Source organism: Ursus americanus, chromosome 4 (assembly GCF_024610735.1).
Source record: "Ursus americanus isolate L20-20 chromosome 4, mUrsAme1.1.p, whole genome shotgun sequence".
Classification (NCBI taxonomy): Eukaryota; Metazoa; Chordata; class Mammalia; order Carnivora; family Ursidae; genus Ursus; species Ursus americanus.
The window spans coordinates 65,321,224-65,609,581 of NC_142130.1; positions in this window are offsets into that span (position 1 = coordinate 65,321,224).

Genomic DNA, 288,358 nt, shown 5'->3' on the forward strand with positions numbered 1-288,358 from the left:
TGGAAATGCAATCAAGAATAAATTGGAACTTATCCAATTTTCCATTGTCACAGAGAACTTAACAAAAGGAGCTGATGGCCCTGTAAAACAAACAAGACACACATTCAATGTTGAAAACAATACATGTATTCTTTCACAGTTCTGGAGATAAGAAGTCCAAAATCATTGTGTTAATAGGACCACTCTCTCACCAGAGGCTTTGGAGGAGAATCTATTTCATGCTTTTTTCTTGGCTTCTGGTAGCTGGGGGCCATCCTTGGTATTTCTTAGCTGGTAGTTGCATGACTCCAATGCCACTTGCTTCAGATCACCTTCTCCTTTCCATTTGTCTAATTTCCTTCTGCTTCCCTCTTATGAAGACACATGTCATTGGATTCAGGGTCCACCCAACCAGATAATTTGAGATTAGCTCATCATCTCAAAAGCCTTAATCAATTACATGTACAAACCCCCCTCTTTTTTTTTTTTTTTTTTTTCGTTTAACATTCACAGGCCACAGGTATTAGGATGTAGGCATACTTTGGGGGGCTCACCATTCACATGAACCTGTGAAAAACCCATGAAGACATTACTGGTTTGATTTTTTTTTTTTAAGGAAGTTTATTTCGTCATTTGATTAGAGGAAATTTAAAAGTAACGTTTCAATACATAGAAATTTAAAGTAGAATAAATCCTACTAAAAAATACTATGCAAAGATTTCATGGGAAAAATTAGCTAGCAATTTCTCTATGGCATTCCTTTTCTAAAAGTAGCCAATTTGTATTGAGATTTATTTAAGTAATTTTTTAAATTATATTTTGTCTCTTCATATTCCAAATATACTTGAGAATTATTACTTTTAATTCACATATAATTTTACAGTATTTTATATTTCACTGTATTCCTCAACATAAATGTTAAGATCAACTGCATTTCCTTTGCTGAAAATCCATGTCTATATCCTCGTGTTAAACTTCTACAGATAAACTATCTCTGGAGTTTAACTGATTTCCTGATAAAGTGAGCTTTATATCAGAATGGCCTTTTACTGTTGCCTTTTTTGCCTGTTTCCATATATGTCATTCCCATTAGTATTTATTTCTTCCACTCAGGTGCTACATTTGGTTTAAGTGTTGTAATTTATGTTCTGTACATTGAGCTACTGGCTTTGGGCAATGTGTACATTTTAAATAAACTAAATGAATAAATTAGTTTTGCTGTTCTAACTGCCTCTTACCTCCAATATTTCTCTGAAAACACATTGATTGCCTAAAGGAATATCTGAAACCCTATTTAGTTAGCAATTCTTAGTAAACAATGGAAGGCAATTGCAAAATATTTATGAAATATAAATATTTAGATTGAAAATATTTGTCATAATTTATTTTACATTTACTGACTTCTCAAATATATAAAGTTGAGGAACTATTTAAGGAGAAAAAACCCCCACAATTCTGAAAGCCATTATACTTAGGGCACAAGTTAAGACAAAATGGAGTATAAAAATGGATAAAAATCTCCTTTTACATTTCATGTCACCGTAACTATTTGAAGTACAACTATGGAAAGACAGAGTTATGTTGAAATATTTTTAATGATTGTAGCTAAATGTAATGATTGGAGCTAAACATCTTATTGCATGATATTTTACTTGTTTTCAATTATAATGAAGAGCTATTTTTTATAAAAGTTAAGACATTAATATCATTTCAACAATATATCACTCCCAAAACATTTTCTGATGTCTTAAAGTTATTTTCCTTATTATTTGATTCTAGATAGGAGTTTTTAAGATGTTTATCAATTAAACCAAATGTTTATTGAAGACCTCTAAAATGAAAGACACTAGATGCAAAGTTGGAAAAGATAGAGAGCCTGCTTTCTTTTTCAGCTACCTACTTTATACAAAAGGATAGAGAAAAGCCCATAAAGCATTTTTCTGGGGAGTGGAGTATTTTGTTTTTTAAACAGAGAAGTAAAAATTTTGAATTGAATATTATAGGAGTTTTCAAAGGAAAGGTATCTTCTGACCTATGTCATCAAGAATTTGTTTTCTGGGTCTGTTAGCAAAAACACTGAACTTTGGAGTCATAATACAGCAAATGGACATAAATACAGTGGTAGTGGAAACAAAGATTATTTTCACATTTGCAGATATTATCCATTTATCTGGCAAATCAGACAAAGCAGTTAAAATGGATTTTACAATATATTCATCATAATTATGAAAAGTAGAAGATTGAATAATATCAAGTACTGCAGAAACACGGGAAACAAACTCTCAGGACATTGCTGGTGGTGAAGTTACACACACAGACACATACCTATATTTAAAAACAATATAAAAATGAACATTTTTAAAAAATGAACATATTTAAATAAAAATATATTTTGAGAAAGATTTCAAGATGTTCCAGATGTGACCACATTTCTGAATGATTTGAGTAGGAGTGACTCCCCCCATATATGTTATAAACTTCTGCAATGACAGTATTATATTGAAAACTTTCTTATAAAGTTGGTTATCAATGCAAAATGCTATTTGAAAGGCCCCAGGTGGAAGACATTAGAACATATTAATTACAATAACAATATGCAAGGGATCATTTTCAGTGAAGGGCTGAGAGAGTAAAACCAAATTATTAATAAGAATGAGAGTCTTGTGGGGCACCTGGGTGGCTCAGTCGGTTAAGTGTCTGCCTTTGGCTCAAGTCATGATCCTGGGATCCTGGGATTGAGCCCCATATCCGGTTCCCTGCTCAGTGGGGAGTCTGCTTCTCCCTCTGCCTCTGCTCCTGCTCATGTTCTCTCTCTCTCTCAAATAAATAATAAAATCTAAAATCTTTAAAAAATGAAAGTCTTAGAAATTTAAATAATTGAATGAAAATTTCTATATAAGTAAAGGTATACTGGATTATGCTGCTATAACCTACAACCTCAAATTACGAGTGGCTTTACAAAACATAAATTTATTTCATGCAATGTTTGCTCTGCTCTGTCTCCAAATGTTTCTCCAGGGCATTAATAAACAATGCAATGCCACATTTCAGGCTAGTTTGATTTTATGACATTCCTATTAACCTTCAGTTCCAATATTATAATAGCAGGAACAGTTATGGAAAATCACAAAGTAACTCTTAAATGCTTTTTTTTTTTTTTTTAAGATTTTATTTATTTATTTGACAGAGAGAGACAGCCAGTGAGAGAGGGAACACAAGCAGGGGGAGTGGGAGAGGAAGAAGCAGGCTCCCAGTGGGGGGTGTGGGGGCCTGATGTGGGGTTCCATCCAGGACTCTGGGATCACGCCCTGAGCCGAAGGCAGACGCTTATTGACTGACCCACCCAGGCACCCCTCTTAAATGCTTCTACGCAGAAGTGACACACTCCTCTTCACCTCACATTTTACTGCCCTAAGTTAGTCCTACTCCCTATTTTCAAGGGAGTAGGAAAGAGTAATCTTCCTATTTGCCTGAAAGTTTGCACCCAATTTCAAATATCGGTTAGAAGCTTTACAATCTACATCAAATTCCTTTTGAAGAACTTGAGATGTAGAAAAAAATGAAAGGATGAAACTCATAACTGAAATTGTGATGTAGCCTGCATTCCTTAGGATTATTCAATATCTTGGATTTTTTGTTTGGGGGTGTTGCAGAGATCAAAGTTCACTTGTAATGTTCACTTCTTTGGGTTTTTGATAAATACATAAAACCATGTTTCCACCTGCATGATTCTATCAGAATAGTTCCCTCACCCGAAAATTTCCCATGTATGCCCTTTATGGTAACTACTCTCTGTCCTCCAACCCTTGGCAACCACAGCTGTCTTTTTGTCTCTATCATTTTCTTTTCCAGAAGGTCAAATGTATGGAATCCTGCAATATTCAGCCTTTGGGGTCTAGATTCTTTCATTTAGCAAAATGCATTTAACTTTCATCCATGTTGTTGCATGAATCAATAGCATGTTCCTTTTTTATAACTGAATAGCTTTCCATTTTATAGATGTGCCACAGTTTTATGCGTCTATTCCCTTGTTGAAGTTTTTAATAGTTATAAAGCAAGCTTCTATAATCATTCACCTATGGGTTTTAGTGTGAACATGCAGTTTGAATTCTGGGCTATATATTCAGTCTTCCAAAGTGTTAGTACCATGTAACAATCCCACTAGTAATAAAAGAGAACTGTTGCTTTGCATGCTCATTAGTATTTGGTGTTGTCAAGCTTTGCATTTTAGGCAACCTAAAAAGTATGTAGTGGTAGTATCTCACTGTGAGTTTAAATTACAATTCCTTAATGATAAATAATGTTGCATATATTTTCAAATGTTTATTTGCCATCTTTATGCCTTCTGCCTGTCCAGTTCTTTTGCCTGCTTTTTTACTTGGTTATTTTTTTTTATATTATTGTTAAGAATTAAGTGTTCTCTCTTTATTCTGGATATAATTTCTTTGTCAGATACATGAGCTTCAAATATTTGCTCCTAGTTCTTGACTTGTCTTATTCTCTTAACAGTGCCTTTTGCAGAGCACAAGTGTTTAGTTTTGACAAAGTCCAATTTTTTTTTTTTAAGGATAGTATTTTTGATATTGTATCCAAGCCTCATGGTCAAACCCAATTCCCATACACATTTTCTCCTTTTAATTTTAGAGTTTACATTTCACATTTAAACATATGATACATTTTGAATTAATTATCGCATACTTTATTAGATATTATTGATGTTTTTTTGTTTTTGTATATGAACATCCAATTTTTTAGCATCATCTGTTGACAATTGAATTGACAAGATAAATTGCCTTTATTCTTTTGTTGGAAACCCAATGATTAAATTAGTCTATTTCTGGCGTCACTATTTTCCATGAGCTTTCCATGTAAACTTTGAATCAGCTTATCAATATATACAAGAAAAATTACTGATATGTTGATTAGTATTGCATTTACTGTGTAGATCATATTGATGAAAATTTAATCTATGTCTTCTTTGATATGTTTTATTGGTTTTTTGTGATTTTCCATGTACATATCCTGTATATATTTTGTTACATTTGTAAGTAAATATTTTAAATTTAGTGCTATTATAAATGGTATTTTCTTTCAACTTTCAAATCAACTTTTGTGTATTCTCCTTGTACCCTGCAACCTTGGTAAACTAACTTTTTACTTGAAGGAGTTTTGTGTTGGTTATTTAAAATTTTCTAAATTAGAGTTTCTCATCCTTGGCACTATTGACATTTAGGGCTGGATTCTTGTCGGTGGGGGGGTTGGGGTGGTAGGTGCTGTGCTCTATATTGTAGGATATTTACCATCATTGGAATCTCACATTGGCATCTACCCACTAGCTATCAGTGGCACAGTCCCACTTGCAATGGCCAAAATTGTCTCCAGACGTTTCTGAATGTCACCTAGAGGGCAAAATCACCCACAGTTGAAAACTTCTCTTCTACATAGGCAATCAAGGCATCTTCAAATAGAGGTGTTTCAAACCTGTATGCCTTTTATTTGTTTTGCTTCATTGCACTATGATGCTGAATAGAAATGTTGAAGAATATTCTTGCCTTATTGAAGATCTTAGTGGGAAATCTTTCAATGTCTTACCATTAAGTATTATAATATCTGTAGGAATTTTCTAGATAACATTTATTAGTTTAAGAGCATTCACTTCTAGTTTGCTGATAGGTTTATTTATCACAAAATAATTTTGCATTTCTTGGAATGCATTTTTGACATACATTGATGTGATTATGGCTTTTATTATTTTGTTTGTTAAAATAATGATTACACAAATTTATTTTCAAGTGTTTAACCAGTCTTGCATTCCTGAGGTGATACTCAATTGGTTGTGATTCATTATCCTTTTTATGTATTGTTGAATTTGAAGTTCTAATATTTTATTTGAAATTTTTTGACCTATGTTCATAAGAAATAATGGACTGCTGTTTATGTGTATATAAATATATTGTTTGTATATATATATACACACTACATATTTTAAGCACATATATATAGTTTTACCCTTGAACAATGTGGGGATTAAGGGTACTAATCCCCTCTTGCAGTTGAAAATTTTTGTATAACTTCTGACTCCCCAAAAATCTAACTCCTAGTAATCTACTGTTGACCAGAAGCCTTACTGACAACTGTCAATTAACACATATGGTGTATGTTGTATGTATTACATACTGTATTCTTACAATAAAGTAAGCTAGAGAAAAGAAAATGTTATTAAGAAAATCTTCAGGAGGAGCACCTGTGTGGCTCAGTTGGCTAAGTGTCTGCCTTGGCTCAGGTCATGATGGTGGTTGGGGTCCTGGGGTCAAGCCCCATATCAGGCTCCCTACTCGGTGGGGAGTTGCTTTACCTTCTGTCCCTCCCCCTGGTCATGCTCAATCTCTGTCTCTCGAACACGTTCTCTTTCTCTCAAATAAATAAATAAAATCTTTAAAAAAATCTTCAAAAAAATCTTCAGGAGAAAATACATTTACAGTACTATATTATATTTATTGAAAAAAACCCACCTTTAAGTGGACCCACACAGTTCAAACCCTGTTATTCAAGGGTCAACTGTGTGTGTGTGTGTGTGTGTGTGTGTGTGTGTGTGGCTCATGAAGTAGTCAAGAGTGTATTGTTTAATTCCCAAATAATTATGGCGTTTTCTGATATCTTTCTGTTTCTGAATGCTATATTACATTATATCCCAGAATATACCTTGTACGATTTACAGAAAAATCTTAGTCATTTTTAGTTTAAAAATCTAATAAGTGAGTGTTTCATGTGCACTTAAGAAACAGACATATTCTGTTGCTGTTTGATGGAGTGTTATATAAATGTCATTTAGGTCAAATTTAATAGTGCTGTTTAGGTCATGTATTTGTGTACTGAGTTTCTGCCATTTGTTTCTAATCACTTACTGAGGAAGCAGTGTTTAAGTCTCTATAATTTGGAATTCGTCTGTTTATCCCCCTTGATCAATTAGTTTTTACCGCATACATTTTTGAAGCTCTATTGTTATCTGCATGTTGCTTGGGCTTACTATGTCTGTTGACGAATTGGCTTCTTTATCAGTTATGCATAGTTTCTTTTTATCCTTGATAATCTTCCTTGTAATGAGGTTAACACATTCTGAAATTAATATTGCTGTTTCAACACAATTTTTTCTTAGTTTCTTTCATGGTGTATTGTTCTCTATCCCTTTTCATAACCTCTCTCATTCTTTATATTTATGTGAGTTTATCATAGAAAGCATATTTTTTTTCTTTTATATATAATCTGAAAATCTGACATTTAGCTCATATATTTTAGACAGTTTACATTTAAGGTGATTGTTGATATAATGAAATTAAAATCAACCTTCTTGTTAAACTGTTTATTTGTTGAATTTGTTGTTTCCTTGGCTTCTATTTTGCCTTCTATGGTTTTGTTTGAGTATCTTTTATGATTCCATTTTATTTCCTCTGTTGACTCTTGTGTGTGCATTCTTATCTACTTTAAGTGGTTTCCTTAGGATTTACAATATAAATTTTTAAATATCCTATTTCCACCTTCAAATATTTCATTGCTTCACAGGTAATGAAACATATACTCCAATTTCTCTTTCCATCTTTCGCACTATTGTTATATATGTTGCACTTACATATGCTGTAATCACCCAACACATTGTTCCTATTACTGCTTTAAAGAATCAGTACTACTTTTATAGCCATTAAAATAAAAAAAGTGTATTTTATAGTAATTTACCTTTTGTTCCTCTTCATTTCTTTGTGTAGATCTGATATTTTGTTCCATAGCATATCCTTCTGTCTGAAGAACTTCTAGCATTTCATGTATAATAGGTCTGACAATAAATTCAATCAGCTCTCATTTTCCTGAGAAAGGCCTTATTTCTCTCTCTTTTTGTATAATATTTTAGTAGATATAGAATTATGAGTTGACAGTTATTTCTTTTTTCTTTCCAGAATTCAAAAATATCTTTTTTTGTCTTGTTTCTGTGATTTCTGATGAGAAGTCTTCTGTAATTTTTATCCTTTGCTCCTCTAAGAAAAATATTTTTTAAACCATCTGATTGCTCTTATGATTTTCTCTCTGTCTCTGGTTTTAAGAAATTTGGATACTAAATGTTACACTTAGGTGTGTGTGAGTGTGTGTTTGTATTTTGATATTTAACTTGCTCTGCTCTTGAGCTTCTTGATCTGTGGTTTGGGATTCGTCACTATTTTGGAAAGTTCTAAGTGTTCTTCCTTCAGATATTTTTGTTTCTGCTTACTCTCTTTTTTTCCACTTTCTGTCATTCATTTTTTTAAACATTTGATATTGGCCCTCAGCTCTTGGAGGAATTGTTCTACATGCATTGGTTTTGTTTGTTATTTCTTCTCTTCTTCTTCTCCTCCTCCTCCTCCTCCTTTTTCCTCTTACTCTGTGTTTGTTTAATTTCATTTACTCTGCCTTCAAATTTATGGACTATTTCCTTGGTTATGACAAGTCTACTTATGAGCATATCAAAAGCATTCTTCATTTCTATTACTGTGGTCTTGATTTTTAGTATTTCCTTCTTAGAGTTTCTGATGGAATCACCTAGCTGGTTTTGCATGTTGCCCACTTTTCCATTATAGCTCTTAATATATTAATCTTAATATATTAATTTTCTTGTTGAAAATCAGACATATTTTATAGGATAACAGATACTGAGGTAAATATTATGCATGGGGAAGAATACTTATTTTTGTTTCTGCTGGACCTATGATGTAGGGATTTTTATTATTCTTTTTCTTTTAAGATTTGATTTATTTATTTGACAGAGAGAGTGACAGCCAGTGAGAGGGAACACAAGCAGGGGGAGTGGGAGAGGAAGAAGCAGGCTCCCAGCAGAGCAGGGGGCCCGATGCGGGGCTGGATCCCAGGACCCTGGAATCAGGCACTGGGCCTAAGGCAGATGCTTAATGACTGAGCCACCCAGGTGCCCTGGGGTTTTTGTTATTCTAAGCAACAGTTGGTTTCTGTTTGAGGTTCTTTGTTCCTTTCTTAGTAAATTTAGAGTTTACTGTTTCTATAGGCACAAGTAACTTCAAATTCCTCTAAGAGTATATATATATATATATATATATTTTTTTTTTTTTTTTCTCCTTGTTTGACTTTGGAGACATCCTCCTCCTCGGGCTGCTCCTCAAAGAGAGCCTTTTTCTGACAGTTATTCCAATTCTTCCCAAATCCTATTTTACTCAGGGCTTGTTTATACGGTGATAGGGATAGAGGCTTTCCTGATGTAAGGATTAAGCTTGTATTTGGGAAACACATTGATTTGCATATCAGTTTTGGTCCTTGCAAGTAGTCCTGCCTCTCATCAAAGCATAGACCTCTCCTCCACTCAATACCTTTCCCACATGTGCAGTTGATAAATCTCAGAATCCTTATGTTATACAGTTGAAGACCTTCCCCCTGAGGATTAATTATTTTGTTACCTAGGTGAGATATATTAGATGAATCAGTAGAGACCTTCCTTCCTCTCTCTCAACTGAGATGATATTCCAGCATTGCACCGAGCCACAGGCCTTGGTATCCTTTATCCTACAAATAACTTGTTCTGTGAAGGAGAAGGTGGAAAGGAACTGGCTAGAGTTCACAATGGCTGCCATTCCCCACCTTTAACCTGAATTAAGTAGGGCATACTTTTTAATATTGTCCCTAGTCCTCCTTGCGAGAGCCTAGTGAGATTCCTGGCAGGAAAGGCTATAAATGAGTGGGAATTCTTCTATGACTCCAAACTCAGGAGCTTCATACTTTCATACCAGCCCAACAATTTGTCAGTGTTACTGGTCAAATAGTCTATCAGATTATACTGTATCCACTGACGTTTGCTTCATTTAAATAAATGCTCAAGTTCTATACCTCTAGGTTTTATATGACTCTGTCCTGAGACATGAGTTTTCTGACAAGTTCATGAATAGTCATTAATTTCCATTTTCCTAATTGTTTTTTTCTGTAGAGTTGGAGAGACTACTTCTTCCAGCTCTCTCCATCTTTAAGGTGTTTTTTTGTTTGTGTGTGTGTGTGTGTGTGTGTGTGTGTGTGTGTTTAATTTTTATGATGCAGAGTCATTATTTTGTATATTTACCAATTTCTGGAACCTAGTAAAAAGGTTCATGAAATTGTATGTGCATCAAAACTGGTGATGATTATTATGTATTTTGTGGGACAGAATAAAATAATGCCTGACTCTAATAAATTTATAAATTTTGTGTTGTGATGTGTAGAAAGACACAAGGTGAATGGATCATGATTAGAGTGATAAGGAGGTATACATTTTAAAATAAATAATTTGCTAGTACAATCCAATGATGAAATATTTAATCGTTGTTAGAGCAGGTGTGTACTATGCAGGGTGGTGGAAGGCAGGAGCTATAACATTATTTCCAATTTCTTTTTATGTAAATCCAGGGAAATTGATACCATTCTAAAGGTCTTCAGTTTTTCTTCAGAGTTTGAGAACTATAAATAGCAAGAGATTATAGAACTAGTTCTTGGTTTTTAGATCTTAATCTCTGAGATCTATTTCTTGGAAGTTGTGAATGGATTTTAGATACCAGGATGAAGAAGTAGTAAAATTATTGGCACAATTTGGATTAAAGTGTAATGATTTTAAAATCCCTTTCATCTTTTTTCCTAGTGATTTTCATTGTGTTACCTATTATTTTTCAAGATTGTACACTTTATATTTTATTTTTTTTCAAGGGTGTACATTTTAATTTAAGTAGAAGTACTAACTATTGGTTTAATTTTTAACTAATAAAACACTTAAATCATTATATTAACCAGCCATTTCCTACTATCTTAAAACACAGAGTTAGTTTTGAAAATAGTAATCAATAAATTTGTCATTTTTAGAATGATCAATAAATTATGTCTTGAATGCTCTGGTTTATATAAATGTCTCCCAATTTTTCTCACTGGATCTACAATTGTAACAATCTTTTGCTCTTAAAAGGAGTTAAAACTAGAACACTTCAGATAACTTCATGTATCTACTAAGTCATACAAAGATTTCCATATTGATCCTTTATTAAAATATTATCAGGGATGCTAAGCTAGATGTATTTGTGTATCCATTTGTTAAAGTGGCAACTGTTAACTATCAGCAGGTTCTAACACATCAAAATTTTTTCTCTCTATATTGCTTATAATGCAAAACACATTGCAAGGATCTGTTCAAAAATAAAAACGTACTAAAAGATCAAGAGAAAGTGTTGAATATTTGACTTTATTCTTGCTGCTGTTAATACTAGATGATGTTTTAAACAAAGACATCATGTTTGGTTTTGTATATTTTGTTAGGACTTTTTTATGATTTCAAACAGAATTATTCTTTATTCCTTTAAACACTTTATTATGTTTATCTTTTGATTATAGAAAAACAGTATGAAAAACAAGAACTCCAAAATTCCAATCTTAGAACATAAAAAAAAAAAAAATCTTCAAAGCCGACATTTTGCGAAGCAGATTTGAAAACAAACTATCATCCCTATGGACCCATTAAACATACCTCCTTTTTTCATGCTTAAAGAGCAAAGAAAATATCTTCCATGATAAGCACTATTGAGAGTCATGACCGTCTGGGAGCTTATTTCATTAAAAATATCTGTAATTTACTTTTCTTTATTTTTACAGACGTCCAAGAAGCTGCAATGAACTATACACTTACATGTGTTGATATGAGTAACTAAGGTTTGCCTTTATGTAAAAAATATAAAAAGGCCTATTCTTATTTTAATTTCTTTTTCTCTTCCTTTTATGCCATTTCATTTCATGGTTAAACTTTTGCTAAAGTGTCATCCCTATGAAATCTATATGTATGCAGCTTTAAGTTGTTATTTTTTATAGTCACTGGATTTGCTGCTTTTGCCTTATTTAACAATCAGAGACATCAAAGAATTATTCTTTCATTTCACATTTCCATTACATAATTTTAAACCCTCTATATCAACTTTCTTCCAAATTTAAAAATAGTGATCACTTCTCACATTTTATTTTTTTTAAAGATTATATTTATTTATTTATTTGAGAGAGGGAGAGAGAATGAGTGGAGGGGAGGGGCAGAGGGAAAACAGATTCCCCACTGAGCAGGGAGCCCAATGCAGGGGCTCAGCACCCTGAGATCATGACTTGAGCGGATCGCAGATGCTTAACTGACTGAGCCACTCAAGTGCCCCGCTTCTCACATTTTATATGTGTATATATAGATACACACACACACACACGTATATATATACAAACATATAAATACGTATGCAGTCAATACATATTTCTTCTCTTTTCTGTCATTATTTTCTGTAGGCAGTTGTGTGTTTTTGTTAGGACTGAAAAAAAAGATGAATTATCAAGAGAGATAAAGGGTTTTCAGGGCACCTGGGTGGCTCATTGGTTAAGTGTCCAACTCTTGATTTTGGCTCAGGTCATGTTCTCAGGGTTGTGAGATTGAACCTTATATCTGGTTCTGCTCTGGGTGCGGAGCCTGCGTAAGAGTCTCTCTCTCCCTCTTCCCCCCCTCCCTCCTATCCCCACTTGCACTCTCTCTCCTTCTCAAAAAAAAAAAAAAAAAAAAAAAAAAAAGAAAGAAAAGAAAAGATAAAGTTTTCAAAGTCAGGTAATTGTTTCAATTCAATTTTATGAAAATAAAAACATGAATATATAAGCAGAACACAAAAATCAATTAAAATTCATTTTTACAGTTAATTATTTTTATAGAATTTTTCCAGTTTTCCTTATTTACTTTTTGCAAGAACAGTTTAGAATATCCAAATTTCATGGGGCACCTGGGTGGCTCAGTCGTTAAACGTCTGCCTTCAGCTCAGGGCATGATCCTGGGGTCCTGGAATAGAGCCCCACGTCGGGCTCCCTGCTCCTCTGGGAGCCTGCTGCTTCCTCTCCCACTCCCCTGCTTGTGTTCCCTCTCTCGCTGGCTGTCTCTCTCTGTCAAATAAATAAAAAAATCTTAAGAAAAAAAAAAGAATATCCAAATTTCAGAAGAGGCATGAATACTTAAAAGTTATATTAAAACATTCAGTTAATTTAGCTAGTAAGTGTATTTTGGAAAATACAAGACAGAAAAGAGATATCTTAGATTATTATATTCTTCATTTACTTCACTTGTGATATTTGCTACTTTTTCTTTGCCCTGTAATCTTATCAGAAACCAGGACCTTAAACTGCTTTATTCTTCAAGCTTCGCGGGTTCTCCTTGAAGCACGGACCTCATTGTCCTTCAAGATGCATTTCTACCGTAACTGCATTGGAATTAGTTGCTTTCTCCTTGTCTAGCATTGGCTCTCACATAGCTCACAACTGGATTCAAGGAAATAAGCATCATAGCAGGTGTCCAGTACTTATCTATATGACAAAGTGAGGAAAGTTGTGTTTATTTAAAACTATTCAGGAAGATGAATATGTGTTGAAACTTTTTGGAATGGAGTGGCAGAACAATGCCTTCTCTCCCCTGCATTAAGATCTAGGTTTTAGTAAAAACAGATGGTCTCTAAATTGCCTTCTGAAGAGAAAGAATTTGAGTCATGGTGATTATCTGAGTGTGATAGTCAATTTGGGATTCGACCTGACACCAGTAATTTTCTTTTCTTTTGGCATTGCCCAGCAATGATTTCTTCTTTTAAAAATAAGTAAATATACAAAGAATATATTTGTGAAGTAAAGAAAAATTAACAAAAATATTTTGTGCACTAGCATGCTTTGGCCTGACACATTCCCAAGAGCCCCAAAAGAAAGAGCATTGACACTCATAATCTCCTTGACACTCAGAATGTCTTCCAAGGAAGTATTTACTCTGTTTTCCTTCCTCATACTATTTACTAAAGATGAAATGATTTCTAAGTCATATGTGACTAAAGTATAATGAACTCAACTGTCTTCTATTGGCTGATACAATGTACCATACATTGCCTGTACATACCCCAAATGGCTCCATGATTACCCAAATGGAAGAGAAAACAGAGAAAAAAAAAATGAAGTTTATAGTTCTATATATTAAGTGCTTGTTTTCTAAAATAAGGGATGTATTACTACCTAGGCAGCAAAATTTACCTTGATTATATTTATGTTTCTCTTTTTGTTAATGCAACAGCTACTTTAGTTCTGCTTTTCTCTTCAAACTAAGGATATTGTTAAATTTACTTTACATTTTGTACATAGTATTTAATGTTAAATTTTTATTTTTTTTTTAAGATTTTATTTATTTAACAGAGAGAGACAGCCAGCGAGAGAGGGAACACAAGCGGGGGGAGTGGGAGAGGAAGAAGCAGGCTCCCAGAGGAGGAGCCTGATGCGGGGCTCGATCCCAGAACACCGGGATCACGCCCTGAGCCGAAGGCAGATGCTTAACAACTGCGCCACCCAGGCGCCCCAAATGTTAAATTTTTCATAACTAAAAATAAGTAAATTTCTATGGCATTTATTATTTTTGTTGTAGAATTAATAAGTTCTTGGTGCTAAATTTGAATATAAAGAAAAAATCTTCAAATTCGATGACTACAATAAATTTTTATTCCTTCATAAAATACTAAATACTGAATATCCTTTTTTCCAATTGCTTAATTTTGTTTTATATGTTATTTTTAAATGAAATACTACATTTACTTAGCCAAGTAATATATTTTTTCAAATAATATTGGCTATTATTTAAATACCATTATTAACCATGATTACATATTTTTCCTAATATTTACAGCCTATCTCAAACATACCTTTATATTAACATTTTATAAAATACATTTTAAACATTAGTTATTCATCATATTCAAAGATATCATTTTACTGGGTAAAAAAACTTCCACTATGTTTTACCTTTATTTAAATTGAGGAATTGATTTTATTTTATGACAAAAATAGCTATACTTATACATACATACATGTAAAGGATAGTTTGGTGGCATTATCTTTGGAATTCCCTCTTACTTGTTTCATAAATATTTCTAAGCCATTATTTTCTCCCAAGAATTTGGATAATTCTTGATTCATATAAATTTCCATGCTTGTTTTGGTAAAACTCAACTGAGTTTTCTATGCTTCAGTTATGTAAGTACTAGCACTACATTATTTCCTTCAACCATGAGGATAAATAAGTTTTTGCTATTTAAACCTGAAAAAAACTGTATGATGATTATTATGGGGTGTGAATATAGGAGATATCCAAACAAATAGATGTTGTTTTTGCTTTTCTTTTTGCATTCCTTGTATAAGTAGGGCAAATCTGAAATATGCTGATCGTACATAATATTGAGGGGTATGGTATTTGAACAGTACACTAAAGCCGCAGTAGCATTCATGGAGTGACATGTTTTGTTGCAATGTATTTTAAAGAGGTCATCCTACACTTTTTAGATTATAATTTATTTGATAGGGATCTCAGAAACTCAAACTACCAACTAAAAAAAATCGGATGCTTGCAAGATCTTCAAGAATCTTAGATATAAAATAGTTACAAATGATATATCAGATCATCACATTCAGCATTTTTTATTTACTTCTTAATTTTCCTTTTAATTCTCCATTTTAATGAGTAGATTTTAGTCTATTATTTCTTTACCGTGTTAAATAATATTTTGTACAGTATGTCTAAGAATGGTGAGTTCCATAATACTTCAGTAACATGTAAATGTTTTTAACTTTTCACTTTAGATAAAATACTATGAAAGTATAGGACTAAATTCTTCCTAAAACTATTGATGATTTTTGTGTAATGACTGATATATTTGTATATTTAAGGAATATCAATAAATCACGTATAATTTTGCCATCACAGTAGGCATTCTTTTGCAAAATGACCTTCTGTAGTTTTCCTTATACCAAGGGGGACATATATAATTAAATAAATACTAGTAGAACAACATAATTGCTGATGTAAGCAATCCATGGTATGCACTAGAAAAAAATATGAGAGGAGTATCAAGACTGAAATGGGATGAGCTGTGAGGGAGAAATTCTTCAAAGAGAAAATAACATCTCACATTAAAATGAGGTAGGATCAGTAGCAGTTATCAGATATGAATAATTACTATTCATTGCAATAGGGAATTTGTCCTCTCCTCCTAGCATAGTGGGAGATGATACTTTCCTGCCTTTTTGGCCAATGGATTTGGAGTGTAAGTGTTACATGTTTCTTCCTAGAACAGGTGTGACAATGCTAGAACGCCACTCTCTACACCTTTCTTCCTCTGCCCCAGCACTCATGGAAGCACATGGTATAAAGACTGGAGGTTGGTTTCTCTGGCGAGTTTCCTCAACCAGCATCATAACTTGCATGAGACAATTTTACACCTTTGGTGTTTTAAGTCACTCTAATTTGGGGGTTGTCTGTTTCCACATTATAACCTAGAATACCCTAAGTAATAAACTAACTGAACATAATGTGAAGGATTATATGCAGAAGAGATTGGGATAAGAGAAAACTTTATGTTCAAATGTCAGGGATGAAAGAGGAAACAAGGCGTTTTGTTGGAAAAGAGAGAAGTTCAATATAACTTGATTTTATAGAAAGTATGAAGGTGGAGTTGAAAAATTAGGCTGAAGTGTCTTATATACTACATTTAGAAATGATATGTTTAGATTTTATCATCAGGACAAATGGCAGCTAGTAAAGAATTAGAAGCAGGAATGTTATATGAGTATATTTACATATTAAAAAGCATCTTGGCTGTAATATGAAAAATGCATTGGATTAATCAATTAAGTATATGGGAAATGATTAATAAATGTATTCCAGGAATGGAAATGTTTCATTTTGTTTTTCTTTTCCAGTATTTTTAAAATCTTGAGCCATTATTTCTACCCTTATTGTCTCTGATGAATGAGTAATTAGCCACTCTTTATGTATTTGGTTTCTTCTCTATATTACATCTTGTCACTGTGACAACTTTTAATATTTTCCCTCTATCTTTGGTTTTTGAGTTTGCCTATGATTTGACTACGTCTGGTTTTCTTTGTATTTATCTTGCTAAGAGATAGCTAAACTCTAAATCTGTATATTACTGATTCCCCTCCTCTAATTTTAGAAAAATTCAGTTATTATATGTTTAAATCTTTTTTTTTTTCCTGCCCTACTCTCATTCTTTTCTCCCCTAGGATTCCTATACAGGTATGTTTGACATTTGATATTTTATCACAAGGTCCTCTATTAATTTTCTTTAGTCTTTCCTCCCTGGTTCTTGGATTTAATCTTTCAAACTGGTTACTGCTCAAGTTCACTAAATCTGTATTAGTCATCCAGTGCAATGGTCCTTTTAGTGACTACACCCTTCAGTTATAGAATTTCTATTTGGTACTTTATTTATAGCATCTGTTTCTATATTGAGTTTGTTAGGTAGAAGCTAGACATGAGCAGTGGAAAGAATGCCCCCAATCAGAGTCCCAAGTCCCTGAAGGGAAATGATAGTGACATGAGCTGGAGGCAAGGACAGTGATAAATAAGCTACACACTAAAAGCCCTGGGGAACACAACATCCTGACCTTGTGGCTTCCAAGACCTCAGGGCAGAGAGATCAAGAGCCACAGGTGAGGAGCATGCACTACCTTCTACTACCTCTGCCTGAGAGTAACCCTTAGACTCATTATAGTGCATTTGCATTGTGGGTACCACCCCCCTTTCCTCCACCCCTGAAAAAGGCTGCCATGATGGTTCTGGTCTAAACCTTGCAGGGTCAAAAACCTGTGGGAGGAGTTCCCCAAATGGTTGGACACAACCTCCCTTAGAGGCCACCCCACTGTACATTACAGTTCCTTGTAGCCCAGAGAAACACAACAACTATCCAATCCCGAAACAACCTTGGGCTGGTTCCACCTCCTGGAACCTGCCTGCTCTCCCACCTTGAGAGGGTACTTTCGCATTAATAAAGTGCTTTGGTACTTGTTACTTTCCTTCTGGCTGTCTGTATTCAATTGAGGACCCCCATATAAATCTTCCCATGGCGAATCCAAAGACTGAGACCTCCAGTCACACAATGCAGACTTTCTTACATGTAACAAGATCGCTTATCTATTTACTCATTAAGATTATATTTTTTAAATATCATGAACATATTTATAAATAGCTGCTTTTAAATCATTGTCTACTAGTTTCATTATTTGTGTCTAAGCCTTTCTGTTGACAGTTTGAATCTTGATGGATCACATTTTCTGGTTTCTTTGCATGTCTAATAATTTTTAATTGTGTGCTTTATATTATGGATTAACTATTATAGAGACTGCGGTGAACTATCTTCCTGTGGTGTGTGTTGTGTTGATTTTGGTTCTGGCAGATAGTTGAATTACTGGCTAATCATTTTTATGTTTTGTACTCTTTAAGTTTCAGATTTGTAAATTAACTATACAGATGTATAATTAAAGATCTAAGGTGTTTTCAAAGCCCTTCTAACTTGGCATGACCTACAATCCAATCTCTGTATTCAGTGAAGATCTTGTCAAGCCTTGGTTTTCAACTTTGTTAGAGCAGGTCTAGAAGATGAATTCTTCTCACATGTGGCAGTTGTGATTCTTACATGTAATCCCAGCGTCTCAGCCAGATGCCTTTTGTGATAAACGTATTGCTCTACTTTGGATGAGCCGATATCTAAAATCTCCCAGCGCTGCTTGGCTTCTCATGTATCTACTTGTCTCAAATCTGTAGTAGGTCTGACGAATGAATACCTCTCTGATAAGCCTTGAGTTTTACCCTGTGCATACACAGCCTAGCTATCATCTAAGGATTTGTGGGGAGCTTCCACAGTGACTTCTGATGCTGCCCTTCCACCTATACATCTACTTTCTAAGGACCTACCTTGAAAATTCTAGATGTTTCTTCTGATCTGATCATTTTGTGCAGGGAATCACCATGGTTTTTTGGACTCTAGCTCAATGCAGCTTGGAGCAAAGCTAGTCATGTGGTTCACCTTATGAATTTTTCTTCTATCATGAATTATAAACTTGAACTTCCTGTTATCCAATACCTGAAAAGAACTGCCTCTTATATTTTTCTATTTTAAACATGATTTACAATGGTAGGGCTGATCAAGGAGCACTTAATCTGTTATAAATGGAAGTGGAGTTCTACATAACTTATTTTTGAAAAACAAATTGAGAGAACAATAGTCTAATAAAAGTAGCCTACTGATTTTTCCCCTAATTAACCTATCACTATTATGTTTTTGGCAATCCCTCTCTGTATGTCCAGACAGTTCACAGATGGGATTGAAATAGCTAAAGTCCATTTATAAGTAGAGGAAGTCATAATGAATTTTGCCAACTGCCTCAAAGCTTTCCCTAGAGTTCTTACTCTTCTTTTGAGCACAGCACTGTTCTCTGTTTGCTTAGCTGGGCTTCTGACCTAGCCGAGCTTTGTTCACTCTCGTTTCAGCATCATTTTGTTCTGCTCCAGTGCTTACCCTGCCCAGTTTACTTTAGTGCTCTCCAAGCATAACTCTGTTCCCTGACCTTTCCAAATTTGTGCATTTATACTAAAGACATGATTGGATATTGCTTCTTCAGTAGATTTTATTTAAGGTACTTAAGCTGAACTGGAAAATGGTTTAGCCCACCAGATTTTAAAAAGACAAATGTATTCATTAGAATAATGACTTGTGGCAAATGTACAAAATTAATTTTTACAATTTCTTAATCTGTATGACTGATAATTTAGATTTGGAATTACGCTGAGTGGAAAAGGAGACTAAGTGATTCTAATAGTATGGAGAATAATTATGATGTAGGTGAACACTATGTGAAAATAAGTTCTAAGCAATTTCTAGAGCTATTTTGAATATGAATGCACAAAATAAATTTGTACACATTTTACTTTTTGAAAACCACAGTGAAATAATTTCATTTGGTCAGTTTTACTGATGCAGAATGGGTTATAAATATGAAGTATTTGGGGTTGATTAGAATCATCTACTCATTTATGATATCCTGGCAACAGATAATAATCCTCACAACAGGAATTGGAACCTAGCAAAGAAGCATATGGAGAACAGCAGGACCAAAGAAAACATCTAGGCTTCCTATTCACTATTCAGGCTCAAAAAAAGGCTCTCAGATGTGAATTCTCACTTGAGGTTAAGATTCAGACCGGTAATTCTGATTCAAGCAAGAAATTAAGGAGCATCAAGAGTATATACAATAACTTCTACACGTTTTTGGTAACCTAGTGTGAAGACATTTTATTTATTTATTTATTTATTTATTTATTTATTTATTTATTGCACATAATGAAATCAAGTTTACCATATTAACATTAATCTATATTTTTAAAAATAAGTTTGAGTGAAATGAAGGGATTTATAGACTTTTTGAAACATGCTCTATACTGTACCAAACAATTCTTTCACTTCAAATAGCCAAGTCTTACACATTATGAATTTCTCAATTATACAATTACCAAAAGTTCCCCCCTCCCCCATTCCAGGTGGTAAATCAACTTTTAGGGTAAATAAAGCTCAGTTAATTGCTCTGTTCACTTTAGAAACATTTTCTTTATTTTTCAATCAACATCTATCTTGACTTTTCAGTGTTAGCCAGGCCCACAGCAAAAGCCATAGTGGGTATAAAGAGTAAAACTACTCTTACCAGATAGCACATCGAAGATGATGAACACTGGAGACAAACAAACAAAAAATGAATTCTGGCCTTCGTCTGTCACTAGATAATATTAGGTAATGTTCTTATTTGCCAAAAAAAAAAATGGAGTATATGACTGTATATTAAAATCGTTTCTAGAAGTTATATAGTACCTACCACAAAATTTTGACACTATATGACACCAAAAATATATCTGTGATAATTATGCAGCAATTGAAGAATTTGAAATTCCAGATGAAAAGTGGTGAATTCTCTACCACAGGAATCAATCAGACAAATACAACAGTATGTATTTTTTTTTGGAGTATATAAAGGTTTTATTTCTTTTAGACAGAGGGAGAACAAGCAGGGAGGGGCAGAGAGAGGGAGAACCTGAAGAAAGCTCTGCACTGAGCATGGAGCCCAATGCAGGGCTTGATCCTAGAACCATGAGATCATGACCTGAGCTGAAACCAAGAGTCAGATGCTTAACGGACTGAGCCACCCAGGTGCCCCATCATGAGTATTAAAAGGAGTTTCCTATATAGTATGGAATCCCTGCCAATCACAAACTCTTAATAAAACAGAATTGAACCACTGTCTCTATTCCTGTGAATAAATTCATTACAAACATTCTCTATTGACAAATGCTAAAATATAATAAATTCCTCTTAGTTTATCTCTAAATATAATAATTGGTCTGCTTTCCAAAGTGCCACCATGGGCCCAGTATTAACATCATTTCTTATTCCTAAAGCTAGTAAGATGAAACCAATCAGGAGAAGGCAGAGAGGATAACTAAAATTAAAGTGCTTTCCATCTTAGACATAAATATTTTGAGTTTTAAGAAAAAAAGAAAAAAACCCAGCATTTTTGTATTCTCCAAAGTGGGCTGTTGATAATGGACAACATATTTAGTTAGGAATAATTAGCAATAAAAATGTTGAATGTGAATTGAAATCACATCTAATATGGAGCATCTGCTTTTCCATAAGAAAAAAAATCAATGAGACAATAATTCTCAATACAAAGAATTTCAAATCCTGCATTCAAAGCAGTCATTTTTATGTAAATTGAAGTTTATAACCTGAACATTCAACCCACAATCATTATAAACACTGATTTCACAACCATTTTTACTTAGTTTGTTAGCCTTTTATCACTATAAATGAATTATTTAAATAGCATGTATGTTCTTCTAAGAATTAGATAAATTATTGTTCTGAATATTTTCTTAATACTTATATACTTAATAATTATAATTTTATAATTAATGTATAGTTAACTAACAAAACTACTATATGTATGTGCTTTATTTTCAAGGCTATGATATAATATAATCCAAGGCTGTGATTACTCCTTTAGCACAAGGAGAATTTGTATATTAAATTTTTATACATACATTTACTCATAGTTGTATTTTTTCAGTATTCATGTCAAACATAAATGTGATAGATTTATGGTTTGTGTATGTGTTGTTAGGAGACAATTGGCCATAGATCTCTCATGTTCCTCCATGATTAGGTATTAACAGCAAATTCCATCAGACTACCTTTTCTTCTGTTTGTGCTTATATAAATCCATAGCCTTGGGAAAATACAGTGGCTTCCACTGAAGCAGATTTACTTACATTTCCAGATAGCAAAGATAGAGAAGTTTCAATTGTATTCCATAATATTAAGAAAATGTCTTTCTCTAAAGTGGGAGAAATAGGCAAGTTTGTGAACAGTCGCCATAATAAAATCAGGGATTCTTAATCTCAGGGTTTATCTCCTGTAATGCACTCCAATGTATGTATAGATGATTCAGTCTTTATGTGTCACACCCACTGCTATGATCAGTAGACGGTCTTTTGTCTCTGATCCAAAGGGCTTGTATTTGTCTGCCAGGATCTATGAAACTGTGATGGACTAACTTTTGAACTTATTATTAGGGTAAAATTTCAGACCCTTTAAATCTTCTGACTTGACATTTTAACATGTGAAAATAATACATGTCAAAATAGCCTATTATTAAAAAGAATGATATTGATGGACATTATATCAGAATTGTAACATAATGTATATGGTTTATAATATATAACATGTAAAACAATATATAAATATAAATCCTAGATAATTTATACATATATAGTCTATAAATATATATAGACATTGTGTATATATAATCTATATAGTCTCTATATATACATTATATATATACATTATATATATATAGACTATATTCTCTATTTTTTACTAATCGAGGGAATCTTATACAGATAAATAGTAGTTTTAATCTTAAAATAGTTATAAGAATTAACTAATTTATTGAAAGGATTTTTTTTTGAGATAAATTGTCCAGGATTTATATTTATTTATGTATTATATATATAAACATGCATTTATGCACGCATATACACATATTTAATATAATGATGGATGTAAAATGCAAATTATCCACAAATATCTAAGGCTTGAGTTCAAATGTAGAAGAAAAATTGAATACCTTATATATTAAAACATATTACAGATATTTAGCAAATATTGTAAATTTTCCTTTTATTCTTTCACCTACTTTTACTAACCTTTATTGTTAGTATCATTTGATTGAGGTATGAATGGCAACAGATTCAGAATAACTGATACTGTACAGTTCCTATAACAAATCTAACAGAACATTAGGCTAAAAAGTGAAGCTATATAAAAATGAATATTATAACTCTTAATAGCCATAGTAAAATCTAAAAATAATTCCCAGTAAAATATTCCCTGATAGACTAGTGAAATGTTGATCAAATATTCCTTAGAAGGGTGACACCACCACTCTGGACTGCAGGAAGCAGCACGTAACAGGGAGAATTAGGTACAACTTACAACTATCTAGCTGTCCATAGTAATCCTGCAGCAGTTGAATGAAGATGTAAACCTGCTTTCCGAAGCTGTGTGAGTAGAAGCACCTAGCATTCTTGCCTTAGAGACCCATTTTCACCTTCACTGTTTAAACGCATATTTTTTTTCAAGTACAAAAATATAAATGTAGAATCCCATAAAATTCTTCCTTTAGCTTCATAAACTCAATCTAACCAAGATGCCATTTCCTTCTCTAGAAAGTATTAATTTATGCTTGAGTATGGCAGAAATAGAACTTTTCAGGACTCCATACCTCATTTAAAATTTCATTTTGGGTTGCCGTCCCAAATGGATGGCTGAACTGGTGGAAAACCTTAACGTGAACCTCACTCATCATTTTACACCACCCCCAGGGTGATGTTAAGGTTACAAGAAACTCATGTGGTATGCATTCTTTGGGGAAGAAGTGTAGTTGCTCTGCTCCTTGAGTAATCTTTAAAACTTTAAAACATCTTAAGTTATCGTAAAACTTTAGGTTCAGTGACTTAACTGCCAATACTCCCATCTACCTATGGGGATAATGAATCCATCCCCAACTAGTTTCTCCTGGTATATTGCTGCCACCAGCTGTTCTGTCTGCAGAGTAGGGTGGTTATTCTGTCTGTACAGGGCACCACAAAACTCTCTATTCTCATCAGCTCTTCCTAACGGAGGGAATCTAATACAGATAAATAGTAGTTTTAATCTTAAAATAGTGAATTTATAAGAATTAACTAATTTATTGAAATCAGATATTTTTAGATAAATGACTTCAAATAATTGACACATTTCTATCTAAATATGCAGCCAACAGCTGGGTACAATTTAGAAAAATCTCTTAACCACCCTTCTGTCATATTGCACTCTTCATTCTCTTGCTGGAGCTGTAAGTCTAGGAACTATGTTTCCCAGACTCCTGTGCTTACAGAGACACCCCAGTTTTGTTCCACCAATGAGATGAAATTATGTGAAATCTGGAAGTTAGAAGAAAGATCAAAGAAATATTATTCTTCATCCAACATCACCAAACAGATAGATATACTTGGGAAAAAGAATTTCTGCAATGATTTTGAAGTATTCCCTTCTGAATCACCTGCTTGAATATGACAGGAAGCTGTGCCTATCAGTAGTGAAATCCTTCAGTTTCTTACCTTAATGAGAGGAACACCTTTCTAATTCTCTGAAAGCTGTAGGTAAAGCGGGTAGTTAGAGGCATTCATGTTTGTCTTTATTCTTCCAGCCTATTCAGTAATTTTGAAGCACGAGATTCTTGTGCTGAAGCTCACACTAAGTAAACAGGAATTCTAGAATGGTCTTTGTGTGTGTCATGAAACCCTAACTAAAATGAATTTGTGAGTGGTACTACGTTTCACTCCCTGCACAAAAATAATTTATAATCCACTTGAAGAGACTAATTGTTTATACACACAAATTGTAGAAAAAAATATGAAATAATCCTGAAAAGTGATATAAGTATGCCAAATTATGCTGATACCATTAGAGAACATGACAGTATTATAGGTCACATCCAGAGCGTCACTTAATAGAAATGCTCTTTATAGGCAGCCATCATTAGGGAAACATTCCTGAGGAAGCCAAACTTGGAGAAATGCCAAGTTAGGCTAAGTCAGAGAAGAAGACACTGTACAGACTGGAAGTAGCTTCTACATGTGAACAATGAAAATTTCGGTGTATGTGCTGCCTAGGCAAGCACTACGTGTGAACCATGAAAAATAAAAATGAGCGTAGTTGTAATAGAGGTTTCGCTTTGGAGTTTAGTAGGAGGTATAATCAGGCACATAAAATGGTATACTAGAATTTGAAAAATGATGGAAACCTCAAATGTAATTTAGAGTGTATCATGGTAAATTTCTGAAGTGCCATTCCCGCACTGTGGAGTAGAAAGACCCTAATAATTACACTAAATCACTGGAATTTGGAAATTATATTTTATCAAGTTACATAGCTTACTGTTTTCCTCTGATATTTTAAATTTTCACCATTTGGTTGACCACCAGTACCCCCAGTTTTTCCTCTTCATGTTATCTATACGAAGGATAATTAAAGCAACTTTTTTGAGAAGTACTTTTCAACTACCCAGAAATAATTATGGCAAAATAAAACAGGATCATGAATTCTACCTTTATTAATATCTGCCATAATTAACTGCAATCAAAGTATTAAAACCAACCAACCAAATAGTCACACATGCAGCAACAACACGCATGAGACACAGCTCTCAGCAAAAATTCCTCCTTTACAAACAGTATTGATTTGTGTGTTGGGAGGCAGCTTGGTTTTCATCCAAGTGTTATTTTTACAGTGTTTATTTATTTCTTAAAGTACAGCAGACTAAAGGATGTAGCAGTGGGGCCTCCAACCTAGATTATCAACTCTAACTTCCCATTGACTCCAATTTCTCTCTTAGCTATCTGTACTTCATGGGGAATGACCACTCAGGTCCTTTGTTTATATCTCTTGTCACAGTTGGAAACCTTTCTCTTTTTTAGTTGACTCTCCCCACTGATATTCCACCACTGATTTTTCCACCAGTCATTCACTGCTCTAACACTTGTGTACCAGATGGTATAAAATGGCTAAGCATGTATTTGCTGAGTGAACATAAGGAAAGCTGTCACTTGGCTTACTTCTCTTTCATTACTAACATTTTGCATTAATGATCAGACAAGGTGATACTTGATGGAAATTGCAAGACCTGAACTTTTGTGCTTTCAAATATAAAGTAATTTTTTTACTCCCATTGTTGTAGAAGATATTTTCATGAAATCAATAATTTGGTAAGAGTGACATATTTGCATTCTGTTTTTAAATTTTTTAGGCTAATATTTGTTTTTCTTTTGTGCAGATTGTTCTCAAGATTCTGAATAGATTGTTTTCCTTCCTTCCTTCCTTTCTTCCCTCCTTCCTCCCTTCCTTCCTTCCTTCCTTCCTTCCTTCCTTCCTTCCTTCCTCCCTCCCTCCCTCCCTCCCTCCCTCCCTCCCTCCCTCCCTCCCTCCCTCTCTTTTGATTTTGTGCATAACAGCCAAACATTTTCAATGATCATTATTTTAACAATATACCTGTGTAATTTCCTAGGGTGCTGGGCATAATTGGGGAAGGGAAGTTTCTCTTTGTTTTGTCAATAAATAATGACCCAGGATGGTGTGTCAGAATTGAAAAGATGAGGAGCAAATGTGATTTTTTAAAAAAATATTGTATTTATTTATTTGAGAGACAGCACAAGAGAGTGCAGGAGGGATTTAGGGTCAGAAGGAGAGGGAGAAGCAGACTCCCCACGGAGGAGCCCCTTTTGGAGCTGATCATGACCTGAGCTGAAGACAAACACTTCACCACTTAACCGACTGAGCCACCCAGGAGCCCCACAAATGTGATTTTTAAAAATCTCCTCTGGGTAAATGGATTGTTGCTTCCTACAACCAAACCTCGTACATTTAAGTATTAACCATAATGTCACAGAGATTTTATTTTACTTCCATTAGAACTCAAAGATAATATACGTTCTTCTTCACCAGAAAATTGTAAAGTCATATGTTCTCTGATTGTACTTTGTTTCTCAGAGCTGCTGTTAATGGAGAAAGTTTATATTTGATGTGTGTTTTCCTATTTATCTTATTCTTTTTTCAGATCATTTAGTATAGAGAATTAATTTGGTTTTTTTTAAAAGTTTTAACTCCTTATTGTGATCGGTCAGAAAAAAACATTCTGTAAGAAAATCGACAAAGAGAAAACTAAATGTTATGTTATAGAAACAATTATTGATAGTATACTGATACAGCTGAAGTATATAAAATTTTATAATGGAAAAAGTGTTTAAATGAAATATGAGTACAATATGAGCAATCATTTTTCCTTATAAAAACATTTTTTTTGTGGGCTATTATGTCCTGAATGAAAATAGTCATTTTCCATGAACAGTTGGAGGAAAAAAGAAATACAGATTTAGTGTTCCCTTAAAACTGAGCTGAATTATCTTAATATTTAAAAAATAACATCTATTTAAATTATTTGAACAGAAAACATGTTTAAAATTCTTTTTTCCTTTTTTTTTTCCTTTAGAGCACTGACACTTAAGGAAGACTAGTGTCCAAAGATAGTAGTGTGCTTTTTCAATGCTTTCTCCTTACTCTGCCGTATAACACTGGAACTAATAAAATCTTCCCGAAAGTTCTCTCTCAGCCTTTTAGTTTGCGAACTGCCTTCTCTTGGCTAGTTCAGCCTTTGCCTTACTTTGTGCATCTCCATCTCTAAGGAAGATACTCTTTCCAATTTCTCTGTCCATTTTTTCCCCTGGGCAAGACCTCTCTACTTATAACCCACCAAGATGTCTCTGCTAGCCTTTTCACCATAACTCACTTTTGTCAGTTATGAGTAACTTTGGCTAAATCTTTTCTATTTTGCATTTTTATTATTAAATTTTGTTGTTATTGAAGGTGATATTTTAAACTTATTATAATCTTAAATATAAAGCAAAAATGTTTAACCCTGCTAAACTCATTTTTACTTCTTATGTTACCCCCCCATTTTATCAAATGTATGTAAACAATTTGGTAAATATACATGCATTTCAATAGCTTTTTAATGATAATGGATATATTTAAGGTGTATGCTCCTGCATAAAATTGTAAAGGAGAACATTAAAGAAAATACAAATTGTTTATGGCATAGTTTTCTAAACAGGCAAATAGGTCCAATAGTAAGGAATATACTTGAAGAAGAAAAAATTAATTTCTTCTAAGATAAATATACAATATGAAAGAAGGTATACTGATAATATATATCTTGTGTAAATTTAAGCTACTAAAGAGTTGATCACAATAGTTGTTGAAAAATATTGAAGATCAGTAATTTGATATCGAAGATACTATCATTCTTCATGTAGCAACTTTTAAATATTTTTTATTATCTATTACTTTAAGAATATTGGCTATAGTAGGTAATATTTTTGGAGTAATTAGAGTTTGGTATTACTTTAAGTGCTTTATATATTCTAATGTCTTCTTATAAAAAATTCATGAGACAGAAATTATATGTTTATTTTACAGATGAGTAAATTGATGTTTACAGAATTCACCTAGGAAGGGACCTGTACTCTTAACTACTAAAATATAGTGGACTTTTACTTTAATCAAATAGAAAAGAACAGATAAAGCTAAAAGCTAGACAAAATGCAAATAATATTGTCTTATAATTAAAGCCCATATTTAACAGTCACTGTACTCTTATTTACTAACTGTTGATAATGTTTGCATAGTTTTCTATAATGATTATTCTGAAGAATAAATCATAAACATTTGACAGTCAAAACAAGCATTTGTACAATAAAATATTGTCAGCAGTATAGTATTTCTAAGAGACAAAATAATTTATGTTGGCTTATATCTGATTTTCCAAAGTGAATCAGTGGGATTCTTTCAATTAGTATAAGAGTTTATCTTATTTCAAATGCCAAGACCTCATGAAGAAAGTAAACATGAAATCTTGTGAGTGTGAACTTTTTTGAAAGCTATAGATTCTTCAGGGAGGTTTGGAGACACTGAATTCTTTTGGGGGCTTACAGCAAATGAGAACCACTACAGGAATGGTAGGACATTGGCAGAGAAGCTGTAGTCTCTGAAATTACTTTACCTAATATACTGTTTGGGTTAGGTCTGGAGCTATTCAAGATCGCATGATGAAAACAAGATTAGTATTATACATTTATCTTATCTCTGTTTTTAGAGTGTAACCACCACATTAAAAAATTCCCAACTTCTGATTATATGTTAGCAAAGATTTTTTTTCCTGAATATTGCCCTCAATATGGCAAAACAGACTGGTTCAAAGCAAAGTTTTGATGAAATGTTTTCTCAGGAAAATCTGTTTCTGCTGCTAAGAGACTGCCACCTACAACCATCTGTGGTTTTGTGTTCCTTGCCAAACTTTTTATGTTGTCTTTATGTAGATATTGCCATTGTCGTTTTTGTGGTATCTGAATATGGCAAGCACTTCTATCAGTTGCACTCTTTTGTTAAAAGTGTTTTACTGTCCTACTGAATATTATAGTGCACATTCACACACATATACACCCACATCACATACTAATATATTAGGCACTGTATCGCTCTAGTCAACTTATCCAAATAGAAACATAAAACTGTCTTAAAGATCCTTATCCCCAACATTGGCAGCAGTGATTTATATGTGTTATGAATCATAAAAGAAATTAAGTATGAAGAAGAGATACTATATAATCGGTCTAAATGTGGTTCCAATGGAATAAAACACATAACATGGAAGATAAATACTAGAAATGATAATTACTGTTGCTAGAATTGAAAAAAGACCTGTGTTTTTCAAAAAAAAAAAAAAAACCCTGATTTCCAAGCAAGATAAATAAAAATAAATTCTCAGCTTGATACAGTGTAGTGAAATCACAGTATATCTAGAAAAAGTGACAAAAGCCCATTAGCCACAAGGAAGGAAACAAACATTACCTAAAAAGGAAGACAGATTACTACTCTCAGCTAATATCAAACTAATCCTTCTACTTAGAAAAGTTAAAATGCTAGTTATTATTACTATTATTATTATCATTACTATTTACAATAAAAACAACCCCCCCCCCAAAAAAAAACACCTATTAAGGTAGTGGAAGGCAACCAAGTCAGCGAGAACTTGAGGAACCAGAATATAAATACAGAAGCAAAGAGAATGAGTAAAAGGTGCAAAGAGTAGAAGGGATGTGTGGGACATAGTCTAACATATTTAATTAGAACCCAGAAGGCAGAAAGTTAGGATGACAGAAGAATAATTTGAAGATGTAGTGACTGCAAATTTTGAAAAAATAATGATGAACGATATGAAGCTACAAATACAGGAATATTGACCATCTCTAAGCATAATAAATACAAAAAAAATTAATCATAGCCACATCACAGTAACATATTGCAATTTAAAAACAAAGAGAAACCTTATAGTCACACAATTTATTCCACTTCTGCTTAAGGTATATATAGCTTGAAAGGGTGATGCTCTCAGCATAATAGGAAAAAATATGGATAAATCAATCATAAATTTTTTTAACCCATGAGAGTTCCAGGTCAATAAAGTAGTCTGAATCTTAAGAAATGATAAACCCCTCTAGAAGAGACAAGGCACAAGCAATTATGCATCTGTGGTGAAGCATGGTGGGGAGGAGAGTTGCTGGGTGCCATAAAAGTGGGTCAAAATAATCCAGTTAAAATTTTTATAAATTGCTAAAGGGCAAGTATAGACTAGCATAAAAGTATAAAAACACTTGAAACCAGAGATACAGTCATTCATCTTCTCTGTGAACTTCCATGTGGTGCTCAGAAAAAGGACTGGACAATAAGGTGTAGACTGGGGAGAATTCACCAGGTGATGCAGTGTTAAAGGAGTGAATCAACTTTTACTACAGGAAATACACAGAACCCCACACAGACCCTCATTTATTATGATGAGTCAAAGGCTTACACCATGAGAGAAGTGGGGGGGAATCCTGTTGCTGTCTGGACCAGGGTGAAGACCAGTTGTAGGAGGGAAAATGTCAGAGAAAAATAAGCATTTACTCATTGAAGTGAGATGGGAAAGAATACCAGAGATTCTATGATAATACAGTTAGAAGTCTATTGCTGAGGGGAAGGTAGAGGGAGCTGGAAATACTTTCTTCTACAGTGATTACCAAGACACAAATTAGTTGTTGGTTGTCAGTGGGAAAAATAGGCAGGGCTGAGAATTCACCTTTTTTTTTTTTTTATAATGATTTTTTATTATATTATGTTAGTTACCTTTTTTGAGACCTGAGCACAAGTTTTGACCCAGAATACAGAGAATTGCCTCCAACTTTTGCTGTCAGGCTACAAAGTGCCAAGTAACAGCAAAACTGGTCCAGTACTGGGGGAGAAAACAAAAGGGTGGAGAGGGACCACCTCTGTGGCATGAGCACAATAACCTAATATTAAGATTCAAAGTGATCAAAAGACTCAGACTCTGAACCAAGGCTCACAGATGTCTCTCATGTTGACATTACCATCAAGGAATTTTTTTCTTACTGGATTACTGTAATAAGTGCTCTAGGTGAAAATGTAGACAGCATGCATTCACAGGTGGTGAATTTAAGCCAATAGATAAAAACTATAAGACTCAAATAGAAATTCTAGAAAACAAACAACATGACAATAAAAATAAAGCATGTCTTAGACAAGCTCAGCAGTAGACTCAATAGAAAACCCTATCCAGCAACAGTAGAATGCACATTCTTTTTAATGTGCATGAGTCACTCAGGTAGATCATATTCTATGTGATAAACACATCTCAATAAATTAAAAAGACTTTAAATCATACAGAGAATGTTCTTTGACTACATGGAATTAAGCAAGAAAACAATAGTAAGATGATAACCATGATATTCATAAATATTTGGAAATTAATCACACTTCTAAATAACTGATGGGTCATATACAAAATTACGAATGAAATGGGAAAGTATTTCCAATGGAATGGAAATGAAAAAAAATCCAAATTTGAGAGAAATATGTAAAGCACCAATAGATGCAGGAAAAGCACTTGCATGATTGAATATTCATTAATCCTAAAAAGATGCTCAGCAAATTCAGAATTAAATGAAACTTGTTTAACATAATTAAGAGACATTGACAAACAATCTCTATGGATAACATCATATTTGATGATGAAACATTTATTTTTTTTGCCCTTACGATTAGGAACAAAGCCAGTATGTTTATTGTCAGCCCTCTCAGTTCATAGTTTTAGATCATCGTGAATGCAATAAGGTAAAAAAAAAACCCAAAAAAACAAACAAAGGCGTAGAGATTGAAAGAGAACAAGAAAGCTGTAACAGAAGAAACAGCTATTTACTCATAAATTTCCCAACAAATATGCAAAATTTTTTAATAAGTGAATTTGGCAAGGTCAGAGAATATAAGGTCATTAAAAAATAATTGTATTACTTAATACAGATAACAATTGAAAATTAAAATTGAAAGAAATATCATTTACTAAAGCACATGAAATTCTTTAAAAGCTATGTGTAATTCTAACAAATGTATGCAAGGCCTGTATATTAAAAGAGGAAAAAAACTGATGAGAGAAAATGAATGGAATTTAGAAGTTTTAAGTTCTCTCCAAACAGTTCTCTCCAAACAGATTTACAAATTCAATATAATCTTAAAACCCCACCAAGATATTTTGTAGAAAACCAAAGGTTATTTTTAAAATATGCATAAGGAGCAAAGGAAATAGATTAGTCCAACGGAAATGAGAATATATGTTCGCACTAAAACCTGTATGCAAGTATTTGGAGGGGCTGTTTCATAATTAACAGAATCTGAAAACAATAAAAATATCTTTTAAATATATATGTAAATACATATATATTTAAATATATAAATATATATAAATACATATATACATATATAAATATACATATATAAAAATATATATAAATATAAATAAATATAAATATATAAATATATTATATATAAATATAAATAAATATATATAAAAATACATATATATAAATAATATATATATATAATATAAATTTATATATAAATATAAGTATAAATATATAATATAAAAATATATAGTATATATAAATAATATATATAAATATATATAAATATATATAAATATATAAATAATATATAAATATAAATATATAATATAATAAATATATAAATAAATAAATATATAAATATATATAAATATAAATATGTATATATAAAATATAAAAATATCTTTTAACTGGTGAATGAATAAATATACTATAGTACTTCCATATAATGCAACTCTACTTGGTAGTAAAAAGAAACCAACCATACACAATGCCATCTATGATTCTTACATGCATTATAGTGAGTAAGTGAAGTCAAACTCAATTACATTTTATATTCTTCCTTTTATTTGAATTACTGGAAAAAAATGGGCATTTGAGTAATGAGAAATTTCTATATCTGTATTATGATGGTTACATAACTGTATAAGTATCGAAATTTGTTTAATGGTAGACTAAAAAGGATGAATTTTACTCAGGGTAATTTACAACTTAATAAAACTAATAAAAAATCAGCTTATATAAAAGGACTATAATAAGGTGTTGGCCAAGTTATCATAAGAAGGATTGGAGGCCAGAATACAATGCAATAACATGAGTTGAATCAGAGGAAAAGAATACTTAAACCATGGGGCACCTGGGTGACTCCGTCATTAAGCGTCTGCCTTTGGCCCAGGGTGTGACCCCGCCCATTCTGGGATTGAGTCCTGCATCAGGCTCCTCTGCTGGGAGCCTGCTTCTTCCCCTCCCACTCCCCCTGCTTGTGTTCTCTCTCTTGCTGGCTATCTCTCTCTCTGTCAAATGAATAAATAAAATCTTAAAAAAAAAAAAAAGAATACTTAACCCAGAAGTTTATACCCAATAAAATATATAAAGGCAGAATAAATATTTTTTACAAATAGAATTTTATGTATAAAACATGTGAAAATGTACGTATACAAATAATATATAAAATATAAAATAAAATGTAAAATATAAATATCAGTAAAGTTCCTCAGCATTTGGTAGAACAAATATAAAGAAATACATTAATGCTTAAATGAATATTTCTGAAATATTCTGCATTTTTGAGGCCTATATATTTCACCATTTTTCAAATTTCCAATTAAGGTGTTCAATAGTAAGTTAATTCACACAAATGCACTCACAATATATTAGAAGTGAGTATGACTAAGGCATTTATCTCTCAGTTTCTTATCCTGAAAATACCCACCTATTTTCATATAACTACACTCTACATGCAGATTTTAATATTTTTGTATATTTTTAATCCATGTTTAGGAGAATGTGATATCATCATGCACTTCCAAAAATTTATAGTTATGTTTTAAGATTCTAACATGTTTTTCTTGGATAGAAGTTTTAGTTCTCAGTAGGACTTAATGGTTAGATAATATCTTTGAACCCTATGCTTTAGGAATGCCTGTCAAATGCAGTTGCTGTAAGAACTTTTTTCTTGATAACTCAGAAAGAAAATATGTTCAATAAAGATGTGTGTAATATTGAAATACAGTGAGTGAAATACAGTGAGATACACACATACATGTGTACATACTGTAAGCTGGGGAAAACCTGACTAAAAGACCTAACATTAGATAATTCTTCCAGCTTTTTAGTACATATGAACTCTTTATTAGGTGTTTCATAAAGCCCAAAGATGAAAGAAACATTATATTTCCTCCATTGGGTTTATTGAAGATATGTATCTTCTTTACTTACAGGAAGTTTATGAAGTAGAAGAGTAATGAATCAGTGGCCAATATGCTTTGGCTATATACTGCAACACAGTACCATCTAACAGCCACGATTTAATAGGATCATGGGCAATTCTGAAAGAGGGATTAGGAAAAAATCTATGAAACCAAAACCACTCTTGTTTATTATTTAACATGAAAATAGCATGTCATCAATCTATGTTAACTTTTAAGAAAAAGTATATTTTAAAGGCAACAGTTATAATTTGTGTATCTGTATTAGGGAAAAGCAATCGATTTGTTCAGAACTGTGTTTCTCAGTCTGGGTCTTATGGGAAGCCTCTCTCTACACATCAGAATTGTTTGCATACATGATGATATTGAGAGTTCAAAATGCTTGTCAGGGGACATTAAAGATAGATATGAATGACATCTACAAAAGACTCATAAAGTGTAGTATTTACAGCGGAAAGTATACAGACTATTAGGCTTAATAAATCCATTTCAAAATATATATTTAAGGAGTTCTTTTTTATTTTTTTAAAGATTTCTTTATTTTAGAGGGGTAGAGAGAGAGGGCCCAAGAAGGGGGAAGGGCAGAGGAAGAGAGAGAGAGAGACTCCTCAAGCAGACTCCCGTCTGAGTGGGGACTCAGTGTAAAGTCTCTGTACTCTTCTAGAATCCTCAGAATTTTATGTTTGATAACATCTATTTATATGTATGTATAAATTATCTGATATGAGTATTGTCATCATTTGCAAGTTAGGGGAGGTCTATAATAGCAGGAATTATTAAATAATTTTTATGTACACTATAATGTATAATATGTAGAAATTAAATTTATTTAATTTAGTAAGATTTTATCCATAATTAATTTTATTTCAACATTTTCAAATGCAACAACATTAAGTAAGTACTACAGCTAATCATTTGAAATGGATGGGAATTTATCTTTCTTATATGTGGTTAAAGACAACTCAGTGATCTAATACGTAATTTTTTTTAAAGAAAATGCTAAAATAGAAAGTTTATAGAATGTGGTTCAGTTCTCTTCACCAAAATAATTTTAATATTTTATTTAATATGCCTTGACAGGTAATAGAATGATAATCAATGAGAAGAGATAGTAAACAGAAAGCTGCATTGTGTTTTCCTTAACTGTAACAATGGGGCAATCAAATCATAAAGATTTCTCTATGATAAATGATAAAAATCTAAATTCCCCATTTAAAAATTGGGCATGTATAATATTCTAATGAGCTTAGGATAATGCCAAACATAACTAGTTGTATGTAGATCTTCATAATTACTTAGGAGGAGATTGTCTCCATCAAGAACATAAACATCTAGAATTCACAAATTATAATACTGATGCCATTTAAATATACGTGTCTCTGTAACATGCCTATGGGTTAATTTTTGTTGATGAGTTTATTACTCTGATTTCATTGCATTGCAATGAATTCCTATAGGCAAGCACCTGGAAGTAATTACCTGCAAAACTTAACTATATGCACAGGTATGGCTTAGGAGAGCAAAAATATGCTTTAGCTCATGCAAAATTTAACAGCTTGCCTACTGTGTTACTTTTCTGAGTTAGGGAAAATCATCACACATCTAAGATCTAACTAAAACAAATCTATATAATTCAAGATGGTTTCCTTCCATAAATATAAATATTTTAAAATTTTTTCTTCCTGGTTAGTTGTCTATCTCTTCCTCTTCCTCTTCTTCCTCCTCTTCTTCTTCCTCTCTTTTCTCTTTTCTTTTTTCTTTTCTTTTCTCTTTTCTTTTCTTTTCCCCTTTCTTCCTCTCTTTCTTCTTTCTTTCTTCTAAATTTTAGTTCACACACAGCACAATATTGATTTCAGGAGTAGAATTCAGTCATTCATCACTTACGTACAACACCCCATGCTCATCCCAACAAGTGCCCTCTTTAATACTCATCACCCATGTATCCCAGCCTCCATCCACCTCTCTCCGTCAACCCTTCAGTTTGTTCTCTATCCTTAAGAGTCTTATAGCTTGTTTCTCTCTCTCCTTTTTTTTTTTTTTAAGATTTTATTTATTTATTTGACAGAGAGAGGGACAGCCAGTTAGAGAGGGAACACAAGCAGGGGAAGTGGGAGAGGAAGAAGCAGGCTCCTAGCAGAGCAGGGAGCCTGATGCCGGGCTTCATCTCCGCACCCTGGGATCACGCCCTGAGCCGAAGGCAAATGCTTAACAACCGAGCCACCAGGCGCCCCGTCTCTCTCTCCTTTTTTTATCCCCCTTTTCATATGTTCATGTGCTTGTTTCCTCAATTCCACATATGAATGAGATCATATGGTATTTGTCTTTCTCTGACATATTTCACTTACTATAATACATTCTAACTCCATCCATATCATTGCAAATGGCAATATTTCATTCTTTTTGAGGGCTGAGGAATATTACTATATATACATATACCAGCTCTTCCTTATCCATTGATCAGTCACTGGACTTTTGGGCTCTCTTTGTAATGTGCCTATTGTTAATAATGCTGCTATAACATTGGAGGGCATGTACCCCTTTGAATCTTTATATCCTTTGGGTTAAATACCTAGTAGTGCAATTGCTGGATCATAGGGTAATTCTATTTTTAACTTTTTGAGGAGCCTTCATATTGTTCTCCAGAGTGGCTCCATTAGTTTGCTTTCCCACTGACAGTGCAAGAGGGTTCCCCTTTCTCCACACCCTTGCCAATACCTGTTGTTTCCTGTGTTGTTAATTTTAGCCATTTTGACAGGTGTGAGGTTGTATCTCATTGTGGTTTTGATTTGTTTTTCCTGATGATAAGTGATGTTGAGCATCTTTTCATATGTCTGTTAGCCATCTGGGTGTCTTCTTTGGAAAAGTGTCTATTTATGTCTTCTGCCCATTTCTTAACTGGATTATTTGTTTTTTGGGTGTTGAGTTGATAAATTCTTTATAGATTTTGAATACTAATCCCTTATCAGATATGGCATTTGCAGATCTCTTCCCATTCTATAGGTTGCCTTTTAGTTTTGCTGATTGTTTCCTTGGCTGTGCAGAAGTTTTTATCTTGATGAAGCCCAAATAGTTCATTTTTGCTTTTGTTTCCCTTGCTTCTGGTGATATGTCTAGTAAGAAGTTGCTGTGGCATAGGTCAAAGAGGTCACTGCCTGTGTTCTCCTCTAGGAATTTGATGGATTCCTGTCTCACATTTAGGCCTTTCATTCATTTTGAATATACTTTTGTGTATGGTGTATGAAAGTGGTTCTGTTTCATTCTTCTGCATGTTTTTGTCCAGTTTTCTCAACATCATTTGTTGAAGAGACTGTCTTTTTTCCAACATCGAATATTCTTTCCTGCTTTGTTGAAGATTAATTGACCATATATGTGTGGGTCTATTTCTGGGTTTTCTGTTCTGTTCTATTGATCTATGTGTCTGTTTTTGTGCCAGTACCATATTGTTCTGATGACTATAGCTTTGTTATAGAGCTTGATATCTGGAATTATGATGCCTCCAGTTTTGTTTTTCTTTTTCAGGATTGCTTTGGCTATTTGGGGTCATTTAGGATTGTTTGTTCTACTTCTGTGAAAAATGCTGTTGGTGTTTTGATAGGGATTGCATTAAATGTGTAGATTTCTTTGTGTAGTACTGACATTTTAACAATGTTTATTCTTCCAATCTATGAGCATGGACTGCTTTTCCATTTCTTTGAGTCCTCTTCAATTTCTTTCATAGTTTTCTGTAGTTTTCAGAGTACAGATCTTTTGTGTCTTTGGCTAGGTTTATTCGTAGGAATTGTATTGTTTTTGGTGCAATTGCAAATGGGATAGATTCCTTGATTTCTTTTTCTGCTGCTTTGTTGTTAGTGTATAGAAATGCAACAGATTTCTGCACATTGATTTTATATTCTGTCAACTTGCTGAATTCATGTATTAGTTCTGGCGATTTTCTCACGGAGTCTTTCAGGTTTTTTACATAGACTATCATGTTGTGTGCAAATAGTGAAAGTTCGACTTCTTCCATGCTGATTTGAATGCCTTTTATTTCTTTTTGTTGCCTGATTGTTGAGACTAAGACTTCCAGTACAATGCTAAATAGTAATGGTGAGAATGGACATCCTTGTCTTGTTCCCAACCATAGGGGAAAGGCTCTCAGTTTTCCCCAGTGAGGATATTAGCTGTGGGTCTTTCCTCTATTGGACTATATGATGTTGACGTCTGTTCCCTCTATCCCCACTTTCTTGAGGATTTTCATCAAGAATGGGTGCTGTATTTTGTCAAATGCTTTTTATGCATCTATTGATAGGATCATATATGATTTTTATTCTTTCTTTTATTAATGTGGTGTAACATGCTGATTTGTGAATATTGAGCCACTCCTGCAGCCCAGAACTAAATCTGACTTGATCATGATGAATAATTCTTGTAATGTACTGTTGAATTAGATTTGCCATTATTGAAAAAGTTTGCATCCATGTTCATCAGGGACATTGGCCTGTAATTATACTTTTTAGTGGGGTCTTTGTCTGGTTTGGGAATCAAGGTAGTGCTGTCTTTGTAGAATAAGTTTGGAAGTTTTCCCTCCATTTCTGTTTTTTGAAACAGTTTGAGAAGAATAGGTATTAACTCTTCTTTAAATGCCTGATAGAATTCCCCTGGGAAGCCATCTGCTCAGGACTTTTATTTGTTGGGAGATTTTTGATTTCTGATTCAATTTCTTCGCTGATTGTGGGTCCGTTCAAATTCTCTATTTCTTCCTGTTTCAGTTTTGGTAGTTTGTAAGTTTCTAGGAATTTATCTATTTCTTCCAGATTTCCCAGTTTTTTGGCATATAATTTTTCAGAGTATTCTCTTATTGTTTGTATTTTTGTGATGTTGTTTGTGATCTCTCCTCTCATTTATGATTTTAATTATTTGGGTCCTTTCTCTTTTCTTTTGATAAGTCTGGGTAGGGGTTTCTCAATTTTATTAATTGTTTTGAAGAACTTGCTCTTAGTTTCATTGATCTGTTCAACTGTTTTTTGTTTGTTTCTATATTGTTTATTTCTGCTCTAATCTTTATAATTTCCCTTCTTCTGCTGGCTTTAGGCTTTATTTGTTGTTCTTTTTCTAGCTTCTATAGGTATAAGGTTAGGTTGTGTATTTGAGACTTTTCTTGCTTCCTGAGGTAAGCCTATATTATGATATAGGCACTCTTAAGACTGTCTTTGCTACATCCCAAAGGTTTTGGACTGTTGTGTTCTCATTTTAATTTGCTTCCATATATTTTTTTAATTCTTCTTTAATTTTCTGGTTGGCCCATTCATTCTTTAGTATGATGTTCTCTAACCTCCATGTATTTGTGGTCCTTCCAAGTCTTTTCTTGAGGTTGACTTCAAGTCTTATAGTATTGTTGTCTGAAAATATGCATGGTATTATCTCAGTCTTTTTGTACCAGTTGAGGCCTGATTTGTGACCCAGTATGTGATCTATTCTGGAGCATGTTCCATGTGCACTTGAAAAGGATATGTATCCTGCTGCCTCAGGATGCAATGTTCTGACTCTATCTGTCAAGTCCATCTGGTCCAGTGTGTCATTCAAAGCCATTGTTTCCTTATTGATCTTCTGCTTTAATGATCTGTCCATTGCTATGAGTGGGGTATTAAAGTTTTCTACTACTATTTTATTATTATCCATGAGTTTCTTTATGTTTATTATTAATTTGTGTGCTCCCATGTTGGGGGCATAAATATTTATAATTGTTAGATCTTCTTTTTAAATAAACACCTTAATTATGATATAATACCCGTCTTCATCTCTTGTTATTGTCTTTGTTTTAAAATCGAATTTGTCTGAATTAAATATGGCTTCTCTGGTTTTCTTTTGATGTCTGTTAGCATGATAGATGGTTCTCTATCCCCCACTTTCAATCTGCAGGTATCTTTAGGTCTAAAATGGGTCTCTTGTAGTCAGCATATAGATGGATCTTGTTTTTTATCCATTTTGATACCCTGTGTCTTCTATCTATCTATCTATCTATCTATCTATCATCTATCTATCTATCTATTATTTATTTATTTATTTATTTATTTATTTATTCATTCATCATTTATTTATTTGTCTGAGAGAGAGCAAGAGAGACCACACAAGCAGGGAGAGCAGCAGGCAGAGGGAGAAGCAGACTTCCCCACTAAGCAGGGAGCCTGATGTGGGACTTGATTCAGGACCCAGGGATCATGACCTCAGCCAAAGGCATACACTTAACTGACTGAGACACCCAGCCATCCACCCTATGTCTTTTAATTGGAGCATTTAGTCCATTTACATTCTGAGTGATTATTGAAATATATGAATTTAGAGTCATTTTGTTACCTATAGAGTTGGTATTTCCAGTGATGTTCTCTGGTCCTTTCTAGTCTTTGTTGCTTTTGGTCTTTTTTCCCCACTGAAAGAGTCCCACTTTAAATTCCTTGCAGGGCTGGTTTAGTGGTCGTGAACACTTTAGTTTTTTTTTGTTTTGGAAAATATTTATCTCTCCTATTCTGAATGACAACCTTGCTAGAAACAGTTTTCTTGGCTGCATATTTTTCCCACTCAGCATGTTGAATATATCCTGCCACTCTCTTCTGGCCTGACATGTTTCTGTGGACAGCTCTGTTGCAAACCTGATCTTGTAGGTTAAGGATATTTTTTCACTTGCTGCTTTCAGAATTCTTTCCTTGTGTATGTATTCTGTGAATTTGGTTATATGTCTTGGCAATGGCCAGCTTTTATTGCATTTAATGGGAGTTCTATGTGCTTCTTGGTTTTTGATATCTGTAGCATTCCCCAGATTAGGGAAGTTTTCAAGTATAACTTGCTCAAATAAACCTTCTGCCACTTTTTCTCTCTTTTCATCTTCTGGGACTCCTGTGATATGAATGTTATTCCGTTTAATAGGTTGCTGAATTCCCTAAGTGTACCTTAGTTATATTCATTGTTTTTCATAATTTTACCTTCAATATCACTGATTCATTCTTTTGCTTCATCCACCCTCATTTTTATGGCATCCATTCAGGTTTGCATTTTGGTTTTAGCATTTTTAATTTTGGCCTGACTAAATTTTAGTTCTTTATCTCTGCAATAAGGGATTCTCTAGTATCATCTATGCTTTTTTCAAGTCTGGCTAGTATCCCTCTAACTGTTGTTTTAAATTCTAGTTCAAATATCATACTTATATCTGTATTGATTAAATATCTGGACCTCTTTTCTTCCTGTTCTTTCTTTTGGCATGAATTCCTCCATCTTGTCATTTTGGAGGGGGAAAAAAAAGATCAAAATTAAATTAAATTAAAATTTTTAAAAATAATTTAAAAAATAAATAAAGGAAACTAGATCCTAGGTTTGTTTTGGTCTGCTTGTTATGAGAAACTTGATAGAATAAAGTTAGAAAGAAAATAAAAACAAAAATGTTACAAATTAATATATATATACATATATATTAAATAAATAAATAAATAAATAAATAAATAAAAAGACAAAACAAAAAGAAGGAAACAAACAAAATAACCAAAGGAAGCTAGATCCTGTTTCTCCTAGAGCTGAAACTTTGCAGCACTCTGGGATCAATAGACTTGGCGTGGGCAATGGGTTTTTGTGAGTAATTTCTTCGGATGGATCTGCTGCTATGACTCTCAGATGGAATTGCCCTAGTGGAGATGTGCCTGCAGAGTTCAGTGATGTGGGGCTGGTGTTCTTTCTTCTCCACTTGGTGGCACTGTTTAGCTCACTGAAGTGGATCAAGTTGATGGGGATGGAGAGAAAATGGCTTTGCCCCATTCTCTATTCTCCAGAGTGGGAAATGTGCACCACCCCTGTTGAAAATCATTAGCCATCAGGGAAATTCAAATCAAAACCACCTTGAGATACCACCTTACGCCAGTTAGAATGGCAAAAATTGACAAGGTGGAGAAAGGGGATCCCTCTTGCACTGTTGGTGGGAATGCAAGTTGGTACAACCACTTTGGAAAACAGTGTAGAGGTCCCTCAAAATGTTAAAAATTGAGCTACCCTATGATCCAGCAATTGCACTACTGGGTATTTAGCCCAAAGATACAGATGTAGTGAAGAGAAGGGCCATATGCACCCCAATGTTCATAGCAGCTTTGTCCACAATAGCTAAATAGCTAAATAAAGAAGCAGAGATGCCCTTCAACAGATGACTGGATTGAGAAGATGTGGTCCAGGGGCGCCTGGGTGGCTCAGTCATTAAGCATCTGCCTTTGGCTCAAGGCATGATCCCAGCGTTATGGGATCGAGCCCCGCATCGTGCTCCTCCGCTGGACACCTGCTTCTTCATCTCCTACTCCCCCTTGCTGTGTTCCCTCTCTCTCTGGCTGTCTCTCTGTGTGTCAAATAAATAAAATAATAACAAAAAAAGAAGATGTGGTCCATATATACAATGGAATATTACTCAGCCATCAGAAAGAACGATTACACAGCATTTGCAGCAACATGGATGGGACTGGAGGAGATTATGATAAGTGAAATAAGTCAAGCAGAGAAAGACAATTATCATATGGTTTCACTAATTTGTGGAACATACAAAATAGGAAGATCAGTAGGAGAAGGAAGGGAAGAATGAAGGGGGGTAAGCAGAAGGGGGAGTGAACCATGAGAGACTGGACTCTGGGAAACAAACTGAGGGCTTCAGACCGGAGGGGAGTGGGGGATTGGGATAGACCAGTGATGGGTATTAAGGAGGGCACGTATTGCATGGTGCACTGGGTGTTATACAAAAATAATGAATCATGGAACATTACATCAAAAACTAAGGATATACTGTATAGTGACTAACATAACATAATAAAAAATTATAAAAAAATCAGTTGCTTTCCTATACATTAATAATGTAACTGAAGGAAGAGAAATTAGGGAATCAATTCCATTTACAATAGCACCAAAAACATAAGATAGCTTGGTATTAAGAAGAGGTAATGGATCTATACTCTAGAAACTACAGAACACTTATGAAATACATTGAAGAAGACACAAAAAATGGAAAAACATTCCATGTTCATGGATCAGAAGAATAAACACTGTTAAAATGCTTATGCTACGCAGAGCAATCTGTACTTTCAATTCCATCCTGATCAAAATACCAATGCCATTTTTCAAAGTGCTGGAGCAAATAATCCTAAAATTTGTATTTATGCCACAAAGCTTTCTTATCATATCATATCTTTTCTTGATTCTGCAGTCCTTTGGTTGCTATAAACCTTTGATTGTTTTTTACAGAGACCTGATGAAGTTGTTCCAACCATTTACACTAGTTTTTCAATGTTTCTATTGAGGAACATAAACTTATTGCTGCCTACTTTGTTACCTTGCTCATGTCATTCCCAGATATAGTCATATTTTGAGGTCTTTGCCGGTTTGACAGTTAAAACTGGTATCTTTAAATTTTTTTAATTCTCTATTTAAGTTTTTTGGATTTTCTTCTTGGAGATTATATCTCCTAAATATTTTATTTCATCATTTTATTATTTCTCAATGTGTTAAACAATCCATAGTTTCTTGAACTTTATTGGTGCAAATAATGTCAAAAATACTTCAAAAACTGAGAGTAAATTTTCTTAGATATGCTTTTTCTTTAAATTCTGAGTAGAAATTTAATATTATATTTGAGCATAAAACTTTAAGTAGGTTTAGACCATTGTGGATTTAAGGGGGTTCCACTTATATGTATTATGATTTTTTTTATGTCTTAGATTTTAAGTTATTTACCATTAAATCAATTCTTACAACAATAGTATAATATGTGGTATTTTTTTAATTTTAGACATTAGAAAACTATACAAAACTTTTAAGTATTTGAACCAAGGTCACACAGTAACAATGTAACCATGCTAGAACTCAACACAAACCTGTATTTCAAAATCAAATCCAATTAAACAAGAGGATACACTGACTCTTAAATTTTTGGTTGCTTTTTCATTACTCATCTTTGAATGAATATTGGTTTATTCAATCGTGACATTTGCTCAAAAATCCTATGCATATATATTTCTTGTCTTCCAATATCGTTTATAAATCCTCTTTCTGGAACATAAGTTGGTTGGCTGGTGGATGTAACTTTATGTTTATAGTTTAGCGATCTGCAAGCCTAAGGGGTTTGCAGAAAAATAAAGGGTCACAGACAAACCCAGTTCTGTGTGGAGTTTCTTTGTTTTTAGGGAAGTTAAGGTACACAAAGGCAAATTTCCATATTTAACATTGTGTTTGATCTTCATTTTAATATCTCTTAGAACTGTGTCAGGCCTCCTTCCTATAGCTACCATTCATTGCTTCATGATTGAACACTCTCCTGACAGTGGTCCTGCAGATTTCTATTCTATGTGAATGTGCTGATTCCACAAAGGGCTGGTTCTTCTTAACCCTTTGAATGGCCTTGTGAATGAGCTGTGAAGTGAAATGTTCAGCTCCAGAGGCACCCTTGATTCTAGAACTCATCCCTTGGTGCTGGTACTTACTTCATTGCAAGACTGAGTTAGTTGCCTTCTCTGGAAAAATTGCTGTGTACTTTTGTATTCTATCTAGCAACAGGACTCAAAATATCTTTATAGTGGTAGATACCTTTCCCTGCTTTTCATCAGAGATTCCGGCCTCTCCACATTTTTATATTAGTCTGGTGTTTTCAGCAAAATTCTGTTGGAAGGTGGTTATTAAATTTACCCTATAACCCATAGTTCTACATTTTAATTAAGTTAAATCACTTAATAGAACGAACTATTTGCATAAATGTGACTGCTGGTTCCCCATATGTTTTAGAGTTAAACAGAGTCCCAGTTATTTTATGTGTATACTTCCTAAGAAATTTTATCTACATATAGACTTTAAAAAGCTATTAATATTCAGTGAATTTCCATAATATTCCTTGCAGTGATATTTGTTCACCATCATAAGTTAAGCTGATATTTTGTGGATTTTTCCTTTCTTTTAGGCATATCCTTTTGATGTTAGTGGAGCATCTCTGTTCACTCTGATTCACAGACTAGTAGAAAAGATAAATATGCAAATATGTGTGAATATAAATATATATGGATATAAAACATATAATACAAAGTAATATATATTATAATAAAATTATCACAATATTATCAACAATAATCAAAATTTTTAAATTTACTTTTATAACTAGTATGCCTTACTATTTGAGGAAATTTATAACAGATCCAGTATATAAAATTTAATTTTTTAAGATGGCGTATCAACAACCATTGGGAAAATCAGTGGCCTTTGTGGTAGACAATGCATTTTAATCAAACTAACCCTCTGAACTTTACTCGATTCACTCATCCAATGCAGTTTTCCTAATATGATTATATTTGAGCCTGAGTTGAGCCAACTCTGAGGCTTATGAACCATTCAGTCTCAATCGAAATCAGACTGCTTTATGGTACATTGCACTTCTGTGGCTTAGAAACATATGTCACTTCAATAATAAATGCTTTTTAAGTAAAAATTCTTAAGGTTAAACATACAATAATAATAAATATTATTATATAATAATTTTCATTAATTTGTTATGGTAAATGAAATAAGTTTAATAAGAACTTTTAAAAATATTTAGTCTGAAGATCATTTATTGTACTTAGAAAAATAAGGCCAAGTATTAGTTTTATTGTAAAACTCTTTTTGTTGTGTATTGATACTCAAATATTTAATCCTTTAAGTTATTACTAATACATGTGCTTTAAAAAAAAAGAACTAATACATGTGTTTTAGCCATTAAAAATACATGCCTACTAAAAATAAAGAACTTTACAAGATTATCAGTATATTTTAAAATAAAGTCCTTTTAAAGTCCTTTACTCTATATGAAAACCAATTTTATTTTTCTCCAGAGGCTACCGTCATTAAGAGTATTTACAAAATTTTCATGTTATTCATATACATTTATGTACATATGCCAAACTTTTTAAAATAATACAAATGTAATAACTCTCTATACATTTTATACATAATTTTTCTGATTAATAGTTCCACTGTTAGCCTTGTAGATATAGACAATTATTTTTACTTGATATATAATATTTTATAGTATGTCATATATCATAACTATGACATGTGAACAATTTCCCATTTACAACATTACAAATAGTGTAATTAATATATTTTGATATATTACTTTATGTACTTTCACAGATAAGCACATAGAAATGTAATTATCCACTAAGAAGATATTTGTATTATATCTGTCAGGGTGCTTTGGGCTTGAGAAACCTGAACTCAATCTGGCTTTTGCAACAAAGATTTATTGGCTCGTATAACATATATTCTAGAGAAAATGTGCAATTTGTGTTTGTTTGAACATCAAGTACCAAGATTCTTTCTGTCTTGCCTGTGTGCCACATAGGGCTTATGTATTCAGACCATTCTTTCTTGGTTTTAAGGAGGTTGAAAGCAGCAACTAGGGCTGTGTGATTTCTGATTCATACCAAGATCACAGCAGTTAATTGTGTTTGTCCATTTTTTCTCATTTTTAGCAGAACTGTTTGCATTTTATTAGGCATTATTTATCCAGTAACTTTATAGTTATATCCTGAAAACAAATATTGCAAAGTATAAATTCCAAACCAAACTGGTAATGTTTGTAAACTATATTTTCAGTGAGAAGATAGTATTACTTGAACACTGGGCAGTTGGTATTATCTATAGTGGAACTGAACAATCACCTGAGTATAGGATTATATTTAGTAAAACCACAGACTTCACTTCATCAGCATGTCTTAGGATATCATATACTTCAAACATATAAATTGTGTCTATTTAATTTACTTTTAGATCATTTAAATTATCAAAATTTGCTTATATTTGTTATTTTCCATTAAATATCAATGTAGCAATAAGTATTTAGGAAACTTAAATCATAGGTATTATTCAGGTTTATTTTCAAATTATGGAATTTTAGATGGCACACATTTCTTAAATGGCAGATAGTAATGATGTCTATAGTTCTATATTAGACAGGAGACTTATGAATATTTAATTCAAACTTGAAGCAATAACAAAGACTATTTGCATAATTAGCAGAAAAAACATCATTTGGGTATTTTTCTAATGAATGATATTTTATGTTTTCAAATATCCAGATATTTCAATGATTTTTTCTTTGATATCTGAGGAATAAAATGTAAGTTATAAAATGTGATGGTTTAAAAAATGTGATGAGTAAAAGCAAAATGATATTCAAAGTAGGTGTTTTATTTTTATGAATTATATAACATATTTCATTGAGTTCCTCATTTCAAAGAAGATCAACATTTTTTGATTTTATGAAGTTATAAACATGATGTATTTTTCATGCTACTTTGTTAACTATGACAAATATTGGGGTGCATGTGCCTCTTTGAATCACTATTTTTGTATCCTTTGGATAAATGCCTAGTGGTACAATTGCTGAGTTGTAGGGTAATTCTATTTTTAACCTTTTGGTAACATCCATACTATTCTGCAGAGTGGCTGTACCCCAGTTTGCATTTCCACCAACAGTGTAAGAGGGTTCCCCTTTCCCCACATCCTTGCCAACACCTGTTGTTTCCTAAATTGTTAATTTTAGCCAATCTGACTGGTGTGAGGTGGTATCACATTGGGGTTTTAATTTGGTTTTCTCTGATGTTGAGTGTATTGAGCACTTTTTCATGTGTCTGTTAGCCATTTGTATGTCTTTGGAGAAATGTCTGTTTATGTCTTCTGCCTATTTCTTGACTGGATTTTTTCTTTTTTTTGGTTTTCAGTTTGATAAGTACTTTATAGATTTTCGATACTAGCCCTTTATCAGATATGTCATTTGCACATATCTTCCTCCATTCCATCGGTTGCCTTTAGTTTTGTTGATTGTTTCCTTGGCTGTGCAAAAGCATATCTTAATGAAGTCCCAATAGTTCATTTTTGCTTTTGTTTCCCTTGCCTCTGGAGATATGTCTAGTAAGAATTTGCTGTGGCCAAAGTCAACGAGGTCGCTGCCTCTGTTCTCCTCCAGGAATTTGATGGATTCCTGTCTCACATTTCGCTCTTTCATCCATTTTGAATTTACTTTTGTGTGTGGTGTAAGAAAGTCATCCAGTTTCATTCCTCTGCATGTGGCTGTCCAATTTTCCCAGCACCATTTGTTGAAGAGACTGTCTTTTTTCCATTGGATATTCTTTCCTGCTTTGTTGAAGATTAAGTGACCATAGAGTTGTGGGTCCATTTCTGGGTTTTTATTCTGTTCCATTGATCTATGTATCTGTTTTTGTGCCAGTACCTACCATATTGTCTTGATGATTACAATTTTGTAATATAACTTGAAGTCCAGAATCATGATACCTCTAGCTTTTTCTTTTTCAAGGTTGCTTGGCTATTTGGGATCTTTTGTGTTTCCATATAACTTTTAGGATTATTTGTCCTAGCTCTGTGAAAAATGCTGTTGGTGTTTTGATAGGGATTGCGTTAAATGTGTAGATTGCTTTGGGTAGTACAGACATTTTAACAATGTTTGTTCTTCCAATCCATGAGATGGGATGCTTTTCCATTTCTATGTGTCCTCTTCAATGTAAGTTGCCTATAGTTTTCAGGTGTTTATTGTCCTTTACATAGATATGATTCATTAATTTCTTCGAATTGTGGTATTTAATTCAATGAAGTATCATTTCCAAATTGTCCCCTTTTTGTCACTATATTAATTAAATAGACTATTTCTGAAGTGTTGAATAAAGCAACTTAGATATTTCTATCCATTGTTCACATTTAAATTAGTCCCAAATCAGTTGTTTTCCATTTTTTTAAGCTATAAAATTTCTGAAATGTAAACTATATTGAGAAAGTACAATATTACTTTGCATTGTCAATTTCCTTTTAGTATGTCAACAGGGTGTAGAACTTGGAAATGCTACAATATACCAATATTGTGCTTCTTAATAATTAATATAGAAGTATATTTGGTTGATGTAAGTGTCATAGACTCCTTCAATAATAAAGTTTAACTATTGTAACTATAGATTTGTTCTTGTGATTAGATATTTTCAGTGATTTAAGTTAATCAATTTAGAGTCTATTTTGATTACATTCATTGTCAAACTGGCATTTTATTTTCATCATTTCTCTGTGATACTATGTGTGTTTTCCATTGCAGTAGACTTACATCAGAGAAGTAAGATAATAAAGGAAGAAAGAGAACAAGAAACTAGAAAGAATAAGCAATAAATGGACAGCCTTCTAAAAGTTCCATTTTCTCTTATTCTGGGTTTATTAATAGTTTATTAAATTCCAGCAAAGCTTAAACATGTACTGAGCATTGAAACTGAAGTTTTACTTTTACTGGAAACAATAGAGACTTCAATTACATAATACTTTTCTACAAGTCTCTGACATCTTGTCTGAAAGTGCTTCGAAAAATAAAAATAATGAATCATAGATAATAATTATCAGATGAGTCAGTTAAATGCAATGATGAATTCTACCTTTTATGGTGCAATTAAAGTTTCTGTTTTATGGATTAAAAAAGAATTTCTTTTCATTTTGTAAATGAGCACAAAATGCTCCAAAATCCTAAGTTACCACAGACACTACTTAATTCAGCATACTAAGGAAAAGAAAGTATTAGAAAAGATAGCAGTGGTAAAATATCCATTTAAAACTCTAGAATTCATAAATATTGCCCTAAAGGCAGTTTGATCTTTGAGAATAAACACTGCAATAATTCAAATTACAACAATGAATATTTAATTGATTTAAGGTACTATCATTTGATTTTAATAGGGCCTTTGAAATGAAACAATATATGAATGAATGTGTGTGTGTGTGTATACCCAAATATCATATTTTTCATTAAAAGATAAAATAGGATTGTATAATTGTATCTGTTTTAAGAAAGCATATCAAAGGAAATATTAAATTCCAGTTAGGAGTATAATGGGATTCAAACATTTTCTTCTCTCTTCTCAGAATTCTTGTAAAGATGTACACATTTATTTAAACTCCATTTTTGAAAATTTTGATCACTGTGTTGAGAGAGAACAATATAGCTTTAAATTTCCCTGAAGTACTTTCTCACAATGATTATAAATTTCCAACTACTTTCTTAGTTGTTTGAATTTCATAATTTTCAAACAAAAAATTATTCTTGAAAGTTAGTAGTGTTTTAGGAGTACCTCAGATTTTCCCAATGACTCTCTACTGACCTCACTTCAATTTCTCTTAATTATTTTTTTCTCCCATTCTGTTTCTGTTTACATCTTCATTTTGAAAGATTATGTGGGAGAAGGTATGAGATATTCAATTGTCTCAGTGTCTGATTTCTTCATAGGCATAAAATTATCGGTCTCTTAAATAGAGTGCTTTCTTGTAGCATTTGTTCTAGAAACCTAAAAACTAGTTCAAAAATATTTTAAATGTCCCTTATCTGAAGGGGTAGAATTGTTGATAAAGTTTCTGGTTAAGACAAAAAAGACTGAGAAAAGCCTTGGGATTGGTGGTGAACTGGACTATACTGCCCAATTTCAGTAACAGAGACCTCTTATATTTTAAGAAGGAACATTTTTATAAATATGACAACATAATATTAAAAATTTTTCATATAGGATGAGATTTTAAAGAAAATTACAAGATAAGACACCAACTGATAGAAGTGATTTATAATATAACAGAGAAAGCATTAACAGAATGTGTAGAGTAACACTCCAAAAAATCTAACCAAAAAACTTTTTAAAGGTATGGATAGACAATTTATAGAGAAAAAACAAGGATGCATTGCAAATATATGACTATTTCACGTCCATTTGACTTGTCAACAGGTTAAATGTTAGGATTGGTGAGATTGTGATTCAATAGAATCTCATATTGGTTCTGGTAATATAAACTGATACAATATATTAAAGGTTTAACTTGGTAATTATCTACTAAAGCATAAAATATGTATCCCAAAAGACAGTGGCCACAGCTAATAACTGGCTATATAAAGACTTTCAGTGTTCAGCCTCATTTGGCTCTTTTTTTTTTTTTTTTTTTTTTTTGGTACAACACATGGTAGATTATACTTCCCTACCCTCCTTGTATTTAGGCTGGGCCATATGACTTTTTCAGGCCAATGGATTGTGAGTAGAAATGACATATTATTTCAGTCCAAAGTATTTAATTATTCATATGGAAATCCAGTGTTTTCTTCCTCCCTCCACTGTAGACTAAAAAAGCTGCATGTTCCAGCTCTAAGATTCAGCTATGGAGACATTTTGAATCACGAGTAGCTACGTTGTTTCTGTGCCTTGTGAATTTTTTGAAATTGCCTGGGCTTAGTATGAAAATATATTCCTTTAAATTAATGATATTTGAGGTTTGCTACTGTAACACAACATAAACAATCCTGATTAATACTAATACAAATTCTGTTGTACGTATGTAAAAACAAAACATACATTATATACTTTATAATTATCTGTATACGTACATACTTTATAATTTGAACTAGGTAAATGTATTTTAATCATATAATGGAAAACCATGCAGCAATTAACCTATTTTTCCACACATGAAAATGGTCATTTATCGAATAATTTAGATTCCCAGTCATACAAACTAGGAAACTGTTTTTTTTCCGTTCAGAGTTTATACATGTTCTACTCAGCATTTATAACGCCTTCCAGTTGATGACAATATAGGCAGATCCCATGCCTTGTCAATTATTCTCACCTAAAACGGTGGTTTCTTTTTAAAAGTTCAGTCCAAACTAATGAAAACTTAGAACAAATATACAATTTGAAGCTCATGCCCTGCCCCCAGTTTAGACCTTGCCAGTGAATTGAAAACAAATATTTCTCAGCTTCTCTTCCCTGGGGAACATTCACAAATCTATTTGCCAATAGAATGCTCTGGGAAACAGCTCTCCTAGGTGTAACCTCAGATCTGATATTTACCTGGTAAATATTGGCACAGTTAGTTCCATTCTGATTGGTCATTGCCTTGTCAATATTTGTTAAATATTTTAAAATTTACCCCATAAAGTTTCCTTTAAGGAGTGCAAGCCCAGATTCCTTTTCCGAAAATGGTCCTTAAGAAAAATTAGTTAACATTGTCACACCCAGTGTTGGATATGCAGCCTGATTACATGTTCCATGCTTGTCTTTGCAGGTTGCTCCAACCTATACCAAATTCCAGGTGTCTCAGATTAGAACTCAGGGATATTTAATTGACATAGGTAGCTTTCACTGAGCAAGAAGTTGGTCTATTGCACTATGTTTGCATACCAAATACTTTATATAACCATACAGAAAGATAATTTCATAGTTAACTTAATAAAAGCCCCTAATATATAAGGAGATGTTTCTTGCAGTAAAACATTCTTAATATTCATCAGATATTTTTAATGACTTTAAAATTCTGTTATTAAAAGTGTTATGTCAAACACTTATAAAATATAAAAATGATGAGGAGTATCACTAATATGAAGATGTGATTCTAATAATGAAGAGGTCTAAAAATTCAGTCAGTTATAATAGCTGATAACAGGCTAAATCTCTCACATTCTTTGAAAAATACCCAAATGTTTTCCCTTAAATCTGAGTAGTTGTGATACTTTCACAGTAGACTTTTGTTCCCTTTTTCATTCACTGCAACTATTTAAGAATATCTCTATTACTTATCAAGTTCCTTTGAAAGGGATTTACCTTAGTGCTTTGTAAAATATAGGTAACTCATCATCTTCAAAGCACAATTTAGAATTTAAGAGTAAAATTTTAAATCTTCACATATTGACATAGAAGACAACATCTCTGGGTAGGTTTACACCATAAAATTTCCTTATGAGCTCTTGTGAGTAGCTGTGATGATTAGGATATAATAACAGGTTTATATTAGCATGAAAGAGCTTTATGAATGTTTCTCCCTTTTGTTGGGTTTGATCTGAGACATGATTATAGCATGATGAATTATATTAAAAGAGGACACAGAAATCACTTAAGCCAATCATTCTCCATCTTTTATAAGTAAAACATGAAATCAAAAGATGATGAAAGATTGAAAAATTATATACATATATTTTAATAAAGTGTTAATTGTTTTCCTTGAAGCATTTTTGTGAGAATAGCATCTTTCTTTATTTAATGTAAGTATGCTCACTTATCTGTGTTCTGTCAACATCATGTTCTGTCAACATATTACAATGTTAAAGGCTTTCTATTGATAACAAAATTTGGAAAACACTACTCCATAGTACTCCAGACTCATGAAATATTTAGAAAGAATATTATTCTGTCACCTTTACCAGCAACTCTTTTTCTCTTTTCCTTTAAGCAACTTATTTCTCCAAATATTTTTGAAAATTCCATTCTTCTGCATCAATGTAGTTGTTTCTTGTTTGTCATTAAAGTTTTATGGCTCTGAGCATCTTTTCTATGTTGTTAACTTACCCTAGATTTAATCATCTCCACCAATAATTTTCTAAACTACTGATTTAGTTTACCCTTCTATGCCTTTGCTTTGCTTGCTTCCCTTTCTTCCCTTCCCTCCCCTCTACTATTCACTTTCTTTCTTTCTTTCTTTCTTTCTTTCTTTCTTTCTTTCTTTCTTTCTTTCTTCTCTCTTTTTCTCTCTTTTTCTTTCTCTTTCTTTCACTCACCTACCTACCTACCTACCCACTTATCTTTAGTTCACTATTGCTTTCCCCAAAAAACAATGAACATTTTGTTTTGGACTCAGGAAGTGTGTCTTCATTTAAAGTGAAGAACATCAAATGTTTATTCTTATAAAAATTTACAAAATAAAATTATGGCAAGTTTGAGAGCGAGACTGAGAGAGAGAGATTACACATTAAGAACAATATAAAAATTTTAAAGAACGTGAATTCATAGAAAGTGAAATATCTCTAAGCATATAAAAGGGTGTTAGACAATATGCTACACTAAATATTTGCTGAATTAAAAATAGGAAAAATTTTGAACGTACTTGAAAACTTAGAAGACAAGTTGTGAAATTTCTAGAAAAATACCAGTTATCAAAATTGACTTAAATAAAATACAGAAAACTGATTAGTTTCAAGAATATGAAAGACATTAAATCATAGTAAAGAAAAAAATTCCCCTAAAAGCCATTACCTAAACACAGGCGAGTTTTCCAAAATTCAAGGTGTAAATAACTCCTAGTTCTTACAAACCACTTCAGAAAATTTTTTAAAAAGAGCAAAATTTATTCAAGTCAATTCATAAGTCTACTAGCATATTAAGAGTAAAATTACATAGGACTTTATAAGAAAAGAAAGATAATAAGCTAATTTCCCTTAAAAAATTAGAAAGAAAATTCCTGAAATAAGTGTTAATAAATATGATCTACATATCAAAAATTTTAAACCATCATAAACAAGAACTTATTCTAGGTAAGCAAAGATAGCTTTTGAAAACTCTATTAATATATCTACCTACCTTAAGCTATTTAAGGAGAAGAAACATTTTTAATAGATACAGAAAAATTTTTAAAAAATTCAAAATCAATCTATAGTAATATGACTTTAAAAATTAATAAAGGACAGAAAATTCCTTCATCTACACCAAACAACATAGTTAATGTTCTCTCTTCCTCTCTATTTTTTAATCATTACATACTTAAACCAGATTTGGACTTTATTCTGTGACATAAATCTGCATAACCTATTCTAGGACCTAGCTCTGGTAGGTTATTGATAACTAAAGTGGAGAAGAGAAATAGATCCTTTTCTTGCAAGTTAACAATAAAATAAATTGCTAATGAATTGGGGGCCAGTAGTGATATTGGAAACCAAAAAATAATTTTGAAATACATATTGGTATTCTTTTATACAATGAAAAGATTCAGAACTCATAAAAATGTTAAATAATAAAACATACAAATAATGATTTACATTGAAAGATAAAGTAAAGAGTGGATGGAGAGATTTTCATCATCATAATAGGGCAATAAAATTCAGTATATATAAAAAGAAATCTCTATAAATTAGGAAAAAAGTGAACAATAACCAAAGGTAATGCGTATGAAATTCAAAAAAGAGAAAATTGAAAATGTTACAAGGTGTCAATTTTTCAATTAGCAAAAAAATTCAATTAAAATAAAACTTAAATATCATGGCAGACACATCTGTTTGGTAAAAATATAAAAATATGTATATATTTTATATGTATACACATTTATATATAATATATAAAAATATGTTTAAGTACTGGCAATGTGGTAGGAAAACAAATGTGTATATAATTACTAGTAAAAATATTCATTAGTGTGATCTCTTAGTAAAGATACTTGGCATTTTCTAATAAAGTTGATGGTATATAGCACATATCTAGCAATTTCTATCATAGAGATGCATGAGAATCAGTATCACGTATTCACCGAAGATCAAGTACCGATTGAGTTCACAGTGAGACTGTATTTGGATCTTGATGCCGTCAATTACTAGTTCTTTGACCTTCAGGAAGCGTTTTAGACATTCTGTAACTAATTGTATAAGCTTCCTCATCTTTAAAGTGTATGTGTCTGTGTAGGTGCATGAATGTACATGCATGGTAGACACATGCGTGTGTGTATATGTCTGTTTTATAAGCTGTATCGGTGTATGTGTGTGTATGAAAATTATAAGAACATGACTGATTCATGGTGGTAGTTGGTTTTGGAGAGGCAGGTGAGCAGTGGGGTCTGGAAAGGAAAATAGAAGCTGTTTGATATGTCAATTTTATTTGTAGTTTGTTACTTAAGAGATACGAAGCAACTATACAAAATATTTCCATGACACTTTTGTGGAATGTAAGGAAAGTTGTTTCCATTATACTATTATTTATAGTTCATGTGAACTTTTGTTAATCATAAAATATACAGGCCCAGAAAAAAAGGAAAAATAGGAGGTGAGGAAGTGAAGATAGTAATATACACAATGGATTTGGGTAGCATAGCTCTGCTTTGCTAGAGATAAAGGTGTTTGAACATTGATGAAAAAGATTCTCTTGAAGAAGGAACTGATGATTCAAAAGTAAGAGAATATAGTTTCAGGAGTAAGCTCTTGAGTGGAGTCTGTGATTGAATAGCTAGAGGTGGTGGCTTTTCATTTGTGCGTGGCTCATAGGCATAAAGAATGCAACCTTAGACACGACCTAGAGTACTAAAGTGCATTAAAAAAAAAAAAAAAGCCTTAAAGGAGAAAGCAACTCTCTTAAATCTTTCCTTTAGCCAAGTATAGCTTTTCTTTGTTTCGTTACGTATTCTTGGCATAAATAATTGTTAAGTTGGTAGTAGTTTGTGCATGAGCGGCATCTCCTTTGTGTACATGCACATTAAAAGACTTATTCATTCTAACCATGAGGGAATAAAAAGAAAAATAAGTCATCATGTTTTATGAGAACTTATCCAAAGGACTGCTTTGTGACTATATGCAATTTGGAGTTTCAGATGAAACTTATTTGCTAAACTCTATAAAAAATAACTTAGTACTTGTAGTGGAAAACTATTTTGTCCTTTGTAATAAAACTCAATTATTTGATCTATTTTACCTTTAATGTATTGATTTGTCAATTTGATGCCCCAGGTTCAGTGAATTAAATTGTACTGCCTTATTTTTCTTATTCTCTGTTTCAATTCACAATTCATTCTCCTACATCTTGAAATTTTTTGTGCATAAATCCCACCCTATTAAGAAGTTGTGGTCCATATATACAATGGAATATTACTCAGCTATCAGAAAGAACGAGTTCTCAACATTTGCTACAACATGGACAGCACTGGAGGAGATAATGCTAAGTGAAATAAGTCAAGCAGAGAAAGACAACTATCATATGATTTCTCTCATCTATGGAACATAAGAACTAGGATGATCAGTAGGGGAAGAAAGGGATAAAGAAAGGGGGGGTAATCAGAAGGGGGAATGAAACATGAGAGACTATGGACTATGAGAAACAAACTGAGGACTTCAGAGGGGAGGGGGGTGGGGGAATGGGATAGACCGGTGATGGGTAGTAAGGAGGGCACGTATTGCATGGTGCACTGGGTGTTATACACAACTAATGAATCATCGAGCCTTACATCGGAAACTGGGGATGTACTGTATGGTGACTAACATAATATAATAAAAAATCATTAAAAAAAAATAAATCCCACCCTAATGTTTTAGTTTTTATATTTAAAAGTCATGAATACAAAATGTTAAGAAAAATAAACAGACTGGTTGATGAATTGGTCTCTGATATGTTACAAGAAACAGAATGTTTCTCTGTATGTATATACACACATATATACAAAAGTTCCAAAAATGTATTAGTTCTCTTGTTCTTTCTACCATAAAAGTCAATCAATACTAAATTATTTTTTTATATTATAAAATTAAATCAGTCAAGCTAGAGCATGTTAAGCAGCAAGTCAGCCTGAAAGTCTTTAAAAGGAAACCCTTGAGTACATGATAAACTAAGCATGGCTTCACTGGACAATACTACACTTATCTTTCAACAACAAACACAACATACTTTTTCAATTGCATGCAACAATCAGAATCAAGATTACTCTAAGGGAACTGATTAAATCTTCTGATGCTAAATCATATTTAAATATTTTTTCTTTCATCTTTGCTTTAGGAGAAATTTTTTTCAGTGATATAAATAATGGTAACAAAAAATCCCATATTAGAGTTTATAAAAATAGTAAATATAGAAGTTTAAAACAAAGTTAGCAGTTGGTTACTTTTAATGTGATCAATTTGTATCATTTTCATTTTTTCTAGATTTCTTACAGCCTATCTAAGCGGTAGGTATATTTAATGAATTCTCACCTATATCCTATTTTTTAACCTTAATTTAATTCATATTTAAGATAAAATATTATATTTAGGTTTACTGTTTCAACTAACTAAAAGGGACTCAATATCAATCCTTCATTATCCTCTGCAAATTCAGAACTCACTTCAAGGAATTGCATGTATTGTGTGCAGGGATCATGGAAGTAATAAATAAGATTGTTTTCATCTATTAATTAGAATATTGTGTATATATTAATGTATTTATGATTTACACATAATTTAGAGTAAACTAAAGTTTTTGAAAGTAAGTTTAAAATTTTCAAGTACTTTATAGAGTATATGATCTCAGAGATATACAAGATTAAACTCTGTATGTGCGTATTTGTCAGAATTTCTAACTTAATAGTAAAGTTAGTGACACAGAGCAATTTTTAAATACCTCTTCCTTAAGGCATCATTACACTAAAAATTTATATCATTTTAGATTCAAAATATTCCTTTAAAGGGTACTCTGAATATATGATATTTCTGCGGTCATCTCACTGTATTGTTTAGGCTAACCAAAGGGCATTCTGTCTTAAGTAATCTTTATGGTATTGTACACAATAAAAATGAACAAGATAATCTTATAAGAGCTTGAAACTTGTAAATATAATTTAATGTGTTATGTTATTGTCTTTCATTCAAATGCAAAACCAAAATTTTAGAAGTACAAATGCATTTTTCATGTTTAGACTGGACTTCTGATGTTTCTAAATTATAATTCAAAGTAATTAAATTGGAAAATATAGTTCCATAATTAAATATAATAGCCAGGAAAATATGCAAAATACCCCAAGGCTTGGAGAAAAACTGGATTAGTGGTTTTAATAAGCATGTGCTTCCACTAAAACATCATTATGGGTTATTTTCATGGATTGTTTGTAACCATGCTTCTAGAAAATGTTTTAAATAAGATGGTAGAGAAATTGTTTCTGTAGCACCACATTATTTTGCATTAGTTGTGGTTTCCTTTACCATTTAGAAAATAATTTCAGCTTCATTATTTTGTCTTGCTACAGATGATCAACATGTGTAAACAATGTCCAGGAATAATTTGAAAGATAGTCAAGTATTCAAGGGAGTAGTTGACACTATATTATGCCAAAGAAGCCTCTCTCTCTCTCTCTCTTTCTCTTTCTCTCAATCTCTCTTTCTCTGTAGCTCTAGGTAAGGCACCATCCTCTCATCTTGTCTAATCAATTAATATGTCATAATGTAATCCTGCTTTGAAATATAGCATACAAATGTTTTGAAAAATATATTTTCCTTATTTTAAACTTAGCTTGACTTTTGGCTAAAGGCCAATTTCTTGAGTGGGACAAATTTAATATTCTTTTCTTTAAAATTTCTGAGCATGAAATAGTATTCTTAAACCACTATTGACATTTCATGACAACTACAAACAAGTTTTCTAGCATGACAAAATAGTTTCCTACATTGAAGATCACCTTTGATCTTTCTTATAGAACTTCACTGTAATATTGCATAGAATTATGAAAAAGAGCTTAAAATGCCACCTCCTTTTCATCAAATAATTGTATTGTGGAAAAATGCATAGTCCAAAAGAACTGTTAGAAATTATACAGATTCATCTTCCTAAGTGCTAGATGGTCACCCACATTTTTACAAGGTTGTATCTCTTTCAGATTTTTCAAACAATTGCCAATATATGGAAACAAGTATACGATGTGTCAACAATTATGCTTTTTACAGAGTGAAATGGAAATGAGCTTATAAATAAATTTAATGCATCTAATTATGGCTCTAGAGCTATGATAAAAAGCAAATACTCTGAGTCTGAATGATGTGTCCTTGGACACTCATTGGCCACATCTAGAAACATGTAATTATCTCCAAAATATCGATGGAATCTAAAACTTGTGCCTGAAACTCTGAAATAGTACAAACCATCAATCTAAAATCAAAGAACTTAAAATATTATGCCTAGTAATTTATAAATAAATATCCAATAGATGACACAAAGTCAGGATGTACCTGATCTAAATTAATACCAATTCTTCATGTACTACTAAAGTAAGTATTTTTATGGGATTTTGGAATGGACTACCAGAATGCTCAATAAAAGATACACTGACCTTTAAAAGCCATCACTTTCCTGCTACTACACAACATTTTTGCTATCTTCATGTATTTATTTTTTTCATTTTTTTTGTTTGAATAAGCAAAATGTTGATCTTTTAAAACTAATTTTCTCACTTACCAACCAGAAATCCTCCACCCTTCTCAATGGCATCTTCTATCTCCTTCTTCCTTCTTCTCTGATCAGTGCATCTCTCCTTTCTTCTCTCCATAAGAATTTAGCCACGATCAAACCCCTTTACACTTAAAAGAAAGAACAAAGACACAACAAAATCCACAGCCAAAGGTCTCCCTCCAATTACCATTCTGATTTTCCTTCTGCCATCAAAGCTTAATATTATGCGATGATAATAAAATTCATTCTCCTCTCTTTGATGTCTTTTTACTCTGGAGGCCACTGTTATACTATTTCCTAAAAAACAATTTGTCTTCCATACCCTGTGTAAAATCCGTAAGACAACTTCTTTTCACTTGATCATTTTGCAATATGTGACTTTGTAATTAATTACTTACTTCTTGAAATACTCTTTCATATGTGTTCATATTGGCATACTGTCTGGTTTTCTAATATCTCTTCCTCATATGCCTTCTCATTAAGCACTTTTTTTCCTTCTCCATGCACCCCTCCATAAAGTCATTTCTTAGGGATCACTCCTTACCTATCTTCTCTAGCTACATGTTATCCCTAAACAAACACATCATGTTCTATATGTATAGTCAGTAAAATACCCTAATTTTTGTATATTGAAAGATGATCTAGACTTTGCTGGAGCCTAGCTGTCTATAATACATTTTAAATGGATTAAAATTTTCAATTTTCCCCATATCTAACCAATCACAATATCCTTTCAGAACAATTTCCTAATAGTTTCTAATTTGCCTATTTGTTACGCCATTCACTGTTACCTCTTTCATAAAGGCCACATCTATTTCTATTTGAATTACAATGACTATTTCCTAATTTATACCCTAGATTAAGGCCTGGTCTTCTATAATTTCTTTCATAACATTAGCGTGCTCTTTCTATAGCTTAAATCTGATTCTGACCATTTCTCTGATCAAAATATTTCATTGAATTTCCAGTACTTTTAGAATCAAGTCTATACACATTAACATGACTCCTCTAAGTTTTCTGTTGGCCTGATTTTTGTGTATTCTCTAGTCAGGTTTCACGCTACTTTGCAAATGATTAACCCTTCTTAATGAATGGTCTCTGATACTGAGAGACACTGTAGTACATTTTAGTCATGTTTGTTATCAAATTTTTGTTTAAATTCTTGTTAGTTAACATAGAGGGCAATATTGGTTTCAGGAGTAGAATTTACTGATTCATCACTTACATTTAACACCCAGTGCTCAACATGACAAGTGCTCTTCTTAATAACCATTACCCATTTAACCCATCACCCACCGACCTCCCTCCACCAACCTTCAGTTTGTTCTCTATCATAAAGAGCCTCTTATGGCTTGTTTCTCTCTCTCTCTTTTTTTTTTCCTTCTCATATTTTCATCAGTTTTGTTTGTTAAATTCCACATATGAATGAAATCACACAGTATTTATTTGTCTTTCTCTACCTGAATTACTTTGTTTAGCATAATGTATGTTAGCTTCATCCACGTCATTGCAGATGGCAAGGTTTCATTCCTTTTGATGGCTGAGTAATATTCCATCACATATACTGCCTCTTCTTTATCCATTCATCAGTCAATAGACATTTGGGCTCTTTTCATAATTTGGCTAATGTTGATAATGCTGTGATAAGCATCAGAGTTCATTTATCCCATCGAATCGGTATTTTTGTATCCTCTGGGTAAATACCTAGTAGTGCAATTGCTGGATCATAGGGTAGTTCTTATTTTTAGCTTTTTGAGGCATCTCCATGCTGTTCTCCAGAGTGGTTGCACCAGTTTTCATTCCCACTAAGAATGCAAGAGGGTTCCCCTTTCTCCACACCCGTGTGAACACCTGTTGTTGCCCATGTTGTTAATTTGAGCTGTTCTGACTGGTGTGAGGTGGTATCTCATCATGTTTTCTCATCATGTTTTGATGTGTATTTCTCTGTTGATGAGTAATGTTGAGCATCTTTTCATGTGTCTGTTAGCCATCTAGATGTCTTCTTTGAAAAAAGTCTATTCATGTCTTCTGCCCACTTCTTAACTGGATTATTTGTTTTTTGGAGCATTGAATTTGATACATCCTTTATAGATTTTTGATGCTAGCCCTTTATCAGATATGTCATTTGCAAATATCTTCTCCCATTCTGCATGCTGCCTGTTCGTTTTGTTGGTCATTTCCTTCACTGTGCAGAAGCTTTTGATCTTGATGGTAGCGAATATTTTTAAAACATATTTTTGCTTCTGTCAGGAGCACCTTGTGCTTCACATTACTGAACTCACACTTGTATGCATATCAAAACCTTTATCTGGAAAGCTTTGCTCAAGTCTCCAAGTCTAGGTTAGGTGTCTCTTCTGCATATTTCTCGAGTACTCTTTTAGCACTTAATAATATGTCATATAATGTTCTGCTTGCTCTTATCTCTTATATACTAGGTTTACATTTCATGAAGCAAGGACTATATCTGACTTACTGTATCTTCAATGCTTAAAATTAGTAGTTTCTCCATAAACGTGTTCAATTAGTTAATACATTATCAAAACTATACATTCATTTTCTCAAAATAATAGCATTGTTTCATGTATCTGTTTTCATTTTGATGTATCCCACCTTCTACTATGGATCTAGTTCACATTATTTTCTTTTGCAAATGTTCAGTTGTATCTCCCAGTTTACAAAGTTGCCAGATTCAGTTCTATATGGTTGAAAGAATAATGGTGATGTTTACAGAAATCTGAAAGCTGAAGGAAATAAGGATTGAGAAAAATGTTAGAGATGGTTGAAATTGTCTCACAACTTTTGAGTTTGTGGAGCAATGAAAGTATTTGGAAAGCAATTTTGGTAGGTAATAGAATTTGAAAGCCTAAAGCTTAAGGGAGAAGTCAAAGCTGAAGATCTGAAATTAATCTGCATAGAGTTAATATAGAAACCTGGGGTTTTGATGATATGATTAAATAAAATGACTAAGAGAAATGAGGACTGTGAATCACTACCTGAGTTTCTCCTTCCCCCATATTTGAGGTATGGAAATAAGAATAGAAGAAGTAGAAGCTGAGAAGGAAAAGTCATAAAATTCAAGGTAGAACTGGAAATATAGAAAACAAGAAAGGAACATTGTAAAGAAGAGTGATGTTTCCTTCCAGTATGATGCTGAAGAAGTATCAGAATGGTAGAGTGTGAAAAATAACTTTTGAATTTGTTTGTCAGGAGGACAACGGTGACTTTTTGGCAAGAAAATTCTGTTTGTAAAGCAATAATTTATTCAAAAAATAAATATATATATGTATATTTATTGAACAATGGCTATGTGAAAAAGCCTATTGAAGTGCAATAAGGAAGGTTAAAAGGAAAACTCTTAAGACTTACTCCTTAACACTCAGGGCTTCAAATCTACTGGGAAAGATAGGCATAACAGTGCTAAAGTTTATTAAGCCATACTATGTACTAGGTATTGTACTGAGTACTTCCTGCTTTATGTATCCTCATAACAAGCCAGTGAGATAGGTGCTATATTATCCATGCTTTACAGAGGTATGAACTTCATAAATATAAAATGTCTTTCCCAAAGTTACAAAGTAATGAATAATCTGGGCTTTATTTGAAAAGTAGTATGACTCTGTTCTTGCCATCACACTTAATTACAGAACTATAATACATGACTGATGACAATAAGAGTTCTCTTCTATATGAAGAAATTGGTCTAAGAAAGTTTCTATAACTGTATAAAAATGTGTGAGTATTCTGATCATTTAAGAGGTTAAATGTCATAAACATCTATTGGTTGTCTGACTAGTAAGATATAATATCCTACTCAACACATCTATGTGTGAACTACCAGAGTTAACTTTTGGTACAGTTTGAACAATATCAGTCTTTCTTCCAGCTCTTCATTTACAAAGACAATATTACCTAATCTAAGTTAATGATACCATTCCTTATGAATTTAGACTTGGGGCTAACAGATTTCTTTCTTATATTGTTTTTTTAATAGTTGCTATATAAATTTTGGTGCTCTGGATAGCAATTTTATTCCACATGAACAGTGAAGCAAAGAATGCTGATTTGTAGTAAGAAAAATATAGCAGATGTCCAGAGATGAGAAAATATATGGAGAAAAAAAGAGTTCTGAGACCATACTTCTTCAGTGTTCCAATCCATTCCTTAATTATGGATATGTTCCAGCTATTCTATTACATGCAACAATTCGTTACTTTGAGGAAATTTCCCCTACTTACTTATAGTAATGCCGGTGTGTTTGTCACATGTAATTAAAGTGTCCTAACAACTATAATGTTATTTATTTATTTATTTATTTATTTATTTATTTATGAGCGAGCGTGTGTGAGTGGGGGGCAGGAGCAGAGGGAGAGGAAGAGAGAGAATCTTAGGCAGGCTCCACACCCAGCACGGAGCCCAACTTGGGCTTGATCTCACAACCCTGAAGCATCACCTGAGCCAAAATCTAGAGTCAGGCACTTAACCAACTGAGCCACCTAGGTGCCCCTATTATAATTTTAGATATGAAATATATTGCAAAGAAAGAATTAGCAAAAAGAGTCAGAAAGTAAAGGCTATTCAAAAACTGCTAATTTTTAATTTTAATAATTTTAATAGTTTAATACTATATTTTTATTTTTCTATTCTGAATTACAATCTTTTCTATCTTCTTACATTAAATACAAGTACCTCCTTCCCATTGCCACAACTAACTCCATTGTTTTTTTCCCTTCCCATATTAAATAAAGCGTTAGTTAACCACTGTCTTTACCTGTATTTGTCTTAACTCTGCCTTGAGAAATACAAAGAAGGTCATGTTCTTCCTGGAAACAAAGAACAATAGCAAGCAGGAAGATGAGAATATGGACATAGATTACTGCAATTTGAGCCATGAATATAATTTTGTTTATTGTTTTTAAAATTTTTTTAAATTTATGTATTTATTTATTTATTTGAGAGAGAGAGAGAGAAAATGAGCAGGGGGAGAGGGAGGCGGATGGGCAGAGGGAAAGGGAGAAGCAGACTCCCCACTGAGCAGGGAGTTCAATGTGGTGCTCGATCCCAGGACCATGGGATCATGACTTGAGCCAAAGGCAGACATTTAACCGACTGAGTCACCCAGGCATCCCTAACTATTTTTTGAATAGGTGATATATTCCAAGAGCTTAGAATTTTAAAAACATTAAAAAAATACAGTGAAAAAATCCTTGCACATCCTTGACTCTTGACATCCTCCAATGCAAGGGAAACTACTCGTATTTTCTGATGTATCAGTTGGAGTTTTCCAGGCATATTTAAACAAATATAAACTTATAAATTTCTAATTTCCCATAATTAAAAAAGATTCCTATGCACTTTGTTTTAACCTATATTTCATTAATCTAAAAATACATTTTATAAAGCATTCCATATGATATATAGAACTATCGTAGAGCTACGTAGTATTTGTGTATGGATATATTATCATTTAAACCCTAATTAATATTTAAACTATCTTCAATCATTAGCTTTAAAACTGATGATGGAACAAAGGATAATGTAAACATATCTCTACGTAAATGTGCAGATACATCAGTTACTAAAACACTCACAAGTGCATTGTTGGGTCAAAGGTTATGTGAAATATTGTTACAATGCTTTCTGTAGGGTGTATTAGTTTATACTCCTATTGGCAAAGTTGTTCTGTCCCCACAGCCTTGCCAAGTGGAATCAAAGATATGTGGATTTACAAACCAGTTAGATGAAAATCGTATTTATTTTTATGAGGGAGAGATGTTAAGCTTCTCTTCATATGTTTAAATGATCTTTTTAAATATTTCATTTTAAAATAATTGCTCTTCATGTTCTTTCCAGTTTTTTGTTCTGTTTCTAGGATTCTTCCTATAATAGGAAGTATGACCCTTAATCTGAGGTATGAAATGCAATTTTGTTTTTCCTGGTTTGTATTTTCTATTGTGACTTCGCTTATGATGTGTGTGTGTGTGTGTGTGCACGTGCGTGTGTGTATTTTAATATAGAACATCTTTTTTAGAAAACTGTTTTATCAATCTTTTATCATATAATATTAAATTTTGTATTTGGAATTAGAGTTAGAAAGACTTTATTTTATTCATGTTTTTAATAACATATTCCAATCTTTAAAATATTTTTTACTGTTTTCTTTTTTAAACTTAAAACTTTAAACCAATTCGCAACTAATCATGGCATGTGAGATGATGTATAGATCCAAATTTATTTTTGGTTTATGGTTAGAAAACGTAAGCTGTGTCTATTCAATGTCCAAACTCTTCTTTGGGGTCAGAAGTAGTATTTTAAGTTTTTTTCTTTGTTTATTATCATATGTGTCTTTAACATTTCTCTTTAAATTTATTTGTAAGAATATTATATTTTTATTTATGATTATGGTTATTTCCTACATGATTACTCTTTGTATATATGCACATAACAGGCATATATAAAATTGACATTATAATTCCCTTCTTGTTTTTATTTTATTTTTTTTAAAGATTTTCTTATTTATTTGAGAGAGAGTGAGCAGGAAAGAGAAAACAAGCAGGGGGAGAAGCAGAGGCAGAGGGAGACATAGTGTCTCTACTGAGCAGGGATCCCTATCAGGGCTCCATCTGAGGACCCCGGGATCATGACCTGAGCTGAAGGCAAATGCTTGACAGACTGAGCCACCCATGTGCCCCTCTGGCTTCTTGTTTTTAATAATTTGATCATCTTATCATGTGGAATCAAATATGAAACTAACTCCCTAGAAAGAAGGAAAGGGGGTTATTTTCATCCCCTATATTTCTAAGACTGATCTGAGGATATTATCCTTTCATAGGCAAGGGGTTTTGCACATCCCAGGATGGCTGAGTGAGCACCCTTACAAATGCCTTTCAATGGCTGGATGGGAAACCTTTATGCAGGAGGAAAGATATGCACCCTGTCCCTAATCCATGGTGCTGAAAGGCTATACATATATTGTTTACATACAACAAAAGTCAAAGCCAAAAGGAGGGCTGAGAGGTTTTGAGATGAAGCATAAAAGATGCCACATTTTAGGTGTGGTTGAGTGACTTTCTCTAGATAACAAAATGAGTGGAGGTGAAATACACCATTTGCATATGGAAATACTAAGAGCCACTGGGCATTTTTATATCATTCCTTCTCTCCGTAACGAACAATAATCCAAATGATGACTACTTTTTTTATATTAATTTTTTATTGTGTTATGTTAGGCACCATACAGTATATCCTTAGTTTTGATGTAATGTTCCATAATTCATTATTTGTGTATAACACCCAGTGCATCATGCAATATGTGCCCTCCTTAATACCCATCACCGGCCTATAGCAATCCCCCACTCCCCTTCCCTCTGAAGCCCTCAGTTTGTTTCCCAGAGTCCACAGTCTCTCATGGTTCATTCCCCCTTCTGTTTACCCCTCCTTCATTCCTCCCTTCCTTCTCCTACTGATCTTCCTAGTTCTTATGTTCCATAGATGAGAGAAACCATATGATAATTGTCTTTCTCTGCTTGACTTATTTCACTTAGCATCCTCCAGTCCCGTCCATGTTGCTGCAAATGCTGGGTATTGTTCTTTCCGATGGCTGAGTAATATTCCATTGTATATATGGACCACATCTTAATCCAGTCATCTGTTGAAGGGCATCTCGGCTCCTTCCACAATTTAGCTATTGTGGACAATGCTGCTAGGAACATTGGGGTGCATGTGCCCCTTCTCTTCACTATGTCTGTATATTTGGGGTAAATACCCAGTTGTGCAAATGCTGGATTATAGGGTAGCTCAATTTTTAACTTTTAAGGGACCTCCACACTGTTTTCCAAAGTGGCTGTACCAACTTGCATTCCCACCAACAGTGTAAGAGGGATCCCCTTTCTCCACATCCTCTCCAACATTTGTTGTTTACTGCCTTGTCAATTTTTGCCATTCTAACTGGTGTAAGGTGGTATCTCAATGTGGTTTTGATTTGAATTTCCCTGATGGCTAATGATTTTGAACATTTTTCCATATGTCTGTTAGCCATTTGTATGTCTTCATTGGAAAAGTGTCTGTTCATATCTTCTGCCCATTTTTTGATTTGATTATTTGTTTCTCATGTATTGAGTTTGAGAAGTGCTTTGTAGATCTTGGATACCAGTCTTTATCTGTAGTGTCATTTGCAAAAATCTTCTCCCATTCTCTGGGCTGCCTCTTAGTTTTTTTGACGGTTTCCTTGGCTGTGCAGAAGCTTTTTATCTTGATGAAGTCCCACAAGTGCATTTTTTCTTTTGTTTCTCTTGCCTTTGGAGATGTGTCATGAAAAAGGTTGCTTTGGCCAATGTCAAAGAGGTTGCAGCCTATGTTCTCCTCTAGGATTTTGATGGATTCCTGTCTCACATTGAGGTCTTTCATCCATTTGGAGTTTATCTTTGTGTATGGTGTGAGAGAGTGGTCAAGTTTCATTCTTTTGCATATAGCTATCCAATTTTCCCAGCACCATTTATTGAAGAGACTGTCTTTTTTCCACTGGATGTTTTTTCCTGCTTTGTCAAAGATTAGTTGCCCAGAGAGCCGAGGGTCCATTTCTGGGTTCTCTTTTCATTCCATTGGTCTATGTGTCTGTTTTTGTGCCAGTACCATGCTGTCTTTGTGATCACAGCTTTGTAGTATAGCTTGAAATCCAGCAACGTGATGCCCCCAGCTTTGTTTTCCTTTTCAACAATTCCTTAGTGATTCGGGCCTTTTCTGGTTCTACACAAATTTAAGGGCTGTTTGTTCCAGTCCTTTGAAAAATGTCATTGGGATTTTGATCGGGATGGCATTGGAAGTGTAGATTGCTCTGGGTAGCATAGACATTTTAATTATATTTATTCTTCCGATCCATGAGCATGGACTATTTTTCCATCTTTTTCTGTCTTCTTCAATGTCTTTTAAGAGTGATTGTAGTTTCTAGAATATAGATCCTTTACATCTCTGGTTAAGTTAATTCCGAGATAACGTATGATTTTTGGTGCTATTGTAAATGGAATGGATTCCCTAATTTGTCTTTCTTCAGTCTCATTGTTCATGTATAGAAATGCAACTGATTTCTGAGCATTGATTTTGTATCCCACCACATTACTGAATTGCTCTATAAAGTTCTAGTAGTTTGGGGGTGGCGTCTTTTGGGTTTTCCATATAGAGTATCATGTCATCTGTGAAGAGAGACAGTTTGACTTCTTTGCCGATTTGGGTACCTGTTATTCCTTTTTGTTGTCTGATTGCTGCTGCAAGAACTCCTAGTACTATGTTGAATAATAATGGTGAGAGTGGGCATCCTTGTCGTGTTCCTGATCTTAAGGGAAAGGCTTTCAGCTTTTCCCTGTTGAGAATGATGTTCACTATAGACTTTTTGTAGATGGTTTTTATGAAATTGAGGAATGTACCCTCTATTTCTACACTCTGAAGGGTTTTAATCAGGAAAGGATGCTGTATTTTGTCAAATGCTTTTTCTGCATCTATTGAGAGGATCATATGGTTCTTGACTCTTTTCTTGTTGGTATGACCTATCACACTGATTGATTTGTGAATGTTGAACCACCCTTGCATCCCAGGGATGAATCCCACTTGGTCTTGATGGATAATCCTTTTAATGTACTGTTGGATCCTATTAGCTAGGATCTTGTTGAGAATTTTGGCATCCATATTCATCAGGGAAATCGGTCTGCAAGTCTCCTTTTTGATGGGGTCTTTGCCTGGTTTGGGGATCAAGGTAATACTGGCCTCATAGAATGAGTTTGGTAGTTTTCCTTCTGTTTCTATTTTTAGAAACAGCTTCAGGAGAATAGGTATTATTTCTTCTTTGAATGTTTGGTAGAATTCCCTTGGGAATCTGTCAGGCCCTGGACTCTTCTTGTTTTGGGGGAGGTTTTTGATCACTGCTTCAATCTCTTCATAATTAATCAGTCTGTTTAAATAATCAATTTCTTCCTGTTTCAGTCTTGGTAGTTTATAGGTTTCCAGGAAGGCATCCATTTCTTCCAGGTTCTTTAATTTATTGGCATAAAGCTGTTGATAAAAGTATCTAATGATCCTTCCTATTTCACTGGTGTAGGTTGTGATCTCTCCTCTTTCATTCATAATTTTATTAATTTGGGTTCTTTCTCTATTCTTTTGAATAAGTCTGGCCAGTGGCTTATCAATCTTATTTATTCTTTCAAAGAACCAGCTTCTAGTTCTGTTGATCTGTTCTACTGTGCTCCTGGTTTCTAATTCATTGATCTCTGCTCTAATCTTGATCACCTGCCTTCTCGTGCATGGGTTAGGCCTGTTCTTCTGTTCCAGCTCCAGCTTCTTGAGGTGAGAATATAAAAACTGCATTTTAGATTTTTCTATTCTTTTGAGTGAGGCTTGGATGGCTATGTATTTTCCCCTTAGGACCACCTTTGCATGGTCCCATAGGTTTTGGACTGATGTGTTTTCATTCTCGTTGGTCTCCATAAATTGTTTAAACTGACTTTTAATTTCCTGGCTTACCCAATCATTCTTGAGCAGGATGGTTCTTAGTTTCCAAGTGTTTGAGTTTCTTCCAAATTTTTCCTGGTGATTGAGTTCCAATTTCAAAGCATTGTGGTCTGAGAATATGCAGGGAATAATCTCAGTCTTTTGGTATCGGTTGAGACCTGTTTTGTCACCCAGTATATGGTGTATCTTGGAGAAAGTTCCATGTTTATTCGAAAAGAGTGAGTATTCTGTTGTTCTGGGATGTAGTGTTCTGTATATATCTATGAGGTCCATCTGGTCCAGTATGTCATTCAAAGCTCTTGTTTTTTGTTGATTTTCTGCTTAGGTGATCTGTCTTTTGATGAGAGTGGAGTGTTGAGGTCCCCTACTATTAACGTATTATTATCATCTATATGTCTCTTTATTCTGGTTAAGAGTTGGCTTGTGTATCTAGCTACTCCCCTGTTGGGGGCATAGATATTTATAATTGTCATATCCACTTGTTGGATACATCCTTTAAAAATAATACAGTGTCCTTCTGTGTCTCTAAGTACAGTCTTTAGTTTAAAATCTAATCTGTCTGATATGAGAATTGCTACCCCAGCTTTCTTTTGAGTTCCATTGGCATGAAAAATGTTTTTCCATTTCTTCACTTCCAGTCTGGATGTATCTTTAGGTTCAAAATGAGTCTCTTGTAGATAGCAAATGGATGGGTCATGTCTTTTTATCCAATCTGCAACCCTGTGGTGTTTTATAGGAGCGTTTAGGCCATTCACATTGAGAGTGGTTATTGAGAGATATTATTTTAATGATGTGATATTGCCTGTGAAGTCTTTGTTTCTATAGATTGTAAATTTCTGTTCTGTATCACTCTTGGGCACTTTTTACTTTTATAGAACCCCCCCTTAATATCTCATGTAGGGCTGGCTTGGTGGTTATGAATTCCTTCAGTTTCTGCTGATCCTGGAAGGTCCTTATCTCTCCATCAATTCTGAATGACAGCCTTGCTGGATAAAGGATACTTGGCTGCATGTTCTTCTAAAATAGAGCTTTGAAAATACTCTACCAACCCTTTCTAGCCTGCCAGGTGTCTGTAGACAGGTCTGACGTTATTCTGATATTTTTCCCTCTGTACGTAAGAATTTTCTTCCCCCTGGATGCTTTCAATACTGTATCCTTGGATCTAATATTTGTGAATTGCACTATGATGTGATGTGGTGTAGGTCTGTTTTCATTGAACTTGGGAGGGTCCTCTCTCCCTCTTGGACACAAATGCTTATTTCCTTTTCCAGATTAGGGAAGTTCTCAGCTACAATTTGTTCAAATATCTCTTCTAGACCTCTCTCTTTCTCCACCCCCTCAGGGATGCCAATGATTCTGACATTGGAATGTTTCATTGAGTCAGTAATCTCCCCTAATCTACATTCTTGAGATTGGATTTTTTTTTGAGCCAAGTTTCTGTTTTAACTTTCTCTTCTACCATCCCATCCTCCAATTCACTAATTTGTTCTTCTACCTCATTTACCCTGGCCGTCAGAGCGTCTAGTTTAGACTGCATTTGATTCATAGCATTTTTAATTTCTGCCAGATTCACTCTCATTTCCACCCTTAGAGATTCTATATTCTCGTTAATATTTTCATTAATATTTTTTTCAAGCCTACACATCATCTTGACCATTGTTACTCTGAGCTCCATTTCTGACAATTTGGTTATATCCATATCCATCAGTTCTTTGGCAGAGGTTACAGACTCATTATCTTTCCTTTGCTGGGGGGGGTGGATTTCTCCTCCTTGTCATTCTGATGAGGAGAGGTTGAGGGGTTGCCCAGAGCCAAGTTATTGACCAGGACCCAGGCAGTGTGCACTTGTTTTATAAGGATCTTAGGGATGTGGGCTTCTTGATTTTTCAGCCTGCCTTCTGGGGGAGGGGCCTGCTGCGCTGGTATCCAGGCAACTCTGTTTGCGTAGAGTCGCCCCATCCCCTGTGAGGGGGAATGGGGATGGGCACAATGTGAGCTGGTATTTCCGGGCTTTTGTTTTCTGGTGGCTTTCCCTCGCGGTTTTCTGTGACTCTTCTGAGAGTCAGAGCAGCAGTGGCCATATCCTAGCCTCTGTCTCAGAACAGAGAGGTCACAGTCTGCTCTCCACTGAGCTCTCTTGGTCACTTTAACTCTGTTTCTGTCGGTGGTGCTAAAAACCCTGCAGTGTCCCGGGTTGTGTGCCCCACAGCCACTCTCCCAGCCCTCGCTTCCAGGGCTGGCACGTCTCTGTCCTTTGTGTTTCTAACACCGCCAGCCGCCCCTGGTTCCTGCACACACTCCCGAGCTCCCTGTTTCAGTGTGGTTCGCATGCGCTTCAGAGCGCCAGTTTTCAGTCTAGTCTTGCGAGCACTCCCGAGGTCCCAGTTTCAGTCTAGTTCGAGTGTGCGCTCTGAAGCTCTGGTTTTCAGTCTGGTCACCCGGGCATTCCCAGGCTCACAGTCTCAGTCGGCTGTCTCGTGGGTGCTGGTCCGTGAGTCCGGCCACCTCCCCATTGCTGGTGGCTACTACTTCCCAGCGCCCGAGTGCATCGGTTCCCTCCCCCTTCCTTTTATCTTCTGATATCTGTGCGCGGATTCACGGCTCCCTGCTTTGTACTCAGAGCTGGAGATGTTCGTTTGTAGAGATCCAGATGTATCTTCCTGCATCTCAGGCTGATTTCGTGGGTGTTCAGGATGGTCTGGTAGATATCCAGCTTGAATCAGGGGACCAGCTGAAAAAGGGGTCCCCTACTCCTCCGCCATCTTTTATTTCTCCCAAATGAGTACTTCTTTAACTTGGATCCATGGGTGAGCCAGATTTGAAAAACCAGCTGTCCCTTAATGGTAATGCAGATTGAGTGAGTAATAAACCTTTGTTCTTTTAAATTATTGAATTTGAAGTTTTGCTTTTTTTTTTTTAACTTTGAGATAGTTTATTGTGGAAGCATGTTCCTACTACATTGTTCAATGTAATCATTTCCTAACTCTTCACACTTATTCTGGTGAGGGACAAGCTTTCTGTTGTTTTAAAGGAAAAATGAATATATATATATATATATAATATGCATATAGATATATATTATATGTATATAAATTTGATGGGAAGAAGAGGGAGAGGGGAGAAATAATAGAACTGCCATATGCTTAAAGACTGACTTCTGGCTGTGTCAAAAACTGATAGTGTGATCCTGGGCAACTCACTGTTTTTTGTTTTTTGCTTTTTTTTTCAGATTTGTTTCAGAGAGAGAGAGAGAGAAAGCAAGAGCAGGAAGGGCAGAAACAGGGGGAGAGAGAATCTCAAGCGGAATCCTTGCTGAGCACAGCTGGACATGGGGCTTGATCTCATGACCCTGCAGAGATCATGACCCTGCAGAGATCATGACCTAAGCTGAAACCAAGAGTCAGAAGCTTAAGCAACAGTGCCACCCAGGTGCCTCCTGGGCAGATTATTTCTAACCTCACTAGGCAGGCTTCTTTCTGCATCTCAAAAAGAGGAGCTTAGTCTAGATCGTGAAGTGTGGCCCTGGACCAGCAGTATCATCATCCCTTGGAACTCCTTAGAAATGCAAATTCTTAGACCTTATTCAGACCTACAAATCAGAAACTGGTGGTGTGGCCCACCCATCCGTGGCTTAAGAAACCCTCCAGGTGATTCTGATGCTCCTGCTAGTTTGAGAACAGCTGTGAATAATCCCATTATAAAAGCCTGAATCTCAGCCACCAGAGCTGCTGCAGCAGAACCCAAACAGCTCAAGCTCCGTTGCTGGAGGTCACTTCTAGACAGTAAGTCTGTGATTCCAACATCCTACCTGATTTTGTACATTATTGCTTGCATTTCTGTGTCAATTTAACACTTACTGCCATAGAAATCAAGTATCCGTTTACCTTTTGGAATGCAAGGGTGCCAAGTGAAAAAAACTCTCCAGAAGTAGTACTATCCTGGAGGTCTTTAGATTCAGAAAAACAAGTGTTTGTGGGCTGGAGCATTCAGTGAGTGAGTATCATCACTGAAAAATGAATGTTCGTGTTGGCTATTGTTGAAAAATTGTTAAAGACAATTTAGGTGATGTAAACAAACTTTTATTTGTTGATACAAACTTCATGAAGTGGACAGTTTACTTTGGGAGAACTGAAAAATGGGGCAAAAGGCAGGAAGCTTTAATAGTATAAAGAATAAAGGACATGAGAAAAATGGAAAATATCTGATGAGTTGGGGTCATGTAGACAACTTTTCTGGGAGTGCAAAAGAAGAAGGAAATTAAATATAAACGGGCTTTGCATTTGGGAATTGGCTGGCTGTACATAGTGCGCTCCTGGTCAAGCAGAGCATTTACAGCAACACGAAAGTAAATTCTAAGTTCCATTTGCTGACAAAGCACCCAGAACAGGAGCCACTGCGTCTTGGGCCTAGAAATGTATTTCAAAACTATCAACTCCTTTTTGTAGTCTTGGATTTTTCTCCCCACAATGGGGACAGTTTTGGAGGGTATAAATAAAATGAAATGGAGCACACCTAACCTTTTCCAGTACACTAATATTTTACTTAATATTTTTTGAACTTTTCATGAATAAATTGTGTGTGTGTGTGAAAGAGAGAGCTATAGTTAGAACAATCTTTTTATGATTACTTAGTTATATTTAAACATTTGGTAGTATTCCTCTGCACACCATCTAACTATATTAAGTTCAATTTAAAAATTTATTTATTGACAAATTCTATATTCCATCTATGGAAAGTTATCTTTGTAGATGGTTCCTCATTTCTGAATTATCCTTAGGTAAACTGTATTTTCCTACAAATTTTCCCAATATTTTATTTAAAAAAATTCTTTTCTAATTATAAAAGTTGACTCAATTCTTCTGTTTTGTGCTTATCATTCTTTTTTTTGCATTTTTGCATACTTTTCCCATTTTTTAAAAGTTTTCTTTTTAATTCCAGTTATTATACAATGTTATACTAGTTTTGGGTGTACAGTATAGTGATTCAACAATTGCATGCATTACCCAGTGCTCATCATGACAAGTGCACTCTTTAATCCCCATGACCTATTTAACTCATCCCCCACCCAACTCCCTCTGGTAACCATCAGTTCTCTATAGTTAAGAGTCTGTTTCTTGGTTTCTCTCTCTCTCTCTTTTCCCCTTTGCTGGTTTGTTTTGTTTCTTAAATTCCACAAGCCAGTGAAATAGACCTTATTCAGACCTATTTGCCTTTCTCTGACTGCCTTATTTTACTTAGCATAATACTTTCTAGTTCCATCCATGCCATTGGAAATGTCAAGATCTCACTCTCACTGTGACTGAATAATATTCCATTTTATATATATATCACATCATCTTTATCCATTCATCAATTGATGGACATTTGGGGCTGCTTCTGTGTCTTGGCTATTGTAAATAATGCTGCTATAGACATAGGGGTGCACATATTCCTTTGAATTAGTATTTTTTGTGTTCTTTGGGTCAATATCCAGTAGTGCAATTGCTGGATCATAAGGTAGTTCTATTTTTAACATTTTGGGGAACCCCTATACGGTTTTCCACAGTGGCTGCAACAGTTTGATTTCCCACCACCTGCGCATGATGGTTCCTTTTTCTCACTTCCTTGCAAACACTTGGTCATTTCTTCTGTGTTTTTGATTTCAGCCCTTCTGACAGGTGTGATGTGGTATCTCATTGTAGTTTTGTTTTGTTTTTTTAATTTTTATTTTGAAGAGAGAGTGTGCTCGTGCACACATGTGAGCACATGCAGGGGGTAGGGGCAGAGGGAGAGGGAGAAGCAGACTCCCTGCTAGCAGGGAGCCCAATGTGAGGCTCCATCCCAAGACCCTGAGATCATGACCTGAGCTGAAGTCAGCCACTTAACCGACTGAGCCACCCACGTGCCCCTCATTGCAGTTTCGATTTGCATTTCCCTGATGAGGAGTGGTGTTGATTATCTTCTCATGTGTGTTGGCCATCTGTAGGTCTTCTTTGGAGAAATGTCTGCTCATGTCTTCTGCTTATTTTTCAATTGGATTATTTGTTTTTTGGGTGTTGGGCTTAATCAGTTATCTACAGATTTTGGATACAATAGTACCTTTTATTGAACATGTCATTTGCAGATATCCCCTCCCATTCTGTAGGTTGTCTTTCAGGTTTGTTGATATTTTTTTCCCTTCACTTTGCAGAAGCTTTTTATTTTGGTTAAGTCCCAATAGTATATTTTTGCTTTTGTTCCCCTTGCCTCAGAAGACATATCTAGAAAAAATTTGCTACAGCTATGTCAAAGAGGTTACTGCTTATGTTCTCCAGGATTTTTATAGTTTCAGGGCTCACATTTAGGTCTTTAATCCATGTTGAGTTTATTTTGTGTATAGTGTAGGAAAGTGGTCCAATTTCATTCTTCCTCATGTTGCTATTTTCCCAACACCATTTGTTGAAGAGACAATTGTTTTCCCATTGCATATTTTTCCTGTTTTGTCAAAGATTAATCAGCCATATAATTGTGGGTTTATTTCTAAGTTTTCTATTCTGTTCCAATGATCTATGTATCTATTTTTGTGCCAGTACCATACTGTTTTGATTACTACAGCTTTGTAATGTAACTTGAAGTTCAGAACTGTCATGCCTCTGGCTTTTCTATTCTTTTCCAAGGTTCTTTGGCTGTTTGGGGTCTTTTGTGGTTCTATACACATTTTAGAATTGTTCTTCTAGTTCTATAAGAGGCTGTTGGTATTTTGATAGGGATTGCATTAAATATGTAGAATACTTTGGGTAGTAGAGACATTTTAATAATATTCTTCCAAACAATGAACATGGAATTTCTTTCTATTTGTTTGTGTTGTCTTCAATTTCTTTCATCAGTATTTTATAGTTTTCAGAGTATAGGTATATTAGGTATCTTATTTTGGTACCATTGTAAATGGGATTGTTTTCTTAATTTCTCTTTCTACTGTTCATTATTGGTGTATAGAAATGCAGAAGATTTCTGTACATCGATTTTTTTTTTTTTAATCCTGTACCTTTACTCAATTTGTGTATCAGTTCTAGCCGTTTTTTGGTGGAGTCTTTCAGGTTTTCTATATCATGTCCTCTGCAGATAGTGAAACGTTGACTTCTTCCTTGCTTATTTGGATCCCTTTTCTTTCTTTTTGTTTTCTGACTGCTGTGGTCATGACTTCCAGTACTATGTTGAATAGAAGTGGTGAATTGGATATCCTTGTTTTGTTCTTGACCTTAAAGGAAAAGCTCTAAGTTTTCCCCCATTGAGTATGATGTTAGCTGTGGGTTTTTCATCTATGGCCTTTAATATGTTGAGGTATGTTCCTTCTAAGCCTACTTTGTTGAGTGTTTTTTATTTTTAATAGATGTTGTACTTTGTCAAATGTTTTTTCTGTGCCTATTAAAATGATCATATGATTTTTATCCTTTTTCTCATTGATGTGATGTATCATACTACTTGATTTACATATATTGAATGACTTTTGCAACCCAGGGATACATTTCACTTGATTGTGGTGAATGATTTTTTTTTTTTAATGTATTGTTGGGTTTGTTTTGCTGATATGTTATTGAGGATTTTTGCATCTAAGTTCATCAGAGATATTGGCCTGTCATTCTTTTTAAAGTAGGCTCCATGGGGCTAGAACTCACGATCCTGAGATCAAGAGTCAGTGGCTTAACTGACTGAGCCACCCAGGTGCCCCGGCCTGTCATTCTTTTTTGTAGTGCCTTTATCTGTTTTCAGTATCAGGGTAATGCCAGCTTCATAGCATGAATTTGGAAATTTTTCCTTTTCTATTTTTTGGTATAAGTTGAGAAGAATAGGTATTAATTCTATTTAAATGTTTGTTTGGTAGAATTCCCCTGGGAAACCATCTGGTCCTGGACTTTTTTTGGGGGGGGGGGAGTGAGAGATTTTTAATTACTGATTCAATTTCTTTGGTTATCAGTCTGTTCAAATTTTCTGTTTTCTTCCTCTTTCAGTTTTGGTAGTTTCTACATTTCTAGGAATTTATCCATTTATCCAGTTCGTTGGCATATAGTTTTGCAGAAATTCTCCTATGTTTGTATTTCTGTGGTATTGGTTGTTGTTTCTCCTATCTCATTTGTGGTTTTACTTATTTGGGTCATTTCTCTTTTCTTCTTGGTAAGTCTGGCTAAAGGTATATCAATCTTATTTTTTTTCCCCAAAGGACCAGCTCCTGGTTTTATTCACCTGTTCTATTTTTTTAGTTTCTATATCATGTATTTCTGCTCTAATCTTTATTATTTCTTTCCTTCTGCTTGTATCATGTTTTATTTGTTGTTCACCTTCTAGCTCCTTTAGGTGTAAGGTTCAGTTTTTTATTTGAGATTTTTCTTTTTTCTTTAAGTACATCTGTTATTGCTATAAACTTCCCTCTTATAATCACTTGTACTGCATCCCAAGGTTTTGGGTTGTTGTTTTCATTTTCATGTGTTTCTGTGTAATTTTTTAGTCTTTCATTTACTGGTTGACACATTCATTGTTTAGTAGCAAGTTGGTTAATCTCCATGTATTTGTGGTCTCCAGAATTTTTCCTGTTGCTTTCTAGTTTCATAGCTTTGAGGTCAGAAAAATGCATGGTGGGACTTAGATATTCTTGAATTTGTTGAGGCTTGTTTTATGGGCTAATATATGATCCATTCTGGAGTATACTCCATGTGTACTTGAAAATAATGTATATTCTGCTGTTTGGGGCTGGAATGTTCTGAATATATCTGTTAAAACTATCTGGTCCAATGTGTCATTCAAAGCCACTGTTTCCTTGTTGATTTTCTGTTTGGATGATATGTCCTAGATGTATGTGTGTTGTTATAGTCCCCTGCTATTGTATTATTGATTAGTACCTTTATGTTTGTTATTATCTGCTTTATGTATTTGGGTGCTCCTATGTTGGATGTATAAATATTTACAGATATTATATCTTCTTGTTGAAATTACCCCTTTATTATCTCACAGAGTCCTTCTTTGCCTCTTGTTACAGTCTTTGTTTTAAAGTCTATTTTGTTCCATATAAATATTGCTATTCTGGCTTTCTTTTGACATCCATTTACATAATAGATATTTTTCCATCCTCTCACTTTCAATCTATAGGTGTCTTTAGGTCTAAATTTGAGTCTTTTGTAGTAGCATATAGATAGGTCTTTTTTTTTTTTTTTTGATAGGTCTTGTTTTTAACCCACTCTGTCACCCTATGTCTTTTGATTGGAGCACTTAGTCCCTTTACATTCAAAGTTATTAATGATATGTATTTATTGCCATTTTGTTTTGTGGTTGTTTCTGAAAGATTTTTTCTGATTTTTCTTTTTCATGTTTTGCTGATTTACTTTAATGATAGGTTTGGAGTTCTTTATATTTATTATTTGCATGTTTATTAGTGGTTTTTGATATATGGTTACCATGAGGTTTGTATATAACCTTTTATGCATATAGCAGTCTATATTAAGATGATGGTTGTTTTAGTTTGAACACATTCTTTTCTCCTCTCCTCCCCACCTTTTAGGTATATGTTATATTCTTTTTTATGTGTGAGTTCCTTGACTTTTTTTTTTTATATAAATATTCCTTTATTCTGCTTTTGTGTCTTCTACCTTTATAGTGTCACTTTGGTCTCTCCTTTCCACTCAAAATCCCCTTTAATATTTCTCACAGGGCTGATTTAGTGGTCATGAACTCCATTACATTCGGTTTGTCTTGGAAACTTATCTCTTCTTCTATTCTGTATGATAGTGCTGCTGGATAGAATATTCCTGACTGCAGATTTTTCCTATTCAGTACTTTGAATATATCATGCTACTCTCTCTGGCCTGCCAAATTTCTGTGGAGAGATCTGCTGCTAATCATATATGTCTTCCCTTCTAAGTTAGGGACTACTTTTGTCTTGCTGCTTTTAAGATTTTTTTTATCACTATATTTTGTAAATTTAATCATACTATGTCTTGGTGTGCATCTACTTTTTTATTTTGATGGAAGTTCTTTGCCTCCTGGTTCTACATACCTGTTTCCTTCCCCAGATTAGGGAAGTTTTCATCTAGTATTTCTTCAAATATATTTTCTGCCCCCTTTTTTTGCTCTCTTCTTCTAGAACTCTTATAATAGAAATGTTGGAGTCACTGAGTCCTCTAAGTCTATTCTCATTTTTTCTCTCTTTTGTTCAGCTTGATTACTTTCCATTACTCTCATCTATGTGACTAATTTGTTCCTTTGCTTCTTCCATCATGCTCTTCATTCCATCATGTGTGTATCTCATTTCATTTAGTGAGCCCTTTATCTCTGTGTTAAGGGTCCTACTCATGTCTTCCACTCTTTTCTCAAGTCCAGTGAGTATCTTTATTTTAATTGCCTTAAATTCTCTATCAGGCATGTTGCTTATATCTGTTTTGTTTAGATTTCTGACAGTGGACTTGCCCTGTTCTTTCATTTAGGATAAATTTCTGTCTCCTCATGTCGTCTGACTCTGTGTTTGTGTTGAGAGTCAGCTATGTCTTCTGCTTTTGAAAGCAGTGACTTTACGAAGAAGAGGTACTGGAGTGCCCTGCAGTGCAGTGTCCCTGTTCACCAGAACCCCGCACTTCAGTTATCTTATGTGTGTTGCATATGCCCTGCTGTTGTGTCTGAGTCACTTATCCTTTCAGGGCAGTCAGGAATATCTTATGTGTGGTGTTTATGCCCTACTGTTGTCTGAGTCACTTTTCCTTTCAGAGCAGTCAACTGCACTGACTATTGTTGGCTGTGCTTGCTCTTTGTGGTGTTAATGACACCCAGGCCTGTCAGCTCTGAGGGGGTGTGCCCACTGGGGATGTTGGGAGTGGGGCAGCAGTATAAGCAAAATCTGCCCTGGCCCACACTAGTCCTATGTCAGATCCCCTAAATGGTGTAGTGGCTGGAGGACTGTGCACTGTGGTAGCTGGGGGTTGTGCATGGCTTTAATAAAGTTCACCTGGAGTGCTGGCCCTGGGCTTGCTTGGAGTGTGTGAGTCCTCAGGAGAACTTCTGGGCAGGGCACACTGCTAGCAGGTTAGGTGGCAAGTCTGTGCAGTGCTGCTTCTGCAGGCGGCTCTGTGTTTATGCTTAGGGGCAAGGGAGAAAAATGGTCCTGCCAGTTCCCTAGTTTTGGTTAAGTCCCCCAACATGCTCCATAATCAATATGAACAGATCTGTCTCCTGTTTGCCCTTGCCATTGTGTAAACTACTGTTTTTATGTTGCCTCTCTGTGCAAGCTGCTGTCTTTTTAAGGGTGGCAACCCAGCTATCACTTGCCCTCCCCACTAGCCCAGTGTTGAGAAGGCTGACTTTTAAGGCTCCAGGCTCTAAGTCCCACTGGTATTAAAAACTGATGGAATTCAGCACCTCTGGATTTTAAATCCAAACTTCATGGGGATTAGTCTAGCCCTTGTGAGCTCCCTGGTGAGAGGAGTTCATTTCTCTGCTGTCTTTGTGTGTGCAGCTCCCTCCCTCCTGCAGGCAGCCTTCCTCTGCTTTTCTGACCTTCCTAAGCTTTCAGATGCAGTGTCTTCTCTGTGTTGAGTTGTGGAGTTTGTTCTGGCAGTTTTTGGATGGGTCTCTTGTTTATTGACTTGGGTGTAGATGGTATTTAGTTATAAATGTTGAATGGGGAGCCCTCAAGATCTTCCCAAGCTCTCTCCACTTTTCCCATTACTTTTTAAATTGAAATAGTTTATCATTTAAAATTTCTTAAATGCTAAAATTACTGGAATTTTTTTGTTCTTTTGGAATTCTTTATTTAAATTTCTAGTTCTTTTTTGTTTTTGATAACAATGTCGAATTTTAACTTTATTAATTCTATGTTTTGCTTTCCTACTGTTTGGTATTAGTTTCCCTGTCTTTTAGTGAGACGCTTAACTTAGTTGATGCCATTCATAAATATTAGCATCAGTTCTATAACTTTGATTCCATTTTCCTCTGAGCAGCACTTTATCTTATCACATAGTTTTGGTATATATTGTTTGTGGTTTTACTTGTATTTTCAACTTTTATTGTCTTTAATTCAAGGAATATATGGGAATATATTTTTAATAGAAGAAAAAGACATTTCATTTTTGAAGTTCAAGTGTCCTTGCAGTAGAAACATATATCTCTATATTTCATTAATACTTACTAAATTACTGACAGTAATTTTGTGACCTTACAGTCCATTGTGAAAACTCTATTGGCATTTTAAGAGTGCCTTCATTGTTGTAAAGATGCAGCTGTTCAACTATATCTGAATTAATAATTTTAAGTCTTCTGTGCATTTAAAATTTTTCATAAACTTATTTATGTATAGAGAAAAGTAAATTAAGATCTTGTATTTTGCCCTAAAATGGAAACAGCCCAAATGTCCATCAACTGATGAATGGGTAAGTAAAATATGATACATCTATATGATGCAATATTATTCAATTTTTTAAAAAAATTATACTGGTATGTGCTACAATAGGAGTAAGTCTTGAAATCAATATGCTAAGTGAAAGAAGTCAGTCACAAAGGACCATATACCATATGATTTCATTTATGTAAAATGTCAAAAATAAACAAATCCAAAAGCAGAGTAGATTAGCAGTTTCCCTAGTTATTTCCCCAGAGAGAGAAAGGGGGAGTGACTGCTAATGGGTTCAGAGTTTCTTATGAGGTAATAAAAATGTATAAATCTGATTGTGATGATGAATGCACAACTTTGTAAATAAAAGCCCATTAAACTAGATAGGTCATTTGTATGGTATGTCAATTATATCTCAGTAAAGGTGTTATGGAAAATATCTTGTATATTACCATTGTACTTTTAAAATTGACATATAACATTGTGTAAATTTAAGGTGTACAATGTGTCGATTTGATACATTTTTATATCATAATATGATTGCCATTGTCACAACAATTAGCACATCTATTATATCACATAATTATGGTTTTTTTCCTAGTGATTGGAATAATTAAGATCTAGTCTCCTAAGAAGTTCGATGCTTATAATATAATATTGTCATTTATATTCACTATACTGTGCATTAGATCTCTAGGACTTATTTACTACTTGTTGTAAGTCTGTACCCTTAAATGATATCCATCCTATCTTTCCATCCCCATCCCCTGATAACCTCCATTTTACTCTTTTTTTTCTGAGTTCGACTCCTTTAAATCACATATATAAGTAATATCATAGAGGGTTTGTCTTTCTCTGACTTACCTTACTTGGCATAATTTCCCAAGGGTGAGCCGTATTACAAATGGCAAGATGTCCTTTGTCCTGACTGAATAATATTCCACTGTGTGTGTATATGTGTGTTTACACATACATACATATCACAGTTTATCTGTATATGGGCATTTAGGTTGTTTCCCTTATCTTGACTATTGTGAATAATGCCACAATAAACATGGGAGTGCACATATCTGTTTGATATCCTGTTTTCATTTCCTTTGGTTATAAACCCAGAAGTGGAATTGCTGGGTCATATGGTAGTTCAATTTTTAATTTTTGAGGAAACTGATATTGTTTTCCATAGTGTCAGAACCAATTTACATTCCCACCAACCATATAAAATGGTTACCTTTTCTCCACATCCACCTCATCACTTGTTATATTTTGTCTTCCTGATAATAGCCATTCTAATAGATGTGAGGTGATAATCTCCCTGTGGCTGTGATTTGCACTTCCCTATTGATTAGTGATGTTGAGAATCTTTTCATATACCTGTTGGCCATTTGGATGGATCTTTGGAAAAATGTCTATTTAGCTCTGCCCACTTTTAAGTTGGACTGTGTTTTTTTTCCCCTTAATATGTTGTGTGAATTCTTTATATATTTTGAATATTAACCCATGGTCTTATAGGTAGTTGGCAAATATTTTGTCACATTCTGTAGGTTACCTTTTCATAGTTTTTTTCTGCTGTGCAGTTTTGACATTTGATATAGTCCCACTTGTTTTTTGCTTTTGTTGTTTGTGCTTTTGGTGTCATACACAAAAAATCATTGTCAGGAACAATGTCAAGGAACTTCTTAATGAGTTTTAAATTTTGGGTCTGTCTTTGGTCCATTTCAAGTTAACTTTTGTGAGTAGTGTAAGATAGGGGTCCAGTTCCTGCCTGTGTTTCTCCTGTTTGGCCAGCACCATTTGTTGAAGAGACCATTCTTTCCCCATTGGATGTTTTGACTCCTTGGTCAAATATTAGTTGACCATATATGCAAGGGATTAATTCTTGGCTCTCTATTCTGCTCCATTGCTCCATGTCTGTTTTTATGCCATTACCATACTTTTTAAAATACTGTAGCTTCGTAGGATTGAAATCAGAAGTGTGATGCCTTTGGCTTTTTCTCTCTCAGGATTGCTTTGTCTATTTGGGGTCTTTTGTGGTTCTACACAAATTTTGAATTTTTTTTCTTTTCCTGTGTAAAATACCATTGGAATCTTGGTAGGCATTGTGTTGAATCTATACATGGTGAGTTAGTGTAGACATTTTAACAATATTAATTATTCTGATCCATGAGCATAGAATGTCTTTCCATTTGTATCTTCTTGGCTTTCTTTCAACAAATTCTTCTAGTTTTCATTGTATGGCTCTCTTACTAACTTGGTTAACTTTTTCCAAGGTATTTTGTTTCTGATGCTGGTGTGAATGAAATAGTTTTTCTTTTTCAGATGTTTCCTTATTAGTCTATAGAAATGTGATCAATTTTTGGATATTGATTTTTATCAATATAAAAATGCAACTTTTTGCATTGTAACTTTACTAAATTTGATTAGTTCTAACAGTTTTTACTTGCAACTTTACTAAATTTGATTAGTTCTAAGTTTTTACTTGCAATTTACTTGCAACTTTACTAAATTTGATTAGTTCTAACAGTTTTTTGATGAGGTCTTTGGTATTTTATGCATATAAAATCATATCATCTGAAAATAATGACAATTTTACTTTCTTTTCAATTTGAATGGCTTTTCTTTTTCTTGCCTAATTGCTCTGGCTAGGACTTCCAGTATTGTATTAAGAGTGGTGAGAGTGGACATCCTTGTCTTGTTCTTGATCTTGCCAGGAAAGCTTTCAATTTTTCACCTTGAGTATACTGTTAATTGTGGGTTTGTCATAAATGGCCTTTATTATCCTGAGGTATGCTCCTTTTATACCAAATCTGTTAAAGGGAATTTTATCATGAGACCATGTATTTTTTTTTTCAAATATTTTTTCTGCTTCTATTGAGATGATGTGTAATTGTTTTTTTATTATGTCATTGATGTATTACATTTATTTGCAGATGTATAACCACATCCTTGCATTTTTGAAATAAATCCCACTTGGTCAAGGTGTATAATCCTTTTTACGTGGTCTTGAATTGAGTGTTATTATACTGTCAAATTTTTGCTTCTATAAAAGGCAGCTCTTGGGGTGCCTGGGTGGCTTAGTTAAGCAACTGTCTTTGGCTTATGTCATAATCCTAGCGTCCTAGGATTGAGCCCTGCGTTGGGCTCTCTGCTTGATGGGGAGTCTGCTTCTCCCTCTCACTTTCCCTCTATATTCTCTATCTCTCTCTCTCTCAAATAAATAAAGTCTTAAAAAAAATTCATTTAGAAGGCAGCTCGTTCTGCCCACAGGTCCTGTCCCTGTGCTATAACAGATTTATCAGGGATATCATTCTATAGTGGTGTGTGTGTGTGTGTGTGTGTGTGTGTGGTGTGTGTGGTGTGTGGTGTGTGTGTGTTGTTTTTTTGTTTTGTTTTTTTAGTGTTGCTTTGATATCAGGGTAATCCTGGCTTCTTAAAGTAAGTTTGGATGTGTTCCCTTCTCTTCAATTTTTTGGAGGAGTTTGAAATGCATTGGTGTTAATTCTTCTTTAACTCTTTGGTATAAATTGCCAGTGAAGCCATCTGGTCCTGGGGCTTTCTGTGTTGGGAAGTTTTTGATTATGAATTCAATTTCTTTGTTACTGGTATGTTCTGATTTTTCAATTTTTTTTCCCTGAATCAATCTTGGTAGGTCATGTATTTCTACAGACTTTCTCATTTCATTTCTAATTTTATTTCAATCCTCTTTTCATTAAGCTAGCTAAAGGTGTGCCAATTGTATCTTTCTGAAAAAACAGCTCTAGTTTTATTGATCCTTTCTATTTTTTCCCCTATTTCATTTATTTCTACTCTGATTTTAATCATTTCTAACCTTCCGCTAACTTTGGGCTGAGTTTTGTTTTTTAATTTTTTCGTGCTAGTTCATTGCAGTATTATGTTGTCTGAGAGTTTTCTAATTTCTTAATATATGCATTTATTGCTATAAACTGTCCTTTCAGTATGGCTTTTTCAACATTACATAGGATTTGGTGCACTGTGTTTCTGTTCTCATTTGTTTGAAATTTTTTTATATTTCCCACTTGATTTCTTTTTTGACCTGTTGGTTATTCAGAAATGTGCTTGTGCAAATTTAGGATTTTCCAGCTATTCTTTTTTTCTAGTTTTACACCATTATATTCAGAAAAAAATAGTTGATATAATTTTAATCTTCATAAATTTGCTAAAAATTGTTATGCTTATATCCTGGACAATGCGTGTGTGTACTTGGGAAGAATATGTGTCCTGTTCTTGGATGGAACATTATATATATGTGTGTGTGTGTATATGTGTGTATATGTGTATATATATGTGTATATATATATTGTGTGTGTGTGTGTGTTAAATCCGTTTGGTCTAAAATATCGTTCAAAGTTTCCTTACAAATTTTTTTTGTCTGGATGATCTGTACTTTGCAGCACTATTCACCCATTGAAGTCCCCTGCTATTGTTTATTTCTCCCTTTAGAGCTGTTAGTATTTGCCTAATACATTTAGGTGTTCCAGTGTCTGGTGTGGATACCTTTACGATTGTTATATCTTAATATATTGACCAATTTATCATTTTATAGTGAAATTTTTCATTTCTCGTACTGCTTTTGATAAATTCTATTTTGTCTGATGTAAGTATGGCTATCTTCACTTTCTTTTTGTTTCCATTTGCATAGAATATCTTCTTCCATCCCTTCACTTTGAGCCTATGTGACTTTAAAGTTTCAATGAGTCTCTTTTAAGCAGCACATAGATTTTTGTTTTGTTTTGTTTTAAGCTATCCAGCTGTTCTGTGTCTTTCGTTCACTAAATTCAGTCCATCTACATTTAGAGTGATTATTGATATATAAGGACTTAATCCTGCCATCTTATTGATTGCTTTCTGGTTGTTTTGTAATTCCATTGTTTCTTTTCCCTTCTGTTTCTGCCCGTTATTTTAAATTAGTGGTTTTTTATGGTGGTATGCTCTGTTTCCCTTTTTTCTCTTTCTTTTTTTAAAATGTTTTGTGAATCTACACTAGAATGTTGCTTTGTGGTTACCATCTTTGCTTTGTGGCTTAACTACACCATAGATATAGCAGTCTATTTTATGCTGATAGCAACTTATCTTTGTTCACCTATAAAAGTGCCATCCTTTACTCCTCCCCTTTTATATTTTTTGATGTCACAATTTACCTTCTTTTGTGATGTGTATTCATTAACAAATTATAGTAGCTGTAGTTATCTTTAGTGTTTTTTGCCTTTAACCTTTACGTTAGTTAAATGGTTAAACACCAGCCTAATAGCTTTCTAATTGTCTATTTTTCACCTCTAACAGTGTGTTGTGTATGTTCATACATTTTCATATAACGAGTGTTCTTTCATTTCAGTCTGAAAAACTCTTTTTTAACATTTCTTGCAAGTCTGGTCTAATGGTAGTGAACATCCTTAACTTTTGTTTGGGAAAACTTTTATTTCTCCTACAACATATCTAAAGTATAACTTTGCTGGGGAAAACATTCTTAATTGGCAATTTTTATCTTTCAACACTGAATATATTTTTCCATTCTCTCCTGGCATGTAAAGTTACTGCTGAGAAATGTGCTCATAATCTAATAGAGGTTCCTTTCTAGGTTACTTTCTTTTTTTCCACTGCTGCTTGGGATTCTTTACCATTGATTTTTGATAGATTCATTGTACTGTGTGTTGGAGATCATCTTTGGCATTGAAATAATAGATTGTACTATTAGCTTTGTGGGATTGTATTTTCTTTTCTTTTTCTTTTTCTTTTTTTAAGATATTTATTTATTTAATTTATTTGAGAGAGTGCCTGGAGTGAGAGTGAGAGAGCACAAGCGGGGCCAGTGGCAGAGGGAAAAGCGGACTCCCCATTGAACGGGGAGCCCAATGTGGGGCTCGTTCCCAGGACCCTGAAATCATGACCTGGGCTGAAGGCAGACATTCAACCACTGAGAAACCCAGGCGCTCCTATGGAGTTGTGTTTTCAAGTCCTTCCCCAGGTTTGGGAACTTCTCCTCTTTTATGTATTTATTTTTGAGTAAACTGTTTGTCCCCATCTCCCTTTCTTGTCACTCTGGAGTACCAGTTATTTAAATATTTGCCTTTATGATAAAATCTGATAGCTCTCAGAGGCTTTCTTCAATTTTTTAAAATCATAGTTCCCAATCCTCTTCTAAATGTATTACTTCTATATTCCTATTCCCCAAGTCACTTATTCTTTTTTCCATTTGGTCTGTCCCGTTACCAATTCTTTTTATTACATTCTTCCTCTCTTTATTGAATATTTCAATTCCAGAATTTCTATTTGGTTCTTTCTTATAATTTCTTAGGTGAAGAACTCTTGTTTATTAATTTTATCTCAGTTTTCATTGAGCTGTCTTTCCATGTTTTCTTGACCTCACTGCATTTCTTTGTAACAACTATTTTAAAATCTTTGTCAGTTAGATCTTAACATTCGGGCTTTTGAATTTAGTTGCTGGAGAATTTTCTTTTTGTGGTATTTTCTTGACCATTTTCATATTGTTTGTAGGTATACACTTCTGTTTTCACATTGGGAGTAGCAGATACCTCCTCAATGGAAAAACTTTTATGTGTTCTTTGGTTCTTACAATTCAACAGACTGGCTTTTAGAAGCCTTACTTTTATGTTTCAGAGGTGGTACTATAGCTCAAGTTTGTGTTTTCCCCCCTTACCCAACCACTTTGTCCTATTCTTTGGGCATGTCCACTGTAGAGCAGAAATTGCTTTTGTGAATAAATTAGGGAGTGTGCAGAAGAAGCCAGCAGCAAAATGGGGGAGCTGTAGGTTTAAGGGTGCCCATGAACCTGGTGGAGATATCCTTGAGTGGGATATTCCTAGATACTTGTGGGAAGACTTCCTACCAAAGTCCTGAAGCAGTTGGCAGGAAATCTATTCCTTTAATACCTGAGAGGTTGGCACTTTCTATTTTCTCCATAGGAGATTGTCCCTTCTGCCACAAGACAGCTTAGTATTGGTGCAGTATTGCCTTGGGGGAGGGGTGTTTCTGGAGAGTTCTTCCCTCTTCTCTCTATCCAAACTCCTCTGTCTCTCTTTCCAATGCAGTGCTGGATTCATCCCTCAAGCAGGCTGGACTTCTACAAATTTTCTTTTACCTGTCAGTATCTGCCCAGTTATATTCTCCAAGGCTTCTCTTTCTGCAAATGTTCTTGTAAATAAAGGATAGTTTTGCTCTTCATGGAGGGGTTGTTCTTCTTGGCCCAATTTTTATTAAAAAGGCAGTTTTGCACAATTTGCTTTTGCAAATACTGCCTAAAATGTGAAATCTAGATAACATGTCAGCTAGACATGTAATTTGTATTTTTCTCCATTTATTTTTAATTTGTATGATTTCCAGAAGAAATGGAAAGATGATAACTTATGCAGTTAGGCTTGCATATTTGGATGAAGACTTGGATCAAGATGTTTAATTTTCCTTACTCTGTAATCCAAATAAGAGAGATTATTAGACACTGCTATTGAATGTGATATTTGTCATAATTATTTATGATATTAAATAAAAGAGGAACCAGAGAAAGCTACAGGGCTTAGGCATGCTTAGGTTATGAGAAATTGACAGAAGTACAACAGATGATATTTAGTATATAAAACAGTGAAAAAGTGGATTATAAAACTTCCTGAATTATCATGTAAATGTTTACTAGTGACAAAATTTTAGAACAGCTGATATAATAAATGATGTGGTAGCACTTTGAAAGGAAAATGACAGCTAAAAGGCAAACAGCACATGTAAATTCACATAATGCTGACATGATTTTATTTATATCTTTGTTAGATTGTGTGATCCAGGAAGCAATTAGTATTATTTCATTATAGGGACATAAGTGATTGTTCATTTTATGTGTAGTAGTTGCTGATTAAATAATTATTTCTACAGCATTGACGAATGGATTGTTTTAAACCTGGGGAGAGGAGCCTGAGGTTATGATACTGGATTTCATTACTGATTTTATACTATTTTACACATTTATTAATGACTTGACAGAATATAAAGAAAGTGCTTATTTAATTTTCAGAGAACAAAAGATCTGTAGGGTAGCTGATACATTATTTGCTAAAAGTAGAATTCCAATTTGTTTTTAAATTATAAAAAGCCAGTTCATGCAAGTGAAGTCTAAAAGTGATATACATAGGGGTTCCTGGTTGGCTCAGCTGGTTAGCCATGTGCCTTTGGCTCAGGTCATGATCTGGGGTCCTAGGATCAAGCCTTGGATTGCATCGGGCTGTCTGCTCAGCTGGTAGTCTGCTTCTCCCTCTCCTTCCTTGTGTTCTCTCTCTTTTAAGTAAATAAAATCTTTTAAAAAATAAAAATAAAAGTGATACAGAAATTAAAACATTTAAGTTCAAAATTCATTTAAATTGTTATCAAACTGAACAAATTTGAAAGGTTTGTTGTTTCATAAATACCTGAATACCTATTTTAACCTAAGCACCCTACTGAAGGACATGATTTAAGAATTATTAGTATAAAATTAAATTAAATTTTATGTGTATCCAAATTTTGTTGCACTGTGATGACAGGAAGTAGGAATCTCTAGGTGGGTATCAGCTGAATGGGAATAATCCACCTGTACATATAATTTATCAGACCATATCTACAGCTGTTTTCAAACATTTAAGGAAATAGGTTTATTCATCGAGGGGGGAATGCAGGCTTTGTATCCAGATTCCCAGGGGCTGGTGCTGCTTCTTCATAACTGTAACTCAAGACCATTTTCTGGGCTTTGTCTCTCAAATCCTCATAGGCAAAATTAAAGAACGATGCTTATTTCAAAGAGTCTTGAGAATTAAATACAAAGGAAATTAGACCAATCTCATACTTAGTAAATGCTTAATAATTTTTTCTTATTAATAATAATATCTCAGTGTACCTTGTTTGAGGTTTGAAATCAAGAAGAATAAATATAAAACTAATTGGTTTGGTGAGCAATCTATAAATGCCCTCATTTAGTAATCAATTGTTATAAATTGAGGAAGACTGATTTTGGTGCTCAGTTTAGCTAGTGACTTTAATGTTCACAAAAATAATAAGTTCACACATTTTAAAAAGTGTGAATTTAAAATTTAAAGTAGAATGGCGGTTATATGTTGATTTTTCTCAAAAAAGCTAATCACTTTATATTAGCATGGAATTACATATAGATCATTCTACATTGAAAATAAGTACAGATTCTTTGTAATAACACTTATAAATCAGCATATTTGCTTTATATATACTACATAAAAAGTGGTCAAAATTTTTAAGTTTCTTAAATCATATCTCCATAGATATCTGACTTCTCCCATTTCCACTTACCCCATTTATTCACTGTGGATTTTGCTTTCTGGTTTCTTTCTTTGTTTTGTTGTTGTTGTTGTTGTTTTCTTTCTAGTTTCTTTCTGTATGTTCTTTAACAATATATATATGGTTGTAGTTAGGGAAAGGAGTTTTTGCAGAAGTTATTTTTATGTTCACTTAATTTATTTAATTTTCATTGGAAGATTCTATCTTATGTCCCTAAGGAGTTCAGATATCTCATGACTTTTAGCACAGTGTTTAATGCATATATCCCATGTGTGGATAATCATAACTATGTTTTGTTTCTATAGTCATCATTTTTAATTTTTGCTTCTATGAACATAATTTGCAATCTCCCACCAAATAGAATTAAGTTGTTTAGACATTTCCAGAATATAGTGTAGAGCAACATCATATTTGATATGCTGTCCTTCTAAAAGGATTTGTTTTAGATAGAAATTGTTGTAATATTTTTGACCCAGTTCACCAAGAGAAAATATTTGTTCACAAAGCAAGATTTTGCCAAGGTTTAGACAAATATCCTTGCTTTTAATAAACAGATGGTGCTATTAATTGTTGTTTTGTTAAGTCATGCTAATATAGTATCATTTATTATTCAAGTGCCAGATATGTCTCTGACAGATGGAACATCAGTGTAGCTAATGTAGGATGATATGAGCATTGCAAGCATGATGCTAACGTGTTAGTTGTGGCATTGGCATTTGGAAGCATAGTAGTCATCTTGGCAGCACCAGAGGTGCTGTAATAACTGGCTGGGTGTCTGTGGCCAAGCAAGCACATGGCTGTCAGTCATATCATTATTTGGAAGGAAGGTATATTCACAACTTTAAAACTGGCCACTGTATATTTCTATTTAAACCCAACTCTGAATTTTGTCAAGTCCATATGCTTTATTTTGTTTGCCTTGTTTTTCATGTAACATTTAAGATAAGAGGACATCTGCTAACTTTGGCTCAGAAAGCTACATGGACTTATTCTCAGTTATTCTGCTCTTGAAACAATTTTCTAACAACAAAAAGTTTTTCAGGATACTGCTGCAGGCCTAGTCAGTCATTTCATATAATCAATGTGTCTAAAAGATATATTTTTTAAATGATTTTTAGCAGGCTTTTAAGAGTTACAATTGCAGGTTGTTTCCTCCCTGAAATCTCTTAACAAAATGGCCTTAAGCTTGCTCCAAGAACAAGCTGCTCTTTGGGATAAGCCATTTGACATTCATTCTACTTCCTGAAACTTGATTCATCTGGACTGTGACATCTCACTAAATTTAGCCAGAAGCTAGAGAATTTGCCTTCTAGCATTTTTTTTTTTTTTAATGTACCTTCTGGACCTGGATATAGGTTTCTTTACATTCTGACCTTCAGCTTCTGCTGAGGTCTTGTAGACTTTCTCTTCCAGAGGCATATAAGAGTCCTCTAACACCGTGCTGTCGAATGTCCTTTGGGCATGCATAGTATTGATTCCAACTAACATACATAGAAAAATACTAAGTTATGCACACTTTTTCCTGTTTAGTATGTTCATTCTATCTTTGTAAGATTAAAAGTATAAATTATGAATGAGGATCTGGCATTTAAAGCTGGAAAACAAAACAAAAGAGGTCCTGATGGCATTGAATGGCACTGAATTCTATGTCCTATAGCGAATAGGTAAATATGTTGTATTTTCAGTGTCTTATGGGGGAAGTTTCATTTCAAATGAGTGCTAGTCCTTTAACAGTTTCTTGTTTTGACTTGAATCAATGTGCCAAAAAACCCAAACAAGAAAATATAAAATATACTCAGTGTTTAAGAGGTCAAATCTGGTATTCTTGTGAAATTTTCTTTTTATTAGGAGAATGAAAATCAGGCAAAATACAATGTTTGTTAAATTTTCATTAATTGTTTTAAAAACTTTAAAGATTTTCTATATTATAAAAGATTAAAATGATTCCAAATTGGATTTAAATCATATTTTATAAATCTATTACCCTTATAATAATTATTTTTAAAATTGTTATTTAAATATGTTTTTATATTTTAAGGCATCTTTAGACCTTTGCTTAATTTCTCCACATTACTAGAAATATCAGAATTAAAATTTTATTATAAAATATAGTTTATATCAACCCTAACTTTAGGGGCATGATAATCTGTTCAATCTAAATTTTCTGGAAAAGCATGCCTGACAATTGTTATTTTTGGTAAACATTTGCTTGAAACAGCACAGTATCTGATTTGAGATAGGTGAAGCAGCTGTTTTAGCTTCACAGAAAATGTTGCCAGAAAGAAATTGTGTCCCTAAGGCGTGGGCTGAGTTACAGCTTTAAAAAATTAAATTAGCCCAGCACACGCTTGGCTCCCCTGTTACTTGGCTTCCTTGCACCATGGCCCTCCACCATGGCTTCCTATTTGTTTGGCCCAAACTCTTCTGTAGTTTATTGACAGTAGCATGATAAATCACAGTTTCCACTGGGCACCATACCTGCTCACATGGTCTTAGTCTCTGTAAGGGGGCCAATAGTCATGCCTTCTCAGGCAGGATTGTGAAATTGCTCTTTCAAAAGCTTAGAAATCGATGTTCCATGAAACAAACTATTCTTAATCCAGGCAGAAATTCTTAGGGAGTTGTGACTCTTCCCTGAAAAATGACTACAATCTTGAATCTGAGGTGGTATCCACTCATCTTTGTGTGAGACTCAGGTAACCATAAATATTTCATGCATGGCAGATATGACAAATAAAACTATGGAATGGGGGGATAAGCTTTCTGATTTTTAAGGATATTTTAGGCAAATGTTAGCTTGTTAGAACTACATATCCATTTTTTAAATGACAATAAGAAAATGTGCTTTGAATCTGAAGCAATTTAATTAAATTTCATTTGATTTTCATTGTGCCATAAATATAATTCATTTATTGGGGGAGAGTATTTTGTTACTTGAATTACATATACCAATCCTTTTACTCACCTTAGGTTAATATTGAAGTAAATTTTAATTATACCATGTGTCTTGAATTCACGGATAACTGAAGAACCTATATTATATGAAACCATAACACCATCATAGAGTAAAATTAAAGACATGGCTATTTGGAGAAGAATGTTTTTTATTAATGTACTTTTATTAAATTACAATGGAATAGTAACCTAAAGGTGATACAAAAAGAGAAGATGAATAATGGGATGTCTACTAAATTGGCTTTAGTGAAAATCCTGTGTTGCCACTGTTGGTAACTAGCAGAACATGTTACCCTTAACCATAAGAAAATCATGATTTGTTCTATATTACCTAAATAGAAAATATTATATGTATTTAATATTTTACCTATTAAAGGAATAAGAGAATTCACCTTCGACTTCTCAAAACATTGCTTAAAGATGCTTAGGTGTGCCTGGTGGCTCGGTCAGTTGAGCATCTGCCTTTGGCTGAGGTGGTGATCCCAGGGTCCTGGGATGGAGCCCCATGTTGGGCTCCCTGCTGAGAAGGCAGCCTGTTTCTTCCTCTCTCTCTTTCACTCCCCCTGCTTATACGTGTACACACACACTCTCTCTCTCTTTCTCAAATATTTAAAAAAATTGCTCAAATTACATGAACCACATTGTTTCAAAAGAATAAGTTTTCTAATAGTTTGTGTCACACTTATTGATTCAATCATGTTTTTAATAAATATAAAGAGAATTGCATTCCATAGTGACAGTATATCTGATAAATAGAAGTAAAGTAAAATTTTCATAGTTTTAAATGTTAAGAGGTCAAATGAATTGAGCAAGATTCATGGCCACTTTCAATATATCTTTTGTGCCTTGTGGTTTTACCCAGGGCTAATAATGTTATCCAAAGGACCTTTGTAGAGTGCACTTTTTGCTTTTTCTTGGGTAGTTTGATTTGTTTTTTCAGTGCTGTCACTAACATAGTAAATCAATGTTACATGACACTTTTCCCGCGGTATATAACATAACTCTTCTTATTTTGTCTGGATGCAGAAGGAAGCTTATAGTAGATGAATCCCTTGCAGTCTGATTCATTTCTAGTATTGATTTCCAAAAGTCTACAGTAGGATGGCAGCATTTCAAGTTATTGAACACATAAAGAATAATCTGGTTGAATTATTTTTTTTATTTACCCTAAAACTTGATACTAAGCAGATCTTACTGATTTTTTAGGTTATAAAAGATTTATGAAAGCAGAAGTGAAAGATTTGTTTTCTCTCTAATCTTTTGGTACTTTCATCAGTTTGCTTGAGAACTAATGATAATTTTCTGCCCCTGTGCTTGGATGTGGACCATGAAAATATAATTGGGTATCTGCTGTCAAAAAGTATATCCCTAAACAAAACAAAACAACCCCTACATTAATTTTATTTTCAAATTGCAATAAGAGAGGGAGGGAACTCTAAGCCATATTGCTTCATGCAGTATAGTTTCCTTTTCTTTTTAAAAACTTTAAATGGCATCCTTCACTTAAGAGGTATTTAATATAAAAGTGTAGTAGATGTTCTTAGAATTGTAGTTTTGGTAAGAGTTTTCTATATATAATCTAGGAAACAAATTACAGAATTTAAGACTAACTAGATTAGAAATATTTTTCAGGTTTCTTTCTGTACCATGTTTACCATACTGATCATATCACTTAGATTGACATGGTTTATTTTGAAAATATATATCAAATGATAGTATAACAGGTAGTTTTGTTTATTTCTTGCAGTTCTTAAAATAACCAATTAATTTTTTTGATCCCTTAGGGTAACCAATAAATTCAAAGGCTTACCCCACCCCCAGGAAAGTTCTTGTTTAGAGATAGATTAGAATATAATGTCACTGACATTTATTGAATACTCACAATGGGCTAGACTTTGGCTTATGTATTTCAAATACCTAATTTCATTTAATCCCCAATAATGCTGTAAGGGAAGTAGAATTACCCTAATTGTACAGATGAGGAAATAGAAGCCTGGAAAGTTTAGTCACTTGCCTGAGCAGTATTATATAGCTAGTTAGTGGAAGAACTGGGATTTGGGCCTTAATTCTTAGGACATTAAATTCCAAGCTCTTTCCATTGTATCAGATGATAAAAAGAGATTTTCAAGTTAGTGCTGTTGTTGCTATTTTTACTTTCCTATTTTGTTGCTTATGCTCAAAAATTAAATGACTGGCCTTTATCTCCACGTATATTGTCTGAAACAAAATTACCAGGAATGCTATAGCCAGAGGATAACAGTGATAAATTGAATTGCTTTACCCCCCCCCCCCCCCATAATCTATGCTTGGAAAAGAAAATATTTTGCTAATGTATTAATCATGTTATTTTTAACTAAAACCAAAACTCTTGAAAGAAGAACAAATCTTCTGTAATCACTTTAAAATGTGCCATTTGGGCCATTGGTTGACCTATCATACAAATTGGTTAGTGGTTAGTAATATGGGATTTGGAGTCAAATTGCTCACATTCAAGTCTGGCTGTGTCACTTAATCCTTGATATTGGGCATCTGGCTTAAATTTTCTATGCCTCTGTTCTCTCATTTGTAAAGTGGGGATCAAAATGGACACTCTCATAGGTTTTTGTTTTTTGAATACTAAAACCTTTAGAGAATTTATGTATGAAAAATTCCTTTTCATAGTACCTGACTCAATAATGGATAGCTATTAATTTTTGATGCTATTATCAGGTCAACTGCTTCAACTGATATGATTATGTAATGCATCAGTGGGTCCATATTGGTTCTATATGGAATGTAATATACTTAAGAAATTAAATTATATGAATATATGTTCAATTTTATTTTATGAAATGAAAATATTTAAAATAACAATACTGTTTTATCCTCAGCTGGAGAAATTTAGTTTTCATACACATGACTATGTATCCTCAGGAATATGGAACATATTTATTCAGATATAGCTAGACAAACCAGGGAAGAAACAAGAACAAGATTAAAACACTTTATCCTCTACATCTGAGTAGACAATATGCATAGTTAGAAGTATTCTCATATAAAAAATAATTGCACCCGAAAATACTTTTATCTTTTGTGAACATACAATTTAAATATAATAAATTTAGAAAGTGCATTGTCTCAGCTTTTTAAAGTATCTGGAACACTTAAAAGTAATATTTTTCAATGCAAACTAATTGATGACTTTATATAATTATCTTTTGAGGTTTGTATGAATCCCATTCACTCAAGGACATTAAGGAGATCAGGTCAGATGAGATAATAATGCTCTGGAATGGTGTGATTTTAGGTTTTTGATGGTTGTGCTCTGAATTTCTGCTTTGTTTTCCATTTCAAATATCAGCACCTTCTCTCTTGCTCAATTTTTACTTTTTTCCTATAAACATATAGCTTTCAGTCTTTTGCAAACAGATTATATCCTCTTTTCTTCTACTTTTTGTAATCATTATATATATCATGGTTACTCAACCTTTTCATTAAAATATTCCTAATATATGGTAATTTCAATGTTTATGTTGATGAACCTCCGTATTAAAGTTTCTCAGTCCTTGAATTTTGGGGGGTTTTTCCTCTATACTGCCTCATTCTCAAGTTATATCCATATCCTAGTCTCAGTTTCAGGCATCCCACTTCGCGAGTAATTATCTTCCCATTTCTCTCCCACAAATACCATGGTGCCATTTTTTTTCTCAAACCTACTACATCTAAAAATCTATTGATCCTAACTAACTTTGTACTGCTTTTTTTTTTTTTCTTCTTTTGTAAACCTGACGCACATGCTCAATTCCCTTTCTCTCTCCTTCTAAAGTACATGTCTGGAAAAATATCACCCTTATTAAATCTTTCTACCTCTTCAGTGGCTGAATCTGTGCCATTAAATGTGACCAGAAAAAGGAGCCAACATTACCTTAACTGATCTTTACATTTATTGCTACCAATAACTTCTGGGTCCTTAATGCTGCCTGATAATCCTATATTTTCTCATTTTCTTTAAGACCTTGATAAACTTACATATTCTTTTATTTTTATTTAGAAAAATTTAAGACAGTGACTTTTTTAAATTTCTTATCCAGACAATGATTTTACACCCTAACAAAGGCAGTTTTATTTTTATTTAGTTTTTTATTCTTTCTTTTGGTTAATTTATTGTATTGGGTAGGATCCCTAGTCCATTATTGCAAAGAAGTGGTGAGAGAGGACATTCTTGCTTTGTTTCCACTCTTAGAATTTCATCCTTTATTTAACTTACCACAACAATCTATCCCCCACAACACTCCACTGAAACTTTTCATCAAGATAATCCATGAAGGGGCACTTGGGTGGTTCAGTCAGTTAAGTGACTGCCTTCGGCTTGGGTCATGATCCCAGGGTCCTGGGATCGAGTCCTGCACCCAGGTCTCTGCTCAGGAGGAAGCCTGCTTCTTCTTCTCCCTCTGTCCCTCCTCCAGCTTGTGGTCTCTCTCTCGCTCATTCTCTGTCTCTCAAATAAATAAATCTTAAAAAAAAAAAAAAAAAAGATAACCCATGATACCCATTCCCCTAATTCTAATGGTTAAAACTCAGATCTTTTACTTCACCTGTTTGTAGTGATCAAACTTTTAGACACTCTTTTCCTCCTTCGGCTTCTATAATATCATACATTCTTGATTTTATTTCTTCCTTACAAGCTGCTACTTTTTAATTCCCTATTTCTTTGTCCCTTCAAATTTTATTTTAATTTTTAAAAAATATTTATGTATTTGACAGACTGCTTGTGCATGAGAGAGCACAAACAGAAGGAGCAGCAGAGAGAGAGGGAGAAGCAGGCTCTCCACTGAGCAGGGAGCCCAATGTGGGGCTCAATCCCAGGACCGTGGGATCATGACCTGAGCCAGAGGCAGTTGCTTAACCTACTGAGCTACCCAGGTGCCCCAATCCCTTCAAATTTTAAGTATGATTTGCCTCAGGGTTCTGCTATTCTCTGTCTGAACCAACTCTGTAGATTTTCTCTTCTAGTTTCATGGCTTTACATAGCATGTAAATGCCATCAAATGAAATTTTCCTAATTTATATATCTGGAACAGATCTATCTTCCAAAGTATAGACTAATACATCTAAAAAGACATGCAACACATTTTTTTAAAATTTCTAGTGGGTATATTAAACTTAACAAGATGAATTTAATCTCATAATCTTCCCTCCAAAACTGGTTATTTTGCTTTCTTCATTCTTCTCTTCCTCAAAAAATAGCAGCTCCACCTTTCCAGTTGCTCAGGCCAATGACTTTGGAGTCCTTTTCTTTTGACCATCATAGCAAATTCATCATCAAATGCCGTGTACTTTGTCTTCAAAACATATCAGAATCCAATACTTCTCAACGCATCTGTTTCAAAATACTGGTCCAGCCTACCATTAACTCTTGCTCAAATTGTGCTATTGTCTGTAAACTGCTATTCCTTTGATTTTTCTCCCAGTCCATGCCAAACATATCAGTTAGGGAATCCTTTACAGAAAGTCATTGTTCTAACCTTATGTCTCAAATGGCTTACTAATTTTCTTCAGTTTGAAATTAGAGTTTTCACAAAGTTTTTCAAGTGCTCTGACCCCCCCTTTCCAGTGTGACTTTATTTCCTGCTGCTTCTCCTTTTGCTCACTCCGATCCAGACACATGAGCCTCATTTCTATTCCTGTAGCATGACAAATATACATTATAGCTTCAGTACTTGGTATGTGATATTCCTGAGCCTGGAATATTCTTTCCCTTGACACCCCATCTTAAATTTCTCATCTCCTTTAGGTGTCTTATCAAACGTGAGTTTATCTTTGAGGACTTCCCTATCTTTAAAATAACCCATTATTGTAGTACTTTATTCTGTTTAATTTTCTCCATAATATATATCATCATCTAAAATATTAATTATTAAATTGTCAAATAACAAAATACAACTGAATAAATTTTAAAGATCTTAGTGGTCTTGTTCAGTGATTCATGAAACACAGCATCCAATCTAACAGAAAGAAGCTCCAAAGAGCTATACAGGGCAAAATATTTTATAGGCATAAGGGAACAGGAACCAGGATGTTACGCTAGACCAAAAGAGTTTGGTTATTGCCAAGTCTCTTCCCTTATAGAGAGCTGGAACTATAAATTAAGCTTTGATTTTGAGACATGAGACTTAGCATAATTGACTCCATTTGGGGCCTGTTGCCTTTAACAATGTTCTTCATTCATGAAAACTGTAGCTAAGTAGGATAGCTTTTTGTCTGTCACTACTCTGCCCCAAGCATGTGGAAGTTTTCATGGCATGAAACAAATATTTGTGAATGACTGAAAGGGAAACATTTTCCATTTTCTTTTAAAAGCATTTTCTGTTACCTGAGCTTCTTGTTTGTAATAGCTCAATGATAATTTTTTTTTCGAAAAAGAGGACCAGGGGCGCCTGGGTGGCACAGCGGTTAAGCGTCTGCCTTCGGCTCAGGGCGTGATCCCGGTGTTATGGGATCAAGCCCCACGTCAGTCTCCTCCGCTATGAGCCTGCTTCTTCCTCTCCCACTCCCCCTGCTTGTGTTCCCTCTCTCACTGGCTGTCTCTATCTCTGTCGAATAAATAAATAAAAATCTTAAAAAAAAAAACAAAAGGAAAAGGAGGACCATTACAAAATGCAACAATTCAATTGTATCAAAATAACAAAATCTGAAGAAGTTTGAGAAGTTTATTATGAGATGCATATACCACATTTTTCCTTCTATTTAGTGGGAAATAAATTTTCAAAATGTTAAAGATGACCCCCAAAATAATATAAAATTATGAGTTATTCAAGTAATATATAAATCTGTGATAAGAAACAATCATCTGATATGCTTCAAGTTTCCTAAAATATATTTGGAATTGTCTTATTACCAAAAAAAAAAAGACAATTGTAGATCATCGTGCTTCTGTATTGATATTAGTTTAGTCAAACTTTTATGTTGATGAGAGCATATTTGCCAAAACAATTTTATTTTGATTTTAATAATAGCCATTTCTCAAATTTTACTATAGGTCTTCAGTACCAGAAACCACCACCTGAGAGTACATAAGCCAAAACCACTCACAATTTTAGCTAAACCTATGCTTCCTTCCAATAAGTCAGTTCTGTCATTTTACTTATCTCACCCTTAATGTCCTTGGGTGGCTAGTTATAAAATATTAATGGTTTCAATAAAAATGGAAACCAGAAGACAGTGCAAAGCCTAAATTACTTATCAAATTTAAAAAGCCAGTGAAAATAGCAATGCTTCTATACCCAAGGTATACAGCACTATAACATAATCTGAAGACCTTGAACACTTTATATAACAAACTACTTGAAATGTAGAAAATATTTTTTACTTTTTTTCTCCAAATGGGAAGCACTGGAATATATATTTTCTGCTTTGTATGATAATCAAAAGTGTTTGCCTCATAAAAATTTCTACATGTTAACTTCTAGAATCTAAATTATTTATCGACACCAAAACCAACTTATAAATAGTACATAGAACTTTTAGTATTTCTTTTTTTTTTTTTTTTTTTTTTTTTTTTAGTTTCCTATCTTTTAAGTAGTATCGCATTTCTGGAATAGTGTGAAAGAAATATATCTGCTGAACTACTTTTCAGAATAGGCTAGTGCCATGTTGCTAATCCCATTTAAGAATGTATAGAAAGGATAACAATGTGATTTTAGAATTAAAAAAAAAATGTATTACCAACATTAGGAGACATTTGTAAGCATGATCCATAAAGGGCCTCTGATAGCAATTTGTAAAAGTTTTATTTATTTTAAGAATTTATTTGTAGCATAATATAAAATCTCTTATAAGTTACTTGATTTAATTGTATTTGGATTCTTGGGTTGAGTACCGTTATATGACTTATTAAAATGCTTTTTTTATCCATCATTAGTGATAGACTCACAGCATCTATTCACTACTCAGTGTAGAAAAAGCACCCCAGGATATGGCACCTGTTATCTTGAATGGCATTTCTTACTTTCTCAATAATTACATGTGCACATCATATTTGCATAAGTGTTTTGATGACTTCTTCAGTAATCATCGGGTTTAGACTGTTGGTCTATTCAAATTGTTTTTCATCTTTTACCAAGAAAATTGCAAACTTTACTTCATAAGATGAACTTTTAAAGAAAGACAATGGGATACTTCTTTTTGTGCCGATCAACCAACTATTAAGTGCAATTTCCTCAAATATTTTTAGAAACCATTTGAAGAAAATTATTAAATCTTATAAATAAGTGAAGGCACAGTATGTGTACTGCTATTTCTTTTTCCTTTTTGTTATTTAGAATATTGCCGAGTGACATTTTGCTTTTATGAAATAGAATTCATGGTACTGGTATTGTTAGACTGAATATATTCACTCAAATGTAATGTGTCCCCTTTGTTTTGAGAGAAAATAGAGAAGTTCTCATATGGAACACAAGTTCAACATAGCATCTTTCATGCTATCTTTCAGTATGTTTTTTCTTTCCTACTAGGGAAAAGAAAAACCCATTAAGAGACCCATCAAGTACAGTGATAGATCAATAGGTATTGATAACTAGAGCAGTATCTGAGTGAGTCTTTAGGGTATGTCTATTTCCATGTAGAAATGGGAGACTTCAAATGGTGTCTCAATGACAGTAGAAAGTCTAATCTTCAGTTCTAATAATAGAATGATCATTTGGGGGCACCTGGTGGCTCAGTTGGTTGAGCATCTGACTCTTGGTTTCAGCTCAGGTCATGTTCTCAGGGTCTTGGGTTCCAGGGCTCCGTGTTCAGCAGGGAGTCTGCTTGAGATTCTCTCCCTCTCCCTTTGCCCCCTGCCCACTCACATGTGCACACTCTCTCTAAAATAAATCTTCAAAAAGGTCATTTTTTTTTTTTTAAAGATTTATTTATTTATTTATTTGACAGAGATAGAGACAGCCAGTGAGAGAGGGAACACAAGCAGGGGGAGTGGGAGAGGAAGAAGCAGGCTCATAGAGGAGGAGCCTGACGTGGGGCTCGAACCCGGAACGCCGGGATCACGCCCTGAGCCGAAGGCAGACGCTTTAACCGCTGTGCCACCCAGGCGCCCCCAAAAAGGTCATTTTTAATCAAGTTACTAATAAAAATATATTTACAACTGTTTTGTATTAGGTAATTTGCAAATGATATTTTAACTTTGAGGCACAACTTTTGCAGTCCTATTCATAAATATATGAAGGTTCAGAGAGTCTTAGTAACTTTTTCAAGGTCATAGAGATCAATTCACTAATTTGAACCCTGATTAATACCACTATAATTCTTATATTTCCAATATTACACTGAATCACTAAGTTCTTTCTAAATTAGAAGAATGGCAAAATAACATTTATTAATTATCTTTCATATGTGTAATACATTGTTCAGTCACAATAAACCTGAAAGGAATTACTATTTTTTAAATTACACAAAATTACATTCAAAAATGTTATCCAAATTGCACAGGATCACACTTTGATACACAGTTGACACAGAAATAGATTTTAATTATTTCTGATTCCACAACAATTTTTTTTTCTGTTCCCTACAGTCTATGAAAATGTGGATCATAAATATAAAGTTGTTTTCTGGCAGTCAGTTGGTGCTCAAAATGGTTTATACAATAAAAAGTTCTCAAGGAATAGAAAATGTTGATACTCTTCTATCTTTGGTGATTAGCTAGTGAGAATTTAGCAATTTACTGTATCTAATGTAATTTTACAGAGCTTTGTGTTCTCTTCAGAAAGTATTTTTGGAGCCCAAAATAGCATAAAAAAGGCGCCAAAGAATCTTATGAGCTCTCTACCATGTCATTGTTAAATTACTAAGGTATATTTTAATTCTAAATGTTGGCTATTAACAAAGATAATTCAAAGTGAGTAAATTAAGAGAAGCAAGATGAGTTTTATCAGTATAAATTATCAATATTTATGTGAATACATACTACTGAGAAATAGATATTAGTGCTGGTATCTGTGTAGGTGTTATCCTATTAAACCCAATATGACATATGGGTAAAGGAATTGAAACTTTTTCTAAGTTCCTTCTATATCTTAGTAGTAAATAATACACTAAAAAGGTTTTTAAGGTCAACTCAAGGAGAAATGGCTATTTCATATGCCTATATTAGCAAGATCTGGTTTTAAAAGCAAGAGGTTATAAACAGAAATGTTACACTTTTTTCATAATTACTTTAATTGTATATAATTAAATATATAATTTCCTTATTAACTATATCTCAGAATGTTTCTTATTATAAAATTTAAAATTATGTTGAATTTCCATCCACTTTCAACTCCTATGTTATAGCATTAAAATTAAGCACTCTTTTAGTTAATTATAGTTAATTGAGGGTGACAGATCAAAAACAAAGCATCTGTTTCCTAAATAATGTGTTTTCATTAGTATTATTTTTTATGTCATTATCAAGGAAAGGTTATATGGAAAATGACTTAATTATAGTTGTAAACATTATATAAGCAAATTCATAGTGGTGAACTAAAGAAGAAAATATTCTCATTTATGTTCACACTGTATTTCCAAGTTGATTTTATAATACCCCACTACAAATCTGTTTTCAATAGGTATTCATTTTCATGGTAGCATTAACTAGTGGCTAGACAGCTTGGTCTCTTATGGAGTCAATCTCTGACCCTTCGGGGTTTGGATGGCCTGGAACATCAAAAAACACATTGAGTACAAAAACAGATCTTCACATGTCAGAATATGGTAATTTTTACTATAGAATTTTTAATGTCATTTATTTTTGTATACTGGCAAAATGCAATCTTTGGGACCATTTTCTTGCCCCAGTTAAAATGGTGGTTTTGTTGTTTCTTTAGTGGCCTGCTGGCAGGTGAACAGATTTTTGCCTACTTGTAAAACCTTCAGATAGTGAGATAAAGGGAAGTAAAGAAAGCTGATATAGAAAAGTGATGAGAACTTTTGTATATATAACAAATTAGAACTTTGGCAATTGAAAACTTGATAACTGTTACTTGATAGCCAATTTGATGGCATATTTTAATGCATTTGATTTTTAATGGTCTCATTGATTTATGGAGGTAAAGTACGAGTGCATTGCTTATCTAATCTTTCTCTGAACCCATTCTAAACTACTATTCTTTGGGAAATGATATTTTTAACTTTAGAATGAACAGGTCTCAATTATCTACTATCATTAAGGGAGCATTGAGTGGAATATAATGATTTTTGTTTGATTTAAATCTTTATAACTTCTATGATGTAACATTTTTATTAACTGTATTATTTCACTAGCACATTCTTCAGAACACTGTGAAATGATATTATAGTCAAGGACTGGAGTGTGCTTAACAAGATCCTTCAAATGTTCTTCTTCTATATGCTTAAAGACAAGTATAAAAAAAATAATTTCAATTAATATGTAAGAGGTGAAGGTGACCTCAATAAGTTGTAAAAATTCCACTTCAAACTTTTAGATGGAGTTATTTCTGAATAATTAAAATGAGACCTTCCCACCTGCACCCCATTTTTTAGACAATTGAGCCCATCAAATCTTGGTATTCAGATGGAGTTTTCTCTAGGGACAGAGGTATTATTGGTTTCCTGAGAGACACATGTCCTTCACATATTTCATGTTAATGAGTAGGGTGAGTTGAGTGGAATCATTTTAGAAAGGGGACCAATTTTGATAAAAATTGAAGCATTATCATAAAAGCTATGTTTCCCTGACTGCAGTGTGAAATATCCTTATTTGAAATACATATTTGATTTAGCCAGTAGTTGCTCCTTGCCTTCCAATATGAGTGGCTCAAGCTCAGAGGTTAAAGCTAATTTTAAACACATTAAAATATCACACATTACATCACGAAGAGAATGTTAGTCAAATTCCATCAGTAATTTTATAACAAAGTTAATAGTTTACATTAGAAAAAATTAAGTGTTTTATTGAATTCTTCCCTGTATTATGTAATGCTATGTTCATATGAATTTTCCTTTATGATCAAACATATTATAATTTATAAGTGAAGTAAGCAACATGAAATAACAGTAATTTTAAAAGAAAATTTTGTGTGCATTTAGAAGTGAACTCATAAGTTCAGCATTTTAATATTATAGGGTAAAAACAAGAGTTAAATAATACACATTGGTATAGTGATACAAAATAGGCATTGTAAGAAATGCAAAGCTAGTATTAAGTATGTAGAATGTTTAGCAGTATGATTTAAGAGAAAAAAATTATTTATAAAAACTTTAGAAGCTTGATTCTAAATGATTGATATAAATGATTATATGTGAATACCAATATTATTTTCTGTAAAATGTTTTATTTTCTCTTGACTGGATCTAAGTAAATGGGTGAAAGGTTAGTTAATAGATACAATCATCAAATTATAATACATTGACTCCTTAGTATTTTCATGGATAAAATAATTAGAATATGATGATCATTTTCTTTCCGAGCTGCAGTGTATATAATTGGAACTAGGCAATTATATCTATTGTATATATTTGCCACACACATTCCCACACACATATATGTGTCTTTACAGAGATCATTTTGATGATATATTAATAGAAATGTGAGATTTACTTCTTCAATAAATAGAGGAAGATTGATTGGATTATATAGCTAATAGAATGATGGTTTCATAAGGTAAAGTGACTTAATAGTAGAATCAGTCCTAAAAATAATAAACATTTAAAAAATAAATTGACATAATTGGCCAGTTTATAATCCTTCTCTTAAGAAAATTAAGCAGTAATTCATACCTGATCAAAATTTTGCATTCTATCTCTAAGTCCAAGATGAACAATTTAATTCTAATCACATTTATTATGAAGATTGGCTTTTTCTGTTTTAATATACTAATACTTCAAAAAAAATCCTTAACTGGAGACAACTACTGTTTAAAAATATTTCAGTATATTTCTTTAGCCTGTATCAATATTACTAATGATATCTTGGCCAAGATCTCAAGTAGGAAACAACAGAACTAGAATTTCAATCTTCACTGTCTTCATTTTCAACCACTACTGTTGAAGACTATGTAATTGCAATTTATATATTTATTTTTACAGGCGTTAAGTTATAACCAGACATGTGATAGTTAATATGAAAATAAATGCACCCAGACTTTGATGTGCTTACTTATTTTAAAATCTAAGTATTAGGCACTAATGATGCCCTTTGTCTTTCTATATAGCCATACATGACTTCTTTCTACATAACCACATACGCAAAATGTCAAAACTAAAGACTATTTTTGTTTGTGTTTTGCATGTGCTATAGGAGAACATACAAGTATCTTGTTTCCATTCTTTTCCAAATCCCATCCCCCTGTCAGGTCAAAGTGAGAAAGGTGTTTATAAACTTCAAGATCTACTTTGTGTGTACCATAAAAAAAATGGATATTTAGAAGGCCTGTCATCTTAAGTATGAAGAGAGTGCCTGTCACTGTTGTCCAGAGAAAATACCCCAAAGATTTTTCTACAAAGTTGGGGCACAACTTAGGGTTATAATATATTTAAATACTATGTATGATATAGATACCAAATATATGTGTAGATAAGGACTCAATATATTATAATAAAGAATATTTTTGAAATTAGAATGTTAAATTAACTTGTTTTGCAACTAACAAAGTCATATTTTACGTTTTTTATATTAAAATATATCATCAGTAACTATTGGTCAAATTATCAGGAGATCATATTTCTGTGGAGAAGAGATTTTTTTTTTTAAGATTTTATTTATTTATTTGACAGAGAGAGACATAGCCAGTGAGAGAGGGAACACAAGCAGGGGGAGTGGGAGAGGAAAAAGCAGGCTCCCAGTGGAGCAGGGAGCCTGATGTGGGGCTCGATCCCAGGACCCTGGGGTCATGCCCTGGGCCGAAGGCAAATGCTTAACAACTGAGCCACCCAGGCGCCCCAGAAGTGATTTTCATTAACTCATTTTGTCATATAAATAATTATCTAGTGCCTGATAAGTTTCAGTTGTTTACTAGCTGTTGCAGACATATCTAGTGCTCAAGTAATAGCCATGTTTTCTCATGTATCCAGGCTTTTTGTAGTTGGGGAGGCCATGTATCACTTCTCAGTGACATTACTTAGAGTCCACAACCTGAAAACTTGTTCTTTATATTCCTTCTGAGAGATCTAAAAGCAACCATTGATATTACAGGGTCACAAAATGAAAACAAACTAGATTCTTGAGCAACTGATTGGAAGAACATTGTTCTAAAGAGCTTCCTAATCCTCAGAAGACTTTTATGAGTATAAAATACATTTGTTACATTTCACCATTGGGATCTTAAAGTCAATTTGATACTGTAGCATATTGACTAACACATTAAGTGAAAAATGATGTGGTAAGAAACTATATGGGTCTTATTTGGTAAGGGATAAGGCCGATAAAGTTTCTTACCACATGGATCTCTTTATCCTTTACAGAAAAAAGACCGTAATCACAAACCACCCTAAAAAAGTATTCAACTTAGTCTTAGCCTATGAGTATGTCAGTCAAAATTTGGCCAAAAAATTGAGCCATATATTTAACTATATATATGAATATATAATTATATATGGATATTATATATAAACATATATATAATGCATATTTTAATAATTACAAAGATGGCTTACCCGATTTTATGGGCTGGCTAAGCAAGTCTGAAAAATGTAGGTAATGAGAAAGGGACTAACAGTCAGGCTCAAACTCCAGTCATGGGTTGAAGTTGCTCTGCACATGAGGAATTTGTCTCTGAGGGAAGCCTCAGCTGTACTTTGAAGGCCTTTCAACTGATTAAGTTAGGCTCAACCACGTCATTCTGGACAATCTTAAATTCAACTAATTAGGGTTTTTAAATCTGAAGTTAAGTGATTAAAATATTTAGAGCATTTCCTTAGAGTATTCAAGAAAGGCCTTTCTCATAGGATATCTTTTATCATAGATCCCCAAAACATGTTTATATCATAAGGCCCTGGAAATCATTTGCCAATGTTCACTGAAAAGTTCATTATATTCATATTTTCATGTTCTCACTTTGGAATGACAAACATGCTTCATGAAATGACAATCCCAGTCTAGCCAGAGCATAGTGAGTGATGTGAGAATTGGAGAGGATGTCTTTGGGGAGGTTGAATAGGAGAGGCAAATCATTTAGGCTTTTTTTTTTTAAGGTAATTGAAATAAATTTATTCTTTATAGAGACCAGAAAGCTGATCGATTCTATAGGATTTAGTGAGCTGATTTATTTTAAAATGATGATTATATAACATGTGGAGAATAGTCTTTTGGAATGAAGGTGTAAGTAGAGAGATCATCTAGGAGTCTATCCAAGTTTCCAGGTAACACCGTATCATGGCTTGGTCTAGGATGGTAATGTGCAATAGTAAGAATTAGTTGGATTCTAAGATTCTAAATATATTTTGAAGGTAGAGTATATGGAATTCACTCATGATTGTACCTGAAAGAAAAAGGACAACTATCAAGATTTTCAATTTTAATGACTATAAGCAAATTATTCTCAAAAATGATATTGGAGAACAGGTTCCAGGGTGACTATTTTTTGCTGCCAGTCATGGGCAAATGAATGGTCTCTACCCTTAAACTCTGGAGTTTATGGTGGAGAAAAGTATTCTCAAATCTAGTTGTTCAGCAAACTTGGTTCAGGCCTTCTACCATGCAGTTGTTGCTCCTTTCCCTGGACAGACATTGATATCACATTTCAGCAGTCCATAAACCATGAATGTCTTGGTTCTCATTGATTGATGTTATTGTGTATGTGTATTTTAAGGGACAACTCTTTATATCCGCTCTATGGTTATTCTTTCCCTCTCTTGTTTTCAAATGAGGGAGTGACTTAAAAATTTCTATTTTTTACTTTATATATTTCTAGAAATAGAAAAGCTCAATCCACTCTGAGGTCTTAGGATGACAAAGTTTTTGTTTCCCTCAACATTTTTTAAAAAGATTTATTTGAGAGAGAGAGAGAGAGAGAGAGGGAGAAGGCACTTATGCATGAGTGGGGGAAGGGGCAGAGAGAGAGAGACTCCTCCAGCAGACTCACCCTGAGTGTAGAGCCCAACATGGGGCTCCACATGGGGCTCAGTCCCAGGACCCTGAGATCATGACCTGAGATGAAATCAAGAGTTGGAGGCTTAACCCCTTGAGCCACCCAGATGGCCCTTCCCTCAACATTTTTTTAATAACTCTGAAGAACAACAATTATTTTCATGTTTCAGTTAGAGAACTGAGGCTTAGGAAACAACCAGAATCAGAACATGAGTTCATTACTTAAAATATGTCTTGATATTTTATATACAAATTGACCTATAATTATCATTATCATTTTATAATATAACCTTGTAATAGTCATATTTTTACAAGTATACTTAACATACTTATAGATGATTTCATGTTGTTATTATGTAACCAGTATCCACATGTTGAATATTTAGATCTCAACAAATATTTTATATTCTAACAATCTTGTGATGCAAGTACTACAATGTACTATATTCCAAGAGGGAAATGGTGGGAGAATATAGAATTAAATAAATTATTTTCAGGGAAAAGTAAGCATAATCAATGTGGTTTCCCATTTATAGAAATAGTCCAAGTAGATGCAGAGAATACTGAGAGAGAATGGGATGAAGAAATAGAGAAGAATTCATTTAAAGGGCTATAGTTAAAAAGATTTCTTCCATAAAACTGAAGAGGGTCTGAAGACTTTACAACCGTGTCCTGTAGCCTGTGGCTGAATTCAAGACCCTGATGTGAGATCAGTTAGGGAAAGTCTCTCTCAAGGAGCAGCACCCCATCACCATGAGCACGAGGCCAATAGAACTCTTGTGACCTATTTTCTTCTTTCCGAAATGGCAATATAACAACAGGAGCTGAGCAAAGAGGAGATAATAAGGCTATTACATATTCAGTTCATTAGGGGAAAAGTCATTTGAGTACCAACTTTTTGCTTTTCCTAAAAAAATATTTTTACCTAGAGAGCAATAAATGTGTGGTACTTAATCACAGCGTTTCTGAAGATACGCATAATTATTCAACCATTTTACGTAAAATTAATTCAAGTCTCAACTGAAATTAGAACTCGTTATAAGTACCAATTTTTTTTTTTTTTTGGCTAACTTTATAGAATTTGTGACAAGGTATCTTTTTGTTAACAAGTCCATTTCTCAGTAGATAATTTTGAAATACAACAGTAAGTTTGATAGCAACAGAATATAAAGTTTCAACTAGCTTTCTCTAGGAAAATGCATTAACAAATAGGTCATTTCAAAGTGGGGTATTGTTACCATTAAACAAATGTAACATCGGATTTGACCAGGTTGATGTTAACAGAACCAAATTACAATGGTATTTCTTAAGTGTTGAAATTCAAGCCGCCAGTGCTACATTGGAAAAAATAGCCAAAATAATTTGCATTTCCCTCCATTAAAACGTGGAGTTATTTTTGAATAACTCCCATTGAATCTGGGCTGTTTTTGTGACTCAGTTGGCAGTGACCTATCACAGAGGTTTAAGTTTAGAATCCAGGACTTGCATGCTTTTACTCTGGATGCTCTTGAAACCCTGTCATTGACCTATGGAGAAGTCTGGGGTAATCTTCAGCAATATGAGAAACCACACAGGGAGAGGTCTCAGTTGCTACAGTTTTCCCATCTTTCTTGGCCATCTCAGTCCTCTCAGGTGAAGCCATTGACATGTAGTTAGACAATCTGAGAATAGATAAGCCTGGTTTAGAACAGAAAAATTACACTTTCACGGCCCATGGAATCATTATCTAAAGAAAATAAGTTTGAGGGTGACTTGCTATGCAGCAGTAAATCACTGGCACGTAGCACAATCCAAATTTAAAGAGTTTCTGGTCTAATTCCTTCCAAGAGCCCTCCTTTAATACTCAGTAATTACCACAGTATGATAACTTGGTGTTAATGTCCAATTGTGCTTACTTTTCAACTAGTGGATGGTGTTTAAATTCAGATTCATTGCCTTGAAGACAGATTGTACAATCAAGGATCTGAATGTTGTTTGCTTTAAACAAGTTGCCATGTTACTACTGAAGCCACATTAGTGTCAATAGAAAAGATGGAAAATTTAAAAATACGTTACTTTGGCTATTTTTTTCTGACTACTGCTACTCCTGCTAGTGTGTTTGCTGTAATGGTTTCTCAAGGAGTAAAGAGTATAACTTCTAAAGTATGGTGATGGATGTTAGCTAGAGTTATTGGTGATCATTTTGCAGCATACAAAACTATCTAATCGTGTTGTACACCTGAAACTAATGCAATGTTATGTTAGGCCTCAATAAAAAAAAAAAAAAAGGAAGAGCATTCTTGGACAGGAAGAAAGTAACTTCTCTCACGGGAACTTTAGATCTAAATTATGCCATAGGAAAATTGGCACACCATCTTCCTATTATAGCAAATTGCCTTCACTCACAGTGCACATCTTTCTTAAAGAGGAAAGTTTTCTGCAACCTTTACTTAGGGGATAATTATAACTTCACTGGTCCTTATTCTTCTGACACCCCTGGGAAAAGTCCATCTCAGAGGACTGGCTGATTTTTTTTTTTTTTTTTTTTTTGTCACATGGCATTAGATAGGGCCTTGCCAGTACTTGAAATGTACTTCATTGTCTTTAAACTTCAGAGACCGGGTCATGGTATTCGTCTTCTTTCTCTCATGAGGTCTCTCATTCTATATGGATTTACCCATCTCCTTCACAGAAAGCTTTACACAACAACGTGTATATCAGTACACTGGTATCAGAGTTCTCCAGAGAAATACAATCAGTAGGGTATGTGGGATGTGTATATTTGACCATACATGTATTTCTTCTAAATCACAATATCACAAATAGGGAATTTTAAAAATCTATTGCTCTTACTTCCCTTTTTTAATTTTAAAGGTTTGCCCTACTCCCAGGTTTTACATGTAGTTTAGTTTTCTTCTAATGTAAATTTTACTTATCAATTACAGTATTTAATTACATTTTTAAAAAGTGGTGTAATAATATAAAATAAAAATTAGGTCATACATTAAATGCACTTTGCACTTTCTGGATTATCCATTCTGTTCAATTGATATATCTTCTAGGAATAGTATGAGAAAAGAGAAGATATTGATGAGTACTAATATCAGAGTACATGATAAAGTTACCATGATCAAATAAAAAAGATATTAATTTGCATATTCTTCAATCTCCACTCTTATGCTTTTTTTTAGCAGTTAGTGAGAAATTTTATTATCTAAAGAAAATTTGTCCTTGTATAAAGATGGAAAAAATACAATTTGTTATAAATGTAGGTTTTAAATGTCCTTTAATTTATGTTAATTTATTCTATAAGAGTTTACTTTCTTGTGTCATTCAATGAATATGGCTTGACGTTGCATTTCTTTAGATGACATTTCATGTGATTGGAGTTACATCCTGTTTGAATGTTATACAAAATATTTCAGTTTACCATTGTTACTTTTCTTTTGTTTTTTTAATCTTTTTTTTTTTTTAAAGATTTTATTTATTTGACAGAGAGAGACAGCCAGAGAGAGAGGGAGCACAAGCAGAGCAGGGGGAGTAGGAGAGGAAGAAGCAGGCTCCCAGTAGAGGAGCCTGATGTGGGGCTCGATCCCATAACGCCGGGATCACGCCCTGAGCCGAAGGCAGACGCTTAAAGACTGAGCCACCCAGGCGCCCCACCATTGTTACTTTTCAAACTACAAACAGAATTCTCATTTAAAATGGCATTAGATTAATGAGGAACACTTACCTTTTTCCAAAGTTGACACTCTTATTTTTGCCAGGATCAATGCATAAAAGAAGATATTGAAAAAGCACAAGGTGATTCTTTACTCTCTGATAAATGCTCTTCAAATAGAAGGCAGATTGATGGGGGAAATCTTACCTTCTGATAAGATATTCCATATGTTAACAGAATTGGTTCATAACTATTGTTACGAACATAGAGCTAAATGTAAATTAATTTGTATGGGACTATACTTTTCATTATTTTTTGAACACTTAGAGCCTAGAGGATAAAGCATTTCCTAATTAAGTGATGTAACAGCACCAAGTTTAAGTTGAGATCTTTTGCAGTTCAAATTATCTTTAAACAAAAACAGGATTGCAATATCAATATCAAACTAATAATAGGACATATGATTATTTGTTAATAGACTCAACAAGGTGAATAATAGGATAAATCAGGGATTTGATTGTTCTTTCTTCATTGCTTTAGTAATAGTCTTTCTGGTACTTCATCTATTGACTTTTTCTTTTTCTTCCACTGTTTCTGACTGTGTCTGCTGATATTGTCACTATTTCTAGAGAATCACAGGATTTGCTCTTTTGGCCTTAACAACTAATTGGTAATAGAAGTACAGTAATCATAAGTAGAATCTTTTGTGTTCTTCTGATCTTGTCCTAATGGAAAGAATTATGTGGTCATATCAGGCTAATATATAATTTTCTGGTAGCATAGATAACTGGGGGTAAGAATATAATTAATATATACTTGTTCTGTTTGTTTACTTATACAGAGAGAGAGAGAGAAAGAGGAAATGTTATATTCACAAAATTTCTCCTCAGTTTGGATCATTATGTCATACACACAAAATAGATAATTTCAATAAAATACTATATTTCAATAAGTTCTTGCTTCTCCAACGTAGTAGAAACAGTTTAACTCCACACACCTCGAGTAAATTTGGCTTCTTTGAATGGAAACACAAAGCAACTTCTTTGTTTCACTAGATGACATAGTAGGAACCCAAGCAGAAATTTTCTACTAACACAGAGAACTGTCCTGGTGGGGTGGGAGTTGGTGATCCTGAAACATAGGCATACTCTATTCAGAAGCACAAGAGACAGAGACTGGGAAGTTCAACACAGAGGCAAGCATTTACTTTTGAATTAATAGATTATAGAAAGAGAGGGGAATGGGGAAGGTAGCACTAACACTTGGGTGTAGAGAGTTTGGGAAAGCAAAAATTTTCAAGTACAAGTATATTTCAATATTTTAACAAACAATATACCTGGGGAAGTGTTTTCTGTCTGAAAAAGAGCTTTGATTATAATTCCAATATTTCATCTCAAATATTGTATAACCTTATTTGGGCCTGTCCCTGTCATTACTTCAAGTAAGATATCTAATATAATTGAAGAATTAGAAGAAAAACAACATACTTTATTACATGCAAATAAACCCCAATAGTTTAATCACTTTGTTGGTAATATGGCATGCTTCTGTTAAGGTTTATAGAACTCATACCCTTTAAGTTCAGCAACAATTGATGGAGGGGGGGCGGGAAGCAAAAAAGACAGGAAACATGGGTATATGAAACACATAAGCTATTTGTTGTTGATGATGATTATTATAGAAAACATAGTTTATATCTGCAGCTAAAGAGGTCATTACTATTATGACTTCTGAGGTAAATTTGATACCATTTCTTCCCCCTAAACCTCTCTCAAAATCCTTCCGTTACTACAAGTATTATTTGCAGACAGAAAGAGTTAAAAGAGGACTCAGAATAAGTTGATCCAAGCAAATTAGTTCTTCTCCCAAATGCATGAACTAAACAAATCACTTTTCATGCCATGGGAAAGACTAACCAACTCCCTGTCCTTAGGGAGTTTATATTGTAATGGAGTTAAACTTTGACATTGACTGCTAATACTCATTTCTCATTCTGTGACTGGAAGACATGTGGGTATGTTGCAAAACAATTATAGGAAGAGATGAGATAAAAGGATTTTAAGTAAATTACACTGTTTTTCATCTAAGAATATTAGTCTCTAAGTTTTTATAAATATATTTGCTGAGTAATATTTAAAATATGACACAGGATTTTGTATTCTTTAATCAACATGTTTTGCATAATATGATTTTCAATAATCAAGCCCCTTTTATAGATCACATGATTTATGCACATGATTCATAATCCTCTCAATGCTCCTAAACAAAATCCTTGTTACCCACATTTTACTAATGAGGTAACTGAGACTCTAGTGGTTGAAGTCCTTGGTTAAGAATCACCAGCTAGTCAGATGGGCTGAATTGTATCAGGGCCTGAGTGACCAGAAGATCCTTATGCTCTTTAGTGCTGGTGGCTTAACATTTTTTCTTCCCAAAGGAACTGCAAAAAGTTCAATTTATTTTTTCTTATGAAATTCACCAATTTACTTAGGATTTTCTAATACTGTTTGTCTTGTACCCTCACTCCGATTTTGGAAGCTTGAGCTGAGGGGATAGCATGTTTTGTAATGGGCATTCCTCTATTTGGTAACCTATGCATATGTGTAGAAGGAGATTTAATTAAATGAAAAAAAATAGTAAACATTTTGTTTGTGAATATGACTACCATTATGTGTCTGTCAATGCTTTGTAAACTTTATTATATGTACTAATAACTAGGGTGGAGCTGGAGATTCTGTATTTCTAGCTAATTCCCAGGTGATGCTAAAAATCTGGTCTGTAGACACCACCTTGAGTGGCAAGACCCCCAATTTAAAGTTTAGTAAAGACGGAGCTATATCTGGTTTTGTTTTATGTTGAAATGCATGTTAGTGTTTGGCTTCTCTCTTCTCTCTCTCTCTCTCTCTCTTTTTTTTTTTTTATTACAGGTTTTAATATTGTTTATTAGCTACCTGGAGGTAACTGATAAAATGTTTGTAATAAAACAAGCACCCAATAATTATAGGCTGAGTGAATTAATAAGTAAAAGTACTTCAGACTGAGTTAATAGTGATTAGAGGTTGAAATGTATACATGTAGTCTTTTAGAGAACAAAATATCTACAATAAGATGTGTAAAATAGAGTTATGATATCTCTCTTTTCCAAAAAACAGGTGATTGGGCTTTTAGAAAACTCCAGGTTCTTACTTTTTGAGAAAAGATCAATGGTCAGTGAAATTTTAAGAAATTGATTTGGTTTTATTTATTTAATATCAGTGATTTCCAATATGACTGGCCAGGCTAGAAGAAAGAAATTTTGAATAATGGTTAAGAAAATACCAAGAACGAATGAAGAGTAGTAACAACAAAAACAAACCAAGACTTACATAAAATTCTGGTTTTCTGATACTTTTTGTACTGATCAGTAAGGCTATCATCCTTTAGCATACTTGAGTTTGCTTGACTACGTTTAAGAAACAAAAAATGACCTGCAACAGGAAGCATCCCCAATAAATAATAATCTTAAGAACTAGGCTCCCATAGATTTCACTCTGTTAGCTTAGATTTTCATATTAAGACTTCCAATACTATCTCATTGGGTGGCTCTGAGCATCAAATAAGATAATGATTGTGCTGGTGCCATGTAAAGTATGGATCGTGTACAACTCTGGGCTATCATTATAAGGGGTCAAAGGAAAATGAAGGCACTACAAAAATTATAGCCTGGAATCTTATATTCTGGTGTATCTTTGTATGATGTCAAATAATCCTGTAATGTAGGTGATCTAATAATTCAGAATTTTTTCAAGTGAGTTTTTTTGACAAAGCAGTCATATTGTTTGTAAGCAACTTTAAATCCAAAGGATAAATCAGGTGTACATTATATCTGGCAGATTTAGGCAAATATCTGGACTTAAATACCTGCTACAAATGATGTACATTAGCATCCAGAGAAATCTTTCTTTATATCTTATATCTAAGCAATGAAATAAGAGCAGAATCACTAGGAAAAGAGTTCTTCTCTTGCAGGACAATTACTTAATTGGTGGAGGAGGCGGAATAAGTTTTAATATGGATGAGACTACATTACCTATCTTGACTTTAAGTCAAGAAATGTATTAACTAAATTATTTATTATTCTTAATTTAGAAATACAATAGATAGTTACCAAAAGAGTACCTTCCCAATTCTCCCCTTTTCCTCCCTCTCCACAAGCTGTTAACTGGCTATGTGTGTATTTTCAAAATGATCAATTAAAAGATTCTCCTAGTTACAAATATCCACAAATTTTACCCTAATTAAATGAAGAACACAAAAATATACATAGATTTTTTTCTGAATTCCAAACTTCAAGTAACATTAAAGAGTTCTGAATTATTTGTTACAAATAAAAATGCATTTTCCCATTTATAGAAATAACTAAACTCTTGTCATTGTGCTTTAATCAATGAGATCTCTTTACTCTGAATCCCATTTTTAAGGTCCTATGAATATAAGATTAATTATGTGTTACAAAAAATCATCCACTAAAAATATAATAAAGAATGCAACTACTTTACCATATAGAAATATTTAAAAGGAGATAAATGAAGGAAAGTGATTGCCTTAAAGTAAAAGTAAGACCCATAAATTCCACTTAGTCCAGCCTGGAAGAGAAACATTTAGAACAAAAAAGAATTCTTTTAAATTTCTGAAATTCCTTACTTGTTTCGAAGACCTGCCCTTGTGAATGAGTTTAGTATATATGTGGTTAGCATAAAGTATTCAGGTTTTATTATTAAAGTTTGGAATGTGTTATATCTACACTTTATTGAATTTAGGCATCTATAAATACAGTAAAATTTTTTAATAAGGCAAATAAATGATTAATTATATATGCAAATTAGAAAAGTAAAGTTTACTTCAATAGTTTAAATTATTTTGTCATCTAAATATAGTGAGCAATTACAACAAATACAAGCAACTGATGAAAAAAAATTGTATTTGCAAAGTGCTCATTTGCCTAATGTGATTTTTAAATGTATGCTGTTTACATGTACACACAGATTATTCAGTGAAGACTAATTGGCAAAAGAAAATAATAACTAAAACAGTACTTTAAAATTAGCACATACCAAGATACACTCCTTAAATGGCTCTTTATCATAAAACATATCTTGAAAGTTCAATGCAGACGTAGTATCAACTAGGGCATACTTTAAAAGCTGTAATTGGACTTTATCCCAGAAAAGGCTAAATAAATTGAAATATGTTTTATATCATTATGCATATTCTTCTGTGATAAAAATAGCTTTATATTTCTTATCAGCATGAAAAATTGTCCAACGGGGGAATAATCAAAAAAGAGGGAAAAGAAGCAAACAAAATAGAAAGGGGAAGAATTTTAGCATCCTTTTGAAAAGAAAACAGCAAATGACTTGTGTGAATAATTTCAAAGCCTTGAATAAGCCTCTTGTACCTCCCAGAGGACTTATGGGGGAAAAAAATTAAAGAAATGTTTTAAACCCTTGAAGAGAACATATAAGACAATTTTCATTTTTTTTACCTAATGTAAAAATGTGAGAAGTACAATATTTACCGTACAAAGTCTTATCCAAGAAACTATTAAAAGAATATGGAAATAGCTTAAAATCACAAGTAGCCCATGAAATTTCTCCAATAAATAAAAGATCCTCCCTAACATGTAAATTCATTTTGGTGGTCTTCAAAGAAGAAATTATCTTATTATTTCTCTAAAGATTTTGTAAAGAACTGTATTTATACATTACAAAGGAAGTGGGAGCAATAACTTAGCATTGTTTTCATGTTGGTTGAAGGTGAAATACAGAGTTCTACTTCCAGCATCTCCATTCCTAAATTTTAAGTGCCAAACCATAAGGAGACAAAATTATGTGAATATACTATTAACGGAATCTACATGCTTATTATACCTTGTAATGTGTCTGTGTATAGGCTTAAAATAATAATCTGTAATCAAATGGATCCCAAATTTCCAACACAAATACGGAGGTGAGAATATTTACTCAATTATATAATAGTTTATATAAATACTTCAATATAATTTTAACATTTTGAACAATACTTTAAAACTCCACTATTAGTAATTGTATTAACTGTATTTCAATTTTTGCCTTCCAATTTTCTAAGACCACCTCTTAGCATTCCAACTCCAAAACAGTGAATTCTGTTTTTTGAGTGGATTATAGTTTCTATTAATCAAGCAAAGAAGTAGCTGAGAGTAATTCTTCTAATCTTAGATAAGACCCCATCAAAAAATTATATAATAACTTTGACAAATAGGTCTTCCTTCCATTTACAGAGATCTTTTCAGATCTACTCCAGTCCCATAGGTCTGCAATTTTTCTTTTTAATTAATTAATTTATTTTTAAGCCTTGGGTCCTGAAACCTCCATTTGTTGTTGATTGTTTTTAAAGTTTTTATTTAAATTCCAATTAGTTAACATACAGTGTATGTATAAGCATAATAAAAACAAACTTGGAAGATGAATGTGAATTAACTAGCCAAATAACAAAAACAAACAAACAAAAATGACCTAAAAGGAATGATCCATGCAAAGGTCTTTAAGTCAAGAGAAAACATTAGAAGCACTGATATAAGTTCTTGCTAGTTTATAAAGTTTGAGAAAAGAATCAAAGATGATATTGCAGAAGTAATTAGATCATGTTTTTAGCACATGTAAATAAATTGGCCCTTTAGTTTTAGGTTCATAAGAATGCATAATATGTTTGCTTGTCCTCTGTTTATGTCAACCTGGAAGACACAATATTGAAATCGTATTTTTAGAACAATCTTCTGTAATGATATAGTGAATGGATTACAGGCATTCAGGTCAGTCCTGGACACAGATTATAGATTTAGATATTTGAAATATACACATGAACTGAAGTTAATTTGCTACAGTACCACACAACAATATCCTTGTGGATTACAGCAATAAAGGTATATATAAACCGCACTTTTACATTTATATTCTTTGAGCTGGTTGTGGATCTATTCTAAATTATGGCCTAGCATCAGCCTACAATCGACTGCAGGTCTATGTGTTTTCTTCAATGTGATATCTAGGCTGAAGTTGCAGCCCACATGTAAGATAGCCAATGTGTAGGAAAAGGAAAAGTACAAGAGTGTTGGTGGCATTTTGTGATAATTCTTGAAGCTGCGGTTGATCACTTACATTGTATTCACATTGATTGTCCAGAGCAAATCTAGGACCAAGCATTAAGTGTAATAAGTAAGAAATTATTCTTCCTTAGAAATACACTTCAAATTATATGAGAGTGAGGATATATAATCCTTCTACAGGTTAAAAAAAAAAGATTAATTGGGCAAAATGCACCATCTATCAGACGTCGTAACTGAAAATATGTAAATTGTAAACTGTAGATAAGTTTGCCCAAGGATAAATGGTATGTAGAGTAGGGAAAGAGGACCTAGAAGAGATCCCTAAGTGAGAATAAGAAATGAGAAAATGGGAACACAGAGAAGGAGACTTGAAAGACGTTGAGTAGGTGGCCAAAGTTTCGGAGGGAAATAAAGAAATCATAGCCCCTCACGAACCAAGAAAGCACGCACACTTGGGTTCATGGGCACACACACATTTTCACTAGTGTCAAATTCTGCTAAGTATAGAATAAGAAAATAATTGTTATTAAAGTAGGCATATCCGAATGTATGAGAGTAATTGGTTGAGTCTACCACAGGGAGGGAAGATGTTACACAATTTTAGTGCCTGAAATCTAATGAAAGGATATTCCAAAGAATCACTGTAAGATACTTGGAGCAATTGCCTAAAAAGACACTAGCCCCATTTGGGTGTTTCAATCATTAGATTTGCCAATCTTTTCCTGTACCTATTGAGCAGGTGAAAAGCAAACTTGGGAAGATGGCAGGATGTAGACTGAGAACATAGCAGTGGAGAAGACTGCACACTTACCATATAGGAGGGTAAACGTAAGTGGCTTTTCCAAGAATTGGAATATTATTTCAGACAACAGTGGGACTTAAACTCTCTTCCTTTTACAAAAAAAAAAAAAAAAAAAAAAAAAAAAAAAAAAGGAAAAAGAAGAAAAGGAATCTCCTGTAAAAGGAGTAAAAGATTGTGAACAGTGAACTGGAGCCAGACCTCCACATCAGAATATGTGTATTTGATCCACATGAGAAGGTAGTTCCTTTGGACTGTCACATACGCACTAACTGGTGGCTATGAAAACTGTGAAGAGTGACAGAGGGTAAATCACAACAAAGAAACTTAAGCAGAGAAATATTTGTCCTTTTTAATTTTCTTTCTACTAGTCCTAAAGCACTAGAAGAACCATATCCAGAAGAAGGAGGAAAAAAAAAATATCTCAGAGACTGATTAAATCTCTCCTAACTTTATACCATGGAATGAGTAGGTATTTTATTAAGCTAAAGGAAATATAAATGTATGGAATCTTCCATAAATATTAAGGATTAAAAAGAAAAGTTTATAGAGTATAATTGAAAATAGCACAAAATAATGATTTCATATTTATGACCCACTGCTCAGTAGCTGTTATGTTTGTAATTATACAGGCCTTTGATAATGGACACTCATGTTGTCAGGGGCATAGAGGACCTGTGACCAAGAGAACTCCAACATTCCACCGTTGGAGAGACAAAACTCAAATAGGCTTACTAGGACATCCATTCTAGAGGCGGGAGAAACAGGGTCCTACAGATCCGTGAAGAAGCTTTAACCAATTAAGGCAACAGTGAAACAGACAAATGTTAGGACTTTTGGTTTTTGACAAAAGCATGTGGTGATCTCAAAAATTATCACAGAAGTCTGTGCCAAACCACATCAGGTAAAACAAGAGTTCTGATTATTGGCTTTTCACCTTAGCTGATGAGGATGTGGTTTATGTGATCAGTATGTTTTTTCTTTTGACAAGTATAAAAGATAGTATAAAATACTAAAGTATTCATTATTATTCTTATTAAGGAAGATCTGTGGGTAAGATGTTCTCAAGGATGTAGTATCTAAGTTGGAAAATTCCAAGACTCCTGAGGTAAAACAAAAACAAAACAAAACAACAGAAAAACATATGAGGTGACATTTTGTGCCTTGCCCTTAGACCTGAAGTTAGAAATTATTCAACTTTTTTTTTTAAAGATTTTATTTATTTATTTAACAGAGATAGCCAGCGAGAGAGGGAACACAAGCAGGGGGAGTGGGAGAGGAAGAAGCAGGCTCACAGCAGAGGAGCCTGATGTGGGGCTCGATCCCATAACGCCGGGATCACGCCCTGAGCCGAAGGCAGGCGCTTAACCGCTGTGCCACCCAGGCGCCCCAGAAATTATTAAACTTTTTAATCACAAATTAGGGTAACATCTTTATACTGCTTTCAGATTGCTCTTTGTTAGGAAAAATTATGGTACTTTCAAATAAATTTTCATTGGAATTTACAGAAGAATTTGGATAAGCTGGAGGGACTTACTGCATTAGTGGGAGATAAAAGGATTAAAAGTAACACTTTAGAAAAGCTAGGCGAGGAATATATAACTTTGCACTAGAGAATAATTGGGATAACATTAGATTATATTTAATATAATTAGGTTAATGACCTTTATAAGGAATCAGTCATAAATATTAAAGCTCAAAATATTAGATGATTATGTATTTACATCATGAACTTACATTAAAATATACTTGGAATACATAAATATACAATCAAATTTTATGATGTTTATAATTTTCTGCCATTGTTTTGAATTTTCTATAAAAGACCATGGTTGTTTTTTAGAGCTACTTGAAGTCCTTTGATGGCAATATTATTTTAAAAAGTCTAATAAATATTTTATACAACTATTAAACTATTTCAAGTATTGAAAAACGTATAAAAAGTCTTTAGAGCATAAATTGAAAAACATAATTGTCAAAGAATTGTCTCTTAACATTTCAGAAATAAAATCTTCCCAACATTCAATAAACCTTAAAAATTAGAGTATCCCACAAATATCAAAAGGCGTTGCAAAAAATGTGTAATCTTACTATTAAATGTACTTTTGGCATTGTTAAATCCTTACAAATTAATTAATTAACTTTTGTACCTTTATGGTGTCCAGTTGGGGTGGGTCACATTTGACTATCATAGCTAAAAGCCCTCTATGTGACTAGCAGTTACATCATACAGAAGAAATGATTAAGGGAAAAAGAATATAACCTCTGGGCATGAAGCAATTTCCACAAGAAAATACATGGGATGCAATTATTCTTTGGTACCAGGCATGAAAAGAACCGACAGCTAGACATTAGTGCCGTAATTGTAGTTCAGAATCTTTCAATGAAGAGGGTTGATTAAGTTGCTTTAAATTAGAGGTGTTCAAATAGTGAAATATCCTTTATTCATTTATTGCCATAGGGATCAGTGCACATGGGAAAAGAAATCTAGATTAGGCATTCAGTAGCCAAATTAAATCTGTACCAAATTTAGCAAACTAGTTGCTTGACTGATACTGTGCAAAAACCCCAGGAAATAAGTCTAAGGTTTAGGCTTGTGATGCCATTGTCTGAGAATTTTACTTGGTATGCTATAGAAAGAATACATTCCATATTTGACTTGACTACGATTATTTTAATACTTTCTTTTCTTAGATATTGAGATAACTGAAAAAAAAACCTTCTGAGACAGGCATTCAAACTTTGTTTATACCCTATATGGGCATTTATTTTATGTTTTTATTTATATATTTCATTGCAAATATTTTCCTTTGATTTTTATCCCAGGCTTATTGATATAACTTATATAATTATCAGACAATAAAAGTCAACCAGTTTATAACCATCTTTAAAATCAAGATATGAGCATTTATGTCTTTCCAAAAAATCTCCTTTATGCTGCTTTGCAGTCAGTCCCCTACCCCAACTCTTTCCAGCTTTGGAAAGCACTGTTTTCTGTATCTATAAATTTGTGTTTTCTTGAATTTAAAACAAATAGAATCATATAATACATATGCTTTTGATCTTTATTCCTTTAACAGCATAATGCTTGTGATATTTGCCTGTACTTTTGCATCTATTAATAATTTATTAATTTTTGTATTACTGAATAGTATTCCAAACTACAGATACACAACAATTTGCTTATCTGTTGACCAAGTGATGGACATTAGGGTTTTTTCTAGTTTCTGTTTATTATGAAGAAATGTTCTAAGAACAACTTTGTGCTTTTAGTGTAGTATATAGTTTATTTCTCTTGGTTAATTATATGGGATTATGATTACTGAGTTATATTACTGAGTTATATGCATGTTTTACTTTATTAGACAGGGTCCACCATTTTCCAAAGTGATTGTACATTTTTCATTCCCATCAGCAATGTATGAGAATTCTAGTTGTACCACATAATCACCAACATGTGGTATTTCAGGCTTCTTAATTTTAGATACTCTAGTCCAAATGTAATGGTATCTGATTGCGATTTAAATTTTCATTTCCTTAATACTAATGATTTTGGCAAACGGTTTTTCATGTGCTTATTGTCTATCCATACACCTTTGTTGAAGTGTCAGTTCATTTTTTTCCATGTTTCAAAGATTTTTTTCTTTTTTACTTAATTTTTAAAGTTTTCTATATATTCTGTATACAAACTCTTCCTCAGATATATGGATACAATTTTTTTTCTCAATATGTTACTTATATTTTCATTTGCTTATTTGGGTCTTTGGGAGAACAAGAGTTGTTAATTTCAATAGTCTGTTACAACACCTTTTTTCTTTTATAATTCATGCTGTTTGTGCCCTCTGTGGTTAATCTTTGCCTAATACAAGGTAGCAAATATTTTCTCCTGTCCCCTTATGGAAATACTATAATTTCAGTTCTTATGTTTTGGTCTGTATTGTATGATGTTAGTTTCAGTATTAAAAAAATACAGCTATCCCGTTATCCTAGGACCTCATGTTAAAAAGACTACACTTTAATCCATTGAATTGATGATTTCCAACATTAACTGGGCAGTAAATGATCTGTATTTGAATTCTTTCAGTTTCATTGATCTACATGGCTATTCGAAAGTCAATGCTACTGTCTTGATTATCCTAATTTAATAATTATGCTAAAAATAAGGTCTTCCAAATTGTCTAGTCTTGATCTTTATTTTTTGATATTATAAACCTTTTGTTTTCCATATAAATTTTAGAAAACCCTTGTAGATTTCTTCAAAATACCTAGTAGGATTTTGATTGAAAGTACTTTGAATCCATAGCAAAATTCAGGAAGAGTTACAATTGTAACAATACATAAATACATATATCTCCATTAATTTAGTTATTTGTTAGTTTCAGCAATATTTTATAATTTACAGCATAGAGGTCTTGCATATTTTTCTGTTAAATTTATCCTGTTATTTCTGTTAAATTTCAAATTCAAAATTTTTCAAAACTTACTTCTTTAAAAAATAATTGATCTGACCTGAACTCATTAGGTGGGAAATCTGACCTAAATTGTGAGAATATTTAAAAATTCATCCCGTGTAGTGCGAATATTTATATTTTTTGCTACATAAATTTTAATTAGTGTTTTTAAAAAATGTTGCCCTTGCCCACTCTGGAGATGCAGTATAGTGCATGGTATATCTGCACTATTACTTTGCTAATTCTAAAATTCTTCCTAAATTGTAAAAATTTAGAAGCTTGAGACCTATTTGACCTCATGAGAATTGGCTGAATAAAGTACTATGGGGAAGAAACTGGAAAGAGTTAAGTCAGGTTTAGTGACCTTAAACTTTTCCTCCGATACCATAGATTAATTGAAGCGGACCCACTAAGTAGAAACTTTATACTTGCCAACCACTTACAAATCGATGATTAATGGTCCATTAACAAATAGTCCTGGGACATTCAGTTATTGTCCTACCATAAAATTAGTAATAGATTTCTGCATTATGTCATCTATATAAATAAAAAGATCTAAATGTATTAAATTTTTAGAATATTTACCAGACAATATTAGACAATAATATAACCTTGATGTTTTGTAGGATTGCTTAAACAAGACACCAATGTATGCATGATAAAGAAAAACTCATAAATTTGACTATTAATATTGAATGCAATAAAAAGTATAAGCTAAGTAAAGTTGAGGTATATACGAAGAAACATTGTTGAACTATTCAACCAATAGTGAATTTTTATTTAGAATATATAAACAATTTTTATAAGTCAGTATGTAAAAGACTACAAAAATGAAGATGACTAAAGAAATAGATTTATAAAAGATAAGTCTAGAAAACACATAGCTGTTCATTCTTACCAGGAATATAAAAATTAAAATATCAGGAAACATTTCTATAGAAGGAGAAAGTCTCATTTTCTATGAGCATGCAAATACTTTGAAAATCAACTTAGAATTATCTACTGAAGTTTTACCTGTGGCTTCCTGTAAATAGCAATTGACTGTATAGTATGAAACTGCTATATTGTCTGTATAATATTTCACATTAAAACAGCACAGGATACATTATTTAAGCAGCATGTAATAAGTTAACTTAAGCATATACTTTTTGGGTGGTTAGTTGCATTACAAATGCTCCAATTACTGTTATCCCTATATCGTCCCCAAAGCTTTTATTTTAGCATAATGCACGTAAGGAATATATTCCTTCACAGATGAGGTAAAAGTAACTAGTCATCCCAGTGGTCAAACACATCTGGAGGTATATTCTACAACATTATTCAGTCATCTATTCTCCTATTTAAAAGTGAACTATTTCCCCTGAGTCAAAAAGAATATCATTTGATCTTGCCCTCAGAATATCAGTGCATTCATTTTAGAGTGAACTTTGCCTGCAAGATTTATTTCAGAGTATCCAAGATTAGATAATGGCTTCATAGAGGCTTACTTCAATGGACAGCTTTTACACAATTGCCAAGAATAAATATACACCTTTATTAAAACAAACCAAACCAAAGATGTAAAGTAAATAGGATGAGATAATCTTAAGTTAATGGGAAGATACATTTCTCTTCATTATGTAATTTTTTCCTTATATGCAAATTATTTCAAAATTAAAACTCAAAAGTGTTCCTGTTTCATTTCAACGTGGCAGGGGGTTGGTAGTTGCCATGCCATTCTAACAAATGAAAAGTTAAACAGGCTAAGACTTCAACAACTCTTCTCGGATCCGTAAGAGAGGGCAGGCACATTGCTTCTCCCAAGATGGGAGATACTGAATATAGGGAGTCACAGCTTACCTAAGCATAAAATCATGAACAAAAATCTCTGTGGAAACAAATATCAGGGTGGGAAACCCTGAGTTCTGATTGATGAATTGCTGAAGGTTAGGTGTAGACAAGTGTTGAGAGTTAAGAATTACAGGAAGTCCCTGTCATAGGCTCCCCACAATATTCTGAGATTTTAGCTATGGGAAGTCTACCAGGCTCCTGCAGAGAAAATATCAGAGAAAAATCCCATCAGGCTTCTGACAGGAGAACGCAAAGGGAACCATTTTGAAATATGCCAGAGAACTCTGTCTTTTTTTAACAAGGCCTGCCTCAAGAGAAACTAGTTAATATCCTAGCAAGTTAGGCTCTAATTATCAGACCCGGGGAAAGGGAAATATCCAAATGCAGCCAGTCTTATTGTGTCACACCCAAGAAGGGAGAAAAAAACAAACTCAGAGACTACTGCAAAGCTTACAGTCTAGAGGTATAAGCTTACTAAAAGACTGAGACCTAATCATAGGACTATAGAACACTTCCATTGACCTCACATCTCACCATCACATTAATAAAAGTACATTTATTTATAGCAGTTCCTTTTACCTGGGTACATCATGTATGGTTATTTAGAAAACCTTGTAAGGAATCCCAAAAGCAAAAGACACAATTTGAAGAGACAGGGCAGGCATCAGAACCAGATATAGCAGGGATGTTGGAAATATTGGACCAGAAATTTAAAACAGCTATGATTAATTGCGTATGGGCTCTAATGGATAAAATAAACGGACAGTAAAAACAGATGGGCAATGTGAACAGAGGCATGCAAATCCTAAGAACAAAAAATAAATCCTAGATATCAAGAACACTGTAACAGAAATAAAGATTGCTGCTTTTGGTCTTCTTAGTGGACTGGAAGAGGCTGAGGAAAAAACTCAAGAACTAGAGAATATATTAGTTGAATCTTTGAAAACTGAAAGGTAAAGAGAAGAAAGACTGAAACAAACAAACACAGAGGAGAATGTACAAAGATTGTGGGACAACTACAAAATATATAACATACATTTGGTGGGAATAACAGAAGAAAAAAAGGAAAAAAAATATTTGAAACAATAATGGCTGAGAATTTCCACCAAATTCATGTCAGACATCAAATCACAGATACAGGAAGCTCAAAGAATATGAAACTGGAAAAATGCCAAGAAAACTGTACCTAGGCATATCATTTTTAGACTATAGAAAATCAAAGATACAGAAAAAATCCTGAAAGAAACTAGAGAAGAAATCACTTTACCTTTTATACAGGTATAGAGAAAAGGATTATATCAACTTTTCAGAAACTGCATATACAAGGGAGTGGAATAAAAAAAGTGTTGAGAAAAAAACATAAACCTCAAAGTTTTTTTAACAAGCAAAATTCTCACCCCAAATAAAGGCTAAAGACTGTCTCAGACAAATAAGAACTGAGGGTGTTTGTTGCTAGTAGACTTGCCTTGCATGAAATGATAAAAGAAGATTTTTAGAGAGAAGGGAAATAATATAGTTCAGAAATTTGGATCTACATAAAGAAGAATATTGAAGAAGGAATAAGTGAAGATAAAATAACATTCGTTATTCTTACTGGATTTAATAGGTATGTACAGATAATCATTTTCTTATGTATATATTTGTGTTATATATAATACATATTTATATTACATAAATAATGTGTATATATATAATACATGATTATCTTCCATATGTATGCTTATATATGCTTATATATTGGTGAAATAAATGACAAATAATACAAAGGATGGAATGAAAGAACTAGGATTTATTTCTTATCATATGGTATTCCCACCAGCCATGAAGATGTATAGTGTTATTTGAAAGTGAACTTGGATTAGCTATCAATGATATTATAAATTCTAGGGAAACTAATAAAATTATTTAAAGAGTAAGAAAAGAAAATTGAATTATATATCATGCTCAGTTGAAACAACAGAAGGAAGAAAAAGAGTGGAAGACACAATAGGAACAAAGACTGAAGGGAACAAATAGGAAACAGAAATAAATATGGCTGATATTAATCCCACTATTTCACCCCTCTATCAGGAATGGACAGTTACAGCAGGAGGAATTCAGTAAGGATGTTGTTGAATTCAGTAACATCATCAATTAACTAGCTATAATTGACATCTATAGACTACTTCATCCAACAATAACAATATACATTCTTCTGAAGCTCACATGAAAACATTCACCAAGAGAAACAACATTCTGGGCCATAAAACTCAACAAACTCAAAAGAATAGAAATCTTACAATATTGGCCCTTAGACCGTTATAAAATTAAGCCATCAGTAACAGAAAAATTAATGTAAAACTTCAAAATACATGGAGATTAAATGACATACCTCTAAACAACATATAGATCAAAGAAGATATCTCAAGAGAAATATTTTGAACTAAATGGAAATAAATACATCTTATCAAAATTTGTGAAATGAATCAAAACTCATGCTTATAGGGAAAATTATAATATTGAATACATATATTAGAAAAGATGAAAGATCTAAAATCATTAATCTAAATTTTTAACTCAGGAAACTAAGAAGAACAAATTCAAAGTAGAACAGAAATAATAGGAATTAAAACAGAAATAATATTGAAAATAGGAAATCAATAGAGAAAAATCAAGCAAAAAGTTTGTTCTTTAAAAGATCTCATTACTTGAAAGATCATGAAATTGTTAAGGCTCTAGAAAGACTTACAGAGGACACACATTGCTAATATCAGAAATGAAAGCTGGGGCACCACTGCAGATTTTATGGACATTATAAGAATAATCAGGGAATACTTAGAACTATGCTATGGCCACAAATTTAGTAGTCTAGATGAAATGGATCAATTCCTTGAGAGAGGTGATTTGCCAAAATTCACACAAGAAGAAATAAACAATCTGAATAGGTCTGTAACTGTAAAATTTGATTAATAATTACCTTTCAAATCAATAACAAAAAAAAATCAGGCCCAGATAGGTAAACTGGGGATTTCTAAACATAAGGAAGGAAGAAATTATACTAATCCTCCACACTCTCTTTTAGAAGATAGAAGCAGAGGGATACTTTCTAACTGATTCTAAGATGACATTGTAATAAAATCAGACAAAGATATTACAAGGAAAAAAACTACCAGCCAATATCTCTTAAGAACAGAGATATAAAAATCCTGAACAAAATATTAAATTCAACAGTACACAAGACAATTGTATACCATGACCAAGAGGAATTTATCCCAGTATACAAGGCTGGTTCAACATTCAAAAGTCACATCAACAGGATTAAAAAGAAAAAAGAATCACATAATCATATTGATGGAAGCAGAAAAATAGTCATGATAAAAACTATTAATAAGGTAGGAATTGAGGGGAATTTCCTCAACTTAATTTAAAAAATCTACAATCCCCTCCCAAAGTTAACTTTATAGTTAATGGTGAGAGACTTGAAGTTTTCCCACTAAGATCAGGTACAAAATAAAGATGTTCCCTCTCACAATTCCTTTTCAGTATCCTACTGGAGTTTCTAGCTAATGAAATTAGACAAGAAAAGGAAATTAAAGGTATACAGATTGAGAAGGAATACATAAACTGTCTTTGTTCACAGTTGACATCATCTATGTAGAAAATCCAACAAAATAGACCAATTTTTCTTGAGCTAATAAGTTTCTATAGCGAGTTCTCAGGATACAAGGTTAATATAGAAAAAGTTAATCACTTAACTATAAATTAAAGGGGCAAGTGAAATTCGAGTTAAATAAGATTTACATTAGTACTAACAAAATGAATTACATATAAATTTAACAAAATATGTGTAAGTAAATATGAAGAAAGCTATAAAACTGAAGAAAGGCAAAAAATACTGAAGATAACTATTCCATTAATGGATAGGAAAACTCAAAATTGTCAAGATGTTATTTCTTTCCAAGTTGATAAAAAGATTTAATGCAGTCCCAATCAAAATTCTAGAAAGTTCTTTTGAGTATATCCACAAATGGATTCTACAGTATATATGGAGAGGCAAAAGATAAAAAAATAGTCAAAACAATATTAAAGGAAAGAACGAAGTAGAAGGACTGATACTACCTAACTTTAAGACAATATAAAACAACAGTAATCAAGACATCATCTTACTGAAAGAGTAGGCCAAAATTAGTGGAACAGAAGAGAGAGTCTAGAAATGCACTCATGTAAATATAGTCCACTAGTCTTTAGCAAAGAAGCAAAGATAATACAGCAGAGTAAAAATGGTCTTTTCAAAAAATGGTGCTGGATCAACTCAGTATCCACATACAAAAATATGAATCTAGACACCTTCATAAAATAAGTCAAAATGGATCACCGATCGGGCGCCTGGGTGGCTCAGTTGTTAAGCGTCTGCCTTTGGCTCAGGGCGTGATCCCGGTGTTCTGGGATCGAGCCCCACATCAGGCTCCTCCGCTGGGAGCCTGCTTCTTCCTCTCCCACCTCCCCTGCTTATGTTCCCTCTCTCGCTCGCTGTCTCTCTCTGTCAAATAAATAAAATCTTAAAAAAAAAAAAAAGAAAAAAAAATGGATCACTGATCTAATGTAAAATACAAAACTATAAAACTCCTAGAAGATAGAAGAGAAAACCTAGGTGACCTTGAGCATGGTGATGACTTTTTAGATATAATTCCAAAAAATAAGTTAATGAAAAGATAGATTTCATTAAAATTACAAATTCTGTTCTGAAAAGACAATGTCAGGAGAACAAAACAAATCCCAGACTGGGGGAAAATGTTGCAAATAATATCTCTGATAAAGAACCATTACTCTAAATACACAAAGAACTCTTAATCTCAACAATAGGAAGACCTACACCTTGATTAACGAATGAGTTTAAGAGTTCAACAGAATCCTCACCAGAGAAGAAATACAGATGGCAAATAAGTATATAAAAAGATATTTCATACCCTATGCCATCAGGGAAATGCAAATTAAAAGAAAAATGAGCTATCACTACACACCTGTTAGAATGGCCCAAATACAGAACACTGACAACACCAAATGCTGATAAGATATGGAGCAACAGAAACTCTTAACATGTTGCTGGCATAAAAAGCAAAATGGTACAGCCACTTTGGAACGTGGTTTGGTGGTTACTTATAAAACTAAATATAATCTAAACACAAAATCCAACAATTGCACTCTTGGCATTTACCCAAAGGAATTGAAAACTTATGTCCACACAAAAACCTAAATGTGGATCTGTTTATCAGCTTTATGCATAATTGCTAAAACTTGGAAGCAACCAAGATGTCTTTCAGTAAGCAAATAAATAAATGGTGGTACATACAAACAATGGAATATTATTCAGCATTAAAAATAAATGAGCTATCAAACCTTGAGAAGATATGGAGTAATTTTAAATGCCTCTTGCTTAGTAAAAGAAGCCAGTCTGAAAAGACCACGTGCTGTGTAATTCCAACTATATGACATTATAGAAAAGGTGAAACTGTGAGGACAGTAAAAAGGTCAGTGGTTTCCAAGGGGTAAAAGATGAAAAGGTAGAACAGAAAAATTTAAGGCAGTAAAAATACTGTGTATGATACCATAATGATAGATATTCATTTATCCAAACCCATAGAAAGTACAATACAAACAGTGAGCCATAATGTAAACTAGGACTTCAGATGACTATGATATGCTAATATAGGTTCATCGATTGTAACAAATGTACCACTCTTTTAGGAGATGTTAACATCAGGGGAGGCAGTGCATGTGTGGGGCAAAGGATATATGGGGAATCTCTATATTTTTCCGTCAGTTTTGCTATGAACTTAAAACTACTCTAAAAATAAAATATTTTCAAAAAATAATTAAAATATATTAAATCAATAATTACTAGTGATCTAAGGATGCCCACAATTGTAAATTTGGTTCCTAAATCACTCACCTTTTGGAAGTGGTAAATTATGGAAACACTTCACATATTATAGTTTTATTCATTAGTTCAAATAGTCATATTGCATTTGAAACACAAGGAACTTAAAATGGTAAAGTGAGCTTTCTGTAGTTCCCCTTTCACTATGTAACATTTCTATTGTATACATTCCTTTATTGTGCATTTCTTGAGAGAGAGGGGATGTGGTTCTGGAGAAGGAGATTAAAACAAACAAACAAAAACAAAAAGCCCAAAACCCTGTAGACAAGAAAACCTGCTACTTAAACATAACAGGAAATGACGCCAGCTTTTAAAGACCTTAGAATCCTACTCTATCAGGGAAATGCTGTTTTTAACAATTTATTGCTTTTCTTCTTTTCTTTTTCTATAAGATTTTAATAATTTTTAAGGAGAAAGTGTGAGCAGGGGGAGGGGTGGAGGAAGAGGGAGAGAATCTCAAGCAGACTCCCTGCTGAGCACAGAGCCTGACTTGGGGCTCCATCTCACAACCCTGAAATCATGACCTCAGCTGAAATCAAGAGTTGAATGCTTAACCAACTGATCCACTCAGGTGCCCCACAATTTATTACTATTCTGAGACCAATCGCTTTCTTTCCATTCTAGAAGAGATGGGTCTCAAAGTCTTTTCATAAAGCAAGGTTGAAATGTTAGTCTTAGGTGTTTCCTTGCACTTCCACAATGTTGCAAGTGTGTCACTTGTACTTCTTAAAAATAGAACTACTCCGTAAGGGGAAAACAAGAAATTTTTATCTCCACATCTTCCAACTCCCTAGCTCTTTCATATATTTAAAGGGCTTGCAATATTTCCTGAGCTTTGTTGCCTGATCTCCACAAAAGTGTATCCACACTGGAGATATTTGGGAGGTCTGAAACCAGTCTCTGATTTTCACAGGTTGCTATAAAGGAAACGAATTCATTACCGTTATAGAAATTTACTTCTTCCTTATTCTTTCAGAAAGCACATCAAAGGGTAAACTGATTAATCCGTACAGAAGGGTATGAATTACACATAAGAGAGCAGGCCTGTATCCCTTCCAGAGGACTCTCGTCAGTGCTATGTAATTTATTGCTTTTATTCTGTCCCTTTATCTCTGAGCCCCACTCAAAGGGCAATTGAAAATATGTGTGTGCATTTTTGATGGTCACAAAAGTTGAGGGGAGTTATTTCATTGAAAAACAGTGAAGAGTTGTTTCAGTAGAATATCAGTAGTTCCCCCAGAAAGAAACACCACTGAGAGGGGTTGCTAGAGGTTTATGTTTTTCAAAGGTAACAGCAGTACAATTAATGGCCATATGATATAAAATCTTAAATCATAAATCTTCCATTTCCTTGCCATACTTCATGAAGTTTATATGTATAAATGTCATACTGACATTCATTAATCTTATTATTTACTCCAGCATACTGTAAAAGTTGTTTTTTTTTTTTTAATAAGGAATTGTTTTGGTTTTATTGAGATACGATTGACATACAGCACTTTATAAGTTTAAAGTGTACGGCATGACTTGACATATTTATAGTGAAATGATTACCACAATAATTTCTGTTAGCATTTATCACCTCCTATACTTAGAAATTTTTTCCTTGTAATGAAAAATATTATGGTTTATATGGCACCTTTCAAATATGCTATTATCATGTTATACATTACATCCTCAGTACTTATTTATGTTATAACTGGTAGTTGTAACTTTTAACAACTTTCCTCCAATTTCCCACTCACCCATCTCTGGTAACCACTAAAATAATCTCTTTTTCTATGAGTTTGGGTATTTTTTTTGTTGTTGTTGTTGTTTTTGTTCTTAATTGGGTTCTACATATAAGAGAGATGATATAGTATTGTTTTTCTCTGACTTATTTCAGTTAGTATAATGACCTGAAGGTCAATCCATGTTGTCATAAATGGTAGTGTTTCCCTATTTTTTCAAGATTGAATAATAGTCCATCATGTGTGTATATATAGGAACACAGTTTGTTTCCTATATGTCTTGACTATTGTAAACAATGCTACTCAAATCATGGGGGTGCAGATATCTCTTTGATATAGTGTTTTCCTTTCCTTGAAATATATTCTCAGAAGTGGAATTGCTGAGTAGTATGGTAATTTTATTTTATTTTATTATTTATTTATTTTTTTTTTTTTTTTGAGGATTTTCCATACTATTTTCCACTGGGAATGTGCCAGTTAACAATTCCACCAACAGTGCACCCTGGTTTTCTTTTCTCCATATCCTCACCAGCATTTTTTATCTTGTCTTTTTTATAATGGCCATTCTAACAATTGTTAAGTAATAACTCATTTGTGTTTTTGATATGCATTTCCTTCATGATTAGTGATAATAAACATCTTTTCATGTACCTGTTGGCTATTCATATATCTCCCTTAGAAAAACGCCTATTTCTGTCCTTTGCTTGTTTTGAATTGGATTATTGAATTGCAGTTCTTTATATATTTTGGATATTAACTCTTTATCAGATATATAATTTACAAATATGTATTTTCCATTCTGTGGGTTGTCTTTTCACTTTTTTGATTATTTATTTTGCTCTGCAGAAGACTCTTAGTTTGATATAGTCCCACTTGTTTATTTTTGCTTTTGTTGCTTTTGCTTTAGGTATCCTATCCAAAAAATCATTGCCAAAACACAGAGCCAGGGTCTTTTTCTCCTCTAGGTTTTCTTTTAGGAGTTTCATGGTTTCATGGCTTGCATTTAAGTATTTAATTCATTTTGAGCTAATTTTTGTGAGTGGTGAAGGATAGAGATGTAGTTTCATTCTTTTATATATGAGTAACCAATTTTCAAAGCACAGTTTATTGAAGTGTCTTTCCTCCGCTGAGTATTCTTGGCTCCCTTGTCAAATATCAGGTAACCATATATGCTCGATTTATTTCTCTCAGTTCTCTTCTAGTGGTCTGTTTGTTTTTACACAAGTATCACACTGTCTTGATTCCTATAGCTCTATAATATAGCTTGAAATAAGGAAGTGTAATGTTTCTAGCTTTGTCCTTAGCATTTCTTTGGTTATTCAGGGTCTTTTGTGGTTCTATAAATTTTAGGATTGTTTTTGTACTTCTGTAAAAAGAAAATGCCATCGGAACTTCATAGGGATTGCATTGAGTCTATAGATGGCTTTGGTAGTATGGATATTTTAACAATGTTAATTCTTTCATACCATGGACATAGGATATCTTTCCATTTATTTGTGTCTTCCTAGATTTCTTTCATCAGTATCTTATAGTTTTCAGAGTGGAGATCTTTCATCTCCTTAGTTAAATTTATTACTAAATATTTTAGTATTTTGATATTGTAAATGGGATAGTATTTTTTAATTTCTTTTTCTAATAATTTGTTGTGTTTAGAAACACTACTGATTTTTGTGTTATTTTTTATCATGCAACTACCCTGAATATGTTGATTAACTCTAACAACAGAGTTTTTTAGTCAGGTCTTTAGGATTTTCTAACAGTTTTTTGGTGGAGTCTTTAGGATTTTCTATATATAAGATTATGTCATCTCTGAAAATGGACACATTTTTACTTTTTTCTTTCCAGTTCTGATGCCTTTTATTTTTCTTGCCTGTCTTCCTAGTTAGGACTTCCAGTACTTTGTTGAAGTGGTAAGAATGGGCAATCTTATCTTATTTCTGACATTAGAGGAAAAGCTTTTAAACCTTTTACCATTGAATACAATGTTAGCTGTGGGATTACCATATTTAGCTTTATTGAGGAATGTTCCCTCTTTTAAAAGTTAGTTAATTTTCAGTTTTTATCATGAACAGATGTTGCATTTTGTTGATTGCTTTTTCTGACTTTATCAAGATGATCAGATTTTTTTTCTTTCATTCAGTTAATGTGATTTTCATGATGATTGAGTTGTGTATGTTGAACCACCCTTGCATCCCTGAAATAAATCTAACTTGATCATGGTCAATGATCTTTGTAATATCCTGTTGAATTCGGTTTGCTAGTATTTTATTGGAAGCTTTTGCATCTAGAGTTATTAGTGATGTTGTTCGGCAGTTTTCTGGTAGTGTCATTTTCTGGCTTAGTATTAGGGTAATGCTGATCTCATAAAATGATTTTAGGAGTGTGTCCTCTTTTTTTTTTTTTTTTTTAATAGTTTAAGCAGGATTGGTATTAATTTTCCTTTAAATGTTTGGTAAAATTTACCAGTGAAGCCATCTGGTCCTGAACTTTTTTTTTATGGGGAGATTTTTGATTACTGATTCAATCTCCTTACTAGCAATTACTCTGCTCAGCTTTTTAATTTCTTCCTGATTAAACTTTGGTAGATTCTGTGTTTCTAAGAAAGTTTCTCTTCTAGGTCATTCAGTTTGTTGGCTTATAGTTGTTCATAGTAACCTCTTACAAATTTTTGTATTTCTTGTTGTATCTTTTAAATGTCCCCCTTTTCACTTAAAATTAGTTGAAATGGATCCTCTCTCTTTTTTTCTTGGTTAGTCTAGCTTAAGTTTTGTCAGTTTTGTTTATCTTTTCAAAGAACAAACTCTTACTTTGGTAATTCTATTGTTTTCTTGTTCTTTATTTACTTTTTCTCTAATCATAATTATATACTTCCTCCTGCTAACATTGGGCGAAGTTTGTTATTTTTCAAGTTTCTTAAAGCATAGAATTAGGTTGTTTATTTGGAATCTTTCTTCCTTCTTAATGTAGATGTTTGTTGCTATGACTTTCTCTTAGAATTGCTTTTGCTACATCCCATAAGTTTTGGATGTTCTGTTATCATTCCCCTTTAATTTCTTCTTTGATCCATTGATTATTCAGTAAATTTCCACATATTCCTGAATTTTCATGTTTTTTCCTGTTAGTGATTTCTAGTTTCATACAATTGTGATATTATTTAAATCCTCTTAAATTTGCTAAGAATTGTTTTGTGGCCGAACATACCATCTAGTCTTAAAAAAAAAGTTCCATGTGTGCTTGAGAAGACTGTGTATTCTGTTGTTGTTGGATAGAATGTTCTGTTTATGTCTGGTAGTTCCATTTGGTCTATAGTGTTGTTCAAATCTGCTCTTTCCTTATTGATTCTCTGGGATGATGTGTCAATTGTTGAAAGTGGGATATTAAAGCCCCCAACTATTATTGTATTGCTATTATTTTCTTCTTTTAGCTCTGTTAGTTTTTACTTCATGTATTTAGGTGCTCTGATGTGGGGCATATAAATATTTAAATTTTTATAACTTTTAACTTTTTGATGTATTTTTGGGGGAGGTCATTAAGAAGATATGACTACTAATTGACCCATGAGCTGGACCTGGGTAATTGGAGGTTCTCCACCCTCCTCATATCCTTAGAATGTACGTTTGCTTTGCCTTTCCCGTTCCCAGAAGCTTCCCCAAGGATATACCCTTGTAGAAGATTGAGGCTATTGGCGTAGTTTATATTACTGAACCCAGTTAAGGCCTCTATATAATCTTTTAAGATTTGGTGGTCATATGCAGAAATCTACTTTTCTTGTGACCACCCAAGACAAGCCTCATATGTAAGTTTCCTTATTTGTATGTAAGTTTCCTTCCTGCCATCTACCAATTTTTTTTTCGGTCTGTCCCTGCCCTCCATTTATGGGGGCCTGTTTCAGATTATACCTGGGAAGTTTTCAAGGATGTTGGAAGCTAAAATGATTGACCCGTTTATCATTATATAATGATCTTTTTTTTTCTTTTCTATCATTTTGAGTTTAAGGTCTCTTTCACTTGATGTAAGTATAGCTAGCCCTACTTTTGTGTTGTTGTTGTTACTACTGTATGCTTGAAATGTCTTTTTTCATCCTTTTACTCTCAGTCCGTGTGTGTCTTTAAGACTAAAGTAGGTAGCATATCATTGGATTTAAAAAAAAATCTATTCAGCCATTCTATGTTTTTAAATTGAATAGTTTTATTTTTACATTTAAAGTAATTGTTAGGTGAGGACTTATTTTTGCCATTTTGTTCATTGTTTTCTGTTTGTTTTGTGGATTCATTGTGGTTCATTGTAAAGTCTCTCTTTACAGGTTTGCTTAGGCAGGTAAAATTCTTCATCAGTTAACTGTTTGGGTTTCTGGGTGTGTCTGCTGGTAAGGTAGGATTGGTGGAATTTGTTATCAGGATCTATTTTTTGGGAAGGCAACTGCCCAAGTTCTGATATTAGAAGTTGGGAGTGTGGACAGAGGAGTTAAGATAGCGGAGGAGTGGGAGACACCTTTTTCAGCCGGTCCCCCGAGTCGAGCTGGATAGGTACCAGACCAGCCTAAACAACCACGGAACCAGCCTGAGACGCAGGAAGATGCATCTGGATCTCTACAAATGAACATCTCCAGCACTGAGTATTGAGGTACGAAGCGGGGAGCCATGAAACCGTGCACAGATATCGGAAGATAAACGGAAGGGGGAGGGAGCCACCGCGTTCGGGCACCGGGAAGCGGTAGCCACTTGAACGGGGGAGCGGGGCGGGCTCACGGTCGGCACCCGCAAAACAGCAGACTGAGCCCCTGAGCCGGGTGCACGCGCCACCAGGCATCTGCGGAACACAGGAATCCCGGTGTGCTCACTGGATCCAGACTGAGACCGGGAGATCCGGGAGCGGGCGCGGGGCGGCGTTAGAAACACAAAGGACAGAGACGCACCAGCCCTGGAAGTGAGGGCTGGGACTCCGGGTGTGGGGCGCACATCCCGGGATGCTGCAGGGTTGAGCAGCACCAACAGTAACAGAGTTAAAGTGGCCAGAACATCAGTGGAGAACGGGCCGCAACCCCTCTGTTCTGTGACAGAGGCTGAAATTCGGCCTCTGTTGCTCTGACTCTCAGAAGAGGCACAGCAAACCGCCAGGGAAAGCCGCCAGAGAACAAAAGCCTGGAAATACCGGCTCACAGCGTGCCCATCCCCATCCCCCCTCACAGGGGACACGGAGACTCTACCCAAACAGGGTTGCCTGAGTATCGGCGCGGCAGGCCCCTCCCCCAGAACACAGAAGGCAGGCTGAAAAATCAAGAAGCCCACAACCCGGGCGCCTGGGTGGCGCAGTCATTGAGCGCCTGTCTTCGGCTTAGGGCGTGATCCCGCCGTTCTGGAAAGGAGTCCCTCATCAGGCTCCTCCACTGGGAACCTGCTTCATCCTCTCCCACTCCCCTGCTTCTGTTCCCTCTCTCGCTGGTTGGCTGCCACATAAATAAATAAATAAAATCTTTAAAGAAGAAGCCCACATCCCTAAGATCCCTATAAAACAAGGGGCACGGCCTGGGACCCAGTCAGTAATTTGGGCTCTGGACAACCCCACAACCTCTCCTCATCAGAATGACAAGAAGGAGAAGCCCTCCCTAGCAAAGAAAAGACAGTGAGGCTGTGGCCTCTGCCACAGAAATAATGGATATGGATGTAACCGAAGTATCAGAAATGGAATTCAGAGTAACGATGGTCAAAATGATGAGTAGAATTGAAAAAACTAAGGACAGAAATGAGAGCGAATCTGACAGAAATTAAAAATTCTATGAGCCAAATGCAGGCAAAACTAGAGGCTCTGATGGCCAGGGTCACAGAAGCAGAGGAACGGGTTAGTGAATTGGAGGATGGGTTAATGAGGAAAAAATGAAAATAGAAGATGGTCTTAAAAAAATCCACGCCCACGAATGTAGGATACGGGAGATTACTGACTCAATGAAATGATCCAATGTTAGAATCATCGGCATCTCCGAAGGGGTGGAGAAAAACAGAGGTCTAGAAGAGATATTTGAACAAATTGTAGCTGAAAACTTCCCTAATCTAGCAAGGGAAACAAACATTCGTGTCCAAGAGGCAGAGAGGACCCCTCCCAAGCTCAACCACGACAAACCTACGCCACGTCACGTCATAGTGCACTTCGCAAATATGAGATCCAAGGATACAGTATTGAAAGCGGCCAGGGCAAAGAAATTTCTCACGTACCAAGGCAAAGGCATCAGAATTACGTCAGACCTGTCTACACAGACCTGGAATGAGAGAAAGGGTTGGGGGAGCATTTTTAAAGCTCTTTCAGAGAAAAACATGCAGCCAAGGATCCTTTATCCAGCAAGGCTGTCATTCAGAATTGATGGAGAAATAAAGACATTTCAGAATTGACAGTCACTAGCCAATTTTGTAACCACAAAACCAGCCCTACAGGAGATATTACGGGGGGTTCTATAAAAGTAAAAAGGCCCCAAGAGTGATACAAAACAGAAAGTCACAGCCAATACAAAGACTTTACTGACAACATGGCAGAATTAAAAGCATATCTCTCAGTACTCAGCCTTAACATTAATGGTTTAAATTCTTGCTTTAAACGCCACAGGGTTGCAGATTGGATAAAAAGAAATGACCCATCCATTTGCTGTCTACAAGAGACTCATTTCGAACCCAAAGATGCATTCAGACTGAGAGTAAGGGGATGGAGTACCATCTTTCACGCAAATGGACCTCAAAAGAAAGCTGGGGTAGCAAATCTCATATCAGATAAATTGGATTTTAAACCAGAGACTATAGTTAGAGACGCAGAAGGGCACTATATTATTCTTAAAGGAAGTATTCAACAAGTGGATATGACAATTATAAATATATATGCCCCCAACAGGGGAGCAGCAAGATACACAAGCCAACTCTTAACCAGAATAAAGAGACATATAAATAAAAATACATTAATAGTAGGGGACCTCAACACTCCACTCTCAGAAATAGACAACACCCTGGCAAAAACTAAGCAAAGAATCAAAGGCTTTGAATGCCATACTCGACGAGTTGGACCTCTTAGATATATATAGAACACTACACCCCAGAACCAAAGAATACTCATTCTATTTTAATGCCCATGGAACATTCTCAAGAATAGACCATGTTCTGGGACACAATACAAGTCTTAACTGATACCAAAAGATTGAAATTATCCCCTGCATATTCTCAGACCACAACGCTCTGAAATTGGAACTCAACCACAAGGAAAAATTTGGAAGAAACTCAAACACTTGGAGACTAAGAACCATCCTGCTCAGGAATGACTCGATAAACCAGGAAATCAAAAATCAAATTAAACAATTTATGGAGACCAATGAGAATGAAAATACAACAGTCCAAAACCTATGGGATACTGCAAAGGCAGTCCTAAGGGGGAAATACATAGCCATCCAAGCCTCACTCAAAAGAATAGAAAAATCTAAAATGCAGTTTTTATATTCTCACCTCAAGAAGCTGGAACAGCAACAGAGGGACAGGCCTAATCCACACACGAGGAAGCAGTTGACCAAAATTAGAGCAGAAATCAATCAAGCAGAAACCAGAAGTACAGTAGAGCAGATCAACAGGACTAGAAGCTGGTTCTTGGAGAGAATCAATAAAATTGACAGACCACTGGCAAGACTTATCCAAAAGAAAAGAGAAAGGACCCAGATTATTAAAATTATGAATGAAAAAGGAGAGGTCACGACGAACACCATTGAAATTGGAAGGATTATTAGAAATTTTTATCAACAGCTATATGCCAATAAACTAAGGAATCCGGAAGAGATGGAATCCTTCCTGGAAACCTATAAACTACCAAGATTGAAACCGGAAGAAATTGATTCCTTAAACAGGCCGATTAATTATGAAAAAATTGAGTCAGTGATAAACAACCTTCCAAATAACAAAACTCCAGGCCCAGAGGGTTTTCCTGGGGAATTCTACCAAACATTCAAAGAAGAAATAATACCTATTCTCCTAAAGCTATTTCAAAAAATAGAAACAGAAGGAAAGCTACCAAACTCATTCTATGAGGCCAATATTACCTTGATCCCCAAACCAGGCAAAGACCCCCTCAAAAAGGAGAATTACAGACCGATTTCCCTAATGAATAGGGACGCCAAAATCCTCAACAAGATACTTGCTAATAGAATCCAACAGTACATTAGAAGGATTATCCATCACGATCAAGTGGGATTCGTACCTGGGATGCAAGCGTGGTTCAATATTCGCAAATCAATCAGCGTGATACATCATATCAACAAGAAAAGACTCAAGAACCATATGATCCTCTTAATCGATGCCGAAAAAGCATTTGACAAAATACAGCATCCTTTCCTGATTAAAACCCTTCAGAGTGTAGGAATAGAAGGTACATTTCTCAATCTCATAAAAGCCATCTATGAAAAGCCTACTGCAAATATTATTCTCAATGGGGAAAAGCTGGAAGCCTTTCCCTTAAGATCAGGAACTCGACAAGGATGCCCACTCTTGCCACTATTATTCAACATAGTACTAGAAGTCCTTGCAACAGCAATCAGACGACAAAAGGGGATCAAAGGTATTCAAATCGGCAAAGAAGAAGTCAAAATGTCTCTCTTCGCAGATGACATGATACTCTATATGGAAAACCCAAAAGAAGCCACTCCCAAACTATTAGAAGTTATAGAGCAATTCAGTAATGTGGCGGGATACAAAATAAATGCTCAGAAATCAGTTGCATTTCTATACACGAATAACGAAACCGAAGAAAGAGAAATTAGGGAATCCGTCCCATTTACAATAGCACCAAAAACCATACGTTACCTTGGAATTAACTTAACCAGAGACGTAAAGGACCTATATTCTAGAAACTATAAATCACTCTTGAAAGACATTGAGGAAGACATAAAAAGATGGAAAGATATTCCATGCTCATGGATCGGAAGAATTAACATAGTTAAAATGTCCATGCTACCCAGAGCAATCTACACTTTCAATGCTATCCCGATCAAAATACCGAGGGCATTTTTCAAAGAACTGGAACAAACAATCCTTAAATTTGTATGGAACCAGAAAAGGCCCCGAATCTCCAAGGAACTGTTGAAAAGGAAAAACAAAGCTGGGGGCATCACAATGCCGGATTTCAAGCTGTACTACAAAGCTGTGATCACAAAGACAGCATGGTACTGGCACAAAAACAGACACATAGACCAATGGAACAGAATAGAGAGCCCAGAAATGGACCCTCAGCTCTTTGGGCAACTAATATTTGATAAAGCAGGAAAAAACATCCGGTGGGAAAAAGACAGTCTCTTCAATAAATGGTGCTGGGAAAATTGGACAGCTACATGCAAAAGAATGAAACTTGACCACTCTCTCACACCATACACAAAAATAAACTCCAAATGGATGAAAGACCTCGATGTGAGACAGGAATCCATCAAAATTCTAGAGGAGAACATAGGCAACAACCTCTACGACATCGGCCAAAGCAACCTTTTTCATGACACATCCCCAAAGGCAAGAGAAACAAAAGATAAAATGAATTTATGGGACTTCATCAAGATTAAAAGTTTCTGCACAGCCAAGGAAACAGTCAGAAAAACTAAGAGGCAGCCCACGGAATGGGAGAAGATATTTGCAAATGACACTACAGATAAAGGACTGGTATCCAAGATCTACAAAGAACTTCTCAAACTCAATACACGAGAAACAAATAAATAAAAAAATGGGCAGAAGATATGAACAGACACTTTTCCAATGAAGACATACAAATGGTTAACAGACACATGAAAAAATGTTCAAAATCATTAGCCATCAAGGAAATTCAAATCAAAACCACACTGAGATACCACCTTATGCCAGTTAGAATGGCAAAAATAGACAAGGCAAGAAACAACAATTGTTGGAGAGGATGTGGAGAAAGGGGATCCCTCCTACATTGTTGGTGGGAATGCAAGTTGGTACAGCCACTCTGGAAAACAGTGTGGAGGTCCCTTAAAAAGTTAAAAGTTGAGCTACCCTATGACCCAGCCATTGCACTACTGGGTGTTTACCCCAAAGATACAGACATAGTGAAGAGAAGGGCCATATGCCCCCCAGTGTTCATAGCAGCAATGTCCACAATAGCTAAATTGTGGAAGGAGCCGAGATGCCCTTCAACAGATGACTGGATTAAGAAGTTGTGGTCCATATATACAATGGAATATTACTCAGCTATCAGAAAGAACGAGTTCTCAACATTTGCTACAACATGGACGGCACTGGAGGAGATAATGCTAAGTGAAATAAGTCAAGCAGAGAAAGACAACTATCATATGATTTCTCTCATCTATGGAACATAAGAACTAGGATGATCGGTAGGGGAAGAAAGGGATAAAGAAAGGGGGGGTAATCAGAAGGGGGAATGAAACATGAGAGACTATGGACTATGAGAAACAAACTGAGGGCCTCAGAGGGGAGGGGGTGGGGGAATGGGATAGGCTGCTGATGGGTAGTAAGGAGGGCACATATTGCATGGTGCACTGGGTGTTATACACAACTAATGAATCATCGAGCCTTACATCGGAAACCGAGGATGTAGTGTATGGTGACTAACATAATATAATAAAAAATCATTAAAAAAAAAAAGAAGTTGGGAGTGTGCTGCTGGCTGAAAACAGTTGGATGGTACTGTGGGTTTGATTCTCTATCTAAGTGAGACTGTAGGTTGGGCTCCACAGTTGCCTGGGCTATCTGGTCAAGGCTTGTGAGATATCTGGAACTGGGTACTACACTCAGCAGTAGGTGGGACTACAAATTAGCTTCCCTGGAGGGACAGAACGATGAGACTCAGGGCCTGTACAGTTCAGTTTGGTGACTCAAATCAGGGAAGAGGTTGCATTAGATTTTCTTTCAAGGTGAAGTCCCAGTTTTTCTCCGCACATGGGGAAAGCCACTGGCTGTGTGCTGTGCTGTTCAAGTGCCACTGTAAACAGGTCTATTGGCTCTAAACAGTCACAGTTTCCTGTGTGGCCTGGTAACATTCCTTAGTTAAGTGGGCTGAAGGCTATGTTCATCAATGAATAGAGCTATGAATTATTTTTCCTGCCTGAGCTCAGTGGAAGAATCAGCTGCAAAACAGATAACGTTTTTTGTGGTCTTGACTCAAGCTGTCCCATGCCACAAGTTCCCTGGCTGGGCAGGGTCACTGGCTCTGCTTTGCTATCTATCAACTCAGTTTGCGTATTTCTCTGCTTGAGCTTATAGAGTATCCAGGCTTTTCTTTTCTTTTCTTTTCTTTTCTTTTCTTTTCTTTTCTTTTCTTTTCTCTTCTCTTTTCTTTTCTTTTCAGGTTTTATTTATTTATTTGACAGAACATGAGCACAAGCCGGGGGTAGCAGAAGAGGGAGAGGGAGAAGCAGGCTCTCCACTGAGCAAGGAGCCCACCATGGGGCTTGATCCCAGGACCCTGGGATCAGGACCTGAGCCAAAGGCAGACACTTAACCGACTTAGCCACCCAGGTGCCCCAGTTTCCAGGCATTTCTATCAACCTTTCTGCCTAAATAGGCCAGGAGCCACACATAAAAGTAGAGAGGGCTGTGACTCAGCCTCCCTGCCTGGGTGGTATGGGAAGGCCCTCTCCAGGTACCGCCTGTAGCTGGGTGCTACACTAAGCAGTATGTGAGGTTATGAATTAACTCCTTTTTCCAGGCATTGCCCAGGAACCCATCATGCCTGGTACTGACTTTGCTAGGGGCAACCAGCACTGCCTGTATGTTTCTCAGCTTGAGTGTTACTGTGTAAGACAGCTTCTAGGTGTTCTTGCTAACCCCTTTGATAAGAAGGACCTGGGAACTACACTTAGTAGACAGTGTCTACACAACATATATCAGATTACCTTTATAGGATGATGAAGTATTACTAATTGCAATGTTATGAATTATCTTAGTTTTTTTTCCCAAGGATATGATTACTATGAAAATATCCACTAAAAGTAAATTGCTTTGTGTAAATATTTTAAAATTAAAAAGTACAAATAGGAGTAAAAATATGTTGGAAAAATATAAGTGGATTTTTTGTTTTTTGTTTTTTGTTTTCTTTTTATTTCTAATAACTTGGTTATTATTTTTAAATTATTGTTAAAAAGCTTAACCTCTGATGGATAAATTTGTTTTCTAAGAAAGACAGAATGAATCTTAATTGAGAATTTAAATAATTTGCCAAGAACAGGTCTGGGTGTAGAAGTTTTTAGCAGATTTTTAAATTATATCTCAATATTATATATTATCTTTACTTGTTTAAAACTACGTATGGCTCTTTTTGCATCTGTTTCATTTTCATCCCAAGTCGTTGTACTACAGTTCAATTCTGATGCTAGTGATATTCATTTTCCAAGGTTGCTATAACAAAATACCACAAGATAGGTGGCTTAAACAATATAAATTTATTTTCTCATAGTTCTGGAGACTGGAAGCTTGAGGTCAAGGTCTTGGCAGAGTTGGCTTTCTCCGAGGTCTCTCTCCTTGGCTTATCAATTTATCATCCTTTTCTGCCTCTTCAAATGGGCATTCCTCTGTGTATACATATCTTGGGTGTTTATTCTCTTCTAAGGACATTGGTCATTTTAGATTAGGGCACTACTGTAATGGCTTCATTTTAACTTAGTAACTCCCTTAAAGATCTTATTGCTGAATATAGGTACATTCTGAGGTAATGGTGATTGCAATTTCAACATATGAATTTTGTGGGGACACAGTTCAGCTTATAACATTCCATCCTCTGGAACTCCCAAATTCACATTCTTCTTTGATGCAAAATACATCCCCCATCCCAACAGCCCTAAGGTTTTAACCCAATCCAGCATCAACTCCAAGTCAAGAATCTCATCTAAGTATCATCTGAATGAAGTGTAGGATATTTCTGCTTCAAAATGGAAAAATTAGAGGAAAGGAGTTGCTGGACCCAAGCAAGTAAACAACTTAGCAGGTCAGATTCCATCAAAATTTAAAGTTTGAAAATAATCCTCTTTGCCTTGATGCTCTGTTATAAGGACCCACCTTATTGGTGGCCCCCTTTCCTCCTACTGAGATTGCAGTGTTGCTCAAACATCTCTGAATAGGCAACCCTGTTCCTCAGGCCCTGGGCTGTGGCAGCCTATTCTCCTGAAAACAAGGTGTTCTCATTCTCTAAAACTAAAGAAGAGACTGCCTTGTCCCCCAGCCCTTAGTACTGCTTTTTAAGGTCATTCTTCCGTTTTCTTTAAGGATAACATGTTCTTGGCCACATAACTCCATTGACTCATATTGCAGGATTCCAGAAATCTGACAGCCTAGTTCATTTTGTCCCACTTTTAGTCTCTTTAGTTTAAGCAGGTAATATTTCTGCTAACATAACCCCATCTCTCTTCCTGGCTTCAGCCAAGATGGCTGATTAAATTTAGGGTAATCTTTTTATGGCATTACTGTTCAGCCATGCCCTTTGTGTTCTCTCCAGAGCATGTGTTCTCATTTTTTGCAGTATGGATAAGCTGAGAATTTTACAGATCTTCATTTCTGATTCCTTTTTGCTTAACAATTCCTTCAAGTTATCTTTCTCTTGTTGGATTTTACTCTAAATAGTAAGGAGAAATCAAGACATATTTTGAACACTTGTTGCTGAGAAATCACCTCTGCTAAATACCCAAGGTAGTAACTCATAAGTTCTACCTTCCACAAAGCACTAGAACACAATTCAGCCAGGTTTTTTGCCACTTTATAGCAATAATTATCTTTCCTCCCATTTCCAATATGTTCCTCATTTTTGTCTGAGATCAGAAGCACATTTAATGTTCCTATTTCTATGCCATTTTGTTCATTATGATATATGTATCCTCTAAGATGATACATTCTCTACACTCTGCCCTTTTCTTTCTAAACCCTCAATAGAATCATATTTAACACCCATATTTCTACCAACAGTCCCTTCAAGGCAATCTAGACTTTTCTAGCATGCATCTCAAAACTCTTCCAGTCTCTAGCCATCATACAATTCCAGAGCCACTGCTACATTTTGAATATTTATTACAGCAGCAAACCATTTATGATACCATAATCTGTTTTGTCAACCTGGGTTGTCATAACAAAAACATAGACTGGTTAGCTTGAACAACAAGTTTAAATTCTCACAGTTCTGAATGCTGGAATGCAAGTTCAAGGTGCCAGCAAGGTTGATATCTGGTAGTTCTTTCTCCTCATCTTGCAGACAGTCCTTTCTCATTTTGTCTTCACATGGCCTTTTCTTTGTGTATACATTTAGCGGGGAGAGGGAGAGAGAGAGCAAACGAGAGTGAGTGAGCAAGGCAGCACACTTGCACTCTGGTGTCTTTTCATTCCTTGTAAGTATATTAGTCCTATTGAATAGAACTCCACCATTATGACTCTATTTGAACTTAATTACCTCCCTAGAGACTCTGTCTCCAAATAGTCACATTGGGGTCAGTTCTTCAATATATGAATTTTGGGGAGACACAATTCAGTTCACAACAGCCAGATAAAGTATATTAAAAACAGCATTTGGCATATAGCTATGTTTACAAAAATGGCAGCTGCTATTGCTGATGTTTTTGGTACTGCATGAATAAAGGTGGTGGCATGCTATTAATAAAAGAGAAGCATGAGTTAGAAATAATTATCACTAGAAATTTTTACTCGCTTTTTCCATAATTTACTTTGGCAATTGACTATCATTGAGGTGAAAAAATGAAACTATTATTGTATTAATCTGCTAGATCTGCCATAAGAAAATATTACAGACTAGGGGCTTAAACAGCAGAAATCTATTTTCTCAGTTCTGGAAACTAGAAGTCCAAGACCAGCATTGGCAGGTTTGATTTCTTCTAAGACCACTCTCCTTGATTTTCGGATGACTGCCTTCTTGATGTGTCCTCACATGGATTGTATTCTGTGCCTGTACACCACTGGTGTTTCCTCTTCTTATAGATATAGTCACATTTTACTAGAACTTACCCATACAATCTCATTTAACATACATTATCTCTTTAATTGCCTTATTTCTACATATAATCACATTATAAGGTATTGGGGTTTAGGGCTTCCACATGAAAATTTTGGGGAGACACAATTCAGCCATTAACAATTATCATTATATTTTAGCACACTGTGTTGAAAAAAGTTACAAAATAAATTAAAAAAAAACTATACTGTCTGCCTGTTTAAAACTATGTAGGGATTTTTAGGCAAAAAAATCTCGAAAAATTTGCTGTCAGAAGCTTTAAATTTACTTAAGGATCTCTTAGCAAGAGACAGCACATTTGTAAATAACTTCTTCAAAATTAGAGGTAAATGAACCAATAAAATTGTTAATCATAGAAGGAGGGGGGTGTTGACATAAACAGGAAAAAAAAAAAAAACCTAGTTAAGAAAGTGGTTTCCCATTCTGTATGAGAAAGTTGGAGAGATGCCATTATTATTACTGTGAATTTCAGAGATGTAAAACAAAAGGAATTGCTGAAGTAGATTTAATGATCACATTTATCCAGATACCATTTTAGGTTATACTTATGTATTAAAAATTAATGCAATATCAGTCCTTAGTTATTGGAGACATTAGCTGAACCTAGTTTATGAAGAAGCAAATCTTTGTTATGGATTTCAACAAAGTGCGTCCTGAAAATTATGATAGAGTTCATGTTTGGGAAGGTTTTGATCATGAGAAAATGTCTCTGCATAAATGTTATCATTGTTTTATTGATTCAAACCATATTTATCAAGTGACTTTTGCCAGACATTGATTTAGGCCCTTAGAATTTAATCATTAATAAAGGAAAAAAATGCTTTCTATCCTTGAAGATGTTGCATTCTAGCTTGGAAAGGGTACAACACAAATTAACCTAAGAAGTAATATAAAATATAGGGTTGGTTATTGGAAAAGTGGGCAAGGGATAGATGGCAGTATAAAATTTTGTAGTTAGGTAGAGGCTGGGATGTCTGGAGCAAGGACTTAAATTACCTTAAGAAGTTAACACAGAGATTGGGGGCAGGGGGAAGCTAAAATGGGAGTATATTCAACTTCCTGAAAATCCTGAAGTCCATCAACCAGGAATAAGATGGTGCACATACACATGGAGTAAGATCTTGACCTCAAAATGTTTCAACATTATACTAGACCAGAGATTAAGACCATGACTCCCCTAATGCATCTACCTTCATTGTTATTTTTGAATAAACAAAGGATAGAGCAAAAGAGTGAGCCATGATCACTTGTGTTTTGGAAAAGATTCAAAAGTAGGCAGAGAAGAAAAGCTTTATAGTGGAAAAAAAAAAAAGGAAGACTTTGTGTATTGCCCTGATTGGAGATGTTTGTCATGAAAAGGTTGTAAATTCCTAAGCTGGCTTCCTGGGATGTTTATTGTAGATTGAGGGGTTGGTGTCTTGGGGAGTTTACTGCAGGTCGTTAGTTAGAGTTCTACTTTTATATAAAGTCTGGTCATTGTCTGTATTTTCAAGTCTCTCAGTATCAACTAAAACCCATGCTTTCCAATCCTTTCTTATTTAGACCTTTGCTATACTCTGTCTTGAGTCCACTAGAATCAGTATCATTATGCTTTTTATGCTTGATTATGGCAGCCACACCAAGAATACCAAGGTCCAAGTCAACCACCATCTCATAATCTATGTAGCCCTATTCTTTTCTTATCATTTCTCCTTCTATAACTTCCCCCTAGTTGTATTATACTCTGGAATTTATGATTCATTACCCACAAAACCCCATATATTTTTAATTTTTCTCCATATGTTTCTTTTGCTTTCACCTTTTTTCTCTAATAAAAACCCGACTCTCCCCTAGGGACACTAATTCCCCTCAATACCTTTCAAGTGGCAACTCTAAGTAGCTCCTTTCAGACCAATTTTTCTCACTCATGGGAACACACACACACACACACACACACACACACACACACACAGAGCTTTGAATCTCCTATAATAAGACCATATTGCCCACTAACTCTTGCTACAGTCACCCATTCATCCTTGCATATTTCCCCCTTTTGGGGATGTTTCACTCCTAGATAAATCTATTCTCTCCAGTAGTACTCCTGTCTTAATTCTTGGTGTGATGTAATATAATACACGTGTATGACATTTCTAAGGTCTAGCCTTTCAGTACCTTGGATTGCTTTCCTCTAAAGGTCTTGGACTCCATCCTTTCTCAGTCCCTTACTTGTAGATATGTAACCCATAAACTATCAGTACTTATCATAACAACCCCTCTATAATTGTAACTTTATACATCCACCTCCCTAACCTGCCTCCTTCTACCATTCCAGCTTATTCCTTATATTAACTCCTAAAAATCCTTATACTTCACTGTAACCATCAAGACACTTACCTTCCCACTTTTTCAATGTTTCTCACCTCCTATGTGTCTACAGTTCTCCAGTTTAAATTTCATGGTAAGTAATTATAAACATTCCTTTGTATATACACTTGATTTCCTTGACTTTTTCTCATGTCATTATTACCGGGTTGACAAGCAGAATTTTGGTTGAATATAACTTTTCATCTAATCTGTATCTGCTCTGGGGGATATAGACTGAAAAGCTGTCAGAAATTTTATTTTTCAATTAGAACATATATGTTGTGTAATGACCCTTAAATGTTCTTTTATTTGATTCACATTTTATCCTCCCTAATATGTCAATTTTCTGTCAGTTACTCTCTTTTCCAAACTATTATATGTTATTAATACATTATCTTTATGCGACTCAAGTCAACTTTCAAAAAATGTGAGATTCTAGGAAATTAATTTATCAATGACAGTTGCTGTTTCTGCCATAACTTTTTGTGACATTGGGGAAATTATTTAATCTTTGTCCATAAAATGAGTATAACAGTAGTTCATGTAAGGTTTTAGTGTAATATCTTGACAAATATTAGATTTTACTAATTGTACAACTTTTACCCTTCTTGTAACTATTATTACTTTGTCATTACCAATATTGTCAAACAAAAGGATTTGTAGTATTCATCGAAAATTTAAGATGTTTTGTATTTTAGTTTGCTAAGGCTTACATAAGAAAATACCACAGACTGGGTTCCTTAAACAACAGACATTTATTTTCCCACAATTCACAAGTCCAGAAGTCCAAGATAAGGATATTGGCAGGTTTGACTGCTTCTGAGGTCTCTGTCCTAGACTTGTAGATGGCCATCTTCTCACTGTTTTCACATGGTCTTTCTTTTGTGCACTTAAATCCCTGCAGTCACTTTGCGTATCCAAATTTTCTTTCTTTCATTTTTCTTTTCTTTTCTTTTCTTTTCTTTTCTTTTCTTTTCTTTTCTTTTCTTTTCTTTTCAAATAAAGTTACCATCAAATTGGATTAGAACATATTTTAAAGTCTTAATTATAACTTAATCAACTCTTTAGTGTCTGTATCATTGTAAACAGTGATATTCTGAGATACTGGAATTTAGGACTTCAATAAATGAATTTGGTTGTGGGGACAAAATTCAGCCATAACAGTTTGTATTATGTGTTTCGTTAGAGTAATATCTTATAAAATCACAACTAAAGTGCACATTTAATATCTTAAGTCTGATTCTTTTTAAGCAGGGCTGTCCTTCCTAAAATGTACTTACATCCAAAGATCCTAGAGATAGATCCCCATCCTCTGCCCAACAAAATCCAGAAAATCAGCCTACTCTAACTCTGTCTACCTGAGAATGCAATAATATGTCACCATTTCCATTCTATTCTTTTAAATACATTTCCTACCCTATTCCCTTGATTAGAACTTCCCTGATATGGGCCAGATTTGCAGGATCCCCATGAAGCCCTTCTCTGATTCTCACCACATCCAACTTGTGTTAACACATTTATTCACAATTTCTTATCACTGCAGTAATTCTCAATACGTGCTCTGCAGTAACATCATACAACTTATATTGACTTGCTCTGTGGTATCATTGTAAAACTGAGGGTAATAACTTTCCATTGAGACTTTTAGAATAATATACAAAATTAGAGAATTCTAATCTGTATTCCACCCCCCACCAAATAGCAATGGCGGTTTTCATTAGAATTGTGACAGTTACTTTTTAGAGTCTAGAAAGTATTCAAAGGAAATAGTATTCACAAATACAACCCAAAATAAAATGACTGGACATATCACAAATATACCATTTCAATTCTTTTTTGATAAATTATTTTTGAAGCAGTCTTTCAGATATACATATGTTCCTGACCTACAAATTTTCCTTTCCTTGAGGATTAGTTATCCTGATATTCCTCCTTATTCAGAGGAAGATTGACCTTCATTAAGGCTTTGTCACATTGTTCTTGACCTTGGCCTCCAGTGCTATTCTTCCTGCCTGTTTACTTCCTGCCTGTTTTTTCCTCAGTCAGTCCACATATTAGTCTTTCCCATGTTAAAAAAAGATAAACAAAAAAAGTAAAGAAAAAAAGATAAAAATACTTCCTTTGAAACTATCTTACCCACAATGTCATGCCTATTTCTTTCCTTTCATGATAAAAATCAGTGACTGAAACAGTTAATGTCAATGTCTCTATTTCTGCCTGATTCCCCAGTGCATTAAATCTGGTCCATATCTCTATGACTACATAGAAAGAGCTTTTGCTACAATTACTAATGAATTCCTCATCAATAAATCCAATCCCTGGGTTTTGTTCTTATCCTACTTAATCCTGCTGCAGTATTTGGCACTGTTAGATACACTCTTCTTTAAATCTTCTCTTTCACTACAGAGAGCTTAATTTTTACAATTTTTTCTTTGCCTGTACTTTTTCTTACTTTTAATATTATGTTTCTCTCTCTCTCTCCTAAAAGTTTTTATTTTCCATGGATATGTTTTGACATTTAGCTATTATTGCATTACACATCCTGCCTACCAGGTAACCACATTTATTACAAAGACTTTATTATCCGTAGAAAGAAAGCCTTAATATAAGTTTGATAGAGGCATAGTCTGCCCATATTTATTTACTTCTATACTCCTTGTAGCTAGTTTGAGACTGTAAAATTGAATATTTTATTTAATGAATACCTCACTTAAATTTAAAGGCTCTATTAAGTCTACATATTTGTAGATAGGTACTGCACATCTTTATTTGCATGTTCCACAAGTAGCTCAAACTTGATAATATTTTTTCCTAAAAATCTATCCTTGTACTTCATGCCACATGTCACTTCACCATTCATTCATTTATTTCTATATTAAATATTCACTAAGCTTGTACTTTGTACCCAGGCACAGGTTACAGTAATAAATAGACAAAAAATCCTGTCCTAATGGAGTTTACATTACAGTGAAGTAAACAGAAGATACACAAGTAAATATCTAGAGAGTTGAGTGTTCATGAGCACCAAGAAATACATCAAGCAGAGATCAGTAATATTATGCAAGCAAAGGAATCTAATTTATGTAAAACTCATAGGTAAAGACCTTAAGGAAGTAGGAAGGTTCTTTTAAACTCCCATATATCAGTGGGATGTGCAAGCAAGAACAAAAGCCCTGAGGTAGATAGGAGTTCACCTGTCTGTATTTGGTGAAGATCAAAAAGTCGATGAAGCATGAAGAAAAAGAACTAAAGGGAAAGTAATCAAAGTTGAGGTCAGAGAGGTAACAAAAGGAACAATTCATGTAGAGCTTTAAAAAAACTTCAGAAATGATCATTCTAATTTTATCTACTTTTTTTTAAGATTTATTTTTTGAGAAAGAGTGCAAAAGAGCATGAGTGGGGGAGGGGCAGAGGGAGAGAATCTCAAGCAGACTCCCCACTGAGCACAGAGCTTGACCCTGGGCTTGATCTCATGACCCATGAGATCATGACCTGAACCAAAACCAGGCGTTGGACACTCATCTGACTGAGCCACCCAGGTGCCCCTGTTGTCTACATTTTTAACAAAGCTATATGTGATCTTTGGCAAGATTATCAGGAGCACTTCTGGTGGGTTTTTTTCCCAACTACTATTGATAAATAATGTCTATATGTGTTCATTAGATGTGACATATAGTTATACTCTAATTCTATGGATTTATGTGTTAGTTGAGAAATATAATAAGGATATTTCTATGGATTGAATGTGGGTGTTCCCCAAAATTCATATGTTGAAACTCTAATCCCCAATGTGATACTAACTGGACACGGGGCCTTTGAGAGTTAATTAGGTCATGAGAGTGGAGCCCTCATATTGGCATTAGTGTCCTTATAAGAAGATATGTGAGAGAGCTTGATTTCTCTTGGTGTCCCCCCTTCCACCATATAAGGACTCAAAATTGACCTGCAAACCAGGAAGAGAGCCCTCACCGAGGACCCAAACATGTTGGCACATGGGTATAGGATTTCTAGCCTCCAGAAATATGAGAAACAGACTCTCCATAGATAAATGTAGAAAAGAGGCCACATTGAAGAGGATAGTAAGGGTGGAGACATGGTCTAGAGCTTAACAGATGCATGGGACTGTCTGTGGGTGGGAGAGATACCACAGGCATGGAGAAGGGAGAGAAACAGATCCTCACACCAAACACCCCAGGCACGAGGAAGACAAATCCCCATAACATTTGGCTTTGAAAACCAGAGGGGCTCAACAGGGTTCATAACCTGGAACTTTAAAAATTGGTGGCCTTGGGTCTGGGAGAGCCAAGAGGGCAGAGTCCCTGACCTTAAAGAGATAGCACAACAAACAGCTCCACTGAGAGATAATATAGAAACAACAATTTGAAAATGCCAGAGCCATATAAGAGGATGTATTTACTAATCTTAGAGCATGTTCTGGAGGGGCAGAGATCTTTGAAGGACTTCTCCAAGAACAAAAAAGATGGCAGATGCCATTTCCCTCCTTCACCACCCCAGCCTAGGTATAAAGACACCTGCAGGAACCAGTGCAGCACCTACAATTGCCACCTAGGTTGCTAACATAATGCCCAGCAATTGCGGGAATACTCCTTCTATCCAAGAATGGGCAGGAGTTTTCATGGGCAGCTGTAGGCCCCTTCCTGCAGCAGACTGGTGCTGACCTTACTTCTATCACACACCCTGTCCCCCATGTTCTCCCATGAACCCACCTCCTCCAATATGCCCTTGGCCAGAAGCCATCCAAAGTGGTACCACAAACCTGGCAGTGTGCAAGCAGCCCCAATGGGATAACACCACTCCAAAGTGACTCCTGTCCAGTCCAAATGTGGCCCCAGCAGTGCGCTGGGGGGCAGAAATCAGGTCCGACTACTGGCCCTACCCATCAGTGAAACTTCTCAGGGGGACAACACAGTAAAAGCATCCTGCAGTTTGGTGATATTGCATCTCTGACAAATGCCTGGTCTGAGTCAGCTCCAGCCCAAGGCCCCAGACTAACAACACAAAGACCAAGCCCTGCCCACAACAGTCAAAGAGATTGCAGACAATTGGACTAAAGGCAAACACAGTTAAGCCACAACAGTAGGGTACACACAACACACATTGGAGATACACCTGAAGTGCCAGTTTCCAGGGAAGAGAGGATGTTGCACTGCAGGGCACTATAGGACCTCTTCTTCGTAAGGCCACTACTTTCTTGCTTTTCAAGAGAAAGAGAGATAGCTGACTTTCTTAACACATAGAAACCCAGTGTTAGAAAAATGAGGAGACAGAGGAATATGACCCAAACGAAAGAACAGGAGAAAATCACAGTGAGAGCTAAAAAAAATAAAAAATAAATGGAGATAAATAATGTGCCTGATAGGGAATTTAAAGTAAAGGTCATAAAGATACTCACTGGACTTGAGAAAAGAGTGGAGGACCTCAGTGAGACCCTCAACAAACAGATAGAAAACATAAAAGAGAACCAGGTCACATGATACTATATGTAGAAAACCCAAAAGACTACCAAAAACTAGTAGAACTAATAAATAAATTCAGTAAGATTGCAGGATACAAAATCAATATACAGAAATCCATTGCTTTCTATACACTAATAATGGGACAGTAGAAAGATAAATTAAGAAAACAATTACCTTTACAATTGCACCCAAATTAGTAAAATACCTGGGAATAAACTTAACCAAGGCGGTGAAAACCTGTACTCTGAAAACTATAAAACGTTGATGAAAGAAATTGAAGCTGACACAAATGGAAAGACATTCCATGCTCATGGATAGAAAGAACAAATATTGTTAAAATGTCCATACTACCAGAGCAATCTATAGATTTAATGAAATCCCTATCAGAAAACCAACAGCTTTCTTCACAGAACTAAAACAAATATGGCTTTCTATCATTTTTTGTCTCTTTTCTGATTAATTTGAATGCACTTGTTTCTCAATTCATGGCCCTGTACAAGAATGGCACCTGTTTTGAAAGTTAGTAGGACTAGAATGCTTCAGCCCTTGGTCATTTTTACCACAGACCTCTTGAAGTCACCTGGTATTGACTCTTTGTCATGTTTAAATGCTATTTTCAAATTTTCCTGTTGCATTTTTTTCAGTAAATATTAATTGTTAATATTGGTGTTTTCCTCCTCACAAATCCATTAGAGACTGTCTTTTTACTTCCTTATTTTTCTTCCCACAAAGATATTGACAACAATGCATATTTTATGGCTATTGGTGGTTTATTCTTCTCTGTTGGAATTTTGGGATAAGTATGCATACTTTCCCACCTACTTTTGTTGAAAATACTGCCCATATTTCTGACTTCACTATCTAGTTGCTCTGTCTGAAAGATTACACTCTAATGCCACATTTAACTCTTTATGTCTGTGGAACAACAGCCATCATCCAGATAGAACATTCCCATCATGCACAAAAGTTCCCTTATGTCGCTTTGCAGTCAAAGACCTCCTTTGGGTCAGGACCAGGTAGCAACTAATCTGCTTTCTGTCATTATTCATGTGTGAATTTTCTATTACTTTCTATAAATCTTATTATACAGTATGTGCTCCTTTGTAGCTCCTTTTTTTCACTCAGTATAATGTTTGAGAGCCCTCCATCTTGTGGCATGTACTATTTGTCCATTCTTCTTGATCACTGTATAGTGTTCCATTATGTACATATAACTTAATGTGTTTATTTGTTCATGAACAATTCAATTCTCTACAGTTTGGGGCTATTATAAATAAAGTTGCTATGAATATTCATCTATAACTTCTGTGGATATATATTTTTCTTTCTTCTGGGTAACTACATAAAAGTGAATTGTTGAGTCACATAGTAGGTACTATTTTGTTGCATAGTAAAATTCTCTCATACAATATGGCCGAGTGGTTATAATTTGTAAGTTGTGCTGATGATTTAACTTCTTAGAAAGATGAGTAACCCAAAGTCTGTAATCGCTGTCTCATAAGTACTGCCATTTGAGTACTGCTAAAAAGTGACTTTTGCTGGCATGGTATCTTTTGTTTGACTAGTAAAACATAAATCCCTTCAAAAAGAAATGGTAAGGATTCCAGCAAAATGTAGAGGGTCAGGAAGAAGCATTTCATTTGTTCCCGTATTTTCTGTTGCTATGGGAACAAAATAAAATACATAAACAGTTTTCACTTTACACAATTAAAGCATGACAACAAACATAGTTTGATAAAATAGTTATTAAATAGTGGTACACCTAAATTTAAACCACTGTCATGAAGTAAAATAAAGGAAAGTCTGAATTACAGTGTATCTGAAAATTGAAGCTTGCAGGTATTTCCCTAAAGACAAAAATGACAGAAGAGTCAGTGGCCTGATAATTGCACCCCATGAAGATCAAAGACCTAAAAGATAAAAAGAGATCCTCTCACAGAGCCCAAACTGGTCCTTCAGGACAGTGATTGACAAAATCATTCTTTACCTCAGACACACATTAGGAAGATAATGAGGTCACCAGAGAGGATTGGGCATGTTTCTTGGATTTTGTATAAAGGATTCTGAGAAGAGAATTTCCTGGGAGCACTTAATCCAAACCCTTACCTAAACCATAGTAACCTACCATTTCACTTATAAAATTATTCTGAGTTGAATATAGTTATTTTCAGGTGTCTAGGCAGGATATTTGTGCATGAATAATATCAAATATATTACTAATTGAAATTCCTTGCTTTCATGTCTTAAGCCTTCATCGTTTGATGAAGAAATGCCATATATCACTAAGAAATGGATCCAGGATTTTGAGTTTAATGGGGTGAATGGACAAGAAATTGGATAGTCTTTTGTAGTGAGATTGTGAGTGTGTGTGCACGCATGTGTGAGAATGAGAGGATAGTGAAGCAAATATTTAGTGTAGAGAAGCATGAAACATTGTCATTATTACTTTTTGCCAAATATTTCCAGAACTCCTCAGGCATTTTTAGGATCAAACTTCTCAAACTGTTGAAGTTATGTTTGACATGTGATTTTCTTTGCACAATACAACATGAGCATAAATGATATGTTATTTCCAGGCAAAAGATAGAATAGGAAATTCCTGATTTGCCCCCTTTAAAATGGGGTTTAGGGATAGCTTTTATCTCCCATTGAAACATTGAGAAAAAGAAAATTACAGCAGGTCAGCTGCTAACAACCAATTTAATATCGAATTACAGCAGTATGGTGTGAATCCAGAACCCCTCTATGGCAGCATTTAAAGATACCTTCATCTCCTGGAAGGCAGAGTATGCTAAAAAATTAGCACAAGATATGATTATGAGAATAGTGAAATTCCCTTCTCTTGTGTGCTGCGAAATTTGTCACCTCAAGCAGATGCCTTTAAAATGTTGTTTGCATTCCTAATTTGCCCCCACCTTCTCTCTTTCCTTTGACTCAAGTAATTTATAAAGTAGATAAGCAGCATCAGATACACCTGAAAATATACTGGAAGTCAATTCTTAGGGCCCATCCCGAACTTAGTAATGAAGAAAGGGCCATCTATCTATATTTTAACAAGCCTGCTAGATATTTCTGATGCATGGCGTACTTTGAGCACTTCTGGTTTAAACTAATAAATTGAGTAGAATTTTCCCTGCTTTGGAGGGGAAGCATTATACCTTAAAGAATCTCCTGGACGTGGTTAAGATATCCTGGAAGAAAATGGGAGAAATGCCTGGGAATGAACCTTTAGGGTGTTGAATCAGAGTTAGGACATAGAATATACAGGTGGATAGTGGACAGTTTTTGATATGGGGACTTGCTTATGATTTAGAAAGACTGGAATGATTCCTAATATCCTTCTGGATTAGTTCCTAGAAACCTGAAAAAATATGGCATATAGTAAAAAAGGTGGAAATTTTGGAACTGTTTGAAAAAGACTGATGGAGCGTCAAAATATGCATTTAGTGGATTTTTTTTTTTTTTAGGTAAACCAGATAATATACCACCTGACCATATTCCATAGAAGGTAACTAAGATAGCCAGAGCTTGACATTAGTTAAAGAATCAAAGACAGAATTCTTTCAGTAATTATTTTAGTAAGGGAAAGAGATTTCAGTATAGAACTGAGCTCAGTTCTGAATATAGCAAAGGCAAATAGGGATTTTACAGCAAAGGAGTAGTGTGAGATAAGCAATGGATAGAAAATTACTAAGAAGAGACATCCAGGGTAGGAGAAATTTTGCTAAACCAACCTAATAGAATTCTTGCTGAAGGGAGACCAAGGTGATGAAGTATCAAGATCAAGGGAATGGCTGAGCAGGATTCTTTGCTAAGACTGGACTGAGCAGGTCAAATATAGGACAAGGGCCAAGGTTGAGGCCTCACGTATGACATAATGTTGAATAGACCTGGCAAACAAGGAGTTGTATGTCCTCTACCTTGATGTCATGATTAGATATATGGAAATCAGAGGGTTAAAGAAACATTTGACAAATATTCAGATGTTATTACATTGGTAAAATTTATAGGAGTCAATTAAAATATGTTATACTGAACTACCTTCTCTAAGGTAAAGGAAAGTTATTGCATCTTTCATATTCAAGGGGTTTTTTATTGAACTATAACTGACATACAATATTCTATTTTTTCAGGTAGGCATCGTAGTGATTCAATATTTTTACACATTATATGATCCTCATAAGTATAGTTACCATCTGTTATCATACAAAATGATTACAATATTATTGACTATATTTTTATGTTGTACATTTCATCCTCATGACTTATTTATTTTATAACTGAAAGTTTGTACCTCTTAATTCCGTTCACTTACTCATCCCCTGCAACCTGTCCTCCCTCTGTTAACCAAATTTGTTTCTTGTAACTATGAGTTTGTTTCTTTTTTTGTTTTATTTTGTTTTTTAGATTTCACATAAAAGTAAAATCATATGATATTTGTCTTTCTCTTTATGATTCATTTCACTTAGCATAATATCCTCTAGGTCCATCCATGCTGTAACAAATGACAAGATTTTATTCTTTTTTTTGGCCACATAATATTCCATTGTATATATATGTCCTGTCTTCCTTATACACTCATCTGTCAATGGACACTTGCATTGCTTATCTTAACTATTGTAAATAATACTGCCATGAAGATAGATATATCTCTTCAGATTGGTGTTTGCATTTTCTTCAGATAAATACCTGGAAGTTGAGTTGTTGGATCATGAGGGATTTCTGTGTTTAATTTTTTGGGGAACCTCTATGTTTTCTATTATGGTACAACAATTTATACTCCCACCAACAGTGTATGATGGTTCCCTTTTCTTCATATCCTTGCCAACCCTTATTTTATGTCTTTTTGATAATAGCCAATCTGGCATTGTGATGTGGTGTCACCTTGTGGTTTTGATTTACATTTCCCTGATGATTAGTGATGTTGAGCTTCTCTTCATGCGCCTTTTGGCCATCTGTGTCTTCTTTGGAAAAATACCTGTTCAAGTTCTCTGTCCATTTCTAAACTGAGTTATTATTTTTTGGGGGAGACATTAAGTTGTGTAAATTCTTTATATATTTTGGATATTAACTTCTTATCAGATGCTATGATTTGCAAGTATCTCCTCCCATTTGGTAGATTTCTTTTTCATATTGTTGATGGTTTCCTTTGCTGTGCAAAAGCTTTTCAGTCTGATGCAATCTCATTTATTTGAGCTTTTGTTGTCCTTAACTGGGAAGACTGGTCCAAAAAATATACTGCAAAGATTGGTGTACTAGAGTTTACTGTCTGTATTTTCTTTTAATATTTTTTTATGGCTTCAGATCTTATATTCAAGTCTTTAATTCATTTTGAATTAACGTTTGTATATTGTGTAAGATAGTGGTCCAGTTTCACTCTTTTGCATGCAGCTGTCCAGTTTTTCATTTATTCACCATTTATTGAAGAGACTATCTTTTCCCCACTGTATATTCTTGCCTCCTTTATCCTAGATTAATGTTCTACATGCGTTGTTTTCTTGCCTTTTTGATTCTATTGATCTATGTCTGTTTTTGTGTCAGTACCACACACTTTTGATTACTGTATTTTGTAGTATAGCTTGAAATGTGGGATTGTGATACTGCCAGCTTTGTCCTTCTTTCTCAAGATTGCTTTGACTATTCAGTGTGTTTTGTGGATCCATGAAAATTTTAGAATTCTTTCTCATAGTTCTGTGAAAAATACTGTTGGTGTTTTGATAGGGATTGCATTGAATTGTGGATTGCTTTGGATAGTATGGACATTTTAACAATATTAATTCTTCCAATCTGTGAGTATGGAATATCTTACTGTTTATTTATGTCATCTTCAATTTCTTTTATCATTGTCTTATAATTTCCTGAGTATAGGTCTTTCATCTCCTCGGTTAAATTTATTCCTATATATTTTATCCTTTTTGATGCATTTGCAAATGGGATTGTCTTCTTAATTTCTGATACCTTTTATTAGTGTATGGAAACACCAACTAATGCATGTTAATTTGGTATCCTGTGACTTTACTGAATTTATTTATTCTGATAATTTTGGTGGAGTCTTTAGGGTTTTTTAATATAATATCATGTCATCTGCGAATAGTGACAATTTTAATTCTTCCTTACCAATATGAATGCCTTTTATTTTAGTTTTTTTTTTTTCTTGCCTAGTTTCTCTGGCTAGAACTTCTAATATGAGGTTGAATAAAAAGCGACCCTTGCTGGTGCCTCCAACCCTGCAGAAGACAGTTCCAGCAGTTCCCCCCACCATTTAGCAGACACTCCAGAGTTAGTAAACAGATCTTCTTCACCTACAGTCCAGGTGCCCTTTATAGTGATGTTTTTTTCCATTGTGCCCTAGGGAGGTCATATCTGTGTATAAGCCCCTCAGTGATATTTCTCCCTAATATAGGTTGCTGCATCAGGGGCCGGGTTCTTGTTGTTACTGTGTCTGCATTTCTCCTACCTTTCTATGGTCATTCTATTTGCTGTGCAGAAATTGTTCAGTCAGCCCCTAGTTCTTCTTTTGAGGAATTGCTCTATATGTAGGTATATTTGTGTGTTGAATTCAGGGTCTTTTTATGCTTCCATCTTGGACTGCCTTCCACCAAAAGCTATTGAATCTTGACCCATCACTACAAAAGAGGCATATCACCTGTTAAGATTTTTCAGCTTGCTAAAGCTTTGTGCAGGGCAAGCAGCAATGATCAGAGGGTTCATGTTCCCCGAAGCAGCTCTCAACAAATGGCAGACATTGATTTGGTTGATGTCCCAGACTACTTGTCTTGTTGGTGGAATAACAAAGCATGTTCTACTCTATTTCCCCATACTTATACAGTGGGATTAAGCTTTCTCTTTTCTTTTTTCCTTCCCTCACAGTGATGACTTGCTTCATAATGTATTTTGGGGGGCTTTCTTTCCCTCCCCATCTCACTTCCCCAACTGCTCCTCAGTGTTGCCTGGTGTTATATGTAAACTTCACATACTGTGATATTTGTTCCAGTGTTATCCTCTGTGATCTCCTACATTAGACAAAGTTTAGTAGAGAATTTTCCCCCTGATTATGGGAAAATAGCTATATAGTGACATTAGGTTTCTTGCATTTGCCTTTAGTAAAACTTAGAAGGCAACTTTGCCAGGTTTTTAATGATCAGTTGCCGACATCCCTTCCCCACCCCAAATGCTAGAAACAGTTGAGATCTCCTTGCATCCTTTCTTATCGTAACTCACCGTTTTACTTATATCTATCCTCTGCAAGATAATAAACTTCTCAAAGACAAGGTTGTTTTTAAAAATGTATTTCTGCCCCACTCTAGCACAGTGTCATATACATTTTGGTGCTGTGTAGATTAGTCAGACTAAAATAAATTACCTTAATTTTAATGTTAGTATTCCAGTAATGCTAATGAAAATATATTTAATATACTTTTCCCCAAAAGGCATCTCTTAACTTTGTGAAATGGGGATAGAAGACAAGAATTAGTTTATAAGTGACCCTATGATTTTCTCCATCTCCAGTGCCTACGAAAATGATATCGCTTTAAGACAAAAGCAGGGAAGTTGGAAGACTCAGTTATTACAAAAAGATGGTGACCATGACGAAAGGTTTGGAATTTAGGAGTGTGACATAGTGTTGAGTCATGGATGTGATCATATCTAGAGTACTGGGAGTGTTTTGAAGACATGAATATAGGATAAAAATCCAGAGGCAGGGTATTATAGTCAAAAAGAGTGTGGGTGGTACACTAAAACTGCCCAGTCCTATAATTTACTTGCTGGGGTCCATTAGCAATTCTACAGTGTTGTTTGAGGAATAAAATAAATTATTTATATAAATTATTGAAAAGGGACCACTTGAGTCAAGACTTAGGGGAAAATTGTAATTATTTTAATTTAAAGTTCAGTAACCGCTTAAATTATTTTAGTCTTTCTCAAAATTATTTAGAATCTACTATGATAGTGTCTTAATCTATTATTTTTATTATTATGAGGAATTCTGTTAACAGAAGTAACCACAACCACAAGAGGCCTTTCTACTATGTATTTCTGGTTTAGTTACAAGCCTGAAAGGTAAATTTTATAATAAATGACCATTATATTAAACCTTAAATTGTCATACTATTTATAACTTCTAATATATTGCATTACACATTTATTAATATAATAATAATTTTAAAATATTTTAAAATAATTATAATATTTAAAATAAATGTAATGTATTATGTCAGTCTGTATTTTCCCAATGCCTTTATTTCCAATGCCTATTCTCTTCCTATTCATTTATGTACTTCAATAAATTTACAGAAAATCATAACTGTCTTCTAAATTAAGCAAAACTACAAGGAACAATGTTTTAACAATATATGTATGATGTAAAGAATAAATTAATGATGTCTGATAGGAAGGGGACTAATTTTGCTTCTTAGGACCTAAAAGACACGGGTGTAATAATAAATACAATGAGTTTAAAGTTTTAATTATCACTATTTTCCCATTCCACCTGAATGTTATATTTTAACCTATCCGTTATAGTAAAATATACATTTAAAAAATGCACAGGCATTAAGAAAAGTATTCTATGGGCTACTTAATAAATTTACACACACATCTATCTATGTGTTACTCATAATTAAGAAATTAGAAACAATCAAATGTCCATCAGTGTCCATCAATATTAGTGTAGATAACATGTGTTATATGGATTCTAAATAGCATTAATACTGAACCACTGCTATGTTTAAAAACCCAGAATAAAAGAGATAAAACTATAATGATAAATAAGAAAAAAATACCATCAAATGCTATATAATGCATTATTCCATTTATATGTGAAGTTCAAGTTCAGGTAAAATTATTCTGTCTTTATAAAAAGCATTTTACATTATTGGCTGGAAAGGAACATGTGGACTTCATATTCTATACAATAGAAACAGAATAGTTTTGTGACTACTTAGCTAATTATGTTATTTTAAATAGATTTCTTCCAATTTGTCTCAGTACACATATTTACAATGATGAATGTTTATGTAAGTTATTTTTTTTTAATTGCAAAAAATTAAACCCTTAGACATTTTTTAAAACTAGGCAAAATCATAAGTTATTTCAATCCCATATGTAAAATTGGGCATCTTTATTCCTAGGGTTAGCTAATAATGGCAGAAAATTACTCTGTTGATTCTAGAAATGTTTTAGTCATAGCACCTTTTATTGACAAGTTTTTAAATTACATGTCCTAGAAAGACTGGACAAATAACTGCTTAGTGGAGTAAAAAGCTCTTCTAACTATTTTTCCAAATTCTATTTATAAGAGCACAGGACTGTGATGGTTCAGAGAAGTAAAAATACTTAGTTTTAAAACCAGCTAAGGAGATAGAAACAGCTGGAAAGAACAACATAATTCACGAGCAAATGCTTGTGAAATTCATAGAAAAGTAAAATAGAGATAAGATTTTGTAGGTCATCAATTTTGTTCTATATGGAAAAAGCATAAGAATATTTCAGGTAGTTTAATCAATATGAAAAAAAAAACCCACAAACCTAAAAATCCTAATGATATTAATAGACCTTCCTGACTAGTTTAGGTACAACTATAAATTAGGTAATCCACATTATCAAACTGTCATACTTTCATTCAAGATGTCCCTCTACCTTAAATTTTAATCCACAATTGCATGCATGTACAAGGTACTGTGTTTTGGGCAAATGATATAGGCATTAATATATAAGTGTAAATTAAAGTTTAATAAATTCAAAGAAAAGAAATCAAGAAAATAATCACCTGCAAGATAAATATATAAAATAATTATTTACTTAATATAAACCAGTAATAAATCACTTACAAAATAAAACAGAATAAATATATCATTCATAAAAAGCAGCTAATATTTTAAAATTCTCAACTACGTACAAATAAAGTTAGTAGGAGCTAAGTAAAACACTAACAGAATGAAACAGTGAAATTAGACTGAAATGTAAAGAGTCATATATGGGAGTCGTATGTATAATAGGAATAAACATTATTGTAAAACTGTTCTTTTTCCAAGTTATTCTGTAAGAGGAATGTAGATATGTATACAGAATAAATCAGGATTTTATAAAATATTAACAAACCTGCAAAGTAACCTAATTTAAATAAATAGCAATAAATGAGATTGGCTTTCAAGCATATTGAAACATTCAGTTATAGAAATTCAATATTTGAGCTTTGTAATATAAACAGACTGAATAACAAAAACAAGTGAGCTCAACCAGATGCATAGATTATTAACCAGGGTTAAATATATGACACAGAAAGCATTTCTAATGAACAGCTAATAGAGCAGTCAATACATAATGAAAAAATACTTGACAGTTTATTTGGAGCAAAAATAAAATTAAATGAATTCTGCAATCATACACAAATATAAACTCCAGGGTAATTAAAATATAAAAAATAATTATAGAAGCCATAGAAGAAAACAGAAGAATAATTTTATAATATTTAAGTGGAAAATACCTTCCTATGTATACAAAAAATCAAGAGCCTGTCAAGAAAAATATATATATTTGAATGCATAACTAATTGTGCAAAATGAAACCCATCTTATATGAAGGTATTAAAAAATTGAGTGATTAACAAATTTGATACCTAAACAAGGATTGGATTAGTATCCTGCAAGTCAATAAGTAAAATATCTACTAGACAAATGGGAAAAGATATGAACTAAAAAGAAAAAATGGAAATGGCTACTAATGGTATAAATTACATAGAGAATAACAAATCAAGGAGAAGAAAATTATAACAAAAATAGATATTAACTGTGCATACATTTGGGAAAATACACATTCTGATAGTATTGGGGTTGTAAGGAAAGATTTATATTCACAGTAATATTCGTTGTAGCATTTTTTTTTCTTATACAGAAAGACTGGAAACAATCTTAAATTTTAATAAGTTGGGTATTACTAAATAAAAGTTCAATATTACAGTGTCCTGTGAAATACTGTGCACAATGACGAGGTATAATAGTGAGGAGAAAGTGAATGATAAAGGGACAGAGATCTCTAATACATGTTCTTAATACATTGTAAAAAATTGCAAGTAATAAATACAAAATATAGATGATGATCCTATTTACATAAACAAAGCAACATATTTACTGTGTGTGTATGTGTCAGTGAGGGTGTGTGTGTGTGTTTGTGTGTGTATAATTCTGCAAAAGAAGGTTATGTACAAGTTGTAAGCACTACCTCTGGAGAGGAATCTGACTATGAGAATGTTCCTAATGTAAGTTTTTGCTTGTTACAGGATAATATACATCTAGAATTATAAAATTTGTGGTGCAGAAAGAAGGAAGGAAGTGGAGGAAGTGAGCAAAGGAAGAAAGTAAAAAGCGAGCAAGAAAACCTTTATGAGATGATCTAGGTTGTAATATCTCCACCTTTCTTTCCCACTGGAATAGACAGATGTAGATAAGACAGTCTTGAGGTTATGACTGTTATTGAACTATAACTTAAGTCCTCTGGATTCCTGCCTAGGAATTGAAACTGGGTAAGCTAGCATAACAAATACTATTGTGACACCAGATTCTCATGAATCCGAGATCTTACTCAGTATCAAGTTTTACCAGTAATTTCAAGAAGACAAACAAGGGGCAGAGTAAAAGCAGAGAGACTATCTGGGATATTGGGAGTTGCTTCCAAAGCCCTTTGTTCCTGCACCAAACACACATTATTTTTTACTATTATTATTATTGTTGTTGTTGTTTGCAATAATCAGTGGTAAACCAGGACTAAAAGCATTACATACAAAAGGATCCTTTCTTGCATATATCAGTAGTCTACTTTTCAAGTAGTCCACTTACCACGTTTACAAGGAAATGAGGCCAAACCTCTCCTCCTCCTCCTGAAGCATCAGTGTTGACAGATAAATGAGTCACAGGCCAGTTGCTTTAACTTCTTTCTCCTTATTGGGAATAGGGAATGATCCAAACTGGATCTTTCTCCTGAGAATAGAATGATAAGAGCATTTCATTTTATGAGATTTTGGCAAAGTTTCACAGAAAAAGTAGCATTTATGGGTCCAATAATATACTGTGGCCTAGCATAGTAATTTAAATACTTTCAAACTTCAACGCTTAATAAATGATTGTTTTAATTTAGAACAATGCAAATGCATGCATTATTATTGAGCCATGTCAAACATTATTAGTCTATTAATATAAGTATGTCAAAATTGACAGGAAGATAAGTCCTATCAATTATTATTCTTTTCCTTTGTGTCACCACAAAACTAAGTCAAATAAGAGTGCTTGTATCTTTGATGCTGGGAGAGGATTGCTATTAATTCAAATACAATTTCAATCTTTAGGTGTTTATAAGAATCATTTTTGAATACATTTCATGATAGGAATTTATATTTACATCTTTAGTGTGACACAGATAAGATTGATGCATGAAACAGCAATAATTCACAACTCATCCTAAAAATAATTCTAATACAAATATGCAAATAACATAGAGGACATAATTTAAAAGATAACCCTGTGGAAAATCATAATTTACTTGAACAAGATCAAATGAATCTTTTATAATCACATGAAATTCACTGGGATAAATAAAAAGAGCAAATAATTAATTCAGTACTAGAGTTTACATGATGTTAGAAATGAATGCAATAAATGAAAAGTCTATGAACTATAATCAAATAACAAAATATTTAAAACTACAGTAGAATCAAATATACCAGTTTGTCAACTCCCTCAAAAATGGGTCCTGAACTAATAAATTTGAAGCTACCTTTTGAATAGTATACATATTATTCATAAAACAGTATTATTAGATCTTTTTAAAACTATTGTAGTATTTTTCTGAGTGCTACTTTTGAGATTATTCTGTAATGTATAATAAAAGCATGAAAATATAAGGATATAGAACAGAAGGTAGTATAGTGAAAACTGAAAAATATGGATGTAGACTTGTCTTTTAAAACTCGGCTAAGAAGGGGATAATTGAAGGAAGACTAAAAAGCTAGTGTGTATGTGTGTGTGTGTGTGTGTGTGTGTATTCATCAGTATACACAGTAATATATATTTGATTCATCATTTTACACAGCATTTACTGAGCACCTATTATGGACCAAGCTCTATTTTAGGTATTGGGTGCGGTGGGAAATGAGACAAAAAAGTCCCTACCTTTTCCATGTAAATTCCCTCAGAAGATCATGGAAAACTATAGAAAAACACTCAAAAATACCACTGAAAATGTCTATGCAGAGATGTTATATAGAATGATAGAGACAGTGATTTTAGGACTGAGAGGAGAAAGCCTTCTGAGTGATTTAAGCAGATATTTGGATGCCATGAAACTGGCAGTATAAGCCATTCCAACCAGAAGGGATAAAAAGACCCTATGGGGAGAATGTATTTAACATTTTCAGGGTGCTAAACTAAACTAGTATGGTAGGAGAAGGGAAACTACTTTAAAGAGCCAGGAGATGAGCCCAGAGAAGTCAGCAGGGTCTTTATAAACTGGGGAGAGAATACTATTTCACTATATTCTTCAACTGTATGGATTATAAACATTTAGTGAGGCAGTGACAACCACTAATCTAATCTCCTATCTCCATGGTTTTACCTATTCCAAACATTTTATATAAATGGAATCATATGTGGTCTTTTGTGTCTGGCTTATTTCAGTTAATGATTTGAAGGTGCATTCATGTTATCAGATGTATCATTAAATCATTACTTTTTAAGGCTGAATATTCTACTGTTTTGGATATACTACATTTTGTTTATCCATTCATCACTTGATAGACATTTGTTTTTTTCTACTTGTTGTCTATTATGAATAATGATTCTATGAAGATCTATATACGATTTTTTTTGTGTCTGAACATGTTCTCAGCTCTCATGGATATATATACCTCAGAGTGAAAATGTTGGGTCATATGGTTACTGTACTTTAATCATATGAGGAACAGCCAGACTATTTTCCAAAATTGCTTTACCATTTTACATTCTAATCAGCAGTATACGAAGATTCCAGTTTCTCTACATCCTCTTCAAAGCTATTTTTCTTTTTCTGTTTTTTTTTTGTTTTGTTTTGTTTTATTTAAATATCATTGTAGCCAAATTAGTGGATGTGAGATGATATCTTACTACGGTTCTGATTTCCATTTCTCCAGTGAATAATGATACTGATATTTTTTCATGTGCTACTGGCATTTGTAGATCCTCTTTGGAGAAATGTCTATTTAAGTCTTATGCCCAGTTATTAAATGAATTATCTTTTCATTACTAAGTTATAAGAATTCTTTATACACTCCAGATACTATACTCTTACCTGATATGATTTTTAAATACTTTTTCGTATTCTGACAGCTATCTTTTGACTTTCTTGATAGTGTACTTTGACACACAAAATTTTAATTTTAATGAAATCTAATTTGCCAATTGATTTTTTGTAGTTCTTGCTTGTGCTTTTGTTTTCATATTTAAGAAAAAATTGCCTAATCCAAAATCATGAAGATTTACTTATGTTCATACCTAAGAATTTGATAGTTTTAGCTCTTACATTTAGGTATTTGATACATTTTGAATTAAATTTTTCTGTGGTATAAAGTCAGAGTCCATCGTCATTATTTTGCATATGAATATCCAGTTGTAACAATGCATTGTCTAAACAACTATTCTTTCCCAATGGAATAGTTTTGACATCCTAGGCAAAAAGCTATTGTCCAGAGATCTGTGTTTGTAACCGAACTCTGAAATATATTTCATTGATCAATATGTCTATCTTTATGTCATCCCCACACAGTTTTGATTATTGTAGCTTTGTAGTAAGTTTAGAAATTGAGAAATGTGAGTCTTCCAACTCTGTTCTATTTAAGATAGTTATTGGCTATTTGGACCTCTTGTAATTTCATATGAATTTTAGGACCAACTTGTTCATTTGTGAAAAACAGACAGATGAAATTCTAATAGGAATTATATATATATTAATGAATTGGGAGTATTGCCATTTTAATAACATTAAGATTTCCAATCCATGGACCGAGGATTTCTTTCCATTTTTGAGTCTTTTTTTCTTTCAACAATTTATTATAATTGCTACTGTATAAGTCATTCACTTCCTTGATTATATTTGTTCCCAAATATTTTAGTCTTTCTGATGTTATTATAAATGCAATTAATTTTTAAATTCCATTTTGAACTACATATTATTGCTATAGAGAAATACAAATGATTTCCTGTATATTGTTCTTAACATCCTGAGCTCATTCATTAAATTCATTCAATGTTTGTTGAGCTCATTTATTAGCTGCAATAATATTTGGGGATTCATTAGGATTTTCTATATATAAGATTTTTTCAACTGTGACTAGAGTTACTTTTTCTTCTTCCTTTCATGTCTGGGTAATGCCTTTTCTTTCTTTTCCTTGCCTTCTTGAACTTACTAAAAATTCTAGTATAATGACAGAACTGGCAAGAGTGACATTCTTGTTCCTGATCTTTCATGCTTGCACCATTGTGTATAATGTTAACTCTGTTTTTAAAACATACTTTGTATTGGGCTAAGCAATATCTCTTCTACTCCAAGAGTGATTTTATCATGAAAGTGTTTTGGATAGGGTAAAATGCTTTTTCTTTATCTATTGGAATAACATATGCCCTTTTCTTAATTCTATTGCAATGGTATATTACATCTATTGATTTTTGTATATTGAACCAACCTTGCTATCCTGGGATAAATGCCACCAGGTCATGGTGTATAATCATTTAAATATGCTGATGGAGTTAGTTTTCTAGTATATATCTTGTTTAAGATTTTTGCAACAATATTCATAGTGGTTACTGGTCTGTAGTTTTTTTTTTTTTTTTTTTTTGTGATGTCTTTATCAGACTTTAGTGTCAGGGTAATATTGGCCTCATACAGTGGTCCGAAATTGTTCCTCTCTCTTGTATTTTTTTGAAAAAGTTTGAGAATTCGATCATTATTAATTTTTCTTTAAATCTTTTATATAATTTACCAATGAAGATATTTTGTCCAGGGGTTTTCTTTGTTGGAAGATTTTCTGGTTGCAGACTAAAACCTGTTAATTTTTTTATAGGTCTCTTCAGACTTCTATTTCTTTTTGAGTCAATTTTGGTAGCTGTTGTGTTTAGAATTCTTCCTTTTCATCTGGATTATCCATTTTGTGGCATGCAGTTGCTCATAATAATTTCTTATCATCCTTTGTTTCTGTAAATTGGATATCTATGTCTCTGTTTTCTCCTAGTCTTAGTGATTTCAGTCTACTTTCATTTTTCTTTATCAAGCTAAACATTTGTCAGTTTTATTTAAACTATAAAATACCCTAAAACAATTTATTTCATTGAATTGCTTCTACTCTTTTCATTAAATATTTATTTCCACTATAATCTTCGTCAATTATTTTCTTCTTTCTGATTGCTTTATGTTTATTCTTATTTTTATGGTTTCTCAAGATAAAATTGTAGGCTACTTGAAAACATTCTTTTAAAAAAAAATCTCAAACTCAGCATATCTTTTGTATCCAATATGTGTCTTATATAGACATCATGGAGTTGGAACAAGTTATATTTTAATCCATTCTGCCAATACCTGAGTTTTAATAGGAGATTTTAATCTATGCACATTTAATGTAATTACTAATAAGAAAAGGCTTAACTTCTACATTTTTTAAATTTTTTCCAAATGTTTTATATCTTTTGGTTCCTCATTTTCTTTATTTTTGCCTTGTTTTGTGTTACAAATATTTTTCTAACATGCCGATTTAATTCTTTTGTTATTTCTTTTACTATATAGATTTTTAATTATATTTTTAGTGATTGTCTCATGAATATAATTAATCTCATAATATAAAAGTAGGTAATTTGGATTAATATCAGCTTAATTTCAAGCTTCTTATATAGCTCCTTCCTCCCTTCCCTTTATACTGTTACCACAAATTAAATCTTTTTGCATAGTGTGTCCAAATTATAGATTGATAATTATTATTATTATTAGATAGGAAGAAAGGAATTATAAATACATAAATACTGTTTTTTTGTTTACTAAGGTTATTACCTTTATCAATGTTTACTTATTTGTGTGGATTTGTGTCAATGTCTGCTGTCCTTTCATTCAATTTGAAGAACTTCCTTTACCATTTCTTGTGAGAAGGGCTGCTAGCAGTGAACCCTTGCAGTTTTTGTTTATCTGGAAATGCCTTAATTTATCCTTCATTTTTATTTTATTTTATTTTTTTTTAAAGATTTTATTTATTTATTCGACAGAGATAGAGACAGCCAGCGAGAGAGGGAACACAAGCAGGGGGAATGGGAGAGGAAGAAGCAGGCTCATAGCGGAGGAGCCTGATGTGGGGCTCGATCCCATAACGCCGGGATCACGCCCTGAGCTGAAGGCAGACGCTTAACCGCTGTGCCACCCAGGCGCCCCCTTCATTTTTATTTTTATTTTTTAAAAAATATTTTATTTATTTGAGAAAGAGACAGAGACTGAGCATAAGCAGGGGGAGAGGCAGAGAGAGAGGGAGAAGTGGACTCCCTGCTGAGCTTGAGATCATGACCTGAGCTGAAGACACTTAACCATCTGAGCCACCCAGGCACATCAATCCTTCATTTTTAGAAATTTTAGATTTTAGAAATTTTGAATTTGCCAGATAAAGAGTTGAAATTATGTTGGTTCCGCAGTCAGATTAAGAACTAATTTTCTTCAAAAACCAAAGAATCAAGAAGGCAGTGGAATTACATATTTGACAGTTAAAAGGGGAAGAAAAGCTGTCAAATGACAATTCTTTTCTTTAAGATTTTATTTATTTTAGAGATTGAGAGCGAGCACAGAGGAAGAGGAGAAGACTCCACACTGAGCAGAGAGTCTGACATGGGGTTCCATACCAGGACCCTGGGATCGTGACCTGAGCTGAAGGCAGACATTAACTGACTAAGCCACCTAAGCAGCCCTACTTCAGTTTTTTAGAGAAGATTTCCTTCAGCTCTTTGAACACATTTAAATAAAGGAGTTAAAGTCTTTTTTTAGTAAGCCCAATCTCTGGACTTCCTCAGGGTAATTGCTGTCAATTGGCATTTTTCCTTTGCGTGGAGTATAGTCTTCTCTTTTTGTATATCTCATAATTTTTTATAAAGAAGGGAACATTTTGAATATTATAATGTATCAACTCTGGAAATCAGATTCTCTCTTTTCTCCAGGCTTGTTATTTTTCTGCCTCTTATAATCATTGTTTAGTGAATTTATAAAACTAATTTATAATGTCTTTATTTTTCAGTCTGTGGCCCTGAAGTCTCCATTCCATTAGCTCATTGGTTAGCTAATTATTGACAGAAATATTTTTAAATCCCAGTAACTACAAAGTTCTCCTGATATTTGCACAGGGGTTCCATTTGTTACATACCATCAACATTCATTTAGGCAGTTGCCTCTAAGCATTTTCAGCAAAACCTCCTGGGATAACAGCTTTGGCACTAGTCTGATTCCCAGATGGGTGAGATCAAGACACATATTTTGTCTTTCAGAGGGTCAGATCACATATCAAACAATTCATTGCAAATAAGATCCATTCTGCCCCTTCAGGTGCTGGTACCTAGAATGCGGTCTGTTATTTTTAAGGCTGCTACTGAGCTGGAGAGCAGAGAAAAGGAATGGGGATTGTTTAAGACACCACAACGTTCACTCTTTTTATTAAGCATCCATCGTTTTGTTGAATAAACACTAACCAGATTGTTGCAAGCTTTTGTTTAGAAGCAGAACTCATAGAAAGTTTGAGGGTTTTTGTCAGATTTTTTTTATTGCTTTGTGGAAGGGTAGACTTACAGCATTCCTTACTCTGACATTTTTTTCTCCTAACTCTATTATGTATAAAAACTGGTTTGGGAGTTTGTTCGTTCATTTGTTTTCTTTCATCAATTTAAACATCATTCCATTGTCTTCTACTTTTTCTGCCTCTGTTTTGTTTTGTTTTGTTTTTCTATTAGGAAAGTCAATTTATTATCTTTTTCTGCTTTAATGTTATTTTCCTTCTGGACATTTTAAAGATTTATTTGACCCTTTCATTTATTTAGTTTTAGTACTTTCAAAATAATATATGCTGATTGAGTATATAGAAATTTTAGAATCCATGGTTTAACTTTTTAAATAATTTATGAATATTTTTATCCATTTTACTTGCATTTAATGCTCCTGACCTCTATGTTCTCCATCCCAGAATCACAAATTATGAATATGTTAGGTCTTTTTATCCTCTTCTGTATTTTACTTGTCTGTATTTTCTATGACTTTTTTTTTTTTAATTTGTGCTTCTGTCTGGATATTTTTTTCTATATATCTTTGATTATTTTTTAAATTTATCTGTGACCATAGAGATGTTATCAGTTATTGTGGTTTTTATTTCAGAATTTGCATTTGGTATTAATTTATACCTTCTGAAATACTTTGCTGAAATTCTTCATATGCCTTTTCATATCTTGAAATATTAATTTTAACTGAAGTATATTTGATATACATTGTTATATTAATTTCAGGTGTACAACATAATGATTCAACAGTTCTATACAATAGGCAACACTCACTACAATAAGTGTAGTGTTGTCTGTCTCCAAACAATATAATTATAATCATATTGACTATATTTCTTATGTAGTACTTTCTTCCATAAATAATCAGCCTAGTTATTTATTTTAAACCTGGAAGTTTGTCCTTCTAAATCTCCTTCACTTATTTTGCCCATCCCTGAACCCTCTTCTGCACAGGCAACCGCAGTTCCTTCTCTGTGTTTGTGAGTCTGTTTCTGTTTGTTTGTTCATTTGTTTTTTAGATTCCACATATAAGTGAAAACATATGGTATTTGTCTATCTCTGTCTGCCTTATTTCACTTAGCATAATATCATTTAAGTTCATACATGTCAAGATTGGCAAGATTTACTTTTTTCTTTTTTATGGCTGAGTAATATTTGATTATATGTATATGTGTATATATGTATATGTATGCACACACATGCACACACACACACACACCACATCTTCTTAAACCTTATATCTGGAGATGGATACACTGGTTGCTTCCATATCTTGGATGGATACACTGATTGCTTCTATATCTATAAATAATGCTGCATTAAACATAGGGGTGTATATACATTTTTTAATTAGTGGTTTTTTCTTTGGGTAAATACTAGCAGTGGAATTACTGGATCATATGGTATTTCTGTTTTTAGTTTGTTGAGGTACTTGCATGGTGGCTGCACCAGTTTACATTGGTCTACATCCTCCCAACAGTTGTTATTTCTTGTGTTTTTGATACTAGTCAGTCTGCCTGGTATAAAATGATACCACATTGTGGTTTTGATGTGTATTTCTCTAAGTAACGGTGTAAAGCATCTTTTCATGTATGTGTTGGCCGCCTGTATGTCTTCTTTGGTAAACTGAAGGTCCTCTGCCAATTTTTAAATCATATTGCCTTTTTGGTGTTAAGTTGTATGAGTTTTTTCTATACTTTGCATATTAACCTTATTGCATATATCATTTGCAAATACCTGCTCCCATTTCCTAGTTTGCCTTTTTGTTTTGTTGATGGTTTTCTTCGCTGTGCAAAAGCTTTTTAATTTAATGTCCCATTATTTTATTAGGGACTTGCCTCAAGAGACATATCCATAAATATGTTGCTAAGGCCAATGTCCAGGAGATTACTCTGTCTACTTATAGGAGTTGTATGGTTTCAAGTCTCACATTTAGGTCTTTAATCCATTTTAAGTTTATTTTTGTATATGGTATAAGAAAGTAGTCCAGTTTCACCTTTTGCATGTAGCTGTCCAGTTTTTCCAACGCCATTCATTAAAGAGACTTTCTTTTCCCCATTGTATAGTCTTGCCTCCTTTGTTATAGATTAATTGACCACATAAGTGTGGGTTTATTTCTGGGCTTCCTTTTCCATTGATCTATGTGTTTATTTTTGTGCCACTGCCATACTCTTTTGATTACCATAGCTTTTAGTAAAGCTTAAAATCTGGGATTGTGACACCTCCAGCTTTGTTCTTTTTCAACATTCTTGGCTATTCAGAATTCTTTTTTGTTCCACACAAATTTTATGATTTTTTGGGGGGCAGGGGATTCTGTAAAAAATGTTTTTGGTATTTTGATAGGGATTGCACAGAATCTTTAGATTGCTCTGGGTACTATGGACATTTTAACAACATTAATTCTTCTATGAACATGAAATATCTTTATATTTGTTTCTGTTGCCTTCAATTTATTTCATCAGCATCTTATAATTTTCAGAGTATACCTTTTAGTTTTCACAGTACAAGCCTTTCACTTTCTTGGTTAAATTTATTGCTATGTGTTTTATCCTTTTTGATGCAATTGTCAATGGGATTGTTTTCTTAATTTCTCTTTCTGCTACTTACTTCATTATCAATGTGTAGAAATACAACAACTTGTTGTGTATTTTGTATCCTACAACTTTACTGAATTTATTAGTTCTAATATTGTTTTGGTGGAGTCTTTAGGTTTTTCTATATATGGTACCATGTCATCTGCAAATTACAGTTTTACTTCTTTCTTACCAATGGATCCCTCTTATTTCTTTTTCTTCTCTGTTTTCTGCTGTTCGGACTTCCAGTACTATGTTGAATAAATGTGATGAGAGTGGGCATCATTGTCTTGTTCCAGATAATAGAGAAAAACCTTGCAGATTTTCACCATTGAGTATGACGTTAACTGTAGTTTGTCATATATGCCTTTATTATGTTGAAGTAGATCTTCTCTAAACCCAGTCTATTGACAGTTTTTATCTAAAGGAATGTTTAATATTGTCAATTGTCTTTCAGCATATATTGAGATTATCATGTAATTTTTATCCTTAATTTTGTTATTGTGGTGTATCATATTGATTAATTTGCAGCTATTGAATCACTTTTGCATTCCTAGAATAAATCACACTTGGTTGCGGTGAAATAATCTTTTTAATATATTGTTGAATTTGGTTTGCTAATATTTTGTTGAGGATTTGCATCTGTGTTCATCAGGGATATTCCCCTGTGATTTTCTTTAGTGGTGTCTTTGTCTGGTTTTGGTATCAGGGTAATGTTGGTCTCATGGAATGAATTTGGAAGTTTTCCTTCCTCTTCGGGTTTTTGGAATTATTTAAGAAGGATGGGTATTTACTCTAAACATTTGGTGGTATTCACCTTTGAATCTGGTCCTGGACTTGCGTTTGGTGGGAATTTTTAATTACCAATTCAATTTTGGAACTAGTAATCAGCCTGTTCATATTTCCTATTTCTTACTAGTTTTTTAAAAAGATTTTATTTATTTATTTAGCAGCACAAGCACGGGGAGAGGCAGAGTGAGAAGCAGACTCCCCACTGAGCAGGGAGCCTGATGTGGGGTTTGATCGCAGGACCCTGGAATCATGACCTGAACCGAAGGCAGACGCTTAATGGACTGAGCCATCCAGGCGCCCCATATTTCTTACTCATTTTAAAAGATTATTTATTTCTTAGAATTTATTAATTTCTTTTAGGCTATAGAATTTGTTGGCCTATAATTTTTCATAGCTATCTGTTATAATTCTTTATTTTGTTGTGTCAGTTGTTGCTTCCCTTTCATTTCTGATTTTATTTGCTTCCTTTTGTCTCCTTGATGATTTTGGCTTAAGGTTTATCAATTTTATTGATCTTTTCAGAGAGCCAGTACTTGCCTTCACTGATCCATCATCCATCCTTCCTTCCATTCCTCTTTTTTTAGTTTCCTTCCTCCTACTAACTTTAGGCTTTGTTCTTTTTCTAGTTCCTTTAGGTATAAGTCTACATTGTTATTTCTTGAGGTAGGCCTGTATATCTCTATAAACTTCCCCTTTAGAACTGCTTTGGTTGTGTCCAAAGATTTTGAACTGTTTTGCTTCCATGTTCATGTCTCGGGGCATTTTTTTTTTAATTTCTTTTTTTGATTTCTTCATTGGCAATTGGTTGTTTAGTAGCATGTTGTTTAGCCTCCATGTGTTTGTGATTTTTCCAATTTTTTTTGGTAATTGATTTCTAATTTTATAATGTTGTGGCCAAAAAAGATTTTTTTAAAAAAATATTTATTTACTTGAGAGAGAGTGAACAAGTGAGAAAGAGAGAGAAAGAAAGAGGGAGAGAAAGCATGAGAGGGGAAGAAGCAGACTCTCCACTGAGCAGGAAGCCTGATGCGGGGATTGATCTCAGGACTCCAGGATCATGACCTGAGCCAAAGGCAGATGCTTAACAAAGGCAGAGCCGTCCAGGTGCCTGAGATTATTGATATGATTTCTATCTTTTTAAATTTCCTAAGACTTATTTTGTGGCTTAACTCATAATCTGTCTTGGAATATGTTTCATGTGTGCCTTGAAAAGAATGTAATTCTGTTGTTTTTGAATGGAATGTTCTGTATATATTGGTTATTCCATCTGGTATAATGTGTCATTTAAAGCCACTGTTTCCTTATTGATTTACTGACTAGATGATCTATCCATTAATGTTTTAGCAGTGTTAAAGTCCCCTGCTATTGGTGTATTAATGCCAGTTTCTCCTTTTATATCTGTTAACACTTGCTTTATGTATTTAGGCACTCCTATATTGGGTATAGAGATATTTATAATTGTTATATACTCTCCTTGGATTGATCCCTTTATCACTGTCTAATGCCTTTTTTGCCTCTTGTTACAGTCTTTGTTTCAAAGTCTATTTTTATTTAATCTAAGTATTGCTACCCCAGGTATTTTTTTTTCCCCCACTTGCGTTTGCGTGGAATATCTTTATATATCCCTTTATTTTTTTTTTTTTAAGATTTTATTTATTTATTTGACAGAGACAGCCAGAGAGAGAGGGAACACAAGCAGGGGGAGTGGGAGAGGAAGAAGCAGGCTCCCAGCAGAGGAGCCTGATGTGGGACTCCATCCTGGAACGCCGGGATCACGCCCTGAGCCGAAGGCAGACACTTTAACGACTGCGCTACCCAGGCGCCCCTATATATCCCTTTATTTTTAGTCTTTGTGTTTTAAGGTCTGAAGCGAGTTTCTTATAGGCAGCATATAGATAGGTCTTGTTTTTTTATTCATTCAGTCACCTTATGTCTTTTGATTGGTGCATTTAGACTATTTACATATTAATTAATGATTGATAGGCATGAACTTATTATCATCTTGTCAATTGTTTTGTTTTTCTTCTTTTTTTCTTTTTTTGTAGTTCTCTATTCTTTTCTTCTCCTCTTGCTTTTTTTTCCTGTGTGATTGATGATTCTGTTTAATGTTATGCTTGGATTCCTCTTTATTTTTTGTGTATCTTTTATGGGTTTGTGACTTGTGATTACCATGAGGTTCATATATAACATTCTAAGTAAATAACAGTCTATGTTAAAATAATGGTTGCTTAAGTTTTAACACATTCTACAATCATTACATTTTGACTCCTCTTCCATTTTTTATGTATATGATGTTCTATTTCATACCTTTTTATTTTGTGAGACCCATAATTAATTTTTTAGATACAATGGACTTTATTACTTATGTCTTTTAATCTCCATACTAGTTTTATAAGTGATTTATCTAACTAAATTTATCATATCTTTGCTTTTACCTGTGAACAGGTGTTCTTTTATTATTTTGTAACTCTTAGTTGTGGTCTTTTCTGCTTAAAGTCTCTAACATTTCTTTTAAAGCTGGTTTAGTGGTGATGTACTCTTTTATTTTTTGTTTTACTGAAAAACTCTTTTTTAATTCTGAATGATAACCTTGCTTGTAGAGTATTACTGTTTTTTTTTCTTTTAGCAGTTTGAATATATCAGGCACTCCCTTCAGCCCTGCAAAATTTCTGCTGAAAAATTAACTCAGAGCCTTATGGGTTTTTCCTTGTATGTAACCTGTTGCTTTTCTCTTACTGCTTTTAAGATTCTCTCATTTTTAATCTTTGACATTTTAATTGTTATGTGTCTTTGTGTGGACTTCCTTGGGTTATCTTTTTTTGGCTTTCTATACATCCTGGACCTAGATGTTTGTTTCCTTCCCCAGGTTAGTTTTCAGCTATTATTTCTTCAAATACATTTTCTAATCCTTGGCTCTCTTCTTCTAGGTCCCCTATAATGAAAATGTTAGTACACTTACTTTCTCGGGCTCCGTATTATTTTCATTTATTTCTTCTGTTTAGCTTTGGTACTTTTTTTTTTTTTAAAGATTTTATTTATTTATTTGACAGAGTGCAGGAGAGCACAAGGAGGGGGAGCAGCAGGCAGAGGGAGAGGGAAAAGCAGGCTCCTTGCTGAGTAGAGAACCCAATGCAGGGCTTGGTCCCAGGACCCTGGGATCATGACCTGAGCTGAAGGCAGTCACTTAACCAGCTGAGTCACCCAAGCACCCATAGCTTTGATGCTTTCTTGAAACATTAATTATAATCATTTTAAAGTCTACTTATGCCCCCAAAATTGCTTTAAAGTTCTGAAATTTCCCCTAGTTTTTAGTAACACTTCATAGTTTATATAATAAACTAAACTAAAATAAGCCAAGCTTATTTTTTTCTAATATTTTTCTTATTGAAAGTTGAAGGTTGAATATAAAATATTATAACAATGATACGCAGTGTGCAGTCTTTATGGAAGTTCTATTTTTGCTACCAAATTGCAGCTGGCTAAAGCTCACTAGATATGCTAATTCATGTTAATATTATAAAAGGTTTATAAAAAACTCAAAACCAAGTTTCAGTCCTAAGATGCCTAGTTTATTGAACCTTCAGATTTATTTTCCTTGTGTCCCTACAGAATTTTGAAGCTGTTATACAACTTCTTTCTCTTTGACAGACTTTGTATTCCAAGTTGTGCCTCTTAGCCTCATGATTCTGTCAGTATGACCACTTAGCTTCATAACCTTTTGACTTCCATTTCAGAATAGACTTTGGAGGGGAAAGTTGACCTAAATGTTCAATGCTGATTTTTTTTTTTAGTACCTATTTAAGCATTGCTTTGTAGCTCTTCAAAAGCTTCAAAAATGTTAAATTTGCATTTTTTCCAATTTCTTAAAGTATTCTCAGGGAAATAATTTGTCTAAAATCAGCTAAACCGGGGTGCCTGGGTGGCTCAGTCCTTAAGTGTCTGCCTTTGGCTCAGGGTGTGATCCCAGGGTCCTGGGATCGAGCCCCACATCGGGCTCCCTACTGGGAGCCTGCTTCTTCCTCTCCCACTCCCCCTGCTTGTGTTCCCTCTCTCGCTTGCCGTCTCTGTCGAATGAGTAAATAAAATCTTTAAAAAAAATAAAATAAAATAAGCTAAACCATCACTTCAGGAAGAAGAACATAAATAACATGATTCTGATGATTTATTGTTTGACTCATTTATTTTTTATGAAATCGTTATTTTGCAGTCTATACTTATTTGTGATGTTGCTTCATTTAATTTGCTTGCATTTCTCAGTCTTGACCAATTACCCTTACCATCTTTTTATCCATAGTATTTTTCTTTATGCTAATTCTAGCAACACCATTAATTCACTAATTTTTAAGGTTTAAACTTCCATTCAGCTTGAGTTATTTTTATTATTTTCTGTTTTGTTAGGTATTTCCATCTCAGTGTTCTAACCATTTTGAGGTTTGGTTTTATCTTTTTGGTCTTTTATTTCATGAATATATATCAGATCATGAGTCTTATTTTTGTATTTCATGGTTTTTTTTTTTTTCCTGTTCTCTTCTATATTTGTCATTTTCTTTTCTTATAATTGTCTTTATGGACAGCCTATGCTAGTTTCTGTCAAATAAAATTATCTTTCAATCAGGTTTGTATTTTTAGGCTGTTTTTGTCTGAAGGGATGATGATAGTATTATGGAATACCTAGGATTCCCACTGATTCAAAGCAATACTCCTTTTGATGTAGGTGAGTTGTGTCTGTCTGTATTTCTATTTGTACATGTTTTGTAGGGTGTGTGTGCATGTATGTGTTTAATTCCTTGTGTTTATTTTTTCTGGTTGACAATGTTTAGCTCCTTTAGATCTGTTCACACTTTTCTTTTCAATCAGCATCAATTGCTTCTTACAAAGTAGCATACTTGGGTATCTCCACAATCATTTGTTAGGGTAGTTTTCCCTGCTTATTCTCTATTTACAAATGAATCCAAATTATTTCTTGGAAACAGTCCATAAAATGCATTTCAGCTCTTGCAAAGGAGGGTGCTTTTGATAAAGAATCTTTTGACTGAACTGCATGCAAGGACATATTCTTTCTTCCTTTTTGTAGCATCTGTCAGCTATTTCTCCTTAACCTTCTTTTATAAAAAGTCTTCTGGAGAAATTCATAGGATAGAAAATGTAAGATTTTTAAATACCAACAAAGCATTTATAGAACAAACAGATGAGGGATGTATAAAAGAGAGCATCTACACAAATCTGTTGTCAATTACTGTTTACAAGTCTTTAAAGCACATGCAACAGGTAAATATTTGAAATGAACACCACTACTGAAAAAATAAAATAAAATAAGCAAACCTGTTTTATATTTAGGAAAAATATCTTGATGAGGTATTTAGGTATAAATGAGGTATTTAGAGGTGCCCGGGTGGTTCAGTTGGTTAAGCGACTGCCTTCGGCTCAGGTCATGATCCTGGAGTCCCAGGATGGAGTCCTGCATAGGGCTCCCTGCTCAGCAGGGAGTCTGCTTCTCCCTCTGATCCTCCCCCTCATGCTCGCTCTCTCTCAAATAAATAAATAAAATCTTTTAAAAAATTAATTTTGAGGGAAGGTTTTGGAGGTTAAATTTTTTTCAATGTGACACTTCATCCAATGTGAATTGGATGGTAGGAGTGAAAGGCCTGAAAAAAAGCTAAGGCTCAAAGGAATAGCCATTGAGAAACCAACCCCCTGTTATATCAACCAACTAGGATAATTTCAAGATTAGTCACATTATTTAGCTTCATGTTATTTGTGGTACTTTGCACCTATATTACTCACAGAAATGTAATAAAATTTTGTGACATACATTCACACTCTTGCTTTGTTCTTCAGGAACTAATGTAGAAAGGTGTGTCTGTACTATCTTGGAATTGAGTTTTTTGGATAACTAACAACTAAAATGGGGAAACCAAGGCCAGAATCCAGCAGAGACAAAAAATCTGTCTGGTAATGATTGACTGAAAAGTGAGATAAATGCATCTGCCTTAGGGAAGATCTGGGTGGACCCACTAACTTGTAAATTTGAGCTCTTTTTGTTTACATAAACTGAATGTTTCCTCAAGAAACTGATGATTTAAAAGCCCACAGGCCATTAGCATCAAAATTACACTTGTGCTTGCTGTTGGCAAAATTTCTCAGATTAATCAGTCTCACTTATGAGTAAGATAAATTTTATAACAATGAATGAGTGAAACCCATGCATGATTAATAAAACTGCATTGAACTGAATGATATCAGATAAATTAGAACAACAGATTTCCCGAACATTTATTTTATGGTGAGGCGAAAAAGTAAAATTGTGAGAAGGTTGGAAAGAAGTATAAATTTAAGCAAACAAAAAAGTACAATTTCATGCAATATACTAAATTTGTGAACTGCTGGGAAATAGTTTCAACAGTCAATCTTGAAATAAAGCAATAAATAAACAAGTTATTCTTTTTAAGCTAAACTGTTGAAAGTATCATGAGTATCCGAGACATTTCCCCAAACAGCAACAGATTTAGCAGTTTCATTCTTAAAATCAGTTATATTATGTTTTGAATTTATTAATCCAAGACCCACCTGTGTTTCTACTGTGAAGGAAAATAATATGTTAAGGTTAAGAAATAGCATTTACCAGTAAAATTGATGTTTCCTGAAAGTATTTGAGAAGCAAAGATACTGCTAAGAATTTTCCTATAAGAGTATTCAATTCCTATTTAAAAAAAAAAAGAATTTTGCCTGCCAAATGTTCCACCCCACCCCCCTTTTTTTAAAGCTTTTGAGTAAGGCTATTAATTAAATACTTGATTTGAAGATATATTTGCCTTTATAGACATTAATAGTTATTTATACAATAGTATTTTAATATTAGTGAGAATAGTAAATATATAGCAACCATTACTATTTGAAATATTTGAATTTTAGGCTATTTGAAAAGGAATAGAAGAAAATGACCAGATTTGATATCTGTCCATCAGAACTGACTTGTGCATGATGACATAGAGAACAAGTTATCTAGGACCAGTCAGTGTTTTGTAGTTATTATTTTCTAAGTTATAATAAAAAGGAACACCTATAACCTTTTAAATAAATGCTGCATTTCTCTGGAAGTTTAATCAACAATCCTATTTATATTAAATCCTCCCAGGAAATTAAATTTGTCAAATATTCATTTTTAGGAAATAAAAAAATTATGTTTTTACATTGAGTTTAGATAGGTATCTTAAGCTCAGTGCAGAAACTTTACAAGACATACATGTTTCGTTGGGTGCTTAGTAAACCTGTAGTATGAAAAGCTAGGGAGGGTTTTTATAACTTACTTTGTGTACAACATTTTAAGGATTTTAATAATCCCTTGTTGTTTATTAGGTACAATCGGTGGCATTCTGTTATTGCCGTGTGCCCTTTGAGCAGTAGTTCTATTACGTTTTCTTCAAATATCCTCGAGATGGATCATTACTGACAACACATCTTTTCAGAATGTCTGTGACCAGAAATTTTACAAAAAAATTACAATACAGCTATCTTTATTATCTACTTATCTCCGTATATACATTTGACCACACAGTATTTGGTTCAGTGTGTGTTTGTGTGTGTTTTAACAATTATGTACATGTGTGAAACTTAAAGATTTATTCAAGGGAGTTAAAAATAAATATGCCCATCCATTTATGTAATGGAGATAGCAAAGAAAACAACATGTGATATTAAAAAAGAAATTAAGGGCCCCAATTTAAAGAAGCTTAAAATTTTCCAGAAGACTAATTAAGCACAGCAACAATATGTAAAGATGGGAAATAATGATAGTATATAATATATAATTGTACAACTATAGAATTATAGAATATAATAATTGAATATAATCTAAAATAAATATTAAGACCGAGGCTCAGTCAGGAAAGGTTAACGAATGCTGCAGTAACATTCAATCTCAAACATTAGTGGCTTGACACAGCAAAAATTATTTTGCTACCATGCTACATGAACAAAGCTGAGCAGGAGAGGTCCCAAAATTGTGTTTAGGCAATGCTCATGCTATAGACACCAAAAGAATAAAGATCTGATGATTTATCATTTACATACACATTCAATAGCATATTATTGTTATAATTTTAGTGATAATTCCATGCAAGAAAAAAAAAATCATTACATGGCTTAGAAAACAAGCTTTATTCTTGATGAAACCCATTTTCTGTTAGCTATTCTGTTAGAGAAAGATAGTGTAACATAGGCTATGTTATTAAACAAACTCAACACCACAGTGTCCAAAGACAGTGCAATTTTCTCATTAATTTTTTATTTCACTTGAGGAGAAGTTAGGGCTATATTTATTATAGTCACTCAAGAACCCATATTGATGGTAGCTTCATTTCAACATGTAGTTTTTGTGCTGCAGCATTTGTGTACTACATATAGAAAATGAATAATTTGGTATTAATTGTTTGAAGATGTATTATCACATTTATACATGCTCATATTTTTAGTTACTTTTAGCATTTTTACATAAGAATGTCTTGGTTCATATACCTATATTACGTGTCACATCTATTCTCAACTGGGAATATTTCATAAATTTTGCCCTATGGGAAAAGCTATTGTTGTTAGTGAAATACACAGAACAACCCTGACAGTGATTGAGAAAAATCAATTTCATCAGAACTATGTACTCCAGAGAAAACACAAAATTGTTCTAAAGAAAAGCTGTCATTGATTTATTTTTTTATCATGACACAAGCAAAATGTACAATTTCATACACCTTTTTCCATCTCATTCATTTTCATTTACTCTCTACTCACCAAGGAAAAACAAAACTTCTTCATCTATATTTCATTGACATTTTACTTCAAAAAGGTTGGATGACATATTTTACTTTTGAGTTTTATAGTATGTTTATTGTAGATGATATTACAATCCTTGATGTTTTAGGTTATTTTGTAGCTGGATAGAAACTGTAAGTAAATCAAGGAGATTTAACATTTGTTTCTCAATATTTTTTTTAAAAAAATTAGAGAAATGATAAATACATATTCTAAAATATGTAGACCAGTACTATCAGTGAGTTCATCACTTATAATAGTATTAAATTAGTGCATATGATTCTGTGAAACTATTGCACTCTAACTACATGCATAATAAAGGAATCACAAAAAGCTAATAAAAAGGGTTCCATTATCTTCAGGAGTGCTATTTAAACCACTGGTGGAATATGACTTTTTAAAAAATTGTGACAGTGGTAATTCATTAAGAAGTCTATGAGATTTTTATTCAAACATGACAAGAAGCAGCGATGATGCAAATCAGTCTTTCTTCCTTTCCTTCTTATCCTTCTTTTTCTTTCTTCCTTCCTTCCTTCCTTCCTTCCTTCCTTCCTTCCTTCCTTCCTTCCTCCCTCCCTCCCTCCCTCCCTCCCTCCCTCCCTCCCTCCCTTCCTTTCTCTCTCTCTCTCTCCTGTCTTTGATTCTGGTATCTGGTTCATATTATCCTCATAAAATCAACAAACTATTTAGTTCTTTCTAGAAGAAGTTGTGTAAAGCTGCTGTAAATCTTTCTTTTATTGTTTGGTAAAACAGTCCACTGAAAACATTTGGGCCTGGAGGTTACTTTTTGAAAACTTTAAATTAGAAATCCAATGTTTTTCATAATCATAGGACTGCTCGAGTTATATTTTATATCTTGACAGGGTTATGGTCATTGTGTTTTTTGAGGAATTGGTCCATGTCTTTATTTTTTTTCAAGTTTTATTTAAATTCCAGTTAGTTATCATGCATATAGTATAACATTAGTTTCAGGTATAGAATCTAGTGATTCATCAGTAACATACAACACCCAGTGCTCATCACTGTAAGTATACTACTTAATACCCATCACCCATTTACCTGTTCCTCCTCCCACCTTCCCTCCGGAAAACCCTCAGTTTGCTCTCTATAGTTAAGAGTCTGTTTTCTGGTTTGCCTCTCTCTTTTATTTTTTCACATTTTTGTTTCTTAAATTCGACATATGAATGAAATCATTTGCCTTTCTCTAAGTTATTTCACTTAGCATAATACTCCCTAGCCCAAAGCATGTCATTGCAAATGGCAAGAATTCATTCTTCATTCTTTTTGATGGCTGAGTAATGCGTGTGTGTACACACAACACACATAGATATGTGTGTATGTATATGTGTATATATATATATATACACATATACATACACATACACCACTTCTTTATCCATGCAATAGCCAGTGGACACTTGAATTCTTTCCATAATTTAGCTATTGTTGATAAACATTGGGGTGCATGTATCCCTCCAAATCAGTATTTTTGTATCCTTTGGGTAAATACCTAGTATTGCAATTGTTACGTTGTAGGGGACAACCATTTTTTAACTTTTTGAGGCATCTCCGTACTGCTTTCCAGAGGGGCTGCACCAGTTTGCATTCCCACCAACAGTGTAAGAGGGTTCCCCTTTTTCTGCATCCTTGCTGAAACCTGTTGTTTCCTGTGTTAATTTTAGCCATTCTGACAGGTGTGAGGTGATATCTCATTGTAGTTTTGATTTATATTTTCCTGATGATGAATGATGTTGAGCATCCTTTCATATGTCTGTTGGCAATCTGTATATCTTCTTTGGAACAACGTCTATTCATGCCTTCTCATTTTTTAACTGGATTAATTCATTTTTGGGTGTTGAATTTTATAAGTTCTTTATATATTTTGGATACTAACCCTTTATCAGATATGTCATTTGCAAATATCTTTCTCATTCCAAAGGTCACCTTTTAGTTTTGTTGTTCCCTTTGCTATGCAGAAATTTATCTTTTCTTATTTAAAGATTTTATTTATTCATTTGGGAGAGAGAGAGAATGTGCACAAGCAAGGGGAGAGGCAGAGGGAGGGGGAGAAGCAGACTCCCTGCTGAGCTGGGAGCCTGACATGGGACTTGATCTTGGGACCTGGAGATCATGCCCTGAGCTGAAGGCAGATGCTTAAACATCTGAGCCACCCAGGCATCCCCAGAAATTTATCTTGATGAAGTGCCAATAGGTCATTTTTGTTTTTGTTTTCCTTGCCTCAATAGACATATCTAGAAATTCAGTCAGCTGAATTCTTAGGGATAACTTAATTGGGAGGGGGGTTGCATAAGAAACATTCCTCAGTTCAAAATAACGTCAACTATGGCTGGTGTCAACGAGGTTGCTGCCTGTGTTCTCCAGGATTTTGATGGTATCCTATCTCACATTTAGGTCTTTCATCCATTTTGAATTTATTCTTCTGTTTGGTATAAGAAAGTGGTCCCATTTCATTCTTCTGCATGTGGCTGCCCAGTTTCCCAACACCATTTATTGAACAGACTGTCTTTTCACGTTGAATATTCTTTCCTGCTTTGTTGAAGATTATTTGACCATATAGTTGTGGGTCCATTTCTGGGTTCTTTATTTTGTTGCATTGATCTATGTGTCTGTTTTTGTGCCAGTACCATACTGTCTTGATGACTATAGCTTTGTAATATAGTTTTAAGTTGGAATTGTGATGCCTCCAGCTTTGTTTTTCCTTTTCAAGATTGTTTTGACTATTCTAGTTCTTTTATGGTTCCACACAGTTTTAGGATTGTTTGTTCTAGCTCTGAAAAATGCTGGTGGTATTTTGATAGGAATTACATTAAATGTTTAAATTGTTTTGGGTAGTAAAGACACTTGAACGATATTTTTTCTTATAATCCATGAGCATGGAATTTTTTTCCCCCCATTTGTTTGTGTAATCCTTAATTTCTTTCGTCAGTATTTTGTAGTTTTCAGAGTATAGGTCTTTCACCTCTTTGGTTAGGTTTATTCCTAGGTATCTTACATATTTTGGCACAATTGTGAACAGGATCCATTCCTTAATTTCTCTTTCTGCTGTTTCATTATTGGTGTATAGAATTGCAACAGATTTCTGTACTTTGATTTTGTATCCTGCAACTCTACTGAACTTGTGTGTGAGTTATAGCAGTTTTTGGGTGGAGTCTTACAGGTTTTCTCTATATAGTACCATATAATCTGCAAACAGTGAAAGGTTGACTTTTTCCTTGCTGATTTGGATGTCTTTTATTTCTTTTTGTTGTCTGATTGCTGTGACTGGGACTTCCGGTACTATGTTAAATAACAAGGCTGAGAGTGGGTATCCTAATTCCTACCCTAGAAGAAAAGGTCTCAGTTTTTCCCCCATTGAAGATGATATTAGATGTGGTATGCCATATATTTTGGTATACGTGGTATATTTTGGTATATGGCATTTATGATTTTGAGGTGTATTCCCCTCTATTCCTACTTTGTTGAGGGTTTTTATCATGAATGAATGTTATATTTGTCAAATGCTTTTTCTGCAACTAGTGAAAGGATCATATGGTCTTATCCTTTCTTTTATTAATGTAGTGTATCACACATTGATTGATTTCTGAATATTGAACCCCCTGCCAACCCAGGAATAAATCACATTTGATTAAGGTGAATGATTTTTTTAAATGTATTGTTGGTTTTGGTTTGCTAGTATTCTGAGGATTTTTCATCCATGTTCATCTGGGATATTGGTCTATAAGTTTCTCCACTAAAAGTGGAGTCATTATCTGGGTTTGGTCTCAGGCCAATGGTGGTATCATAGAATGAATGTAGAAGTTTTCCTTCTTCTTATATTTTGGAATATTTTGAGAAAAATAAGTATTAACTCTTCCTTAAATGTTTGGCATTGGTAGAATTCACCTAGAAGCCATCTGGCCCTATCATCCAGCAATGTCAGTACTGGGTATTTACTCAAAGAATACAAAAACACTAATTCAAAGGGATACATGCACCCTTAATTTCGTAGCAACATTATTTACAATAGCCAAGTTATGGAAGCAGCCCAAGTGTCCATCAATTGACAAATTGATAAAAAAGAAGTGATATACACATACAATGGAATATTATTCAGCCATAAAAAAGAATGAAATCTTTCCATTTGCAACAACATGGATGGAGCTAGAGATTATAATACTAACTGGAATAAATAATTTGGAGAATGACAAATACCATATGCAACAGCAAAAAAACCTAGAGATCTCCATGGCCCAAACTGATCATATTACTTCATCCTTCAATGTTTTTCATTTACTAGATGGCACCACAATCAAAACCAACATTCAGTATGAACAGACACAGAAGCTAAATAAGATTTAAGAATTGTAATAACATGTGAACTAGCCAAGTATAACTAATTAACTGGCTAATATGACAGAAACTTAATCCAGTCAGCTGAATTCTTAGGGATAACTTAATTGGGAGGGGGGGGTTGCATAAGAAACATTCCTCAGTTCAAAATAAGCTGCTTCTTTTGCCAACACTAATAATAAAAAGATGCAAAATGCCTTTTTTAACTACTTTGAGTTTTGAAGGATATTGCACCTGGACATTGAGTTAACCCTATCTCTTCAAGTGTTTAAAAGGTTATTTGAATTAGAATAGAGTTTCAGAGACTTGGTGGAAAAGGCCTAAAACTATTTACTATGAATTTACTATTAATTTGCAGTCTGAGGACAATGAATCAAATATAAAAATCATTTTGAAAATAGCCACCCCATGGAAGTATTCTAGCTGAAGTATTGGGTAGATTTCTAAAACAGCCCCAGTGATAATCATTGGAATTTGGGGCTTGAAATTTACCTGACACAGTGGCTAATACATAATCTCTTAGAGTGAAAAATCATTGATAGGATTTTGTAGCAACAGCTATCAAGTAATTTTAAACTCAAAATACCTATATGTTGTATATAATGATATAGAGAAGTTCCAATAAGGATTGTGCAGCTCAGCTGAGTACACTGGAAGAAAAATGATATGAATGTGCAAATGTAAAAGTTTATTCTCTCACAGTTCTGGAACATAAAAATCTTAAATCCAAGTGTTAACAGGGTTGGCTCCTTCTCAGGGCTCAAAACATATATAGTCTTCTTCCATAAGCAGCTGATTGAAAAATATTAGGAATGTAGGCAGACTGTCCAACTATAAAGAAGACATTAAATTTTTCCTGGTTTATAAAAACAGGGGAGCTGAGTCCTGAATAAGGTGATCACTGGGACTTCCATGATGTGCAGGGACAACTTGGAAAACACAGAATCACTACTGTTTAATATTTGGTCAAGTGACCAGAAAAATAATTATTTGAGGAAACAGTGACAACAATAAACTGTCTCTCATAGTTCACATTAATACCTTCTGTTCTCTGTGTTGAATAATTGTGTCATCTGCCTATATGGACATTAAAAATATATAAATGCTCTTTGGGCTTTTTTTGTAGCCCCAGTGTAGACTTCTGTACCTTGTGAATTATTCTTCAAAAGTAAAGGGCAAATAAGGACACTTTCAGACACACACAGTTGAGAGAAGTTTTGCTAGTAGACTTGCCATGAAAGTAATGTTAAATGAAGTTCTTTAGAAAGAAGGAAAATAATACAGGTCAGAAACTCACATCTGAAAAATAAAGGAAGAGCATGGAAGAAAGTATAAGGAAAAGTAAAACTTAAACTTGTATTTCTCTTAATTTATCTAATAACAGTTTATTCCTAATAATAATAACAACAACAATAATAATAATTTTCAATTTCGTATGCTTATGCATATATATATGCATAATCTATGCCTATAAATAAGTAAAGTGAATGACAGCAATGATACTAGAGAAGGGAGAAAAGAATTAGGATTATTTTGCTTTTTTATGTTTTTTTTTTCTTTTAAGTACACACTCCTCTTGAAGAGGTATAACATTATTTAAATGTTTACTTCAATTAGCTGTAAATGTATATTGCAATTTTAGGACAATAATTTTAGAAGCTTTTTTTTTTAAGTATAACAGATACACCAAGAGAAAATGGAATAACACAAAATGTTTTATTAAAAACACAAAAGGTGGAAAAGAATACAGATAAAAATAAACAAAGAACAAGGATAAAAACTAGAATATAGTAAAAAAATTGTAGTAGATATTGATTCAACTATATCCATAAAAACTTAGAATGTCAATGATCTAAGTGCACCAATTAAGAGGCAGAGATTGCTGAGGGAGGATCCAAAAACAAGACCTACTTTAAATTAAAAAAAACCCTGAAGATTAAAAGTACATTGTTGGAAATTAAGACCTACAGAAGCCAACAGACATGAAAAAAGCCAACAAACACATGAAAAGATAGTCAACATCACTCATCATCAGGGAAATGAAAGTCAAACCCACAATGAGTTGTCAACCTTACATCTGTCAGAATAGCTAAAATAAAAATGATATGAAATAATAAGTGTTGGTGAGGATGTGGAGAAAAAGAACCCTCATATACTGTTAGTAGAAATGTATATTGGTAATAACCATTGTGAAAAACTGTATGGAGGTTCCTCAAAAAATTAAAAATAGAAATGGTATATAAACCAGTAATTCCACTAGTGGGTATTTGCCCAAAGAAAATGAAAATGTAGTTCAAAAAGATAAATGCACTTCTATGTTTATTGCAGCATTATTTACAATAGCCAAGATATGGAAGCAATCAACAGACAAATGGATAAGGAGGATGTGGTGTGTGTGTGTGTGTGTGTGTGTGTGTATATATATATATATATATATATATATACACAGTGGAATATGACACACACAGTGGAATATGACACAGCCATAAAAATGGATGAGATCATGCCATTTGTGACATGGGTATTATGCTAAGTGAAATAAGGTATTATGCTAGAGGTTATTATGAGTATTATGGTATTATGGGTATTAGAGGGTATTAGGCTAAGTGAAATAACTAAAACTGAGAAAGGCAAATAGTGTATTATTTTCCTTAAATGTAGAATCTAAATAACAAGAATCAAACAAAAAGTAGAATTAGACCTATAAATATAGAGAACGAACTGATGGTTGCCAGATGGGAAGGGGGTGGAGGCTGGGCAAGACAGTTGAAAGAGAGTGGGAGATACAGGTTTCCAGTTATGTAGTGAATAAGTCACAAGAATAAAAGGCATAGCACAGGAATATAGTCAATGATATTGTAATAGTGATGTGTCAGACAGATGGTAGCTATACTTGTGAACATAGCATAATGTATAAACGTGTTTCAACTTTTTACCAAAAACTAATTCAAATGATGAAGAAACTGAAATTTTCTTCTCTGAACAGGTATAAGGATAGAATGTCCCCTTTAACTGTTCCTTTTCTACATCACCCTGGAAGTTTTAGCTAATGCAATAAGACAAAAATACCAAATAAAAGGTACACCAGTTAGGAAGGAAGAAATCAAACTATCTTTGTTTGCAGATTATAGGGCAATCTATGTAAAAATAGGAAAGACACAAAGAAACAAAAAACACTCCTGGAACTAAATAGGGTTGCAGGATGCAAGGTTAATATAGAAAAGTCAATTTCCCATATAACCACACTGAACAAGTAGAATTTGAAATTAGTAACACAATACCATTTACATTAGCACTAGAAAATGAAATACTTAGGTATGAATCTTACATATATATACAAAATCTTTATGAGGAAAACTATAAGACCAAAGTAGAACAAAGTATTGGAGAGATGTTCCATACTCATAAATTCAAAGTCTGAACATTGTCAAAATGAATGTCCTTCCAAACTTGATCTATAGATTTAATGCAATCCCCCCACAAAATTCTATTGAGCTATTTTGTGGCTACTGAAAAATTGACTCTAAAGTTATATAGAAAGGCAAAATATTTGGAAGATCCAACACAATACTGAAGAATAACAAGAGTTGGAGGACCTACCCTACTCAATGTCAAGACTTACTACAGAGCTACAGTAACGAAGGTAGTGTGGTATTAGAGAAAGAACAGACAAATAGATTGGTGGAACAGAGTAGGGAGCCCAGGAACTGACCCATATAAGTACTGTTCACTAATCTCTGACAAAGGAGCAAAGGTAACATAATGAAGCAAATATAGTCTTTTTAACAAATGGTCCTGGAAGGACTAGGCATCCTCATTCAAAACATGAATCTAGATAGATCTCACACTGTTTACTAAAAACTAGCTCAAAATGTATAAAAGACTTAAATGTAAAATGCAAAATTATTAAAATCCTACATTTAACAAAAGAGAAAATCTAGATGACCTTGGCTATGGTGATATCTTTTTAGATACAATAGCAAAAGAAGAATTCATGAAATAAAGAATTGATAAGCTGGACTTGATTAAAGTTGGAAACTGCTACTCTGTGAAAGACAGTGTCAAGAGAATGAGAAGACAAGCCACACGCTGGGAGCATATATTTGCAAAATACTCATCTGATAAAGCTCCATTATACAAAATGTATAAAGAACTCCTAAAACTTGACAATAAGAAAACAAACAACCTAACTGAAAACTGGACCAAAGATGTTTGTAGACACCACACCAAAGGATATTTACATATAGCAAATAAGTATATGAAAAGATACTCCATATTATATGTCATCAGAAAAACATAAATTAAAACATTACATACCTATTAGAATGACCAAAATGCAAAACCCTGACAACATCAAATGACACCAAATGCTCTCTTGATGTGGAACAGAAAACTTCATTTATTGCTGATACAAATGCAAACTACAATAGCCACTCTAGAGAATAGTTTGGTGATTTCTTAAAAAACCAAACATGCTATTACCAGACAATTGATTAATGTTGCTCCTTCATATTTCCCTAAAGGAGTTGAAAATGTATGTCCACATAATGACCTAAAAATTAAGTTTAGAATAGCTTTACTTATAATTGCCAAAACTTGGAAAGAACCAAAATGTCATTAAGTAGGTGAATAAATAAGTAAACTGTGGTACATTGAGACAATGGAATATTATTCATCACAAAAAGAAATGAGCCATCAAGCCATCAAAAAACATGGAGGAAATTTAAATGCATATTACTAACTGAAAGTAGCCAATCTGAGGCTATATCCTGTATAATTCCAACTACATGACATTGTAGAAAAGGCAAAACTATGGAGACAATAAAAAGATTAGCATTTGTGATTGGCTTGTAGGAAGTATTTGATAGAGGAGAGTATTTTTAGAGTAATGAAAATATTTTGTGTGATACTATAATGATGAATACTTTACATGAAAATTTTACATTTGTCAAAACCCATGGAATATACAAGAGTGAATCCTATTTTAAACCGGATTTTGGATGATTGTGATGTATTAATGTAAGTTCACCAATTGTAAACAATGTATCACTTTGGTGGGGGATGTCAATAATAGGGAGGACTATGCAAGTGTGTAGGCAGAGGATATATAGGAAACTTTTGTACTTCCTCAATTTTGCCTTGAAACTAAAACTTCTCTAAAAATTAAAACCATTAAAAATAATAAAGTTGCAGCCAAATAAACCTTGAGAAAGAAGAAAGCTGGAGGAATAATAATTGCAGATTTCAAGCTACACTAGAAAGCTATAATAATCAAAACAGTACGGTTTGGCACAGAAATGAACACATAGATCAATGGAATAGGATTCAGAGCCTATAGAATAGGTTAGAGGAATAAACCTGTGCTTATGTGGTTGATATAATCTGTGAAAAAGTAGACAAAAATACACAACAGGGGAAAAACAGTCTTCAATGAATGGTGCTGGTATAAATGGACAGCTACATGCAAAAGAATGAAAAAGGAACACTTTCTTAAACCACATACAAAAAATAAATTTAAAATGGATTAAAGACCTAAACATGAGACCTGAAACCATAAAACTTCTAAAGAAAACAAAATCAGTAATCTCTTTGATGGCCTTAGGAAATATGGATATGAACAAAGGACAAAGGACTGCATAAATGTATGTCTACCATAGAAACTCTTAGTAGTACCTTCAGGGATTTCAAATAATCTGACTGTTCAGGCAGGTGTCCATTTTGACTAAAAATATATTACTTTCTTGGAACCATGAATTAGTTGGCAGTTCCACAATGAATAAGATTATATCATTCATTATGGCAATGACAAAATTGAGCTAAAAAACACTCCATGGGTTAGACTTATGATATTCCTTAAAACTCAAAAGTTGTTCTTTGATTCATAAGCATAATTATTACAAAGTAAAAACACTTGTTTATAAAAAAATGGAGAAATGGGTTATAAGGGCATTATTGGCTGACTTGCTTAGTTAAATAATGTATTTCATCTGAATGTGATTGCTTGTAAAATGATAACTTTTTTGGAAGTTTCTGAAATGAATGTTGAAAATGATGCAATCACTTAAAACTGTTTTCTCTCATAGAATATATCCTTTATCTTACTAGAAAGTCTTGTGCCAGCTATATAAATATAGTTACATATCAGGCAGAAAAATAAATTGATGTTCAGTAGAGAATTTTAATTCCCCTGACTTTGTGCACATTCCTAAAGGAACAATAGACTTGATCAGGAATTTATTTCATGTGGTTAAAATGGTACTGATTGTAATAGCTCCTGCATGGCCTAATTGTAGACATAATTTCATTATTCTTTTCTATTTCAGTCTTCCTGGAAATAATAAAAATGGAGGCTTTGGCAAGTTTATTTGTGCTCTCTCCTATGGTTGAGTATTATGGCTGAAACAAAAACTTTTTCCTGGGGAGGTCAAGGGCACAAAGAGACATTTAACAGAGAGAAAGAAGGGAAAAATATTGGATAAAATGTGGCATATAAATAGGTAATAATAAAGGGATAAATGCCATCATTCTTTTCCTGAGAGAATATTTTAGAGCAAGAGAAGAATACTTAGCAATTTCTCTCATGATCAATCCTAAAAGAAACTTTCCATGAAGCTTTTTTTTTTAAGTTGCCATTTTTTGTTTATTTGTTTTACCCCTAAGAAGAAGAATTTCTATGAGCCAAAATACAAGATTAACTAAAAGTCTCTATGTGGGGTGATTTGAAGACATAAAATCAACCAATATGCTCTCAAAAGTCAACTTTATAATAATGGATTAGAATTATCATGTATTCTTCATTATATTTCTTACATTGGTTCTCCTTTGGTCTTTAGATTCTGTCTTCGAATTTAATTGTGTCGCTGAGATTAGAAGCCTGTAGCTGACAATTGCTTTTCTGTGAATCCACATGGTATTGTGTTAAGGCAACTACCTAGGTATGACATGAAGGAATCAGAGATGTTTATTTTCCCAATCCTTTAAGAACCAATATTTAGGTAAAATGCAAAAAATCCTGACGTGTCTTGATGATATTTCCATAAAAGTTTAAAAAATACTTAGATTCATTTTCTAAATTTATCTCATTCTTAAACCAGTAAAAAAGAGAGTTTCTGTACTGGTATCTTCCATAGATCAAACTTGGAGTAGGAGTATACTACAGTAAAGATGATTGTTTTTGAACATTGAATATATTTAGCTATAGAGTGAAGAATAAGAAAACAAGAATAAAAATGATAAAATACTGTGGAGATGATATGGCAATAGAGAAATATTATAACTAACATAGAAGAAGAGATCTATATTGAAAGTCTGATAAAATCAGTATATTTCACCCTTGGCTACTTGCTGATAGGTAAAGAATTAAAGAGAGAAATTTAAGCTTATATAGGAAGGACTTATATAGGAATGCTTATATAGGAATGAATAAGCTTATATAGGAATGAATACTAAGATAATATAAAGGAGTGGAATTGGATAGTTGGGAGAAGAGAAAAATGTGAGTTGGTTAGAATGAGTTACTATACAGCTGTGGTATTGCTCAGATTATGGCACAGACAGTATCAAAAACACAGATAAGACTTAAAGATATTGTTAAAAAAATTACTATAACTTCTGTTTTCAGAACAAGATGACATATTCACTTTTCCCTGGTTTCCCCACAAAATACAACTAACATACTAGAAGGTATTTAATAAATAATGGTTAAAAGACTGAAAGCTGGAAAGAAGTTGGGCTGATTAGAGACTTAAGTAACAAGAATGTAGGGAGTTTCTTGGGTTTTCTGTTTCCCCTACAATCCCAAATTGTATGTCAGAGAGGCCTGCAACCTGGTAATGCCAGTTGACACAAATAAAACATCACCAAAATGCCTTCACTTTCTGGCAAAATGATTTGGAAACAGGAAGCCTAACAGCAACTTAGTTGGGAACCTCAAAACTCACTTCAAACTAAGGTTCTATCAGATGATTCTAGCCAGGGACAACAGTGGCAGCAGTGAAAACTCAAGTTGTTTTATTTCTTGCTCCACAACCATTGCCCCGGTGGGTGGCCTAACCTGTCCACAGCACTGGTATGATTCCTGGTGTCTCTTGGCACTCCAACCAGCAGAATAATGTGACTCAGGATCAGTGTGTTTAACCTAAATCACCTTGAAGGTTGCCCAGCAAAAAGAAGTGATCCAGGGAAGCTGCTTCTACCTAGGTAAACATTATTAACTAAGATTCAAGAGAAGCGTTTATACCATTGGAAAAATAAAGTAGACTAAAATATTTTTGGCAAGGACTCAAAAAAATAAACTGTTATGAAACTAAAGCCCAGCAAAATAAGAAAGTACATATATGCCAAATCTGAACAAAATGGCCGAATGATAAAATAGAGGCCAGCAAAGTCTCCCAAGGTAAATGTTCAGAATACAAAATGTTCAGAATGCAATTAAAAATCATTTAACATAAACCCAAGTGACCAGAATTTAAGTTAAAAAAAAAAAAAAAGATGATCAACTGGTGCCAATATTCAGAAAAATCCTATGTTGGAATTATCTAACAAAAATTTTAAAGTGACTTTCATAAAAGTGCTGCAAGAATCAACTTGAGAAGCTGAATAAATCCTACTGAGGAATAATCCAAATAAATCCACACCAAGAAAAAACATAATTAAACTTTGTAAAACCAAAGGGGGGGGATCTATTCAAAGCAGCAAAGAAAAATGATGTATTCCTTATAGAGAACAGTAATTAGAATAACAGATTTTTTTAATAATATGTATTTTGTTATATTAGTCACCAATGTGACTCCACAGAGTCCAGAACATAATGGCATCTTACTTTTTTAAAAAAATTTGTCTAGTTAATATCCATTACCGTTACAATTTTTTTCTTGTCATGAAAATTTTTAAGATCTGTCTTAGCATTTTTCAAATGGTGAAAGAGAACTGTCAAACCCAAAACTACTCAATACTATCCTCCAGGAACAAAGGAGAGATAAAGTATTCCCAGACAAAGGAAAGCTAAATTCCTAGCAGATCAAACAGGAAAGAATGCCTAAAAGTAACTTTCAAAACTGAAAGAAAATGGTAACACAAATCTGGGCCCTTCAGAATTCAAATTAGAACAACAGAATTTGTAAAAATGGATTTAACATAAGAGTGTTTCTACATCATGAATTTTTTAATTATATTTTTCAGTTGAAGCAAAAGTTAAGCAACATTAGATGTGCTAGTCAATGGATATAAAGGAAATATTTAAGAAATATATTTTTAAAATTATGATCATAAAGAAACCTAACTGAAAGTAAGGTTTTGACTCTACCCAAACTGGTAAAATATTAACACCTATTGGTGTTAATCACATAGACTGTGATAAGTTGTATATATGTGGTAATACCTATAACAACTCATAAGAAAACTATACAAAGTAATATACTAAAAACATTTGTAAATAAAACAAAATGGAAATATAAATATGTTCAAGTCATTTATGGGAATCTCAGAAAACAGAAAAATGAGAAACAGGAAATAAAAACCAACATAAAAAGGCAGTCTGAAACTGTAATATTATTTTAAATATAAGTGTCTAAATACTCCAAAGAAGACAGATTAGCAGAGTATATTTTTAAAAAGTAACCATATTCTATCCACAAGAAACCTACTTCAAACTTAGCAATAGCAAATGTTTGGGAAAAAAAGAATGTAAAAAGTTATATTATGCAAAAATTAATAAGAGTAAAAATAACTATATAAATACCAGATAAAGAAAATTTCAGATGAAACATTAGAGACAAAGCAGGACATCAGATAATGATAAAAGAATCTATTTATGAAGAGGGGATAGGAATTCTAAATGTGTGTGAATCAAAGACCAAAACTTCAAAATGCATTTAACAAAAACTGGTAAGCTTAAAATATAGACAATACCACATTTAGAGTTAAGGACTTCAATACCATACTCTCAGCAACTGAGAAATACTAGATGCAAGATCAATAAGGATATAGAAGTACTGAGTATCACCAGACAACAGAATCTGACATTAGAGGACATCCCATCCACCAACAAATTATGTATTCTTTTCAAAAGCCCATGGAATATCAAACAAACTGACAGTATATTGTGCCATAAACAATCCTTAATATATTTAAAACAAAATCATACAGTGTATTTCTCTGACAATAATGGAATAAAACTAAAAATAACATAAAAACATAAATTTTCAAACACTTAAACAATAAATTTATAAATCATTCATAGATAAGAGGGATATAAAAATAAAATACAATACATTGCATGGAATAAGAATGAAAACACAATACAGCAAAATTTGTAAGATGAAGAAAAAACAGTGCTTAAAGGAAAATTTAGAGCCCTAAATTCATACATTTAGCAAAGAGTAAAAGGTGCAAACTAAGAATTTAGTTTCTCAAACCCAGGGGGAAAAGAGCAAAATCAACTTGAAGCATTGAAGAAGAAAAATAAGAGCATAACCAATAAATTCAAAGACAGAGGAACAATAAAAAAAATCAATAAAATTGATAAATTTCAGTGAGATTGGTAAAGATAAAAAGAAGTTAAAATCACAAATATCAGGAAAAACATCATTTCTGTCCACAATAGTTCCTGCAGCCATTAAAAAGATAAAGTAACATTTTATGTTTGTACAATTGGCGATTTAGAAGGTATGGACCACTAAGATGGCGGCATAATAGGAGGACTCTAGGCTTGCCTATTTCCTCAGACACAGCTAGAAAACTATCCAATCATTTTGAATACTCAACAAATTGAGTATTGGACTGAGGATTTATAGAACGAACTGCACAACCAGAGGAAGAGAAGTGGCTATATCATGGAAGGCAGAGAAAGTGTGGATACATGGCTTGGGGGAGAAACAGATCATAGGTGCTGCAGAGGTGAGGGAGCCCTGGATGCAGAGAAAGGCAATAGAGAGTGGAGTACAGAGGGATACACACAAAGAGAACACTGTCCCAAACCCACTGATTGGGGAAATGAGAGCAGCTGAATTTTGTGAGTTTTTGCAACCAGTGGGGCTCAAAAACTGGAGTTTTAGAGGCCCCCAGGCTTGGCTGGGATAGAGACTCCAGGCTGCTACTCTACTTCTGGAGAGGAGGCAGGGAAACAACCCCAGAGCCAACTGCTCCATCTGTGGATTGCCTAAGGGTCATGGCAAGAGACTGTACTTTTTGGAATGCATTTGTGAGAGGTGGCATTGCATCTCTGGGAACAAAAGAACCAGTGAGTGACAATTCCCTCCTCCACCTTTCAGTATAGGTGCAGAGACAGCTGCTGAGTGTAGCTAACCAGGACACTGGCTATATAGTCTGCTTGTTCCAAATCCCATACCCTTGTGCTCTGGTGCAGTTGACATCTGAGTAAAACCTGAATTAGTTCCAATGTGGCAAGACGCTTTCCCAAAGGACCAGTGCAGGTCCCTGCCCCTGCCACAGTATGTTCCTGAAGTTTGGAAATTCAAAAGTCAGCAGGCCAGGCTAGGATAGAGGCCAAGATGCACTGTGCTGCTCCAGGCAGACAAGTGACCCAGAGACAGACAGCGTGAAATCAGTGGTCTGAAAAATGCCTGTGACGCATGAGGACAAATTACTTGTTTCTGTAAAAGTGCTTCCCTGAGAACACTTTGAGAGGGACTCCCCTCTCTGGGGACGAAGGAGTAAGCTGGCACCATTTCCCTCTCCTGTCTCTCAGCATAAACCAACTTCAGTAAAAAGCATAGTGCCAATACTACCTGCCTAATCTGCTTACACAAAGTCCCACCCCAATGTGCTCCACTGGTACTGTTTCTCTCAGGCAGATGTGCCTAAGGACCAGCAAAGTGGGCGCCTTCCCCAGGAGACCAGCATAAACCCCTGCATATACCATGTCTACTGACCATAAAGTACTGAAAGCTCAACTCTAGTTGAAATAGTATCAAGTTTCTTTTAACAGTAAGAACAGACCACACCTAGTTAATATTCACCACACTCTGGCCAAGCTTCAAACACTCTTCACTGTAGGCAAGGAAAAACTCTGCAGAGGACTGACCTGAGGGATACAGCAGCCAAAACAAGCCAGCCGAGTACATGCAGCACACACCAGAGATACTTCCTGAAGCACCAGGCCCTGGACATTATATGACCTCTTCTTCATGAGGCCATTATTCTCAGGAGGAAGAAACATACAGGCTTTCCTAGAACACAGAAGAAGACAGAGATCTAGACAAAATGTGAAGACAGAGGAATTCATCCCAAAAGAAAGAAGAAAAGGTCATGGCCAGGGATCTAAATGAAATAGATATAAATAATATTCCTGATCCAGTATTTAAGCAACAATAATAAGGATTCTAGCTGGGCTTAATAGCATGGAAGATATCAGGCAACACTTACCACAGAGAAGATAGAGTTAAAAAACAATCGGGCTGAAATGAAAAATGCTATAACTGAGATTTGAAACCAACTTGATGTAATGAACATAAGGCTGGAAGAAGCAAAGGAACATATAAGTGATATAGAAGATAGAATTATGGAAAATAACAAAGTCGAACAAAAGAGAGAAAAAATTTGGATCATGAAAGTAGACTTAGGTAACTCAGTGACTCCATCAAATGTAATAGCATTTGTATTATAGGAGTCCAGAAGAAGAGAAGAAAAAGGGGTCTGAAGGTTTGAGAAAATTATAGATGAAAATTTCCCTAATCTGGGGAAAGAAACATTCAAATCTAGGAGGCACAGAGAATAACTATCAAACTCAACAAAAATAGGCCTCTGCACAGCAAAGGAAACAACAAAACTAAAAGGCAATCCTCAGAAAGGGAGGATATATTTGCAAATGATATATCTGATAAAGGGTTAGTATCCAAAATATATAAAGAACCAATCAAACTTGACACCCAAAAAACAAATAATCCAGTTTAAGAAATGGACAGAAGACATGAATAGACATTTTTCAAAAAAAGACACAAAGCCAACAAACACATGAAAAGACGCTTAACATCATTCATCTTCAGGGAAATACATATATTAAAACTACAAAGAGATAACCTCACACCTGTCAGAATGGCTAAAATGAACAACACAAGGAACAACAGGTGTTGGAAAGGATTTGGAGAAAAAGGAACCAACCCTCTTAAACTGTTGGTGGAAATGCAAACTGGTGTATCCACTCTGGAAGACAGTATGGAAATTCCTCAAAATATTAAAAATAGAACTGTCATCTGATCCAGCAATTGCTCTACTAGGTATTTACCCAAAGAATACAAAAATACTAAATCAGTGGGATACCTGCACCCCAATGTTTATAGCAGCATTTTCTACATTAGCCAAACTATGGAAACAGCCCAAGTGTCCATCGAGTGATGAATGGATAAAGAAGATGCAGTATGTACATATACAATGGAATATTACTCAGCCATAAAAAAATAAAGTCTTGCCATTTGCAACTACGTGGATGCTAGAGGGTATTATGCTAAGTGAAATAAGTCAGTCAGCAAAAGACAAATACCATATGATTTCACTCATGTGAAATTTAAGAAACAAAACAAATGAGCAAAGGTGGGGGGGCAGAGAAACCAAGATACAGACTCTTAACTATAGAGAACAAATTGATGGTTGGCAGAAGGGAGGTTGGTGGGGGGGATGAGTTAATAGGTGATGGGGATTATGGAGTGGACTTGTGATGAGCACTGGGTGTTGTATGGAAGTGTTGAATCACTATATTGAATGAACACTATAGCTTAGTCTTGGTATTTCAAAAAATAACATAAAAAATAGTAATCTAATAATCCAAAAAATGTTGAACTCCTAGAACCAGAGAATACAACAGTGGTTACCAGGGGCTGGGGCATAGGGGAAAAGGGGAAAGATGTCGGTTAAAGGGTACAAATTTTCAGTCACAAGATGAGTAAGTTCTAATTAAACGTATTTTATTGTATACCTAAAATTTGGTAAGAGAATAGATCTTAAGTGTTTTCACCCCCCCCCATACACACACTTCCCTTGTCCTTACATATAAAATAAAACTGTATGTCCTAGAAAATAAATTGTTTAGGTAATATTGCAAAAGATCAGAAGCTCTAATCCTATGATAGGACTATACATTCAGGGTATTTACATTTTTTTTTTTACAATATCAGTGGATTATGGCAGTCTCAACCCATTTATTATAAATGATATTTTATTGCATTCTAAGAAGAAAAAACAAGGTTTGGAAGATTTAAAATTTTGCTTGAGGGCCCTTGGTCAAATTTTCTTACGAGTAATTCTTAACTTGTGTGTTCTAATCACCAAGAACTAAGAGTTCTTGGAAAATGCTTTTCTGCATTTAAAAAAAAAATAGAATACCAGAAAATACTTGGAAGAAACTCTGGTTTCACAACTCAACACACACATATACACGAAAACAAACCAACAAAAAAACCACAAATATAAAAACAAATTATCCAGTTAAAAATGGGCAGAAGTTATGAACAGATATTTCTCAAAAGAAGATACACACATGGCCAACAAACACATGAAAAGATGCTCATCACTCATCACCAGGGAAATGCAAATCAAAACCACAATGAGCTATCTCCTCACACCTGTCAGAATGGCTAAAATCAAAAACACAAGAAACAAGTGTTGGTAAGGATGTGGAGAAAAATAACTTTAGAACACTATTGGTGGGGATGCAAACTGGTACAGCCACTGTGGAAAATGGTATGGAGTTTCCTCAAAAAGTAAAAAATAGAATTACCATATGATCCAGTAATTCCAGTACTGGGTATTTACCCAACGAAAACAAAAGCACTCCTTTGAAGAGCTATATGCAGCTCTATGTTTATTGCAGTATTATTACAATATCCATGATATGGAAGCAACCCAAGTATCCATTGATAGATGAATGGATAAAGAAGAAGTAGTATGTACACACAATGGAATATTATTCAGCTATAAAAAAGAATAAAATCTTTCTATTTGCGACAACACTGATGGAGCTAGAGGGTACAATTCTAAGTGAAATAAGTCAGTCAGAGAAAGACAAATACAATATAATTTCATTCATGTGGAATTTAAGAAACAAATGAACCAAGAAAAGAAAAGGAACAAACCAAAAACTCTTTAACTATAGAGAACAAACTGATGAATACCAGAAGGGAGCTAATTTGTCACAATCTAACTTTCAGGTGGTTTTATTTTAGAGCAGGTGACAAGTTTCAGTATAATTTACTTGGAAAGACTTGACTGCACAGAAACTACAAAATATTTTTTCTCTTGCCTCAAAGAAGAAAGGCATATAATCAAGATTTTAAAACAATATTAAATGGACTGTTCTATATTCTCTAGAACTGATTAATTACATTTCTTTGATATGTTAAATTCAACATTCATATATCACCATTTTCAGTGAACTTGACAAGATACTAAAATTATTAACAGACAGTATTTTGTCCCATGGTGGATCATTATAGTGGGCATAGGAACTTTAAGATTTTACTTATCTTCCCCCAAGGAACTGAAAGAGAATTAGAAATATGTGGACCACTTATCTAATTGTAAAATTAAGTTTTGATAATAAATGACGTAAGCAAATCTATCTCCTCTCTTTGTGATGTACTTTCTTGAATTGTATAAAAATGTCTTTCCTATCCTTATGCTCCCTCTAATTTGTGACTTAGTCTCAATACCATTATTTTTCACGTTTTAATACTCATGACTTTATTTCTAACTACCTTAAGAGAAAATATGTCCATATGTGTATCGAAACTTGTTGATAAATATTTAACAAACTAGAAATATTAGGAATATCAGCCATCAGTTTATTTTTCAATTTAAGAATTCTAAGAAATTTTAGAATTTTAAGATACTTAAGAATCTCATTGTAGGCCCCAGTAATTGTTAGTAAAGTCTTACTGAGTGTGGTTTTTGGCTTACCAAAGTTTGCTGAAATATTATAAAATATAAGTGAGATAAAGAGTAATGCTATCAGATTCTGTTTAGAAAAGTTATCTAATGCCTTCTGTAAACTGAATTTACAGTCTACTTATTTTGTAACATCTACTTAAACGTCAAAAGAAACTGATAAGTGCATGAATTTTGAGGAATTCTTATTGGCAGGGATTTTTTTTTTTTTAAGGTAGAGTAGGTAGATCTGTAAACAAAAACACTATTCTGAGCCTCTTGGAGAGTGACTAAAATAACAGCATTAATATTTCTGGCAGGTAACTTGTTCATTGATAATTCACCTTCTACAAATTCAAGGTCTAAAATTTTTGAGTATATGCATAAGATTGTGAACCTTCGTTCTTGGGAACTTTTACAGTATCAGCCCAATTTGACTAACTATACATCAGAGCACCTGGGATTGGCTTGTGTGAAATGGGTTTAGAAACAATCATAGAAATTTTGTTAAATGATTTAAACAGCCTGAAAACCATACTTAATTGAATATGCAGAAATACAACTTTGTGAATAATATCCACAATTACTGATGGTAAAATCCAAGGAAGACAACAGGATTATAAAAATGCCTAAAATACCCGTTATGCAGAATCTCCAGGAAAAAAAAAAGAAATAACTTCTGTAGAGATAATAAACATATATTTTTTGTGCTTTTCTATGTTATTTTCGTATTGCAAAAGAAGGAAAAGCTGTTTGTACTGGTGCTATATTAATTCAAGCATCGAAATAGCAAACACTTAGAAAAACACAGCAACAAACACTGTAACTGAATACAGAACCTTTAGGTAAGCTTTATAGAAGCTTTATGGAAGTTTCTAAGCATATGCAAATGTAGAGAGAATAGCATCATGAACTCCTTTGAATCCATCCTCCAACTTCAATAATGATGCCTACTTTAAAATACTGTTTCATGTATATGCCTGCTATTGCCTACCCACAAATTATTTAGAGGTAATCACAGATACTATGCCGTTTTTTGATAACCAATTTTCTAATAATATCCAATATCTGGTTTGTGTTTAAATGTCACTGCTTATCTGAAAATATTTTTTATTTCAAATTTGGATACAAATGAGCCTTAGTTATTATATTTAGTTATATGTCCTTTAGCTCTCTTTTTATCTATAGCATGTTCACCATTCCTACCTTGTCGTCTTTTTAATGCTAGTTTTTTGAAAAAAGATAAAGGTAATATTACATTAAAAAATGTTTGCACTGCTAAAGATAACCAATACCTCTGTCTAAAATGCACTATTTAAAAAGAATGTTATTTTTAAGGTAAACTTTCTCACTCAAACGTTCATATTTGTTTTCTTTTTTAGATTTTGTCAAGCTGTGTTCATATAATGATGCTTCTAAGAACAATCCCAAAGGATGTTTGTCCAGTCAGTTCCTTCTCCATAACTGAGTAAGTACATATTTACGATAGTTTGAAGTAGACATGCAGGGTTTCACACTATTTTTAGAGTTAACTATATTTAAAATGACATTACAATATTAATTTTCAAAAGTGTAAGTAATTTAGAATTTCTAATGCTTTATTTTCATTTAAAAATATATTTCTAAGATATTTCTTATTTTTGGAAGACTTGTATCAGTAGGAGAAATTATAGTTTGTTTTTGTTCCTTAGTCTAGATTTTCAATAGAAATTTCATCAGCATATTTTATAGGTTCAGTACACTTAACACAAAACACTAAGTATGAATTTCAGTAACTTCTCTTTAGAGGACCACATTAGGCTGCATGAATATAAACCATGGTCTGCTCAAGAGAAACTTGCACTGGTACATTAACATAATCCATTTGTAAATTTCAAGATATTTTTCTGCTGTATTTCTGTCTTTGGACCACCACCTGACATTTCTGTACACAATTATAAAACTATACAAACAATTCAGTGCTGTCTAAAACTGCACTTTAGACATTAATATATTTTTTCTATGTACAGAATCATAAAATATTAGAAGCTAGAGAAGGAAAAGACTTCTAGGTCATCTTGTCTCTCTCAGTTCCAGTATGAGATTGTTCCAGGCAATATAGTCTTATATATTCTGTGTTAGAGAGATTTTAAATGATTCAAGTAAGAGAACTTCTGTTCCTTCCTCTGGGATGCCATTCTGCAATAACACACTTCAGTAGAAACCTATTTAACATTCTCACTTATATTTTCATCTCTTCCCTTTTGCTACACTCTGTTGAATTTGGTGTTAGAATGCTGCTTTGTCATGTTGTCCTTCAGATACGATGAGCATTTCTGCTGCCATACCACTTTTTAAGTGCAAGGGAAAGAAAAACATTATTAGAATGATAAAGGAAGACTACTGTATCATACTGTAGAAAAAAACCTTAAATACAATTGCAATATAATTTTATTTGAGAAGCTAAATGCTTTAGTGGCTTATAATATGTACTTCCTAAATTAATCTAACATGCCTGATTGAGAGAAATGTTAGGAAAAGCATGCTGAACTAGTCTAATTTCTTAAAACATAGTAGTAGTTTGTCCAAAATCAGTTGAAATCAATATTTCAGTTAAGTTCATATATCAGCATTCCCAAACCTCTAAAAATGAAAATGTTAGTAGAGATAAATAGGCAATGAAAGAGGGCTCACTGAACTAGGATCCTTTGGTTGAGAAAAATCTGGACTCACCTTCACTGCAAAGCAGAAGCACAATGTTAAGTGTTTTGTGCATACCTACAAACATTCCAAATATCAGATTATTCTTCAGCATACCCTAAAGTGACCCTTTGCATGAGTACATATTTTCTTCTAAGGAGAAAACATTTTATTCTAGTCTAGCATTAGCAGTGTATACACTACAGGCTAATCAGGGGGAGAGTGTACTTCTGTTATTTTTAATTAAGTGCTGTTAATACATTTATCAGATATATTTTCATTAGACTCCTTTTAAGATAATAACCTATTTCACATGTTCACATGTTCTGATCCTAGAAGATTTCAGTGAGGAAACAATTTGCACCCCCTACTTTTTTTTAAATGAAAATGTTGAATACCAACATTTCAGACTTTTTTTTTTTTTCTTTTGCACTCAGTCCCATCCAATAAAAACCCAAGGTATATATGTGTGTGTTGTATATGTATATACACGTGTATAAGTATAAATACACACAAGAACATTTCATTGCAGCACATACTTTTTTAAAGGAAAAAAAAATGTCGGTATCCCTTTTCATGATATCATTGATAATACCTGAGTTCTTAAATACATAAAAAAAAATAGTCTTTCAATTATTTTATCTCACGTTCTATTTAAATTAAGATATATTTTGCCTAGAAAAGATGGAATTGGAAGTTGGAATGACCAGGTTTAGATCTAATTCTGCCAGTATAACTAGATTCAAGATGTTTGTTGCTCTATGATTTTATATTCAAAACAAGACACTTAAATTGAATATCCACTAAATTTTCTGAAACTTTGCCTTTCCTTATAATTTTTTTTGTTGTCGTCTTTCAAATATAAACAATTTGGTGTTTTAGTAACTACAATTTTTTTTTATTTAGAAAAGGTTTGAGATATTTTATTTTTTACAATTTCCCATAAAGCATTTCTTTTGTTTGTACATAATTCATGTTAATAATTCTGTTGACTTCCTGTGTAACAATCTCTCTTTCAATCATTTGCATTTATATAACACACTTCTTGCTCACACTTTAAAGTGCTTTACAGATCAGAACAAATTAAGAAAACACCAACTCAAATGAAAGTGTTTAATTTGGATTTAAACTGTGACAGGGTCTGTGAGAATTTAATCCTGAGAGAAATAAAATGCGGAGAATTAAATACTGGAGGTTATTATACAAACAATAGTCTATTTTACAGCTAGCCTATTTATAAAATGAGGCATTTAAAATTAAAATAAAGAAGAAATGAGGGACAATTATAACATGTCAAACATGCAACTTTATTCTGAGGAACTGAAAACATGCCAATTTCTGTCACAGTGTGAATATTCTAGAAGGGACTATTGCAAACTTGGGGTATGGCATGCAAAACACTAGAATCATGTAACAAATATTGGAATACAGACTTCTGTGGCTAGTATTATATCAAATATCTGTCAAGTATACATTGCTAAACACAGCAAAGCTTCTGAAGAACTTACAGTTGTTACTTTTGTTTTTACCTAAGTAGTTTCTCCTTATGCCAGGTTGTGAGGCTTTGTAGTGCTGTAAATGGAGTTAATAGGCAAGGTCATGGAGGGTGATAATAAAGTAACATATATTCAGCTTCGTAGAAACTAATAATTATGGTCTAGAGGAAGAAATGAATCAGTGATGCTAAAAATGTAACATAGATGTTCATTTTGAATTTCTGTCTGCCATTTTGTATTATTCTTATAACTATGTTGCTATCCTTATTTTGGTTATTGAAGTATTCAAAATATACATTTAAATTGTGTCTGACTTAGAAATAATATATTTATATATGATCTTTTGAAAACAAGCAGGCAAGATTGACTAATCAAACTTGGAGGGGATAAAATACCATAACCTGATATTTTTTGGGTCATTCTGTTCTGCCCATCTACTTGTTTACAGAAGACAATTTATCACTTTTTAATTTGTTTTACAAATATAGCATCATCTACTGTTTACTGATCTGCCTCTTTCTCTATGCTGTATAAACTAAACATATTCCTCAGGCATTGAATCTTCTTTTGTGATATGGTTATAACTCTTAAAAGACTTCATACAATTCTATTGTAAGCAGAATACCAAAATAATGTATTATTTTTCATCAAAGTTCATTTGTTCAATATTAGCTTTCCTTAATTATGAATTGATGGTCAGCTTTTAGAATATATTTAGTTATTTAGAGTAAATTCCTAGAAAAAAGAATTTCTGTTGCAAAGAGTTTACATATGTATTAGAATTTTGGAAATAAATGAAATATATTTCCAGAGAAAAGGTTAACACATATGTAAATGGAAGCAACTCATATTTAGAATGCTATGAAATTCATTTTAATTCTCCTATGAGCAGGTTATGTGATAAATTGTATTAAAAGTTTTTATGATTGTAAATAGTTCTCTTGTTGGTGTATTAAACTCCATTTGACCACGGTGGACATTAATAGTCTACCATTAATAGTTATTTATTAATTGATCTGTTATTTTATTTCTCATTTTATGTTAATGTTCATATTTGAAACACCTCTAGTTGTTTTCAGTCAAGCAGAGAAAGCTAGGCTATTACTACATTATTGGATATTTTAGGCCCTTTTATTTTTTTATGTTTATTTTTTTTTAAAGATTTTATTTATTTGAGAGAGATAGTGAGCAAGTGAGAGAAAGAGCAGGTGCAGAGGGAGAGGGAGAAGCAGACCCCCTGCTGAGCAGAGAGCCTGATGTGGGGCTCAATCGCAGAACCTCGAGGTTATGACCTGAGCCAAAGGAAGATGCTTAACTGACTGAGCCACCCAGCCACCCCTTGTGTTTTTTTTAAATATATAATTTATCAGAAGTATTTTAACTTAATAGAACACAATATAAAATGAATTTCTGATTATACTGACAGCTTTTTCTAAATCTTCCATAGTTATTGGTCTAATCATTTTTGTCTTTTTTAGTTTTTGTGCTTTATTTTTGTTGAAGTTGCTTTATTTAGTTGACAAACAATGTTATAATAATTTCAGGTGTACAATACAGTAATTCAACAGTTATATACATAGGAAATACTCACCATGAAAAATTTAGTTGTTCTTTGTCTTCAAAGTTATGCTGTACCTTTCATCCCATGACTAAGTTATTTTATAACTGGAAATCTGTACCTCTTAATCCCCTTTACCTGTTTGTCTCACTCCCCCAACTCCCTTCCCCTCTGGCAACCACCAGTTTGCTGTCTGTATGAGTCTTATTTTTGTATTTTGGTTTTTTGTTTGTTCATTTTGTTTTGTAGATTCCACACATAAATAAAATCATATAGTATTTGTCTTTCTCTGTCTGTCATTTCACTTAGCATAATATCTTTCATTCCATCCATATCATCACAAATGTTAAGGTCTCATCCATTTTATGGCTGACTACTTGTCCTTTGTGTATATATCACACTTCTTTATCCATCTATCATTGAACTTTGGGTCACTTCCATAGTTTGGCTATTGTAAATAATGCTGCAGTAAACATCGATGTACATATATATTTTTAAATTAGTGTTTTCATTTTCTTTGGGTAAATAACCAGTAGTGGAACTACCGGGTTGTGTGGCATTTTTATTTTTAATTTTTTGAGGAAACTCCTATAGTGTTTTCCACAGTGGCTGCACCAATTTACATTCTACCAATAGTACGTAAGGATTTCCTTTTCTTTACATTCTCAGCAACACTTGTTTCTTGTCCTCTTGAGTCCAGCCATTCTGACAGGTGTAAGATGATATTTCAGTGAGGTTTTGTTTTGTATTTCCCTAATGATTAGTGATATTAAGCACTTGTTGAGGAAAATATACAAGATCCCTATCTGATATGAGTTCCCCTAAACTAATGTCTTTGAGCCAATAACTTCGCGAGAGAGTTTACATTTTCCCACATCTGTGCCCCTCCTGTCCTTTAAAATGATAGAGCAGCATGGGAAGAGATTTGTTGTCCTGCAGCCCTCCCCATGGTATGTATGACAGCCATGCCCAAGGCAAGTACACTTCTCTGTGGACTGATGGGAGCTTAGGAGACTGTGTGCATTTGGCCTAGTCTTTGTGTCTAACTTCCATGAAAAAAATTCTGTATAGATTATTTCCATAAGTGGAACAATAAATTATCAACAAGCATAATGAAATATGTTTAAGATTACGTGAAATTAGAGCTATAACTTAAAGCCATGATAAGATGCCATTATTTGCCTTAAAAAACTGGCAAAAAATTTAAGTAATAATCATTTTCTACAAAAAACTTTACATACTGCATGATTCATTTATCAGTAGTTTTTTATAGCATCCTATGTCTGGTTATTTAGGGAGCCATCTTAGTCTCAGTGCTTGGGGTTCTGAATCATTTTTTCATACCAAATAATGACTGGTAAATTTTCCCATTAGGTAGAAATTGTTAACCACAAACCCAATTACAAATTCATATAAATTTCTTTGAAGAGTTTACCTGGCACTAAATATGGAGAGATAGTTTTTCTAAGTGTATTATATATATATATATATATATATATATATATATATATATATATATATATATATATATATATATGTGTGTGTGTGTGTGTGTGTGTGTGTGTGTGTGTGTGTTTTATAACTCATGGGTATATTAGTTAAAACATATGGAGTTGACATTTTTATAGGTCAAAATGATGAAATATTGGCAAGTATATAAGTTTTGACATGACAGGATACAATATATTTCATTCTCTTTAACATTAATCATGTAGCAATAATATCCAAGTATAAATACTTCACACTACATGCTAGTAACTATGACAATAATTAATACATTAATATAATTAATCCTTTTTAAATACAAGACTTATTAATCTATAACTTATCTAAAATAATTTTCTTCTAAAAATTTCTTAAAGCATGTACTATAAATATAAGTAGCACCAAATTTGCTATGGTTTTATTAAAACTCAAATCATTCTATAGTCCTTAAGTATTTGAAGGGAGATAGATATTCTTATTCTATTCTAACTTCTTCAGAATAAATAAAACATGAAAATATTTTGTATAATATATTCATTCTTTTCCAATCAATGAAATAAGCCTGTTTAGTGCTGGAAAGTGCAGAAAATAGGTTTGCAAAACATGCTTAGTACACTGTCCATAATAATCCAGGTATGATAAATAGAGAAAAAATTGAGAACTGCTGTCTAGGCTCAAAGGATTACTGACAGATAGCTTTGACCAGAGATTGTTGCCATCTATGATTAGAAAGTAATCAGTCATTTTAGCACATTATTTACTTTTGGAAAGACAGACCAAAGTTTCTTGTTGCCAATTCATCTTCAGGTTACAAACTATTTGTGTTTAATTATATATATATATATATATTTGTTTAAAAGCATATATTCAGGGGCGCCTGGGTGGCGCAGTCGTTAAGCGTCTGCCTTCAGCTCAGGGCGTGATCCCAGCGTTCTGGGATCGAGCCCCACATCAGGCTCCTCCACTAGGAGCCTGCTTCTTCCTCTCCCACTCCCCTGCTTGTGTTCCCTCTCTCGCTGGCTGTCTCTGTCAAATAAATAAATAAAAAATCTTTAAAAAAAAAAAGCATATATTCAATATGTTACTTGTTTTACATTTTATTTTGCTTAATTCAGATAGAAAATATTCTTGAAATATTTAATGAAAATTACCTATGTATACATATACCTATGTATATGTTCTTTTCTTTCTTTTTTTTTTAAGATTTTATTTATTTGAGAGAGAGAGAAAGCAGGGGGAAGGGCAGAAGGAGAGGGAGAAGCAGGGAGCCATACTTGGGGCTCATGCCAGGACCCTGAGATCATGACCAAAGCCGAAGGCAGAAGCTTAACTGAATGAGCCACCCAGGTACCCTTGTGTTCTTACTTTTCATTTTTCTATGCTTTGAATGGTATAGAACCATTTCATAATCTTGAAAAAAATAAATGAAATTAGATTTCGTTTCTCAGATATAAAATATAATACCTGAAAGGGATATGATATCTTATGTGTTGCATTGTAACTTCCTTTGTTTCCACATATTTTTATGAATGTATTTTGAGCAGTTTAAGTTTCCTTTAAAAATTAGCACATAAAATATACACTGTATAAAGAATGAATTATTTTTAAATAATATCTTCAAGGCTAAAACATATTAGAGAGCTAGAGAAAGCTTTGTTACAAAATGTGATATAAATCAAAGAAATACAGAGTTGTTCAAGGTTGGTAAAATAAACTTGGTGCCTTAGCGTTAGTATATTTTAAAAATACAAGGTTTATACAATAATCAACAATTTTGCTTATTATTTTAGAGTGTATATGATATTATAGTTCACATGTTTCAGATATTTGTTCTATATTTCTTTTTGAGGTTTTATTTTTTCCATCTCTACTGAGATATAATTGGAATATTAACATTTTTTAAGATACACATTGTAATGACTTGATATATGTGTATATTATAAAATCATTATGATAAGGATAGTTAACACATCTGTCTCTTCACATAGTGAAAGTTTTTTTCTGTATGGTTTGAACTTTTAAGACCTACTCTCTTAGCAACTTTCAGATACACAATACATACTGTATAACCATGCTGTATATTACATCCCCCAAATTTATTCATCTTATAATTGGCAGTTTATTACCTTTGACTACCTTCATCCATTTCCCACAAACCCCCGCTCCCATCCCAGGAACTACGAACCCACTCTCTGTTTTTACGAGTTTTTTTTTTTTTAATTCATGTAGAAATGAAATCACCCACTATTTGAGTTTCTGACTTATTTCATTTAGTACAATAACTTCAAAGGACATCTGTGTTGTCATAAATGGCAGATTTCCTCCTTTATTTATTTTTTTTGGTTGAAAAATATTCCTGTGTATGTGTATATGTGTATGTACTTTATCCATTCATCAACATTTAATTTGTTTCCATGTCTTGACTTTTGTAAATAATGCTACAATGAATGGGGTGGGGGGCGGTGCAGATGTAACTCTTAGATTGTGATTCCATTTCGTTCAGATACATACCCAGAAGTGGTATTGCTGAATCATATAGGCCTAGTTTTAATTTTTTGAGGAACCACCATACTATTTTCAATAGTGGTTGCATCAGTTTACAATCTCATCAACAGTGCACAGGGTTCCCTTTCCTCCAAATCCACACTAGCACTTCTTAGCTTGTCTTTTTGACGGCCATTCTAACAGGTAGGACGTGGTTTCTCTCTGTGGTTTTGATTTGCGTATCCCTGAAGATTAGTGATATTGAGCATCTTTTCATGTCCCTTTTGGTCGTTTGAATATATTCCTTGGAAAAATGTCTATTCTGGTCCTTGCCCATTTTTACTCAGATGATTTTGCTGCTATGTTACATGAGTTCCTTACATACTTTGGATATAAATCCTCTATTAGATATGTAGTTTGCAAATATTTTCTCCCAATCCATGTATTGCCTTTTCATTTTATTGTTACTTTTGCTGTGCAGAAGCTTTTCAGTTTGATGTAGTCTCACGTCTTTTTATTTTTTCTGCTTGTGCTTTGGGTGTCATATCTGTAAAATCATTGCTGCCTGCCTTCTCTCTCTGATCCCCAGTAGTCAGTTCCTGAAAATTCATCCAGTGATCCCACTGAGGACAGGCCTGAGTGCAACTCTGGGAACTGTCTTTCAATGCTGGGGAAGCTGGATGTCCATCTTTGGCTCTCTTTTCCCCACTGATGAAAATGTAGGCCCAGCAAGGGCATCTCGGAGAGGCCTTGCCTAGGGAAGGGGTGATGTGGTTAGAGTATAGCTGCTTTTCCTACCATTCTAATTTAGTCCTTCTCAGTCTCTTACCCATTGGGGTGCTTCAGCATCACCATTAGTTTCTGGGATTTTCACAATGGTATCTTGTCTGTGGGTATTTGCCAGTCAGTCTGGTGAGAGGGGCCGAAGTTCGGAATGACCTATATCACCCTTCTGATGGATTTTTCTTTAAAGATTGTATTTATTTATTTGTTTATTTGAACGAAAGAGAGAGTGAATGAGCAGGGGGAGTGGCAAGCAGAGGGAGAAGCAGGCTCCCGCCAACCAGGGAGCCTGATTCAGGGCTCCATCCCAGGACCCTGGGATCATAACCTGAGCCAAAGTCAGATGCTTAACTGACTGAGCCACCCCGGTGCCCCAGTTATCAGTCATACTAGGAAAATACCTTTAAGCTTTTTTTTTTTAACAAGCTCTGTAAATTAAAAACAGTGTCATTATCATCTTTTCCTTAATGGCTTTATAGCACACCTTGGGTAGATATCATGAAGCTTCCTGGTTCTGCTTTTTGTTATTATAGCATGTGGTTTGATTTTCAGTTGCTCTATAACAGTTGTTTCGTGAGACTTGTATTTTATTTATAAGGAAATTGATGAATAAAAAAGAAAAAAAGTGAAGTCTTACTCATCTAATAATATTCATTCACATGCATATCTTATTATATGCATTTTTCCTTTTCTAAATATGATTATCTTAGAACTTATATTTAATATTTTGTCATAAAGACTAATTTTTAAATCAGTTTTCTTAGTATATAGTTTTCCCATATGTTATCTCTCCTGTATCTCTGTGAGGTTTTTTTGGTAGTCTTTCTTGCTTCTTGAGCCAAACACTTATAGAATATTTTTCATTCGTTTTTATTTAGTAAAGAATTATGCCTATGAATTTTTTTTTAAGCACTCTCTCTACTTTTTCCTTTTTTGCACAATGTGAGCCGTAACATCCCTTTAAGATATTATGGACAGTATTACGTTAACAAATGAGAACCATTTATTACAAATAAAAAATACAAAAAGAAATCACAGAGATACAGAAAGGAATACAACTTATCTCTAAGAGATACTGTGTTCATTTTTTTTCCTCCATAATTGCAATGATGATATGTATACAAGAAGGGAGTCAAGAAGATGAAAGATAGTCTCACCACAATCTAGTTTTATTTAAGTAATACCATGTGCTTTAAGTTTTTATTTAAAATCCAGTTAGTTAACACATATCCATTGTGTAATATCAATTTCAGATATATAATTTAGTGATTCAACACATACTGGTGCTCATCACAAGTACACTCCTTAATCCCCATCACCTATTTAACCCATTCTCCCACCTACCTCCCTTCTGGTAACCATCAGTTTGTTCTCTATAAATAAGAGTTTATTTCTTGGTTTGCCTCTCCCTCTCTTTTTCTCCCTGTGCTCATTTGTTTCGTTTCTTAAATTCCACATATGAGTGAAATCATGTATTTGTCTTTCTCCAACAGACTTATTTCACTTAGCATAATCCCCTCTAGCTCTATCCACATTATTGCAAATGGTAAGATTTCATTCTTTTTATGGCTGAGTAATATTCCATTGCATATATATATATATGTGTATACACACACACACACACAAACATACACACACACACACACACATACATATATACTGAGTCTTCTCCTGGGTTGTTTCCATAGTATGGCTATTATAGATAATGCTGTTATAAACATTGGGATACATATATCCCTTTGAATTAGGATTTTTATATCCTTTGGGTGAATACCTAGTAGTGCAATTGCTGGATCATAGGGTAGTTCTATTTTTAACTTTTTGAGGCACCTCCATACTGTTTTCCACAGTGGCTGCACCAGTTTGCACTCCCACCAATACTCCAGGAGGGTTCCCATTTCTCCACATCCTCTCCTACACCTGCTGCCTGTTATGTTGTTGCTTTTAGCCATTCTTACAGGTGTGAGTGATATCTCATTGTAGGTTTGATTTATATTTCCCCTGATGATGAATGATGTTGAGCATTTTTTCATGTGTCTGTTAGTCATCTGGATGTCTTCTTCGGAAAAATAGCCACTTTTGCCTTCTGCCCATTTTTTTTTTTTTTACTGGATTATGCATTTTTGGGTTGTTGGATTTTATAAGTTCTTTTTAAAAATATTTTTATTAATTTATTTGACAGAGAGAGAGAGAGCACAATTAGGGAGAGTGGCGGAGGGAGAAGCAGGCTCCCTGCTGAGCAGGGAACCCATTGCAGGGCTCATGACATGAGCTGAAGGCAGACACATAACCAACTGAACCACCCAGGCACCCCGGATTTTATAAGTTCTTTATATATTTGGGATACCAACCCTTTATGATATGTCATTTGCAAATATCTTTTCCCATTCCATAGGCTGACTTTAGTTTTGTTGATTGTTTCCTTCACTGTGCAGAAGCACTTTATCTTAATGAAGTCCAAATAGTTTATTTTTGCTATTGTTTCCCTTGCCTCAGTAGACATATCTAGAAAGGAGTTGCTGTTCCATTGATCTCTGTGCCTATTTTTGTGCTAGTACCAACTGTTTTGATGACTACTGCCTTGTAATATTGCTTGAAGTACAGAATTGTGATGCCTCTAGCTTTTCTTTTCTTTTTCAAGATTGCTTTGGCTATTCAGGGTCTTTTGTGATGCCATACAAATTTTAGGATTGTTTGTTCTAGCTCTGTGAAAAATGCTGTTGATATTTTCATAGGGATTGCATTAGTGTATAGATTGCTTTGGGTAGCATAGAGAGTTTAGCAATATTTGTCTTCTAATCCATGAACATGGAATGGTTTTTCATTTCTTTGTGCCATTTTCAATTTCTTTCAGAGCAAATTCATTGAACAAGATAAAGAATGTTGCCTTTTAATCATTAAATTGCAATAAAATGTTAACTAAAAATATATACTTTACACAATAACCAACACAATACTAAAGGTGAAGAAAATTGGACGACTGGCACTACCCAACTTTAAGACTTAATATAAAGCTACCATAATCAACATAGTGTGGTATTGCCAAAATGATAGACAAATAGACCAATAGAATAGAACAGAGATCACAGAATATAGTCAGATGATCTTTTAAAAAGAAGGAAGGTCAAAATAAAGTAGCAAAGACATTCTCTTTGATAAATAGTGCTGGGAAAACTGGACGTCCACATTTAAAAAATAAATAATTTTTTACACAGATATTCACCTTTCACAAAAATTAATTCAAAATGCATCACAAACCTACATGTAAGATGCAAATCTATTAAACTCCTATCCCTGACAAACATGGATGCAAAAATCCCAACTGTATACTAGTAAACCAAATCCAAGAATACATTAAAAAAAATCATTCACCACAGTCCAGTAGAATTTATTCCTGGGCTGCAGGGGTGCTTCAGTATTTGCAAACCAATCAACTTGTTATAATATACTAATAAAAGAAGGAACAAAAAGCATATGATCTTTCAATAGATGCAGAAAAAGCATTTGACAAAATACAACATCCATTAGTGATAAAAACCCTCAACAAAGTAGGTTCAGAGGAGATATATTTCAACATAATAAAGGTCATCTATGAAAAACCCAGAGCCAATATCATCCTCAGTGGGGAAAAACTGAGAGCTTTTCCTCTGTGGTCAGTGTGAAGACAAGGATGTCCACTCTTGCAAATGTTTGTTTGTTTGTTTTTTATTTTTTTTAAGAGTTTCCAAAGCAGATTTATTTATTTTCTGGGAAATATGAAAGATTGCTTTATAACTCTTGTGTTCTATAACTTAACAGAATATGTAAAATTGAGAAGATTTGGGAAGTTCTCTGTTGTGGTAACATTTTTCTTTTTCTTTCTTTCTTTTTTTTTTTTATTACATTATGTAGTCACCATACAGTACATCCTTAGTTTTTGATGTAGTGTTCCATGATTCATTGGTTGCGTATAACACCCAGTGCTCCACGCAATAGGTGCCCTCCTTAATACACTTCACCAGGCTAGCCCATCCCCCCACACCCTTCCCCTCTGAAACCCTCAGTTTGTTTCCCAGAGTCCACAGTCTCTCGTGGTTCATTCCCCCTTCTGTTTACCCCCCCCCCTTCATTATTCCCTTCCTTCTCCTACCGATTTCCCTGCTATTCCTTATGTATTTAGAGAATGTGAATGGGGGAGGGAGAGGGAGAAAGAGGGAGGGAATCTTCAGCAGGCTACATGCCCAGCATGGAGCATGTTGTTGGGCTTGATCTCATGACCCTGAGATCAATATCTGAGTCAAAATCAAGACTCTGACACTAAACTGACTGAGCCACCCAGGTGCCCCACCATTGTTATTTAAAATAGTACTGAAAGTCCCAGCCACAACAGTCAGATGATAAAAATAAATAAAAAGCATTCCAATTGGCATGGAAGAAGTCAGATTTTCACTACTTGCAGATAACATTATACTCTATATAGAAAACCTGAAAGATTGCACCAAAAAAACTGCTAGAACGGACACATGAATTCAGTAAAGTCGCAGTATACAAAATCAATGTGCAGAAATCTGTTGCATTTCTATACACCAATAATGAAGTAGAAAAAAAGAGAAAGGATCAATCCCATTTACAATTACACCAAAAGCATTAAGATATTTAGGAATACACTTAACCAAAAAGGTGAAAGACCTGTACTCTGAAAACTACAAAACACTGATGAAACAAATTGAAGATGAGACAAAGAAATGGAAAGACATTCCGTGCTCATGGATTGGAAGAACGAATATTATTCAAAATCTGTACTACCCAAAACAATTTACACATTGAATGCAATCCCTATGAAAATATCAACAGCATTTTTCACAGAGCTAGAACAAACAATCTGAAAAATTGACCACAAAAGACCCTGAATAACCAAAGCAATCTTGAAAAAGAAAGCAAAGCTAGAGGCATCACAATTCTGGACTTCAAGTAATATTACATGGCAGTAGTCATCAGAAAAGTTAGTACTGGCACAAGAATAGGCACACAGATCAATGGACCAGAATAGAAAACCCAGAAACAGACACACAACTGTAAGCACAACTAATCGTCAATAAAGCAGGAAAGAATATCCAATGGGAAAAAAGACAGTCTCTTCAACAAATAGTCTTGGAAAAACTGGACAGCACCATGCAGAAGAATGAAACTGGACCACTTTCTTACACCATACACAAGAATAAATTCAAAATAGGTGAAAGACCTGTGAGATAGGAAACCATCAAAATCCAACAGGAAAACACAAGCAGTAACCTCTTTGACATTGGCCATAGCAACTCCTTTCTAGATATGTCTACTGAGGCAAGGGACACAAAAGCAAAAATAAACTACTTGGACTTCATCAAGATAAAATGCTTCTGCACAGTGAAGGAAATAATCAACAAAACTAAAGTCAGCCTATAGAATGAGAGAAGATATTTTCAAATGACATATTTGATAAAGGGTTAGTATCCAAAATCTATAAAGAACTTATCAAACTCAAAATACAAAAAATAAATAATCCAGGGAAGAAATGGGCATAAGACATGAACAGATATTTTTCCAAAGAAGACATGCAGTTGACTGAGACATGAAAAGATGCTCCACATCATTTATCATGAGGGAAATACAAATCAAAACTACATTGGCTGTCAGAATGGCTAAAATTAACAATTTGGGAAACACCAGATGGTGGCAAGGATGCAGAGAAAGGCAAACCCTCTTACACTGTTGGAATGCAAACTGATGTAACCATTGTGGAAAACAGTAGGGAGGTTCCTCAAAATGTTAATAATAAAATTACACTATGACACAGCAATTGCACTACTAGGTATTTATCCAAAGGATACAAAAATACTCAATTGCAGGGCACATGTGCCTTGACGTTCATAGCATCGTTTTCAACAATAGCAAATTATGGAAAGAGCCCAAATGTCCATCAACTGATGAATGGATAAAGAGGATACTCACACACACACACACACACACACACACACACACACACACACATACACACAATGGAATATTACTCATCCATAAAAATGTAATGAAATCTTGCCATTACCATTTGCTATGACATGGATGGAGCTAGACTGTAATATGCTAAGTAAAATGAAAGAGAGAGAGGCAGACACCATATGATTTCACTCATATGTGGAATTTAAAAATAAAACATGAACATAGGGGAAAGAAAAAAAAAAGGGAGGAAAACCAAGAAACAGATGCTTAACTATAGAGGGCAAACTGAGGGTTGATGGAGGGAGGGTTGTTGTGGGGGATGGGCTGAATGGTATTAAGGAGGGCACTTGTGATGAGCACTGGGTATTATGTATAAGTGATGAATCACTAAACTTTCCTCCTGCCATAATATTATCCTATATGTTAACTAATTGGAATTCAAATAAAAACTTGAAACATTAAAAAGATGCTTTGTATTCAACTCAGTATCATGTTATCAATTTTGTTGTGTGCTGACTTAAAGGGTTTTTTTGTGATCTAAATATTGAAATGCTTATTTTCTTGAATATATCTTATTTATATTTACTGTAAAATGAGATACTTTTGTTCTTGATTGTGTCATCTTCTATTTGTCACATTATCTCTTTCTAATGCTTCCTTTGATTTCTTTCCTTTTTCATATGATCTGTGGTTATTTTTGTATTGTAGGTGTGAACGTATTTAGAAGTCATATACATATTTTAATTTCTTCTCTGGTTTACTTTATCATTTTGACTAATAGCAAAAAGTCTATTCTTTATATGCAGTATCCATTGATTCTCAATAAAAAAATTTTTTAAGATTTTATTTATTTATTTGACAGATAGAGACAGCCAGGAAGAAAGGGAACACTGGCAGGGGGAATGGGAGAGGAAGAAGCAGGCTCCCAGCGGAGGAGCCTCATGTGGGGCTCGATCCCAGGACTCCGGGATCACGCACTGAGCTGAAGGCAGACCATTAATGACTGAGCCACCCAGGCGCCCCTAAAAAAAAAAAAAAATTTGCTTTCATTTCCATACGCATTTGTCCCATTCACTTTTGTATATTTTAGTTACATTAATTATATGCCGTAGTTACCAATCTATTCTTTAATCAGGATTTTCCAAATTTATTAATTTTATATACTTTTAATTAAATTCTAATATTTTGACATTTTTTAATGGTTTACATTTTATAAAATTTATTGGTCATCAAGTTTTATTATTATTAAAATTATGAGACATGCTCTATTCCATAAACACTCACATTTACAAACATTAGTAGGTAGAATCAAAGATCCTTGGGTCAACTTTTTCTTGCCTCACACCTTTAAACTTGTATATTATTTTTATAATGCATTTTTCAGTGAAGTATAGTCAACATACATTGTTAGTTTCAGGTCTACAACACAGTGATTTAACAATTCTATACGTTACTCAGTGCTCACTATGATAAATGTAGTCACCATCTGTCACCAAACATTATTACAATATTATTGACTATCTTCTTAATTCTGTACTCTTCATCTCTGTGACTTATCTATTTTATTACCTGTTTTGTGTTTCTTAACCCCTTTATTTCAACCCCAACACTTCTCTTCTGGTAACCATCAGTTTGTTCTATTTAGAAGTCTAGTTTTTTGTTTGCTTGTTTATTTCCTTCTTTGTTCATTTGCTTTGTTGTATAAATTTCACATATAAGTGAAATCATATGGTATTTCTGTTTCTCTGTCTGACTTATTTTACTAAGCATAGTACCCTCAGGTCCATCTATGTTGTCACAAGCGGCAAGATCTCATTCTTTCTTTTTTGCTGAGTAATTTTCAATTGTGTATCTATTATATTATGAGAATTACTTCTGGTGTATTTGAAACAAATTTAGCATCTTAAGTTGTTTCTTTTTTTTCTTTTGCTTTTGCTTTGGATTTATTCATTTATTTGAGAGAGAGAGCACAAGGCTGGGGAGGGACTGGAAAGAGAGGGAGAGAGAGAATCTCAAGCAGACTCCCTGTTGAGTGTGACGCCCAATGCGGGGCTTGATCCCTTCACCATTGAGTATCAACTCTACAATTAGTATTTTCCCTTTATTATTTTTTTTCTCTGTATCTTTACTTATCAACCTGTGGTTTAGGTTGTAGCCTTTTCTTTGGTTCAGTAAAGACTGAGTTTTCTTGGCTATTTTATTTTAAAAAATTAATAAACAGTTCAGTTTTCAGGGTAGAATTTGGATAGCTATACATTATTCTTCCATTCTTTTTTTAAACCATAAATTCTATTAATGTGTCTGAACACTTTATTTGACAAAATTTGAAAAAAGAAAAATAAAAGCCAGATTAAGAAACTAGTTCTTTTGCATATGGAGAGAAAAGAAAATAAAGTTAATGTTTTTAATGCACATATGTTCTTAGTGCAAATATTTAAGACTGTGCAAATGTTCTCAGTTTGCAAATATTGAAAATAGGATTTCCTGCTATGTACGTTCTAATTTTATAAAATCTCTAGGTTCGGATATTCTCAATTGAGCAAGATTACTTTAACATTTATTAAGACTTAGAAATTTATAATTTATTTATTTTAAAAATGCAAAGGAGTACAAAATAAGTCAATTGTCTATCAAGATATGCCAAAGAAAAATCTGAAAAATTAAAACGAAACTAACATCTCTATAAAGAATGTAGGCAAATTTCTCAAGAGTTAAAAAAAAATTAATTTTATTACTCAGGAAATTTTAAGTGTTTTTATTGTTGTTGTTGTACAACTGTGTGAATTGACAGTTCGCAGTGATTCGTATCACTGGATAACTTCCTATATCTTCCTTTGTGTTTTACTTTGGGGAAAAAAATAGTTTTTCTCTACACTGAAGCAAGTTTTTATCTAAGAAAGCAAAAATAAGCCAAAAACAAAAGAAATATTTAAAAAAATAGTGTCATGAACTATTTATCTGAAAAGGCACCTGAGAATACAATGTATATTTTTTTACTTGAAGTTTCGGAAATGCGTGTCTTTAAGAATAGCGAATATGTGAATTTTTCTTGTCTTAAAAATTCAGATACTTTTTGTTTTTCTATAGTGTCACATTTTTTAGGAGTAATGTTTTTCATCACTTTAGATTACCATAATATAAAACAAATTTTTCAGTGTGACAAATAATATTCACCACTAGGGACTAGAAAGGTATCTTATTTATAAGAACAAAATAGCATGGAGACATATTTCTTCCATTTCCCTCAGAACAGACAAATATTTTGCAGCCTATCTATCATCTATCTATCTATCTATCTATCTATCTATCTATCTATCTATCTATCTATTTATTTATGTGTGTGTGAGTGTGTGTGTGTATATATGTCTTTGTAAGAGTGTTCATAATTCAACTGATTTCTAACATTTATTGAGTAACTACAACATTCTGGGGGGAATGTTTCATTAAAAGAAAGTAGAATAACTTCTAGTTCTTATATACTATTTCTGATGAGCTTTTCCGTTTGTCTCTGGTATCTACCTCCTACCTATGAAAGTTTGAAGTAAAAATTTAGGTTGAAAACATCCCACTTTTTTGGTACTGTGCTTTTTTTCTGATTATTTATGTCAGAAATTCAGATGTCATCAAGATTAAAGGAAAGATCATTTGGCATTCTTTAGCTATACTTAGTTATGAAATTATTAGTAAATTGGTCGTTCTTTATTAAAAATTTTGAATCTTTGGGAAGCCTGGGTGGCTCAGTCAGTTAAGTGTCTGCCTTCAGCTCAGGTCAGGATCCCAGGGTCCTGGGATTGAGATCCACATTGGGCTCCTTGCTCTGTGGGGGGCCTGCTTCTCCCTCTGCCTGCGGCTCCCCTTGCTTGTGCATAAATAAAATATTAAAAAAAAATTTTAGAATAAAATTTTGAATCTTTATAGAGATGTTTCTTTCTTTAAGCCTGGTTTCTAGCATCTCTGATCTACTGATTTCCAGGAAGAATTTGACCCTAGGCAGGATAATTTAAGAGGCTCTCTGTTAACCTTGGACTGAGCATCAAGTTGATTTAATGTTTCTTGGTCTGAACTGCACATTTAACCAAATGACTGTCTTCTAAAATAAAGGTGACTGCCTCTAAGATCACATTTCCTTGTAGTGGTCACAACTGATATCTACAAGTCTCCCACTCTGTATCTCTACCAGTGAGACAGACTATGCTTAGATAATTGGCAAAACATAGTCTATGTAAAAGTCACAGTCATTTTCAGAATCTGAAGTAACATATTGTAACTATTATTATAATAGTTCTTATTTGATATTCAAATCACTACCACCACTATCACCACCAGAAAAGAAACAATCAATTATATTCCTTACAAAAGATTTTGCTTTTTTATGGTTTTCTATTTTATGGTGTGCTATTGTTTATAGCACTTTGAAGCTTGAAAATACAATTTCATTGACCATTGATTTTATTCTGTGCTATTTAACAGGCACTGGGATGCATGGAGATTTATAGAACTAAATTCCAATGCGGTATGATTAAAAAATACAAAATTCTGTCATTCTATTGTTTATCATCAAAAAGTAAAATATAAGTTGTTTTCCTTGTGTTTGTTTCCTAAATTATTTATTGGGTTTCTCCATGTTTAATTAGTGTTGATTATTTTATAAATTGGGGTTTTAAGAGCAACTCAAAATAAGGAGGCATACACTTTCATAACCCAACATGGACTTTTAAACATATCTAGATTAGTAAGGTTAATTATTAATATATACTCAAATATAGGTTGAGTTTAAATTTCAAGAAAAAGACACACAAATATATACTTATAAAAACAATGTACTCCAGTCACCAGTGATTTTGACAACGTTCTTCTTCTTTTTTTTTTTTTTTCACTAACTCACATGTATTTTTAAAGCTTTTTACAATTTGTAAATGTGTATAATAAATGCCAGCATTGGGAAGGCTTGCTTAATCTAAGTAAGTAATTATGCTCACTCTTTCTCTATGAATGGCAATACTTCCTGCAGCACACAATTTAGAATATGTTTTATGTCCTCCACAACTGAATAGTTAAGGTTATACAGGATAAAAGAAAATGGCTATAATTAGCTTGTAACTTTAATGCAACAATACAAAGAAATATCAGAAGTGGGTCTTAAAGTATATGTCTCTGTTCTTTTATGAATGAATAGGATTATCCAAAGCCTATATGTGTCCTAGAAGTTTTCTAGATGGATTCAATAATGGAAACATTTGTTCCAGCATGAGAGAGCTAAAGCATTAATTTATTCCTGAAAACATAGTGGACATAGATTGGAGTTTTTCTTTACTGACAAGCTATGACAAAACAATAAAGATACAATAATTTAATATTAATAATTGTTATCAAGCCTAAAAAATCAAAGTAGACTCATCCATTAACAGATTTTAGAAAATCATGTGTAAATGAACGATATACTAGTTATGATGCCATATAAAGTAGAAAGGGTGAAATTTGAATTGGATACAGTTAAATAAATGTAATTTTCTTATTTTAATTTTTTAATAAAAGTAATATTACTTAATCTGGAGGTAGACATGGCTTAGAGGCAGTTAGCTGCCAAAACCCAAACAATACCAAATTTTTATCAATTATAAGATACTTGTGAATGAGAAAAATAAATGAAAAGCTAATGAAAAAGTAAGCCTAGCATAGCAGATCATAATCTGGAGAAAGATAAAATTTTTAAATGACAGATTTATACTACTTTATAGAAAAACAAATATTACTTTGTTTCTTAATATTAAAAAATTAAATCAGGGAAGACTGCCAAGTTTTACATGGTATTATGGGTTGAATTGTGTCCCATCAAAATTCATATGTTGAAGTCCCAACACCCAGTATGTCAAAATGTAACATTCTTACTACCTCTTGCTTGGAATAAGTGTCTAAGGCACGGATACTTTATTATTTAGAAATTTGGTGATTGTAAATGTAATTAGTTAAACTGAAGTCATTGCAGTGGGTCCTCACCTAATATGACTGGTATCTTTATTAAAAAAAAAGGAGGGGGAAATTTAGACAAAGACACATACAGAGGAAACTCCATGTGAACAGAATCACAGCCATATACAAGCCAAGGTCAGAGGCCTGGAACAGAGACTTATCCTTATAACACCTTGATTTCAGACTTCTATCTGCCAGAGCTGCAAAATATAAATTCCTGTTGTTTATGCCACCTAATTTATAGCATGGTTATGACAACCCTAGCAAAGTAATACATATGGCATATCTAATATTCAGATGGTGATTGTACTCACCATTGAAGTTCAAACTTAAATAGTAAGTTGGAGAGTGGTTTCAAAGTGTCACACACACGTGTGCACACCCACACAGAGTTGAGAGAGTGGGAGAGAGCTTAAGGAATTGGCTCATTGTGGGGGCTGACAAGTCTGAAATCTGAAAGGTAGACTGGAATCCTGGAAACTCAGGCAAGAGTTGAAGTTACAGTCTTCAGTAGGTGAGTCAGGCAAGGTTTCTATGTTATAGTCTGGAGACTGCATTTTCCTTCTCTGGGAAACTTGTTTTGCTCTTAAGACTTTCCACTGATTGGGTGAGGCCCAAAATATTATTGAGAGTGATTTCCTTTATTTAAAGTCAACTGATTGAAAATTTAACCACTTGTACAAAATACCTTTATAACAACATCTATACTAGTGTTTTTTAAATTAAAGTTTAATTCCAGTATAGTTAATATACAGTGTTATATTAGTTTCAGGTATATAATATGGTGATTCAGCAATTCCACAGATTAGTGCTTACCATGATAAGTGTATTTCTTTTTCTTAATTTAAATTCAATTAGCCAGTAGATAGTACATCATTAGTTTCAGTTATAGAGTTCAGTTATTCATCAGTTGCATTTTTTTTTTTAAGATTTTATTTATTTATTCGACAGGATAGAGATAGCCAGCGAGAGAGGGAACACAAGCAGGGGGAGTGGGAGAGGAAGAAGCTCATAGCAGAGGAGCCTGATGTGGGGCTCGATCCCATAACGCCGGGATCATGCCCTGAGCCAAAGGCAGACGCTTAACCGCTGTGCCACCCAGGCGCCCCCATCAGTTGCATGTTAACACCCAGTGCTCATCACATTACCAAACAATTGGGTGCCACAGTCTAGCCAAGTCAACATTTATCATCAGTCATCACACGGATTTATGTCCTCTTTGAGTGAAATCTCAAGAGAGACCATTATTCAAAGTTGCCCTTAGATAGATTAAAAAAAAAAAGTTTATTATTAGTTCCATGAACAGACTCAGTTCAATTATTAAAGTTTCAATTTGTTAATAAAAAGTCCAGATTTCATCTAACATTAATGTTTATAGCATCCATTTAAAGATTTAAAAATTGTTCTTTATTTCCCTCCCTCTCAAGTATCCACTCAAATAACAGTAAATGGATTTTTGAATAGAAACAGTCCAAAAACAAATCCACACACACATGCTGCTCATTTTTCCTTAAAACAAATGTGAGGAAAAAAATGTAGTTTTCAGAAATAGTACAGGTAAACTGAAAATTCAAGCAGGAAAATGTTTTCCCGACTCATATCTTAACAACATATAGAAATGTGAATTACATAAAGATGTATTGTTTATGTAACTGTGGATGGTAAACTATAGAGCTTCTAGAAGAATATATTCATAACTTCATGTATGGATTCAAGAAAATTACATTCATGATATTGAAAAAGGCAAATATATATATATATATATATATATATATTTAAAGGATTTATTTATTTATTTTAGAAAGTGAGTGCAAGTGGGCAAGGGGCAGAGGGCAGAGGGAGAGAGAGAGTGAGAGTCTGGAGCAGACTCCCCGCTGAGCTCAGAGCCCAAAATGGGGCTCTATCTTAAGACGCTGAGATCCTGACCTGAGCCAAAATCAAAAGAGTCTGATGGTCAATGTACTGAGCCACCCAGGTACCCCAGAAATAGGCACATATATCTTAAACAGGGCACAGGAGATATACCATGAGAGAAAACACTGATAATGGGACTGTAATAAAAGTAAACATTTTCTTCAAGGACATTATTTGGAGAGTTAAAGGGAAACCATAGATTATATTTTAATACATATAAATGACAGAGCATACAAGAATCTCCAGCAAATAATAATCTAAAAAAAAAAACAGAAACAAAACAAAAAACCCAATAGAAAAATCTGACAAATACTTGAATGAGAACATCAGAAAGATGATATCCACATAACTATTACACATGTGGAAAGGTAGTAAAATTTATAAGTGACAAGGAAATGAAAAGTAAAGTATCATGGGAAATCTCTATAGATATACTCCAGTTGGCCTCCAAATTAAAATTTAAAGACTAATTATATTAGTGTTGGGTAGATTATGGAGCAACTGGAAGATCCATTTTTTTGTTGTTATTAAATAACTACAAACATTTTGGAAAACAGTTTGACAACCTGATAAAGCTACATATACCCCTTTCCTACAACTCAGAAATTCTGCAACCTATTATAAAAAGTACCTATGTCTACCAGCACATATAACAGAAGTAAACTTAAATAAAATTTAAAAAAATATTGAAAGGACAAACAAACTTAGACAGTTAAGAGTATTTACAATTTGATTTCATGTACAGTATATTCAAAACTGGGCAACCCTAATTAACTGCAATAGTAAGATAAGGGGCAATAATTGAGAGGGCTTAGGATATTGGTGGTGTTAAATTCATCAAATCTTTATTGTTTTAAATTTTTGCTAGTTCATCCATCTGTGAACTTATGACTTATGTACTTTTTGAATGAATTATACGTAAAAAGCCATTATATTATAAAAGAGACAAATCCACAAGGATAAAAAGAATGGGAGAAGAGAGTAATTTTGAACCTGGAAAGCATATGGGTAAGTGGTAAATATGGGTGCAATGTACTTATTCCTTTTTCAAAGAATCCATTTTAGCAGGATGTACCTGGATTCTGTGAAATTTTCTTGTTACAGAGAATGCTAGTTAGAAGGATTTTGTGATCAGTCATGCGTAGAAACAGATAAAAAAATAAGTGGCCTTTCTGGATTATTCTGTAATGTACACATTGTGCAAAATACTTGACAAGGTATTTACAGATACAATAAAACCAAATGCATCTAATAGCAAATATTCTAAATTATTTAGAGGATGGAAGGGTACTGCTGTTCTATTTATTTTTTCTTAAAAACACACTTTAACCAGTTCTTTCACCCTCACTCTCATAGATATTTCAATTCCTTATTCTTCGAGGATTCCTGTGTTTTTTAGTTGGCTTTGCATTTTTTCCATGTGCTATCCTGGGTCTTCTGTATAATACATTTTTTAGTTGTTTTGTCTTCTAACTAATAAACTTATCTACCACCAATAAATTATACCACCTTGTTAACAAAAATTTTTGATGTAAAACAAACTCCTTTAGGTGATTCTGAGTTACATACTTTTTATTCCTAGATACCAATGTGTATAAAAGGAATTAATTTTAAGTTTAAGTTTGCCTAATGAATTAAGTCATGATTTTCCCTCAACTTAGTTCCTAGAATAGTGTCAGGGTGTAAACTCCAGGTTTCACATCTGATTAGTCCAAGAGTACAGTCTTAACAGGATTGACATCAGGGGGTTCTAAAATGTTGTAAGTAGAGCCGTCTAAATTTTCCTGTTTGGTTCCTAGTGTCATGTATCCTCCTGATTGAGAATACAGCATCATATAAAATCTTTGATTTAAAGCATACTCTACATCAGAGCATGAACTTCAACCTTACAAAATATTTTTTCCTCACCTATGCCTTTAGCACTCAGCTTCCTGGTCATCCATCTTTAATCAGTTCTGCTGCTATAAACTGACTTTTATACCCTTGCTGAATACCCATATATTTGTCCCTATTGATACTGTGTTCTCAGAACCATCTCCATAATTCTATAATGTTCACCCACCCCGACCCTCACGTTACCTTGTCAGTCATTAGAATAATTGCATTAACCTAGCTTGTCATGATTAACTACCATCACTTGGCTTATAGCTTTTTAAGGAGGCTTTCATCTCCATTCTATCAGCAAATATAAGCTTTATAGCAGTGCGTTCTGTCATCAGTCTGGTCTACAGAAGACAGCCACCAGTTGACTTTTTAGTGATGCTGATGTTCCTCTCAACAACATGGTCCTGAGTCCTAATTGCTTCCATAAACGGTGTCTTCTTTGGGCTCTCCTGAGGAATGTTATTATTTACTGGTTATCCAGCCATATGCAGAATGCTCATTTTCTCAATTTTTTAGTCCCTTTCTGACTGCCTGTAAAACACTTCTGCCATTTTTACATACCAATTATGGTATAATTGACAAATAACATTTTAATTTCAGGTATACAGCATAATGACACGATACTTGTATACTTGGCAAAATGATCATACAATAAGTCTTGTTAACATCTGTCATCATACGTAATTACGAATTTTTTCCTCTTGTGATGAGAACTTTTAAGAACTATCTTAGCAACTTTCAAATATTCAATACAGTATAATTAACTATAGTCACCATACTGTACATTACATCCCCATGACTTATTTATCTTATAACCAGAAGTTTTAACTTTTTATCATCTTCACTCGTTTTACAGCTCCATGCCCTTTCTGCCCCTGGCAACAATCAACCTGTTCCGTGTATCTATAAGCTTATTTTTCTTAGGTTTTGTTGTTGTTTTACATTCTACATATAAGTGATGTCATATGGTATTCATCTTTCTCTCTCCATTTCACTTAGCATGATGATCTCAAAGTCCATCCATGTTGTCACAAATGGCAAGATTCTTTTCTTTTTTATGGCTAATATTTCATTAGAGATATATACAATTCCTTTCTCCTGTCATACGTCAGTGGCCACTTAGGTTGCTTCCATATCTTGTGTGTTATAAGCATTGCTACAATAAACATGGAGTTTCATATATCTATTCAAATTAGTGTTTCATTTTCTTCATATAAATACACAGAAGTTAAATTTCTGGATGATACGGTAGTTTTGTTTTTAATTCTTTGAGAAATCTTCATACTGTTTTCCAAAGTGGCTGTACCAATTCATATTCCCACCAGTAGTGCACAAGAGTTCCTTTTTCTCCACATCCTTACCAATACTTATTTCTTGCCTTTTTGATAATAGCCATTCTAACAGATGTGAGGTGATATAGCATTATAGTTATGATTTGCATTTATGTGATGACTAGTCATGTTGAGCACCTTTTTACATACCTGTTGGCCATCTACCTTTGGAAAAATGTATATTTAAATCTTCCCATTTTTAAATTGGATTGCATTTTGCTATTGAGTTATATGAGTTCTTTATATATTTTGGATACTAACCTCTTATCAGATATATAATTTTCAAATACTTTCTCACATTTGGTAGCTTCCTTTTTCATTTTGTGGATGGTTTCCTTTGCTGTACAGACACCTCTTTGGTTTGACATAGTCCCACTTGTTTACATTTCCTTTTGATGCCTTTGCTTTTGTTGTTGTCAGATTCAAATATTATTGCCAAGACTAATGTCAAGAGGTTACTGCCTGTATTTTCTTCTAAGAATCTTATGGTTTCAGATATTACACTCAAGTTTTTAATCCATTCAGAGTTTATTTTTGTGTATGTTGTAAAACAGTGGTCCATTTTTATTATTTTGTATGTGGCTGCCCAGTTTTCCCAACACCTTTTATTGAAGAGACTTGTCTTTCCCCTTTGTATATTCTTGGCTCCTTTGTCAGAAATTAACTGGCCATACATCCATGACTTTATTTTGGGACCATTTTCCTTCTTGGTAAATGCATTTCTTTTAATGCCACTACCACACTTTTTGGGCCTCCCTAAAGAAAATAATTATGTAGTGGGTCTTCCAACAATATACAGAATGTCAATTTTCTCAACTTTTAGTCCTTTCTGACTACTTGTAACAATTCTGTCATTTTAATTCTGGTCAATTTAGACCATCCTTTCCCCTATTTTGGGGGAAATAATCCTAGTAGTCAGTTTACATTGTCTCCTGGAGTCCTTACATGTTCATACTGTATCTTGGGATACTTTGCCATGACATAATTAAAACAAACTTATGCTCCATCATCCACCACCTCTTGATCAGCCATTCAAACTTCAATTCTATGTGTAATTTTCCAATTTCTAATTCCTGTTGGCACATACTGGTTATATATTTCAGTTCTTTTGGGTATAGTACTTTTTCTTCCTTACAGACCCAGCACATCTCCAGCTAAGCTGTGCTGACCCTTAACCCTAGTCATAAGTCCATTTGTCAGGAAAGGTGCTGGATGCCAACTGAATGGGGCTTTTTTCATCTTCTTAAATTCAGAGAGTAGTCTCTGCATTTTCTTCTACCACAGGGGTGGGGATAACTCTTAGTAGGGTAAAATAGGTCTCTTCTTAGGTTTAGAATTATAGAAGAGGGTCAAAACCTTTGCATATTCCCACCCAGATGTCCCATCAATGTTTCAAGTTCAGATTTGTCTAATCAGAGTTCTTATTTCAGCGTCATTCTTATTCTTTTATTGATTGTTTAATCATCTTTGAAGTTCAGCTGCTCTTGATTATTAATTCTAAGAGTACAGTCCTTGGACTTGGCTCTGTTCCCACCTCTATTGATATGGGAGATGATAGCTCCTTTGTTAGCAAACAAATGGGTCTTTTGGCTTTCATACCAGGCTTTTAATTGTCTATTACTGGCCCTCAGCTCTTTATTATTTTTTCAGTCCTATACTAAACATACTTATTTTTATTATCACTATTACTTTTCAATATCTCCAAATGCCTGATGCATCACACCAGCTACTAAATTCCCTTCCATAGTTACATCTCCTCAATTCATCACTGATTAAAATATTAATGAGGTTTATACTGTGGACCATGATCTATCTGTGCTTACCTACCACTAGTAATTTGGTCCTCATTTGCTGATAAGCACTGAGTGATTCTCCTCTTTAACTAAATTGTATTACCTATTTTCTCCAGACACTCCTGGTACCAACTATTTAAGATTGGCTTAAAACAAAAAACAAACAAACAACAACAACAAAAACCAGAAGCTGAGACAGGTTTTGAGTGCAAAATATGTATTAGAGACCAATATCTATAAAAGTTAGAGAAATCAGAATTATGTATAGGACCATATCAACTGGCAGTAAAGACCTGAAGAAGTCATTGCCAACCATTTAGGGAGCTCTGTAGTGAGTAGTGTCCAATCCTGTGGGGAGCTATGTAGCAAAGAGTTTCCAACAGAGCTATCTTTGGCCTTTATTACCCCATCTTATTCAGCCAAAATGTCTGAGATGTCTGGAAAGGTCAAGACTCCAGGCAAGAGGTCACTTTGCAGTTGAGGAAGACCCCAAATTGCCTGATAGCTGAAGATTCACTGCTGACTACATTCTCTGTCTTCTAAATGGCCATCTTTTCCCTGGGTCTTCACATAGTCTTCCTTCTGTGTGTGTCTGTGCCCTAACCTCCTCTTTGTATAAGGACAGTAGTCATATTGGATTAGAGCCCAGTTTAGTAATCTCATTGTCAAAAAACAATGTTAACTTACCTATTTCTTAGATGATCCTATCTATGCAGTCACATTATAAGGTACTGGTGTTTAGGACTTTGACATAAAAATGTTGAGGGAACACAATTTAACCCATAACAAACAGCTTGTAATTAATTCTTGAGATTCAAGACAATTTTAAACATATATGAGATTTAAGATTACAAAAATGGAGCTTCAAGGGGCACCTGGATGGCTCAGTCGTTGTGTCTGCCTTCGGCCCACGGTGTGATCCTAGGGTCCTGGGATCGAGCCCTGCATCAGGCTCCCTGCTCCACTGGGAACATGCTTCTTCCTCTCCCACTCCCCCTGCTTGTGTTCCCTCTCTCGCTGGCTGTGTCTCTCTGTCAAATAAATAAATAAATAAATAAAATCTTTAAAAAAAAATGGAGCCTCAAGGTTGTCATCATATAAGAATTAGCACTACTTGAAAAAGGTTGTTCAACTATTAACTTATTAATCATTCAATATACTTTTCATTTGATTTTCGGGCTATCTACAAAAGAAATTTTTTAAGAGACAGAATTGAGTTTTTCCTCATCTAGCATCTTAATCTTCTGTAAAAGTACATAAATTTACAAAAATTAAATATTTAATAGATTTACATGCAGTGCTTTGTCTCATTGATTTTCTTCAGAGCATCATTTCAGATAAGTGTTGTACTCCAGTGCTTTTAGCAATGCCAGCAAAATAGAAGGTGCTCAAGAATATTTGTTGAATGAATAACCAAGTGACAAATTGACAGATTACTTCATCTCTCTGTAGAGGTTGAGTAAAACATTATTAGAAGGCTTTTGACTAGGTTTTCAAAATTTGCTTATAGGATATTTGCTTTATCACTTGTTCATTTTATTCCCAAATTTACAGATTACCATATAATAGAAAGGATATCTTTTCCAGGTCTAGAAAAACTATATGAAATTATGTGTATTAGTTATATAAAATTATTTATTTTCCATATTTATTTTTTATTTTTTTTATTGAAATACTTTTATTTTTTAAACAAAGTATCATAAAGATATTTAACTAAAAATCATATTTAATCAAAAAGTTGGTTTCAAAGTAATGTTTATGTATACTGCTTGAAGGATACTAAATGCATCAATTCCTATATATATTCTAAGCTATATTCCAAGATCCCATTGGATCTTGTGACTCATTGTATTTTTTTTTTTTTTGGATGTACTGGCTAGCATTAAATATGTACAAATATTCAATTTTAGGTTTCATCTTTACAAAACTTTACTATGACATTGTCCATGTCACCTCTGGGTTACTCATGAATGAATATCCATCTGAGACATTTCAAAATTAATTTTGAAGATTTTTTTTTCTTCATAGAACTGGATAGTTATTTCTATATGGCAATGAGAAGCACAGGAGAGGTTGAGTTTTACTTTGATTTTGTTAGGTTGCAACAAATCCTAGTGATAAATTTCTAGTTTGACCTTATGAACGATCTTGGCTCTGCTTTTCATATCTCCATTCAAACTTCTAATGTTTTCTCATTTTGAGGATTTATAATTTATTCTGTGTATTTTTATGTTAATGAGTCAGCAAATAAATTTACATTAAAGTAAAATCTTTCAAATGTTAACTGTATATTTTTTATGATTTTACTATAATGTATCAGAAAGGTTGATCTCACCGTATCTGTGTTATGTACTTTTATCATGACTCTGTGATTCAACATTCATTTGTGATATTTATTTAATACACTGGAGTGGGGGTTAATTAAGAAAACCATAGGTACGATACCTATATGGTAAACAGGTCCAGAACCCAAAATCACATCAAACCTATTGAAATATAAATCCATTTGGCAATAGCTTTTGACCAGTAAAGTTAGAAAGGAAAACTTCAGCATAGAGAAAAATATCTAAAAATCAATAGTAGTTAAAACAATGAAGAGAGAAGAGAAAAAATGAAGAAAAAAATATAAAAATATTTTAAAAATATATAAAATATTATCAAAAGTTCACATACAAATGTATAAAACATGTATGTACAATTTTAAAGCAGTAATTTAAAAATTGAGTATGTGGTTAATACAAACCAGCTGGGACTAGAACACTGCTAATTTCTTTGAAGCCCCTCTGTGCTTTTCACTAATCATATTTTCCTTTGTCACCCAAAGATAACCACTGTCCCGGATTATTTCTTCGCTTTTCTTACAGTTTTACCACAAAAAAATTATACCCACAAACAACATGTTTTTCAAGTTCTACATTTTAAATACATGATAATCCCTGGTAGAATTTTTATTTAAGTGGTGTAAAATCTATACAACAGTTTTGAAAGAATGAACGTCCTTTCATTACTGAATTCCCTTTCTATGAACATGGTTTAGGTTTCCTTCAATGCTTTTCTATAAATTTTTATATAATTAAATATAAAAATTTGTGTCATATTTTCTTGTATTTTTTTGCAAAAGATAGGATACAGTCTTTTTTAAGGAATATATACATTTTATCTCTAGTTTAAATTCTATTCACATAAGATTGTAATATCTTATCACTTTAATATTAGTATAATCTTTAATAATGACCCTTTACATTCTTTATATTATATTCTTTTTTTAAAAAATAATGTCTTATAAGATGTTTATCTTTTTCTCTTTTTTTGTCTTTGAAAGACAAAATATTTCATTCTACTAATACTCTTTATTATGTCTGTCTTCTATTTCATTAACCTGTTATTTTTTCTTTCTATTTACTTTGCACTGATTATAGTGTTCTTTTTCTAATTTCATGAGGTAAGTATTTATTGATTTTCTACCTCTCCTGTTTTCTGATATGCACACTGAAGGATGCAAATTTTTCTGTACTTTACCTGAATGTCACAATTGTGATATGTAATATTTTTGGTATAATTAGTTCACAACTTTTTTGTGTTAATTTTTTCTTTGTCCTATAAGTTATTTTGAATATAGATAGATAGATATTTTACAGTATGTTTTGTTTTTTTTTTCTAGAATAATTGAATTTTGGCCAGAGAACATAATATTTATGGTCAATCTGTTTTTAAGTTTTGGTATATTCTACCATGGTGGGTACCATATTTTGTATATGTTTACTAGAATAAATTTACTCCTTGAGTTTTTAAAAATATTTAATATATTTTTGTTTTTTTTTAAATAGTTACTGAGAGAAGTACTTTTTTTTAAATCTTATAATCATGTTTTATCTATTTGTCCTTATAGTTTTGTGCATTTTTGTTGTATAAAAATGAGACAAGGTCAGCAGGTACATACTCATTTAGAACTCCTGTGTCTTCCAGGTGAATTGAAAATTTTATTATTCTGAAGCATTTTCTCATCTTGAATAAAGATTACTTCCTAAAGTCATTTTTTTTCTGAAATACAGCCACATTCTTTTGAATTAGAGTTTCTTTTGTGTAACTTTTTCCATTTTTTAAAAAAATTCATACTATTTGATACCTATTTTTAGATATGTTTCTTCAAAATAACAAAATAGTATATATCTGGAATTTGCTTTTTTTTTAAACAGTCCCTCTTGCAATCTTTATCTTTTAGTCAGTTTGTATTTATTATTATCACTGATCTGTTGAACTTAAAACTTGTGTATAGCACATGCTTTCTGCTTTCTCTACCTATTCTGTTTCTTCTCTGTCCCATCTCCTCTTCTGTTAAAATGACTGACTGTTCTATATTTTCTATCATTAACTCAGAAGTTATTTACTCTCTTACTATTTTTTTTTAGTTTACACTTAATATTACTATATGTATCCTCGAGTAATAAAATCTTGCATTAATTAGCATCTTTCTCCTCTTAACAAATTATATAATAAACTAACATTATAACTATTTTTATTTCCTACTGATATATATGCTATGCTTTTTGGTGTGATTTAATACTAATATATCCCAAGTGCATTTGACATTATTTTTATTTAATAAGTTATCACTTCATTATATTTGTCCACATTGTTATTACTACAATTAATCTTCATTTATTTCAACATTTTCAAACTTCCATCTTGAATTATTTTCTTTCTCCTAGAAGAATGGTCTTAATTTTCTTCTAGTTTTTCCTATAGTGCATACCCATCAGTGATAAGTGGTTTTTAAAATGTCCTTAGATTTTTTCTTTTCTTTTTCTTTCTTCTTTCTATTTGTGGTTTCAAGTTTTTATTTAAATTCTAATTATTTAACATATAGCATAATATCAGTTTCTCTCAGGAGTAGAATTTAGTGATTTATTGCTTACATACAATAGCCAATGCTCATCACACCAAGCGCTCTCCTTAAAACCCATCACCTATTTAACCCATCCCCCTACCTACCTCCCTTCCAGCAACCCTCAGTTTGTTCTCTATAGTTAAGGGTCTTTTTTATGGTTTGCCTCCCAAGTTTTTTTTTTTTTAATTTCCCCTACGTTCATATGTTTTGTTTCTTAAATTGCACATATGAGTGAAATTTTATGGTATAATGTCTCTTATAACTGAAGATAATTAAACTTTCATCCTGAACACTAAATACACTAAAAAAAATATCTCGCAATTAAGGGAGGTAATGTACAAAAGTTAGAAAATAATTTTAATTTATTTTAATTTAAATATTTAGTATAGAAAATAGAAATTTGCTATAAATACCTGATAATTTGAATAGTAACTTGTGTAAAGTTAGAAAGGAAAACTTCAGCATAGAGAAAAATATCTAAAAATCGATAGTAGTTAAAACAATGAAGAGAGAAGAGTGGTAGCTGATTGCTAGAGGATTTTTCTCATATCTGAATATAAGACTCTTAAAAATCTTCTTGACTCTTAAAAAATCTTATTTTATATTGAAATTTTAAATTAATATTTATGGAGACTTGTTTTTAAAATCATTTGAATTTTTCAGAATATACATCTATGATAAACATTTTCATATGTGATTAGTTTTAGGTGATTAATATTTAGGTAATAAGAAATATTAACATTCAGGTAAATTAAATAAGTGCAAATAAATACAGTTGTTCTTCATTATTCACAGTCCATATATGTGAATGTGCTTACTCACTAAAATTTCTTGCAAACTTCAAATCCGTGCTCCTGGCACTTTCATGGTCATTGCAAATATGTACAGAGTCATAAGAAACACCTGGTTGCACATTCCCATCTGAAGTCAAACATGGGGACACTGTCTTCTTATTTTAGCTCTTATAATGTAAACAAGTGTGATTTTTGTGCCCTATTTAACATATTTTTACATTTTTCAATTTGTGTTGGTGGTTTTACCATTTAAAATGGCCCCCAAACAGTGGAAGTGCTGTCTACTGTTCCCAAACTCAAGAGAACTGTGATGTCCCTTACAGGGAAATCATGTGTATCAGATAAGCTTCTTTATGGCATGAGTTATGGTGGTATGACCCATGAGTTTAATATTAGTTAACTAACAATATATACTAAATAAGTGTCTTTAAACAGAAAGCAAACCATAAAACACAATTATGTACAGATCAGTTGTTGAAAGTGTGACCAGAAGTCCTCAGGAAACTAACTTTGTATTTCCTCTGTAAGCAATGGTTCTGTATTCATCAATTCAGGGTTCACAGTGACTTCATAGAACATAATTACCACATGTAACAGAATCTATTGTAGTTCTTTGTTTACAGTGATTTGATGATCATTTCAATATATATCAGCACATTATTTATATCAGGTCATGAGTTAAATAATTTGAAAGAAATAGCACAAATATTTACTAATACTTTTTACCGAAAAATATCAGTAAGCTTATAATATATATAATAGCTCTATATGTGTATTTTATTTCTATTTGTATTATAAAAAAATATAGGGGCCTTGGTAATAAACCAAAAATCTAAGTTCAATGAGGATATGTGAGAAAACATTCGAAAGTAAAATAGCAACTATATGTAGGAAATCAGTGTAAGAAGATTTGATAAGAGAGATGATTTTCAGTATATATATGAGGAATTCAAGGGAGTTCACTTAATTCTCTCTAGTGGGCAGATGTTTTCTGAATGGGATGTCAGAAAAATGAGTCTTGCTACCCCAAGTAGGATGGGGAAATAATAGGAGTTGTTAAATATGAGTTAGAGGAAACATTTGTGTAGCATTCTAAAAGAAAAGTGATATTCTAAAAGAAATATGAGAGATGATAAAAACAACAAAAAATATAAATGAGAATATTCATAATTGATATTTAAGAGAGCCATGATCAAGAGGGCTCTGGCTGAAAGTAACAGTAGTTTAGACAAAATAGCAAAAGATCTCTAGTGTTTCCATCTTTAGATTAAATTCATTGTAATAGTGTTTGGCTATTCTTATTAAATTGATAAATAGACTAGTGAAATTAAAGAGGAAATGAATACTTGTTTAGTAACAGTTTGGGAGGAAGATGCAAAAAGATTTTAGGCTGACAATAGAAATGAATGGGTATAGACTTTCTATAATATATGCTTATAATCATTCTGTTTAGAATTCAGCTCAATACTCTTCCTGTTACCACAGACAAGAAACAGTTTCTAATAGTTCAAAAGTGGTGATGAAGTTTATCTTGCTAGTCCTTTGGGTGGGAAATCACCATATGCAAGTGAAATGGAAACAGTCTTCTGTACTACTCCCTGCCTGGTGGTTTAGGAATTCCAAGTAGGAATTAAACATAAAAGGTCCTGCAGGACTACTGACATCATTGTATCACTGACAGCCATGTAAAACCACTGAAAAGGTGGCAAAATCATGACAATGGAAAGAATAGAAATATGAAAAAAACCAAACATAATGAAGAAAAGTTAAAGGACGCAGTAAATTAAAAACAAGGGTACCTCCCAAGGAAATTCAAGGCTATATAGGCATAAGATGTATTTTATAAATGATAAAAAAAGAGTGCTTATCACCTTAGGTATATTATTAATAAATAAATTAAAACAGAAATCAATAAAGAAGTATAAGAAATATGAATGAGCAAAGAAACTGTTCAATATATGGATAATTTTAAATAATTTGCTATGGAAATTAATTTTAGTTACAAACAAGAAAATGTAAAAAAAATAAGATTCAAAGTAAATTTTCCTCAATATTACATAAAATACTGGTAGTCGTACATAAAGGTTAACATATTTTTGTTGCTGTTTGGGAGAAAGATGGTTAACTCACACATACAGATGTTAAAATTTTATAGGTACTTAACAAAATATTCAAAATATAATCTATATAGTCCAACAGTGGAGGGGAAGATAGGAGTAACAAAAACTGTTTCTGTGCTGGGGGAGAGGAGGAAAGAAGAGGGATGGACATACTGAGTCAGAAAGGGACAACTGAGTTCACAACTTGTTCAGGATTTGACTGATGAAGGACATGCTTCACTCAATTACCAACTTGTCAACAATGCACATTTTATACAAATTTCAACTTGGTAGGGTATAAATTGTAATTTAAATGTAAGCTAGTTTAAATTTATATTTTGTAATGTTTCCTAGATGTCCCTTGCCTCGGTTTGCTACGGATACACTGCGTAGAAAGAGCTAATAGCCAGATTACAAAAGTTGGTCTTCTTCATCTTACCATATTTTGTAATAAATCTAGGGTATTATTCTTATTTGTTTGTTTTGCTAAACATATAGATCACCCTGGAAATGGTAGTAAGGAATAAAGTTCATGGATTTTTATTTAATGTGCCAATAAAACTGAAAAGGGAGCCTGTAAACTCCTCTGTTGCAGAGTGTCAGAGATTATAAATAATTGTTTTCCAGATGGTTTTCGTCATTATTATTTCCTTAGGCCTAAGCAAATATTTTAGATTGATTTGACTAATACTAAGGGAAAAAAAGGAAATGATGAATGTGGAAACAACAGATTTTTGTTTCTGCTTTCTATATTTTATATTTTTGTATGCTTTTAAATACACTTAAAATTTACATTTTAAAATCGATATAATGAAAATTTATGTGAATCACATAGTTTTTTGGGGAATGGAGCAAGAAATTTAAATCTTTCTCATGGCAGTTTGAAACAGAACAGATTTGGCTCATTTTAATTTATTAACTTGCTTAACTACCAAAGATATCATTTTCCAAATTTCTTCTGTAAGAGCCATTTCTGAATTTACTATCTCATTAATTCTTTAGTAATTTCTTCTATAATTTTGTTTTTAGGGATGTTCTTTTTTAAAATAGTATTTTTGAGATATAATTGACCTATAGTATTTCATAGGTTTAAAGTACACATTTATATATTGCAATATGATTACTATCTCAGTGATAGCTAATACAAGATTATTTCTTTTTTGTAGTGAGAACAATTAAGATCTGGACTCTAAGCAACTATGAAGTCTGTAATACAGTATTTTTGTCCATAGTCACTATGCTGTGTATCAGATCTCTATTATATCTTTGAAATTAGTTTTGCTTATATGTTATAAATAACTTGCTTCTTTGCCACATTTCCATATCTTTAAATCCTTATTTCCACTTCAATTTTATTCCATGGCTTTCTATCCTATGGTGTTTTTAGTCTTTTAAATTACAAACTAACTTTTCCTAGTATATTTCAGAAGTCCTATTATACTTTAGAGTTAGTGTTCCTGCCTTTAGCTCTCATACATATTTTGTAAGACAACCTCAATGCTTAACAATTAAAATTAATAATAATATTTTTATGAAATACCAGTTTTTAAAAAGCACAACAGTTACATTGAGCTTGAATAATGTATTTATTCATTACTAAGTTGTCAATGAAAATCTGCCTGTGAAACTGATTTCCTCCACTTTAAATAAAACTATAATTTTATCAATGATGTTTTTGAACTGTGGAAATAGGAGAATGCACAGAAATCTTTAGAATAATATAGTATTCTATAATATAATTGTCTTCACCATCTTCAAACTTTTTCCATATTTGGTCTTTACCTTGTTTTTCATTAGTGTAAGATACAATTTTATACTGTTTTTATATTTAATATGCAATTCGTTACTGCAAGTAGCTACTTGTAGCTATGACACTTTTATGCCTTATTCAGTTATTATTATATTTTAAAAATTCTCATTACAAATTTTGTATGCACAAATGATTGTCAATGGATTTCTAAAACACAAAGTTTACTTTGTGTTAGATCTTTCGATGATATAAATTACAGAATTTTTACTGTCCTAATAAAATGTAAACATCTTTTGTTCTGTGAATGGCATAATTTCACAAAGATTTTTTTCAGATATTATACTTGTTCATTGGTTTAGAGTGAATTTGATTTAATCTTGGTGTTCTCTTGTTTTACATTGCTTATAGCATCACAAGTATTTCTCACCCCAAGAAAATTGCTCGTAACTTAGTGTCAACATACTCTATTACAAGAGGCCAACAGATATAGGAGTCCTATGAAATTTTTGATGAGGAATTTTTTTTTCACCAGGAAGTAATATGTTTGCTACATTTGGTAATGATGTGCAGGGCAAAAATTTCCATGTAGTATTTCAATCATCATCATCATCATCATCATCATCATCATCATCATCATCATCTCTATATATCAAAGCTTTCATGAGAATATATATTGATCTTAATAGCCCTTTTTTAAAAATCTACACTACTGTATGGATTCCATGATATATTTTGCCTTATTTATCTTTGTTTCCAGTGCATGGCAACAACCAGTTGTTACTGTAACCTCTCACGAATGTACATATAATTCAGATTATGCTGTAAAATAATGAAAAGGGTATAAGATTATTTTAAATAATTATATCATATGATAGTAGTAGTAGTGACAGATAATAGTGATAGTAGTGATAATTGTATTAGCCACATTTTTCAAGAGGAGGATATTAGAATTGATCCATATACCATTCAAAGTAGTAGGATGGGCTTATTTACTAATTTTTTTTAAATCACTAAATTTCTCATAATGGAAACCAATCTATATATTCAAATTTTAAGAATAATAAAGGGAAGACTATAGAGAAATAAATAGATACCACCTTATCCCCCTTCTCCACCCCCATACCTTGTATTCCTTCAATCATTCTAAGACAGAAAATGTCCAAACTTACTACAGGAGAATGGGAGAATATTTACTCTCTGAAATCTAATTATGAAACATGAAATCCTGTGTATGGGACTGTCCAGAGGCTTTCTTTTTTTTTTTATTGAGGTATAATTGGCATATAATATTGTATTATTTTTAGATGTACATGATAATGATTTGATATTTGTATATATTGTAAAATGCCCACCACAATAAGTCCAGTTAACATCCATCACTATACAGTTATAAATTTTTCTCCCTTGTTATGAGAACTTTTAAAAATCTCTCAGCAGTTTTTAAGTATGCAAAACAGTATTATTAACTATGGTTACCTGCTGTACATTACATCCCATGACTTATTTTATAACTGAAAATTTATACCTTTTGATCCCCTTCACCCATTTTGCTCACCCCAAGCCCCTTACCTCTGGTAATCACCAATCTATTTTCTCTATCAATGAGCTCATTTTTTTATTCCACATAAAAGTGAGATCGTACAGTATTTGTCTTTCTCTTTCTGACCTATTTTACTTAGTAGAACACCCTCAAGGTCTAGCCATGAAATAGCAAGCTTTCTTCTTTATTGCTAGATAATAACACACACACACACACACACAGGGCACATTTTATCTATTCATTAATGGGCACAGGTTGTTTTCATATCTTGCAAGGTTTAAGGAGTGGTCCAATTTCATTCTTTTGCATGAGGATGTCCAGTTTTCCCAAGATCATTTATTGAAGAAACTATCTTTCCTCTTTATATATTCTTGGTTCCTATGTCCTAAATTAGTTGACCATAAATGCATAGGCTTATTTTTGGGTTCTCTATTATGTTCTATTGATCTATGTGTCTGTGTTTATGCCAAAGCCTTACTTTTTTATTACTATAGCTTTGTAATACAGTTTGAACTCTGGGAGCTTGATGCTTCCAGCTTTACCTTTCTCAAGATTGCTTTGGGTATTCGAGGTCTTTTTTGGTTCCATAGAAATTTTAGGATTGTTTGTTCTATTTCTGTGAAAAGAGCCAGAGAATTTTTTATAGAGATTACATTAAATCTGTGTGTGTCTTTGGGTAGTATGACTATTTTTAAAATATCAATTGGTTCAATTCATGAGCATGGAATATCTTTTTGTTTGTGTTTTCTTCAGTTTCTTTCATCAATATTTTCTCATTTTCAGAGTACATGTCTTTCATCTCCTGGTTAAATGTATTCCCAGGTATTTTATTCTTTTTGATGTAATTGTAAATGAGATTATTTTCTTAATTTCTTTTCAATAGTTCAATATTAGTGTATAGAAATGAAACAAATTTTTGTGTATTGATTTTGTATGCTGTAGCTTTACTAAATTTGATTAGTTCTAACAGTATTTTGTGGAGTTTAATACATATCGTGTGTGTGTGTATGTATATATTATATATATGTATGTGTATATATACAGGATATCTATGTGTGTGTGTGTGTATATATATATGTGTATATATATATATATATGTATATATATATATATATAATGTTCCATTATCTGCTAGTAGTGAACTGTACTTCTTTTCAGTTTGAACTTTTTAAAATAATTAATTAAATTATTTATTTTGAGAGAGAGAGAGTGAGTGAGTGCAGAGCCTAATACAGGGCTCAGTCTCACAATCCTGATATCATGACCCTGGGATCATGACCGGAGCTGAAATCAAGAGTAGGGCACTTAACCAACTGAGCCACCCAGGCACCCTCAATTCAGATGAATTTAATTCTTTTTCCTGATGAATTGCTCTTGGTCAGAATGAGTATCCTTGTATTATTCCTTATCTTTGAGGAGAAGTGTTAGCTTTTCACGGTTGAGTATGATATTAGCTTGAGCTTGTTATAAATGGCCATTATTGTGTTAGGGTCCATACCCTCTACATGCACTTTATTGAGAGTTTTTGTTTGTTTGCTTGCTTATTTTTTTCTCTAAATCAATACTGACTTTTTTGCATCTATCAAAATGATCATATGATTTTTCTATGTTTCATTTTGTTAATAGGATGTATAATGTTAATTGACTTGCAGATATTGAATTATCATCTTTGCATTCCTTAAATAAATTTCACTTGATCATGATGTATGATCCTTTCAAGGTATTGTTGAATTTGGTTAGCTGTTCTTTTCTTGAGGATTTTTGTGTCTATTTATCAGAAATATTGGCCTGTAATCTTTCCTGTGGTTTTAGAGTGATCTCTTGGTAAGAGTAGCTAAAGATTAAAGATTTGCCAGTTTTGTTTTGTTTTTTGTTTTGTTTTGTTTTTCAAAGAACCAGATCTTAGTTTAATTGATCTTTATCTGTTTAGTCTCTATTTCCATTCTGATCTTTGTTATTTTCTTTCTTTACTAACTTTTGAACTTGTTTTTCTTTTTCTAGTTTTAGGTATAAAGTTAGGTTGTTTATTTGAGATTTTCCTTGCTTCATGAGATAGGCCTTTGTTGCTATGAATATACCCCTTAGAACTGCTTTTGCTGCATTCCAAAGTTTTGGTATGTCATATTTCCATTTTTATGTGTCTCAAGCACCTCCCCACTGCTCATGTTCTCTTGCTCTCTAAAAAAAAATAAATAAAATATAAAATAAAATATGATTTAACCTGGAGATGTTCCATGTGCACTTGAGAAGAATGTGTATTCAATTGCTCTTGGATGGAATGTTCTGTATATATCTTTCAAGTCTGTCTGGTCTACTAACATGTTATTTTAAGCCAGTGTTTCTTTATTGATTTCATCTGGATGATCTATTCATTAATGAAAATAGGGTATTAAAGCCATGTACTATTTTTGTATTGCCAGTGTCTCTCTATAGGTTTGTTAATATTTGCTTTATATATTTAGATGTTTCTATGTTAAGTTCATAAATATTTACAATTATACTTCTTGATTCACCTCTTTATCATTATGTAATGTCCTTCTTTGTCTCTTATTACAGTCTCTGTTTCAAAGTCTATTTTTTCTGATATAAGTATAATTCTATTTATAAAGTCTTATTTTGTCTGCTATGACTTTGGTCATGCATTTTAGTCTCTCTATAAAGTGCTTGGGGGAGGGGGGGTTGGTAGCCTGCCAAGAACTTACTTTCTGATTGTTTCAGTCCTGTGCGACCCAGGAATGCAAGCCCCTCTTTTCATCAGAGCCAGGCAATCAGGAGCCATTTCTTGGGCAGCTGCCACAAAACCCATGCTCCAGTGTCCTGGGGATATAGCCATTTGAGAACTTTCTCCATTGGTTATAGTCCTGTGAGACCCTTGAACGTAAGCCCCACTGGCCACCAAAGCCAGATGATCTAGAGGTGTCCCTTTGGGTGGCAACCCCCTAAATCAGGGCACCAATGGAGGTACAAGCTTCTTTCTAGGAGATACCAGTGAGCCACAGTGAGGTAGAGGGAGATCACAAAGACGGCATCTCTTGGCTAAAGTGAAGCACAGGGAGAGCACTACCAGCCTGTTAAAATTGATGCCCGCCCCGCAAGTCAAAGCTTTAGGATAAGAAATAAGCCTCTTTCACGTAAAGCCTGGGTGCCTCTTATTCTGTTGCTTCTGCACTGGTCCACAGGGCAAGTGAGACTGAGCATGCAAGCCCTTTGAGAGCTGGTTTCCAGTTTGCTATAGTTTTGTGGATCTGGCATATATGATTTCCATTGGTTCAAAACTAGATGTTTTGGTATAAGTTTTAAAGTTTAGGGGGCCACATGTGGGTTTCAAACCCTTTGCTCTTCAGGACAAAGCTCTGGGTTTTGAATTCTTTCCTAATTTTTACTCTGCTGAGGGTGGGGTATATAATAAGATTGCGTCTCAGCTTCTATTTCCTTCAGTGTGTTTTTTATTAGTTGCCTGGCATGTAGGAGTTGCTCAACTAGTTTTTAGTTTTTTATTTTTGTTTTCAGAGCAAAGTATTTCATCTGTAGGTGTAGATTTAGCATGTCTGAGAGAGAAGGTGACTTCAGAATCGTCCTATAATCATCATCTTGAATGGGCTGAGCAAAACTTCTGTACATGGAAGGCTGCTGAGACATAGAAACATGGTGGTTGTACTAAGGATCTGAGAAACCCAAGACTAATATTATAGCTACACTGTTGCTATGGACTATATGTTGTGTCTCCCAAAATTAAAATCGTAAAGCTTAATCCCCAATGTTCTATTTTTGAAGATGGGACCTTTGGGATGTAATTAGGTCATGGGGGTGGAGATCTCTCGATAAAATTAGTGATCTTATAAAAAGAGACATGAGGCAGTCTACCTCCCCTCTCTTTGGGCTCTGTTGTGAGAGGTTATAGAAAGAAGGTGGCCTAATGCAAACCAAAAAAAAGGCTCTTACCAGAAACCAACAATGCCAGTATCCTGATCCCAAGCTCTGGATTTTTCAAGCTCCAGAACTGTGAAAATTTCTGTTAGTTAAGTCATCCAGTTCATGGTAATTTTTAGCCATCCATACTGATTAAGAATTTACATTACTAATCCTTTATTAATGGATACAAAGTTCCTACTGTATGTTATAAGATTGCTATAAGATTCTGGAAACAAAATGTTAGAAAAACAATGAAAATAAAACCAAACAGTCCAATAATTAAGCTAAAACAAAGCTAAAACAGAAACAAAGCAAAAACCCAAAACAACTCCCCCCTACAAAACCAAACCATAATTCCTTTCCTTATGAGATTTGCAATTTAGTGGCAGAAATAAACACTGAAAAAGTAATCACACAAATTAAATTTCCAGTGTAATCCATCTGCAAAAAGTGAGCCTCACATTAATAGTAGAGCAAGACAGAAGGCAATGCAATGTGCAGAAAGGATCCAGAGGATGCCACTGTGGCTCGAATGTAGAGAAGGGTTCTATGTGGTAAAAATAAAGCTGGAGAGGAATATGGTATTAGAGAAATGAGACCTTTTATTTAAGGGAAAGCATGATCTGATTGGTATTTCATAAAGTATCCTGATGAATTTTTGTTAAAGTAGCAATATAATTTATACTCTCCTTTAACAATAACAAATAATATATGGAAACATAATTTAAACTCTTAAATGTGCCAGTGGTATAAATGTAAATAACTATACTAAACATTAAGAGTGGAAACATAAGTTTTGTAAGGTCTCCCAAAAACAAAACACATTATCTGAAAGTCAAGGGTCGAAGCAAGGACAAAAGAATCGTTGAAAATTTTATATTCTAGGCTAAGATTAATTTTTTTATTGATTATCATTCATATACAGTAAAATGTACAAGTCTTAAGTGTAGAGATAAATGAATTTTTAAATATGTAAAAATCTCTGTTATCACATCAAAACTCATATTATGGAATATTTCTATCTTCTTTTTAAAAAAGTGGGTCCACTTATAACATGAGTGGCTTAGTCGGTAGAGCATGTGACTTGAACACAGAGTTTTAAGTTCAAGCCCCAATAGTGGGTGTAGAGATGACTTAAAAATAAAGAAGTATGTCCATTCTCCTCTTGGTGGATGCTTGAATTGTTTCTAGTGATGGCTATTTTAAATGAATATTTATAGAACATGCTCAAGTAAGTCATTTTTATAGACATAGGTATATATTTCTCTTAAAAAAACTTAGTAAAATTCCAGAGTCATACGGAAAGTATATGGTTACTTATATCAAATATTATCAAATATTTTTTCTAATTTAATTGTACAATTATACGACTGTACTAATAATGAAAGTCCAGTCACTGTACATTTTCAATAACATATTTCAGTAATTTTAGTTGCAGTCATTTTGGTAGATATATAAAAATATTCCACTGTGGTTTTAATTTGACTTGAGTAAAAATAGTAACTTTTCCTATGTTTATTGCCAACTTAGATACATATTTTTGAAGTACCTATTCAAATAATTTCTCCATTTTTAATTGTTTTGTCTTTTTTCTTATAGGATTGTAAGAGTTGTAATATTATAACTATGAGTCATTTTTCAGCTTTTTTTTTTTTAGATTTATATATTTATTTAACACAGAGCATGCACAAGCAAGGGGAGTGCCAGGCAGGAGGGGGGGGGGGAAGCAAGCCCCCTGCTGAGTAGGGGGCTAGATCCCAAAACCCTGGGATCATAACCTGAGCCAAAGCCAGATGCTTAACCAACTGAGCTACCCAGATACCCCTCAATTTTCAGACTTGTGAAACCTAAGTACCTTCTCCAAGTTTGTGACTTGACTTACGACTTGTTAATATAACTTTTGAAGTTTTAAGTTCTTAATTTTCAAGTAGTCTGATTTATCTTTTTACATTTCTTTTATAGTTATTTATTACTGATTTAAAAAAAATTATTCCTCTAACATCAGGTAGGCTATCTTTTTGAAATATTTATTTTTTTAATTTAATTTTTATTTTATTTTTTTAAAGATTTTGTCAGAAAGAGAGAGAAATAGAGAGTGAGCACAAGCAGGAAGAGTGGCAAGCAGAGGGAGAAGCAGGCTACACACTGAGCAGGGAGCCCAATGCGGTACTCAATCCCAGGACCTTGGGATCATGACCTGAGTGGAAGGCAGATGCTTACCGATGGAGCCACCCAGGCATCCCTCTTTCTGAAATATTTAGATAAATAACCCACCTCATATCATTTTTTCTGTGGTGTGAGGTATTAGGTGAGTTTTTTTTTTTTTTCCTATATTGACATCCAGTTACTCCAGTACCATAATTTGGTAAGATGTATTTTTCTTATCCAGTCTATTTCCTCCTCCTTTACTGAGAATTATTTTTTTCAGTTGTTTGTTTAAATCACAACTATCATTTTATCAATTTTTTATCATTCCCTTAAGGTGGTAAATTGCACTGATTGATTTAACTTTGTCCTTGTGTTCTTTTCATACACTTTTTTATCATGAAATATTATGCATTTTATAAATCTTTTATTCAATGTACTAAAATATTAAAAACATTTATGAGGAATACTGATTATGATATTTATCTTAATATCTGTAGGAATCTGTTATTAAGGTTAGTCTGCCTTCATTAAACAAATGGTAGTATGTGTTCTGTTCTATATTATTATCTGAAAAATGTGCTAAATGGATAGTATACTTTTTGCCTTAGCTGAATCCTACAAACTTTGCTGTTTTACTTTTATAATCATTCAGTCCAAGTATTTTCTTATTTTTATTTTGATAGTTTGCCCTGTGAACTATTTTGAAGTATATGATTTAATTTTTAAATATTTGAGTATTTTGGGGTTTTATTTTATTTCTGGTTTTTATTTTGTTGAAGTAAGATAGCACACTCTGTGTGATTTTAACCTTTTAAAATTTGTTAAAATTTTCTTTTCTTTTTTTTTTTTTTTAAGTAATCCCACACCTAACATGGGGCTTGAACTTAAAATAACCCTAAGATCAAGAGACATGTTGTACCGACTGAGCCAGCCAGGCACCCCCTATAAAATCGGTTGTTGCACAACATTATGGTTTATTTGGGTGTATTTTTCATGTATATTTGAAAATACTTTCTATTATTCAGTTATTTCAGTGTTCTACGAAAAATGATTAGGATATATTCGAAGACTTAATAGTGCAGCTAGTTGTAGCATAGAATACACATTGGGGAGAGACAGAAATCACAATGAATCCTCATCATTCCTCTGGGGCTAAAGAACATTAATTTTAGAAATAGAAATCTTTGCATCTTTTTAAAGTAACTTTTCAATTTATAGTTTTCTCAGTCAGAATCCTGTTATTTTGAAATATCCTTATTCTCATGAAGATGAATTTTATGTCGTAACTGTTAATGTTAGTCAAAAAATTACTACCTAAGATATATTTGATTTCACCGATTTTATACTGGTTGTTTCCATATTCTTCATCTCAATCTCATCCTCTTCTCACTATTTACAGCCATTGCTTATTACCACAATCTTTTCATGATAACATCCATATGGCTGCTGCAATTTGGATGGCTTTTACTGGCACGTAGAGATTTAAGTGGAGCAATTTACTCTGTGCTATCTACAGTGCCATTGAAATACACAGTATCTTTCTTTTATATTCAATGCAAGAAACTAATGAAAGTTGTCTTTTTCTCAAGTAAATAAAAAGAAACAAAAATATGGTTAATATCTTTTTCAAGACAATAAAAAACTTAGATGTGAATAAATTATTGTTTTAAGATACTCATGGAATATTTAAAATACTGTATTGGAACCTACTATTAATTGCTAAAATGTCTGTACGTTTAGCAAAATTGATTGGTATTGTGATTATATGCATTGTTTTATAATCGGATTTTCCTTTATTCATAGAAATATTCACCATTGTAATCCCCATGTGATGGTACAAAAGCACTCATTCACTTATATGCTTAAGTATTTACTATATGCAAAACATCATGACAGGCACAAAATTTATTAGTTTTCTTAACTTACACCCTAGGAAATATGATGATGACTGCTCTGGTAGATGAGTAAAAAATTATTTCAATGACGGTTTCTTCAGCTTTGTACTAGTTACCTAATACCATTTTACTTATCCCCAAATGTAGCATTGTAAAGCAGCACTTATTATTTATAGTTTCTTACATCAAGAATTCAGCATCAGTTTAGATTAATGGTTCTGGCTCAGAATTGTAGATTGCAGTTAAGAAATCAACCAAGGTTGTAGTTATCTAAAAGTGTGAATGTTGCTGATGTAGCTCTGCCCAAGATGGCTTACTAACACGGTTGTCAGCAGCTTCTCTCAGTTTTTCACTAGTTACTAGCAAGAGGCTTCTGTTCCTAAGCAAGTGGACATTTCATAGGGATGCTTGGGTTTCCTTTTAACATGGCAGTTAACTTATCCCAGAGTGAATGTTCTGAGAGAGAGCAAGATCTTTTAAGACTTTGCCTTAGAAATCACATATTATTTCTGCTATAGTCAATTGCTCATAGACACCAATCCTGATATAAAGAGGAGAAGGGACAACACAAGAGCATGAAAACTGGGAATTAAATTCATTAGGGACCATCTTGGTAACTGTCTTCTACGGACTTAAATCATTCTTTTTTTTTTTTTAAGATTTTATTTATTTATCTGACAGAGATAGAGACAGCCAGCGAGAGAGGGAACACAAGCAGGGGGAGTGGGAGAAGAAGAAGCAGGCTCATAGCGGAGGAGCCTGATGTGGGGCTCGATCCCATAACGCCGGGATCATGCCCTGAGCCGAAGGCAGACGCTTAACCGCTGTGCCACCCAGGCGCCCCGGACTTAAATCATTCTTATATGCAAATTTGACTTTCCACTCTCATGTCCTAAAGAATTCCATTAATATTTCAAGGTTAAATAATAACATTTACTTACTTTTTAAGATAAAAAAGGCAATTAATTATCAAGTCTCTTTAATGAGTCTTATTTTCTGCCCCATCAATGACTACCAAATCTTATAATCACTCCTCCAGTTTCTTGCATAGGTAATACGATGAGTTTATTTTCCCAAATAACTTAATGGTTGTATGACATTTGTGTTGGACACTAATGTAATCACTTTACGTGCAGTAACTAATTTAGTCCCTGCAAAATCTTTGAGATTTGCACAATTAATATTCCTGTTTTATTATTCCTATGTATTTGTTTTCAGTACAATTGTAAATGGGATTGTTTTCTTCTCTTTCTGCTATTTTGTTATTAGTGTAAAGAAATGCAACATTACTGAATTAGTTTATCAGTTCTAGTTTTTTGGTGGAGTCTTTAGGGTTTTCTATATACAGTGAAATCTGCAAATAGTGAAAGTTTTACTTTTTTTTTTTTTTTTAGGATTTATTTATTTATTTTAGAGAGAGAGTGAGAGGAGGGGCAGAGGGAGAGAAAGAGTCTTAAGCAAACTCTGTGCTGAGCACAGAGCCCAACATGTGGCTTGATCCCATGACCCTGAGATCACAACCTGAGCCAAAACCAAGAGTTGGATGCTTAACCGACTGTGTCACTTAGGCACCCCCATGTTATATTCCTTTCTTACCAGTTTGGATGCCTTTTATTTCCTTTTCTTGTCTAATTGCTGTGGCTAGGACTTCCAGTACTGTGTTGAACAAAAGCAGTAAGAGTGGACATTCTTGTCTTGCTCCTGAGCTTAAAGGAAAAAATGCTCAGTTTTTCATCATTGAGTATGATGTTTGTTACCTGTAGGTTTTTCATATAAGGACTTTATTATGTTGAGGTATGTGCCCTCTAAACCTACTTTGTTGAAAGTTTTTATCATGGATTAATGTTGTACTTTGTCAAATGCTTTTTCTGCATCCACTGTGATGCAGATGGTTTTTATCCTTTCTCTTGTTATTGCAGTGTATCAGGTTGATTTATTTATGAACACTGAACCACACTGGTGTGCCAGGAATAAATCCCACTTGATTGTGGTGAATGATTTTTTAAATATATTGTTGGATTGTTTGCTAATATTTTGTTGAGGGTTTTTGCATCTATATTCATCAAAGATATTGGCCTGCTCTGGGGGGGGGGGGGGTTGTACTGTTTTTATCTTTTTTTTTTTTTAAGATTTTTTATTCATTTGACAGAGAGACACACAGTGAGAGAGGGAACACAAGCAGGGGGAGTACAAGAGGGAGAAGCAGGTTTCCTGATGAGCAGGGAGGCCGATGCAGGACTCAATGTGGGGCTCAATCCCAGGACCCCAGGATCATGACCTGAGCCGAAGGCAGACGCTTAACAACTGAGCCACCCAGGTGCCCCTTTATCTGGTTTTGATATCAGGGTAATGTTGGCCTCATAAAATGAATTTGGGGGCTTTCCTTTTTCTTTTTCTTTTTTTTTTTTTTTATGGAGTAGTTTGGCAAGAATAGTTACTAACTCTTCTTTAAATGTTTGGTAGAATTCACCAAGAAAGACTTCTATTCCTGAAAGTTATGTTTCTAGAAATTTATCAATTTTTTCTAGGTTGTCCAATTTGTTGGCATATAATTTTTCATATATTCTTATGTAATCCTTTGTATTTCTGTGGTATCTGTTATTTATCCTTTTTAATTTCTAATGTTATTTATTTGAGTCCTTTTTCTTGATGAGTTTGGCTAAAAGTTTATCAGTTTTATTTATCTTTCAAAGAACCAGCTCCTGGTTTCTTGACTTGTTCTTTTTGTTTTAGTCTCTATTTCCTTTATTTCTGCTCTAATCTTTCTTTTTTTAAAATCAGTTCTTTTTTAAGTTGATGATGATGATGATGATGGTGATGTGATCTCTATCTCTAGCATGGGGCTTGAACTCATGACCCCAAGACCAAGAGTCACATGCACTTCCAACTGAGCCAGTTAGGCATCCCTGCTCTAATTTTTTTTTAATTTATTTATTTTTTAAAGTTCCATGATTCATTACTTGCGTATAACACCCAGTGTACCATGCAATACGTGCCCTCCTTAATACCCATCACCATCCTATCCCTCTTAGAATAGCTTTTGCTGCATTACAAAGATGTTTGAGCATTGTGTTTTCATTTTCATTTTTCTCCATGAATTTTTGGATTCCCTACTTGATTTTTAAAATTTGACCCATTTGCTGTTTAGTAGCATGTTATTTAGCCTCCATGTATTTGTGTTCTTTCCATATTTTTTCTTCTGATTAATATTCCCATTTCGAAGTTGCAGAAACTATCATGTAATGGTTAGGCTCATAAAACTAATAAGTAATAGAGCAAATTAAGGAGGTTAAATTAATTGACATCTGTTTTCAGTTTTACTCAACTAATTATAATGCTTATATCATCCAAGTTTTCTCTGTCTTACTCATAAGCCAGTTCTTTTTTCTGGAATAATCATCTAAGTTTTTGTCTACTTGGAAAGTTCTATTCACTTATTTATCAAAGTTCAATTTAAACATTTTTTCTATTATTCCCAAATGTAAACTTATTTTCTCTTTTATGTTCCTCTGCATTTCTTGCATCTACAATTATTTTACTGTATTTTTTTTTACTTAAAAGATTTGCTACAAGGTTATCAGTTCCTTTCACCTGTTTAAAGGGGCTAGAACATAGTACATAATTAATAAATATTTATTGAATGATTAGAAGTGACAGTAAGTTGGTTTTAAAAGATTGGTAATACATGGGGCACCTGGGTGGCACAGCGGTTAAGCGTCTGCCTTCGGCTCAGGGTGTGATCCTGGAGTTGTGGGATCGAGTCCACATCAGGCTCCTCTGCTGTGAGCCTGCTTCTTCCTCTCCTACTCTCCCTGCTTGTGTTCCCTCTCTCGCTGGCTGTCTCTATCTCTGTCGAATAAATAAATAAAATCTTAAAAAAAAAAAAGATTGGTAATACATGAAAGAATTGAGATATAACACAATAGCACATGTATGAAAATGCTAATGTTTTGAATACTTACAAGTAATAACCATGTTCCAAGCAATATTCACATATATCACTTTAGATTTTCCCTAACATCCTATGGAATGTGTAATGTCAGCGTTCCTATTTTACAGATGACAAAATGATCTGAAGTCAGGACTCTTAATTCCAAATCTATAGTCTTAGAAAGATATTTGACAAGTTTTGTTCAGATTTTGGCCTTGACTTTATTCAATAGATAATAAGGAGTCATGGAAGACGTTTTAACATGAGAGTCACATGTTCAAAAGATATGTGATGATTTTTTTTTTCAATGAAGAATGGACCGAGTTAAGGAAACCCCTGAGGCATGGAGAGGATGCAGTTGTAAGCTAAATTCTCATATTATTACTAATATATATGATAGGGAAAGAATATTTTAAACTCTATGCACCTTAATAGACTTATACTTCACTACTTTATGTATTAAGAAGCACACAATTAAGGTAAAAGACTGAATTCTAAAGTAATGATCTTAGTTCATATAGTCAGAGACTATTGAGGCCCAGATCTTGCTGGAGATTGTGTGGCCATTTTAATGGGAAAACCCACCTAAGGAGAACCCAGTGTTTTTTCAATCCTAGTATATTTCTTCCCATTAAAACCCAATTAGTCATTAGGAAGAAATTTCTGCTACAGAAAGAAAAGTTTAACTTTCAGATCTATGAAGGTAAGTTGGTATTTAGAAAGTATCTCTGGTGAATAATTAATACCATTTCAATTTAGATATCATTCTTCAGTCTGAAAAATAAGAGTGCGTATTAGATATACCTCAAATATTTTGTTTTTATTTTTAGCATTAGTATTTCTGGCACTAGGTTTCTAATTTCAAAAGTTTTAAAAATTTATTATTGCTAGCCTTATGCTTTCAAAATAGAGAAAAAATTTGCATTTTATTTGAGTGTAAAAATGTCTCTAATCCATCATGCTAAAATAACAGTACAATGTCAAATAAGGAATATCTTAATAATTTCCTAACACATATTCTAGCAACCCATTTATTATAATAATGAATCTTATGCAGAAAAACTCAAATACCAAGTGCTGACAAGATGAAATCTGATTTCTCTTCTCTGAAGATGCAGAAAATGAAAGTTATTAGTGACATTTGAACTCCTATGCAGTCTCTCATTTCTAAGTTATATGCTAGAAATACTAAAAAAAAAATCCTATTCCATAAAAGGAAGTCTTTTACAAGATTCATGGACTTGGCCAGTGATCCTTTCACCTTTCAGACTTTTTCAAATATGGTTCATATCAACTGTGACATAAAATCATTACGAGATAACCTTTGTTCATGGGAAGTGAACAGGTGGTCTCTGTTAAGTGTCCTCACACAGCTGACTATATAATAAGTACAACCATGGCTGGTTTCAACTCTGAAGTCAAAGGTTGAGTCTGGATAGAGATGAAATTCTATTACACAACTTTGAGGGAAAATCAAATCCACCAGGCTGGAAGTAGTATCTTCTTCATCAGAGCTCTCACGGTAAATTTTTATGTCTAGTTTTTATTGTGCTTCCCATTTTCTACCTTGTATTTCAGTTATTCATGGACATATTTTCACAGGGACCTCTTCAGGGCAGGATCTTTGTCTTATTTGCCTTTGCATTACAATAAGTACATAGCATAGTAGACCAAAAACATGTTTATATCTCAACCAAACTTTGTTAAATAAATGTGAATTAATTTTGTTGAAATGAAATTTTGCTTCTACAGACGTACAAAGGATGGTTTCAGATAGTACATTCAGCAGACAGTAGAAGACAAAATTATTGTTTTACAACTTGAATCATTCAGGGTTCAGGGAGAGAAACAGAATCAGTAAGGAGATATATATTAAGAAACTTATTAGAAGAAATCGATATATGCAAATGTGGGAAGTAGGCAAGGTAATGTAAAATCTGTAGGCCAGGATGTCAGGAATTGCAGGCTGGGACTCTCAGAAATAACCTGAGGCCACTACGCAGAACAAAGTTTCTTCTTCAGGGAAATCTTATTTCTGCTTTTAGGGTCTTTCAGTTTATCGAGTTAGGCTCATCCAGATTGCCTAGGATAATCTCCCTAAATTCAACTATGAACTTTAATCATGATAATAAAATACCTTTACAGCAAATCTCAATTAGTCTTTGATTAAGTGGAGATCATAGTTTAGCCTAGTTGATACATAATACTGACCATGAAAGTGATGGTGCCGTCCTTATCCCACAGTACACACTACTTAGAAAATGTGAAACAGTTACTTGACTTACACAACTGTCAGAATGTCAAATCACACATAGAATCGTAACTCTTCCACATAAGACATTATCCAGGCTTAGCCAAACTGTTTAAGGTTGTATTTTTTTAGACTGTCAAGTTGGTCCAAGACTTCTGATACCACCTGTCAACTGAGGGGTCCATAGTATCACCCTCACTTTTGTTGAGATATATTTTTCTCTTAAGTACATGTAAGCAACCCACTTTGCACTTGATTTCTCCCCAACCCTCCTGATGACATCCTTCTAGAGGCTCCTAATTTTATCCTGAGACTACTTGGATACATAAGCTTTAAATTTTACCTGATGCCCCAGGTTATCTACAAGTTTTGTTTTGAAATTTATTTTTAAAGATTTTATTTGGGAGAGAGGTAGGGGCAGAGGGAGAGGGAGAAGCAGACTCCCTCTGAGTAGGAAGCCTGATGAAGGGCTTGATCCCAGGACTCCAGGATCATGATCTAAGCCAAAGGCAGACAACTTAAGAGACTGAGCCACCCAGGCACCCCTTGTTTTGAAATTTTTAGTGACTGATTTCCAACCAAGCAGTACTGAACATTCCTATTTGTCAGAAGGAGGTCTATTTTGAATTAACCTATTTGTTTCTGAAACTTTGAAAAAACTCTTCCTCAACTATGGGTTTATTATTGTCCTTAAACATTTTGATTTATTCAGCCTTGGTTACCTTTAATAGAATCAAGTGACTACAAATCTTTTATTATTTCTACTAGTTTTTGACTAATCATTTCCATAGCAGAAAACAAGTTCTAATGAAAGTTGAGTAAAAGTGCTATTCCTTTCTCTTCCATTAGTGAAAAAGGCCCTGCACAGAAATCAGCAGTGTGTGTCCACAAACAGGCTCTGCAGTGATCATTAATTCTGTACTATCCAAACTGAAGTTTCAGATCTGGTCATTGAATCTCAAGCAGAAGAGGAAAAATATTCAATAATGAAACTATGCAAGGCTGATGCATTTAGAATATGTTGAGCCTGTGAAAAATTATTTTCTCTGCTCCTTTCCGTGGAAAATCACAGATATCATACAATACAATCCTGTGACTTTATTATTAAGTCTTTGAAAATGACTTTTAAAATTCCAGAGGTTAGGTCTGCTTTTATATACCACACAGCATTATCACCTTAGGTGTCAGGTCATAGAATTAAAACCTTTCTATATATTCTGGTGTGGTGTTTGTCTATCTTTGCATAATTGACATTTTCCATTTGACCCTAGTGGGAATTATTTTTTATGCCTTTAGACATTGATGTACCTGGAATTAATGTGTTTTGTCAATGATGGAACTGTGTTGTTGGTGATCAATCAGTGTTTGTAAACATATGCAGCATTAAGAATGCGATCTTTGCAAAAAATAATGCGACTTTATTTCTGGGCAAATGAGGATACTATGGAAATATAGGAAATAACAAGTGATACAGATTATGGAATATATTTTCATCTTAAAAGGGGTAGCAATTACTTATATTGAACAAAACTACCCAATACCTAATTGAGACTACAGTAGGAAAGAAAAGAATACATTCATATTAAGACAGTGCATTGTTATATACCACAAGGTAATTATAGAAACAAAAAAGTACATGTACTTTATTCATTTCTTAAAAAGACAAATAATATTTTCTTTCCATATTGTTAATTTTAAGATCCTTTGTCCTGCTTTAATCTAACCAATAAGATCCAATGCTTAGAGTCCATAATTCTATTCTCTCTTGTTAACAACAGGTAGTAAAAAGAAACTCAGGAAATTTTGAAAAAGAATAGGAAATTATCTGTATTATGCTACTGCTACTGTTGCAAAAAAGGCAGGCAATGTTTCTCATAATTACATACGTTCTACTAAAATGGCAATTGGCAACTTTCATAAAAACTATCTTATTCTCCAGATCACTGTGAATATATGTAATCTGCTGTTTTCTATTGTAATAATTGCTGTATTATTCTCCAAGGCTCGATTTTCATCTTATTAATAATGGTTTTCAATGAAAAAAGTCTAATATATTAATTATTTCTTTTGTGGTTCATACTTTTTGTATCCCATCAAAAGGAATCTATACCCATCCCAAGTTTACAAAGATTTTCTCTTACATATTTTAGAGTTTTAATACTTACATGTAGGTATTTCATCAATTTTTAGTTAGTTGGTGTGCATAGCTTTTGTTAAGGGTTGAGATATATTTTTGTCCATTAAGAATTCTAGTTTCGGCACCATTTGTTGAAAAATATTTCTTCTCCCATTGAATTACTTTAGCAACTTTGTCAAAGCCTATTGATCATATATATATATGCATGAGACTATTTTGGAGACTTTATGGCAGATATTTTGAAAATATCTGCCCTTATTTTAAAGTAAGCCTTGAAATCAGATAGTAGAATCTTAAATCTTCATTATCAGTATTGTTTTGGTTATGTCACTTAACATTTTCATAAATATTTTTGAATCAGTTATCTATTTCTACAAATGCCTGGTGGAATTTGGGAATATGTTGAATTAATATTCAAAAAATAATACCTTAGTCAAACTGAGCCTAGTGATCTTAAAAGTTACGTATCTCTATTTATTAGGTCCTCTGTATTATCAAACTAAATTTTGTAATTTCACTATTCAGTTAACATATTTTTTCAATGTATCCATAAATATTAAATATTTTTAAAACTTTCTTTTCCAAACATCTATTGCTTATTTATAGAAAATTAGGGGTGCCTGGGTGGCTGTCAGTTAAACAGCTGCCTTTGGCTTAGGTCATGATCCCAGGGTCCTGGGATCAATCCTGCATTGGGCTTCTTGCTCAGGGGGAAGCCTGCTTCTCCCTCTGTCTGTTCTGCCTGCTGCTCCCCCTGTTGTGCTCTTTCTCTGACAAATCAATCAATCTTAAAAAAAAAAAAAAAAAAGAAAATTGATTTGGTAAATTGGCTTTGTATTCTGCAATCATGCTAATTTAAAATATTAGTTCATGGAATTTTCTTGATTATTTTAAAATTGTTTCCCCCTACATAACCTGTGAATTAAAACAAGCTTAATTATTTCCAGTATATACTTTCTATTCATGTCTTATTGCATTGGAAAAGAATTACTCAAAATATGGAAGTGAAGAGACTGGAAATTCATGTCTTATTGCATTGGAAAAGAATTACTCAAAATATTGAAGTAAAGAGACTGGAAATCCATGGCTTGATCACTAACTTACAGGGAATATTTAAGTCATTTTCCCTAAAGTGTGATTTGGAGAATAGGTATTTTCACAATTCCATGTATTGAGATGACAAATAATTTTTTTCTTAATTATACTATGCTTTTGACATTACCTAATAACTTTTTGCCTAACTCAAGGTCAAGAAGAATTTCACCATGTTATCTTACAGAAGTTTTATAGTTCTAGTTTTTATTTATTTTTTCATCATAGTTAAGTGTACTCTTTAATCCCCACCCACTATTTCCCCCATTCGCCCCCCCCCACCTCCCCTCTTGTAAACATTAGTTTGTTCTCTATGATTCAGAGTTTGTTTCTTGGTTTGTCTTTTTTTTTTTCCTTGCTCATTTGTTTTGTTTCTTAAATTGGACATGACTGAGATCATGTAGTATCTATCTTTCTCTGACTGATTTCGTTTAACATTATACTCTCTAGCTCTATGTTGTTGCAAGTGGAAAGTTTCCATTCTTTTTTTCTGGCTGAATATTTCATTGTGTATGTATACCACATCATTATCCAATCATCTATTGATGGACACTTGTGCTGTTTCCGTAGTTTTGCTCTTGTAAATAATGCTACAATAAACATAGGGATGCATGTATCCCTTTTAATTAGTATTTTTGTATTTTTTAGGTAAATACCCAGTGCAACTCCCAGGTCATGGAATAGTTCTACTTTTAATTTTTTGAGGAATCTCCATACTGTTTTACACAGTGGTTACACCACTGCATTCCCACCACCAGTGCACAAGGGTTCCTTTTTCTTCACATCCTCACCAACACTTGTCCTTTCTTGCATTTTTGATGTTAACCATTCTGACAGTTGTGAGGTGATATGGTGGTTTTGATTTGTATTTCCCTGATTATGAGTGATGTTGAGCATTTTTTCATGTGCAGTTGGCCATCTGTGTCTTCTTTGGAGAAATGTCTATTCATGTGTTCTGCCCATTTTTAATTAGATCATTTGTTTTTTGGGTATTCAGTTGTATCAGTTCTTTATATATTTTGGATACTGACCTTTTATTGGATATATCATTTGCAAATATCTTCTCCCATTCAATACTTGCCTTTTAGTTTTTTTTTTCTTTTCACTTTTTCCCCCCAATTTTTTATTAAATTCCTTAGTTAACATACCATGTAATTTTAGTTTCAGGTGTAGAATTTAGTGATTCACACTTCCATACATCACCTGGTACTCATCAGAAGTGCCCTCCTTAATACCTGTTACATAATAATCTGTTTCCCTGCCCACCTCCCTTCCAATATCCTCAGTTCTGTATGTTTAAGAGTCTGTTTCCTGGCTTGCCTATCTCTCTCTTTTTTCCCCCTCTATGTTCGTCTGGTTTGTTTTTTAACTTCCACATATGAGTAAAATAATGTGGTATTTCTTTCTCCGACTGACTTATTTTACTTAGCATAATGTTCTCTAGCTCCATCCATGTCATTGCAAATGTCAAGATTTCATTATTTTTTATGTCTGAGTAATATTGCATTGTATATATGTATACCATATCTTCTTTATCCATTCATCAGCTGGTGGACATTTGTGCTTTTTCCATAATTTGTCAATTGTTGATAATGCTGCTATAAACATTGGGGTGCATATATCCCTTTGAATTAGTATTTTTGTATCTTTTGGGTAAATACCTGGTAGTGCAATTGCTGGGTTATAGGGTCATTTCATTATTAACTTTTTGAGGAACCTCCTGTTTTCCAGAGTGGCTGCACCAGTTGCATTCCCACCAACAGTGGAAGAGTGTTCCCCTTTCTCTGCATCCTTGCCAACACCTGTTGTTTCCTGTGTTGTTAATTTTAGGCATTCTGACTGATGTGAGGTGGTATCTCATTGTAGTTTTGATTTGTGTTTCCCTGATGATAAGTTATGTTGAGCATCTTTTCATGTGTCTATTGGCCATGTGGATGTCTTCTTTGGAAAAAATGTCTATTCATGTTTTCTGCCCTTTTTAAACTGGGTTATTTGTTTTTTGGGTGTAGAGTTTTATAAGTCCTTTATATATTTTGGATACTAACCCTTTATCAGATATGTCATTTCCAAATATCTTCTCCCAATCTGTAGGTTGCCTTTTAGTTCTGTTGACTGTTTCCTTTGCTATGCAGAGGATTTTTATCTTTTTTTTTTTTTAATTTTATTTATTTATTCGACAGAGATAGAGACAGCCAGCGAGAGAGGGAACACAAGCAGGGGGAGTGGGAGAGGAAGAAGCAGGCTCATAGCGGAGGAGCCTGATGTGGGGCTCGATCCCATAACGCCGGGATCACGCCCTGAGCTGAAGGCAGATGCTTAACCGCTATGCCACCCAGGCGCCCCCAGAGGCTTTTTATCTTGATGAAGTCCCCATAGTTTATTTTTGCTTCTGTTTCCCTTGCGTCAGGAGACATATCTAGAAAAATGTTGCCATAGCTGATGTCAAAGAGATTATTGCCTGTGCTCTCTTCAGGGATTTTTATGGGTTTAGGTCTCACATTTTGGTCTTTAATTCACTTTGAGATTACTTTTGTGTATGATTAAAGAATGTGGTTCAGTTCCATTCTTTTGCATATAGCTGTCCAGTTTTCCCAACACTATTTGTTGAAGAGACTTTTTTCCCCATTGTATATTCACTCCTCCTTTGTTGAAGTTTAAGACCACGTATTTTTGGGTTTATTTCTGGGTTTTTTGGTCTCTTCAATTTATCTATGTGTCTATTTATATGCTAGTACCATACTGTTTTAATTACTACTGTTCAGTAATATAACTTGAAATCTGGAATTGTAATACCTCCAGTATTGTTTTTCTTTTTTAAACTTGGTTTGCCTATTCAGGGTCTTTTGTGGTTCCAGACAAAGTTTAGGATTTTTTGTTCTAGTTCTATGAACAATGCTGTTGGTCTTTTGATAGGGATTGTATTAAATGTGTACACTGCTTTGGTTAGTATAGATATTTAACAATATTTAAATATTTAACAATATTTGTTTTTCTGATCCATGAGCATGGAATATATTTCCATTTCTTCATGTCATCTTCAATTTCTTTCATCCGTGTTTTATAGTTTTCAGAGTACAGGTCTTTCACCTCTTTGGTTAAGTTTATTCCTAGGTATTTTATTGTTTTGGTGCAATTGTAATGGGATTGTTTTCTTAATTTCACTTTGTGCTGTTTCGTTATTAGTATATAGGAATGCAACACATTTTGTACATTGATTTTGTATCCTATGACTTTACTGAATTAATTTATCAGTTTAAGCAGTTTTTTTGGTGTGGTCTTTAGGTTTTTCTCTGTATAGTATCACGTCATCTACAAATTGTGGAAATTTTACTTCTTCATTACCAGTTTGGATGCCTTTTATTTCTTTATGTTGTCTAATTGTTATGGGTAGAACTTCCAGTACTATGTTAAATTGCAGTGGTGAGAGTGGACATTCTTATTTTCTTCCTCAACTTTGGGGAAAAGCTCTCAGTTTTTCACCATTATGATGTTAGCTGTGGGGTTTTCATTTATATGTTGAGCTATGCCCCTCTAGAACTACAATGCTGAGGACTTTTATCAGGACTGGATGTTATAGTTCTAGCTTTTTTTTTTTTTTTAAAGATTTTATTTATTTATTTGACAGAGATAGAGACAGCCAGCGAGAGAGGGAACACAAGCAGGGGGAGTGGGAGAGGAAGAGCAGGCTCCCAGCAGAGGAGCCTGATGTGGGGCTCGATCCCATAACGCCGGGATCACGCCCTGAGCCGAAGGCAGATGCTTAACCGCTGTGCCACCCAGGCGCCCCTATAGTTCTAGCTTTTATACTTAGGTCTGTGATATATTTTGCATTAATTTTTATCTATAATCTATGGTGTTTAAAATATTTTTATTTGTGGATATATAATTATTAGATGTATTTATTTAAAAGACTACACTTTTCCCACTTTCTTAGTATCTTTGTTGAAAATTAGTTGATTATGTTATGAAAATATAATTCTGGACCCTCAATTCTGTTCCATATATCTATATGTCTATCTTTATGCTATTACCACTCAGTGTCGATTACTATGGTTTTAAAGTTTTGGAATCACATTTAAGTCTTCCAATTTTGTCTGAAAAATAGCCTGCTGGGATCTTTATAGATATTTCACAATTTGGCGAGAATTGACTTCTTAACAATATTGATTTTTCTAATCCATGAACATAGAATATCTTTCTCTCCCTTTATTTATATTTTAAGTTCTCACAGTGTATTTGATAGTTTTCAGTATACTAGTCTTGTAATTTCTTTATTAAATTTATTCCTTAGTATTTTTTTCTTTTCGATGCTGATATGACTGGAATTGTTCTCTTAATTTCATTTTCAGATTTTTTATTGCTAATATATATAAAAATATAAACTCTATATAATGATTTTGTATGTGGTAACATTGCTGAATTTGTTTAGTATTTCTAAAAGGGAATACCTTAGCATTTGCTTCATATAGGATCAAGTTTTCTGTAAATAATGGCATATTTACTTCTTTCCAATATGGATGCCCTTACCTCTTTCTTTTCTTTTTTTTTTTTTTTTGTACTCCCCCCCCCCCTTTACTCCCTATTGCTCTCGCTAAATACATGGGCTATAGCCTCCTGTACAGTATTGAAGAGAATTGGCAGGAGCAGACATCCTTGAACGATTCTTTATGTTAGGGAACAAGCATTCAGTCTTTACCTTTAATATTACCTATAGAATCTTCAAAGATATCTATTATGAAGATGAGAAAGATCCTTTGAATTCTTACCTTGTTGAGGGCTTTTTAGATTAGTTTAAGGTTCACAGCAAACTGAGAAGAAGGTATAGAGATTTCCCATTACTACACCCATGCACATGCATGCATAGCATCCCTTAATATTTACATTTTCTACCTGAGTAGTGCATTTTTGTTTTGCAACCGGTGAACAAACATTGACACATCATAATCACCCAGAGTCCATTGTTTATATTATGATTCATTCTTGATGTTGTCCCTTCTGTGGGTTTAGACAAATGTATAATGACATGCGTCCACCATTATTGTGTCATATAGAGTAGTTTCCCTGCCCTAAAAATCCTTGGGCTCCACCTACTTATCCCTGTCTCTCCTCTAACCCCTGGAAAACCCTGGTCTTTTTACTGTTCCTACAGTTGTGCCTTTCCTAGCATGTCATCTAGTTGGAATCATAAAGTATGTAGCCTTTTCAGATCAGCTTCTTACATTTAGTAACATGAATTTAAAGTTCTCCGTATCTTTTCATGGTTTGATAACTCATTTCTTTTTAGTGTTGAGTAATAAGGCATTGATTGTATGGATTTACCAAATTTTTAAAATCCATTTACCTGCTGAACATCTTGGTTTCTTTCAAGCTTTAGCAATTATAAATAAAGCTGCTATAGACATCGGTGTGTAGGTATTTTTTTTTGTTTTGTTTTGCTTTTTTTTGTTTTTTGTATGGATATAAAAGTTTAACTCTTTGGGTAAATACCTAGGAATGAAATTGCTGAATTGTATATATTTATTTTTGTAAGAAACCAGCAAACTGTCTTTCAAAGTAGCTGTTCCATTTTGCATTCCCACTAGTAGGGAATGAAATTTTTTGTTGCTCCACATTCTCACCAGCATTTGGTGTTAGCAGTGTTACGAATTTGGGCCATCTGAACAGCTTTATGGGGAGTGGGGGGAGTTTTTGTCCTTTATTCTGTCTTACCTTAATTGTTTCATGGATGTATACCACCCTTGCATTGCTGTGACAAATCATATTCTGCCATACTGTATAATACTAACAGGTTGCTGAATTTGGTTTAATACTACTCTATGGATTTTTTGAATCTATAATCATGAGAAATATCCATCTGTGTTTTTTGTTGTTATTGTTATTTTCTTTGTGTACATTCTTTAAACATTACTGTGACTTTGGTCACAGAGTAATACTTGTCTCCTAAAAGATACTGTGAAATGACATATTCCACTCTTTTTGTTCTGTAATGTTATGATTGCTACTTTAAATGTCAGATATAATTCACATGTGAACTATCTGAGCCTAGACTTTGTGGAGAATTTTTTAATTACTAGATCATTTTTTAATTTGTTATGGGTCTGTTTATAATTTCTATTTCATATCAAGGCAATCTTTGTCATTTGTGTCTTGAACTTGTCCATCTTATTTAATTTAAATATTTTTAGGCTGTAGTTGTTTATAGTATTCCATTACAGTACTTTCAATTTCTATAGCGTAGGATACAATGTTCTTCTTTTTTGTAATTAATTTGTTAACTTTTATCTTCTCTTTTTCTTTTTCAGTTTAATTAAAGGCGTGTCTTTTTTTTTTTTTCCAAAAATTTGCTTTGGTTTTATTGATTTCTATTATAATCTTTATTATTTTCTTTCTTATGCATCCTTTGGCTGTAATTTGTTCTTTTGATAATTTCCTAAGGTAGGATCTTTGGTTATTGAGTTTAGATTTTTCCTCTGTTTTAAAGAGATGTTCAAAATTAAAGTTTCCTTCTGGGTACTGTTTTTATTGCGTTCCTTAAATCTTGATATGCTGTTTTCATTTTCCTTTGGTTTAATTTTTTTCTACATTTTTGTGATTATTTTCTCTTAGTTATTTACTTAGAAGTGTTCCCCCCCAATTATACATGCATTTCCCTATTTTCCTAATGCTGTTAATTTCTGATTTAATTCTGTTTTGATCAGAAAACCTATTTTGTGATTTCCATCATTTTGAAAATTTACCGAGACTTGTTTTATAGTAGAGCTGTGTTCTATCCTGGAGAATGTTCCATGTGCAGTTTAAAGGAAAAATATTCTGCTGTTGTTTGGAGTATTCTATTGATACCAGTTAGGTCAAGTTGGTCAGCTGTATTGGGCAAACACAGGGATACAATACTCTGTATCCTTGCTTATTTTCTCATGAATTTTCCTATCCATTATTGAGAGTCAAGTATTAAGTTTTCCAACTACTATTGTTTAATTATCTATTTTCCCTGTGGTTCTTTTAGTGTGTGCTTCCTCTAAAATTTGAGGCTCTGTTGCTGTGTACACACATGCTTATATTATTTCTTTCTGATGTATCAACCTCTTGATCATTCAAAAATATTTCTCTGTATGTCTAATGACATATTTGTCTTCAAATATGTTTTACCTAATATTTGTACAGCCATTTAGGACCCCTTTGCTACTCTTTTGCATGGTTTCTATTTTGCATGGTTTCTATTTTTTCATCTTTTTTTCAACCCATTTTTTATTTTGAATCTAAAGCATGTCAATTTTAGACAGTATATACTTAGATCTGGCTATGTTTGTTTTTTAATCCGCCTGACAATCTCTGCCTTTTCCTTGGAATGCTAATCCATTTATTATAACTGTAATTATTACTACTGGAGGATTTATTTTTGCTATTTTGCTTAGTTTTCTATAGGAAAGATGCCTTTTTTGTTTCTTTCCTGTGGTTTCTTTTACATTAGATATTTTCTTGTGGTGCACCAATTAATTCCTCCGCTGGTTTTCTTAAATCATTTTTCAGTTATGTTCTTAGTGGTTGCTTTCTACTGATTACAATAAGCATCTTCATTGATCTTCTTCAGAATAATACTAAATTAATTTAATAAATTATAGAAACTGGTACATCTTTAATATAAAGACTCTGGCTTGACATTTTTCCCCCTTTGTAACTTTAAATGTCTTGTCCTGTTGTCTTCGGCATTGCATATTTCAGTCAAGAATTCTTTGGTCATTCTCTCAATAATTTAATTTTGAAGTGTATCTTCGAGTGTGTTTTATTATAGTCTACTTAGAATCTATTAGATCTCTTGGACTTATTTTACAATTTTCATCAATTTTATACAATGTTTTGCCATTATTTCTTCAATTATTTTTCCTTTCCTCCATTTTCTGTGATTCAAATTATGTATACATGTGATTACATATTGATGGTTAATTTTATATGTCAACTGGATATGGGGTGCCCAGATTAAAACGTTATTTCTGTGTGTGTGTGTGTGTGTGAGAGAGAGAGAGAGAGAGAGTGTGTGTTTCTGGATGAGATTAGCATTTAAATCTCAGTGGACTGAGTAAAGTGGACTTTGAATCTTTGGACTCAGTAAATTGCCCTTACCAATATGGGTGGCAAAATTCAATCAATTGAAAACCTGAATAGAGCAAAAGGCAGAGAAGGAAGAATTAGGTGGTTTTGTTTTTGTTTTTTCATCCCCCCACTTCACTGATAGTTAGGACATCTCATCTCATCTTCTCAAGGCCTTAGACTGGGATTTACACCATTGGCTCCCTGGTCCAAGGCTTTCAGACTTGAATTTAAGTCTGGGTGGCTCAGTCCAACTCTTGATAAGCCTCCAACTCTTGATTTAGGCTCAGGTCATGATCTCAGGGTGGTGAGATTGAGCCCCACGTTGGCCTCTGCACTGGGCATAAAGACTGCTTAAGATTCTCTCCCCCTCTCCTTCTGCCCCTCCCCCCTACTCACCTGCATGCTCATTTGTCTCAAAAAAAATACATAAAAATATAAATAAATGAATATATTTAGATAAATATTTACATATTTTATATACATGTATTTTCACACACACACATATATTCGTACTGTTTTTATTTCTTTGGAGAACCTTAATACAGCATAGTAACATCTCATATCCTTAAAATACTGGTTATTTTATTTTCACTATCTGTATCTCTAAGTTTCAGTTCAAACAGTTTCATTTATTATATCTTTAAGTTACTAATGTTTTCTTCAGAAACATTTAATCCAATATCAATAACACACTGAAATTTTCTTTCAGATAGTGTCATATTTTTATATATTTTTTCAGTTGACTTTATGTTAGTTATTTTGAAGTTGTCTGCTAATTTTATGATCTCTATCATTTCCAGTTTTGTTTCTGATTGTGACTTTTTTTCCTGCTTTCTTTAATGTCTAATATTTTTTTGGATGATGCACATTGTTATAACATAGTTGGTTGACCATTTGTACTTTTTCTTTCAGCAAGCATTATACTTACTTATACCCCAGTTTTTGTTTTTGAGATTTGCTTTATGATTTGTTGGAGCAGATTAATAGTGTTCTTTACTTTAGGACTAGTTTAGATGTAAATCTTACATGTGACCCTCATGCTATCTCCACTGAAAATCCTTGGTGTTCAATATGGATTCACCCATCTGGCTGATTGGAGCTTAAGTGCCTCTGACATCTGTGAGCTCTGGAAAATTTTCAACTTACAGCAATACAGTCATTGTTTGGCACTTACAGTTTCATACTAGGTCTGCATGACTGATCAAAGGGATTCATATCCTCATGGTTTTTTGTTTGTTTGTTTCCTTTTTTCTGGTACTCTGACCACAACTTCCAGCTTCCCTTTATCTTTCTAAATTCTATTCTCTGGCTCCTCTACTCAGAGATGATGTGTTTTGCTTGTAATCACCCTCCCTTACAAAGTGGTCTAGAAAACAACTTTAGGAAAAAAGGCAGATCAATTATCAGTATTTCAACTTTGGTTACCTCCTTTTAATTTCCATAACCTACAGCTTCTTGTTATTAAGTGTTCAACAATATTTATCTTAAATATTTTGTCTCATGTTTATTTATCTTTGAAAAGCAAGTTACTTTATCATGACTAGAAACAACTATCTATGTTTTTGTTCATTCTTATGTTAGTCTCACAATATGGGTAATTTGTAAACGATAAAATAATTAGCCCCCTTGATAATATATCTTCTGCAGAATTTTCTAGTTTTTTAAAATTCTTTCTATATTAGATTTTCTCTTCTGTTTAGCAAATACAAAAGTTAGTGAATATTAAACAAATATAAAAATCCACTGATATTTTTCTTTGGAAATGTTAATTGTTTTATAACTGTAGTTAGTTCTAAACTTGAAAGTAAGGTATATTTCTTTTTAATTTTACAATTATTTTTTTTCTACCAGTATGTCTTTTTTGCTACTTGGCAATAAGGAGTTTCATATATGAGTTGATTATTTAAATTTGACTTTGCTTATTCCAAATACAAGGAAAATGACCTAGAATAATTTGTTGAACAACTGTTTATTAATTTAAAATATTTCTCTTGGGGCAAATGTGTGGCTCAGTCAGTTAAGCCTCTGCCTTCAGCTTAGGTCATGATCCCAGGGTCCTGGGATCAAACCCCATGTCGGGCTCTCTGCTCTGTGGAGAGTTTGTTTCTCCCTCTCCCTGCCACTACCCCTGCTTGTGTTCTCTCTCTCTCTGTCAAATAAATAAATAAAATCTTTTAAAAAATATATTAAAAATAAAATGTTTCTTTTTACTTTATATGCAATATATATTCCTATAAATTTATTAAGTCCAGTCTGTTTATTATTTTAGTTATCTAGTAAATGTTAATCAGTTTACTGAAGTTCATTCTACTACTTTAGACCCAAGATAATATGACAGCAGGTAGACTATATCACATGGATATTTAAAATTATAGCTGTATTAACCTAGTTCATATGATCTTAGTTATCTACCATGGTATATTTTGCTCTCTTATGGAATTGAATGAAGTCTTTCAATGCCATTTGCAACATATAGTTAACTTTTTTTTTTTTTTTTACCTTGACTGTCATAAGAATTTTTACCCTGGAGAAACACATGTGAATATTTTTCTTACTATTATCTTGAATCATCACAATAATTTGAAAAAGTTAGTCAATGCTAGCTGAGTAATTCCCTCCTTGCACTGTCCACATTAATGTATCTTGAAAAAGAGCATTCTATCAGATGTTGATACTTGAAACATGAATTTTTTACCTTTATTTAAGGAACATATGAAATATTCTATCTGATAGAGATGAACATACTCCGATTGTAAGAGGTTCAAGTGCTTTTGCTAACTTTCTCAAACTATGCATCAATTTCTTTTTTAAAAAAGATTTTATTTATTTATTTGAGAGAGCTCACAAGAAAGAGAGAGAGAACACAAGTGGGGGGAGGGGTAGAGGGAGAGGGAGAAGCAGACTCCCCACTGAGCAGGGAGCCCAACACTCGATCCCAGGACCTAAGATCATGACCTGAGCCAAAGGCAGATGCTCAAAGACTGAGCCACCCAGGTGCCCCTATACATCAATTTCCTAAAGTAGGCTTTCAAGTAACATGTAAAAACCATTTGGTCATCTTATTTGGTCATTATGACCAAATGACACGTTTAAAATCATGAGCTCCATAAAATCTTCAAAAATTGTTACCTTACAAATGCGGTATTTTTGGGTGGAAACAATTACACACACACAAATGCATTTTGCTACAAATCTTTAGGACATTAAGGGACTTATAATAAACCTATTTTTGACAGAGTAAAGAATACATTTCTTATTCTAAAATAAAACAATTGGGTTTATTTAGAATCAATATAATGATAAGCACTAAGTAATGACTTAGTGGGTAAAAATTAGTTTGTTGGTGTTACACTGAAATATTATTTAAAGGATTACTTGGATGTTCATAATAAGACCATTTGTTTAGCTTATAAGGAAGAATCCACTAATAATGATGTGGTACCTGTATAACAGAAATTATCTTAGAAAAATTGTAAGAAATCCTATAATTCTGCTTTAGGATAATATTAGGTAGGTAATATTAGGGTACTAATAGGTAAATGTGTTGTATTGAGGATTCAGGAATTCTCTTTATGATGAGATTTTGGCAAAGCTTTGACCTCTTCCATTCTAAGAATTAGGTCAGGGTGAAAATCAGGGAAGATGAACAGGAATGGGGTGAAGAGTCTACAGAACTCTACTGTTTGATTAATATCGTATATTGAATGGGAGTGAGTTTTAGTCCTATGTATGTACAGACCCATCCAGGAATACAGCAGGGTTCTGAATGATTGCTATAGACTCCTGTTGAGTTTATAATCTGTAAATGTTAAGTGTTCAAGGCATGTTACCTGGCTGTTCTTAAACAAAGACTTCTATTAGAGTTTAGTTCATTGCACATCATGTAAATTCAATAAACATTTATCAAATGCATTATGTTGCACGTATTAGACTAATGGAAATGTAAAAAATTTTTAAGTCATAATCCATTGTGACCCTTTGTAATTGAAGTGCACTATGGTTCATTAAGGATCGGACTGTTATCAGTGTTTCCCTTTGGTGTTTTATTCATCTATATCACATGAGACATCCTTATCAATGCAGAGAACGGAAAAAGTTAAGTATTCTCTGAGATATATTTATTGTGGAAAGAGTATTTAAGTCTGTAATAACAAGATATTTGTGTACTTTATGTATTTATGCTTTAAAAACTATGTAGCAAGCATTACATGTTTTAAATAACTTTTCCCCACTCTTTGGAGACTTAATTTTAATGTATTGTGTCTGAAGATGACTCAATATGTCAGAGACCAACACACTAAATTTCCTCATTGTTTTAAAAAATACTTGGCTGTATGAAAAAATATTCATAGGGGTATAATAGGTAACTTATCTGGGATCTTAAATATACTATAAGAAGTCTTCATGTGAAAAAATCATACTTAGATGATTGATTAAGGTTCCTAGAATTAGAGTAACAATTGTTAAGTATAGGAATTACATGTTTAATGGCTTTGGGTAAGGTTAACCCACTTCCATTAAGATAGGAAAAATTTAGTTTTCTGGCTAGAGTTAGTCCACCAAGGAAGCTGCTTCACTGGGCTTTCCTTAGTTCTGCATTTGCTCTTTATTCACATTCTTTTTATGATTAATCCTTTATTAAAATGGATATTTTCTGTTTTATAAGTTTTAATTTGTAAGTAGTTAATAACCAAATCTTGCCTTGGCCAACTATTTATGTATGTATGTCTATGACTTTATCAAACTTTGTGTTACTTAGACATCCTTGTATGAACATAGAGCAAGCAGGATATTTACCTTATATTAAGCGCTTTGCATGTCTATTGAAATACTGATTTCCTACTATGATAGAGTAACAAAGAACAAACTTAGCTTTGCTCCATTAAGTATATACAAAATTGGACAACCTATATGAAATGGTAATTTTTAGATAGGACAGCAGACGGTTCGGAAAATGATTCTGAGTAAAGCAAAACAAAAGAGGTGAGTCCTAGGATTGTTTCAGTTTACGCCTGGAAAGCTATTGCAGGCTGCAGGGGGAAAGAACTCAGAGCCCAATTGTCTGACTGAATTTAGGAGCTAAGAGTCCACAGATTGGAGAGCCTAAGGAAGCAAGAATTTGTAAAATAAGTATCAGAGATAAAGAATCTGTACACATGAAGCTCAAAAGAACTGCAGAAGGAGCCATTTTTATGTCTGGCTGAGATGTGATCTGTATTTGCATGAGAATAAACTACCCAATGGCAGGGAAGGACTGCCTGAAAGTTGATAGAATCATCCCCAATACTCAAACACGTCTGTGTTCCAACCAGCAAGACTTCTTAATACATACAATGATGGGTGCTGTCTATGGAAGAATATTGCATCATTAGTGGAAATAAATTGCTCTTGATAAAGGCTGTCCTAACCCTACTACCAAAAGCTTAAAAGCAGCCTTTGGAAGAATCAAAACAGTTCATTGGTTTAATCCCAGAAATGTGCCAACAGTATTTAAAGTAATAAAACAAAATCCAGCATCTGAGAATGAAAAATTCAGAAAGCACACAACCCAATTTCAAAAAAGAAAGAAAGAAAGAAAGAAAAAGAAAAGAAAGAAGAGGGAAGGGAGAATCCAAATAAACAAGAAAACTCATAGTAAAAAGAATAGCATCAATAGAAATAATCCCAAAATGACATAGATGAGAAAATTGGCAGACAATGATACTGAGTGCTATTATAAACATAACTGAAATCTATTACATATAAATATACACTAAAACTTTATTTGTATCAGTATCCTAGGCATCTCCTCTGAGAGCAAAATGTACAACCGATTGCCTACTGAAAATTTTCACTGCTGTGATCATTCTTATACATATCTTGTTGTAGCACAAGTGTATGTATTTTGCTGGAGATAGATCTAGGAGAGGAATCAATGTGTCTTAAGAAATATGTGTGACAAATTAACACATTTTTCCTAAAATATTTTCCTGAAAGTTTTTTTGAAAGTGGTATGATAGACAAATCCACCAGCTGCATACAGGAGCTTGTGCTGCGCTATACACTCGCCTAGGTTTGTTTTTTTTTTTTTTTTTTTCAGTCTTTCTATTTTAGTCATTGTAACAGGTATATACTTGTGCTGTGGTGTGCTTTAATTTGTATAGCTCAGATGACTCAATTAGATTACCTTTTCATGGATATTGTGTATTAGATTTGTGATTCTCTTATTTGGGTCTTTTGCACCTATTTTCATATTTATTTATTTTTTGGATGTTTTCTTGTTGATTTATAGGTGTTCTTACATATTTTGAATACTATAAATTTTGCCAAAAGTACTGAAAAATTTTCTTTTTTAAAAAATAAAGCTTATTTTCAGAGCAATTTACGGTTCACAGCAAAATTAAAACTGGCTGTTATGTATTCAACAGATTTAAACAAATATATAATGTTATGTATCCACCATTAGGCTTTTCAGAGGAGCCCGATGTGGGGCTCAATCCCAGAATGCCGGGATCACGCCCTGAGCCGAAGGCAGACACTTAATGACCGAGCCACCCAGGCACCCCCCACCATTAGGTCTTATACCAAGTTGTTTCACTGCCCTAAAAAATCTTCTGTGCTCTACCTATGCATGCCTCTCTACTCTCTACCCTTGGCAACCACTGGCAACCACTGATCTTTTTACTGTCCCCATGGTTTGCCTTTTCCAGAATAGCTCGGATTTAGAATCATACAGTGTATAGACTTTTCAAATTGGCTTCTTTTACTAGTAACATGCTTATAAATTTCCTCTGTGTATTTTCATGGCTTTATAGCTCATTTATTTTTAGCACTGAATAATATTCTGTTGTCTAGATATACTAAAGCTAATCTATTTACCTGCTGCAGGGCATCTTGTTTACTTCCAAGTTTTGGCAATTATGAGTAAGGTGTTTTTACACATCCATGCACAGATTTTTGTGGATAAATTTTCAACTTTCTGGGTAAATACTGAGATTCGCAATTGTTGCATTGTATTATATGAGTATGTTTAATTTTTGTTTGATGTTGCCAAACTGTCTTCCAAAATGGTTGTACCATTTTGCATTACCTCTGGCAATGAGGGACATTGCCTGTTGCCTTGTCAGCATTTGGTATTATCAGTGTTCTGGATTTGGGCCATTCTAACAGTAGCCTAATGATATCTCATTTTTTTGTTTTACCTTGCATTTCTATGATGACATATGCCTATTTGTCATCTGTATATCTTTTGTGAGGTGTTTTTAAGGTCTTTGGGCCATTTTTAAATGTGATTAGTAGTTTTCTTATTGTTGGGTTTTAAGAGTTCTTTGTATATTTTGGATAACAGCCCTTTATCAGAATTGTTATTTGCAAATATTTTCCAGTCTATGGATTGTCTTCTCATCCTCTTGAAACTGTCTTTCATGCAATAGAAGTTTTGATTCTAATGATTCCAGCTTATCAGTTATTTCTTTCATGGATTGTGTCTCTGCTGTGTATCTAAAAAGGCAACACCATACACAAGGTCATCTAGTTTTCCTCATATTAATTTTAGAAATTTCATACTTTGCATTTTACATTTAGGTCTATGATCCATTTTGAATAAATTTTTGTGAAAGGTATGAAGTATATGTCTAGATTAATTTTTTTATATGCAGATGTCCATTTGTTCCAGAACCTGCATTGAAGACATATTTTCTCCATTGTATTGCTTTTGTTCCTTTAGCAAAAAATTATTTGACTATATATGTGGCCCAATTTCTGGGATGTTATTATGTTCCATTGATCTATTCTTTGACCTATATCGAATATCTCTCCATTTAGTTCTTTCACTATATTCATCAGAGTTTTATAGTTTTCCTCATATAAATCTTGACATTTTTGTTAGATTGGTGCCTAAGCATTTCATTTTTGGGGATGCTAATATAAATGGCATTATGTTTTTGATTTCATATTCTACTTGTACACTGCTGGTATATAGAAAGGCAATTGATTTAGTATAACTTTGTTATGTTTATATGTTAACCTCGTATCCCACAACTTTGCTATAATTGCTTATTAATTCCAGAAATTTTTTGTCACTTCTACCAAATGTTCTACATATGGCATCTGCAAAAAAAGATAGTTTTATTTCTTCTTTTCCAACATATAAACTTTTATTTCCTTTTCTTGTCTTATGGCATTATAAGTCATAACATGATGTGAAAAAAAGTGGTGACAGGGTCATCTTTACCTTATTCCTGATTTTAAGTTTCTCAAGTTTCTCACTGTTAAGTATGATGCTAGTTGTAGATTTTTGTAGGTATTTGTTACCAAGTTAGAATGTTACCCTCTAACAAACTGAGGGTTTCAGAGGGTAGGGGGTGGGGGAAGGGCGTAACAGGGTGATGGGTATTAAGGAAGGCATGTGTTGTGATGTGCACTGGGTGTTATATGTAACTTATGAATCATTGAACACTGCAACAAAAACTAATGATACACTATACAGTGGCTAACTGAACGTAATTAAAAAAAAAATGTTACCCTCTATTCATACTTTACTGAGAGTTCTTATCATTGTTCAGTATTGGATTTTGTCAAATGGTCTTTCTGCATCTAGTGATATCATCATGTGATTTTTTTTTTTAGCTTATTGGTATGATAGATTACATTAATTGATTTTTCAAAAATTGACCCAGCCTTGCATACCTGGGATAAATTACACTTTTTCTGTGATTTGTAATTCCATTTGTTTGCACATTGTTGGATTTGATTTGCTAAATTTTTGAGGAGTCTTGCATCTATGTCCATGAGAGATATTGGTATATGGTTTTCTTGTCTATTTCTGTTTTTTTTGTATTAGAATAATGCAGGTCTCATGGAATAAATTGTGAAGTATACCTCTCCTTCTATTTTCAGAAAGAGATTGTAGATAATTGGTATAATTACTTTTAAATGTTTGGCACAATTATCAGCAAACCCATCTGGGCCTGGCACTTTCTATTTTAGAAGGTTACTAATTATTGATTCTTTTTTTTTTTTTTTAACTACCTATAGGTCTATTCACATTGTTTTTCTTGTCTGAGTTTTGGCAAATTGTGTCTCCCAAGGAATCGGTTCATTTCATTTAGGTTATCAAATTTGTGGGAAAAGAGTTGATCATAATACGCCTTTATTATCCTTTGGAGTCTGTATGGTCTGCAGTGATTTCCTCTTTTTTCTAAAATTTTTATCTGACATTTTGATAATATGCACAATCTCTCATTTCTTCATCTGGCTAAGGGTTTTAGATTTTATTGATCTTTTTCTTTTTTAAAGCATTTATTTAGGTTGAATTTCTGTATTGATTTCTTTTTTTTAAGATTTTATTTATTCAACAGAGATAGAGACAGCCAGCGAGAGAGGGAACACAAGCAGGGGGAGTGGGAGAGGAAGAAGCAGGCTCATAGCAGAGGAGCCCGATGTGGGGCTCGATCCCATAACGCCGGGATCACGCCCTGAGCCGAAGGCAGATGCTTAACCGCTGTGCCACCCAGGCGCCCCTATGTATTGATTTTCTATATTCAATTTCATTGACTTCTCTAATTATTTCTAGTTTTCTAAGGTGGAAATTTAGATTGTTATTTTTAGGTAGTTCTTTTCTAACATACACATTCAATCTATAATTTTTCTTGTAGGCACTGCTTTTGCTGCATCACATCCATTTTGATAGGCTGTATTTTCATTCACACACAGTTAAAATAATTCCTTTTTTTATTTCCTCTTTGACCTATATATTATTTAGATATGTGTTATTAAACATATATTTTCAGTTATCTTTCTGTTATTGATTTCTACTTTAATTCCACAGTGGTCTGATAGCAGAGATTTTAGTATTTATATTCTTTTAAATTGTAAATGTATGTTTTTCTGGCCCAGAATGTGGTCTGTTTAGTAAGTCTTCTTGTCAGCTTGAAAAGAATGTGTAGTTCACTGTTATTGGAAGAAGTAGTCTATAGATGTCAGTTATTTCCAGTTGATTGGTGGTGTGTTGAGTTCATCTACATCCTTGTGATTTTCTACTTGCTGAATCTATCCATTTCTAAGAGAAGAGTTTCTATTCATTCTTTAATGAGGATTTTTGGTGAGTAACCCTTCATAATTGTAATTAATTTCGATATATCAAACTTTCCTTTATGTTTAGTAATTTTTCAAGGGTTTGTTCATGAAGATGTTTTTCCATCTTAGCTTCCAGATGTATTTTTTTATCTTTTGGGTAAATAGCTAGTGGTGCAATTGCTGGATCATAGGAAAGTTCTATTTTTAACTCTTTGAGGAACGTCCATACTGTTTTCCAGAGTGGCTGCATTAGCTTGCATTCTTACCAACAGTGTACAAGAATTCTCTTTCTCCAAATCTTTACCAACATTTGCTATTTTTTTTTCTTTTTGATAATCGCCATTCTAATGGATATGAGGTGATACTGTCTTGTTTTGATTTGCATTTCATAATGATTAGTGATATTAAGCAAGTTTTCATGTACATGCTAGCAGTCTGTCTTCTTTGGAAAATTGTCTATTCAGATCCTCTATCCATCTTTCAAGTAGATTGTTGTTTTCTATTTTTTTTTTCTTTTTTGCTATTGTATGTGTTTACATATTTTGGATATTAACTCCTTATTAGATGTAGGATTTGCAAATATTTTCTCCCATTTGAGATGTCATTTTCATTTTATTAGTGGTTTCCTTTGTGTTTAGAAGCTTTTTTTAGTTTGATATAGTCCTGTTTATATTTCCTTTTGTTGCTTTTGCTTTTGGAGTCAGATCCAAAAAAACATCACCAAGACCATTGTCATTGAGCTTACTGTCTATGTTTTCTTCTAGGAATCTTATTGTTTCATGTCTTATATTCAGGTCTTTAATCCACTGTGAGTTAATTTCTTGTATGGTGTAAGACAGTGGCCCAGTTTCATTCCGTTGAATGTAGCTTTCTAGTGTTTCCAACACCATTTATTGAAGAGACTGTCCTTTCCCGTTTGTATATTCTTGACTACTTTCTCAAAATTGACCATTTACGCTTAGGTTAATTTCTAGGTTCTTTATTCTGTTACAGTGATCTATGTTTCTGTCTTTATGCGAATACCATGCAGTTTTGATTACTACAGCTTTGTTATATAGTTTGAAATCAGAAAGTGTGATACCTCCAGCTTTGTTTTTTCTC